The following is a 250,210-nucleotide window of genomic DNA, read 5'->3' as shown; positions in this document are numbered from 1 at the left end:
AAGTCTCTAAATTACCTTTCAAGGGCTTCTAATAAGAAGGATATATCTTCTAGACCCTACATAAATAACTGCCTCACCATAGATGAAATGCCATTGACACTTGTGCAGTCGAAGAAGCAAAACTAGGCTTGCCTAGTGTTGTTCTAAACTAACAATATTCATATCACACTTGCTTCACATTTGGTAATTTTGTTACAGTAGACTGATATTAGCTGAATGATATCTTGATTAGGTTGTATCTGGTATAATGTACCTCTGATGCCTTCACTCCTGTAATTACATAGCCAAGTAGATGTGGCATTATGTACTGTAGTAATATTTAGCCTAGACTACTTCATCCCCGTCTTGCACCTCCTGTTTGTAAAGTGAAACAAGAAAAACATAGATACCTTAAATGGTAAACACCATAATACTATATGTACTTGCATGTTCTCCCCATGTCCGCCTAGGTTTCTTCTGAGTTGTCTGCTTTTCTCTCACTTCCCAAATACATACTGACAGGTGTATCAGCTAAGCCCCCTAGGTGTGAATGTGTGTATGGTGGCCTTCAGCAGATTGGCATCCCATCCAATTTGTATTCCCACCTGATGCCCAGTATTCCTTGGGTCTTGATTATTTCATTTCAAATCCATTGTGGTGGTGTACAGATGCAAAATGACGAAGATTGTGTCATTGTCCAAATATTTATGACCTGACCGTGTGTGTGTGTGTGTGTGTGTGTGTGTGTATGTGTGTGTGTATAATATATATATATATATATATATATATATATATATATATATATATATATATATATATATATATATATATATCCCATGGAAATTGTTGACTTTTTTGACATACATTATATAATATAATATAATATAATATAATATAATATATTATTATAGCTCAACAGCAACAGCATCCAAGATGCCATGTTATAGTGTATGCTTAGAAATAGCTGCATATAGACTCATTTTCCATCAACGTTTAAATTTTGGTCAAAACAACTAGACTTCACCATGCTGTTTTCAATGTCATCACACTGGTGTCATCTACAGGATGCTCAATCAATGTGTGAATGTCAGTTTGTACTAGTGGCCTGACTCGACTCAGCTACTGCAAACGCAGATGAATGAAGTCAGAGTAGTAATTTTATTCTTCACAAACAAATATGAAAATCACCATAGTTCACATGTGGTATTTTGTTCCTCACTGTAATAGGAAAGGCTGTACAAAATGAAAACAACCTGATACAAACACCGGCCTGTTCGCCATTGTGTTCCTCCATCATGTGTGATAAATGGTTGAAGAAGTGGTCTGCTGCTAATGCTCACTACATTCAGCCTACAGAGCAATGTGGCAGCGGATAAGTTACCATGGAAACACCAAGTTCCTCCGCACTTGCAAATAAATCCTGCGCAGTTCAGTCCAGGCTGCATGTGTCTGGCCTGCTCGTACAGGCTGTAGAATGGGATTCAATTTCTGCAGATGATGGTCCTGCTCATATTAAAATGGCTTTCTCGTGGGTTACGGAAGGAAAAAGGTTTTGTGCAAATGATTTATAGCTTAAAATGTTACAGGCAACACCCAAGGCTCTTTCAGTTTGCTATTAGACCAGAGAGCTAGTACACAATAAAATAAAATATACATCAAAAGATAACTGCAATGGAAATGCTACATATAAAGATATATTTTACTTGCCTTTATTTTAGATAGTTGTTCATTTTATTAATTTCATCTTACTAGTAATTAATTCTTTTAGTAGAGAAACTTGGGATTGTATAGGAAGTCATCCTCATCATCATCATCATATACAAATGCCTGTAGTGTAGCATGTTTGTGTTTCATCTAGCAATTCATCAGAAAGCTTAAGTTCATTTTGAATTTATTGTGAAAGTAAGGCAATAGTGCCATCCACCCAAAAACCAGTAAATATTATATACTGAGAGACTGCTCTGACTACTGTGAGAGAATGAGCGTTCTCTCATGTTCTCTCTAGATGTTGTCAAACCAGTAACACATAATAGATTTAACGTTTTAACCACGCTGAAAATGACTCACAAAGCTCACAGAACACCTTTATCCCTTGTCTCAAGTGAAAGGTCAGAGTGTTTGAACTTCACCACTAGGGGCCTCCCTCTTACCTCCTCACCTCCCAAACATCAAAGCACAAAAATCTGAGCAGTATGGTGGAGGTGGGTGGATAATAAGTGAAGGTCTGCAAACATTGTGCTTGTGCTTACCCCTTCTTCCTGTGCTAACCTGCATTTTCATTCTCATCCTATCCATAGCTAATAAAGTTGAAAGCATAACTAATAAATAAAGTTGAAAGCATTAGTGTACTCTTGTGTGATTTGATTTAAGCTGCACCTCCTAAGGATATCACAATTTGATTGGTCTTTTCTGCGTATGCCTATTTTGGTCAATATAAGGATAGCAACTCTAAACCACAGGTTGACTGCGAAGACCTTGTAAATTAAAGACATCATTTGGCCTCGATAGCTGTATTGTAGAAATTTTTTTAAAAATAAATAAATAAATAAATAAGAATAATTTAATCATTTTAGGATGGTGTACCTATAACAAAGCACAAGATAAAAATGTTAACAGGGTGTAAAACATGACTATAGTATTAGTTTCTGCTGGAATGAACATTTCAAACATTTAAAATGTCCAGTTGTGTCATTGAATATTAAAGATATGATATGGTTAAATATTTGATTCACTGAATTGTTAAACAGAAAGGAAAATAAATATAAGGGTATGATGTATAAAATTGATCTGACTTATTCACCTTGTTATCATTACTGATTATCCACAAGCATTGACCATTTAGCAAATTACCAGTAAATTTAAATACTATTTGTGTGCTATTTACAGTATGCACACATAAGTATATGCAACTAATAAAACTACAGTCCAATCCTTCTTTATCCAACACACATAAAGTAGCACCACTGCAAAACAACAGCATTGCCAGAATAGCATGGGAAAATTAGGAAAGACATCAACTTCAATAATGATTGTAGTTTACTTCGCCAAAGTGCTTTATTCTCAAATTTGATTGGTCAAACGTGTAGATAAATTTTCTAGAATAGCATAATGTATAATTCAAATTATACATTACAAAGCTATTGTTATAATTCACAGATCATTCACAGGGACTTGTACGGCAGATGCTCCACATAATCTAAGCTAACAATGAGCTGATTCAAATTGTGCTGCTGTTTAACAAAGATTAATGTACACTCGTTGATATGCTGCAGCTTTCTGTTAGGAATTTTCTGTCAGCACTTTGTAACAGTAAATTTTCCACCACGGGGTTTTCAACCATCGCTCATTCCAGCTTCTCTGTAATATATATATATATATATATATATATATATATATATATATATATATATATATATATATATATATATATATATATATATATATATACACACACATACATATATATATGTGTGTATATAGATAGATAGATAGATAGATAGATATATTGTCTGATTAGCTTTAAGAGAGAGAGAGAGAAAGAGAGAGAGACTGGTAAGGGAATGATGTTTATAGCTGCTATAATGTTAGTGATAACATGAACTAACTTATCGTGCAGACATTCCACAACATTAATTGTAACTATAAACAGTTGAAAAGCATGACTTATCTTTGGTTAATAAATTCAAAATTGCGATCTTTAAAAATAAATTCAATTTGCTGTGGTATAAGTGAAATAAAACACTTCAGGACATTGTGTCATAGGAAAATAATCCACTCTGCTTCACGTCTGGCCAGATTACAACACTCCATCATGGATTAACTTCCTATAACAGCATGGCCTGTCATGTTCTATTCATTACTTGTCATCATTGCTTTCTTTGACCTTATAGTCCTATAGGGGTTCTCAAACTGTTTGGGGAAAAGACCCAAAATGGACACAACCACCTCACATTTTCTTTTAAATTGTAGATTTATAATATTGAACTACTGTAATATTAGAATATTTTATCATGTCGCTAACATATGTTTGTGTAATGTAAGTGACTGAAAATACAACGGGATATTCCTTGCACTAGCTTACCAGTCTAGAAGGAAGTGTTGTGTTATAGGAAAATAATCCACGCTGAGGTGATGTGTGATACTTCCCAGCATGAATCAGAGGGGTCTGCTTTCATTGATATGAATACCTAAATAAGCACAGGCTTGGCTGGGATGCATTTAGAGAGTTTAGCATCTGCACCATATTGGAGCTGTATACAGTCAACCTTACAGACCTGGCAACAAGGCATTACATTTCACAAGTAAGTGTTTTGTTATAATGATTTACTTGCTGTTGATCAGGATCGTTGGTGATATGTGTCCATGCATAGTCTAGCCTCTATACTTGGTGACTTCATGCAGTTTCACACAAATCTTCAAAAGACTAAAAAATGAATAAACATCATGTATCATGTTGCATTTTTATGTGTGGTGCAGGGACTATAATATACTGTGAATCTTAGTAAAAACTAAAGGTTTCAGTGTGTAGTCTGTTCCAGAGACCTTTTGAATTATATTGTATGAATTATGTGTATTTTGTATTTATTATATTTCCATATAATCAATTAGAAAAATAAGAACTTTCTATTTTTGTTCCAGAAATAACTCATACTGTATCAAGCAATCAATTACTCATTAATTGAGCTTTGAGTAGCTTCAGGGATCACTGGCTTCAATTACATAATAAAATGAGCCCTTATCATTAATATACAAGTCGAACGAATATCCATCCATCCATCCATTTTCTGTACTAGTTATCCTACACAGGGTCGCGGAGGAGCCTGTAGCCTATCCGAGGGAACTTCTGGCACAGAGCAGGGGATACACTGGACAGGGTTCCAACCCATCGCAGGGCACAATTTGGAAATCAGCCTACAATGCATGTCTTTGCACTGGGGGAGGAAACCCCCAAAGCATGGGGGCACATGCAAGCTCCCTGTCCATAAGGCAAAGGCAGGATTCGAACCCCAAACACCAGAGGTGTGAGTCAAACATGCTAACCACTAGGTCAACATAAGTCAAACAAATATGCTCTATAATACTGTATGTACATACACTGTATATATGTGTGTGTGTGTGTGTACATACAGTGCTGTGAAAAAGTATTTGCCCCACCCTGATTTCTTCTGGTTTTGTGTACAACCACAATTCCGAAAAAGTTGGGACAGTATGGAAAATTCTAATAAAGGAAAAGAGGAAAGTTTTGTAAATGTACTTAAAAATGTATAAAGACAAGGTATTTGATGTTTTACTGAATCAACTACATAGTTTTTTGAAGATAAATGTTTATTTTTAAATTGATGCATGCAACACGTTCCAAAAAAGTTGGGAAAGGGGCGATTTAGGATTAATTTAGGACTAATAATGTGACAAGTTGAAATAAGAAGGTGATGTGAAACAGGTGAGGCAATTGTCTAATCATAGTATATAAGGAGCCTCCAAAAAAGGCCTAGTCCTTCAAGAGCAATGATGGGTCAAGGCTCGCCAATCTGCCAACAGATGCGTCAACGAATAATCCAACACTTTGAGAACAACAATCCCCACAGACAAATCGGTAGAATTTGGGGCATTTCACCTTCTACAGTGCACAATAAGTAAAAGATTCAAGGAATCCGGTCAAATCTCGGTGCATAAAGGGCAAGACCGAAAACCACTTCTGAATGCACATGATCTCCGATCCCTCAGACGTCACTGTCTTAAAAACCGTCATGAGTCTGTAATGGACATCCTGACATGGGCTCGGGAATACTTTGGTAAACCTTTGTCAGTTGACACCATTCACCGCTGCATCCACAGATGCAAGTTAAGGCTTTACTATGCAAAGCAGAACCCATACATCAACACTGTCCAGAAGCGCTGCTGACTTCTCTGGTCTCGATCTCATCTGAGATGGACAGTAGCACAGTGGAATCATGTTTTGTGGTACGACAAGTGAACATGTCAAATAGTTTTTGGACAAAACAGCCGTCGTGTTCTCCGGGCCAAAGAGGAAAAGCACCATCCAAGCTGTTATCAGCATCAGGTCCAAAAGCCAGTGTCTGTCGTGGTATGGGGGTGTGTCAGTGCCCATGGCATGGGTAACTTGCACATCTGTGAGGGTAGCATTAATGCAGAAAGATATGTACACATTTTGAGCAACATATGCTGCCATCCAGAGCGGGACAACGTCAAACCATATTCTGCCCGGATTACAAGTGCATGGTTGCGTAAACAGAGAGTGCGGGTGCTAGCATGGCCTGTCTGCAGTCCTGACCTGTCTCTGACTGAGAATGTGTGGCGCATTATAAAGCGCTAAATAAGGCAACAATGGCCCTGTACAGTTGCGCAGCTGAAGAAATGTATAATGAATGAATGGGGGAAATTTCCGCTTGCTAAACTTAACCAGCTAGTGTCTTCAGTGCACAGTAAAATCCCTAATGTTGAATTAACACCTAGAGTGTTCATTTGAGTCCAGTGGCCTTATATAAACACTGTAGGGTGTGAATTCAACACTGGTGATTTTGCTGTGTGCCCAAACGCTTAATAAGTGTTATTAAAAGAAAAGGTGATGTTACACAGTGTTAAACAGTCGAGTGTCCCAACGTTTTTGGACTGTGTTGCAGTCATCAGATTTGAAATGAGTGTATATTTTCAAAAATAAATTCAATTCACAAAGTAAAACATCAAATAATGTCTTAATAATAATAATAATAATAATACATTTTCAATATAGTACAGGGTGAATTTAATTATTTTTTTGTTTTGTTTTTTTTGTTTGCATTTTCCATACTGTCCCAACATTTTTGGAATTGGGGTTGTATATACTAAATTGTTTCGGAAATTAAAACAAAATCTAAGATTAAACAAAGGCAACCTGAGTAAATACAAAATACAGTTTTTAAATGATAATGTTATTTATTGAAGCAAAAATGTTGTCCAATACCAACTGGGTCTGTGTGAAAATGTATTTGCCCCGTAGACACTAATTCCCCAAATCTATGAAACTGCATTCATAATGGGGTTCAGCTGGACTAGACACAACCAGGCCTGATTACTGCAAACCCTGTTCAATCAAATCAACACTTAAATAGAACTTTTTCAACAGCCTGAAGTTGGTTAAAAGGTCTTACCCAGTAACACACTATGCCAAAGTTGAAAGAAATACCAGAAATGATTAGGAAGAAGGTGCTTGAAATACATCAGTCTGGAAAGGGTTACAAAACTATTTCAAAGGATCTGGGACTTCAAAGATCCACAGTGAGAGCCATTATCTCCAAATGGAATAACTCAGGACAGTAATGCACTTTCCCAGAAGTGGCCAGCCTTCCAGAATTCCTCCAAGAGCACAGCGACGATTCATCCAGCAAGTCACCAAAGAACCAAGGACAACATCAAAGGACCTACAGGCCTCTCTTGCATCAATAAATTTCACTGTTCATGACTCCACTATCAGAAAGTCACTGGGCAAAAATGGCATAAATGGAAGAGTGGCAAGGTGAAAACCACTGCTGACCCAGAAGAACATTAAGGCTGATCTGAATTTTGCCAAAACACACCTTGGTGATCCTCAAACCTTTTGGGAGAATGCTCTGTGTTTGAGTTGAAAGTGGAACTGTTTTGAAGACAGGGGTCCCATTACATCTGACACAAACCAAACACCAAATTCTACAAAAAGAACATACCTCCGGTCAAGTATGGTGGTGGAAGTGTGATGGTGTGGGGATGCTTTGCTGCTTCAGGGCCTTCAGGGCTTCAGAAACATGAATTCTGCTCTCTACCAGAAAATCTAAAGGAGAATGTCCGGTCTTCAGTCTGTAAGTTGAAACTCAAGTGCAACTGGATTATGCAGCAAGACAATGATTTAAGCATGGGAGTAAGTCCTAGTCTCAGAGGAAAGTGAAAGACTGATCTCTAGTTATCGGAAGTGTTTGGTTGCAGTTATTGCTGCTAAAGGTGGCACAACCAGATTTTAAGTTTAAGGGGCAATTCGTTTTTCACATTGGTAATTGGTGTTGTATAACATTTTTGTTTAAATAAAAATAAAAAATAAAACTGCATTGTGTGTTTATTCAGGTTGCCTTTGTTTTATGTTGTATTTTGTTTGAAGATTTAAAATTATTTAGTATGAGATATACACAAAAACAGAAGAAATCAGGATGGGGACAAATACTTTTTCACAGCACTGTGTGTATGTGTGTGTCATATATATATATATGTGTGTGTGTGTGTGCATATATATATATATATATATATATGATGATGAGTTATCCATTCAGTTGAAGCCGACTTTCGGTCACTTCGATCATCATTCTCCACGCTTTCCTATCTTGGGCCGCTTTATTCAGTTCTTTCATGTGCATATTCGTGTCAGCTTTGATTGTGTCCAGCCAGCGGGTTTTTTGATGCCCTCTTCTTCTCGACTCACTGACTATGCTAACTAACATTATCGTTGTTTCATACGTATATACATAGCAAACGGTATAGAAACATCCGGGCCCTCACGGCCTAACTGTGTAACAGTTCCTTCCCCCAAACCATCAGACTCCTCAATACTCAGAGACTGGAGTCACACACACACACACACACAGGTCCCTGCAAAATTAATATTTTTGCTATACACCGTAAACATTTAGGTTCGACATCAAAAGATAAATATCAGACAGTAGATCAGAATTTCAGCTTTCATTTCCTGATATTTAAGATGTCTTAAACAACTTAGATCATAGCACCTTTGGTGGCAGACCACCCAAATAAAACCCAAATAAATCGCAGCATAAAACTGCAGTACTAATCATGTGTTAACTGTGTAGAGAACAGTGCGAGAACTGTTTTTTCAGCACCGAATAACGGCCCAATATGGTATATCTCTCTCAGCCAATGTCTCGTAAACAATGCTCAAGTGCGAATGTACACATATGATTGTGCAGCATTATTATTCACACACTGTCTGTCTATCTTATATACATCTGGAAGATTTAAAAGTGACATTCACTAGCTGGCACGTCAGAGCTAAATGTTGAACTGCAAAATTCTACGCACAGTAATGTTAAACATACTGAAAAGCTCCGTCTCTCTTAAAACTTTCCGCTATCATGTTGATTGTTTTATTGAGCTGCATCTCAAAAACGACCTTACACTCAAAATTAGTACACTCAATGTACTAATATAGAAAATCTAGAAGACTAGTAAGCAAATCAGACCTTTCTGCTAGGTTTGAAAATTCATACATTAAGTATAATAGAAACCCTGTTAATGTTAGTACTCAACAGTCTAGAATAGTACATAAGTATGCAATTTGAGACACAACGCCAGTTTGTTTAGTGGAGGCAGATGGACAAATTTGTCCATTTTTATTGTTGAACTATGTTAGTGCTGCATGTCAGGATAGTGAAAAGCGTTTTTTTTTTTTTTTTTTTTTTTAAATTAAACCAAAAAGAAAAGAGTAAAATAATATGGACCCTATTAATTTAAATGTGGCTTGACTGAAAGTGATTCCCAGTAACATTTCAAAATATTTGAAAATATTTCACACAAAATCTGTCTTTGATATTTCAAATATTAATTTGTAAAGTAAATGAATGAAAAAAAGTTTCTCTTCTGACCGCATTTGTAAATCAAGCAACCCCATGTGTGGACACAAAACCTAGTTTGGGAACCCCTGCCTTCTTTTCTGTGTAAAGCACCATGAAATTTTGGACTCGAAATAGCAATAACTTCTCTTGAATTTTCTACTGTATTTGTTCAAGTAAATAATAGAAAGAAAGAAAGAAAGAAGAAAAAGACTCATAGGAATAAAATTGTATCATCAGACTGAGTGGTAAAGGAAGGCAAAAGAACTTATCAACTTGTGTAAGTATTGCCTTTATTGTGTTCTGTAGCCACAACATGTTGATGCTCCTAATTCAAACAGTTCTGTACTGCAGGGATCAGAGTTGGGTTTACCCTTAAATAACAGGACAGTGGCAGTGTCTATTCACAATCAGAAGAACCCCTACCTTTCTAGTAAACCCAAGCTACAATACTGCTCACCTTATAAGACCACTGGCATTTGACTCTTCAGCAGCAGGATTGTTTCAAAGCTGAAAGCTGCACACATCACAAGTTAAATACTCATGTGATCTGTTTTTCTTAATAGCACAGTACTCATTAAAGTGAGAAGCTAACCAGTCTGACACATTGTACCTGACTGCTATGTTTAAACAAAATGGCCTCCTTTGATCATTAAGACCTGTAACTTGTTTTTGTTGTAAAAAACTGACTAGGAAAGTGGGTTGAAAGGCAAAATTACTTGACTTTTTCAGACCTGTTTTTATAAAGTTAAATAAACTCTTGGAGCACATTTATAGTGACCCGTGTTCCCAGCTAACCCTATTTGACCCAGTTATCTGATGCTTCCACTATTCTGATAAATCAGGTGCTTCATAAAGCTCAAAGCCCGGAGGATACTGTGCTCGTCATGTCACAAGGTGCAGAAAGTGTGTGACTTCTAGGGCAATGCTTGTTTTTTTTTTTCCAATTACAAAATGTGTCTGTCTTTATATAGCCAGGACCTGAACTCCATATGTTTTCCTACATTAAAAATAAACATTATGGATCATGTTGCATGTATGCCATAGTTGCATAAACCTCAGTATCTGGGACTTTGTAGGACACCATAGTTTATACACATGTTCATACATGTAGAAACTGTAAACCTGCATTACAGTGTAACAGACAAGGACACATCAAGCCACCTTTGATAGTCATGTGGGTCAATTCATACTCCTAACGTCAAGTAGTGGGCCTAATTAAGCAATGGCTTGTTCCTGTAACAGGCAACCTCTCATATTCTCATAATTGGTGGACTGAAAAAATAAAGGATTAGTAACTAGTTACAGTGATGAGATCATTTCTTGTCAATCCCACGCAGAGCAACTGTTGTATATAAGCTGAGTTCTACCAGAATGCATTCCATCAATAAAAGTGAATCCTAAAAACCAAACATTAGCCTTATCTCCAAATACAAAGTATCAGGCAGGTTATCAAAAAGAATGCACAACAAATCATTCTAACAATAAAAGACATATATTCCATAAATATTCTGTAAATATTAACCCTGCAGCTCAGACATTGTTTTGAAACAGTTGCCTGTTATATTGAGATCATTCAGCTGCTGCTGATCAATGAATTCTGACGTCTCTTCCATGATCTGTCCAGGGATGTGGAAGTCGACTGAAGGCCTACGATGAGCAGAGAGAGTGTCCTCATCATCCTTCTGGGGGACGGAGATGCTTTGTGAGTTCCTGGGCCCCAGGCTACAACCGGTGCCCTGTAGGAACTGGAGGAAGTTCTCTTCGATAGAAGCCTCTCTGCTGGGCAACTGCTCGTCCTCGTCACGTGGCCGCCCCCACTTAAAGACGCACGCCACGTTTCTCGCCAGCTCCTCACGGATCTGCCGGTTCAGACAGCCATAGAAAATGGGATTGGAGGTGAAGCAGAAGTAACCTATCCAAGTGACCACATCTTCTATTTGAGCCAGTGAGGCAGGAGAGGAGGCGACAATGGCCGAGTAGAGGTGAAAAGAGAAATAGGGGAGCCAGCAGCCTAGGAACTGACCCCCAACAGCCACCAATACAACTGCTGCCTTCCCACCACCAAATGTCCTCTGCGGTGTGTTGCGAGTTGTTGCAAGGCTTGCTGCTGTGCTGGACCGACTGCTTAAAGAGTCTGAACGAGGCCGTGGAGTCTCCACCCATGTAGGCACAGGACCTGGTTGCATAGCCGCTACTCTGGCTACCTTGAACATGTTACAGTAAACCACAAGAATGATAAATACCGGGCAGAGGAAGTATATGAGTGCAAAGAGGAGCATAAAAACCAAGCGGTGGGGCCCCCTGTTCATTGAATGCAAAGAGCAGCATCTAGGTTCCAACACCAAATTTGTCTGCACTTCCTCCTCCCTCTGCAGCGTCCATCCCAGCAAGGGAAGAGCAGCCATGAGTGTTGCTTTGATCCATATGCCGACCAGAACAGAAACTACCAGACCAATGGTCATTTTAACCTCATAGCGCATCGGGTGCACAATGTAGTAGTACCGCTCCACATTGATGGCTGAGATGGTGAGGATGGTGGCACTGATAAGGCCAACACTCAAGCACAGGTATGCCTGACACACAGTTTCATTAAAGAATGCCTGCTCTGTCAACATCCCCAGAGGCATTAATACTAGAGCAGCCAAGAGGTCCACCAGACACAGGTGGAAGACGAAGATGAACTTGTGCAGGCGCGGTGCCCTGGCAATGACTGCCATTATAGTCAGGTTGCCTACCACAGCCAGGATGTCCATCAAGACCATGGTGCAGAGGGCCAGCATGTGGAAGAGAGTTCCATCATTGGTTAGAGACACTCCTGAGCCATTGACCGAGCCACTATTGAGCTGACCGTGGCTTGTGAGGTTCCTCGGCGTGTGGAGGGAGGCAGAAGGATCCATGTGAGGATGGGATGAGGAGTTTGGTCAAAAATTACATTCATGGGCCTATCACCCATCCTCCTTTACCTGAGACAAGCCCAAGTAGAGGGCTTAACAAAGTCTGTATTATTAGTATAATGGCATGATGATGGAGTTTAAGCTTGATATTTAGCTTAGCGTTTGAACAATGCCATAGATTTGTCTTGGTACACCTGGTTACCTCATTTCCAAGCATCGTTTTGGGTCTGCCTCCATGTTGGCAGAGTCTCCATCCTACTCAATGTCCAGTATCTTCTGACTGACAGTTCTTTGCCTAAAGAATGAGAGAAAAGATGCTGATGTTCATGTTAAATCAAATGTGCATTTTTCCTATATACACAACTCTTTTCCTCATTAGCAGTCTCATCTTGAAAATACTTCCTTCCTAGATTCTTTGTCTTGCTTTAATCAAAAGGAGGACTGACGACTACAGGAAAGCATGCAATTTGCAAATACTGCTAAATATACCATATTTGTCTGGTATATTGACACATGTAGTGTCCATTTCAGGGCCACAGACAGTCTGACATTTTGTACTCTTTTCTGCCTACAAGCTTCTGTATGTTAAAGGTTGTAATCAGATTGACTCGCTATACGTCTGTGTATATGCATTTTCATGCACCGGTTTCCAGTGGGAAAACAAACTTTTGGACACCATGACACAATGAGCTTCTTCAAAGCACGATATAGTCACTGACCTGAAAAAGTTTTAAAAGTCATTAAAAGTTATTAAAGAGCTTTATTTGCAGTAATTGGTAAGTAACAGGCTATGTTAAAAGATCTGTGGTTGGTCATATCTCAACTATGACTATGAATGTAGGCAGATCTTGTACATGTAAATGTTGCCACTTTAGAACTGCATATTGTACTGTGGGTTGAAAACTTTTTATTATTAACTTTTCCACAATCAATATGCAAGTGCAATAAGAGAATTAAAAACACTTCACCCACCAAATCTGCTCATTGTGATCAATGATGTTACCAGAGCTCGAAGGCTAATCTGGATAGACTCTATTTTTTTGTAGGTTTGGCAATTGATTTGCAGATCAAATTGATCAACACATTCATGAATTAATGTTGTTAATGCAGCTTTCCTCTTCATCTTTATTATTAGATGTTTCCAGGAAAGTGGGACAGCATTTGCAGCAAAATGAAGCAGCATCTGCAGTTAAGTTGACCACTATTCGAGAAAAATCAAACATAGGCTAATGGCAACAGCGCTACACAGTAAGACTGTCATCTTGACCCACTTTGGGTTTAAAAAGATTGGCAATAACCTATTACATTCTGATTTACTGCACAGTGACTTTCAAAGAAAACCTTACAATACCCACAAAACACTGATTTCTAAAAGTTGATTAAGGTGAACCAGCCACCTTCAACTGTGTGCTCTTATGTGACAAAAAAATAAATACATAACTGAAAGCAACCTGCAGAGCTGACCTCAACCTCGTTCAATCCCTTTTAATACAGACCTGTGGTTTAGTAGCATCATGAAGTAGTAAACCAAACAAGGAAACAAGAAAAGGAAAACAAGAGTTGCCATAAGAACTGACAGATAATCTGTAATATTATTGGCAGACATTTCTGGAAGCCTCAAGTTAGATGTCTTCAACTAGGCTAAAATATAAATGTTTGTTCTCAATGTCTTTACAGACAACATTAACACAGCCTATAAAATGAAGTTTGGAGATTTCATACAAGTGCTATTAATATAGTCTATAAAACTGACTTCGGAAAAATCCCACGCTTCTTATACATTACACATTCTGGAGTAAATCTCTGATAAGGTATTTGAAATAAGTCATCAAATAATTAGTAATCAGTATATCAATCAAAACAACATTTCTCTAATCTTCCTATCATTGAGCTTGTCTAAGCAGTTTGGATTTGTTGCATAACGGGAAAACGATCACAAAGACCACTGACATATGAGGAGAATTAAAACAAAGTTGGCTTTAAATAATACAAATATGCAATATTGTAAATGCACATGCAAAAAAAAAATAAAATAAAATAATGATAATACTTCTTCAAAATAAAAGCTTGTGTTTTTCTGAACTTGGAAGCTACAACCAACAACATCCCATCCTGCCAGCTGAGAAATATATTAAACACACATGACTAAAACCAACCCTGGTTTTTGACTTCTTTAGCCCTTTCTTTTTCCTTAGCCCCCCCACCCCCAAATGTTCTGTGCTTATTGGTTTACAGTACTGTTTTTGTACAGCCCTACTGTTTTGCTCCTCATTGAACATGATGATATGAGGCCTGTGTTCATTGCACCAAACACATTAACCATCCAAGTAAAGTCCCAAATTCATGACATTTCATAATGGAATATTAATAATACAAATACTGCATTTGCTCATCCAGAATTTGCCACCAGTTACACCAATAATCTATTTCAGACATATTTGTAGCTTTTCTGTGGAAACGAGACTACAAGTCAGTGTGTTTACATAGTTATTACAGTTCATTAAAGCTTGTTGCATGGGGAAGTGTTGCAGAAGAATGCTGGAGAGGTTCAGACTACCTTGCCTTCACAGGAGGAGCGTTGGAGACCAGGTGAGTTCAGATGAGTGCAGATTCGGCCCATGTGGCTGGAAACAGAGGCAGGAGATAAGCTGAGAGCTGACAGGACTGGGAACGTACCCCAGCCTCCAGGAGGTTGCTATGGAGTGAAGGTCCGAGAGAGAGGTTCTCCTTCCACGCTCCTGATGCTGGTGTTGCACAAGCAGAGGTACAGAGAGAATGAGAGTGTGAAAAGGGATAGAAAGAGGAGAAAGACAGAGGGAGAGAGACAGAGAGAGAGAGAGAGAGAGAGAGAGAGAGGCACCCGACACCTCTCCTCACCTGGTCCTTTCATCTCACCTCTACCCCCTCTTCACCCACCCACACCCACACACACACACACACACCATTTCATTCTGCCGACCGCCGATGCTTCCTCCGCTAAACTGTGCTCCAGGCAGGCAAGCGGTCCAGGTGGTCAGGTTTCTGCTTGAGCCGATGAATGGAAAGAGGAGCCGACGAAATCCTCTCTGCTTAGAAATCTGCCTTTAACACACACACACACACACACTCGCATGCACACGCTCACACATCCCCTCTGTCACACACTCACTCACACACACACACATACACACACATCCACGCATAAACATGTGCTCCCGTGCTCTCTCTCTCTCTCTCACACACACACACACACACACACACACACACACAGGGTAATTGCAGATCAGTATGTAGTGGAGAGGGATACAGGCAGGCAGGCAGGAGCGAAGCACTCTTCACAGGGTCCTAGTGCTCCCTCTTGTTCCGAGTCACAATTGTACACAGACAAACACAATGGGGTCAACATTCCTTACAGACAGGTGAAAAACCCGCAAAAGGATGGAAATAAGTAAGGTTTTTTTCCATAGCACTTGATTATGACAATAAATACAGGGACAGTGGACAGTGGAAGTAATGGTTCTGTAGAGAGTTCAAATCCAAAGAACCACTGTAAAGCCAGGTGCACAAGGTGTGATGTTTAATTGTCGTTTAATGTGTGATGTTTAATGTACGAACATGATCCCTGCTGTAGTTGTCATTAATGTCAGACTGTACGACGGTCAAGATGCACGCAAGAAGACTCGTACGGAGTAGGAGAAGCCACACTACAGGACTGTGCCTCAAATCTTCTGACAGAATTTAATCAGAGGAAACATTTGATCGCAACGGCTATTAATCGGCTGTCGGGGAACATGTAAAACTAGCAATCAAAGACTACAGAGTTTGAACAAGGATTATAGGAATCTTTTAAGATTAGCAGAATTAGTTTCAGACGACCAAATTGTGGCCAAACTCGTACAGTGTGAACCCAGCTTTAGGCCCTTGAGCAAGCCCTTAACCCTCAATGCCTCATATAAAATAGAATGACAAATGAACAAATGTATAGGAATATCTTGTCACCAGGACCAGCTTATTTATGTTTGCTGGAAAACCAAACACCCTTCCATAGAATGAGACAACTTTCATTCATTCATCATCACACTCTAAAAAACACTGGGTTAAAAAACCCCAAATTGGGTTATTTTTAGCCCAACGGCTGGGCAAATGTAGGACAGAACACGTTTTGGGCTAAACTAACCCATCAAGTTAGGTTGTTTGTAACCCAGCAAATGGGTCGTTTCAACCCAAAGGACGGTTTCGTTTTTACAAAAACGCTGGGTTCATTTTATTTCATAAATGGGATAATGTTTTCAGGGTTATTTTTACCCTTTGAAAATGTCAAATATACCACATTATAAACAAATATGTCAACATGGTATCAACCTTTATTTATACAAAGGTGCTCAGAAATGTATCGCTAGAGCTGTTAAAGTGATGTTTATTTATAGACTTTGAAGTAAATGACTCAAAGAAGTCACATATTTAAGATGAAAACGTTAGATTTTGATCAAAGGAGAAACATCCAAAAAAAAGCTGAGTAACCAACTTACGATCCGAGTGGGCATTACAAACAAGTAAGCTAAAGCTGATGAATATAGCGGTGCATTTATGTCATGTAAACTGGACTGTTATCACACATTTTTGCTTTTTCTAGTGTATAGTAATGGTTTTATTGATACATATATTGATGCCAAACCTTGTTTCTCTAAATAAATCTAACAGTCTGTCATTATGAAAACCGCTACCTCCACCTGAGACGAATTCAAACAGTCAGCGCTGAGTTGATTTGACCCATGGAGTTGGGCTGATGAGTAGGGGTGGGGGAGGAGTGCATTGATTCAGGAGTGTATTGAGTCAGTAAAAATGACACAGCCACTAACCCAATGGTTGGTTTACACATAACTACCCAAAAACTACCCAAGACTGAGAAAAATATTACCCAAAAGGCTCAACCCAGCGTTTGGGTAGAAAAAAATAACCCAGCATTTGTTAGAGTGCATTAACTGCACAGAGAACAGGCAGTAACCCAAGAATAGAACCAGGGACCGTGGAGCTTTGAGGCAGTAATATTACTTACTGCACAGTATACCACCACAACTATCATATACAGTATATGTGTGTAAGTGTTTTACAGTCCATACAAGATTTCACTGAGGTTCTTTGTAATTGTTGCAGACCAACATGCTTGATTTTGCTGCAGCTTTTTTCAATATGTGCGATGCAACTTGCAGAGTTTTTTTGTACTTTATTGCAATTGGTGAAATTGTCTTTCACAGTGATGTTTGTTGGTGAATGAGAACTTTTAGCTGTACTCATGTTCGACGCACGTGAATCGAAGAGGACTTTGACTGAACGAGCAGTGTGATAATGTCACATGTCACGTCTAAGCCCAAATCTGTGGTAATTTTGAAAAATGGCAAGCTCCTCCAAATATCGCTTTGAAAGTTTGCTTGATTTTGCATTCATTTCTGCTATCACAAAATCCTGGTGGGACTGGTTGCACATTTTAATTCAAATATATTTACTCTTTCTATTTATATTAATCTTTCAGTTAGTCTTGCCACATAGTCCTCGCAATCTTCATCATTTAATATTTGTCCCTGCACTCTCCTTCATTTTCTAAGTCTTAATTTTAACAAAAATATTGTCTTAAAACATTTCTCAGGGCATATTTACAAGATTCTCTCAGATTAAACACAAATCAGGTGTTAGCATCTGTCAATAGGAAACTGATCCACTACAAAAACAATATGAGCCAAAATCTACATATGAACGATGTTTAAAAAATAGGCAACACACCGATCTATTATTCTGCCAGTAAACAAAGAGCTGTTCTAAATCCAGGTTTTATTTTTGTCCCAGGAATTAACAAAGATATTTCTGTAATGTTGATCTTTGCAGGTCTTATTATAGGCTACAATCATAGTATCCAGAATCATTTTAAAGGTAGTGTTAGTGTATAAAGCAATTTTTGATATGTAAATCAGTGCTTTAATTGTGGAACGGTCTGCCTGGGGAAAAAAAAACCTGCAGTCACAATAAGAGAGTGCAATTCTACTTTATTACCATTACAAAAACAAACCAAGTCAAAACGTTGGATAACATGAAAAAGAAAAGAAGCTAGGGATGAATGGATGCAATTGTTAATTAGAGAAACAAGGAGCTCTTTGTCTTATTTAAAGCTTGACAGAATGTTGAGCAGCTCTGCTGTGTTCATTTGTAAGTCGGAGTGTGTGACATTGCTCATGAGGCACTGGTTTAGAGTAATGCTGCAGAGTGATGTTGCACTTATCACCCAGAGGGTGTGAAAAGTGGATCATCTGCCAGAGCTACATCTTCACCACTTCCTTCCTCACCACTGCGCTGCTTTTTCAGGGTGGAACTTCATTAGAGCTGATCCTCCTCAGCAATGGGCAGCAAGGATATCATGATAAAGCTTATTTACATGCAAACACAACACAGGTTTATCTGCAGATTCATGCACAGGCCCATAGTAGAGTGTGGAGTGTGTGACATTAAAAGCATTCTTGAGAATGCATGAAGAATGAAGAGGACAAAATGGCACAAGGATTTCAGCATGAACACATGTCATTCCACTTGTGTGTATGTGCATGTGAGATTTTATTTTTTTTTAAAATAAAGAGAGAAATTGAAAGAATTAGGTTTGTGTGTGTGTGTGTGTGTGTGTGTGTGTGTGTGTGTGTGTGTGTGTGCGTGCGTGCGCGCGCGCGTTGAAGGTGTTGAATAAAGACAGAAATAGCACACACTTGCTCACCCCAGCAGCGCCAATCATGGCAGAGACAAAATACAATGGTCTCCATGACAACCTGGGAGCCCATAGACTCGGAGCTGCCTCCGAGAAATAACCGTTCATCCGTCTCCCTGCACAACAGCCACTTATACGCAACTATAAATGTAGCAAGACCATCCCAAAATAAGCACGCGCGCGCGCGCGCGCGCACACACACACACACACACACACACACACCGTCAGACGAACATGACTCATACTGCACGATCTCTGTACATCAGAAGCACACAGTGATGGGACCTATATATTTCTATCCATTTCAACCCAATAGAACCTATATATTTCTATCCATTTCAACCCAATCCGTTTTGCTGCGAGTTGGTCTAATTAATTTCTATGTAATTACATGCAAATACTACACAGTCACTGCGCTGAAAATGCACTGACACTGACACTGACTCATAACAGTAACATTTACTACCGCATTACGTTATGCCTTGTACTCCAGGTACAGAGCTGTCTGAGTCTGCTCTGCCCTTTACTTTAGGCCAAATTGCCACTTTTCTTCTTCCATCTTTCAGTTTTACTTGATATCATAAACCACCAGATGGGGGCACTGTCACACCAGGGTGCTAAAGCAGAGAACAACTCCCCTGAGATCACAAGCACCCAGGTCATGTGACTGTCCTTCATCGGGATGTGGTTATTAGGAACAAGTGGGCGTTGTATCAGATCACGGAAGATGACTTCTTAAAAGGATTTTTTAAACAATCCAGCCCTTACCATCACAGTTTATACAGAGAACGACAAGCTTACATATCATATGGCGTAGTTAAAGTGTTTGTTTGCTTTTCCCCCCTGAAAAACCTCCCTGCTGCGGTACTTTAAAATAGCCTCTACGTCGCAGCAGTGTCTGCTTTGGAATTTAATAATGAATTATTAATAAGCAAGTCAGATGTGAACCGTCACTCATACTTAGAGCCATCATACAAATGAATGATGCAAGAAAAAAGAAAAAAAAAACAGTACTCAAATGAGGTGATGACGTATTATTTACTCATAAGGAATACTTATTTTTGACAATGTGCATACAGTATGTGAAGAAAATGTTTACAGTATGTTTTAAAAATAATTAAAAGATCAATATAATTCTGAGGACATTGCAGGCTTAGTGTGTATTTGTGCGTTTAGCTAGTTTTGTGTAATTAGGCTTTAATAATAACAACTGATCTTTAATAATAGCTGAAATGTAATCTTTGATAAATGAAATTGCACTAGATCTGTATGTCGAACTCTAAGCTACAACAAACATCCATCCATCCGTTTTCTGTACTGCTTTTCCTACACATGATCGCGGGGGAGTATGAGCCTATCCCAGGGAACTCGGGGCACAAGGCGGAGGTGCCAATCCATCACAGAGCACAATCGCGCACACACTCACATGGCCATTCATACACCATAGACAATTATATTGATGCCACACAGCCTACAATGCATGTATTTGGACTGGAGGAGGAAACTGGAGTACCTGGAGGAAACCCCAAGGCGCGGGGAGAATATGCAAGCTCCGCACACACAGGGAGGAGGCTGGAATCGAAAGGCAAACGTGTAAACCAGTAAGCCACTGTGCCCCCAATCCCCCCCCCCCCCCACACACACACACATAACAAACATCGTATTTCCTTAAATAGGAATACAGTACGTTCATTTTTTAATGGGTAATCTGGGACATTTCTATGGATGTGATGATATGCAGAAAACTTGTTCCCATATACAGATAGCAAAGCCAAGCAAGTAGGACGCATTCAAATCGTGATGACAAGAAGAGCGTCTCTTGCAGCACACAAGTCCATTACGACTATGCCGCAATCTGACATGTTAAGTGGAAAGGCTGCAGGGTTATGCTGCTGATGCTGAACACGTTCCTAAGAAGAGCAGTGGATCAAGTCTCTGACCCACTTACAACTTCTGCAGCAGAGTCAGCGAAAAAACAATTTAACACACACACACACACACACACACACACACAAACACTCAACCTAGGGCAGGCAGAAAGCTTGTTAGTTGATTGCTTTTAACTAAGCACCAAGTTTTCTCTCATCTAGGCCTAATGCTTCCTCTCAAGCCTGCACACTCCTTAAAACAGATATAATCCAATCCGCTAATAGGACACAGCATTAACAATAAATCCTTCCCTGACTATCCTCTATAACAATGTTTGGTAGGCTTTTAATTAATGATTATCCCTAGCCCTGTTGAATGCTTGATTCTGATTGGTCAGAAGGTGTTTTTTAATTTTATATTAATAAGCCCAGAAAATAATTGTGTACACAAGGCAAATCACAGGTTCATATTAATGTGCTCATACTAATAGGTTATATAATTTCTACAGTAACAACTTACACAGTGATTTGTATGGTGAACACTCCACATAAATAAACTATTGATATAAGTTTTCTGTGAAGAGATGTTTGTTTGTTTGTTTGATTTACAGCATTTTTGGAAGGAATCTCCGCTGTCAGCGCTTTAGATTTAGACCTCTAACTTTTAAAAGTTAGATATAAAGTTCTTTTAAGTTTTTCAACATAGGAAAGGGTGGGGGGTAACATGCCAAGCTGATCGTTTGAGCTTCAGCAGTGAAAAAAAGACATCGGGCTGTATTGTAAGTGAGAACAGGAGCTAACTTATTTTGCAGACATTTTATAACATTAAACATAACTATAAACATATTTAGAAAATTATGTATTGTTCTTTAATTAATAAACAAAATAATCATTGGCAAATTGCTGTGGAACAAGAGGAATAAACCACGTTGGGACATCAGCTTCATGGTGGTAACATAAGATGAGAACAGAAATAAACAGTAGATACGCACTAACAATTTGGACCTTTATTTTGAGGGTTAGCAATTATTCTTTAAGCCTGATCTGATCTATCTAAAAACCTTAAAACGTATAGCCTAAATACAGGAAAAGATTCACGTTACTATGTGCAGTGGAAAGACATAGGCCTGAGGGTATATTTCCAGAAAACAGAATATGACAAAAAAAAACAAAACCAAAAAACGGTTCCTATTCTGTATTATTAATATAGAAAAAAAAGGAAGAATGAGCAACTTTGTGCCCAATATTCCTGGGATAGGCTCCAGATTTACTGGAACATTGATCAGTATAAAGTGGTTACTGAAAATTATTGAATAATTAATGTTGTATGTGATATTAGACATAGGAACAGTGAGTGGCAATGACACGCCTACTGTAGTTTATTTGCTGATGATGCTTGACTCAGGCATGTGGCTAGAAACCCCCACTGGGTCCTCCATCCCACTCACACAAACACTCTGCTTTATACTAACTGTAGGCTATTGAAAATGTAAACAAGAATGACAAAGCTGTAAAGAAAAAAAAAAAAATGCAAACTGGACCCTTGCTGGATCCTCTGCTGTTTTTAGTTTATGTGTAGTTTACTTTAACTGCAACCCAACCTGATGATAAGGGTGAAGACACCAATATGCAGGAGCACCAAAAGTGTGCATGTGCTAGGGTGGAGGCCCTGATTAATTCAGAGGGCAAAAGAGGTAGGCCTTGAAGGATGTGTCTTAAGGCAGAGATTTTTGTGAGATAGTTTGTCAAATTTAATGTCTTTCTCAGGAAGCCCAGGACTCATGGTCTCAATACTCACAGTCTCAATGACCACAAAATATGTTACACAAATGTATGCTGCACATACATTCACAGGGAGCTTACATGCAGAGGGAAGCACAGGTGAAGTGCCCCTACCAACATTTGGGCTTTTAATGGAGGGTAAAACAGATGTTTTGCCCCAGTCCCTTAGGTGTGATCACATGCTTCATATAAAAAGTTTTGTAATTCCTTCAGTGTTCACACGATTTTGTAAAAATATAAAAAGTTTTGTAATTCCTTCAATGTTCACACGATTTGGAAAAAATCGTAAATACCATCAAATTAAAGCTGAAATTCTGCACTTTGAGCTCATCCTCATTATTTAATTTCAGCTCTAATATACCATGGTAGACAAATTTATGACTGTATAATGCAAGCTCTCGAGTATTTTGATGTGGTCTCATATGGTCCCCCATTAAAAAAAGTTTGGACTCCACTAATATACATGAATTTACAGACTGGCTAGTGTCACTGTAATTGACAGGGGAGAGTCTAATGTCCTCCTTTCCACCCTTATCTTATTTATCTTTTCTTATTTTGATTGATTGATTGATTGCTTTTATATATTTGATTGTATCTGACAAACTGTCCCCTGAGTTACACTAGCTGCACTGAATCAACTGAAGTTCCAATCAAACTGAAATATAAGTATATCATAATCAGAAATCTAATATAATTTGACTTTGTTTTCGCACAATTAAAAAATAAATAAATAAATAAATAAATAAAAAACAACAACAAAAAAAAACTTGATTTTAAAATCAGTGACCTCAAAGTTCATGAAACATTATAGGGACGTATTTCTCCTAGAGGGCGCCAGTGCTTACAACACTATTCATGGACCCCCTACTTGCTATGTGTTAATGTAACAAATGCTGGTCGTTCCAGCTTGAACATGCTACCACACATGCTGAGATAAACCAGGCTCACTCTCTAACATAGGGAGAAAGAGTTACAGCCAGAGCTCTTTTCACATGCTCAGGGTAAAAAATGAAGGTTGCTTCTGTTTAGGTGCCCTTAAATATAGTAAATCTACAGCATGTAAATACATGAAATGTAATAGTCTTTTAAAATATTAAGCAAATAATCACAATAACACAGGAAATGAAAAAAGATGTCTTTCCATTCTATCCATTCTATCAGGTCACAGCATATTGCAATTCAGATCAAAGTAATGCACAGACTACTTTACTCATGGTTCAAATTGCATAGGATTTATCCAGGGATATGCTCTGTCCATGTATGTTAAATCCAAAATATCAGAATATGCCTTGTTCCACTCTCTGTGCCTACTTGTGCTTCAGGGAACAGAGTAATTTGTTATATTAGGAGGAGCTCGCCACACAAATATGAACAAATTCAAATAAGTTTGGAGAAAATATGACAACCAGGGGAAGATTATGTAATTTTGCTATTTATGCTTCACATACAGTACTTTAACTGTGAGGGGCCTGTGCTCAGTGTATTATCGTTGTATTGTATATTAGAAAGTCAAGTTGTTAAATGGTTAAGGCTTTGGGCTACTGATCAGAAGGCTGCAAGTTTGAATCCTGGTACTGCCAATCTGCCCTGATGACCCTGGCACCAAGACATTAGCAGCAGATCCTTTAAGTCCTGCAAGTTGTGTGGCGGGGCCTCCATGGATCTGACTTGTTTGTCCAGCACACCCCACAGATGCTTGATCGGATTGAGATCTGAGGAATTTGGAGGCCAAGTCAACACTCTTTGTCATGTTCCTCAAACCATTCCTGAACAATTTTTGCAGTGCAATATCCTGCTGAAAGAGGCCACTGTTATTAGGGAATACCGTTTCCATGAAAGGGTGTACTTGGTCTGCAACAATGTTTAGGTAGGTTGTACATGTCAAAGTAACATCCACATGAATGCCAGGACCCAACGTTTCCCAGCAGAACATTGCCCAGAGCATCACACTTCCTCCACCAGCTTGCCTACTTCCCATAGTGCATCTTGGTACCAGGTAAGCAACAAAAACACACACCCAGGCCATCCATATGATGTAAAAAAAAAAATGTGATTCATCAGTCCAGGCCACCTTCTTCCATTGCTCCCTGGTCCATTTCTGATGCTCATGTGCCCATTGTAGGCACTTTCAGCGGTGGACAGGGGTCAGCATGGGCACTCTGACTGCTCTGCACAGCCCCATACACAGTAAGCTGTGATGCAATGTTAGTTCTGACACCTTTTTTATCATAGCCAGCATTAACTTTTTCAGCATTTTGTACTGCAGTAGCTCTTCTGTGGGATCAGACCAGATGGGCTAGCTGTAACTCCCTACGTGCTTCAATGAGCCTTGGGTGCCCATGACCCTGTCCTTCCTTGGATCACTTTTGGTAGGTACTAACCACTCAACCAGGAACACCTCACAAGACCTGCCATTTTGGAGATGCTCTTACCCAGTCGTCTAACCATCACAATTTGGCCTTTGTCAAAGTCACTCAGATCCTTACACTTGCCCATTTTTCCTGCTTCCAACACATCAATTTTGAGAACAGACAGACAGACAGATAGATAGATAGATAGATAGATAGATAGATAGATAGATAGATAGATAGATAGATCTCCACCAGAAATGAGTTCATCTTCATCATAAGCAGAGATAAAGCCATGCGCAACATAAACATGAATCTTTATGTGCACATTATATAGAGCATGTTGATTCAGGTATTGTATCTTTTCCTTCTGTGCACTTGCATAACAAAGATAAAGCCACTTGAGATCCAACTTTGAACAGCAGTAAGCGAGAGACAGTGGTGTTCATGGCCTTCCACACTCCAGTATCAATGTAACTGTAATGACCAGGAGAGAAAAGAATCCAGCATGCCCTCCAGCCAGCAGTGAATCAAAAACCACAGTCCCCATAAAGCAAAAACATAGCACTCATTTTAACTAAGCACCAAGTTTTCTCTCATCTAGGCCTAATGCTTCCTCTCAAGCCTGCACACTGCTTAAAACAGATATAATCCAATCCTCTAATAGGACACAGCATTAACAATAAAGAAATCATTCAGAAATCATGAAGCTTCTCAGTAATAATAAACAGTAATGTAGTGAGGGGTTTTGAGGAAGCTTTAAATCCATCCATCCATCTTCTACCACCTACTCCTTCTTCAGGGTCGCGGGGGAACCTGGAGCCAATCCCAGGGAGCATCAGGCACAAGGCGGGGTACACCCTGGACAGGGTGCCAATCCATCGCAGAGCTTTAAATCCAATATATTAAAAAAAAAACATACAACACAATATGTCTATATAAAAGACTGTCAATAGCATGGATAGGTATAAGAGATTTATTTTAATGCAGGACAAAAGTACATTATTGTATCCTGAGCTGAAGCATACATCTGGAAGAGCATAGAGGGGGGAGGTTGCCTGCACATATGCATCATAAAGATTCAAGGCCCCTGACACCATTTGAAAGGCCTGGAATATTTCACAGGTTCAGCACCAAAGCTGTTCTGTTGTAGCCACAGGAGCAAGGACCAATGAAGCTTCCTGAAAGCAGCTTTTAAAATTTTTATACCACTATTAAATTTGGATGTTTGAACTGCAAACACATTCATACAAGCGCTAAGTATAAAAACATATTCCTTTCGTCCATTGGACACTGCATCGAAAAAGAAAATGCTACTCTTTAGCCTTATTCTGATGTCTGCAAGAACGTACTTGTGTTGATAAAACCTTTCCATCTGCATGGCAATTAATTAATACAGGATGACTGAATTTCCACTAAGTTTCTTTTCCTATGAACAGATGTTTTGTCTGGCAAGATCATATGGCTGCATCTTTGGATCATTTATAGTTTATTTATAGACCATTAAATTTCATGATATGTGAATGAGTTATTACAATAGCGCATTTAATCAGACTGCAGGACCAGGCTGATTAAATGGGCTAATGTATTTTTTTTTCCTTCCAATAAGCTCCCAGTAATCACAGAATGGAGACACATTGATATGATTCATACCAGCAACACTGCAAAGAGACTCTCCCAAAGCACATGATATAATTTCTTGATGTACTTTCAAAGACCACTAAGTGAAGCATGTAGCAGTGGTCAGATTTTTTTTCCCCCAACACTAGAGGCAACATATGTTTTCTAAAATCACAGTGATGAGTTTGTTGAAAAACTGGGGTAGATGGGTTTTAGGCTAGATATTTATCAGGGGAGAAGGAAGAAACAGAGACAGAAATAAAATCCCTGACTAGCACCTTTAAAGTATGGAGTTATTCTAGCTCTCCATGCTCCCCAAATACATCTAGAACACTGTATACATCTTTGTTTGTACCTTGGGGAAATACTAAGAAAAGAAGGAAAAAACATGGAAACTAAGAAGTCTTAAATATCCAAAAAGCCTTCAGTAAGCCCCATTGTTGTGTATAGCCACTCTCTGCATGCTCTTGTCTTTTGTATAGCATTAAAGCATTTTATATCAGTGTTATATGTATATATTTGTGTTATTTTATAATCATAATGTTTCCTTAGAACTTAGAACTGGTTGCATAGTTTTTTTTTTTGCATAGGTGGCTTGTTAATATTTTTATTGTACTTTTAATCAAATGGTCTTTTCCCATTTAGTTTATTTAATTAGATCAAATTATCATACTTGGGTTATAAGTCTTATTTAGGTTGGTGAAGTTTGGGCATGTGTGTAACACAGACTCTTGGCTTAGGTGTGGATCCATGTGGTGAAATTTATTTGCAAAATCTAGGTTTACAAAATGCATTAATATTACCAAACTTTGATTGCTTGGCAATCCAGATCCAGGATCAATCTCAATAAATAGTTAAAACATAGCAGGAAAAAATGTGCATAGGTGCACATTAATCTCAGATAGTATAACAAATGGATAACACTTTAAAGAACACATATTGGGAGTTAATTAAGGCCTCATTATTTGTTTAATAAGGCTCAAATCAGTCTTCCTCTAAAATGTGTAATTACTCTATACTGCCTTGGTAATTATTTTAAAGAAAAATGTTCACCTTTTGACAGTGGATACATTTAAAAGTTAGATGTTCCCCATTTTCTGCGAGGCTGCATCAGCCACTGAAACCTAAAAATACATATTATTGCACACTGGTTTAATGTCAGCCCACTTACTGCATCTATCTAGTATATTTCTCCGAGTGATTTTAGTCTCTTTTTTTTTAATATTACTGAAGCACTTTGCAAATTGTGTTTTATGGTTTACTGACACCCACTGGAATTAGCTCTTCTTACGTGCTAGCGCTGAGTTTTTTTCTCCCTCAGTCACTTGTGCTAGTGTTTTAAATTAAGTAATGGTTTTTATTGAGTCCCATTATCAAATGGTGTGATGTGCATTTCCCTGAGTAGACGTGGGAGTGTAAAGTTTGATCATTTGAGTGTAAGTGTTACGGGTGTCCATCACTACTATATGAACACTTTGCTACATTTTTTTCTTAGACTTATTTCTTAATACTGAGTCTAATTAAAAGTGTATTAAAAGTTTTTTAAAAGTCTAATTAAAAGTTTTCCTGCTTGAGGACAAAGAAAACATGGTAGATGTTCATGTGGATCCTAGTTCAGTTAAAAAATGTAAAATTTATCAAAGAATCAGCAACAAGATGACATTGTGGCTATATAGATAATGACTCTGACAATGTAGCCTATGATAAACATAAGATATTACTTTGGGTTTGATAAACGTGGTGTCTAACAGTAAGTTTGTTTCCTTTATTACCAAAAGGTACTGTAAATGTCTATCTAGCATATTAGACCACTTATATTATAATAGTGAAAATGCAGATGAACCAGGAAATATATTGGGTTATTAAAAACTGTACCAAAAATCACATGTAATAAAATGATTGCATATTATTTCAACATGGAGTTGTCAGTGTATGACTCTTATTTTGAAACCCATGGGTATGGAGAGTGAGCCACCATGAGTGAGCCACATTGAAGCAGGCTCCCGTTCTCAACCCGTACACTCTTGGGACTTACTGCCCAACATCAGTGTCCTCTCATAGCAGAATTGAAGACAACTCCTACAGCCATTTTTTTCAAAATCTACTGGAAAGCCATCCCAGAAGTGTAGAGGCACAAAATCAATATTATTGCACATACATGTAGATATGATGCTCCAGTGTCCACATACTTTATTTAGACTTACTTACCTAACATTATCAGTGTAAGACCAAAAGTATGTGGACAATGTCTTACACCACAAAGAAGGGTGATGGGGAGAGGAAGCAACAGAGTGAAGCAGCTATGTGATAAGTGTAACTATTTGTCCTAAATGGCATGGAAGGTGAGACTTGTGGTTGCAAAGGGAGACTTACTGGTTCTTACCAGCCCTCTAGCATCCCATTCTTCATTAAATTGTCCCTATTATGCTATATTAAAAGTGCGTAATTTTGTTTTAGAGGTCTCATACAATAGGTTTACATGCATCCAAGGTCAAAAACATTTTAATTTTCTCATAATTTACACTGCAGCATTACCTCTTTTTCTCAGTGTCACAAACAATTCATTCACGCTAAACTCCTCCTTTCAGAGAACCTATTCTGCTCTAATTGGTCAGATCTCCCAGTCTGTTGTGATTGGTCTACTGCTTACAGCGCGTGTCGGAAAGGAAACACCAATTACCATATCTGAATTTCAGCTCAGTAATAATGTCTCCGGTTTTACTTTCAATTTCAGCCAGAGTCCCGTAGTGATATAAAGGAAGATCAACCCGGACCATCATTGCAAACATGACACGAACAGGACGTTTCTCAGTGATAAGTACATGTTGTTTGCAAGCAGCCAATGAAGACCAGAGGTGGGGCTTTTTGTTACAAACCTACGTTGGTTTGTGCAGGAAGAAAGTCTGGAATTACTGACGATTCCTTTCAGCTGTTCAGACTTTTTACATTCACAAACAGCTATATAACACACTACATGAAAGGTAATATCTGAAATAGCATAATAGGGGCACTTTAAAGTCAACTGAATGTGTATTGGTCTATTGTAAATTACATCCCTGATGAGTCATAACAAGAAGGTATAATTCAGTTTGAGTCTGAGGGAACCAAGATTGTCTGAAGATAGCAGTAGCATAAACTCACAAAAAAAACCCCATAAATCTGTGGTTGAACAGTGGGTAGTGTTGCCACCTTACAGCTCCAAGGTCCCAGGTTCAATCCTGTGCTCAGGTTACAGTTTGAGTGTAGTTTCACATGTTCTTCCCATGTTTGTGTAGGTTTCCTCCAGGTTCTCCGGTTCCCTCCCCATTGTCAACAAACATGCCAGGAGGTTATGCACTTACTTGAAGCTAAATTAATGAATATCCAGTAAAAATGCTCAACTCTGCAGCTGTGCGACCCTGTTACCCACTGAACATCCAGGCTAAAGCCAACATCCTTTAGCTATAGCTAAAGGCTATACCAATATTCAGTGAAGGATGTTAAATTTAGAAATGTCTCTGTCAGTGACAAGTGCTGGTCTGGACAAACATAATTTTACAATAAGTATACAATACAATAACATTATTATAATACAATAACTATTTTCAAATGATTGCTTGTAGCTAAAATCTTAGAAACAGAGCTGTTCAGATGGATGAAGTCAATCAATGTTGGAAAAAATTCTATGTTGGCAAACTGAAAAGAGGACCTACTTGTTTGTTGGATAATGCAACTTCCTGTTTATCATATGATATTTATTTCCCTCTTCCTTTAGCAGGGAAAATAGGTTTCAGTAACAGGGTTGGACATGTATGGGGAACATGGCTTACCTGTGTAAGTATTATTACTTAAAATAAGTTAATTAATATTTTCAACCCTTAAGGGACACCCTTTTTTAATTTCATGTTATAAATGTTTTCATGTTCTGTTCATGCATTAATTGAAAATTTATGGTTGGACAAATAAAGATACTCTGTTGGTGTTTACATGGTTACTATTTAAATGTTAGCAAAAATGTGGAAAAACTGAGAGGATTCATTGTTCTAGTATTGATAACAGGTTTTCATTAAATGCGACTCATTTAATAATTTCAGAAAATTTCGCATTGTTGATGTATTTCAGAAAAGTACAAATGAAGTTGAGCTCATATAGAGGTACATATGTTGCATAATTTGCAAATACATAACACAGGATTCATGAAAATGAAGTAATTCACAAAATTAAAATGTGAAACAAGATACTCATAAATACAAAATTGGACACATTTTTATTTATATTATTTGTGCGATTTATATTATTTGTGCATCTTATTTTATTTATTTGTGGATTTTATTTCTGTGGAAATAATTTATATGCAAATTATGCAATAATTATGCATTTTCAGTTGAATTTGGGGAAACCACTTGAAGTATTCGTTGTGTTGAACTATTTCAATTGCTTTTGTTTGATTTGTTCATTGCAAACAGCTGAAAGCTGAAAGTAAATTTTGACAATAAACCTGATTTGCAATGGGGGTTGAATTATTTTGATTGTAACTGTAGGTATATAGCATATAATGTATATTGATAGGGATAAATGGATATCAACAGACAGAGAGGAAGAAATGCAGTGGAAAGATTCATATAATTTTTAATGGATTTATATTTAACATCCAGCTGTTTCACATTCATTATTTGCTATACCATATGCATAACTTATTTTTGTATGTATGATTCTCTAGCATTACCTTCCATCCAGCAAATGTGAAACATGAGCCATGTGGAAAAATGAATGTCCCCTGTGTTTATTACAATAATCTTCCACTTGTTCAGCATGTCCAAGCACTCCAGTGTGGTATCTCAGATTAATGGACGAAGCTTATAGTGCAGAGGATGCCTGTAAATCCCGTAAAGCTCATTGTAAGATCTGGCGGTTGGGTGCACGATTACTGCAGATGATGCTCGTCTTTCCATAATACCAAGAAAGAAATCTGTTTAATTTTCCAGAACAGGGGAAAGTGCACTTTTGCTCCTGTAGGAAAGGACTGATAAACAGCTGATAGATCTATAATAATAAAATGCTCTTTTCTGTTCAAGTATACATGCTATTTCCAAAATGTGAAACTAGTAAAAGAGCAGCCTAATAACTGTGTGATATATTCCAGCTGAAGCCATTCTCTCCATGTCGTCTGTGTCCTCATTACGTAAGCTCTTTTAGTGGGTCAGGAACAGACTGTGCCCTTGTCTTGAGCTCTAAGATGATTCTTTTGCAAATTGATTTTTAAGGACACTGAGGAATACTGTTTAAACTTATACTATGTGGTGCCTATAATACCCTTGAATTTTAATTTAATTCATTACTAAAATAAAATGCTGATCTGACTACATTGCCCAATTTTCTAAATATTTGCATTACAAATATTAGAGGTGCTAAATGATACTGGGTAGAAAATGCAATGAGGCCATACCAAGCTTTTATTTTCTCAAAAAGCAAAATGGTTTTGTAATGGAAAAAACCCTCCCACAAACCATGTTGGGTGTGTGTGTGTGTATATATATATATATATATATATATATATATATATATATACTCTAAAAAAAAACACTGGGTTAAAAACAACCCAAATTTAGTTATTTTTAGCCCAACGTTTGGGTAAATATAGGACAGAACACATTTTGCTAAACTAATCCATCAAGCAAATGGGTTGTTTTTCAACCCAAAGGATGGTTTCATTTTTAGAAAAAACGCTGGTTAATTTTATTTCATAAATGGGTTAATATTTTCAGGGTTATTTGTAGCCTTTGAAAATGTCAAATATGCCACATTATAAACAAATATGTCAACATGGTATCTCCATTATTTATGCACAAGATGGTGCTCAGAAATGTATCGCTAGAGCTGTTAAAGTGGTGTTTATATATGGACTTTGAAATAAATGACTCAGATAAGTCATATATTTAAGATGCAAATGTTAGATTTTAATCAAAGATGGATCAAAGGAAGGAGATGTTTAAAACATCCAACAAACTGAATAACTATCTTACGATCCCAGTGGGCATTAAAAACAAGTAAGCCAAAGCTAACGAAGATAGCAGTGCATTTAGTGTCATGTAAACTGGACTGTTATCGCACATTTTAGCTTTTTCTAGTGTACAGTAATGGTTTTATGGATAAATATATTGATACGAACCTTCACTCAATCACATGTTCATTTTTAACACATCTGCATGTCTACTTAAGGACAACACATTTTGTGCTACTTTCAGCACAATCAGTGTGTTAGTACATTTAACACAATCAGTGTGTTAGTACATTTAACACAATCACTGTGTTAGTACATTTAACACAATCACTGTGTTAGTACATTTAACACAATCAGTGTGTTAGTACATTTAACACAATCACTGTGTTAGTACATTTAACACAATCAGTGTGTTAGTACATTTAACACAATCAGTGTGTTAGTAAATTTAACACAATCAGTGTGTTAGCAAATTTAACACAATCAGTGTGTTAGTACATTTAACACAATCAGTGTGTTAGTAAATTTAACACATGCTGTGTGTTAGTACATTTAACACAATCAGTGTGTTAGTACATTTAACACAATCAGTGTCTTAGTACATTTAACACAATCAGTGTGTTAGTACATTTAACACATGCTGTGTGTTAAACATTTCCACACAAAGCTATTACAAAATAACACAAAAATAACACAGATGTATTGTTTATACATTTTCCCCTACAATTATCCTAAAATGCAATTTGTTTGTATGCTAAAATGTTCGCAAAATAAACAAACAGTTGCATGAAATTCAGGTGACATTTATTAAAATAATTGAAAAATTTGACAGATGTAAGAATTGGAGATGATGCATCTTCTTACAAATCTCCCTCCATCTGGGAAGACAAGAGTCTCAGTCCCTTCCATTTAAAAATCTGTAAAAGAGCAAACACGAGTGTTGGTTAGTTGTTAGCTATAAAATATGGACAAATTTGTCCAGAAGCCTTTGGGCTTCAACTGAGAAATTGCATTACAGAATCCCAAATTGTGTAATTTTGGAAATGTGACCTACACTCTCCCAATGAACAAAATGGCGCTGTAGACTCACCAAGAAAATCTAGCTGACTTGCGAATATTATTTTCCAGCCTTTAGCATCTCACTGGCAAGTTTTTGCACTACCTAATTAAGTCAACCAACATTACAGAGATAGTGGAAAGCAATACAGCCTACTGTAACACCCATCCTCTCTTTTTGTCACATTAACCTTGTGAAGAATTTTTGGCCTCGACATTCCCGAGCTAGCTAAGTTCTGTTAGCCACTGACTGTCTGCACCTGTTAACTAGCATTAACATTCACCAAATAGATGAAGAAACATGGCCCTAACCCAGTGGTTTTCAAAGTCGGGGCTGCGGCCCCCTTGTGGCCCACCACAAGGGGGGTTCCCAAACCCCTGCCCTAACCCATCCCCCTAAGGCATATTACTACAGCATGCCTTGTCCAAAACACTTGCTAAATGTACAGGTGCATCTAAAAAAAACTTTAATATCATGGAAAAGTAATTTTTTTCCGTAATTTAACTGAAAAAGTGGAACTTTCATATATTCCAGATTCATTACAAATAAACTGAAATATTTCAAGGCTTTTTTGTTTTAATCTTGATGATTTCAGCTTACAGCTCATGGAAATAAAAAATCCAGTATCTCACAATATGAGAATAAAGAATTTATAATACAGAAATGTCAACCTGAGAACAGCTCTAATCAGATAATTAACTCAAACACCTGCAAAGGTTTCCTGAGCCTTTAATCTCTCAGTCTGGTTCAGTACACAACCACAATCATGAGGAAGATGAAAGTAACTTTTGCATTTCATTGCATTTCATTGCTCATCCTGTGGAGAGGCAAAGAATCCAAGTTGCTTGAAGTCCAGTGTGAAGTTTCCACAGTCAGTGATGATTTGGGGGGCCATGTCATCTGCTGGTGTTGGTCCACTGTGTTTTCTCAAGTCGAGAGTCAATGCAGCATCTACCAGGAGATTTTAGAGCACTTCATGTTTCCATCTGCTGACAAGCTTTATAGAGATGCTGATTTCCTTTTCCAGCAGGACTTGGCACCTGCCCACAGTGCCAAAACTACTAGTAACTGGTTTGACATAAACCCCATAGAGAATCTATGAGAGACACCAGACCCAACAATACAGACGAGCTGAAGGCCGCTTTCAAAGCAACCTGGGCTCCCACCTAGGTACAATATGACTCTCTTCCCGTCCCGATTGTAAAAAAAAACGTGATTGGTTGAAGCAAGGACGTGCTACGATTCGTCAGTGCAATATTGTGGCTCAAGTATACGGTGGGGGCGGAATCCAACTATTGTGGATTTGTGAGCACTCTTGACGCTAGAAATGTTTCAAAATCCACAAATTCGTGCAGCAATCCACAAACGCACAGGACACGATCCACAAATGAATGCAAGGCAGAGTTGTGTTTGTAACATACAAACATATTTGTAAAATAAAATTTTATTTGCAAGTCTAATTTTATTTATTCGTCAATTTAATTTATTTTTTATGAAACTAATAACATATAATTGTGGATCTCATTCAATGCATTTGTGAATTTGGTTATTTTTGTAAATCTCACTACATTTATTTGTGCATTGTAATCTATTTATTTGGCAAATGGCAAATGGTGCACTTATATAGCGCTTTTATCCAAACGCTGTGTCTCATTCACCCATACACACACACACACACACACACACACACACACACACACACACACACACACCAGTGGTATCAGAGCTGCCATGCAAGGCACTAACTTGCCATCGGGAGCAACTTGGGGTTCAGTGTCTTGCCCAAGGACACTTCGGTATGTGGAGTCATGTGGGCCGGGAATTGAAACGCCATGCCTACGATTAGTGGACAACCCGCTCTACCACCTGAGCCACAGCTGAGCCACAGCTGTTTCATAATTTGGAATTATGAAACAATTCTTACCCCATATTGGCAGTCCATAGGATGTAGAAGGGGCAGATTTTGTGTTTTGGTATTTAGTTCTGTCACACATACCTGGTAATAGAGCCCACAAGCAATAGCAACATTTGCAGTCTACATATTTGCAGCCTCAGGTAACAAACATGGACATAAATCTGCAACAATTAATTGTTGCAGTAATTGTTGTTAATAGTAATTGTAACAAAGACAACGTTTAACCACAGTGTATGGCCTCTGCACTTTAAAGTACTGTATTACCGTGTACGTTATCTTTTAGCACAGATCACCTGTGGGAATATTAATCACATTATCATTTGTGATTATTAATAATGCATTGTCTGAGAGTCTCAGCTAAGTATCATTTCCACAGTGATGCATGCTGTAGGTCACCATTATAGACCCAGAAGAAAGTCCAAGAGCCATGGTCTCTCTTAATATTGTATGAGTTTCTTATGTACATCACCATTTGGATCTACAACAAGGCCATCATTTCTACTATTCAATTTTTCTTTCACTCATTCTCTCATTCACATAATCTATCATTGTCAGGAGTGGGTCTGAAGGAGCAAGCCATATTACATTAACCTATTTTGCATACTTCAGAAATCATCTGAAATTTCTGAGCATATGGAGGACTCCAGGCTAGAGACAATCTGCCTTGGCCTGCATTTAATAATTAAGCAGATGAGTTAAGGGTGATTGATTTAGCCCAAATCATCACTGTGCCACTCAATCCAGACAATGCCACAGCCATCCATGGCCTATAAATCAAGGAAACATAATTGACTATGCTCTCTGAAAGGGTTAGGGCGGACACTCTCTCTCTCTGTCAGCCAATCACCGACTTATACAGCTCATCTACATCTCAGAAGCCACACAAAACTAGGCCAAGTGTGAAACTAAGCCAAAAAAAATTTGGACATTGGTAAAGCAAGACGTGTTTTGTCTTGTCCTCAGACTTTCCATAGGATAAGAACTATTTCACATGTATTTTTGATGTGTGAAATTCAAAACTCAATAATCCCACATATCCTCTCCCAGTCTTTTGGATGATTCAGATGCTTCTGGTTCTGTACATCATAGACACACTGTCTATTGTGGAAATATATTAGATTAATCACAATTATTTGCTATAAAGCAAGATCTTGGAGGCCACAGAGTATTTTAAACGATCCCAATCTGGCAACCCTGTCATTAGCTGTCTGTCCGCTCCTCCTCCTCCACTCAAAATGTTCATAGAGCAAACATAAGGCAGGAAAAAATCTTGCCCCTATGGATGTCTATTAGTGCTTTGCAGTTGCAGCACAGCTAGTACAGTACACAGTGAAATGAAACTACGTTCCTCCAGGACCATGGTGCTACTTAAAAGACACAGGACAGTACAATAACTACTAAAACAGGACAATAGGCACAGTAAGAGGCAGGGTAGAACACCAAGGAATTTGGTGCTCTTGATGATCTCCACAGAGGAGCCGTCGATGTTCAGTGGAGAATGGGTGCTCCATGCTCTCCTGAAGTCAACAACCGTCTCTTTTGTTTTGTCCACATTCAGAGACAGGTTGTTGGCTCTGCACCAATTGGTTAGTCACTGCAACTCCTCTCTTTATGCTGACTCGTCATTCTTGATGATGAGACCCACCACGGTCGTGTCATCGGCGAACTGGATGATGTGATTCGAGCTATGTGTTGCTGGACAGTCGTGAGTCAGCAGAGTGAACAGCAGAGGACTGCGCACATAGCCCTGGGGGCCCCCTTGCTCAATGTGGTGGTGCTGGAGATGCTGTTCCTGATCCGGACTGACTGAGGTCTCCCAGTCAGGAAGCCCAGAATCCAGTTGCAGAAGGAGGTGTTCAGGAGGTTCAGCTTTCCAATCAGGTGCTGAGGAATGATTGTGTTGAATGCTGCACTGAAGTCTATGAATAGGATTCGAACGTAGGTGTCCTTTTTGTCTAGGTGGGTGAGAACCAGATGTATGGTGGTGGAGATGGCATCATCTATTGAGCAGTTGGGATGATGTGCAAATTGCAGGGGATCCAGAGAAGGGGGCAGAAGGGTCTAAATGTGCCTCAAGACAAGCCTCTCGAAGCACTTCATGATGATTGAGGTTATAATTTCAGAGGTTAAGTGAATCAGGACTTTACGGAGATTAACATTTAGCTGATATAAACAGTGGGGCTCTGCCCCACTTGCCCCTATGGACGAGCCACCACAGCAACTACGTTTTAAAAAGTTGCATTATAATCTTATAAACATAGCATGTATGCCATAGCATAGTGCCACATGCTATACCAGTGGTCGTCAACTGGGGCAAGTTTCACGTGAGGACCCAGCAAAATATTTCAGTGGACTCTACAGAATATTTAAAAATTGCTGTAGCAAATCAGATGTCTGAAATAAATAAACTGGCCATAATTCAGCAAATGTTTTCTTAACATGAACCAGCTCAGCTCCTGTAGCAGATCCTAGACTGTGGCTTGTTGCAGCCAATCACATGAATTTATATAAATGATTTAGCTAAAGGCAGCTCAACTGACAAGAGACTAGCTAAAGGGATAAAGACATTAGGTCAGAAAGGCCATGTCATGAAATAGCTTGTTTAAAAAAAAAAAAGGTGTGTGCGCATGCGTGTGTGTGTGTGTGTGTGTGTGTGTGTGTGTGTGTGTGTGTGTGTGTGCCTTCTGACAGGGATGCTGTGGTCACTGGGAATCAATTTGACAATGGACTGTTATGGTACACACATCATGCTAATAAATCTCAGTCACCAGCAGCTGCTTCCTTATCATTAAGTCTCTTTAGTTCAATATAGGGAAATATTGCACTTCATTTTCTAACTGAAAATGCCAAGCTAGCATAAGATATCTCATATTATTTTACCTTCATGCACACAGCTACTGAATTGTAAGGTTACACAATAATGATGCTTTAAATGTTTCGTATCATAAATGATTTTGCTGTACACGACTCACCAATCACTTTAATAGGAACATCTTTACACCTGCTCCATCATGCAACTTTAACAATCAGCCAATCATATTACAGAAGCACAATACATACAGTGCTTTAAAAAGGATTTCTACTGTTTCTGTGTATAGCTCATTCTAAATAGTTTTAGATTTTAAAACGAGATACAACACAAAACAAAGGCAACCTGATTAAACACACAATACAGTTTTTATTTATTTATTTATTTATTTTATTGAAGAAAAAAAAAATTTTATCCAACACCTATCACCTATGTGAAAAACTAATTGCCCCTTAAACTTAAAATCTGGTTGTACCACCTTTAGCAGCAACAACTGCAAATAAACACTTCCGATAACTAGAGATCAGTCTTTCAAAGCACTGTAGTGGAATTCTGGCCCACTCTTCTTTGCAGAAGTGCTTTAGATCAGGGTTTTCAAGCATGAACTACCCATTTAAGGTCCTGCCACAGCATCTCAATAGGTTTAAGTCACTACCTTAACTAGGCCACTCCAAAACATTAATTTAGCTTTTTTTTGTGCCAGAGGTGGACTTACTCCAATGCTTTGGATCATTCTCTTGCTGCATACTCAGTTTTAACTTACAGACTGAAGACTGGACATTCTCCTTTAGAAGTTTCTGGTAGAGAGCACAATTCATGTTTCCCTCAATTATTACAAGTTGCCCAGGCCCTGAAGCAGCAAAGCATCCCCACACCATAACACTACCACCACCATGCTTGACCGTAGGTATGATGTTCTTTTTGTGGAATTTGGTGTTGGTTTACACCAGATGTAATGGGACCCCAGTCTTCCAAACAGTTCCACTTTTGACTCATCAATCCACAGAAAATTCTCTCAAAATGTTTGAGGATCATCAAGGTGTGTTTTGGCAAAATTCAGATGATCATTAATGTTCTTCTGGGTTAGCAGTAGTTTTCACCTCGCCACACTTCCATGGATGTCATTTTTGCCCAGTGTCATTCTGATAGTGGAGTCATGAACAGTGACCTTTATTGATACAAGAGAGGCCTGTAGTCCTTTGATGTTTTCTTGGCTCTTTTGTGACTTCCTGGATGAGTAGTTGCTGTGCTCTTGGAGGGATTTTGGAAGGTTGGCTACTTCTGGGAAGGTTCACTACTGTGCCGAGTTTTTTTCCATTTGGAGATAATGGCTCTCACTGTGTTTCTTTGGAGTCCCAGAGCCTTTGAAATAGCTTTGTAACCCTTCCCAGACTGATGTATTTCAATCACCTTCTTTCTCATCATTTCTGGAATTTCTTTCAATTTCGGCATAGTGTGTTACTGCATAAGACCTTTTAACCAACTTCATGTTGTTGAAAAAGTTCTATTTAAGTGTTGATTTGATTGAACAGGGTTTGCAGTAATCAGGCCTGGCTGCGTCTAGTCCAGCAACAACCGTACCGAGCAGAAAAGCACCTTAGACCACACATCACTAACACATTCCTGTAAATTAATTTCCAGATTACTATCCTGTACAGAATACTTAAAAATGTATGAGTCCAAATTGTTAAGGAGCTCCTTTAACAGATGCTAGCCGTGTAGAGAGCAATCAAGAGACCCCTGAGAGTCTCATCAGATCTCATGACATCAGTATGCTGCAAGGCTTATTGTAATGATCAAAATGGAGCAGTGTCTCTAATCATGCACAACAGTTACTTACCATAAGCACTTCAAACTCATTGCTCAATGTCAAGATCATCCTTTCCAAACGGATAGAAAAGAAGGTAATTAGATAACTATCAAGGGAAATATCTCATTTCATATATACTTTCAGCTGTAATAGACCTTGTCTATGCTCTAACCAGAGAAAAAAATGTCTCTTCTCCCCAAAATACGGTAGAAAATATCCACTACTAGAGTACATTTAAAGTGACGTTTTACCTGCAACCACAGGCAGAGAATCAGAGCATGGGCCATGCTTTATTCTCTTTGACACACTTCCAGCTATTAGTGCAGGATGTGGGTGACTAGCCAGCACAGTCTGAAAAGTTGCTGGTTTCCTATCTGCATTCGCTAATGGACTGAGATGGATCTATCCGACCGGAAAGAACATTGCTGGGGGGGGGGGGGGGGATTTAATAAGGAATTAGCAGATGCAGGACAGAAGCACTGCTTCAGGCGTTACAATTATAATAGCACAGCGTTTTGTGACAGAATGTATCTAATACCTAGCTGACAGGATGGATTCAGAGACTTGTGGTGATGATGAAAGTCAATGAGAGACTGACATTTCATGCCTTTACAGGGCTTAATACAAAGAAGTGCAATGTCTGGCATGGACAGCCAACTTCTGTTGCTAAGCACTTGAGTGTTAAAGGACACAAACAAAGGGCTGAATATGTTCTAAGCCCAATTATATTAGCTATTAGTATACAGTATGTTGTTTTGCACTCTATAAACTAGCAGCCATTGACCAGCAGCTTTGACTGTCCAAGCCTCCAGAATGCATCCCTGTCTCATGGTGGCACAGATTTTGTTTGCTGTGCCTTTGTTTATTTAGTAATTAGAGAGAATTCCTGTTGAGCTGCTTGGCTGTTCTTTTGGTGGATCAGCAGGTGGTTTCTATCCAGTTAGTGAAGCTTGTGCTGCATCCACATCACTTCTGTAGCTGCAGCTGGTGAATTTATGTAGACCACTTTAACTGCACTTAAAATGTGATTAGCCAACCTTGTGGGCATTAAAAAAAAGGCTTACTTTGACGATTTTTTTTTTTAAATACAGCTATCCTATTACTGAGAAAAAATTCAATGAATTCATGCTTGATGCTTGATAAGGCATAGCTCATGCCTATATGGTAGAAATTGGCCATTTTGCACTTCCTTATATAAGCGCAAGTAAAGCATTTTAAAAAATAATATTAATATTATTTACACATGGTTACACATTTGAAAATCTCACAGATATACAAGTAAAAAAAAGGACAACGTCAATTTGATCTTGCCAAGATTCAACAGCAAAGCTCACAAATCCAGATACTGTAGTTAAAACATTATCACAGAGAAGCAATAACAGGAAGAAAAGCTTAAAGTCAACAGAAGAGCAACAGAATATATCATTTAAAACAAGGCAGGCTTAAAAACTGCTTACTGACATGTTCCAATATCAATTTTAACAAATCCATAAATAACTGTTATAGAATACAAGATTTTATGCCTGAGCAGTCTGTCTGTTTTGGCAACTAAGCTCATAATCATTCATGCTTTTTCATACAGAACAATGGAAAATTGGATTTTTTTGTCATTGCCAAAGCAAACACTATAGAGAACTTTCTTCAGATTCTCTTGTTGGATGGGTTTTTTGGGGGGGGTTATTTGTATGAGTTGGTTTCAAGTAACTTTCACCCAAATATTTGCATGGAGAAATTATCCCAATATTGGATCAAGAATGTATTGATAGAAAACTTTTCTACAATCTGTAGTTGTTGTTATAGTAGGTTGTAACAGCCTATGGGATCATGCTCTTTTAGTTGACTTTATTTTCCTCTAACAGGCTTCCAATGACAACAATATTTATTTTAGATGAAGTGATGTGACCAATAACAACAACATTTTGAGAGCTTGAAAGCGTATTTTATTATGTGATTAGAAGAAAGATGCTATTTAGACATTATCTGGATAAATAAACAATGCTGACATACTATTGCATCTGGAAGTGCCTAGTTGCTACAGTAGGCAGGTTCAGAACCTGGTGCAAAACATGACAAAAATAAACATGCATATCAATATCTGAAAATATCTTTCTAATCCAAAATTTGGATTGCAGCCACATCAGCGGGTTTGATCTCCTTCAGTCTGTTAAGTTCAAATTACATGTAGCATACATGGAAAATACTTGAGTAACTGTATTTTGTTACTATATTTACATATATATGTAGCCACCTGACTGCACTTAAATTTCACTATGAGTGCCCCTGGTTCTACCTCAGTAAAATGTTTCTGTATGCCGGAGTAAGCAAAGACTTGTATAAAATGAGGTGTCTCCTTTGCTTCCGTAGAAGCGATTAACTCCCTCTAATTTTTTTTTTTTTAAAAAGCAGTTTTTGCTAATTTGCTCATTTTAACTGGCTATATTTAACTAATTGTACATTCAAGTCCTCCTGGGAAATTACAATATCAAATGTGTTAAAGTCACGTTCATCACAGCAAGATTGCCATGTACCTTCTCTTAATTAACTACAAAAAATACAGCAAGGTTTTTAAACTTTACTTCTTGAAAATGAAGAACAGAGAATGTGCATCAGGTGTGTTTTGTTTTTTATGCTTTGAATCAGTTTATGGAGCCACTGCAAACTTTATAGTTACATATTATAACGTAATTGTACAATGTTATCGTATTTTGTGCAGGCAATTAGCTTGTTTTATTGTAAATTAAAAAGCCTGACAATAACTTGCTGCATTTTCTAAACACATAATAACTAGACGAGTAAACATTCCATTTCAACAAATTTATCATCAATTACAAAGGTTGCATCCATTGATTTCACTATATTTTCTTATTGACATGCCACCAACTGGGAAACTCGGAGCTCAAAAAAAATCCCAGGTTTCGCATTCAAAATTACGACTTTGTGGTGGCTTTCATGTGCATTCAACTCGTAATTACATTCTTTCCAACATGACTTGAAGGCACCATAAATTAGCCTTGTTTCTTTGCTAATGCCAGGTTAGACTAGCATCGATTCCAGTAGCTAACAAAATGGCTAGAGAGCAAGTCTCCCTCAGAGACATATTTTTAAAAAGGGGGTTCTCTTAAACATTTTTCCTTGTTTAAAAAAAGGCCAGATTTGAAAAGGTTGTCTATTAGCCCTGTTCTTATGCTGGTGCCTGTGTCTGTGCAGATTCATAGAGAACTGAAAGAAATCAATGTACTGAGTTCATGAGATCCACTTAACATGACCCCATATAAACAATTCTCTACATTAGCTCTGCCACATTTTAAGAGAAAGTGAACAACCTGTATATTGTGTAAGAAAAAGTGCAGAGAAATTCTGCTCAAGTGGAAATATCAATTATGTGTGAAATTCTACTCAATTAAAAGAGGATGTATCCAGCTAAAATGTACTTAAGTGAAAGTTTTTTTTAAGTTACTTTTTTAATGACTACAGATGATGATTTTTGAACAATGATCAATGTGACTGAATGCTTTAAACAAAAATGTAAATAAAAGGGTTCTGAGACCATTCTATTGATTGGTGGAGTACAGAATATAGTAATTGGCTGGATGAGAGGAGAAGAGACCTTTGAGATTTGTAACTAATATTTAAGGTCTAAATGAAAGTGTATCGACCAAAAAGTAGTTGATGGGGGGGTTTTTTTTGGGAAATGTAATTAAACAAGAGAGCAAGTATTGAATTCAATAGCACCCAATTAAAGTATAAACATCCCCAAAATAATACTCAAGTATTAAGGAAGTACATGTACAATTTCTACTTTCTTACATTACAGTTGCTATTACTCAAGTATTCAATAACACAAAGCTATTGTGCTATTGCAAATAAAATATCAGATTCGAACTAATTTCAAATAATTTGAAATATCAAGTACCACTGAGCCGAGGTTACGTGCATAAAGCTGGATATGAAACACTAGACTTCTGCACCTCCCAGCTTGTGTTACAGATAATCCCAGATCATATTCCCTCTCATGACCCTAGTCCCCCCCCCGCACACATCTCTGTTACAGCTGTTGGAAAGGCTTCCACCAAACGAAGAACACCTGCAGTGTTATGGTTCCATGAATCACTTAAATTCTTTTAAAAATAAAACTATTTGTTTTGTGCTTTTAAGAGCCATTTGGGTCTATTATTCACATTGTCTTCATGACAGGTGCAGTGAGGTAGGCTCATATAACAGCAATACAACCAGCTCAGCACACACAGTGTATAAAAACAAGCACACATACACACAGATGCACTATGATATATATGACCACTTTAGGATGAATGTCAACTGGACATAAAACCCTAGATCATGTCCTCATGTCCTTGGTCAAATTACAGATTGCTGTAATCTTGTCTTTGTTACAGCTGTCTCCAAGAGCTCCAATCATATGCATCCTCTCCAAAGATGCAATCCAATCTGGGTGTTAAATATGTCCATTTCAGCTCAATGTCTCAAGGAAGCATATGGGTATTTATAGTAGATTTGTTATAATGAAAGATCAGATTAAAAGAGGAAGGCATTATAAAGGAGGATGTAGAGGCTCTTGGTTTTTTTTGGTTTTTTTTTGCTGGTGTCAATGCAGGCAATAAGAACAGAACTTCAGTATTCAAGGCCTTGTGCCAAAGTAGAGAGGGTCATCCTTTTACATCCTTCTTCCCCACCATCTCAAGCCATGCAAACATCAAATTGTCCATCAATACCACTGCACATGGAAGATCAGTTACCAGGCAACAATATCCCATTCACAACAGGAGCTGGAGTCCGACAGATCAATAATCATTTAAATTCCAAAGTACTGCATTTACATGGTCAAGTTAACTAAACATGAGAAGTGTAGTAACAAACCACGGTGAGTCTCAGTCCCTCCAGGATTTAGCAATTTTGTAATCACAGAAATGAACACAAAATCAAGCAAACTCGTCAATATTCGGAGAAGCTTGCAACTTTTTTAAATTACAGCTGATTTCCCGCAGATTTGGGCCAAAATGTTTCATGTTATGTCAATCACAACACGCATTCAGCCAAAGCCGTCTTCGATTAACGTGCATCGAACATAAGTACAGCTAAAATGCCTCATTTACCAACAAATATCACAATTTCGCGCAATTACAATTTTGCCAATTCAAGTAGTTTTCCACAAAAACGCACAAAAAAACTCTACAAATTGCATCGCAAATTTTGATAAAGGCGCAGCAAAATCAAACGTTTTTGTCTGCAACAATCACAGATATGAACAGATATGTTCATTAAGAGCTTTAAGACAGAGTTGCTTTTGACACGTCGCATTCTTCCCTTGTGTTTTTCCCTACCTTCCAAATAACCATGTAACACAAAAAGTGGTTTATGACCATGGCCACCATTGGTTATACTGTGCCTGATCTTAAAGTTTATAAGTAATTTTGTGTGTGCAAAAAAAAAAACACACACACACAACTCTTAGCAACAGCCTGAGAGATCTGTATTCACACTTATAACTTTACACTCAATTAACTCCTGGTCGATTAGACACACATTGGCCTGTCACATCAACAGTATCTCTCTTATAATTAACACTAATTAATACATACATGAAGAGGTATCTTATGGGATCTGCTCCTTAATACTCATTAGTAAAGAACTAAGAACCTAGTGTTGTGAATGGCCCTTGAAATTGGTCTTGAAAATGATTAGCCTGTAGCTGTATGAGAAAAGCCAGAGTATTGCATTTATTTTGCAAATCTTATCAGAACTTCAATACCCACAGACTTCCAGATTATTACTCATTACTCATTACTCATTAATCTGAAGTATATTATGTATTAACTAATAATGAGTTAGTGCAATGAAATAGGAACTCTGAGTAAGCATGGGATTTCTAAGGCTTTCTGACAGTTTAAGACAGTTTTTTTTTTCTTAATTATTGGATTTTCCTTTAAGGATTAGACTTAAAACATAACTGTAGTGGCATTTCACTACCAGCTGTTCCCACGAGAGATTTTGGGTTTATATATGAGCTCAGTTTTAAAACCTTTACAATTTCACAGAAGTAAATAATATTGTTAAGCTACTGACATTTTCTACGCTTTGTGCCACTGCGATGGATGATAAACATTTAGAAATGAGGGCAGAATGCATTGGACAAAGCCCACGGCCGAATTTAGCCTAATATAATGCTGTCTCCCAGGGTGTAATTACAACCCCCCATGAGAATGAGTGTGAGCAAGCTGTGGGAGCTACTCTCTGTTCCCCAGCTGGGCCTGTCTAATGTGAAGAGAAGAGAACTCCCTCTCTCCAATCCAGTCCAGAAGCTGGGGCTACTTAACTGCTTTCATGGTTTACTTCAATTTCAAGAGCTTCCTCACACTTTTGTGTGTCACTTGTTTGAAAAAATATGCTGTATATCGATGATAGACCATTCATAAATGAAGAACGGCAAGTCCTGTACCAAAGCTAAGCTAATGTGGGCAGCAAGCCATAGTTATAACATTACTCTGTCACTGTATTTGGGCAAAGGGGTGTATGTTAATGTTTCTAAATTATGTTTGGCATTTTTCCTTCTACTCTATACAGTTTTTGTCAAGCTCGAGCATCCTGATTCTTTATAGTATATTACCATGGACATGGAGAGCCAGTCAGGAAGCATACTAAATGGTACATATAGCATACATTGTGGCTGAATAGGTATTGATCTGGAACAGGAGTGTCACGCGTACAGTCCTGCAAATGAATTTTTAGAATCCATGTTCTATCTTCTTGTGGACCCGCAAATGAATAAAAAAAAAATCTGATTCTCTGTTATTTTGAGTCCTGCTATGGCCTGGCATCCCATCCAGGGTGTATTGTCTTCTCACTTCTCACAGTGTTCCTGGGATCGGCTCTTGATTCACCACAACCCTGAACAGGATAAAACACTACTGAAAATGAGGGAGTGAGTGTTATATCTTGAGTCCTGGTATTCCACTAGAGAGTAAAATAGAGCAATAACCTCAGGGCCATAAACTCTGGTATTGAAAAAAAAAGTGCAAAAATGTCATTCTTCATTAGCAAAGTAAAAATTTATACTGTAACTATGTTTCTTTCCAAAAGAATGGGGGGGGTTTCACAGAAAAGAGGGTGAACACGTATGCAATTACAAACTATGTTGTTGTTGTTGTTGGGTTTTTTTGTTTTGTTTTTTTAGCAACACCAGCTTCATGACTAATCCCAATTAAGTCCATTTAATTTCAATGTTGTAACACTCCAGAAATGGTGCTTAAGGGAGGGGGCGAATACTTATACATGCACACCATAATTCTGAGTAATCATTTGGAGTCTGTTTATGAGTTTTGTAAATGATATATGTTTAATATTTTTACCTTTCATTTTTGAGCAGTTGTTGATGTGTTTTTATGTAACATCCATGCTGAAAAAAAAAACCCGAATAGAAACCATTACAGAAACTCTAATGGTTATAATGGGAATTGTATTGGTTTTAATGGAAGCTATAATGGTTATGGTGGGTCTCTACTGGTAAGTGTTGGGGTTCTATTGGTGGTATGTTGATGTCTAGTGGAAACCAAAACAAACCATTAAATCCTAATACAATGTGACTCAAAACACACTAGGCGTACATTTGTTAATGGTTTAAATTGTATTTGTAGTGGAAACCATTACAATTTCTGTAATGGTTTCTAATGGGTTTTTTTTTTTTTCATCAGGGATATTGGACTAAGTATTCGGTGGTCCATTACCTAAAATGAGTTTAACACCCATGTTCTAAGATTTCCGAATGAATGTTTTTTGAACAGAAAATCCCCAAATCTACATGGAACAGTTCAGGGTTTTGTTTATACAGCATGTAGCAAACCCCCTACTAGAATAACAATAACCACGTGACGGATGTGTTCCTGTCAGGATCAAATGGCGTATCGGTAGGATTTGGAAACGATTGCACAGTTTCAGAAGAAGATCAACGTTTGAGCAGGCTATGTGAATGAAATCCCGGGTGCAACATGAGTGTTTTGTTTTGCTTCTGTTTTTTTTTTTAATGCGTGTGAGAAAGGCTGAGCGAAAGCGCGCGACTGCTCATGCGCCCCGGTAAGTGAGTGCGCGTGAAGAGATGCTGCTCATCAGATAGTCAGTGTGGCGTCTGATCGGGCGTCGAACAGAGCTCATTTCTCATCCCTACACACTGCATCAACAAGCCGCATGGATCTTCGGACGCTTTGGCTAAACTGACATCTGAAATGGATTTACTGACATCTGCCATAATACGTCTCGATTATAAGAAGACCGGCGACGCGCGCGTCCTGTCTTTACGTAATGTCGTAACTATTTGCGCATTTAGCCTTGGCCGTGTTCTGCGATAAAAAAAATAATACTAATAAAAAAAACAAATTCGGCTATATATATATGTTTGGTCTCCCGGAAGAGAATCGGTGTGTCTCCATCTGGCTTTTGTTTCTGAATGGGAAAAGCGTGGCACGTTACTGTGATGGGCAATGGATAAACAAACACCGACTCTGGACTTTATTTACCTACAACCCTTGATGTATCATACCCCGAGGCGAGACATTCTGGAGGTAATCTCGGATTACATGCACAATTCGTTGTGTTGTTGTTGTTGCTTTGTTTTTGTTTTTGTTTTAGAACATTGCATTACATGGGCACGCTGAACGATGGGACAGTGCATATGGGAAATGGTGCAATGCAACGCTGCTGTTTAGGAGCACTACAGGCCATATCACCTCACCTTTCCTATCCGAAGTGTTTTTATTGATTGTTGTGTGCAGGACGTTGCTCTGAGAATATGAATTTGCTTTCAGAGGTAGTACGCTTCAATTGATCTCCTTTATGTGCCAACTGCTTAAATGCCTCTGGTTTGTCTGTATGCATGCAAGAGTAAGAGCATACACTTTTCTACAAAAGTGCCATAAATGTCTAAATGCACCCTTCAGTTTCAGCAATACGTGATCTGTTTTGTTTGGTTTTCTGTTTTCAGCTTCAACTCTGCAACTCCTTCAGCTCAATCAGCTAATCTCTTGACTGCATGTAAGGAAGTCTAGTACAATTTATATCATCATCGAACTAGATTTGACTCTGAGAGAGTGGAAGATATGCCATCCTTCATGGAACTGTTCATTAAGTGGGCTGTCTGTACTTCCCTGGTTCTTATCCGTATACCTGGGACTTATGGCTCAATAGTGAATTTCCACAAAACATGCATATGTGCCAGTAACATTGTGAGCTGCTCCAAAATGAACTTAACTACTGTGCCATCTGACCTGCCTAAGTACACAGCAGTGCTTGATCTGAGCTATAATGACATCACCAGGCTACGTGCAGAGTGGACCACATACAAGCTCCCCAAACTCCACAACCTTTTACTGAGCCACAATGGCTTGCATTTTATCTCTACTGAAGCTTTTGTTTATGTTAAGCACTTGCGCTACTTGGACCTGTCGTCTAACAGCATCCGCCAACTGGACGAGTACATCTTTGAACAGCTAGAGTATCTAGAGGTGCTTCTGCTCTACAACAACCACATCTCCCAGATTGACCGCACTGCCTTCACAGGCCTCAGCAAACTACAGAAGCTCTACCTGAGCCAGAACCAGGTGTCCCGCTTCCCTCTGGAGCTGGTTAAGGACAAGACACGACTGGAAAAGTTGAGCTTATTGGACATGTCTTCCAATCGGATCAAAGTCCTCCCCATTCAAGATCTGCAGGATCTGCCAGCCTGGCTCAGGAATGGACTATACTTCCATAATAATTCGCTCAACTGTGACTGTGAGCTGTACAGCTTGATGGCACACTGGTATATGCGACGACTAAACTCAGCTGTGGATTTCAAAGATGAAATCACCTGCATACTGCCAGGACCTGATAAGAAAATCGTACATGTTTTTGAGCTAAACATGCATATGAATTGCAGCACATATAATGAATCAGTGGAGGAAGCATTTTTGGAGCAGTCTCTGGTCCTCAAGTGTGATACGCGGCATCGGGACATGTCCAAAACTTGGATGTTACCTGGCAATGTAATAGTATCACCTGGAAACAACCAGACTGCTGTGGTTCTACCAGATGGCAGCTTGGAGATCAGTTCAGTAAAACTCGAGGACTCTGGTCAGTACACCTGCTTCGCTGTAAGCGAATACCTTAATGAAACCCTGTATGTGTGGGTGAAGGTACATAACTTCACTTTTATTGGAAACAGCGAGACCCTCAATACAGCATACACAACTCTGGTGGGATGCTTGGCCAGTGTGGTACTGGTGCTCATCTACCTGTACTTGACCCCTTGCCGGTGCCGCTGCTGTCCAGGACAAGGGAAGTCCAAGAACCAACATGAGGATAGTATTCATTCATCCATGCTCAGCGCCACTCCAACACATGAGGATCTGGCAACCAAAGCAGAGCCCAACAGGCATGTTGCCTTCATAGATCCCAAGGACCTGCAGGGCCAGAATGGGAAAGTGAATCGCAATCGGGAAGAAGAGCTGGAGGACGAGGCTAAGCATGGGAAAGGAAAGAGAAAGAAATCAGTGGCGGACTCTATTAGCTCAGTCTTCTCTGACACACCCATTGTGGTCTGAGTGGATCCTGTCCAGAGTTGAAACTGGGCAGCCTTCTTTGATGGATGCAAATTGTGTGAGGCTTGTCCAGAGGCAATGAGTTGTTGAGACGTCTTTGGAAAAAGAGCAACAGAAATGCAGTTTGCACCCTTCAGCATGTGGCTAATTAAAGACAGTGTTATATAGCTTTCCTATGTGAATTTGACAAGGACAAGTTAGAGAAGCCTTTCCAGCATTTTAATCTGTAGCACTTAAGTATATACTGTGAAAAGGTCTTGCCATATACAGTAAGTGGACTTTTAGTAACGTGTCACTGAGAAGTGGGGAACGTGATAGGGAACGTGGCAAAATTCATTTATCCGTGAACAGGCACTGGCAAGCCTTATTATTTAGTAAAATATAAAACAAATAAACAATATATTTAAACCATATATTATGATTCTTAGACTGCTGAGAGTAGAAAGATTATAGCATTGTGTCCTGCAGTCTTTAGTACTTACAATATTTATTCCTCCCTTCCCCAAATGTTAACTTGCCAGCATCACCACTTTATATATAGACTTCAGTCATGAGTCATTGCTAGAGGAGTGGCATGCCATTAAGCACCATTACGGTGAACGCTGAACACTGTCAAGTGCATTTGAAAGGACGTAGCAAAGATTTGAATGTGCTTGTAGAAATTCAGCACCTCTAAGCTTATCAATACGTCAAAACGTAGAGGAAACCTGGGTCAGTTTTAATAGCAAAGTAATACTGGAGAAGAGAAAATCCAATCGTTGCATTACAGTTAGATTTATATTGGTTGTTGTTGTTGTTATTAATAAGGGATCAAATGTAAAGTGAATAGGTGAGCTATTTGACATTAAGCCAAAGTTAAACTTCACTGCATTGCAATTCCATAGACACTTGCAATAACGTCACAAGACTAGAGCTGTTGCTGAATTTTAGAACAAAACATGCTGGATTTGAGGACAAAAAGCTAAAACATCTTTTCAATAGATGTCGTCTTCTAGCATTCTGTCGCGTTTGATTATTGAACGTTTGGGTAGTTGTAGCACCAAAAATGATGATGACATGCCAGCTGCCGTGATCCCCAAGGATCACTGAAAATTGATGCCAGATGCACAATAGCATTTCTTGTAATCCCCAGCTTAAGAGTAAATTAAATCAGCATGTTGTGTGCACAGCAAATGTATACCTTAAACAGTGACTCCTAATCACATTATTACTGCCATTCTCTGTCAGAAAATATGGCCTATTATTTGCACAATGCCATTTGCATGAGGCTGTCTGTCATGACAACCAGAGAGAGAGAGAGACATTTCCTGAATGCTAATAACCTCTTAAAATAGAATAAGGCATCTCTCTGCTTTTCTGTAGTACACCAGGACAGTCCACAATGCAAAAACCAAAACTGTTTTTCAGACATCTCTGCTTCTCAAACATTCTCAAGTTCTGGGTTATTTGCATATTTTGCTAGCTTTAGTCATTGCTGAGTCATCCATTGTCAAAATGTTTTCTAAATGATTCTAAATGATCTTTAATTACACAATAAGCCCCCAAAGATGATTGTAACCTTGAACAGAAAAAAGGAGAGAGCCATGTTTTTTGGGGGGTTTTTTTGCAAAAAAGTTTAATCTGATGTTTTTATTATGCATGTCACTACCCAATGTCACACAGGTTTTAATGAACGTGATAAACACAGTGGATGAGTTCCTCAGATATAGCACACAAAATGTCCATTTCAGAATGTTGGATCAGCGTGTATTCCCACATAACATGCATTCTATGTAGCATTCAGCTGTCATACCCTGTAACTCTATCCCGACACCATAATCGTTTCAATACTCTGGCTTCACATTTGTCTAGAGTGAAATCAGACGGTGGTTTGACAGCCATATCATTCTTGTTTTCACCCAGCTTGGGTGAAGTCAAAGGCAGGCTAATTCAAAACACATTGATTCTCAATGGTAATAATATACGGAGGACATTAACAATGGAAGTATTTTAGAGCATTCCAGTTATAATCTCTGTAATAAGGGACTAAAACCTTGAAGATTCTGTTTTCTGAAAGAGGGGCAAACCCATCTGGTTTGCACAGCATCATCTCAGGAAAAAAGTATTGGAAAATGAGAGCAGCTATGATGGACAGCGGCAGGCAGTGGGCAGTTCAGGCCTATTAAACGCCTCCTCAGCTGAAGCCAAAATCCTGTGACGTCCTCACCATCGTGATCTCTATGGGAAGAGGCCAGTGTCTCTGTTGCTTTCAAACATGCTTCACCTTGGCAAGAGACCCAACACCCAAACAAGATCTAATGGCTTTTCAGCCATTGTCATTTGTTTTCCTTAAGTATCAGTCCTTGGATGTTGTTAGATGGCGGCAGTATTCTATTAATCTGTTTATCATTCAGCAGTTTATGGGCAGTACATCTGTGCTTTTGTCTTTTGCTTCAGTGTTTGTTTACAATGTTTACCTTGAAGACAGTGTTTTCTTAACCAGCAAGTCATTTTGTCTGATTTCCTTGTTCTTCTATCAGAAGTGCCCAAGTCACTCCTGTAGTTTAATACTGCTGGCTCTAATACTGACATGTATAAGGTGTATCAATTTAATACAGCTGACTCTGTTATGCAGATGGTCCCGAAGAGCCTGTTTAAGTCGATCATGTGGGTTAAAGCTGAAAATATCCTGTGGGAAAGTAGATCACAGGGAGCATATTGGGCCACATTCTTCTTTATATAGTGTTCTTTATGCTGTTGTCTGGATTCCACTTGTGACACAAAAAAATGGAGCTTTTTATAACGTTATCTGTTGTAATTTATGTTTCTGTCATATGAAATCTTGAAGATATGTTTACAATGTGTCTCAGTAGGTCTGTATATTAAAATAAGAAGTTAGTAAATAGAACAGAAACTTCAGTAAGCCATCACAGACTGTACCTATGGAGGCAACAAAGCACTGTATCACTAAGCAGTAGGTTATATGCTCTTTTTCAGGAATACACTGTTATATGTAGAGACGTTTGTGACAAAAAAAACCCAGAGAACTGCCTTGACTTTACATTATGCGCCTCTAATACCTTTTTGTTAGGATAATGTATAATGTAAGCACACAAAATTGTGTATCAGTGTACCTATTTCTTACCTAGCCACTTTAATCCTGTTTTTGAATATGTCCTATTCATTTTGTCCTTTTTTTAAGTGCCATATACTATATGTAACATGTATGTATTATTTCACAACTCTGTATGTCAAGTATTTTATCCTGTTTAGTTTTGAATCTCTGTCTACTAGAGACTATTAATATAAAGTGGCTGTGTCTGTCTGTTGTCTACAGTGGGATATACAAAGAATTTCACAATCATTTCAGCAAAAGTGCTTGTCTTTAGTTTTTTTTGTGAAAGGAAAACAGCAAAGAGTCAAATATATCCAGCTACCGGAAAATATCCATTAGTGCAAAGTGAATGTCTTGAAGGTAGTAAAAGCCTCACAGTGGAAAGATGGCCTATGTCGCAGTAAGCATATTATGAGTGCAATATCCATTAGATGCTGCGTAGTGCTGGTCCTGTATTAGAGTTAGAGAGGTTCTGCAGTATCGAGTCTCTGTGGTAGACTGCAGACTGTGACTGAAAGTAGGGTAAAGCTTAAGCCAGAGCTGTAGAGGTTTTATTACAGACACTTACTATGATGGTAAAAATTATTTGCAAAACTAATAAAAAGGTTACAGCTTCATTTTGGAGTCAGCTTCGCTTTTATGGTTCAAACCAGCACATTTACTCATTATTCCAATTATATTATTTCATATAGAAACTTCAGTCATCTTCATTAAAGTCACTTCCTAATTAAGACACCCATTTATTTTCCAATTTATCTGCAGAACAACCACGCTAACACTTGTGGTCTATCAATCAAATAATATATATATTTCTTTATATGGAATTTCATTTGTCATTTATGACACTGGTAATTAACATAGATATGTATTTTGAACATCTAACTATAAATATATGGTTATGGTACTCAAATATTGTCTGGAAACACATCCAATTATTGCCATACTGTTGTCAGAAGTATGTGGAAAGTTGGCCTACTTGAACAGACCTTGGTAGTGAATGACATACATGGTGGTAATGCCATCTCCTGGTCTCAGAGCATCACTACATGTATAACACTGACGGTGAATAATATAGTGAAGTGTATGGGATTTAGTTATGTGTGAACGCTCTTTAGCAGAATAAGGTAGAACCTGAAACATTTCTATGTTTATATTCAGGCAGTCATCCACCACATGCATGTATATATACACAATGTAGTGCATTCTCTCAGTTGCATACTCTATATGCACACACACACACACACACACACACTTATCCTTCTGGGCTGCATTGTGAAGATTTGTTCATCCTGTGATGGTCGTGTGTTTTAAAGCAGATTACCAGCAGATTACCAGCTTTGACTGTTGAAAAATGAGAAAATGACCTACAACCCATCAAAATTTCAAGACTTTCTAACTCCATCACACCTGACCAAATTGTTAAGGGCTTAACAATCAGCTAGGAATTAGGCAAACTTAAAATGATGCTGGTCGGTGGGCTCCAGCAGAGGTGAACAAATGCACGGCCTGGTGTGCTCTTGGCCAACTCCTACGAAATAAGCAAAACTCCTAAGCAAAATTTTCTTTAAAAACCTAAACAGTAGTCATCTCTCTGGGGCCTCATATGCTCTTGGTGGCCTTCCTGAAAGCGGGTCTCTGAGGGGTCAGATCCACAAGTGACCTAGTTGATGGCAAATCTCTTTGTCCATTTGGGACTGAAGAGCTGCTCAGCTAGGAAGCTTCCAGGGTGTTCCAATAACAAAAGCATTAGTTGAAGATGTGGTCTTGCCAACCAATCAGTGAGCAGGATCTTGTGACATAGCTGCTGAATTCTGTGCAATCAGCTATAATGGAGAAAAGGCTTATGGTGAGGCCATTCATGGGGTAGCACATACTGTGCAAGGGGGCTGTCCAGTTCTGCCAGAGAGAACCACAGTTGGAACAGTTGGCTACTTGGCAGTGGTGAAGACATTCAGCTAAAGCTCCTTTACAGAATTGTACAGCCCTGTAGAATGGGCCTACTTGAGGAGATGTTGATCATCACAAGGTTTGAGCAAGCCAAAATGTGGTGAGAACAATGATTCCAGCTAGAGAACATTATCTGGTTCTACTGTATACTTGTATATGGCTATAATGACAATAAATGTCTGTTCTGACCTTACACCTCTGTAGCACCACACTACCTGTAAGGGAAATGTCCATGGTGATTATCTCGCTCTGATTTTGTTAGGAATGGCCTGTCTCTAGCAAGCTTGTCTGTGCTGTTTGGGGTCCAATTATAGGCTGAGAAAGACTAGGTGCTTCATCAAGTATAGAGGAACCATTGCTGTGGTTGACATTATCAGTCCTGGCATTTTCAACAGAAGCTCCTACCCCACATGGTAGCCTGGCTGAATGTATTTAAACATAATAATACTATTTGCCTCATATTGGAGAGAACAGGTGGCTAGTATTCTGAATCTAGTTTCATGCTGATTTATTGTGTGGCTTGCTTCAGTGTTAGGTAGCTTTATTTTAATTCACTGTGAGACAAAGCACTGTAATGCACAGCTTGAATTATATGTCACCCATAGTATAAGGTGCGGTCTTAAAGAGCCAGTTCAACACTCTTAAATCTAGAATTGGGTCAAAATTGCCATCCTACTTCTGAATAAGGAACTTGATTGGACAGGGTGTGCAGTTTCAATTGCACCTCTGTCCAGGAGAGATTGGACTCTTTGTTACATTTGTTGCTGTTCCAAAATCATTGCAGTGTGCGTCTGTTCAGGTATGTCATGTCAAGATCTTCACAATTAGTCAGAAGCATAATAGTGCTGTGGACCTCATGGACACTTGGGTCTTATGTATCAAAATAGTTCAACTTTGCCCTACAAATTCAAGTCATTATGGTGGAATGCTCTTGTGTGATAAAGTGCCTTAGCAGGACACATGACAAGTTGCAAGAAATGAAATCCGCAACTGACTGTAAAAATTAGAGAAGCATCATTTCAAAGACAATGGACCAGGGAAGGAGAATGGTATTCTCAGCAGCGCCAATTGGCACAGAACTACACTACCCATCAGCCCCAGTATGTCACATGTCTCATTAATCTCTATTACATTGTCTCATTATGGCTTGTTAGCAGGCTTATGGAGTAACAGAATACATTTTACAGCATTACGTAATCAGGAAACAAGAAACTGATAAATGTAGTCTGTTACAGTTATGTCAAAAACAAAGTAATCAGATTACAGGTACATTTTGTGAAAAATGGGAATACTATCAGGATTAAAAAAAAATTTCATTTAAAACACAATGAAATGAATCTTTTGACATAACGCAATATAGATAGCAGCTTAATTATAGTTCTGGTTCTCTCTTGCCAGACGTGACTCACATGAGTAACCTCCTGGTGCAAAGTTAATTTGGTAGAAATGAACACAAATTACTCTCTGAGATGCTTTTGTTAGGGTGACCATACGTCCTCTTTTTCCCAGACATGTCCTCTTTCTCTGACCTTAAAAAAGCGTCCGGCCGGGATTTCTAAATTTGAGAAAATGTCCAGGATTCGGCTTTAGTTTCATTATGATATGCTTATGGTCTAATACTGCATCATGTGTGCGCATGTTTGCATTGCTTTAACCTCTCTCTGTAATTCCCACCTTCTCGCACACCAACTGATCGATTATAAAAGGCTTGAAGCAACTACAGTATTGGCCAAATTCCTGCCTCTCAACAATTAGCCTACTCTCAGTGAGTTTGTGAAGGTGCAGCGCTGCTGTGTATGCCATCAAACATTTGCTTGACAATAGCAGCAAATGAAGCTGTCCTGAGTTGATACAATACCCATGGCCATATAAGGGTTTTTTTTTTTATTTCATTTTATCACATTGGTTTGTATTACATGGCCATTCAAATGTGTAAATGATGGCAGAATTGGCAGAAGGTACACTCGAGGCATCTAATATTTTATTTTATTCCATGGACATTCCAAAGAAAGTAGGAATATATATATATATATATATATATATATATATATATATATATATATATATATATATATCTCCTTGCTCTGCTGAAGAAATTGCTCTACCTCCTTGCTGTGCTGAGGACTCCACTGTGTCTCCTTGCTACACTGACGATGTTGCTCTGTCTCCTTGCTCCACTAAGGACATCCTTCTACCCCTCTGCCCCACAGAGTACACCATTACGACTCACAGCCTCACTATAGGCGTCACTTGGTATCCCTGCTACATCTTGGATGTCACTACACCACACAGCTCCACTTCAGATGTCAATGCGCCTTTCTTCTTTGCTGAGGATGTCACTCTGCCTTCTTGCTCCGCTGAGGACGTGGCTCCTCTCCCCTGCTTCACTGTATACCTCGCCCCCCCGCCCCCCCTCTTCACAGAGAACGTCGCTGCCCCCTCTGGCTTCATGCAGGATGTCACTTCCCCCTCTGGCCTCATAGAGGATGTTGCTCCCCATATTGGTTTTGTGATGGCCGTCACTCCGTTCTTGTGCACTGCCTTAGATGTTGCACCACCCCTTAGCTATGCGGAGGAGATTGCTCCACCTCACTGCATTGTGGAGGACATCATGTCTCCTGCCAGCTATGCTAATGGTATCGCTCCCAATGAACCCTGTCAGCCTAAGGGCCCTTATAAGCTAAGAGACATCTTGCCTGGCTGTGGTAGCATCATATTGTGGGGATGTTTTTTATCAGCATGGACTGGTCAGAGTTGAGAGATTGAGCTAAATACAGGGTAATCCTAGAAGAAAACCTGTTCTAGTCTGCAAGAGACTAGGATGGGGGTTCACTTTCCAACAGGACAGTGACCCAAAGCTACATAGAGTAAGAGTGGTTCAAAACCAAGAATATAAGTGTGTTAGAATGACCCAGTCAAAGCCCAGACTTCAATCTAATCAAGTATATGTGGCAAGCTTATGCTGTTAAGGATCACATGTGCAAAACTGATAGATGCTTGCAGCTGTAAATGGTTTTACCAAGTATTGACCCACTGGGGTGAACGCTTATGCAACAAATGTCTGGGTTGTTTTTTTGGGGTTTTTTTTTTTTTGCTTGATTGTTTAATTAACCTTTGTATCACAATAAAATGATTTTGCACTTTTGAGCATTAGGCATATTGTGTAAATCCAAAGGTAAAAATCTAATTAAGCTCATTTTCATTCAGGTTGTAACACTAGAAGGTAGAAAGGTTCAAGGGGAGTGAATAATTATTCCAAGGCACTGTACTTTGATCTAGTCTAAAGCCTGACTGAAATGTTTCACCGATTTTATTTAGGAGAAAATCACTTGGCTGTTTATGTACAACTTTCTCTATAATTTTGCAAAGAAGGGCAGACTGGAATTTTGACTGTAATTACATGTGATGGAAGAGTACAAGTTGTGTAGTTCTTGAGTAGTGGTCTTGTAGTAGCCATTTTAAGTGGGTCTGGAAAGCAATCTGATTCTAATGAGCTGTTTACGATATTTACAACCGTGCTACAGAGACTAATATCTGTTTAAAGGAGAAAGTTGGATCCAGGGCACATATTGTTGACATTATTTGAGAAATAACAGAACATTTCATTAATTTTTCTAAAAGAATTTAGCATTCCATGGATGGGTCATTCTTGTATGTAATACACCACTAACCACTAATTTTTGCTGCCAGTTTTTTTGCTGCCAGATTTTGCTGTCAGTAATAATCTTGGAGAAGTACTTACCACAGCACACAAGCACTAAATTGTCACAGGAATATAAAAAAATACAGCATCAACCAACAAATTACCACCAGAATCACTAAGCACATCACAAATATGTCAATATAGACATATTTAATGTGCTTCATTGTGGAATTTTCCTTCAATCCTCAATAAACTTAACAGTCAATTTCACAGAAAAACAGTATGAATCATTTTTGCTTTCGTTTTAACAAGATTCCTAACCACATAATGAAATACATTTGCTCTTACAACGCAATACAAAACAAAAATTTTATTTGTTAAGACACATTTGGATATCACACATGCATAACAATTGAACAAAACACTGTTTAATTTTCCTGGGTAATGGATGGACACCTAATTGTACAAAGGCATTAATGGGGGACAAATATTCATCAAAATACATAGCAAAGCAATAACTTTGCTTGAGATGATGGATAAAGAAATGTAATTGGTACTGCATTACAAAGTAATGTAATGAGTTATTACAAAGTATTTTTGGAAACTTTATAAAAAAATAAAAAATAAAAATAAAGCACTTTGAATCTTGTGACCTCATTTAAAAAAAAACAAAAACAATAAATGTTAAGTAACATAAATGGTTCGTTTCATGAAAGACATGTAGGAAAAACTAAAATAAAAAAATAAATGTAGGCAGCACAAATTCATACTGTAATTCATACTGTGTGTTTCTGTGACAGATGTCCCCAAACAATCTATCAGCAACTAAAGCTCATTTCATGCTTCCCCTGTCATCTCCTGTCTTTAAAGAACTTGTGATCTAAATCCCCAAATACAATGATTTATTGAATTTTTTTGTGAAATGCATAAAGTTTTGTGAAAAGAAAAAGATCAAAATACAGAACAGCACAGAACTGATCAGCATTGACAGAAAGCACTAGGCTGAAGTTGCTGTCAATAAAGAAGGTTACACCAGTTACCAAATATCAGGCTTCACATTCATTCTTTTTCATCCATGAACCATGTGTTCAATATGGCGTGTGTGTAAAGTGTGTCTTTCTTTCTGATGCACATTTGAGTCATATGCATGATTATACATATACATTTACTCACACTTGATTCCTTGAGCTTGACTGAGTAATTTAGAGTAGTTATATGGCAGTGAAATAGTTTGAAGTGAGTGTACTGCACAAAGACATTGTAGACCAAAACCATGCTTCCTGTGAGTTGTAATGTCACACAGGAAGCTCAGTCACTGAACCACAACTGTCTGAACTACAACGCATAATATAGGCACAGCCTTTTCTCCTACTCTTTTGTCAAGGCTGCCTTGTTGCTTCTTGCTGAGTGGCTGAAGGACCGGCCTGTGTATGGAAGTGTGTCTCCTTAAAGATGAACCAGCAGTTTCCCGCCCATAAGATGAGATTAAGAAACCCAGAAATCTAGAAAAGGAGCAAAAAAGTTCTTAAGGGACAGATGTTTTTACAGTTGAATCACATCCATCCATCCATCTTCTACCGCTTACTCCTTTTCAGGGTCACGGGGAACCTGGAGCCTATCCCAGGGAGCATCAGGCTCAAGGCGGGGTACACCCTGGACAGGGTGCCAGTCCATCGCAGGGCACAATCACATACACACTCACACACCCATTCATACACTACGGACACTTTGGACATGCCAATCAACCTACCATGCATGTCTTTGGACTGGGGGAGGAAACCGGATTACCCGGAGGAAACCCCCACAGCACGGGGAGAACATGCAAACTCCGCACACACAGAGCCGCGGGAATCGAATCCACAACCCTGGCGGTGTGAGGCAAACGTGCTAACCACTTAACGCCATGCCAGCTACTATGACTATTTTCATGGCAGGAAACAGGTTAAATTGTAGCAAAATATAAAGAATTTACAAAGGTTTTATAAAGTTCAACTTCAATGTTTTTGTTTGGTATTAGCTAGTAATTTTGGTGCTAATTTTGAAGTGACTTGGGTTCCTTTTGGCAGATTTGGCAACCCAGCTACTGACAAAATGAGACCACACCTGGTCATTGGAAGCACATTTGAGATGCATGCTGTCCACTTGTGATCTGATCACCTGAGATGGATGTTAATACCAAGTCTGAAAGGGGCTGATGTTAAAACCAATTATATAAGTAATTACTGTAAATATACAGTAGGTACAGCATTTTACATAGCAATTATCTCCAAACCTTACATCAGTATCAATTTACACTAAACAGAACAAGCTGGCTAAGTCAGTACTAGCCATGTTTCTTAGTTAACAAAGCATTAAATTTCAGTTATACCCACAATATTTACAATCCTAGTAGCTTCATAAAACCAATCCATGCGCTTTATGGTTAAAGTTAAATATCTTCCTGTCTAAAAACATATATAGGTGGCAAGTATGACTACTGGCTAAAAATCACTGTTGTTGCTTGCATACTCAATCACAACTACAACTAGATTTTGAGAAACAGTTATACACAAAATGCCTTATAAAACACAGACAAAAATCACTTTTTTTTTACTTCATATCTACTTAGCAGGTGCCACAAATACAGAGTAAAAAAAATCAGAAGTTTATGGCATCACACTACCTAAAGTAGTCAAAGCAGTCTTACCACTGAAGAATTGAGGGGGCCTAAAGTAGGAAGGGCGCCCGCTGTGCACTTGTTTGTGGGGGTCTTACAGGCATTGATTAAAGAAAGAAGTTTTGTTGGACTTGTAGTCCATTTCACATCAGTCAGGCCTTTTCCCCAGGCAGAAGAAGCCAACAGCCACAAGAATGTGAAGATTCCAGTTAATAGCAGATCCTGTGGAATGAAGGTAGGGTTTAAGTGGTCATTCATCTAAGATAACACTAATGATTGCTGTAAGCATATGATCTGCATGGTTTCACATAAACATCTACCTGTAACTTACACTGTATGGTCAAAAGTATAAGGACACCCCTCCTAATTATTGAGTTCAGATGTTTCAGTCACAGGTATATAGAATCAAGCACATAGCCATGCAATCTCCATAGACAAACACTGGCAGTAAAATGGGTCATACTGAAAAGCTCAGTGACTTTAAGCATGGCACCGTTATAGGAGGCCACCTTTGCCACAAGTCAGTTTGTGAAATTTCTGCCCCTGCTAGATCTTCCCCAGTCAACGGTAAATGCTATAATTGCCACAAAGTAATAGACCATGCAAACACAGAGTGGGGCCGCCGAGTGCTGAAGCCTGTAGTGCTTAAAAATCACCTATTCTATGTGCATCACTCACTACATACAGTGGCAAGAAAAAGTATGTGAACCTTTTGGAATTTCATGGTTTTCTGCATAAATGTGTCATAAAATGTGATCTGATCTTCATCTAAGTCAAGGGTATTGACAAATATAATGTGCCTAAAATAATAACATAAAATAAATTCTGATCCCTCATGTCTTTATTGAACATACTCATTCAACATTCAACATGGCAGTGGAAAAAGTAAGTGAACCCTTAGAATTAATAACTGGTTGACCCCCCTTGACAGCAATAACCTCAACCAAGCGCTTCCTGTATCTGTGGATCAGACCTGCACATCGTTCAGGAGGAATTTTATCCCATTCTTCCTGGCAGAACTGCTTTAGCTCTGTCATATTCTTTGGACGTCTCATGTGTATGGCGTTCTTCAAGTCATTCCATAGCATCTCTAGTGGGATGAGGTCTGGGCTCTGACTTGGCCACTCCAAAAGGTGGATTTTGTTTTTCTGAAGCCATTCTGTTGTGGACTTGCTCCGTTGTTTTGGGTCGTTGTCCTGTTGCATCACCCAACTTCTACACAGTTTCAGCTGACATGCAGACATTCTTACATTATCCTGAAGAATGATATACTTGGGAATTCATTTCCCCTCAATGATTGCAAGCTGGCCAGGCCCTGATACAGCAAAGCAGGCCCAAATCATGATGTTTCCTCCACCATACTGTACGGTTGGGATGATGTTTTCATGATGATATGCCGTGCCCTTTCTACGCCAGATGTAGTGCTGTGTGGTTTTTCCAAATAGTTCAATCTTAGTTTCATCAGTCCACAAAACATTTTACCAATACCGCTGTGGAGTGTCAATGTGCTCTTTTGCAAACTTCAGGCGTGCAGCAATGTTCTTTTTAGTAAGCAGTGGCTTCCTTCGTGGTGTCCTGCTGTAGATACCCTGCTTGTTCAATGGTTTACATATTGTAGACTCATGAACAGAGATGTTAGCCAGTTCCAATGATGCCTTCAAATCTTTGGCTGTCATTCGGGGTTGTTTTTTTACCTCAATGATGAGTCTTCGATGTGCTCTAGGTGTCATTTTGACTAGGCACCCAATTCTTTATAGAGTAGCAACAGTCCCAAAGTGTCTCCATTTGTAAAATGTTTGCCTAACTGTAGACTGGTGAATTTCTAAAGTCTTTGAAATCACTTTGTGACCCTTGCCAGCTTTATGTAAATCAACAATTCTTGATCGTAGATCCTCTGAAAGCTCTTTTTGGCGAGGCATGGCTCACATAAGCATGTGCTTCTTGTGCAGAGCAAACTCCAAAAGTTTGAGGGGTTTTTATCAGTCAAAGTAGCTGTAGTCCACACCTCCAAACTCATTTTCTTAACGGGACTCCAGGTGTGCAAAAAAAAAAAAAAAAAACCACAAGGGTTCACAAACTTTTTCCACAAGCACTATGAGGTTTTTTTGGTTGTTCTCAATAAAGACATGAAAGATCAGAATTTTTTGTGTTATTATTTTAGACACATTATATTTGTCAATACCCTTGATTAGATGAAGATCAGATCACATTTTCTGGCAAATTTATGCAGAAAACCATGAAATTCCAAAAGGTTCACATACTTTTTCTTGCCACTGTAGTTCCAAACTGCTTCTAGAAGCAACATCACCACAAGAGCTGTGCAATAGGAGCTTCATGCAATAGGTTTCCATGGCCGAGCAGCTGCACACAAGTCTAAGATCACTATGTGTAATACCAAGCTGGAGTGGTATAAAGCACACCATCAGTGGACTCTAGAGCAGTGGAAACGTCTTCTCTGGAGTGATGAATCACGCTTCACTATCTAGCAGTCTGACGGCTGAATCTGTGTTTGGTGGACACCAGGAGAACGCTGCCTACCAGAATGCATAATGGAAATAGTAAAGTTTGCTGAAGGAGTTATAATGGTGTGGGGCTGTTTTCAGGGTTTGGATCGGCCCCTTAGTTCCACTGAATGGTCATGTTAATGCTATAGCATACAAAGAAACTTTAGACAACTGTATGCTTTTTTGTGGCAACAGTTTGGGGAAGGCTCTTTCCTGTTCTAGAGTGACTGTGCCCCTGTGCACAAAGCGAGGTTTGAAGACAAGGTTTGACGAGTTTGGTGTGGAGGAACTCCACTGGTCTATACAGAGCCCTGACCTCAACCCCACTGAACACTTTTGGGATGAACTGGAATGTCGATGTGAACAGGAGGTCCAACAAGCTCATACAGGTGTGATGGTCAGGTGCCCACATACTTTTGGCCATATAATGTAGTTTAGTGTTTAAGTTAGAGTTTTTGGTTTCTCAGATGAAAGGGTGGTGACATACAGCCTGAGACCTACATGCATATTCATTCACACACACACCCCCCACCCCCCCCCCACCAGTATCTCTGAACCTGTGTCCACTGTACACTCAGATTCCACTTCTTGGATGATTGGAACCTGTTTTAGTCCATCCACCTCAAAGTTCAACATGTTGTGTATTCTGAGAGGATTTTTTGCTTGTTAGTTAGTTTGCCACACACTTATGGCACATCACACCATTTTCTGTACACTGCAGAGTGGTTATTTGAGTTACAGTAACCATCCCATCAGCTTGAACCAATCTGACCATTCTCATTAACAAAGATATCCCTTACAGAATTGCTGCTCACTGGATTTTTCACACAATTCTATATAAAGAGACTGTTGTGCATGAAAATGCCTGGAGATCAGCAGTTTCTGAAATGATCAAACCAGCCTGTCTTGCTTCAACAACCATGCCATGATTAAAGTCACCAAGGTCACATTTCCACCTTTCTGATTTATGATGTGAACATTAACTGAAGCTTTTGACCTGTATCTGCAGAATTGTATGCACTCTGCTTGGCTGACTGGATAATTGTACGAACGTGCAGGTGTACAGGTGTTCCTAATAAAGTGGACGGTGATTGTATAGCTAGTTCTCAAATGCCTCTATCTGTTCCGTCATCTCTTGCACCTGCTGTCTACAAAACACACCCTTCTACTTCTTCATTTACACATAAGTGAGAACTTCTACTGCAACATTAGTTGCCCAGAGGTTTGAACAACATGCAACTCCATCAGGTCACTTGACCTGAAACTAATGTGTGCTTCTTTTATAATGCCACATATTTTTCACTTTTAGATAGGCACATTGCTATTGCTCGCTGATAAATTATAAACAGGAAGTGTGCCACTGGTGATAAATAGACCTACTCATTTAACACAAGTTTTACTTTCAACTGCAATGTACACTAGAAACCAAACCAAAAAACCCCACATATTGTACAAAACAAAGAATGGAAACCATTACTCTTACCCAAAAGCAACATTCTGTCACCATCAAATTAGTTTGATATAAATTTAAAATGACTAAAGTCAAGCCTAGTGCACATTTCAGTTCATAAAGTGCTTAATACGCTAAAGCAGACTCACAATCAGAGGGCCACGGTTTGACTCGCGGTATACATGCTGGTAGCCAACATACACCACAAGTATGCCGGTACAGTACAGGAAGGCCAGGACTCCAACTGCAACAAAGAACTCAGCTGAAGATGAATGATCTCCAACCAGATAGTGCTTCTTCATTTCTGTTGTTCTGTTGACTACGCAGGTTGGCACATCAAACCCAATTTGATTAAGTCTGTGTGAAACAAGACAAAGTGGGGTTTGTATTTTCCAAAATAAAGATAAGGCCAACTGAATATATTCAAAATACCTGGTAGTGTGCAGTACAAAAATGTAATAATGTTTAATAACATTTACCTAAAAGGGTATCCGAAGGAGATGTTGGTCTCATGGATAGAAGCATTCCCTTGACATTGGATATTAAAGCTTGTGGTGCCGGAATAATGACCAGTCGACGCAAATGCAAAGATGGAAAATGCCTGAGGACACGGTGCACAAAAACAAACACAGTAAGAGCAGCACATGTCACAACATAAAAAAAGAAGCCACTGCAATTGGACAAATGCCTTTGGTCAAAAGTAGTCAAATGACTGATATGTAATGATTATATGTCATAGTTCCACACTGGAGTCAACACGTAAGTAGAAATGAAGGTGGAAATTGCATGGGGATTCTGTTAAATCTTTAGTCATTAAGAAGAATACTTTAGGGACAATGTGAAGGCCTCATTCACTCTCAGATGAAGGCTTAATTATTTCCTCCCTTCAATGGCATCCTTCCACACAGGAAGCTTGGGGGTTTTAAAGTCATCAGTATGTCCTTCAAAACCTCATAAATGTGGAATTAACATCTATTGTGCCTGGGTCTAAGAATGTAACGTACACTGAGCAAGGCTGGTGTATTCACCAGGGAAGCAGTGGTTTCGAAGGTACCAGTGCTATGGTGGTTAAGTCTCTGAGCTATCGATTGAAAGGTTAAGGGTTGAAAAAACATTTAGCATGGCTCTTAACCTACTCCCTAGGCACCATATTCACTCAAACCTCTGATTCTTCCAAGCTAGGATATGCAAAGAAGAGAATTTCCTCGTAGTATACATGTGTATACGTATAATGATGTTAAGATTTTCTGCCTGTGTGGCAGTTAGCTCAGAGTGTAATGCGTCTGAAGGAAATACCCCATCTACTTTCATGTAAAGATAGAACATTTCCACCAAATAAAAGCGAACACCTTTCCCATGGAGTGAACAAATCAACTAACTAGACTAGAAACACGATCAAATGTAACACAAAAAAAAAAGAAAAGAAAAAAAGGGAAGTATCACAATAAGATCTGACATTTGTAACTCGTTTGTGTTCGTTGTGTGTGTCAAGAGCATTTCCAAAAACAGGGCGTGTTCAATAAACACCACAGACAGACAGAGAAAGTAATGCACATCATTTCCTGAAGGTGTAAAGAAACAGTAACTCAGGTCTAAAGAAAGAGACGAATACACAGCACAATCCCAGTGCTGAATTACAATCCATACACTAGGTCTAGTAGGATGCGTATAATCACTGTAAAAGTGTAGAGTTTATAATAACGTTGGGGATTGTGGGGAAGAGTTGTGCAATACAGGTTTTACTGTACGCAGACGTAGTCTTGGGTGTAATGCAAAGAATTCATAACACTCTTTACTGTGACTGAGCTTTATTTATTTGAAAATCATTGTACTTTTAAAGTGCACTTTGACAGTGCAATACAGTTACCTTTGTTTGAGTATGTCTAAAAACACACTGTGTGCTTCACTGCCTGCATTAGGCACTATTTTTCATCCATTAATTCGACTTCAATCTCATATGGCTTGAACTACACATTATACCTCGCCAAGCAAATCAAATCAACTTTTCTTTAAGTAAGTCAAAGAATTACTGTAGCTTTTTTTATTTTATTTTAATTATTATTATTTTTTATTAACATAACGTTATTTCCTAACAAATCCTGAGCTCCACAACAGTAAAGTACAACATCAGAGTTTATACTTGATTTGACGATAAGACAACAATATCATATCGCCCTCTGAGCCATCTTTATTCCAGCAACGAAATCTTGTGAAAATTTGCAACTTACCCATTCCAGGACTCGTATAAATCCCAGCGGCTCTTTCAAAGGTCTGATATCTAACAAGAAAGCTGACATTATATTCTGAAAGAGAAATGGACAATCAACTGAATTAGCCACTTCACTCAACTTTATCTAGGAAAAGATGAACTGTTCTGCCTCGAGGGTGTGAATACTTTTTCCCCAACACTGTTTTTAGTAGCTACATGCCTGCCTAACATTCTCCATATTACACACTGTTAGTTTATTAGACGGGATTAATTAAGAAAACCCAATACCTCCACACCGCTGACGGGACAGATGCTTGAAAAGTTGTCCCCTTTTTTTTTTTTTTTTTTTTTTTCACTTTTGGCACAGCGGTGGTCACGTGAGTCATGGCGTCGCGATCTAGGGCTGGACGAACGAGGAAAAAAAGTAAAGGCTCAAGAGGCGGCGCGAGACGTGGCGCATCTCGAATGCGATTGGCCGTTGTGGAAATTATTCAAGTCCTTCGACAAGGCTGCTATGTTACTTCCTGTTTCAAAAGGATATACCGCAACATACGGAATCAAAACACGGTTCACAAGCTATTTAATGGGCACTTTAAAAAAATAAATAAATAAAAAACATACAGGTGTATCTCAAAAAGTGAGAATATCGTGGATTAGTTTATTTTTTCCCCCGTAATTTAATTCAAAAGGTGGAACTTTCATATTTTCTAGATTCATTACACATAAAGTGAATTTTTTTTTTGTTTTAATCTTGATGATTACGACTTACAGCTCATGAAAATCAAAAATCCAGTATCTCAAAGTATTAGACTAAAGAATTTATAATACAGAAATGTTGACCTTCTGAAAAGTATGTTCATTTATGCACTCAATACTTGGTTGGGGCTCCTTTTGCAGAAATTACTGCCTCAATGTGACGTGGTATGGAGGCAATCAGACTGTGGCACTGCTGAGGTGTTATGGAAGCCCAGGTTGCTTTGATAGCGGCCTTCAGCTCGTCTGTATTGTTGGGTCTGGTGTCTCTCATAGATTTTCTATGGGGTTCAGGTCAGGCGAGTTGGCTGGCCAATCAAGCACAGTAATACCATGGTCAGCAAACCAGTTACTAGTAGTTTTGGCACTGTGGGCAGGTACCAAGTCCTGCTGGAAAAGGAAATCAGCATCTCCATAAAGCTTGTCAGCAGATGGAAGTATGAAGTGCTCCAAAATCTCCTGGTAGATGCTGCATTGACTCTCGACCAACACCAGCAGATGACATGGCCCCCCAAATCATCACTGACTGTGGAAACTTCACACTGGACATCAAGCAACTTGAATTCTGTGCCTCTCCACTCTTCCTCCAGACTCTGGGACCTTGATTTCCAAATAAAATACAAAATTTATTTTCATCTTCCCAGTGATTGTGCTTGTGTATTGAACCAGACTGAGAGATTAAAGGCTCAGGAAACCTTTGCAGGTGTTTGAGTTAATTATCTGATTAGAGCTCTTCTCAGGTCGACATTTCTGTATTATAAATTCTTTATTCTAATATTTTGAGATACTGGATTTTTGATTTCCATGAGCTGTAAGCTGAAATCATCAAGATTAAAACTAAAAAAGGCTTGAAATATTTCACTTTTTGTGTAACGAATCTATAATATATGAAAGTTCCACTTTTTAAATTAAATTACGGAAAAAAAATACTTTTCCACGATATTCAAATTTTCTGAGATGTACCTGTACAGTGATATGTGTTTCTCATGTTCTAATAAATTAACAAGCTGCAATGCATACCATGGCTTAGTGGTTAGCATGTTTGCCTCACACCTCCAGGGTTGGGGGTTTGATTCCCACTGTATACTACCTATTATAGATTATTATATTATATCTCCCCGTGCTGCGGGGGTTTCCTCCGGGTACTCCGGTTTCCTCCCCCAGTCCAAAGACATGCATGGTAGGCTGATTGGCATGTCCAAAGTGTCCGTATTGTATGTGATTGTGCCCTGCGATGGATTGGCCCCCTGTCCAGGGTGTACCCCGCCTTGTGCCCCATGCACCCTGGGATAGGCTCCATGTTTTTCCCGTGACCCTGAAGGAAGGATAAGCGGTAGAAGATGGATGGAATGCATACCATGGGATTTATTTCCTGTTTACGGTACATTAAATATATGCAGCTTGCACTCATGATGGTTAATGGATGTCATGGGTGTGGAGACCGTCAGAATAGTTTTTGTCTTCTATATTGAAATGACAGTATAGACAATACACTACGAGAAAAACAAAGTGCACTGGACAAATGAAAAGAAAAGTCAAATCCTGCATATCGTCTTCTCTTTGTTTGTGTAAATCTATTTGGATGAAGAGAGGTGAAGAGCCAGACTGAGATAGAGGTATGGGGCAAACCATCTTCATACATGTCCTAAAAACCTAGTGATACACGTGTATCTCAAAAGATCCTCTTTCGAGGAATTTGTTTAGTATTCTTCATATGACATATTATAATATAAGTCTGATCTTTACAAACACCATAGTGTATCACTATCAAGACACAACCAGAGCTCTAAGCTTCAGATGAGGATTTCACAAATAAAAGCAAATTATCTACACAGCAAGAACATCCAATGTTGATGGCCCTTTTTTTCAGCACAGGATGTTCTTGCTGTGCAGATAATCTGCTTTTATTTGTGAAATCCTCGTCTGAAGCTTAGATCTCTGGTTTGTCCCATCTACACCCTGCAACACTGGCCATCAGATCTGTCAGGTCTAGTTTGATTGTCATAGTTACAATTCAGGTTCTGGGTTACATATAGACTCCTGTTTCTGCAACATTAACTTGTCTTGCCTATTTACTTAGTAGGCTGAGCTGTGTTTCACAGCTATTTGTGGCTGCCTTTTGTGTTTTGCCTTTGAACGCGATCAATCATATTTTGTCTTTGGATCATCTTTTAATCACTGTATGCCTCTGATAGCATTTACCAACTATGAAATGTTTACTGGACACTTGGATCCTCACAGTTCCAGTTTCACAGCCTAGATAAGTCTAGATAAGTTCTCTGAAGCTTTGGAACACATGCTTTGTAGTGGCAAGCACACAATGATTCCTATTATGCAGTTATCACATGATTGCAGTCATGAGATATCCAATGCTACGGAGCCTGCCCGCAAATCACATGAGTACACACAATCTAATTACCAATGGCATCTGACACACAAGATGCACAGTTAAAACACAAATAAAAGATCTGTGAAGGTTTAGTTTGATGGTATTGGTTGCAATACGTTTAATTTATATAGTGTTTTTCTCAAACTCATGGCCGTTAAACAGAGTCAAATAGAAAGTAAGTAACAAATAAATAAGCATCACATACAAACTTCTTATACAAGAAGACATTACAGAGATAAGAGCAGTTTGATAGTGGTACATTGAGCTGAACAAAATGTTTATTTTCTTTTTTACATTTTTTGATTAGATTAGCAGTTTTTCTGTTTGGCACATTTACTTCTTTTTACTTCCAGTACTCACTGTACCTCATACAATTATTTGCATGAAATAAACAGAACATGTGAGAGTGTAGCCTACTATGTCAAAGTATATTATTCACACGTCTGTTCTTCATTATATGGAGTATTTTGAGGAATGCTGTGTTTGAAAACTTTTCACAAGACACAATCCTAAATGAAAAGAAGATTATAGGGAGATGTGGGCAACCAGTTGTGAACTCTGGCTAGACTCTGGGGGTTGCATAACTCAGGGCCAAGAAGAAACAAACAAATACACACATACATTTTGAAGGGGGCAACATGATCCATGCATCCATTTTCTATACTGCTTATCTTTCTGGGTCATGGGAAACCTTGAGCCTATCCCAGGGAGCATCAGGCACAGGGCGGGGTACACCCTAGACAGGGTGCCAATCCATCACAGGGCACAATCACATACACATTCACACACTTTGGACATGCCAATCAGCCTGCCATGCATTTCTTTAGACTGGGAGAGGAAGCCTCCCACCGGGAGGACATAGGACAGTAGTGGGAATCAACCTCAACCCTGGGTTAGTGAGGCGAACATGCTAATCACTAAGCCATCGTGCACCTTGGGCAATATGATAATTAGAATAAATGCACATGTGTAATAATAGCTTGAGGATAGACATCGTTTTTTGGTGCTGCTATTTTGATAATGGACACAGAAAATATACACACATTCCCCACTCTGATAACTATTGGTTACTGTAGTGAATGAATAATAGTAGGTCTATTTGCTGAATTGTAAGCTTTAAGTGTAATAAATTGGGACGATTTATACAAATTATTGATTATTTGCACCTAATATTTATACACCTGTCAAGTCATGGATGACTGCTTAAGTCAGTCCAAATACTGATGTGAACATAAAAATAGGAAAGTGGGTACATGCTTTAGTTACATTTTGTTGAATTTTAGGGGATATTCAATAACTGTGGCACATGAGGTTCACAAGATTATACAAACAGCAAATAAAAAAACTTCTTCATAGTGTGTTGCTTTTTGTTTTTCACTGAAGACAGGACCGAACCAACGTGTCATCTCTTTACCTAATAATTTACTTGTATAGATATCAAATTAGACAGTCTTCTTCTTATTATTATTATTATAAGATCACACATGCAAGTGTATACTACATGTCTACGTTAGTAGACCAATGGTTCCATGATCAATTCAAATGTTCAACAGTAATGATTAAAACAGGTTTTGAGGCGGCTGTGGCTCAGGTGGTAGAGCGGGTTGTCCCCTAGTTGTAGGGTTAACGGTTCGATTTCCGACCCATATTTCCACACGCCGAAGTGCATGTGTGGAAAAAAAGCGCCATATAAGTACAGACCATTGACCATTTTGTCAGGTTTTACAAACGGTACAGTGCCAGTTCAAATGAACAGTCTTTGGGCATCTACTACAAAAAGTACAAGTTATAGCAACACTTTATTTTTTTATTTAAATATATTTTAGGTCGGTAGATAGATCCATCCTGGTTAATTGTTACGTTGTTGTTGCTGTTGTCAGATGCCCGGATGTTGTCGGAGCACCAGGATTCTTGTCTGTGCGGTTATTCAAATGAATGCGGCGCTCAGGACCGACATCTCAACCAAACCCGACAGAGCTCATACAAACCTTGAGCACAAACGTACGCTCCAATCATAACCGAGTCGTTCGCCACATCAGCCAATCAGCGCGAGGTCTTTGCAAGGTGCATAGATACTTTCATCGCCGTACCTTTTCGTTACCTAGTGGGGGGTCCGAGTGCAGTAGGTTTTTTTTTACGAGTATATTTTTGACATCATAATTCTTTTACAGATTTGGAATAGTTTTAGTTGTAGTTTAGAAAGCGACTTTTGTTTGCGCAAAAAAACCCAACAAAACCCTCCAACTCATTTTATGCTGGAAGCGCGCTGAGACTGCGATGAGGAGAGATAGCTCTGTGTCACAGCCACTGTGTTTTTATTGATGTCGGCGGCGGCGCTGGGTTACAGTCGCGTTTTGGCAATTTAGCAAATAACCAAGACTCGTGCGGGGAAAAAAGCACTAGATATAAAAAATGGCACGGCAGTGGCACTTTATTTTAGCATTATTTTTCTTTCCCGCGGTGTTTAGTTTGGATTTCGGCGGAACGAGGGTGTCGCGTACCGCGCACTCGCTTCACATGAACGCAGCGGGTAAGATCAGGTCCGCGGTGTCTTCACATCAGCATATCATAAAAAAGAGAAGCGCAGATGACGGAGGAGACACCTGTAAGGGTCTACAGGGATACAACGACAAATTATCCAACAACACTCACATTGTAAGTTTAAACCGGCTCTTCCAGTTACTCTCCGACTCGCCTGTCATTTAACCTTTGCTTTTTGCCGAACTCTCTAGTCAGGCGCTTTGACTTTCAATTACTGTGCAGTAATAATACATTGATGTACTAATACAATTCCTCTGTTTTTTTTTGTTTTGTTTTGACTTTTATCACATTTGCATTTTTTTGTTACGTGACACTGAAATGTTCTACGTTATATGGTACTTTATAATCTCTTAAAAACGAGATATTTCCTTATGATTCCTTATATATATATATATGTGCACGCGCCCTATTCGAAACATTCTAGAAGTTTTTAAAAAGCACCACTGTAACGGCTAAATCTTCCACTGACCCTTCTGCTCTTTCCTCCTCCTCCTCCGAGCATATTCATTTGCTCTTTACAATAATAACAGAATAACTTTCACATTGTTGTGTGCTTTAAATGTGATATTTTTTTAGATGTACTATTATTTCTGTCAAACGGCGACAGCTAATAAAGTATGGTTGCTGTATTAACATGTTGCTTATTTACTTAACATGAGTAATAGCTTGTTACGCATTTTCTTTTAGCTTCACCCTCCTATGGTAAATAAACCTATAACCTTGGACTACACTTCGGGTGAATTGGATTTTGGAGGAGATTTAGCTGCCTGTCAGTTAATATTAACTAACTTCAAGAGGATAGAACAATTTACATCTCCTAAAAGCTTTAAGACGGTGAAATGTGAGATCACCATTCAAACGATTTGAGGCTTTCAGTTGAGACCACAATATCAATGGCCACCATCTTTAAGATTTCTGTCTGTGGTTGTTTTTAACTACCATTTCACTTAAGGATGACAAAAAAGAAGCTTTAAGAAAGAACAGAAAGCACTAGGCATGTCAGTACAATGAGTTTATTTAGTTCGTATCTAAATAGGGAAGTACAAGTTACACCTGAAGCAGACGTTCTGCGTTCCACCCATCAGAGTCTGGGCCAACCGGCACGGCAGCTCTTCAAACCTGCTCCTCTGTCTCAGAGGCCATCCGTCACACATAAAGATTTCGGCCATGTTAATGAAAATATTCTCAACACCCTGTTTGCTTACAAGTTCACAAATTGTTTCTCTTTCAGTTCAGAGGTGGCTTCAGAGCAGCTCAGATATCTGAAAGCGTCTGACTTCCAGTGGCACTTTGGGTCATTTTCTCTGGCCAGATTGAGACAGCTGGGTAGATGAGATTAGAGGATTTAACTGCTGTGTTCAGGGACATAAATGCCCTCTGGATTGAGGAAAAAAGAGAGTATTTTAGTCTTAGCTACATGGTTGTAGACTCAACATCCATCTAGACATCTGTTGTAGACTTAACATAACGTAATGCTTTAACTCATAAGGAGTGTAAATATTAAGACCCTTTTAAGTTGTTAAGAAAGGCTTAAGCATGAAGGTAATGTGATAATCCATTATCATATCTAACAACTAAATAATGTAATTTAAAATCCCCTGATTTGGGTGGTACCACCAAGGATGCATCTTCTGTACTTTTAGTATGATTCTCTTTCCTGGAATGGTGTGTGTGGTGTACTTTCAATGAGCCAAGAAACACTAAACTACATTTTCTGAGATTTTAACAGAGGTGTTCGAGTCGCACATCATAAAAGACAATGTTAGCATCCAATCATTTTAATTGTAAGAGAAAACTGCTTAAGTTTTGAGCTTTTTCTGCTATTTTAGTCTTCCGGGTTTAAAATCTCATCATGTCACACGTCACAGGCAGGGACATGGTACTGTACTATAGTACATCGATGACGTGTCGGTGACTCATAATTATTGATGAGACTACGTGTTTTTAGCCTCTGAGAAGACGCTGTCTCTTAATTATTCATGACAGCACGTGGTGCTTTTCTACAACAGATGTAGATGAGACAGGTGTTCAAATGGGTCGCAAGTGTTTATTTCAGTGATGTAAGAATTCGAGTGTGTTGCATGGCTTTCCCTAGACTCTGGCTGCAGGCGGTTGGTTGGCCATCAACTACCAACGCATCGAAACTGTTTGTGTGTAGCAAGCATTTTTCTCGAGAGAGCTACGAGAATCGGAGAAAGGTGGACTTCGGAATTGCTCATGAATTTAGAATTTAGATTTAGACTAAATCTTTAATGTTACATAAGTAAGCTGGGTATGAATATATACAGGGTGTACATAAGGGACTATGTATTCCAGCACCACGTCGGTCGTTACTTCCTCAGTTTGTGTTTGTGGAAGTCCACTTCTCGGTTAGTCGTCAACACTTCCAGTATTTTTAAATTTGTTAATAATTTTGGCAACAGTGTCGTGTGTGATGTGCTTGCCCTGTTTTCTGCTAACGTCCATCACAACCTAGCGACAGCTTTCTGATCCAGCCATGAGAATGATTTCAATACATCGTTCTTCTGGCAAGGAAAGATTATATATATATATATATATATATATATATATATATATATATATATATATATATATATATATATAAGATATATACTAAGAAAATACTAAGTATGAAAAAAATTTGGAAGACATTTTGATAAAAAGTTTAATTTCCCCTATGTATGGAGATATATAATATATACACTAAAGGTAAAAAAGTTGTACCCTTGAGGGGGGCACCCAAGCGACAAGGAAAAGTACAGTTTGATATCGTTATTTCTGGGAGTGCAGGGTTTAAGCTTGATAGTATTCATAGACCCTGACCTATTTGCACTAGCATGAGGATGTTTAAGATGGAGACTATGAAGCACTTTGTAAGTCATTCAGATTAAAGAGTGCCTGCTAAAATCTTTAAATGTAAAATAGTTGTGAATGCTAATATCATTAACAACATTATATGTAAACTTGACCAATCACGGCCCAGTTTCTGTAAAAGCGTAGTGAAACTATGATAGTGTTAACTGGTAGCAAGTGTACAATGTGATGCTTGCTCCACCAGCAATTGTCTTTGTGCTACAAAGATGAATTTTTTTTTTCTGTTTTGCTGTTGGTTCAATCATTGTTTAGTATTGTTAATAATTTATTTCTCACTTGCAGAGCACATTTAATGATCTCAGTGGATCAGTGGCTTTGGCCTGGATAGGAGATGGAACAGGGGTGAGTAAATAATCTTCAAGTTATTCCTAATTAATACATGTTTAATATATACTGGGGTTTAAGTTAATTTTAAGGAGATGAGAGATGTTCTGTGAAGTTATTCTTACAACAATAATCAGCTGATAATTGTCCTAGTGCTCATTAGTTTGATGATGCATAACTGAACCAGAATAGACACACTTATAACTCAAGAAGTACATTGTGGTGTTTCTTGTAAATTGCCCGAATCATTATTTTAGAAAACAGAACTGTCAGCATGTTTAGGAAGAAGTCCAAGAACTGTCTTCTTGTAAAATGAAAGCTTTCACAGGCTGGTCATCGGTTTAGCGGTGTGGTTAAGCTGCACACAAACTGCTTCCTGTTTGAGAAGCTCTTGCAGCACAAAATATTCATATAGCAGTGAATTAACTGTTTGTCCTCCTTTATAGATTGCCGAATGAACAAGGTTGTGTTACTTTGTTGTGCTTTTTTTTCCCATGAGGGAGGATGAAAATGGAGTTTTCTAAAGAACTGTCCATTACTGCATGCCCTCATTACATTGAAATATATAGAAAGCTGTTAACTTTTATGTAGTTTTAGTGTCCTGGAATTATGTAATTTCCATGTGTAGCTACAGTCATCAAATTCTATCTTCATTACACTCCATTGACTTTTTTTTATTATTGTGTCTGTGGTATGGAGATTTGAGGACGCTTGCTCCTTGGCAGTGCAATATAAGTTCTCTCTTTTTCTCCTTGCCAGGTTGTGCTGGCCTTGACTACATTTCAGATGCCCATTTTCTTGCTACGATTTGGCCAGTCCAGACTTTACAGGAGGTGAACTACATCTTAATATGGCCAGATTTTCATGCTTCTTATTGAACTGCATCTCTGCATGTGATTTTGTTTCACATGCTTTCTATTATTGTTAAATGAGTTTTTTTTTTAAACATCTGCATGTCGGTATCTCTTTTTCTTTGTCTGGATCAGTGAGGACTATGGAAAGACGTTTGAGGACGTCACATACCTTATTAACAACACGTTTATCAGCACTGAGTTTGGGATTGCCATTGGCCCTGAGAATTCTGGGAAGGTGAGGGGGGGTGTTCTAGTAATGTCCAGGATTTGGTAACTGATCTTAAACAATTAAAAATTCATTAGTACCAACCATTCATCAAACATTCATTTCTTTTGAAATTAAGCACTATATACGCAGGCAGGCTTAACCGGTTTGCTTGTTAAATACGAATACTACTATGCTTAAACTTTAGCACAAAGACACCAGGGAGGATTTTGAAGTTACTGCTTCAATTAAGGACAGTTTTTTTTTTTTGTCATTTAAATTCTGCCTTTATTTCTAGGTGATCCTTACAGGAGATGTGTCTGGAAGCAGTGGATCCAGGATCTTCCTGTCCAGTGACTTTGGGAAAAGCTTTAGTTCGTTGGACCTGCCTTTCAACCCTCGCATGCAGATTATGTATAACCCCGAAAATTCCAATATCCTTGTGGCCATCAGTCTCAAGGTGAGAGAGAGAGAGAAAAAGAATCATGATGCACACATTTTGCAGCCTGCTAAATCGTCCGTGTTCACTCATATTGGTTTTATTCACACTTCATCTATGACAGCCTCTTGGTTTTATCATCACATATAAGTTCTTCTCTTTCTTATCAAGCACAGATGGTTCTGAAGGACTTTTGGGATTGTTGCTGTACTTTTTGTTCTTCTTGTTCTACTTGTTCCCCTCCCTCCCTCTCCAGAGCAGCCCAAACAATTCTTTGAATGCTGTTATAACATATTTGATACAGAGATAGGGCATGCTCTGTACCAGTTTTGGGGTGTGTCCTTAGGGGTGTTTCCAATTCCATTGTTTTTTTCCAATTCCTTTGGGCAAATCAAATCCAGCAGTCATGACGAAACCTGCATATTGAGTTGTAATATTTAAACATTTCAGATATATTGTTTACCTCCCCACTCCTCAAAAAAAAATTTTAAGAATTTTTTTCATGTATTCATCCCTCTTGATGCGCACACTATATAGACTGAGCAGCATAACAGTAGCTTTTTTATTTATATATATTTTTAGGTTTTTAGTCATTATTCACTAATTAGTCCTGTTTGCAAAAGTGTGCTTAGACCCCAGTCATCACTACCTGTTATTACCAGTCATTACTACATATATTATGTTTAGTGTTATACCACAACGCTCTCGAGTTTTTGAACCTGATTGGTCAGAAGGGTTGATTCATTTTTTTTCTGACAGTAGTTGCTGGCTGTAATTCAAACGACCTTAATCTGCTCGTTCTAATACATCGTTCTAATACATCGTTCTGGTTTCTATGGTAACAACTCACAGGGACTTGTATGATAGATGCACCACATAATCTAAATCTAATAATAAACAGATAAAAAAAAAGATGATTTGTTATTTAACAAGATCTAAGCTTTCTGTTAGGAGACGTTTATATAACTTTGGCGTCTCGGATTTCAGCATGTTGTAACAGCCAGTAAGTTTTCTGCCATGATAAAGTCTTGGGGACTGAGGAGTTTGTGCTTCCTGGTTCTCTCTAACATGGCAAGCCGCATTATATTTTTTTGTCTTTTTAATCTCAAGAAATAGAGAGAGAACGAATTAACATCTCGTGGTTGTTCCACAACATTACATGCAACTGTAAACTGTTAAAAAGCATTAAGTGTTGTTCATTAACAAATTAAAAACAGCAATCTTTGGAAAACTGCTGTGGTATAGGAGGAAAAAAAACATTTGCTGTTACTGGAAAATAATCCAGATTGGGCTGGCAACAATAAGTCCGCTTCGTGTTGGGCAGCATCACATCATTGTGCTGTGGATTGTTCTCCTATAATAGCTTGGCTCGCCATGTTTTATTCCTTACTTATTAAGCTTCCAGTGAACTAATACAGTTAATACAAGATTGTACTCTTTGGGAATGTTTCTTGTTCATGTATTAGCTTGCAATCTTACAAAAGTGTTTTCAACTGGGGTTTTTTTTTTTGTTGCTGTTTTAGAATGAGCTCTGGATTTCAGGGAATTTTGCTGCGACATGGAAGAAAATCTACGAGGCTGTGTGCGTGGTGAAATGGTAAGAGCCTTTGAGCCATTGCAAACTTGAGCCTGGATGGTCCTGACTTCAGTTACAAAAATAAACACTCCAATATAGCTCTTGTTGCGCAGGGGTGATAAACTCTCTGCTAAGTCATCTTGTTTCCTACTTGACACAACCTTGTTAAGTCAGTTGAAACTTTATCTTTAAAGAAATAGCTTCATAAACATTCAGAGGAATTGTACAGGCTTTTCCTCTCTTAAAAGGAATATTCTCATGTGTTGTGACCTTACACTAACAGGAACATGATCTAAGGCAGGATGAACATCAATACTCTAAAAGAATGTATTGTAAAATAAATGTTTGACTAAAACGAGTAAGTCAGGGACAAGCTCTCTTTGTTTAACTTTATATATCAAACAAAGGGCCAGTAGTAGGGCTGTTTACATTTGATTTTCTCTGTGTGTTTACCTCTATGGTGAAAATATTCTGCTGCCCTGTCGCCAATGCAAACTCCACTCCGCTGATAGACGTGTCCTTGCCTAGAACAGCTTGTAAAATAGGTCAGGATCAGGTTGGCAGCTCTGCCAATACAAGAATCAAAGCTTCAGCGCTAAGGCAACTTTTGAAAAGAGTATTTGACACCCAGGTGTGCGAGAAGGCTCATGTAACCTTCCTGCATTTCAGCAGTGAGACGTCAGAATGAGTCGTCAGGTTCCTTTTAGATCTGCAGAGCTGTGTGTGAGGGTCTCCATTAGAGACAACTGGCCTCATTTAATTGTAAATCCTTTGCAAGAGCATCGACAACCCCAATTCCAAAACAGTTGGGACGCGGTGCAAAATGTAAGTAAATGTAAATAAAAACAGAATGCAATGATTTGCAAATCTCATAAACCCATATGTTATTCACAATAGAACATAGGAAACAAATGTTTAAACTGAGTAAATGTACCATTTTAAGAAAAAAATAAGGTAATTTTTAATTTCGTCTCAAAATAGTTGGGACAGGGGCAACTAAATGCTGGAAAAGTAAGTGTTACTAAAAAGAAACAACTGGAGGAACATTTTGCAACTAATTAAGTTAATTGGCAACAGGTCAGTAACATGATTGGGTATAAAAAGAGTAACTTAGAGAGGCAGAGTCTTTCAGAAGTAAAGATGGGATGGAACGTGGATGGAAGCATATGTTGCTCTAAAACCTGTATATACCCTTCAGCATTGATGATGCCTTAACAGATGTGCAAGCTGCCCATTCCATAGGCACTAATGCACCCCCATACCATCAGAGATGGAGGCTTTTGAACTGAGCGCTGATAAAAAAGCTGGATGGTCCCTCTCTTATTTAGTCTTCTTTAGTTTAGAGGACCGTGGTTTAGTTTAGTTTAGAGTCCATGGTTTCCAAGAAGAGTTTCACATTTTGATTCGTCTGACCACAGAACAGTTTTCCATTTTGCCTCAGTCCATTTTAAATGAGCTTTGGCCCAGAGAAGACGGCGGCGTTTCTGGATCAAGTTCACTTGTGGCTTCTTCTTTGCATGTTAGAGCTTTAACCAGCATTTGTGGATGGCACTGTGTTCACAGACAATGAGTTCTGGAGGTGTTTCTGAGCTCATGCAGTGATTTCCATTACAGAATCATGCCTGTTTTTAATGCAGTGCCGCCTGAGGGCCCTAAGATCACAGGCATGCAGTATTAATTTTCACCCTTTCCCTTCCACACAGAGATTTCTCCAGGTTCTCTGAATCTTTTGATAATATTATGTATGTAGATGATGAGATATTCATAGTCTTCACAATTTTACATTGAGGAACATTATTCACAAATTGTTCCACAAATTGTAGACGCAGTTTTTCGCCGATTGGTGAACCTCTGCCCATCTTTACTTCTGAAAGTCTCTGCCTCTCTAAGATACTCTTTTTATACCCAATCATGTTACTGACCTGTTGCCAATTAACCTTCAGCTATTTCTTTTTAGTAACAATTACTTTTCCAGCCTTTTGTTGCCCTGTCCCAACTTTTTTGAAACCTGTTGTGTCCATCAAATTCAAAATTACCTTATTTTCAAAATGGTACTCAATTTACTCAGTTTAAACATTTGATATGTTTTCTATGTTCTATTGTAAATAACTTATTGGTTTATAAGATTTTCAAATCGTTGCATTCTGTTTTTGTTTTCATTTATTTACATTTTACACTGTGTCCCAACTTTTTTGGAATTGGGGTTGTACAATACAACAAAGAAATGTTGTATAGGTTAAAGAAAATCCAGTTCGTTCGGAAAAACGTTTATGTCCTATGAGAGCTCTCAAGTTTGTGCACATTTGCATACACAGAAACTCGCTAATGTAAACCTCAAATTGTGTAATCGGCATGAGTTACTACAAATTTTTATACGGGTCGTATTAACAAGTTTAAGTAGCTTGTTTATTTCAATTGCATGCACAAATCTCTTTAAAAGTTGTTTTTAAGTAGATTTGTTTGAAAAGTTCATTTTAATCACTTGAAAGAAATCAATCCAAAAGAACTGGCTAAGCTACATTACTGGAAAATGTAGCACATTCCACGTTTAGGAGTCACTCTAGCTGTGCTGTGATTGCACTTGGTAATTACGGGCGATTTTCCATTTATACATACACACATGAGTATGAAGAAGTTCAGCATTGCAGAAACGTCTGTGAACATGGCTGGAAATCTTCGTTTGGTTTGCTGTACGAAAACATTTGCACACAACTTTATGTAAAGATTGATAAATGAAGCCTAGGTATGTCCAGAGGTTTGTGTTACTTAAGCGGCCTGCAACCGTGCGGTGGTGCTTAAGCTGCAGTTAGTAGTTAGCTATGCTAAATCAACCTACTTACAATTAATTATTTAGTAACTTAGAATAACTACTAACCAACATCCAAGTCCATTATTTAAGCTTGTGGCCCGTGATTTCTCCTTCCAAGAGACGAGCAGAGAATTTACTTACTACTTCTTTCAAAGCACAGTCTTTATTCCAGCAACCAAATTCAGGACATTTGTTTATATTAAAATGAAGCTGTACCCCTCCTGTGGGAAGGTGAAGCAGACTGCACATCTTTAACATTAGGGATTTTGTGTGTGTGTGTGTGTGTGTGTGTGTGTGTGTGTGTGTCTTTGCAGGGGAGAAGACAACACACTCTTCTTTTCCACCAACCTGAATGGATCCTGCTGTGAGTAACATTTATTGTAGCAGCGTTGAACCATGGTGTGGCGAGATGGGAATGCGTGAAATTGTTTCCTTACTGGAAAGCTCTTCGATAAATTAATGCTCTATAAAGGAGTTTCTGAAAGCTTCATTTGATTACCCAGGTGTTAGCACCAAACATTATAATGTGATCACATGAATATATTTACAGAGCCATAAAACTGTGCAGTATGCACATATATAGTGAGATTTTATCTATAACTATTACTATTCTAATAGCCATTTTAATCACAATTTTTTCATGTCTGATGTTTTTAGTGATTGCTGGACGTATCTTAAAATAAGCGTAAATTCTAAATATGGTGTTCAAGAAATGTAAGAGATGGCATCTTGTAAAATCACAGAGATTTCTGTCTAGATAGGATTAAAATTATCATATCACCACTGGGATTTGAGCGTATCGCCCCCATACTGCTGATCCAGATGGAAATAAAATCACAGTAGTATCTCTTAAAGATAGAATTACCCCAACTTTAATACCCCAAATGAATAGGGCTAAATGGTGTATTCCTGTTATTTGGCCCCATTGCAATTAACCTTAATACACTTTGCTAAGGAATTAGAAAGCACATTAGGATCTCTTCTCCATTTTTTTTCTCTCCATTTAAAAAAAAAAAAAAAAAAAAAAAAAAGTAAACTGTGCTTAACTTGTTCAGTGTAATCCACTTTGGATTTGTATGGTTCTTTCTTTTATCTCTCTTACTTTTTCTATTATGGAAATTATGAAAAAAATGTGTATAGCAAAGCATGTAATTACGTATTTACTTACTACTAGCTACTGATCTGTCTCGAAACTCCACACTCCCTATGATGAAATGTGTCTTTAGTTCCTTAGTATAATGAAGTCACTGTAATTCATCCCCAGAGACCTACACACTGCAGCATTAGGACCGTACCAGAAGAAACAGTTTAGACTCACCGTGTTTCTGTTTTACAGATGACAGGGGGCAGCTCGTCCTGATGAAATCAGTAGACCATGGCGAGACATTTAAGACAATCGCTGAAAAGATCTACTCCTTTGGGATTGGTGGCCGTTTCCTCTTCGCCTCAGTCATGACTGGAACAGTAAGCATTACACCGTCATAGTATGAAGTATCTCAGTAATGTTCGCAGTAACCTGCATATGCACAATTTATTTCCATGAGAGTTTTATGTGGTGTCTTGACTAAAAAACATGTCTCACTTAGGGAATGATGCGGATGATCCATGTGTCCACAGACCAGGGTGAGGAGTGGAACATAGCTCAGCTTCCTCCTGTAGGCCATGAGCAGTTCTACTCTATACTGGCAGCCAATGATGAAATGGTCTTTATGCATGTAGATGAACCCGGGGGTGAGATTTTTTTTCCTTGACAAATTACCTATGAACAGGGACATGTCCATCTCCATAATACATAATACATGCAAATGCTCAGTCTGTTGTTGCAAAGTAGCATAATAAATAAGTACTCTGATAGTATATCAGTAAGATATTTTTCCCCATGATGAGCATGTAAATAATTAATGAGGGTAAGTGGCTTTGTCCAATCACAGAGCACTACTTCGTCCAATTACAGAGCAAGTAAATTGTGCCAGTGAAAGTCTCAGTGTCAGCGTTTAAAATACCTCAGGCACACTTAATTAGTAGCGATGCACCGAAAGGAAAATTCTGGGCCGAAACTGAAAATTCAGGACGCACTTGGCCGAAAACCAAAACAGAAAACCCCATTTTAAAATAGTTTTTTTGTATTATTGCGTTAATATTACACTTTTTAATTAATTTCATTATTTTAATGAATCTGAATTGAAAAGCTACAAACCAATAAAATGATCACATTTTTATTATTTTATTATTATTAACACAGCAAAACAAAACAATATTAAATATATTAGTCTTCATTCAGTTCTGTAACAATCAAATTTAACAGATTTTTATTTTATCCAATTATCCAAATAATGTAACGTTAACTGTTATGATATGCAAAACAGCAGTCAAGTAATGAACTCGGCAACTTGGATAACTGTCGGCTAGATCGAAAATGAAATCTGAGCACTGAGGGGCGGGGCAGAGCATGGCGGCTTATATTTTTGGCCTTATTTGTCTTTCGGCCAAAAACTGAAAATGCTGTTTTCAGCCGAAAATGTTTGGCGGCCAAAATTTTGGTGCATCCCTATTAATTAGCATTAATTAGTTAGTGAGAAATAGTATCGATGTTATAGTAGCACACATTACGTTAGAGAGCTATCTACAGAGCTATACACTGATATATATACAGTTACTTTTGTGTTGTGACGATGCATTGAAGTGATAAGCAGTGGCCTATTGATAGGAATTGAGAGATTGTACAGTATGGTACAGTAGGTGTGTATATATGCTGTTTTAATTAAAGCTGTAAAGACTTTAATATAGGAAACAATATCATGGAATAATTCTATTAAGTATATGATGTAGCATTATTAAAGCTCACATATTGTCCTGCTGTCCTCAGACAGTGGCTTTGGTACCATCTATGTGTCAGACGACAGGGGCATGGTGTACTCCAAATCTCTAGAGCGCCACCTCTACACGGCTACAGGAGGCGACAACGACTTCACAAATGTCACATCACTTCGAGGAGTGTACATGACCAGTGTACTAGCTGAAGGTATGATTATAGTTGTGTCCCAAATGATGTACTATACATTATGCACTATGTACTCTACCATCTAGTGTATACATTTTACTAACGTTATTTTACTAACTGGAAGTATAAGCCATTTTCTAGTCAATGGCAAATAATGTCAAACGCACGTAATGCGACGCTACTAGCTTTAGCAGTATACTAAAACGAGTCAACGTAAACGAATTTCTTCATTTTACTGTTTGTCAGTATTACCTTTTATGCCCAACATGACCTTTTTTTATTCCGAGTAAATTTGAGCCAGCATCAGCACTAGCCCCTAACCTCTTCTGCTACATAAGCAAAGTTACGACCGTCGAGTGCATGAAGCGTCCAACATTCCACACTTTGGTTTTTTTTTTTTTTGGTTAAATAAGTGCATCGTCTGGGTACTTGAAACGCTCTTCTTTTTGTTGGAATTTTCAGTGTGAACGCACTACTCACGCTGTGTATACTACAAAATGGCACAGAATAGTGCATAAGTGTGTGATTTGGGATGCACGTTGAGTGTTATACGTATATTAAATGGTAGGCTAATATATGTTCGAATATATGTGTTTTATAGCATGATTAGTCAAACTAGTACAGTTTTAGAAACCACCTGACTAGATTACTGATTGATTTTTCCCCCTCCTGCTCCTGTAGACGACTCTGTGCAGACCGTGGTGACGTTCGATCAGGGAGGCGAGTGGGTGCCCTTGAAGAAACCAGAGAACAGCCAGTGTGATTCCACAGCTAAAGATACAAATAAGGTGTGGGCCTATGAAAGATAGAATCCCGATTAATCGGCGAACAGCACTTTACTGTATCATAGAAACATGCAGGAAATTATTTAAAGCTACAGGATGTACAATTTTGGAATTCTGCCCTCTCTGGTAGAAAAATGCCATTCCAGGCTAACTATGGAAGACCCCTTCATAACATGGGTTGTGCTGCACTCTTCCTTCACTGTGTGTATTAATCTCACAGCTGCGAGTCTACATATTCGGATAAACTTCATGGCTGTGTTCCAAACTGTGCACTACAATGCACACTAAGTAGTATACTGAAATAGTAATGACACCGGTGATGTAGTAATATCATATTTAGTACAGTAGTATGGAGTTTGGGATGCAGCCCAAGTATTTGTGACTCACCATTTGTTACCACGACTGATAACTTTTGAAATACAAAAATACAGAAATCCACCAACACATTAGTCACTAGCTAGCGAAACCACTTGACAACAATATAAATTCCACAATAGGGATAAATTACATGACTATCATCTATCATTCACTAGTTTCCCAACAAATTAAGGGATAAAGAAATGCCTTATCTAATCAACAAGCTAAAATATTTCTTACTCGCTCACTTCCATTTGCTTTGTTTACTCTCTCTCTCTCTCTCTCTCTCTCTCCTGATTGGCTGTGGCTCCCGCCAGTCACTTTTGTGCTTGATGACGTTCTTATGTGGCACAATGACATTAGACAAATCTGAGCTGGCATATGACAAATGCATACAAAATTTTATCCAGTTACAGCCCGACACCCCTGGCACAGTCTCACTTAAAGCTACAGTATGCACTGTAGCTTTAAATAATTTGTCTGCTTCTATGTTGCTTGAGTTGTTTGCAATAGAAAGTGGATTTTCTGAAACATTATAATGTTTAGTATATTTGTGTGCATTAATCTGCTTTTCATTTCTCCCCTTACAGTGTAGTCTTCATATTCATGCTTCTTACAGCATCTCCATGAAGCTGAATGTTCCAATGCTGCCTCTGACTGAGCCTAATGCGGTGGGACTGATAATTGCTCATGGTACTGTTCTCACATACACGCAGGCATACACTCACACAGCTTTGGAAGAGCTCCCATATAAAGCGTAAATTCACATTTTGTTTACTGCACACATGGTCAGTAGGTCCAGCCGGACTCTTCTAGCTCCCTTTCCACTAACAAGGTGCTGGTGCTGAACCCTAAACCATGCTGCACATTTTCATTGCAAAAGACTAGGCTCTTGGTTTGTAAAATTGGTTCGGTTCCAGGAACAAAGTTCTTTTTTGTTACTGGCGTTTGCAGTGAATTAAATAGGACATGCATTGCTAATGCTAAATCTAGCAACAAACAAAACTTTCTTTAAGCTTTACACATATATAATAAACCGTCTAAATATTTGTCTGTGGTGATGTCATGGGCTGTATGTAGAGATCTCTCAATCAAATCTCTCAATGCAAGATAAACTTTTTCACGATTATTAAACTATGCATTAGTAAGCTCGTGGTTAGCACGTTCGCCTCACAAATCCAGGGTCGGGGGTTTGATTCCCACCGCTACCCTGTGTGTGCGGAGTTTGCATATTCTCCCCGTGCTGCAGGGGTTTCCTCTGGGCACTCCCCCAGTCCAAAGACATGCCTGGTAGGCTGATTGGCATGTTCAAAGTGTCTGTAGTGTGTGAATGTGTGTGATGCCCTGCGATGTATTGGCACCCTGTCCAGGGTGTACCCTGCTTTGTGCTCGATGCTCCCTGGTTTGGCTTGAAACAAGTGGAAACTTGAGCTGGTTTGCAAAAAGATTTGCTGGATTCCTGAACCTGCACTGGCTCCAGCACAGACACATTGTCAGTGGAAAAAGGGATGATCCTGTGCTGACAGTTGTTTGCCCTCAAGCTAATCGAATAAGAGCAACACATACTAACCCTTTGGACAGTGTTTGACCTCAATCTATGAAATAGATGTACTTATGTCAGATACAATTAGGCCCTCTAACTTCTGAGTGGAATTGAAGAAATGGAATGAGCAAACTAAGGCTTTAGCTTGGAAGTCTGTCACTCATAATCAATCGTTATTGCATTTTGTATGTTCACATAATACACATACACATCTACACACTTAATTCTGGGACACACAGTTATAAAGTCACGTAATATAGCCTGAGATAAGTATCGAAATTACTAATACAGGTACCAGCAGAACTCTATAGTGCCTGTAGTGGGATAACCGTATTTGCCTGTCTTTAATTCGCCCTGGATTTGACACTGTCAGTACTGCTCTCACTTTCAGGCAGCGTCGGCGATGCCATCTCAGTGCTGACTCCCGATGTATACGTGTCTGACGATGGTGGCTACACATGGCTGCGCGCTCTCAAGGGCCCCCATCACTATGCGATCCTGGACTCAGGAGGTTTGCTGGTGGCCGTGGAGCACAATCCCAACGTGCCGATTTCTGAGATCAAGTGAGTACCATGGCTAAATGTTGAGTTTGGGAAAATAAAAAAAGTATGTTCATGAGATGAGATTCATGTGCACATGACATTCATGTGCTCCCTTATCACCCTTAATCTTTGGGCTTTGCTACCATTAATGCAGTGGTTTTGAGGTTTTGATGCCCATCAACATTACCATCAATTATTGTCATGCTTCAAGAGAATGATTAAAACTTTACGCACAAACAATTATTTGTTCCTCTAACAAAACTTTAATTTTCATTTAAGTTTCACTGAAACGTTTTGATGATTTTATTCTTTTTTTTCTTTAAAATCATATATGGCAAATGTATGATTAGAAACAACTAGAAACAACACAAACAAAGCATCACCGTGGAAAAAAATCTAATGAAAGAATCACCCCGCCCGCCCCCTCCCAACCATATCCTGTTTCCTGGCATATTAACATGAATTTGCACATCTATAAAACCCCATTGTCGCCCACCAGCATGGAAAAAAACGAAGAGCTTTAAACATAGAAAAGATAAACCGTTGCAAAATGTGGTCACAGCAACACAAAATCGGTGTTCTGCTACATTCATCTCAGTATCTGATTTGAACTATATTTAAAACATGTGGTGTCTATTAAAGAGAGAACTTTGATGAGCTTAAAATGTTCTACATGAACAGTAGAACATGTTGACTTTTGTGTTCAAACAATTCTGTAATTGACTTTATATACTGGAAAAAATATTAGCCCTTTTTTCTTTTTTTAAATAATATCGATCTTTATAAGATTTTCTGTTTTATTTGTTGTAACACATTTATTTAGCATTTTTATTGTTCGAGTCAGTTCTGAGGAAATTTTGCACTCGGTTGTGTGGGCCATGAGTCATAAAAAGCTGCAAACCTATGTACTTAACATTTTCTCTTTCATCAGATTTTCCACAGATGAGGGCCAGTGCTGGCATGTGTACAACTTCACCGAGGAGAAAATATACTTCACTGGGCTCGCCTCGGAGCCGGGGGCTCACTCCATGAATGTTAGCATTTGGGGCTACAGAGATTCCCTGCTAAGCCAGTACTGGGTCTCCATCACCATCGACTTCAAAGAACTGCTCACTCGTGACTGTAAGTCATTTCAGATTTGTTCTTAGAGATTTTTCTTGCACTGTAGACTTTAGTTATCAAACATGCCTGATTGGGCTGACCAAAGCCTTCAGTAGCAGCCTGGTCTGTTCAAAGTAAAGTCTGCAGGATGGTGCTTCTTCAGCATTGAGGGTGATCAGTCATATAAAGTATCTAAATATAATACAATCTGAAATCAGGGCCAGTACTAAGAGTGAACAGTCTACTGTAACATCCTATGAAAGTGGCTTTCCTTCATCACGCTAAAACGGAACTGATGCAAGTGTTAAAGGTCACATTTCTCTGACTCTCACAGTTGCCTGAATGAACCTCAGTACATATTATTCTTGATTTCTTATTGTCAGGTGATGATAACGACTATGTGCAGTGGCTGGCACATTCAGATGACATCAGCGATCCTACTGATGGCTGCATGCTGGGTTATAAGGAGCGTTTTCTGAGGCTCAAGAAGGATTCTGTGTGTTGGAACGGACGTGATTATGTCATCACCAAGCAGCCCACGCCCTGTACCTGCACACTAGATGACTTCCTTTGGTCGGTGTCCACACTAAATTTGCATATTTGCTTAAAGATTCGTCTTTAAATGTCTATATTTACAGAAATATCATATGAACAGCAGTTAACATAGTTTTCAGTCTATTTGTACATTTTATCTGGATGTATAAGGCTTGTGGCTTATTATTATTTTTATTATTATTTTTTATTATTATTATGGTGTAATGTAGCGGTGAATGGGACGTCATCACTTCATGACCATGATATTTTCTAGTACATTGAGTTGGTTCTATTTCCCAAAATATGAACCAATGACTAATTGAAACCCCATTGAGCCTAAGATTGAAGATGAATGAAATTCTTTGTCCCACAAACTTCATATCTGACCACCCTTTCCCACGTGTTTGAAAGTAAAAACTGATGGTACTCGCCTCTAAGAAAGTAAAACCACCCACTGCTGCTACATGAAAGTAAAAAACACCCACTTCTGTGATTTTATACTTTTTTTTTTTATTTTGGGTCCAGCGATGCACACCTCTAGTGTAATATGTTTGACTGAACAGTGCGAATACTTCCATAGGAGCCAGAACCTCATTCTAATTTACTCTAGTGGATTTGTGTCCAAAACAAAAACGGAAGAAATGTGAGATCTTATCGCTTTAGCGTTCAAAGCTTATTAATGCTTTTCTCTCTATCTCTCAGTGACTTTGGATATTACCGTAAAGAGAACAGCTCAGAGTGTTTGGAGCAGCTTGAGCTCAAAGGCCATGATCTAGAGTTCTGCATCCATGGCAAGAAGGAACACCTACAGACCAACGGGTAATACGCCTTCCTTCTCTCATTTACTGCACTATTCTGCCGTCCTCTGTGCTCTCACATGTGTTAGCTGCAAAACATTCGGTACATCTTTTTTTTTTTTTTTGTATTGACGACAGATAGAATTGAGGAAACATGAACACATGACGTACTGTATTGCTATAATAACTCTTCCTGTCACCAGGTATCGGAAGATTCCAGGAGATAAGTGTGAGGGTGGCCAAAACATTGAACGAAAAGTGACCGATATGAGGAAAAAATGTGTCAGCGATCTACTGGATCCACAACTGCAGGTGAGAATACAGAAAGATCAGGAATATAACTAAGTGACGTGAATCAGATAGTAAACGAGTGTGTTTTGTCAAATCGTCCTCTAACTGCATTTGCTGTGTTTTAATCCGACGTTTCTATTAGACTCAGGAAGCAGAGAAACCCAAGCACTCTGCCGTTATTATCGTGGCAGTCATCGCCGTCCTGCTGATCGGTTGTGTAGCTGGGGCTCTTTTTGTGAAGAAGTACGTCTGTGGTGGAAGGTCTGTTTGCTTTCTTCCTTGAATCGTTCTCTTAAATAAACTGTCGTGCTCTCTACGTGCGAGTTATTTTAATATCTCTTTGCTGTGCTTTGCAGATTCCTGGTGCACAGGTACTCAGTCCTGCAGCACAACGCAGAGGCTAATGGCATAGACGGATTAGACGAGCCTTTGGATACGAACGTGGTAACCCCACACCCAAAGGTCAGCTTCCACGAGGACTCGGATGAGGTACGGTAACAGTCACCCACAATGCAGCAATGTTAACGGGTTAACACAGGTGCCAATATCTACAGTTATAGTTATAGCATCTATGATGTCAGTCAAGTATGTGGGATGTGAAAGATGTACATTTGCTTCTAGTAGCAGTTATTTTCTAGGTGACCTGTGAATTAACAAGCCTCCATCTTGTGAACCAATAGAAACCAAGTGGGTGGGACCATGATCTCTTTGGCCTGTAAAAAAAAATGGAGGCGATGCTTATTATTAAGTAGCTGTAATTTTCCACAATGTTTTCTGCTACTGTTGTGTGGCAGCATATGAAAAAATATTATCCGGCTTCTCCACTTATATGCTCTAGGGGTTTTTTGGTAAAATATATATATTTTTCTCTATGCCTGGTAGGATTTTCTTGTTAACGATGTCGGCACCTCTGGGTTAATAGTATCAATGTGACCTAGGCAAAGCAATGTTTCCAGGAAGCGTAGAAGGATTTTTGCATTTTCCACTTGCATTCAAAGCATTCTCGGATGAATCCACCACTCTGAAATCAAGTCAATGTTTTTTGTTTTTTCTTTCTGCAGGACCTTCTGGAATAACAACAGTGAGTCAGCACCAGCAGAAACTGGGAGCTCTCTGTCTCCTTTAATGCCTCAGGCATCTTTGCTGCTGTTTCTATTCCTGCTCTAAAGCACAACCCAGCCTCGAGTGTCTTCAAGCCTCGAATAACTTCGCTCTAGTTCCTGCTTCTTTAGTAGGAGTGAATTGCAGTTTTGTTACAAAAGCATCTCATGAATTTAGCTGTGCAGCCAGTGGTTAAATGACTTGAGCTTAGATAATCTCTTGCCTAGGGAGCAGGCTCCATAAGAGGACACTATCTCAGAATTAACAGCGGGGTATTTGTCGTGGCACTTAACTCTTATACAGAATGCTTCACCTTCTTTAGTAATATATGCAGTTCAGAATCAGTGTGGCCAAGTGTAGTGTATGAAGTTAGCCCAGGGATAACAGTGAATCATATCGCCTCAAGATCGGACAGAAGCATGAAATATGACTGTGATGTTAGATATATTTTTGATATTAGATGTTTTTCCCCACCTCTGTTATTTGAATATATGATCCTATCAAATATAGAAGGTTTATCAAGTTGAATCACGTTGATCAGAAAGCAATACGATGCATAGATACAGCGCATCTGCATGTATCAGCATACTCATAGGCCATACTTTTCTCCATTTCTCAAAAATGGGGAAAGGACTAATTTAGTTTACTTCGAATAATGCTACTGTGTAGACGGTCATTATAATACTCCTTGTGGCTGTATAGATTATAGACCCGTCATTTAGAAGGTTAACTTATTTTACCCAGTGGAAGGGAAGAATTTAAACATGGACTTGTGTAAAGAAACGTTGTGGTTGTATGTGTAAGTATACTGTATATGTCCTGAGATAGTTTTATAGAAGACAATAATTTTGTGACGCTCAGCAGTTTTTGCACTGTGAAATAGAAAACACAAGGTAACACAAGGCCGATGGCTGCTTTTGTAAAAACGTCCAGTTGCAAGCACAAACCTGACTTTCCAAAGCCCTGCTTCTAGACGGGAGTCATAAAAAGTGTAAATGTTCTATCAGGGTAAACGTGAAGGAAACTCGTCGTTACACTAGAAGGTAGCACAAATATAATGTCTGACTTTTCCACATTTTGAGTTTGTATACTCAGGTGAAATTACCAGTAATTCCAAAAAAATTTAGCAATACCTTGTATTATGATTAGCTGACTGTGAGACGTGAGATCAACGAATGCAGACCTGCCCCATTGTGTTTAACTCACGACGATGAAAGATTTCTCCCTCTCTGTAACAACCCAGGCTAAAGCTTTCGTGATTTTTTTCTTTCTAAGTCTGACTATTCAAATCAGTAGAACGTGACGCCATTACAGAACTTACAGACCTAGTTCATTCAGTGATTGTTTGGTAGATTTTAGCTGCAGTGTAACAAAACCGTTCTGTCACCTGCCTATTTTTGGTGACTCCTGGTGATTCCTTAAATTAATGCTTTGTAGTTAGCTGTTTTCTTTAGTATTTACAAAGCTGAAAGATAACTACGATATCTTCTTATATATATATATATATATATATATATATATATATATATATATATATATATATATATACATACATACACACACACACACACACATATACGAGTTCATTCTCAGTTACACAGATTTTATTAAGAGAAGTAATAATGGTGTGTATGTTCATTCAAGTGCCTAACGTGAAGGTATGTTTGCCTTCAGACAAATAACTGTTAAGCCCATCTTGTTAAATAATTAACTGTAAGGAGGCAGATTGTTGTCTCTTTAATCATTTACTCAGTAGTCAGAGGTGTTGGAACGGATTAATATGTCGCTTGATTTCTTTCCGTAAGGATCATGCGTGAAAACTGTAGGATTCTCATGAGGTTGAGTTTGATCTGTTACAGACAACTGGGGCTTAACAGTTTGTGATTTTTGGAAATCTATATATTTTCCTTTTCTCTGTTGTGTTTTAGATTTCATTTTAAACGTGTACTTCTATGCATGCTATCTTAGCAAATAGGTCACATCGCACTCGGGTGGCGTTCGGGGTTAAAACTTGAGAGGACGGCAGCAGCACAAAGATTACATGGGTTTCCTACTTGAAGTAAAAATGTTTTGCTTTCTGGGTTGTAATACTTTTCTTGCCTTTGATAATCAATGTAAATACCATGAAGCTGGCTTTGTAAATATAAAACTGCAATACCTTTGTATTGGCCATTTTTGCTCTGTATATTCTGAAATAAATAGACTCCACCCCCTTTCTTTTTCTATTCCTGACATGACATTCATTTTATAATGTAGAACTATTTCTTACATTTGCATTTTATATACAAGTTCATGTACCGTTTCTGAGGTTAATATTTAATTATTATTTCAAACGTTCCCTGACAGTGCATTTAATATTCAATTCAAGAAACAGTTTATTTAGATCCTGTACAAGAAGTTGCCATCGCTGTCGTAAAACTCCCTGCCCTTTTGTTCTACTGCACTGGGTTTTTCCTGCAGTGTGTGGATAAGTTCCTCCAGTCCTTCGTCTGTGAAAACCACTCCATCCCACTCCTCTTCCTCCTCCACTTCTACACCTCTCTCTTTAACACCTGTCAGCTCTTGCCTCACAGCAGGCTGCTCCTGTAATGTCCCCTGAGCCACTGCTGATATCTGAGCTGTCCTTATTGAAGGGGATGGAACGTTAGCAGCAGTTGGAACCAGTCCTGTCACACACTCTGTAGGTGTCAGAGCTCCACTGGTCAGGGCAACGAGTGTGCTCGTGTTCCCAGAGGAAATCAAGGCTGGTACAGTGCTGGTGGGTAAAGGCAGTTGTGATTGGCCTTTTTGTGACTGATTCGTTTTATCGTCCTCGAGGAAAGTCTGTCTGACTGTGGTTAACACTTTGGCATCCTGTTTAAGCCTCCTCTCTGGGGGTGGGGTGAACTTGCTGTGAAGGACTCTGTAGATGACATCAGTACTAACAGAGAAACCCTCCGCTAATCTCTGCACCGTCCATTCCTGTGGTGACTCCTGCTTTAGGTACCTGAAAACAGATCAAGTCAGTTACTTCTAAGGAAATGGTTACTAAAACCTTCCCCAATATCTTTATAAACCAGATGCTGAAACAGCTTTAATATTCCCATCACTGTATAAAAGCACTGCATGTAGATAATTCCAGTGGCACAATTTGGTGTTTTCCCTGCTCTAAGGCCCTGTTTACACTAATGTGTTTTCGTTTTGAAATGAAAACGATCCTCATCCACACGAGGATCATGTTTCAGAAACGATCTACGTCCACACTACATGACCAAAAACACAGGTCACATGACCATTCATGCACACTGGGCATGCGCATACATGTGTAAACAGCAAGTTGGTTGCTAGTCCAAACCGGAGTTCCATGTAGGGCTTACGCCGCTTGAAATGAGATTTGTTTCTGATTGCTCTAATCATAGCTTGCCTCTTGCGCATGTAGGCAGCTGCAGTATTATAAAATACAGAATTTAACTGCACATTGGCTGCTAAGAATGACAACAAAGCCATCAAAGTTTGCAGTGCAGTCTCCGTGTTGTGGTGTATATGATCAAGGTAGCGTAATGGTCATATGGTAGGGGCTTGGCGAATCAGGGAAGGATACGCAATGATCCAGAATAGCTAATCAGGGGGCGAAATGTGGGCGAAGCTAGGCCTTTCTTTTCAAAAGTCTTCGTCTTGGTCTGTTTACACTGAAACACAAGCCCAGAGTTTTCAAACTAAAACGGGGTCTTTGGCGTTTCCAAAAGTCTCCATTTTTGAGGGTCGAAAACGCCGGAGTAGTGTAGATGACAGGCATAACCGTAGCAAAAGTTATGCGTTTTTAGAACGAAAATGTTAGAATCGGGAATGTTGGCGCCTGGCTAGTTCAATCAGTAAAGCATGACACTTGATCTCAGGGTCGTGGGATTGAGCCTGATGTTCGGCTCCAATCCCAGCCACTGGGGTAGCACAGCACTCTCAGTGCTGGTCCCAAGCCAATTAAAATAGGGAGTTGCATCAGGAAGGTCGTCAGGCATAAAATCTCTACCAAATCAAATATGCGGATCGTAAACCGGATTTCTATAATGAGATGTGAAATTAATGAATGCAGACCTGCCCCAGGGTGTTTAACTCATAATGATGAAAGATTTTTCCCCTCTTTGTAACAAACCAGGCTGAAGCTTTCGCAATTTCATTCAACTTCCTAAGTTTGACTATTCAAATCAGTACGTGACGCCTTTTCAGACCTTCAGTGTTTTGAGATCTAGTTCACTCAGTCAGTACGTTTACATGGACAACAATAATCTGATATTAACCTGATTAAGACAATACTCTGATTAAGAAACTACCATGTAAACAGCAATTTTTTTAACTGAGACCTTTTAATTGGACTCGTTCCATGCACATGAATTGAATTGGGCTTTGGCTGAATGCGCGTCATCATGGTCACCTGATCCGTCTTGGTCCAAATCTGTGGAAAATCTGCGTTCATTTTTGAAACAAAAAAAACGCAAACTCTTCAGAATATTACGGAGTTTGCTTGATTTTGCGTTAATTTCTATGATTGCAAAATTGCAAACTCCTGGAGGGTCTGATTAATATAGAGGACTCCTACAGTACCTGATCTGTTGAATGGCATCCCAACTTAATCTTCTTTCCGGGGCTCCGGCGCTGCTCAGCTTCCGCCGGATCTTGTGAAATTTGGCAGACTTCTCTCTTTTCCTCTCCTCTCTGCACAGTAAGCAGATAACAGAAACAAATAATCAGTGATGACTGGAGAGTCGCTAGTTGAGCAATGCATTATATCACAAGTGTTTAGAGTCTGTAATACCCGACTGCCTTCATGCCATGTTCCCTCTGAATGCCAAACATCACAAACAGAAAACTTGCACCACTGTCATTCAAACCAAAAATACTAAATGTTTGGCCTTTTTATGTAATTTATTGACAACATACGTATAGTCAGTCTGCTTTTTGTTTCCCCTCCCAATGCATTTGGGGGAGGGGAGGGGGTGCTTTTTGCGTTCATCTTACGTAATCACAAATTCACATGGAGAACACAACACCACTCACCATATTAAAAAAGAAATTATTTTGGTGCTATTATGTGCAGCAGTGGAGCTCTTCTGTGTCCCACAGAATCCCCTGCCACTCATGGTACACGTGTGTTGTGGAAAATAATGATGTCGTCATCAGATAAAACACATGCACGGGCTACTTTACTTGCTGACGGAGTGCAGACCAGAGTACTAGTTGCGTTTTCATTCCTGGGAATTGTGGCACAGTTTCAGTACTGCGGTGCGCTTCCCGGTCTGCATGACTGCTTTCACATGACCAATTTTTCATGCAAACCGTCCTCTGTTTCAAACTAAACTGCCAGTGTGAAAGCCCCCTTAAGGTTGTGCACCACGATTGGGATCCTGTGGGATGCAAAAAAATAGTCACGATTCGGGCAGATTATTCTTTCTTGCAGGTGAGATTTGGTGATCAGATATGAAGCTTAAGGGACAAAGAAAGGCCATGTTCATTAACATGAGAGTGTATATGGCTCTTGCACCATTCATACATCATCAGTAACTCTGGTCATGGTCACAGTAATTTGTTAGAGTGTTGTACAAACAAAAGTAACTGCAGGAACAGGAGGGATTAGTCAAGAGTGTCTGTGAAAGTGGTCAGCATTACTTCGAGAGCAAGTGGGAATGGGATTCAAAAGACAATCCTGCGCACTCCTCTACTCTGTGTGATCACCTCACATGGCTGTCACTGATAGTCTGTATGAATCTACAGCCTTGGATAAACAGAAATCAGCCCCAGCTTTGCCTCTTCATACTATTGTGTATTTTTCTTACAACCATTGTAGGCACTGTTCATATCACCTTAACGTCCCAGTGAAGCACCTCGAAACGCACAAAATCATTTGGTGTTGCCGAAATTTCAACTAAACCAGGAAGTCGCAGTGTGATGTATCGGGTAGCTCCTCCCCCTTTTGAAATAGCCATTAACGTTTAGCTTTGTTTACCCCACCTAAGCTGTACTTGACAGTTAATACCACGGTGTGACACTTCAGATTCTAGAGAGCATTTGATTGGACGGAAAATCAGACGAGAAGCCAAAGTGCAGAATGATGTCATCAAAACTGTTGCTCTGTATTGGTGGTAGAGAGAGAGCGCTTATAGATCATTGGTTTTCAAAGTGGGAGCCACGGCCACCTTGGGGACCGCCAGGGTGTTCCAGGGGGGCCTCAACAATTTTGGTATGCCCATCCCTCCCACTATTCCTAATGTAATGTAATGTAAAGATGCAAGATGTTATTATTAATAAAAAAGGGGGATGTATTCAGAAGTCTGTATTTTTAATGAGTTTTAAAGACATCTTGCAAAAGGGGGGCTGACGCTGATGACAAAAATGAAACCTTATATTGATCTATGAAAGTTATACCAGCCGCCCTGTACATAATCGTGCTCACATCCCAAATTACAGCCACAGTACTCACTTCACAAGAGCCTCCAGTTTGGATTCTACTTCATCCATGTCAAGGTCATCCTCTGAAAAGTCCTGCTGCTCTGTCCTTCTGTTTCCTGAGAGGGAATGACTGTGAGTAGCAGAAGCCGTCCAGCTCCTGGCACTGCGACTGGCATGGCGACAGATCAATACTGGAAGAGAAGCCAGCCTCACTGCCACCGGGCCGGCCATGCTGAACATTGTGAACATGCTGATTCACCAACAGAGTCTGGCACACAGGATGGTGAGCTGTGTTAACAAGACAGATAGATAGATAAATAAATAAATAAATCTTAACGGCAACGACATGAACGTCTTAGTTATATAGTATTTAGATCATAGTATAAAGACCAACTCCACTTTTATTAGGATTTTATTAAATACTCGAGAAACATATTCATGCTATACTATACAATGTAAACTGTGTATTAATTTAAGAAAGCGACAGAAAAACAGCCAGCTTACCAAAATGCCTTATAATGGCAAAACCCCGTAACAAGTCAAAGAATTGCTCTTTTTTTTAACTCAGTAAATAAAAACACACGTGAATAAACACTTCCATCAGCGCTTCTCCATGTTCGAGGTTATGTAAGTTGCACCGGAACTACGTCCCGTGCGCACAGAACGCCCGCCATATTAGAAGGGGCAAGTTGCAAACCAACAAGGCTAGGAAGCTGAAAGATACGTCCCAATTCGCGCATTTGCTATTCTATACCGTTTTGTAGTAGTGTGTGCACAGTGAAAATTCCAAGTAGAAAAAATGCACTTTAAATACCCGGGTGATGCACTTGATAAACCGATTTTTTTTTTTTGACACTTCATGCACTCAACTGTCGCAGCTTTAATTACGTGACATAGGGGGCGGGGCTATCTGACTCCGATGTTGATCTTATAAAATTCATACATTACAGTGTTGAGTACATATTGCATAAGTGCATAGTGCGTCATTTGGGACACAATTATAATAATATTTGCTATAATTTATTTTTGTTCGGTCGATTTTTGTAAACAAATTAATGAGTATAACAATACATTTTTAACAATAAATATGTTATAAATTTTGGAATTCACTGTCTATACTGCCAGCAGCAGTGGGACGAGTTGTAGGCTAAATGTACATTTACAAAAATGATGCATTTATGTGCCAGGCTTGAGCAAGCGTTTTACTTCTATCGACAAATAATAATAATAATAATAATAATAATAATAATAATAATAATAATCACCATCGTCATTATCATAAATCATTTTAGAGGTTACATGGTAGTATTTTTATTTACATAACAGATATCAGCAATAGCAAGATTGTAAATAAGAATTACATTTAAAAAATCAGCTTCATAAAAGATTATGTGAAAAAACAACGACATATTCACCATAAATTGGTCAAGAAGACAACCGCAGCTACTATAAATTACAGTTATAAACTAATCCTTGTACTAAATCACAAATCCATCAAGTCAACGACATTATACTGAAAAGTTGTCCCTTCTAAAATGGCGGCGCAGTTGACGTGTTTGGCTCAGTCCCAGTGACGCGTGCCCGTTTGTTGCGTTTCCGCTCCATTTCACAAGCAGTCTCATCTTCTTTCTGAGTATTTTCCCCACCCGTCTTTATCAGAGCTCCGATTGGCTAACAGTATCAGACCTTCTGCGCTAGGATTGGCTCGCAGCATCTATCCAATAGGAGGACAGCCAATCTCGGCTCAGAAGGCGGGATTTGTTTGAATGCGGGTGGAAAACATTAACGTTTCTTCTTGGCGTTGTTCATTTGCGCCATTTTGTCAGCAAAGCTGTGGTGATTGGATTTTTGAGCTCTGTACTGGAGCCAATCAGAAGGGAACCGGACAGCTGAGAAACGGTAAAGAGTGCGCGGCTCGAGAGGAATGGTGCCTCACTACACCGATTGGTTTGTCATTGACCAACCAAATGACTAACTCGGCAGAAATACAGAAATCAGCTCGGTTCCGTGAGGAATAAGAAGCGACACGGTGGGGATGTAAACGGGGATAAAATGGAGGACGCTGTGTTTGAGCTCGCGCTGGCGTTAGAGCTCGCGACACAACAAAAGAGCCCATTTAGCTGGTTAGCTCCTTTATCTAGTATAGTTTCTGTACCTAGTTAGCAAACAGAGACGCTAACCAGTTAGTAATTTAACAGTCCCTGTAAAAATAAATAAATAAAAAACAGTAACTTCCCTCGGGATTAATAAAGTATCTATTCAAAATTAATCCTTGAATTTAAGAATCAAGCAGTTAGGTTTGTTGTGTCGTTTATACCTAGCATACTAGCTATTGTGTTATATATATATATATGTGTGTGTGTGTGTATGTATGTATGTATGTATATATATATATATATATATATATATATATATATATATATATATATATATATATGTGTGTGTGTGTGTGTATATATAAAACAGCAGCAAAATAAAGTTCTTACTATGTATTCTTACTACTTAATCCCTTGGATTTAAATGTTATAAACTATAATTCACATAGTCAGAGATGCAGATGTAGCTACAATGAGATCAGATCCCTTGGACAGTTTGAGCCGCATTGTGGGCTGAATAACTTGTCATACTAAAAAGTCTGGCCTGTTTCCATACCTGTGTAATGCATAAATAAAATGCTCCTTCTGTTCCAGATCTGTGAAACTGCTGGAGAAAATGGAGCAGTACACCTCCACGAGCAGTGGGGAGCAGATAGTCGTACAGACAGCGAATGGACAGATCCAGCAGCAGGTAAGCAAAAGAGGGGAAAAGTCCACCTTTGGTCTTAATGTAACTGTATAAAGCGAGTAGAATGACAAACGTGTACAACCGTCACGTACAAACACAAATGGCGGGGATGCATCACTTGCGTTTCCGCTCAATTTTCAATGCAAAATCAATATCAGAGTTCAAAGTCTCTGAGAAACGTCACAGACTCTGATTTTGTTAATGTCCTGTATTCGCTCGGCTGTTTTGTCTTAAGCCGGGTTTACGCTGTATGATTTCAGCCATGATTTGGTCGTCTGAGACAAATTTTGAGAATCCTGAAAGATTATAATCCTAGGCCAAACTGTAGTCTTTGTTCGCTAGTTCGACACATTCCCCGACAGCCGATTAACATCCGTTGTGATAAAAATTTTTTTCCTCCGATTAAATTCTGGCAGTGTCAGAAGATTTGAGGCACATTCCTGTGGCTTCTCCTACTCCGTACAAGTCTTCTTGTGTGTGTCTTGACCATCGTACAGTCCGACATTAATGACAACCGAGATAATACAGTGTGACATGGTTTAAGCCGGGTGCACACGGTGCGATTTTTAATAGTCCTTTGCGACTGTTTCTTGTCAGACTGTATGAACATGATCCCCGCTGTAAGCCATGTCATACAATAGGATCTCATTTGTCATTAATGTCAGACTGTACGACGGTCAAGAAGACTCGTACGGAGTAGGAGAAGCCACAACAACTTAATCGGCTGTTGGGGAACATGTCAAACTGGCGATCAAAGACTACAGAGTTTGGCCTAGGATTATAGGAATCTTCTAGGATTCTCAAAATTTCTCAGACGACCAAATCGTGGCCAAAATCGTACAGTGTGAACCCAGCTTTATAAAGAAATCGGTGTTACAAGCTTTTACAGCAACAAAGAAGGAAAAAATTACAATGGACTGGATCAGGACGTAAATGGGTTAAATCCATTTCAATACAGACTCAGCAATTCGGGTTCGTACAGACCTGCCAACCTTCCTAGTACGAGTTATTACTCAAAAATAAGCAAAATAAGAAATTCTGCTTGATTTTTGCACTTAAAAGGTGTGCCGACGTAGTGGCCTCGCGTACTGTCAAGGTAAACTGAATATTTTGAGTTCATTAATGAGAAATAAAATCTAGCAATGTGTGTTTGACTTAGCGAACGTTAGACATAAGTAACATCAGTTTCAACTCTTAACACTTTACAAATAATAGTAATGCTAACTAGAAAGTGATTCTGAGGGACATTATACAAGCAATTTATAAGAGGACTATACTGTTTTTTTGTGTCATTTTCACCTTCCTCATCAGGGAAGCTATGCATTATTCCTCTTTTGGGTTGGCAGGTTTGTTGGTATCAGCCCCGGTGCATCCCTAGATTGTGGTCTTGGGTGTGTTTTTTTTTTTTCCCAATATGTGCAACATACACTCGCTGAGCACTTTATTAGGAACACCTGTACACCTAATCATCTGTGCAATTATCTAATCAGCCACTCATGTGGCAGCAGTGTACTGCATAAAATCATGCAGATATGGGGAGCAGCTTCGGGTAATGTTCACAGCAACCATCAGAATGGGGGGGATTCTCAGTCCCTGTGTCCGAAATCGCATACCGTGACAGTACGTACTGAATTTGATGCAGTATGTACTGCACGGCCATTGAAACAGTACGTACTAATCAGTATGTGTGTGTAGTATGACTACAGTCCCAGACATACTACATCCGCCATCTTAGCATTGTCCTGTGACTTTCGACTTCTTCATAAACACAAACATTTTTAACAAGTTAATAATTTATTCGGGTATTGTTAAAAAAGTCCTGTTTAACCAAGGTTTAATATTTAAAAAGAGCCAACGCTGTCTTCTGCAAGTTATTAATTTTTTTTTTCTGAGCTCTTCCGCACCAGTCCATAGTGTCCATCAGTTACATACGACAAAATCTTGCCGGAAACAGCACGCCATCCGGGTATTTCTCACTTATTGAGAATTCGGACACACTACCTCTCTGGCGTACTGCTTTTCACCTACTGTGTAGTAGGTAAGTATGCGGTTTCGGACGCTGGTAGTGATTTTGACGGTGGCATGATTGTTGGTGACATTTCTACAACTGCTAATCTCCTGGGATTTTCATGCACAACAGTCTTTAGAGTTTACTCATCTTTTGATGAGAGAGGACAACAAAGAATGGCCAGGCTGGTTCAAATTGATAGAAAGGCTGCAGTAACTCGGATAACCACTCCGTACAAGTGTGGTGAGCAGAAAATACGTAACCTGGAGGCGGATGAGCTACAACAACAGAAGACCACGTCGGGATCCACTTCTGTCAGACAAGAACAGAAAGCTGCGGCTGCAGTGGGCACAGGCTCACCAAAACTGCACAGTTGAAGACTGGAAAAATGTAGCCTGGTCTGGTGAATCTCCATTTCTGCTGAAGCACACAGATGATAGGGTCAGAATTTGGCTCTAACAGCATGAATCTATGGACCTAACCTGCCTGATGTTAACCGTCCAGGCTGGTGGAGGTGGTGTAATGTGTGAGGAATGTTTTCTTGGCACACTGGGCCGATGATTGTACCAAACAATCATTGTATTAATGCCACAGCCTATTTGAGTACTGTTGTTGACTTCCATTCGTGGCCACAGTTTATCCGTCATCTTCTTTTTCCAGCACGATAATGCTTCATGTCACAAAGCGAAAGTCGTCTCAAACTGGTTTCATGAACATGACGATGAGCTCAGTGTTCTTCAGTGGCCTTCCCAGTCACCGGATCTGTCCAATAGAACACCTTTGGGATGTGGCAGAACAGGAGATTCACAGCATGAAATTGAAACACTGGCGGGAATTGTGTGATGCAGTTATGTCAACGTGGACCAGAATCTCAAAGGAACGTTTCCGACATCTTGTTGAATCCATGCCACAGAGACTTGAGGCTTTTAAAAAAAAAAAAAAAAAAAAAATTAAGAGCAAAAGGAGGTCCTACCCAGTGTATCAGTATCGTGTTCCTAATAAAGTGCTTGATGAGTGTACATAACTAATTTGTAGGCTTTATGCATCCAAGACAATAATCCAGTAGCGTACCCCGTCACCAGGCCAACACTAGTTTGTATACCCCAAGAACCAGGTGTAAAGGTGAATCAGGAGTGATCTGGTTACATGGGCTTATTCACAGGGCACAGTCACAGCTGTACAGCTGCAGACCGAAGCGCCTGTCGTTACAGCAGCTGGTCAGCAAGTGCAGACGCTCCAGGTAGTTGTGAAAACTCCTAAGCTCGTAACTGTCACCTGTTGCATGCAGCTTGTGTCCATGTCGCTGTGAGCTGACCGGCATGCCTCAGTACTGTGCATAATGGACCAAGCTCCAGTTTCCAACGCCATGTGTTTCTAATGCTGATACTGCAAAACCTTTTTACTTTTTTTGTTACTCTGCAGCACTGTTGGTTGATCGAATTATCTTTAATAGCAGCTGAGCATAGATTAAGTGCATTAACATAAATCTAATGTGTTATTGTTTTTATAAGAACAGCTCATAGACAGGGACTTGTAATGGTTGGTGCTCAACATCCTAAACAGATTTAAAAACATGTTATTGAGCAAAGTAAAATGTATAGTTGTTGTTATGGTAACTTTTTCTGTACGCAGATGTTTAACATTTCTGGAAGGAGTCTCCAGTGTCAGTGCTTTGTAACAGCCACTACTCGAGAGTCTTGAGGGCTTTGAGGTGTAACATGATGGTTTGTTTTGAATCTTATTAAGTCAAGAGAGGGGAAGAAAGAAAGTTATGTTATGGAAAGAATGACAGTTCATAGTTGATCACATGGTTTCCACAAGAGTAAAGTTGTTTTCTTTTGCAGATGTTCCACAACATTAAACTTTACTATAGACTGATGAAAAGAATGTTGAGCTGCAGGGTGGTAATGCATCACACCACTTATCGTTGATTATGTTCCTGTAATTGCATACCTTGTCGTGTTATGTTACTTAATTAAAGAACAGTGCTTTCTGGAAACTCAGCCTTGATCTGTTATGAGGCAAGACGTATTTTTTTTTGCCTTTTGTAAACATTTTTCCTTTTGCACATCATGTGGCTTACCTGAGGTGTATTTTAAACTCGGGTGTATATCCAACGAACGGACAAAAGGGACGAGCATAGAAAGCTTTCTCTCATCACTGTTGAGCATTTTTTATGTTTGCAGGACGTTGCATGATTCTTCATCTGCTAAATCAGCTATTATAACGATTCCATGTTTGGTCTGAATGCTGTGTATGAGTAGAATGTTGTACCTATAACTTTATAGTAAAGCTGTGTTGAATGCACCCCCTAATGCATCATCTTCAGCATGTTCGAATATTGACCATGTTTGTCCCAAACATGTGAACAGTGCAGTTCTTCATTCAGTGTTCATTACCTACTCATGCCTCTTTTTGCTTTTGCCTTCAACTGGTGCATCACCGTCACATTTACTTCTGTGGTATGATAGATTAATGCTTCCCAGCATGGGTCCTGGAGTCCTTTACATTTTAGTTTGTTTCCTGGTTAAATACACCATCCGAATTTGCTTCTTAGCTGATTAATTGGATCAGGACAAAACAGTAAAATTTGGAGGACACTCCAGGCCCGGGGTTGTGAACCTCTGTGATGCATCATCGCCAACAAAAATGCACAGCCTAGGTATTTCTTTGTCTGATGCATGCGAAGGTCTGTTCTCATTTACTAATGACTTTATTTGCAGGATAGCGCCAAACTAACTGTGTGTCTTGTGCCTGTGTGTAGGTCCAAGGCCAACCGCTTATGGTGCAGGTGAGTGGAGGTCAGCTGATCACCTCCTCAGGGCAGCCCATCATGGTACAGGCCATGTCTGGAGGCCAGGGCCAGACCATTATGCAGGTGCCTGTCTCTGGAGCTCAGGGCTTGCAGCAGGTAAGAACACACAAGAACTATCGGAACTAGAATAATCTACCAAGGATATCTCTTGTACTACAGTGTACAAAGAGCTACAATTTTCACAACATGATCATTACTGTATCTCCTGCTTCGCTGTCCTTGGTGCTCAGATCCAGTTGGTGCAGCCGGGGCAAATCCAGCTGCAAGGAGGGCAGACGCTGCAGCTACAGGGGCAGCAGGGGCAGGCTCAGCAGATCATCATCCAGCAGCCCCAGACCGCTATTACTGCAGGACAGAACCAGGTCAGACATTCAGTCTTCCTTCTTACAACTTCATGACCTAATGCTTTGTTAGAAAGTAAATGGTAATAGCCAAATGTATTAAAATGTTTTAATGTGTGTGACAGGGCCAGCAGATTACAGTCCAGGGCCAGCAGGTTGCTCAGACTGCTGAAGGCCAGACCATCGTGTACCAGCCTGTGAATGCAGATGGCACTGTGCTACAACAGGGTATGTTTTCTTTCTCTCGCTCTCTTTCTCTCTGTCGCGCTCTCTCTCTCCTCTTTCTCTCTCTCTGTCTCGTTGTCCTCTCTCGCCCTCCTCTCTCGCTCTCTCTCTCCTCTCTCTCGCACACTCTCTCTCCTCTCTCTTGCTCCCCTAATTGTTGGAGCTACTTGAATTTCATTTAATGACTGTTAAACAATCTTTGTAAATCCGTTACAAATTAAGTGAGCACTTGAATGTTAATGAGCCCTTGGCAGTTTGCTCTTCAAATTGTTTTACTTAGTCTGCTTCTAAAAAGTCCCATCTGGCCTGGTATATGAAATTAGACAATCTGTCGGGTCAAGCAACAAATTGAACGAAGTTGATATATATATTTTTTTTTTTTCCTGATCTGCTTCTTGTAGTCTCCATTCCTTTATTATATTAGCACGGTGTAAGTTCTCAGCTGCTTTCGGAGAATTAAAGGATTGTTGCACTCTAGCAAGAGTTCTTGGGTGGTAAAGCTTTGCTGCTCAGTTTAGATTGGATTTGTTTTGAAGAATGATCATAGTTTACTAATCTAGGTGGGAGGTAAAATATAAAAAAGCGTACTAAGAAACATCATCTTTTGTGACTAGTACAATACTGTATGTACCTGAGAGTTAAGAAACTTATTAAAATACTAAAGGCTGTTATTCCTTTATTGAGTTTGGTTGCATGCTATTCTGTCTATCTATAACAAAGTAATACAATTTTAATAAGAGATTAATACTTGGACTTCTAACATTTTGATGTTTGCATGTAATTCTTCAGGCATGATCACAATCCCTGCAGGCACACTGTCTGGCACACAGATCGTTCAGGCAGCAGGGGGCGCCAACACTTCTACCACCAACAGTGGGCAAGGCACAGTCACAGTCACACTGCCAGTGTCCGGCAATATGGTTAGTGCTGGAGGGATGGTCATGGTAAGTGCTGAAATTCATTACAATACTATACAATACATCTTTATTACTCCCTGCACTGTGTTCATTTTATTCTATAATATATAATGTCAAAATTCACAGTTTCTCTTAAAGCTGCTGTCTGTGTATGTAAAGTTAGTGCTAAGTTCAATCATTTAAAAGGCTTTGACCTCTAAACTTTTGGGAAATTTGTGGTAGGTCAGAATAATTCGGTTGTGGATAATTTGGATATCACAGGATCCTCACTCTGTTTTAATCTTATGTCTAATATCTAAATTAGAAATGATCGGGAAAGTGAGCTGAGCCTCTCCTAACAAATTAGTCATACAGCTGATCCGTGGTTGTCGTTGCCACCACAAGGTGGTGCTTCTTCACCTGTCCTTGCCAAAATTCCAGGAAAATCGTATTTCCTGGTATCGGATTGATTACGTTAACATGTTTTTGGCCCATTTGGGCTTGTGTGTCAGATGGTGCCTGGTGGAGGAGGCACGGTACCCACCATCCAACGAATCCCTCTGCCTGGTGCTGAGATGCTGGAGGAGGAGCCACTCTATGTCAATGCCAAACAGTACCACCGCATCCTGAAAAGAAGACAAGCCCGTGCTAAACTGGAAGCTGAGGGCAAGATTCCTAAAGAGAGGAGGGTAAGTGACAGATGTCAGGCAATGACATGGCATAACATGGCTAATTTTTGTAGTATATAGAGTGCAAAAGGTTTGCTAATATAGTTTCTGTACTAGCTGTGATAAATGTAAAAAGTTCTCTAATGCTCAAATTCTCAGCTGTAAATGAAAAACTCAAGTCTATTTGACCTAATTCTTCCTCTTATTACTGCAGAAATACCTACACGAGTCACGGCACAGGCACGCAATGCAGAGAAAGCGGGGAGATGGTGGCCGCTTCTTTTCACCGAAGGAGAAAGAAGAAATGGCTCTAGCCATGCAGGTGAGACCACAGGAACAGGCCAGAGTCAAACAGGAAGACTTCCACAGAGCCACCGAAATCACAAGCTCACACTGGCAAACCGTGCCTCTTGCTTAGCTGCTGTTCTCTGCTCTCATTGACTGCTGAGCACTCCTCTTCCCTTGCTTATGCATGCATTGGCAACACTGTGTCCGCATCCATCCTTCTTGCTTAGCTGAAGCATTGCTTTCTCAAACTGTTTTTCACAGGTGCTTTTGTGGTGTTTTTTTATTTTTATTTAATTTTTTTCTGAAATGCTGCTTCATCAGCATTTTAACACCGGACAATTTCACTGAAAGCCAAAGTTGCTGAGCTAAAGTCGGCAGAGCTTTCACCATACCAGTGAAATAGGATACTAGTCAGCTCTGTAGCACCCAAAAGCACATAGTCCACTGTTAGAATACATCATTCTTTATATCTTTGCTTTTAAATATAGTGTACAGTTACAGAGTTATGATATTGTTCAAATGTTCATGGGGGGGGCTCTGCAAGTACAAACAATTTGCATTGGTGTTAAACAAAAATTAAATAACCATTATGTTATTTGAATGTAAAAATTAATTTTGCTTAAAGAATGCTTACTGAGGTGTTTTGTATTAAAGCATCTGGGCTCATGTTACCCTTTTATATAAAAGAAACCATTCCGTTTAGGAGCACAATGAGAGACTGTGTTAGCACAGAGAATGTCACGATGCAGTGTCTGTAAAAGAAGTTACTTTCCTCCTGTCTGTCTGATTTATCATTTATCCATCACATACTGCATTCCTGTTTAATTTTTGTGTTCATTCTCTGCCTGTATTATTATTTTTTGTTCTTGTAATCCTTGCACCCTGCTTCTTTGTTGCCATGTGTTGTGATTTTATCCGTTTTTTGAATAAATTACTCAGAACAGTAAAATGTTCACCAGCTTGCTCCCAAAACTTTATTGGCTTCACATAAAATGTTCATTTTGCTTTTGTGTTGTTGCGTGCCATTCTCTCGTCTAATCATTCATTCATTTTATCAACCACTGGCTATACAAATGTTCAGTCTTAGGTTAAAATCTTTATATAAAGATAAAAATGTATCTTCTTTCTGTGAAGATTTCTACAAATTGGCCAGTGAGGAAATATAGCATAAAACATTTGGTTAATTATTAGCCTGTGTAATTAGCCTATGGTGTGCTTACCTCAACTCATTTCATACACAGCTGTGTGTTCGCATATATTGGTTCATGTTAACTAGTAAAGAAACCGATGCTGAGTCGAGTGTTTTTGTATGAATTATGTGCGTGTAATATTTTAACCAACTGCTTACACAACCCTCCTTCCTTGTTTGTAGGAGCAGCAGGAGCAGAATCAGGCAACAGAAGAGACCGTGGCCCAGATAATACGGGTATCATAGCAACAAATGGCATCTTTAAAAAAAAAAAAAAAAAAAAAAAAAAAAGTGTTCATCACTTCTAAATGCAACTGTAGATTAACAGGGCGATACAGTGTGTATCTCTCCTCTCTCATTTTGCCATTAACACTAGTGACGAGCATAAAAAGCGTTGTTTTTTTTTAAAGGTTAGTGAATATACTTTGCTGTTCTTAGGACACAAGCTTACATAATGTGACTTCTTCCTGATATTAAACCTTTGAACAAAATGTACAGTGACCCTTTATACATATAAGTGTTATTTTACAGTAGTTTAGTTTTATAATTTCATCTGGTGTTTATGCATCATTTTAAATGTAAGGATGGTGAATCTGTAATGTATGTAGTGCGATTTGTAATGTTTTTTATTTTATATATTTAAGCTTTAGTGCAAGACCATATTTATCTTGTATTAGCTGAAATTTGCTGTGAGTATAGGTGGGCCAAACAAATCTTTTTGCAAATTAGTCTATTAATCAGGGGATTTCTGATTCTGAGGCTCTCAGCCTTGTACATTATTGCTTGTAATGTGAAGACTTTGTAACTTTCATATTTTGATATCACCAGGATTTGTAATCTGAGAGAGGTCTTTTGTAGTGGCTTTGTTAGCCAGTATGCCTGCTTGATATGTCTTCCCTTTTCACTTAAAAAAAAAAAAAAAAAAAAAAAGAAAGAAAAAAAGACCTTGTTGTCATGGCAGGCAAATGTATATATTCTTTTGATGAACAATGCTAAACACTAATCTCTTTTCAGATGATGAAATTTTGATTAAATTATGCAGTGGCACTTGTGCACATGTTGTGTAATAGATTTTTCTTTCTACTCTCAGCACTGTTGGAGGCTGTAACTGATCTTAATTAAATCAATTTGAGTTCTGTCCTTTAATCTGCTTAGCTCCATGGACCGAAAGCAGAGATTTTAGCTCACTAATGTATGCACCGTGTTCTTCACGTTGCTGGTCAACCACTAGCTTTTTACTAACTTGAGGTTAAGAATGTGTTGTTTTTAATGTCTTAAGTTTGAGCTTCTCCTCTGTGTTAAACTTTGTTAAACATGAGAAAGACCTGTTTATTATTGGAGTGCTTTTGTATGTCAATATTTCATCTTAGACATTCAAACTGTTGCAATGTTCAGTTACTGCCAAATAAAAAATAGTGTAGTCTAGGTAGACTTTTCCAGTAAATAGCATTATGTGAGAGATTTAAAATCCATGCTGAATGTGCGTGTGCGTGTGTGAGAGAGAGAGCATGAATTCTGCATTTACATTTCAATTGCAAGACTAAGCTCTGACTGGCTAATTCACACAAAAAAAAGGTTTTGAGTGATTACATTTTTATACTTAATGTAACCAGGCAGTACATAAACAGGACAGAAATTCCTGAATGCTTGTTCTAGGTGTATTTGAAAGTGTGCTCTGTTTGTGTGTCTTTCTAACAACTGAGTAATGTTAACTAGAGATGGCATTGGTATGATATGCATGATCTGTATCGGGCCAATACTAGCAACAAAAGATGTCCGTGAAAAAAAAAAGAACAATTTCAATCTGATCTTGTCACAAATGTTTGTGTTTTTTTTTTAATTGTTTGGGGTACTTACAAGGTCTTAATTAGGGTGAAAACCCTCAAATCCCCCTGTAATGATGTGTATCCTGTCTGTCATCATGAAAGCTAAAATTTTGGCCGCATGTTTTAGCAAGCATCAATATTGAATGTTTTTTGAGTTATACAGGTGTGAAATAGCCATGTGCCATTCTATTATTTGTTACTAAACCACTGTCAATTTACAGTTTTATTTTAAATCAGGTTTATTCTAATGCACTTATTCTAATATGTTATAGTTTCTATAGAAGTCACTTATATGGGGATGTGTATGGTGGACATGTGCCGTAAATGAATACAAAAAAAAAGTGTGTAGTCATGGATATTAGTTTTATAAAAGTTAGTTCCAGTCCACTAATTTGATTGGATGCGCGTGCTTATATTTATTATAATAACCACACTGATACATTTCAGTTCTAGCTGAAAATAAATTCCAAATCTAGCTGCTGAAACCCTTACTACAGTATAGGACATGGCAAACGATACATTTTTCATGACTATAACTTCTGACTTAGAATATGAAATCTCATCAGATGAAGATGAAAAGGAGGAAGGGAAGAAGCCAATTTCACTAGATGTACTTTTAATGGAAATATACAAATCATTGTGAGCTAGCTAGACAAAGGTCTACCAGTGAGGTGGCTTCTTTGAGGTCAATTTCCATCCGTGGAGCAAAAATAAACAAATTATTCGTGTACGGTGTGTCTGAAATGTCAATTACTTTATATTAAGTTCTTATTTCTAACACTTGTATAATAGCAGCATCACAATCACAATAGTGTGGTTATACTGCATATCATCACAGAAGTGATTACCTGTGGGACTCGACCTGCGTTCTTGTGCGTATGGCAGAATCGCGGCCATGCTGATAATCGGTATAACCACACTTTTGCTTGTGCGCCCTGATTAAAGAAACAAAACAAAACAATAGAAACGGTTACAGAAATTCTAATGGTTTCCACTACAAATGCCATTACAAACCAACTGTTAACCATTAAAACCATTACCATTATTGGTCCTTAATGGTATCCACTAGACATAACATGCCACCAGGTTGCAGGTTACAAATTCTATGAGGGTTTCTAGTCTTTCTCTCAGCAGGGCAGTGTTGATTAAATATATGTTTTCTGTGAGGAAACGTTCAGAATTTTGTTACAAAATAAAATTCTTTCTTTTCCCACCAAAAAAAGTCTTCAAGGAGTGCTTTACAGTTTTTTGTGTCTTATTAACGTCAGGAGAGGAAAAAAAGAGAGGCTGGTGGGGTTGGGCGACTGTTTATAGCTGCTATAACACAAGTGATAACAGGAAATAACTTGTTTTGTGGACGCTTCACAACATTAAACCTAACTGTAGCCGAACATATGCTTTGAGGTGTTGTCCTTTAATTGATTAAAAAAATAATAATAATTGCAATTGTAGAAAAATTGCTGCGGGAGAAGAGTAATTAAACACTTCGGGATATAGGCTACTGTTATTGGAAAAGAATTAACTTCGAGATGATTATTTTCCTACCGCAGCAAATCCCTACGCGCGTTAGACGTCCGTTAGATTGGTTGAAGCGCCTCACAGGCTGAACAGACTCATGCGCAGTGTCCTAAATGCTTGTTTTTTTTTTTAAAAAAAAAAACCTGTATATCCCCTTGAGGAACTGAAGGTTCACAAGGGCTTCGCGCTTTCTTGACGTCACCAGAGTGCACACTTTTTTTTAGAGGACGCAGGGCTTTAGACACTATTTGGTACACTGCCTCAACTGTTCCTAGCAGCAGCGTTTTCGCTTATGGTGTGAGCTAATGGAAAGCCACGCCCATCCCACGCGCTTCCTCTGCGTGCAGGTGCTTGGGTGCTTTGCCTTGAAGCCCCGCCCACAGCTGATGCTGCCTCTCGCGAGCCGGACACTCAAACGCAATAATCAGTGATCAACCATTTGAGACGCAAAATCAATTTGTGGATAAATAGATCCAGCGGGGTGTATAGATATTTCAAGGACACTTATTTTTGTCTTTCTACCTCGCTTTTTGTGTGTGTGTGTGTACGCGCTCTCGCTTATGTCCCTCGAAGTGGTACAGCATTAGGCTTTAGAGGACATCACGGAAGGTTACAGTATCCGACTCGAACAAGCTGTGAGATAGGCGCGAGCGATTAAACCTTAGAAAGCGCTAACAGGTTTTTTTTTTTTTTTTAAGCGTCATTTATTAGACTATCATGACGGATTCCGTCGTGGACGCGAAGTCGGAGGTTAAGCAGGCCAGTAAAGAATTTAAGGAGAGTGAGAATGTGGCGGAGAAGTACTCTGCGTTGACTGTGTGTAAGAAGAGCGAGGCGAGCGCAGGCGAGCTGCCCGCCGCATTCACTGCGGTCAGCACACACAAGAGCCTCAAGAAGGTAAGAGATGCTTCACCTCAAGCTGTTATTCCATAAACACTGCGTGTATTCACTCACAACACGGGGAGATGGCCGCAAGGATCAGGGAAGATTCTCTGAAAAAGCAGCTAAACCCGGAACATTCACGTTAATCCTAGACAAGTTACCTACAGTCACTGCAACTCAGCTACTCTAGTGCTTATTTATTTATTTAAGTCACATTGATTGAATGCTACCATCAAGGTTTAGTCCTAATAATCACAGCAGAAGTGTAAACCAGCAAACATTTCATCTTACAATATCAGGTTTGTTGAATGGGATAGATTTGAGTTTAAATGACAGCACTTTTTTTTGTTTACATTACTGCCAAGTGAGTATCATTTAGCAATATGAGTTTTTTTTTTTTAAATTTATGTGTATATTTACATACGTGTATATGTCATACAATTCATGGAATTGTTTCATGTTATTCCAGTTTGATTCCTTATTAAAGATGCCTTACCCAAAATACCTTCCCAAGAAGTGATTGCGGAAATAATGCTCCTTTACTCCATAGACTGTGGGATTGTGATGCAAATCATCTGGCTGGGTTTACCAGCGAGGGCACTGGTGTCTGTGCACTTCTAGCCTATTAGGACGTTTCCTTTTTCTTTTCTTTTTTTAAACACCTGTACACTTACAGGTATAGTCTGAAAAACAAGTTGGGGGAAAAAATCACAAAAAAATGACTTCCTTAAAGTGAAAAGTCTGGTTAAGAAATTGAACTGTAATATATAAGTTAGTAGACTAAAGTGGTTAACATGTAAAGCGTTAGTAATGGCTTATGAAATTTCTGTTTACTGCGTTCACTGGTCTGATAATAAACTCCCTGTGTAACCTGTAGGAGACTTTGTAGATATAGAATGTAAATATTAGATGTTTCCACTGTATGATTGATTGAGGAGTATCACAGCTGTATGTGTGTGTGTGTGTGTGTGTGTGTGTGTGTGTGTTTGTAAAATCTCAAAAAATTAGAATATTGTGGAAAAGTTCCATAATTTAATTCAAAAAGTGGAACTTTCATATATTATAGATTCATTACACATAAAGTGAAATATTTCAAGCCTTTTTGTTTTAATCTTGATGATTACGGCTTACAGCTCATCAATCAGCTCAGAAACCAATAATCCAATATTATTAGAATATTTCAAAATATTAGAATAAAGAATTTATAGTACAGAAATGTCGACCTGAGAAGAGCTCTAATCAGATAATTAACTCAAAACACCTGCAGTGTTTCCTGAGCCTTTAATCCCTCAGTCTGGTTCAGTACACAACCACAATCATGAGGAAGATGAAAGTAAATTTTGCATTTCATTTGGAAATCAAGGTCCCAGAGTCTGGAGGAAGAGTGGAGAGGCAAAGAATTCAAGTTGCTTGAAGTCCAGTGTGAAGTTTCCACAGTCAGTGACGATTTGGGCTGCCATGTCATCTGCTGGTGTTGGTCCACTGTGTTTTCTCAAGTCGAGAGTCAATGCAGCATCTACTAGGAGATTTTAGAGCACATCATACTTCCATCTGCTGACAAGCTTTATGGAGATGCTGATTTCCTTTTCCAGCAGGACTTGCACCTGCCCACAGTGCCAAAACTACTAGTAACTGGTTTGCTGACCATGGTATTACTGAGCTTGATTGGCCAGCCAACTCCCCTAACCCGGTATTGTCAAGAGGAAATTGAGAGACACCAGACCCAACAATACAGACGAGCTGAAGGCCACTGTCAAAGCAACCTGGGCTTCCATAACACCTCAGCAGTGCCACAGTCTGATTGCCTCCATGCCACGCCACACTGATGCAGTAATTTCTGCAAAAGGAGCCCTGACCAAGTATTGAGTGCATAAATTAACATACTTTTCAGAAGGTCAAAATTTCTGTATTATAAAGTCTTTATTCTGATATTTTGAGATACTGTATTTTTGATTTCCATGAGCTGTAAGCCGTAATCATCAAGATTAAAACAAAAAAGGCTTGAAATATTTCACTTTATTTGTAATGAATTTAGAATATATGAAAGTTCCACATTTTGAATTAAATTACGGGAAAAAAATTAACTTTTCCACGATATTCAAATTTTTTGAGGTGTGTGTGTATAACATTAAAAAAAAAAATTGTGGCTGAATGAGCACAAATCCACAGCCACGGTCAAATCTAGTGGAAACCCTTCCCAGAAGAATAGAGGTTATTATAACTGCAAACAGTGGACCAAATCTGGAATATGATGTTCAAAAAGCACATATGGGTATGATGTCCACAAACCTTTGGCCATACAGTGTATTTTTCTTTATAAAAGTGTATATTGATAGATAGATACATGCATGCATATGTGTATATATATATATATGTACATACATACATTCATACAGTCCTCTCTGAACTATTGGAACAGCAAGGCCAATTCAGTTGTTTTTGCTGTAGACTGAAGACATTTGGGTTTGAGATCAAAAGATGAATATGAGAAGAGAGTTTATAATTTCAGCTTTTATATCCTGGTATTTATATGTAGACGTGTGAAACGACATAGAACATTGCACATTTTGTATCAGACCACCCAATTTTAGGCAAGCAAAAATATTGGAGCATGTGTTTCTTGTTACCCAGGTGTGTCCTGTTAGATTGCTTGTTTAAGCGATAAATAGTTCTGAACATCTACTCTTGGTTTTAGCCTACAGTTTCACTTGTGAAGACTGCATTTGTTGTTAAAAAGGATAAGCCAACATGTAGATCAGAGAGCTGTCTACGGGAGAAAAGCAAGCCATTTTGAAGCTGAGAAACTAGGGGAAAATCAATCATAGGAATTGCACAAACATTGGGCATAGCAATACAACAATTTGTAATGTCCTCAAAAAGAAAGAAAACACTGATGTACTGAGCAACAGATACCAAATGGGTCGGCCAAGGAAAACAACAGATGATGACAGGAACATTGTGAGAGGTGTGAAGAAACACCCAAAAACAACAGTCCATGACATCACCAACAACATCCACAGGGTGGGACTGAAGGTATCACAAAGCCCAGTTCAGAGAAGACTTTGAGAGCAGATGTATAGAAGCCATACACAAGATGCAAGAGGCTCACTAATCTTTATTGATGATGTAACTCATGATGGTAGCAGTAGAATGAATTCAGAAGTTTACAGGAACATTGTGTCTGCCAATTTACAGAGAAATGCATCCAAATGAATTGAGAGGAACTTCAGCATGCATCAAGACAATGATCCAAAACACACTGGCAACACAACAAAGGATTAATCAGGGGGGACAAGTGGAAGATTTTAGACTGGCCAAGTCAATCACCAGACCTAAACCCAGTTGAGCATGCATGGGAGAAACCCACTGAAACAAACATCAACTGAAAGAGGCTGCAGTAAAAGCCTGGAAAAGAAATCCTAAACTCTCGTCCTATATCATCTTTTGATCTCAACCTTTAGTCTTTAGTGTATAGCACAAAAAATGAAATGGCCTTGCTGTTCCAATAGTTTCAAAAGGGACCGTTCATACACACAGTAGAAAAATTATTACCCTGCAGACATCTAATGATTCTTATTACAGTGTGCAAATTTATGCAACAAGTCCCCAGAAGGTTGTGTGTGTACTGTATGTGTGTTCACAAGCATCCGTGTGTCTGCGTGGGCAAATCAGCTCCACGTTTCAGCCCACTTGCTTCTCAGCTGATTATACAACAGATCCAACAGCAGATTCCTGCTGCTCTTCAACATTACGTTCAGTGCCACATGCTTGTAGACTGAGTGGATTTATGTAAATTGAATTAAAGATGTTACCAACATGTACTTGTGACCGTTTATTACAAATAATGGCTCTGCAATAATGAAGGAATAAATCATTACTTTTGCAAAGCACTTCTACTAGACACCCAAATCCCCTTTAGTCCTGCCTAAACCACTACCTTCTGAATTACCTTTGAATTGTAATGGTGAATTTGGGGCTTGACTTTTGCCTTTGTAATGTTTTTGCATATTCATTGTGTGTTCGTATTTAAAATAGAACTAAATAACTACCATGTCATATACTGTAGAAGAGCCAAGTTTTTTCATTTCCATCCCTCTGAATAACCAGCACTAATTTACAACAGGTCTATCAAATAACATTGAATCCAAGACTCCCTAAACCTTCAGGCAAAAATCTTCTCCAGTCACTATTCTGAAAATTACAGGGGCCTAAACAAAACATGCACTGTTTCCTTTGCAAGCATTAGGGCTATTCTCTTTCATTACAGGAATTGTGGGAGATCATTTCTGTCTCAGTATAAGCAGTATTGTTGTGATTTGGATGAGTTGAACTTCAACAAGGGTGCAGTTTTGGTAACACACACACACACACACACACACACACACACACACACACACATTGAGAGTGCAGAATTGGACTGAGAAATATGACACACGGATTCTCAGGCTGGAGTTGGAATGAAGCCACAGTCCAGCTCTACCTACTGAGATCTCATCGCTGACCTTGTTTTCTCCTTCTCCTCACTGTTTTATTTTTTTTTCTCAGTTCAGATATTCAGATATTTTTACTGACACCAAAAACTGTGTCTTGTACAACTAGACCTACTCATCTTCGAGATATTAGATTTGATTTAACTTGTCCATTTCTTCCAAAGCTAATATGTAATGTTTTCTAGTATTATTGAGTGTATTATTTGATAACAATAAAACACATTTCCTCCAAAATATTTTAACAGTAAATAAACGTCTTTTTTTAGTCTGTGGACTAGATATGGGAAGCAATGAATCTGTATTGAATAGACCCATTATGTTTGGGGCATTAGTTTTCCAACTTGCAAGCTTTCTTTGAAATCTGAGGTTTCCTGAGCCATTACTGTTCTTTTACATGATATGTAGTCATTTGAGATGGTTTAGAGTCAGTCTCTTGCATTAATTCATGGAATGCCAGAACTGCTGAACACAGATGAGAAGTCAAATATTGTGCAGGTGTAATAGGAAGGATGTAGATGGCATATTTAACAGGGACAGTCCAGTTATTATGGTTGTTCTAGACATAGTTGGAAACACTAGTTGGCAAGCAGAGTGAAAGACAATCCATATTCATAAATCTGAAAACAAAAATAGTGATCAGCAGAAAGGCTCAGGGACAGCTTCAGATACTGAGGTAAGCTAATACGTCGGCATAGAACTTGGGGCTGAAAAAGTCCCACGGAGGTTAGAACAAGTCTGGCAGACGTTCAGATACTGAAATAAATATGTGTAATTCTCTGTGGGCATGGTAGTTGGAGCACCAAGAGTCGCAGGTTAAATTGGGGCCAAAAAACAAGGTCAGTGAAGCAAGCCAGTGGCTCAGGGAATTCACATGCCAGCAAATCAACGAAGCAGGCCTGTGGGTTAACGCATCTCGCACTCTTGTTAGTTGGGATCTACCAACACTGCTGAAGGGGATAAAATCAGTTTTATGCCATGGAAATCATGGCATGAGGAGCAGAAGCTGGCAGAAGAGGGACCACCTCGAGTTCGGCCTACAACCAGCCAAACTATCTATATCTGAGCTGTAAAGATGGAATCAGTCACCAAAGAGAGTGTTACCCAACTCCAAAGAGCCATTTGTGGGTTCCTCACTCTCTCAACATACCTTTCCTATTAGTGACTGTAGCTATTGAGTAATTCATAGTAGTTACTGAATAATATGTTTTAAGATGAATAACTGAATAATAAGTTTGCAAGGACAGGAAACAATGACCAAATAGGAAAAGTGCAAACCCAAAAGGGACCGATGGGATACAAAGTGTAGGAAGCCAACACTGTTAGTATTAAGGTGGATGGAAGGTTTCTATTTTTTCTTTTTTCTTTTTTCGTTTTTTTTTCCTTCCCCACAAAAATACCACTGAAATGTATAACTTTTGAATTACAATCGTAATATAATGTCTTAGAACAAGTGTAATTTACAATTAGTGCTAGAATAAATATTTTTATTGTTATAAATATTTTATTCTACAGTGTACATAAGCTCTTAAGCCCTGCGGTTGACTGGGGTGACATCTGGGGTGAATTCTCCTGCTTTGTGTCCAGTGTCTCCAGGATTGTCTCCAGCTCTAACCAGGATAAAATATTTACTGAAGATGAATGAATGATAAACCTCCACTCACACATTAACCGCTTTATTCTGGTCAGGGTCGCAATGGTTCTGAAAATGATCCTGGTAATACTGGGTGTAAGGCGAGAGATTTCACCTTGTATGCGACGCCATTGACACCTAGAGGCAATTTCGCATTTGCCAAACTGCCTACCTGCATGTTTTTATACAGTGGGAGGAAACTGGAGAACCCACAGGAAACCCACTAAAATGCTACACACTGTACGTACACCACCCATGCAATATATGCATATACTTGTATGCACTGAGATTAAATACAGGGGATACAGGGCAATACAGGGACTCCCTAGCACCAGGGTGAACTAAGCAGCAGAATTGTGCAAAGCATTGCTAATTACTTAAGATTCTAAACCATTTTAAGTCAAGTCAAGTGGCTTTTATTGTCATTTCAACCATATACAGCTGGTACACAGTGAAGCGAAACAACGTTCCTCCAGTATCGTGGTGCTACATAAACCAACACACTAACCACATGAGACGACACAGAACTAAATAAGACCTGCACATTAGTGCATGTGCAAACAACACAAGCCCGTACAGTAGCTGCTAAACAGGACAATGGGCACAGTAAGTGACAGTGAAGCGCTGACCAGTACGCAGATCTAGTGAGAACGTGTCAGATATAGCACATAGTGCAAAAAGATTTTTTGTGCTCTCAATTTTCTGATTTGCTTATGACCTTTCTTAGCTGTTTGCATTGTCTGTTTCGTTTAGTTTGTTTGACTTTTGTTTACTGTATGTCCACCTTGACTATTTTAGCTCATGTCTGTTCACTGATTGCTTGATCTATTGCCTGCCTATGGTTTTGAGAATTGCCTAGCGCATTTGGTTTGTTTGCCTTGCTTGTTTTTAATGAGCCGAGCCTGTCTGAATCTGTCTGATTGCCATTCATGTCAGTTTAATTCCGTTGCCTTTTGCTTAGATGGATTTTAAGAAGCAGCAGAGCCTGAAAGCCTGAGGGAAGATGTGCGTATAGTCTCTGAGGTTTTAATGCCCCTGATGCTGTATCACCTTTTGCAGTCGGTGGCATAAAAAATTAAATGCCATGTAGGCCATGATGTGAATGGTCTATGCAAATAACTAGATTAGTCTGATTTATTAGAAGTTGTTTTTTCTACCTTCACTTGTACAGAACCTACACAACATGTTTTTGGTTGCCACATGAAGATTTGTGTATTTCGTAATTATGTCACTTGTTTTTGTATATTTTGTAAACTGTTATGGTGTCCTACACTGAATGTCCAAGGCATAGGATTATGCGAAATAGCTGAAGGCCAGGACAGTATCAGGTATTAACAGGGTCACTGTAACTAGTGACATTGGCTCTCTGCTAGCTGTCTGTCTTTACACCATGCAGCCTGGAAATTGAAATGAGACCACAGTGAGTCTGGCCTGATTTTTTAAGAAATCGTGGTGTGTGTGTGTGTGTGTGTGTGTGTGTGTGTGTGTGTGTGTGTGTCGATGTGTGCATGTGTGACCCAAATAAAATGCTTTGTAAGCAGCAAGGTTTATTTGCTCCCGATTCCTTTTTTATTAGCTGCTTGGCAGGAGAGCCTCGAGGTTTAATATATCTAAGGCAGTCAATTGCCACAAACTGACATACCCAGAATTTGCATAGTGGAAGTGGACCAGAGTAAAACCACAGTGGGTGATTGTGAGATTGTGTTTTTGTTTGTGTGGGGGGTGCTGGGGTGGCAGGTGATTCACGAGTGGTATATACTTACCCCTCACTTCCCACAGATACTTTTTTGCAACGAGGATCATTGCCCATCCTAAGGAACCTCCCCTTGTGGGATTGTTGTATTTATATACAATGGTAACACTATACAAGTGTCAGTACAGGGATTAAACCTAGTGGCAGGGAACATGGATGACTCTGACCATACACAGGTATGTGGTGTTATTTCTACAAAAAGCAAAGATATTTCTAGTCATTTAGGAATGAGGCATTTAGAGGGTCGTAATTAAGTATTAGGCACTCTGATCCCATTACTTGATTAGACTTTGAATAAGGCAGGGCTCATCGAATCAGCTGAGCCTAATTAGATTTTCAGTTTCCTTAAAATGAGATTTTCCTCTTCAGCTGAGTTTTACAGTTCCTCAATCAGGATGATTTGAGGCAGATTTTAATTAACGCTCAGTAATAGTGCATTTGTCACAGGCCTCAAACTTGTCAAACGGCAATATTGTCATAAGCTGCTGTTTTATGCTAAACTTTAATAATGAAGCTTAACAGAATTCCCTAAATCAACAACATTTTAATTTGATTTCGTTGATGTGTGGTTTTTAAAATAATAAATGAAATAAAAAAAGAGCACTGGAACATCAGACCTCTACCTGAAGGGATCGATTTTATTATTTTTTTTAATTAGGAAATATTAAGCTGCATGTTGTGTCAATTTTGCATGTCAAGTTCTGCAGTTTTGACTCACATCACCTTTTAGTTTTCTCTTGTTTTTAGACTAAAGCCTTAATCATACATGGAATTCAGATATTTCCACGTTACTGGAAGTTTACAGTTACAGGGATTTTAGTCTATTTTCATTTCTTCCTCCTCCCTACTCTGTAAAAATCTAAGAAAGGGAAGCCAAACGTTTACCTCTATTTAGTCATGTCTCCTAGATTTACATCTCTCAGAATGATTCAGAAGGCTTTAATTTCAACCCCTTGTCCGCACATTTCTTTGAATCGGACCGGTCACCACAGTCTTATGTGGGACTCTCTACAATTTGTTTTTAGTAGAGATACCACATTAGATTAGATAAGGACTGCTCATTTAGGAAAACCACACATATCCATATCTAGTTTCAGCAAGTCATGTTGAGGTCAGAGAACTCTAACATGAAGTGTTATATGAAATACTGAAAGGGTTGTGTTAATGCTGGTTACTGTAAATGTGGCAAGGTGATATGTGGTTAATGTCATAACTTCCCTTTGATTTCTTTTTTTTTCTTTCATGATCAACATTATGGACACATGCCCGTGATCTCAAGACATAATGTCTCACTCTCAAGTGGTAGCTGCTTGTACATTTATCCTTGTTGTAATCTAGGCCATCAGCTAAAGCCTTTCTTTCTCTTATCTCATCTATTTTTTATCTGTATTTTATTAAGCAAGCATTCATTTATGACTCCATAACAGCTTGGACATTCAGTCATTCATCCGATCATGTATTACTTCTTTGTCAGTAACCACTTTATCCTGGTCAGGGTTACAGTAGCATTGTAGTAGTAGAACTCAGCAAAACTCAGCAGATGTGTAAATCAGCAGAGAGAGTAACCCGAGCTCAGGATCGAACCTAGGACCCTGATCAACTTCCTATTAGACATGTGTCTAACATTGTTCTAGTTCACTTTTTAACCTGGTAAGAAATAGATTCCCTCGTTCCCTGATAGATTTTGGTGTATAAAATCTATTTCTATAAAATGAACTGAGTGACAAAAAGCATTACGTTTACAGAGTACATATAGCGAAATGGCTAACAAAGCAAAGAAAATAAGTGTGGAAAATGTGTCGGATGTCACAGCATCTCTGGATATATTTCTGCAAGATCCAGTTCCTTTTGATTGTGTGAGACTAGGTAATGACCACTAATGACTTAATATATAAATAAACGTAAACGAATAAAACTTTTATGATTATAACTAAACAAGGTGGTTTTTCTTCTACTTTATGCACTGAGATTTTTCACAGTAGTATTGTCACTTTCTTGTGCAGCTTGGATACCAGTGAATGTTCAAAACTCAACAGTGGACTTTATGATCCCCATCCACATGTAGAGAAGGAATTCAGGAGCTACTAGTCTTTTATTCTTAATCATTATGAAACCTGAGTTAATTCCAAAATCATGGACCATGCCAAATGTATACCATGTGTTGGTATACACTTGTATGTTTGCAGTAGGCTTGCATGGTTAGATCAGAAGGCTTTTAGTTCTGCTTTTTGGTCTGGTTCCTAAGGCCGTAGGTCCTTTAGCTAAGACATTTGTATCAGATGTGACCTCCCATTCAGCCTGTTGAACACCATCCTCAAGAGTGGAAGAACCATTAACCACTGAACAAGGTTAAATCAGGATTCTAAACTGGAGTCTATTTGTATTCTGTTTCCAGGATTGTCATACTCCATACACTCATGGTCATCAGGTGTCATTATCAAGGAATTGGAAACAGTTGCTTTTTAAGTGCTGGTGCTAGGTTCCCCATCTGCTTGCAGTTACTTGTGAAACTCCGTTCATCTGCATGAGGACATTTCACAACTAGCTTTTCACAGATCTTTACTCAGCCCACTGTTCTTGAGTCAATTACATTTGAGACCAATTCGCATGTTTGAGTTGGGGTGGGTAGTTCATAGACAGGTATACTTATGCATGCACCCTTCTTTGCTGAAGAGGTATGGACTCAAGGGCTTTCTGCACCTTTATCAGGCTCCTGCTTTTTCTCAAGGGTGATGGCAAAACTTTTCATGTTTGGTGGCAATTGCGAATAAACATATTACTTAAACTTTAATTGCCTTTTATCCGCTTAGTATCCCCGTTGCTTTAAGCTGCCACTTGCTTTAGATGCAGTCATTCTGAATCATCAGCTTCCTGGAGCTTTTGGATTGGGTAGAGTGATGCGTAGTGTGTTTGCATAGCTCTGCCTTCTGAGTGTCCCGGAGAGATGAATCAATTTTGTTTCAGTTGTGGACATGACTTAGTCAGGAGCATCGCATCTCTTATCTTAGCATCTCAAACATCTGCTTTAGCTGTTGTGTTAATTCTGTTGTTTCTATCTATATAGACATCTGTTCACTTCTCTTTCATATTGCAAGAGTTCCTCAATTTGAGCTTGCTTTTTCTTATTTTGAAGTTTCATGTCCTCTTCTAACATTGCTAATAATGTCTGACTTTTGCTTGCTAGAGCTGTAGATGAAGCATTTTTGTTCACTATGTCCAGTTGCTCTCTGACTTTGGCTATAGAATTCAAAGCAAAATCTCACAAGAATTCTCATAGCAGTAAGAAACCTGCAAAAAAGCAGAGCTTAACTCTTGGATTGATTGATTGTGATTGCAATTTCACATGGAGTGAGTAACACGCAAAAATTTGTTAAAACACAAACCAAAGCAACAGCAGATACCAGCAACTAGCAGTGACACCAGTTATATTCAGATAGATGTACCAAAATGCTATCTTAAATTATAGCAGCAATTGCGTTGGTTGGGTTTTGGATCTCATTTCTTTGGACCTGAGATCTTGAATCATCTTTGGTTGCTTGAAAATGTTCTTCAGTTTAGTCTTGTCCTTGGTTGGCTTGCCAATTGTTAGATTTTGGTGTATAAAGTCTACTTCTATATAAATAAACTGACTGACAAAGGGGCACATGGGTACCAGTAGCCCAGTGAAGTATAAACATCTATAGCAAAACATCTAGCAAAGCAAAGCAGCAAGAAATAACCCAGGCACATATTTATACTAGATGGATCTATATGCATCAGTTCTAACACATAGCATACACTTTCAAACAATTATAGGAACTGAAGCGACTGGCTCAAGCAACCCTATAATACCCATATTTAGCACTTTTGCCTCATAACAGTACGCATTAAATTATGAGTCATTACAGTACATGGAATAGGTGGCAGGATTTAAGGGTGATGTCTTCCCCACTGTATACTAAACTATACCTAGTAGTTCATTTAGCTGCTGGCAATGAATAACTCTAGCTGTGGTACTTTCTGAATAATGACCCTTTTGTCACTTGTTAATAGGATCATTTGACCACTGATTAACTCTACATTGCTTTTTGACCCTGCAGCAGATTCAGTTTGCCAATCAAGAGGATAAACAGGAGTTCAGCAAGTTCCCCACTAAGACGGGCCGCCGCTCACTGTCCCGCTCCATCTCCCAGTCCTCCACTGACAGCTACAGCTCTGGTCTAAACACAGTCTCATCCCTTACTACAAAATGACTGCCACTGAATTAAATAGAACAGTGTTTCCCAATCCAGAGTCCATACACTGTGTATAATTTGCTCTATCCAAGCACAGTTATACCCGATTAAGAGCAGTGGTAGTTCTGTTTATGTGTAGTGATGAAAGATGACATCAAAACCCAGAACTAGAGAGAACCACAGTTGGGGCCTTATTGCTCCAAGGGCACCTTTAATGCTTACCCTGTGCTCTGATTTGAGTTTCCATCCAGTTTCTATCCAGTTGGCACCTGCTTATCTGTAGTGTTATTTGTTTCTTTCCAAGTTGAGATCTTTAGAAAGACCTGATCAAAATAAAGGTATGTTTGATTAAATGAATTACTTTGTTCAGGTGGGGTTTTTTTTTTTTTTTTTTTTTTACCTCCAAAGCCTGGATAGAGCAAAATCATGGACAGTTAAGGTCTCCATGACAACTGGATTGAGAACAGTGACATAGCTATGTAAAATATAAACGTACAGTACTGTGCAAAAGTCTTAGGCACCCTATTTTTAATTTTTTTTGTACAAACTTTTTTTCAGATTTTTATTTTATTACTTCTACATTATCGAGTCAATACAAAAAAACAACAACCCATTTTAGATTTCAAAACCTTAGATTTCCAGCACAAAATGAAATGTTATATAAAATGTTTGTATGTCAGTAAAGAAAGCAGCATATTATGTAAGAAACCACTTTTGAGACCAAAAAAACTATAAGGAAGGCTGCTGTGTTTTGCTGCAAAAATTAGAAGCAAGCCAAAGTCTCCAGAAGAACTGTTGCTGATTCTGCAAGATGCTCCGTAAAACGTACCAGTTAATTTCCTTATAAAACTGTACAAACTACCCGAGTCTACTCCATTTTTTTTTTAAATCAATGGGTCATCACACCAAATATTGAGTTTGTTTAATTCATTACTGTTAAATGTGTCTGTATTAATAAAAAATACTATTATTAATATAGAGCAGTAAATTTCATTATTTCTGAAGGCACCTTTGCTCTACAGCATTTCTTTGCATGTGCCTAAGACTTTTTTCACAGTAACTTAAATCTTTATGCTTGGATTATATATGTAAGATATTTTTCAAGCATCAGTGAAGTTGTTTTGAATGTTAATGAATGTTAAAGCATTCACTGGTAGACTATGGCTTAATTAGAAAATAAGTAATTTCAGAGACTAACAACAATACATTTGCTAAAAGGGTTTAATAGAATTTCATATATATACTGTATGAATTGGGTATTAAAAATCCTTACAAAGCTGATGCTTGAACTTATCTCTGATAGTCTTTACATGTTAACATCTATCTATCGAAAAAAATATGCTGCTAGGACTACTCACTAGGACATTCTGTTCCTGTGTGCTGATCCCATAGCTGCCTCGTACACAGACAGCTCAGACGATGAGACATCTCCTCGAGAGAAGCCTCAGGTCAACTCCAAAGGTAGCAGTGACTTCTGTGTCAAGAACATTAAACAGGCCGAGTTTGGCCGAAGGGAGATCGAGATTGCAGAACAAGGTGAGACTGTCTCTTGTATCCCACTTAGTCCTAAAGGTCCTTTAAAAAGTTCACTGCATACGCAACACACATACTGTAGTGTTTAGAGCACGATGTTGTAACTGTATTCATATTTTCATTGTTAATAGCTTCTGAATAGGTACTAATCAGTGTTTAATTTCTTAAATTGTAAGTATAAATTGTTGTCATTGTCTGATTATAATACTTAAAGGTGGATATTAATGTCATTTTTCACTTCTGTTTCTGCACTATACATAGCATCAGTGCTAATACCACAGTAATTGTGAGGAAAAATACAGTTTGGTTTTGAAAAAGCTGAGAAATTTGTATTGTTCTTCTAATTATAGTGCAGAAAGTGCTCTCCAGTGACCTACCAGGACTGGTTAACAGCTGCTCATGGCAGCAGTATTCAGCTGTGGTTATTGTTTAGCTCGCTGTCTCCATACATATGTTTAGAACATGCATTTCTCTTATGAAAGCTTCAATAAGAAACACTTTTAAGTACATTGTACACTTCAAAGCTTTATTTAATGCAAAAATCCCATTTTAGCCATTAACCTTCATTGTCCAGGACATTATTTAGTGCGTGACTTGCAGTCTGATCCTCTGGTTCATCATTAAACCCACTGGTCTGTCTCATTTTCCTCAGATATGTCTGCTCTCATCTCATTGAGAAAGAGGGCTCAAGGAGAAAAGCCTCTTGCTGGGGCCAAAGTGGTCGGCTGCACTCACATCACCGCACAGACTGCAGTATGTTCCAGTTTGCTACTAGTACCCACTTTCCATTTAATACTCTTCTTCATTCAAAAATTGAAAAGAGCTAGTTTATTTGCAGTGTTGAGGAAGCTACTTTGCAACTTTTCACAGTGCAAACTACTAATGCTTTAAACTGGCTTTACACTGTGATTTTCAACATGATTTTCCTGTCAAAAAGAGACAAAAATCACATCTTGTAAAATAATTATTTGGTTCTATGTGCATCAGCAACTGATTTAGTGCCATTGTGACCAAAGTGTGACTGAGTGCTGCTACAACGCTTTCCGACAAAATGTGCTAATGGACGGAAAAATGTCCTTATTCCCTCAAGCTATGTTTTCAGCGCAAGCCTGGCTCAAGCTGATTGATGACATAAGCAGATGTAGTCATTTTCTTTAATCACAGGTCTACCATGATTGCATAATCTGACATGGAGAACACGTTATCGTATGGTTTGTTATAGAATTCAACCAAGTTTTATTGGGCTCACCTCATACTGCGTGTCAGGTAATAATCCTAAAATTGTGAAAATTCCACAGTCTTAAGCCAGATTTAAAGTACCTAAGCTGCTACTAAACTACCATTTTGATGAAGTAGCTATACAACATGCTGCTGTGATATTTTCCTTTAATTCTGCAGCTAATTTATTGCGCAAAATAAAATGTACATGCTTTGCACAAGGTACCCCATAACAAAGAGAGTTTGTTTTCTATTTTTAAACCACTTTTAGTAAGTAGCAGCTAACATCAATTAACAGTCATCAAAAACAGTTTTGAGATACATCTAGCTGGCTAGTTTTGCTGATATACAATGAAAAAAGTAGCTTGTTATTAGAAAAGTGGCATACTTTTGAAGCTAGTAGCATCACTACTCCCAGCTACACTGTTTATTTCATTAGACCCCAGTTTACAGGCATGGATATATGGATGGACATGTGTTTCCTAATCCTAATGAGCTTTTTTGTTAGTATCCTTTGTAAAATCTTTCCTGTGATTTGTTCAGGTCCTGATTGAGACGTTGGTGGCTCTGGGTGCTCAGTGTCGTTGGGCTGCATGTAACATCTACTCAACTCAGAATGAGGTGGCTGCTGCCTTGGCAGAAATAGGTAAGGCTAACTTTATACTGCAGAACCAACAGTACAGAATTTTGTGCTTTCCTTGATTTCAGCTAACCATCAAGCCCTGCAGAGTTGACTTGCATGCACTAGAGCAAAGTAAACATTCAACTCTACAGTGCTTTGGCCCGACTTCAGCAGAGTTTGAGCACCACTGCACTAAAGCCTTTAAGTCTACTATGCCCATACATACATTTAAGCATCTATGGAATGCATGTGATATCCTGAGCTATGTGGATTGGTACTTAGAGTTGTTTTTTTTTGTTGTTTTTTTTAAACATACAGTATGTGTGCTTTATAATAATCAAGTTGTTGTGTAGCTAGATTTATATGTATGAGTAAGCCTGTTTAAATAGTGTGCCTTCTTTTAATAGGAGTGGCTGTTTTTGCCTGGAAAGGAGAGTCTGAGGATGATTTCTGGTGGTGCATTGATCGCTGTGTCAACACAGAAGGCTGGCAGGCAAACATGGTACACAGTTCTCTTGCATTGACCTGTCAGAAAATTTCATCTTAATGTGCTGAATGCTTTATATTGAGCTTCAAAGACGTCAAGGACGTAGGAGTTGATAACTTTCTTGATATTATTCAGAGTCCGTTGATGGCACCCAGTGATAGGGATAGTTTTTTTTGATCTTCCAACATGGAATGCTGTCGTTTGACTGATTGCATGATTGGTGTTGTTCTGACAGATCTTGGATGATGGTGGTGACCTCACACACTGGGTATATAAAAAGTACCCCAGTGTGTTTAAGAAGATACAAGGAATTGTGGAGGAGAGCGTCACTGGAGTTCATAGGTGAACAGTTGCTCAATGGCAAAATGTGTGGCAGCCTGGGAAAACTCTTCACATTGTAAAGTTTGACATTTACAGAACTATACATTATATCGTTTTCTGAACTGAAGTATGATCCTCTTTTCCATGTCTCTCAATCATAAGTTGCGGTAATATATTAATTATTATTTGATTTGGTCCATTTATGTTTTCAGACTCTACCAACTTTCTAAAGCCGGAAAACTGTGTGTCCCTGCCATGAACGTCAATGACTCTGTCACCAAGCAGAAGTTTGACAACCTTTACTGCTGCAGGGAGTCCATCTTGGATGGGTGAGGCTTTTGGATGCTAATATGCTGGTTTTACCTAATGCTAAATTTACCAGTATCTGGTACCAGTACCAGTATTTGTAGTGTTGACTAAATTCCCACAAATTAAGGCAAATTAAATTCCTTAGATAGTGATCTCAAAGTATTAGTAGTCAGAGACCACTTTATCTGTAAATAAAATTCTATGAACCCCCTCATTACAGATTTATTTGATGAAATATTCAAATATTAGGCTCATTATTCAAATGTATACAGTAATATTCTAGCTATTTATTGGAGCCACAGAGCTGTTTGTTTCTGAACTTTACTCTGACAGAACATATGATATCCAAGTGACCTCTTAAATAAGCTTGTGATTTCTACCACTATAACACAATTAAAAAAAAAAAAAAAATCATGCATCCCTTGACTATGCTTCATGGCCCCAGGGGAGTCCCCAGACCCCAATTTGTGAACCACGGCACTATATTATTACCCACAGTACCCCCCAAATCCAATGTGAAACCAATGCATACTATTTCTACACTAAGTGCCTCAAAGCGTAATGGTTTATTTCAGCTCAAAATGTACATTGTTGGGTTTTGTTTAACATCCACTGAAGCCAAATGTCGCTTTTAATACAGGTTGTTAGATAATTTGTAACGTTCAAATTGTTTATCTAACTGGGGTCATGCAGATTATGTGTTTCCAAAGTACTCACTGGTCAGTGTTGTCAGAAATCAGTCTGATGCCTCCTTTACTGCTGCCTCCTATACGGTGATCTATATACAGTATAAACGTCTTATATAGTAACTACTAAATTGTTACTTTATAAATTGACTTTGTGCACAGCATCAGTGTGTCATTACTTCTTTAACTGTCACACTGCTGTGTCTCTGCACTGACCGTTATCTGTCTTTTCTCCATTTTCAGTCTTAAGAGAACCACAGATGTGATGTTTGGAGGGAAGCAGGTAGTGGTTTGTGGCTATGGAGAGGTGAGTCAACACCAGCTCATGTTAAGAGGGGTCGCAAAAGCACTTCCTGTCTTGAACCTTGTATACAGTATCTGAATGTCACATTTGCAGTGTATGAGTATACAATATTTTTTGTATGTAGGTGGGCAAAGGTTGCTGCTCTGCTCTGAAAGCTTTGGGAGCCATTGTGTGTGTAACAGAGATCGACCCGATCTGCGCTCTCCAGGCCTGGTGAGATACACACAATGTTTTTTTTTTGTCTTCTTTTTTTTTTCCTTTGACAATTAGGATGATTATCAATTCTATGTTGGCTTAATCAACTCCTGCATAAAGTACATGCAAATGAACAGTTTATCATATATAGTAAAAAAAAACAATGTTTACCTGTCAATTGTGGTATAAAAATGGGAACCAGGAACAAAAGGCTTTGCTTTCATCGCTCTCTTAGCAGCTGCAGTAGTGTTTAATTTGCATAAGGGAAGACTCTTAACAATGCAATAGGTACAATCATCTAGATTATAGGAGTGCATCATGGATATAAATATGAACTCATAACTTACAGGGAAGCCAAAGTGCTCTGATATACCAGAAGGTAAAGGTTTGGGGTAATCTTCTAGTTCCTGCATTTCTGCCGAACACAGCTGTTGCTGTTTTTCTTGAGCTACTATGGTAGTACACTAGCGTGCTAGTGTATTGGCTTGTTTCTTTAAAGCCTCGTCTACCAAATTGATACAAAATGCCATATTGTTACCTTCCTTTCCTGTTAAATGGCAGGTTTTTGTGATGTAAAAAATTAAACCAAACTAAATCGTGTAAGGTTTTTTTCACCTTTAATGATGTATAGCAACCAACAACATTCAAGTGAATAGCAAATAGAAAGGTTTTAGGAAAAAAAAAGAAAGTACATGGCACATTAGATGTATCATGGAACACCGGGAAAACCATCATCAACAAGTGCAAAAAATGGAGCACCACAGTGACATTACTAAGGACAGGATGTCCCCCCGAAACTGACGAAAGGACAAGTCAAAAACTTCTCAGGGAAGTGGCCATGAGACCTACGGCAACATTTAAAGAGCTGCAGGAATATCTGGCAAGTATTGGTCACTCGCTGCAGGTGACAACAATCTCTCATATTCTCCAAATGTTTGGTTTATAGGGTAGGGTGGCTAGAAGGAAGACCACTCACGCACTCTTTCACTCACTCACTTACTGACACAGAAATGGCATCTAAATTTTTCTAAAGCATCTAATCAAACCATGTGCAAAAATGTGTTACGTTCTGATGGGACCAAGGTAGATCCTCTGGGCATAATCCTTAAAGATATGTTTGGTGCATAAGCATATTGGGTTCATAACCAAAAGAACACCATACCCATAGTGAAGCATGGTGGTGGCAGATTGATGCTATGGGGCTGCCTTTCTTCTAAAACCTGCAGCCGTCTGTTTGACAGCTGAAGATAAATTTTCACTTTCCAGCTTGATAATGACCCAAAGCTCAAATTCAAGTCAACAAAGGAATCGGTTCAGAAGAAGAAGATGGAAGTTTTGGAATGGCCCCTCAGAGCCTAGATCAAAATCCTATTGAAGAGGGCTGTGCACAGGTGATCCCCTCACAATTTGAGAGACCTGGAGCATTTTGCAAGGAGTCAAATTAATTGACAGATCTAGATGAGTTATTAGCAAGTAAGTTGGTAGTTGTTTTTATTTTTCTTCTAAGACATTTCTATTTGTTTTTCACTGAATTTTGGTTGCTATATCACATTAAAGGTGGAAAAAGATCAGACATGATTTATCTTGGTTTCATTTTTTACATCAAAAAAACCTGCTATTTTAAGAGGAGTGTGTAGACTGTTTTATCCACTGAAGTTTATCACAAATAATAAAAAATGCAGATTATACCTGTCAAATGAAAAAATCTGAATTTTAATTACTAGCTTGTACATGATCTTGCCTGTTGCTAAATGTATTATTTTAACATATGTGCTATCTTGTATCTGTTAGATAAGACATAAAGGCAAATATCTATCTAACATGATGTTACTCTGCAGCATGGACGGCTTTAAGGTTGTCAAGCTGAATGAAGTTGTGCGTCAAATGGACATGGTGATCACATGCACAGGTAGTTAACAGCTTGTGTGTTTTTCCATGTTGTTCCGCTGCAACATCCAGTGCTGTCCTCTCTTGTGATTTGCACCTTTAATCAGAGCTCAATCATAGCACCCGATGTTGTTGTTTCCAGCCTTTTAAGAGTGCTTGCTGACTGCAGTGTTTGTTTGAACTGTCTAGGGAAAACTAGTGTTTGCACTCAGTGTCATGAGCTGTGAAAGGTGAAGACTGCCATTTGGACCGGGAGAGTATTTGCATCAAATGTATAGGCTGCATGAGAAAGGAAGCACTTTATATTCATAGCTCATATTCATTCAAGTGGAAGTGCTTCCATGTATCAGCTGTTCAGCAAATCTTAATCTTCATAATGTCCTCATTCACAACTCCATACATTTATATACTAATGACCTCTTTTAAGGGACCAATGTGATTTAAATAAAAATGTTGCTATTTGACAGATTTCCACTGATTTAGTCACCTTTCTGTTGACAGCTCCATGAAGTGCCATTTCTGCACCTAGTGGTCAAAAATGGGAACTGCAACAATGAAAAGTGCTAATAGATGCCCACTGGGGCATTAATTATGCTGCCCCATGCGCTGGGGGAGGAGCAGCAGACAGACAGCTAATGATAGGGTTGCCAGGGTTGCAGTTTTTAAGCCAGATTGGGCAAGTTTAAGAATACTCCTGACCACTGGGGTCTTGGCGATGAGAACAGCACCTTTTGTACTGAAAAACAAACTGCAAAACTGTGTGCTGGATGACTATATGCTGTTTACTACATATTATGGGGTTACTTTAAAAATACAGTAGATACTAGCCTATTACCTAAGTCAACTGTGATAGCCTCTCAACTTAATTTTGTTTGAGGCTAGCTTGTTCTTAATGCCGTCCTGCCGTCCTCAAAGTTATGGTCACAAGCCTCTGCTGCTAATATCTGCACATAAGGGATGTACAATATTGTTTCCTCAGTCAAGTTCATGAAGGGTGATTACATTCGTTTTTGCAGGGAATAAAAATGTGGTAACCCGAGAGCAGCTGGATCGTATGAAGAACGGCTGCATTGTGTGTAATATGGGTCACTCTAACACAGAGATTGATGTGGTGAGTTAAATAGAAGCCATTATATTGCATTACGCACCTATACTCTTCCGTATGTCTTTTTGTACATTTTTATACCGGATATAAAAGCAGACCCACCACATGCCATATTGTTGTTTGCCTGACTAATTCAGCAAGGCTATTCCTAAGTTAAGCCTGTTGTTCATAGTGTGTCGGTGAAATATGCATCAAGAGCTAAGCAAGTATGAGTATGTGGGACTAAAGGACTTTTAATTCAACAGTCTGAAAGCCTCTTATCTGGCTGCTTCTCTGGTCAATGTTATAATAAGATGTGTATGTGTGCTTGTGTGTAAATACTTCTACATCCACATTTTTGTTTTGGGCTTTAATGTGTTCTACATAAAGTATATAAAATGCAACCCCAATTCCGAAAAAGTTGGGACAGAATGGAAAATGCTAAAAAAAAAAACACACACAAAAAGAGTCATTAGAAAATCCAATTCACCCTGTACTATAATGAAAACACATTATTAACACATTATTTGGTGTTTTACTTTTTTTGAAAATATACACTCATTTCAAATCTGATGACTGCAACACACTCCAAAAAAGTTGGGACAGTCGACTGTGTAACAACACCTTTTCTTTTAATAACACTTATTAAGCATTTAGGCGCTGAAGACACCAGTTGGTTAAGTTTAGCAAGCGGAATTTCCCACATTCATCCATTGTGCATTTCTTCATGCTGCACAACTGTACAGGGCTTTCACTGCCTTATTTTGCGCTTCATAATGTGCCACACATTCTCAATTGGAGACAGGTCAGGACTGCAGGCAGGCCATGCTAGCACCCGCACTCTCTGCTTATGCAACCATACGTTTGTAATCTGGGCAGAATGTGGTTTGGCGTTGTCCTGCTCTGGATGGCAGCAAAATGTGTACATATCTTTCTGCATTAATGGTGCCCTCACAGATGTGCGAGTTACCCATGCCATGGGCACTGACACACCCCCATACCATGACAGACGCTGGCTTTTGGACCTGACACTGATAACAGCTTGGATTGTCCATTTCCTCTTTGGCCCAGATAACACGACGGCTGTTTTGTCCAAAAACTATTTGAAATGTTGATGTATGGGTTCTGCTTTGCACAGTAAAGATTTAACTTGCATCTGTGGATGCAGCAGCGAATTGTGTTGACTGACAAAGGTTTACCAAAGTATTCCCGAGCCCATGTCAAGATATCAATTACAGACTCATGACGGTTTTTAAAACAGTGCCAGAGGTTTGACCAGATTCCTTGAATCTTTTAATTATATTGTGCACTGTAGAAGGTGAAATGCCCAAAATCCTACCGCTTTGTCTTTGGGGATTGGGGATTTTGGTAGATTGCCGAGCTTCAACACATCCTTGCCTTTTTTTGAGGCTCCTTATATACTATGATTAGATGATTGCCTCACCTGTTTCACATCACCTTCTTATTTCAACTTGTCACATCGCTATTAGTCCTAAATTGTCCCTGTCCCGACTTTTTTGGAACATGTCGCATGCATCAATTTCAAAACAAATGTTTACCTTAAAAAAAAAAACAACTATGCAGTTGATTAGGTAAAACATCAAATACCTAGTCTTTATAAATTTTTTGTTTAAATACAAGTCAAAGTACATTTACAAATCACTCCTCTTTGTTTTTATTAGCATTTTCTATTCTGTCCCAACTTTTTCAGAATTGGGGTTGTACAATAGTTGCTAATGTGTGATTATTTGTGTGTTGGATGTGTTCTGCTGTGTTGTATGCTATTACATCTTAGTGGGAACCAAACTTCTGGGTACATTTGGCAGGTCTACATCAGGAGAACTGCTTTTGCTTTAAAAAAAAACAAAAACTAATTAAGAACTAAAAAAATTATTTCCTTTTTGTTACAGAGGTTAATGTTAGGGTTACATTTAGGTGTAGACATAGCATTAATTAGTTATGTGAATGGAAGGTCCTCACAAGGGTAGTAAGACAAATGTGTGTGTGTGTGTGTGTGTGTGTGTGTGTGTGTGTGTGTGTGTGTGCACACGCATGTTCTCTTTAGGCAAGTCTCAGGACCCCGGAGTTGACGTGGGAGAGAGTGCGCTCTCAGGTGGACCATGTGATCTGGCCTGATGGGAAAAGGGTCATCCTGCTGGCAGAAGTGCTTCATCATTTCTCTTTTATCTTTCAGTAATGTACCAGAAATGTCATGAAATGAAGGAAACGGCTCATTATATTCTGTTTTCAGGGGCGCCTTCTGAACTTGAGCTGCTCCACCGTGCCCTCATTTGTGCTTTCCATCACAGCCACGACACAGGTTTCATACAGACATTTTTTTTATTGAATTGTAGTAACAACATAAAAGCAATTAAAAGACCGACACAGCATTTTTATATATATGTGTGTTTTAGGCCCTCGCACTAATAGAGCTGTACAATGCACCAGAGGGCCGCTACAGACAGGATGTTTACCTGCTGCCCAAAAAGATGGGTAAAGCCAGCACTTCTGGGCAAGTTATATTAAAAAACATAAAAACTGTGAACAAATATGAAATTATGAAGTATGTGCCTGTGTGTGTTTCAGATGAATATGTGGCTAGTTTGCATTTGCCCAACTTTGACGCTCACCTTACGGAACTGTCAGATGAACAGGCCAAGTATATGGGCCTTAATAAGAATGGACCTTTTAAACCAAACTACTACAGGTAACAGCATTCATCTCAGCAATACTGTTAAGTACCACATACTTAGTGCTGTTTAGTTTTTTAGTATAATTACTAGTTTAAACATTTCATGGAAAGCAGTAAGAGAAAAACATGTATTTGTCTCCCTCTACTGTTTTTAAAAAGATGTTTAACATGCTTAACCATTAAGGATTCTTTTATGGCTAAGTAAGAAATGGTTTTTGTTATATTTTGTTTCATAGTAGTGTTTCACATTACCACTTTTGACTAGTGCCCTGGACTCAGTTTTGAATTTTTTGCAGGGAGAATTAATGTATACTTCTTTCTCAACTTTTATTGTCAAGTTCTATAATCAGACCAGAGATGTTACACATAATGAACATTATGTAAATACCATCTGTGAAAACTCTCTGGCTCTTGGCTGCAGTTTCTGGTCTGATGAGCAACCTTCAGATAAATAATTTGCATAGATGCATGTGCTTGGATGCAGCCAGCCACAATAGAGGATCTGCTATGGTTCATGTTTAGAAAAGTAAAGTAGCCGAATTACAGGCCCCCCCCCCCCCCATATGATTATCGTATAACGTACGTACTATATGTAGTACTCTGTTTAGTCCAGAACTGAAATACTGGGAGAGCATCCAGACTACAGCCTGTCAGTTGGCTACACCTGACCTATAACGTTTACAATTAGTCTTTAATCATATAAGAGGAAAAAGGTCAAATTTGGATAAATCATATACAGCACCAAAGTACAACAAGAGGAATAATAATAATAATAATGTGTTTACATTTTCAGATATTAGTTTCTATGAGCCACAAAGACCTTCATCAGGGATGAAGACACCTGCATTATTCAACGAGCCAAGAGATTTATTTTCTATTTACTGTCCATTTCTAGAAGAAGAACTTGATTTTAAGTGAATGTTCTTATAGTGTCCTTAAACACCAAATAATCGATTGTCATACATATAATCTATACCTATAATTATACTCTTCTAGCACTTAATTAGAAAACTTATTCTGTATGGATTTGTTATGTTTAAATCATATTATAAGAGGACCATATAATTTAAATTGTGGGTGGTGGTGAAGATTTTTGGGGAGCATGTTTTGGGAAATAATCCTATTTTTAACTTTATTGTCATTTCAGTGCTTTATGTGTTGTATGACTTCTCTTTATGCTAATGGAAAACCAAAAACAGTCCATACACTGAATTATGAACCCATTATTATCCCATAATTATGAACCATTTACCTGGAAAAAAATCTGGATCAAGTCATCTTTAGGTGTAGGATTTTTTATGTTTTTTTTTTTTTTTTAATATACTTGCTTTTAAAGCACTTCATCTAATGTATTTTAATATGCAAACAATTGACAGTCCCCCCCACCAGAATAATATTTTATAAAAACATTACATGAGAGTTCTGCAGAATGATTTCAGGCCTACTTTGTCTTTGCTATATATGCTGTGGTATGTATGTTACTCCCAAGGACTAGAGTGCTCAGATACTGTATATTAGTTATACACACTGGGAGTATCACTACAATATGTAGCCTGTATGACATTAATAAAGCTTCCTCCAACTTTTTAAATAATATTTGGTGGCCTTTGACAAACTTTTATTCCTTTTTTTCCTAATTATATTAGCTCAGTATGAGTTGTGTGTGTATATATACAGTTCCATGATATTCAAAATTTTTTGAGATGCATAAGTTCATTTTTTCCATAATTTAATTCAAAAAGTGGAACTTTCATATATTCTAGATTCAGTACATATAAAAGGAAATATTTCAAGCCTTTATTTTTGTTTTAATCTTGATGATTATGGCATACAGCTCATGCAAATCAAAAATCCAGTATCTCAAGATATTAGATTAAAGAATTTATAATACAGAAATGTCAACCTGTGAAGAGCTCTAATCAGATAATTAACTCAAAAACCTGCAAAGGTATTTAAAGAGCCTTTAATCTCTCAGTCCGGTTCAGTACACAACCACAATCATGGAGAAGATGAAAATAAATTTTGCATTTCATTTGGAAATCAGGGTCCCAGAGTCTGGAGGAAGAGTGGAGAGGCATAGAATCCAAGTTGCTTGAAGTCCAGTGTGAAGTTTCCACAGTCAGTGACGATTTGGGCTGCCATGTCATCTGCTGGTGTTGGTCCACTGTGTTTTCTCAAGTCGAGAGTCAATGCAGCATCTACCAGGAGATATTAGAGCACATCATACTTCCATCTGTTGACGAGCTTTATGGAGATGCTGATTTCCTTTTCCAGCAGGACTTGCACCTGCCCACAGTGCCAAAACTACTAGTAACTGGTTTGCTGACCATGGTATTACTGAGCTTGATTGGCCAGCCAACTCCCCTAACCCGGTATTGTCAAGAGGAAATTGAGAGACACCAGACCCAACAATACAGACGAGCTGAAGGCCACTGTCAAAGCAACCTGGGCTTCCATAACACCTCAGCAGTGCCACAGGCTGATTGCCTCCATGCCACGCTGCTGCATAAATTAACATTCTTTTCAGAAGGTCGACATTTCTGTATTATAAATTCTTTATTCTGATATTTTGAGAGACTGGATTTTATTTATTTCCATGAGCTGTAAGCTGTAATCATCAAGATTAAAACAAAAAAGGCTTGAAATATTTCACTTTATGTGTAATGAATCTAGAATATATGAAAGTTCAATTTTTGAATTAAATTACGGGAAAAAAATTTACTTTTCCATGATCTTCTAATTTTTTGAGATGCACCTGTAATAGTAATAATCAATTACTATTCGTCATAAGAGTCATAATCATTTAGGCTATATTCAGAAATCAGCCAAGCAAATAATTATTTTAATGTTGATTTTTAATTAAATAAAGTTTATGAAATTTTGCTAGCAGACATTTTGCAGTGTGCACACACATGCACTAATTAATATATAAAATTAACAAAACAATCTTAAACAATTATCACTGTGATTGAGTAGGCCTGCTATTTATCTACCAGTTCTTACATGTTAACATGTTTCTCATGTATTAAATAACATTCCCTGCCTTGTTTATCATTAAATGTTTGTTCTGTTCCAAATCTGAATCTGTCATTTCTGGTCTTGATTTATTTTTTCTATTTACTCTCCATTTGTAAAAGGGAAAACTTGATTTTAAGTGAACATTGTTCCTCTTCATACAAATTACACTACGTTATACAATGAAAGAGTTGTATTATTTTTCACCACTTGGCATCAAAATCTGAAACGAGAGCCTATCACTAGGTTACAGAAATGTCATAACAAAAAACAGTGGTGGAGTGATTGCTGTTTTGAATGTGCTGAGAATCATTAATGAGCCTACAGCAGCTGCCGTTGCTTATGGGCTCATTAAAGGCTGAAGAGGGGAGAAAAACATCCTGATCCTTATCAGGGTGGAGAAGACTTTGACCACCACATGGTCAACCATTTTGTGGAGGAAGAGAACGCAAGATCAGCCTGCAAGAGAACTTCTCACACTCAGGCCAGCATTGAGATTGACTCGATTTTTTTTTTTTTTTTTAAATCTCCATCACTGTGGCTTTCTTGGAAGAACTAAATTCTTCTAGAGGCATCCTCTTACCAGGTAGAGGCCTTGAGAGGCGCCAAAAAACAAACAAACCCCAGGTTCGTTATATTGTTTTGTAGGTAGCTCTAAAAGAAACCCCAAGATACAGAAACATCTGCAGGATGTCTTCAATGGCAGGAACAAGAACATCAGTCCAGATGAAGTCGTGGCCTATGGCACATCAGCAACACTTGTGAAAATGTGCAGGATTTACTGCTGGTGGATTAGCTCTGCTAATGTTGAGAATTGAGATTGCTAGGAGAGTCATGACACCCCTCAGCAAGCACAACACAACCATTCCCACCAACTTTCAGCAAGTTTGTACAAGGTTAAATTGCGTTGTGTATTTGATTGATGTCACTTTTGATACTAATGCTAGTGGACAAGTACACTGGCAAAGAGAAAAATATCACAATCACCAACGATAAGGGTTATTTGACCAGAGAAGCAACGGAGAGAATAGTGCAGATTCATAAAGATGCATGGGAAGTTTATTAATCAGTTGGAGAACAATCAGCTGAGCACCACTGGAAGGAATTTGAAAGTGTAGTTAATCCCATAATCTCGAAGGTGCCCCAGAACAGAGTGCCTGCTATGGGAAGTTGTGGAGCTCAGGTACAGTGTGAAACATAGGGTCCTACAATTGAAAAATTGGTTGAGATGATGGAAACTGTCTGTGTGGAGTTTCTGTGCATACTCTCCCTGCCTTTGCATGGGTGTCCTCCAGGTTCTCTGGTTTTCTCACACTGTCTAAAAAACATGCAGATATGTTTATTGGTGCTATGCTAAATTGCCTCAAGGTGTGAATGAGTGTGTGAATGTGTGTGTATGGTGCCCTTTTGCTCTACTCTGACCGGACCTAAAGTGCAAAGAACCTAAAGTGGTTACTGAATAGCCATCCATCCATTTTCTGTACCATTTATTCTACACAGGGTCGCAGGGAGCCTGGAGCCTATCCCAGGGGACTCAGGGCACAAGGCAGGGGACACCCTGAACAGGGTGCTAACCCACTGCAGGGCACATTCACACACTACAGACAATTTGGAAATGCCAATCTGCCTACAGCTCATGTTTTTGGACTGGGGAGGAAACCGGGGTACCTGGAGGAAACACCTGAAGCATGGGGAGAACATGCAAACTCCACTCACACAGTACAGCAGCATGAATTGAAACCCCAACCCTGAAAGTGCGAGGCAAACGTGCTAACCACTAAGCCACCATGCCCCGGTTACTGAGTGAAAGGAAATAATTTGCAGAATTTAGAGAATAAAAAGGTTGAATTACATTCAAAGGTACTATAAAATGTAACAATGATTCCCTCAACCATCCATCCATCCATTTTCTATACCACTTATCCTACAGGGTTGCAGGGAACCTGCAGCCTATCCCAGGGAGCATGGGGCACAAGTCAGGGTACACCCTGGACAGGGTGCCAATCCATCGCAGGGCATCACACATTCACACACCCATTCATACACTACGGGAAATGCCAATCAGCCGGAGTACCCGGAGGAAACCCCTGCAGCACCCGTGCATCATGAAGCATCACGAAGCCACCATGCCCCGGTTACTGAATATGAATGAATGGAAATGATTTGCACAATTTAGTGAACAACAAGGTTGAATTATATTCAAAGATACTATAAAATGTAACATAGGTGCAAAATGATTCATTCAACCAAACCACCTGAAATCAAAACTAATCTTAAATCTTTACTGTATGCACTAGATGGCACTGTAGGACAACTCACACATAGCAGCAGGGAAGCGCTTGGAAATCAAGCATATAGGCTGTAGAAGCAGGCTACTTGTTGCATTTTTATTATTATTATTATCATCAATATTTAGAGAGGCACCAAATAACGCAAAAAGAAAAAAATTCTCCATACATGCATTATGTACTCTCTCCCCCTCTCCAAACAAACAAACAAACCAACAGTTATCCAGACAGCCAAAACTGTCAGATATTCCTATCCTTGTGAGAATATATGCCCCCCTCCCCCCACAACACACACACACACACACACACACACACACACACACCCTTTTTTACTTCAGTAAAAGTCTCTGTCCAGGATTGCAAAAACGGTACAAAACTCTTATTAGTGTTAAACTAAATTGTGTAGATTGAATGTTTTTATCCATCACAAACTTCCACACAACAATTCTCACCACGCTCAAACCTCTCGTGCTTATCAAACATAAGCTACCGTTTCCCCAAACTCTTCAGCTCTCTTTCCTCCCTAGGTATTTCCTCTGTTTTCATTTTCTTTCATGTTTTTTTCATTTGCATGGCATTTCTTTCTTGGTTGAATTAAATTGGATTTCATTTGCAGGATCATTTTCATGGCGCCATGGCCCAAGACAGGGACAGCTCAATGCGCACATGAACAAGAACAATCTAATTAAGTACCGGAGATGGAAAAGAAAAAAAAGGGGGTGGGGGGTGGTTGGTTGATTTACAACACCACATCTGTCTAAAAACCAGTGAATCATTACTCCAGTCACACATCTGTTGACTAACTTTAAAAAAAACAAAAAACAAAAAAACAAATAGGTTGGGCTAGATGTTAATCATGGAGCCATAAAGAGAGGTGTCACCGATGATCCATAGACTTACTAACCTACAGTAGCCTACATTTCAGTGGTTCATATGAATTCTCCCTTTTCACACAGGAGGGAAAGAGTTAAGCCGCTGTTGCCGATGCTCAATCCGTCCCTCTGGGCTGGGGCTGTGCTGAGGGAGGATACTTGAGGGGATGCAACAGATCTCAAACCCAACAAACTGCCATCGACTCATCCTTCTCCTCCAACACTGAACCATGGAGGAGTTTTATCACGCAGGTTGAAGACGATCTTGGTGACCTCGATCAGTACATTTCTTAAAACTTGGACACGTCCTTTACGTGTTTTAGAGACAATGCACATGCAGGTGAGCGTCCTTTATGATATTTATTTATTTGTTTATTATTAATAAACAAATATAACAAACAAGTATATAACCAAGTTGCACAGACACATAGCACATAGCACTAGTACACTATTAAGTTTTACGCGCACCGACGTGTGTGTGGAGTCAAAAATTGTCGGTATTTAGCTCGTGAAATTCCCGTATATGGTTGTTTGAATGAGATTTATCTTTTTATTGGGATTGTGTGATTAGATGATTAGATGATTAAGACATTGTCGGGAAACAACCCGAAGTTGCCATCCTGATGTCGCGCCTCTGGTTGTGTTGCAGGCGGTGCTCTTGAATAACAGGTGGTTTGTCATGTCTTCGAGGCCTTAGCGACTGTGATGCCGCACTCATGACACCGGTGCCGATGACGGCATGTCCTTCTCCTAGTTCCACTTGTCTTGTGATGCTGTAATAATCAGATAAGGGAGTGACCGGCGGCTCGCCTCTCCATCCAAATCTATGATCAGCTCAGTGTGTGTTTCGTCTTACCGCGGGCGCAAGTCGGGCAACAAACCTCCGTCCAAATCATGTCTGAAGGAAGAGATGGCCAGAGCCGAAGACTCGGACAAGATCATCCTGAACGTGGGCGGCACGCGCCACGAGACATACAAGAGCACGCTTAGGAGTATCCCGGGCACGCGCCTGGCCTGGCTAGCCGAACCGGAAGCGCAGCTGAACACCAACTCGGAAACGGGACAAACGCTCGCCACAAACGAGTACTTCTTCGACAGGCACCCGGGCATTTTCGCCTACGTGCTGAACTACTACCGAACTGGGAAGCTTCACTGCCCGGCGGACGTGTGCGGCCCGCTGTTCGAGGAGGAACTCGCCTTCTGGGGCATCGATGAGACAGATGTTGAGCCATGTTGCTGGATGACTTACCGGCAACACCGCGACGCTGAGGAGGCGCTGGATATCTTTGAACCGCCCGATCCTGAGGACGTCGACGACGACCGGGACATACCGCGGCGCTTCGGGATCGAGGACTGTCCCGAGCGCTCCAGGGGATGCTTTGAAGTTTGGCAACCCAAAATCTGGGCTCTCTTCGAGGACCCGTACTCATCCCGCGCCGCCAGGGTAAGCGCACCATCCTTCAGAAAGCCAGTCGTTTGTCCAGACTAGAGCGGTGTTGTGTCCTCCAGGCCATGAGTGTCTAATGGAAGACATCATTTGCCGTCTAAAAAATAGGCATCAATGATGAATTAAACCACTGAGTGACAAAACATTTTAAAATTGCATTAGACTGGTATGTGCTTTGACCTTTTAGAGATAATAATAATAATAATAATAATAATAATAATAATAATAATAATAATAAATCACGATAAGACGTGGGATGTTCAAATAAAAGTACCTCACGCGTCACGCGCGTAAAGAGCCGGTAGCAACAGGTGCGGTGCTGTAGTCGTAAACAGCGTCCAATTTACTCTTGGACTGAACTCTCTACATCTATTTTCTATTCATAAGATTTGACTGTATATCATGTTATTTTGTATATTAGTTAAATTGTGCGTGTGATGGCAAGTTGGGAAGCAGGGTTGCCAGGTCTGAGTTAGAAACGCAGTCCATAAACTAAACACAATGCCAAAACAAATCAAGTCCCTCACAAATTCTCCACACTGCCGTGCATTGCCAGAGGTGTTATACTTTTTTACACAGTTATACCTCTAACAAATCCAATCAAAAACTCACACTATCTGTTTGTTCTTTCATCCAAGTCCTAAAATGGTCTAATTTGTTTTTTGTTTTTTTTACACTGTGATATGGGTTATAATATAGAAATAAATGATTTTACTTTATATGCAATTTACTGTGGTTACAGTAGCTTCTTTCTAAAGATTTTACCTGTTACATCAGTTCACTACATTATAATCAATACCTCCTGCTCCACTGTGAGACTGACTGGAAGAACATGGTCGCTGAAGATAATCAAATAAATAATCACAACAGCAACACATAACATGCAATGGCATCCGCACTTACTGTTTGCACTTACAATAGCGTACCTATATTCACTGAAGTAGATTAATGTAATGAATGTAGTATGTGGCGAACACCCCCACCAACAGAAAAATGGGAAGGGGGAGGGGGGGTTTAACTATGGGATTTGTAATATCCCATAATTGAATACCATATTTGAACTGGTACAGTAGACCAGTTCCTCAGCAAGCTCATAGACCTGGAGATGCAGGTCAGATTTCAGTTTTAAGTGTCACATTTACTTTGGAAAACATATTCAAGTAATATAAAATACATTAATTGCACCCGTATGTGTTAGTGTTGGTGGTGAAATAATATTATAAACAACAGTTAAGTTTTGGGTTGCCTGTATATATTCATATTATGTTTATAGTATTTGTCCACATTCATAATATACATTGAGTTGTGTGTTTTAGGTAAAGTCAAAAAGCAAATTATGGCACTATAATTACCAGAGGAAAGTTACAGAAATAGCTTTATATCAACATGCATGTCTGTGCCAGTGTCTAAATAATGATATAAGTGACAGGTTAGTATTAGAGGGCTTGACTGTCTATATTTATATTTAGGTTTGACTTAGGTGTGTGGATACAAAGACTCCGAGGTCTTTTTGGCATTACAGTTGCCCTAATTATTTCCATTATTTGCTATTAGGTGTGTGTCAGGGTAGACAAAAAGCAGAAGGCAGAAACATATAAACTGTTAGGTGGTGTGCATGTGCTGTAAAAAAAATCCTTCTAAACATTTGTATTGTAAGCAACCTCAGACCCATTAAACTGCCACACTATGATTCATACTGGATAAAAGTAATGGTCTAATATGGTTCTGATGGGTTGCTGTAACTGTTCCTCATGTAGATGCTAAAATATATAATACCACAGAGTGGTTGAACGCTCAAATCAGAAGTTTCATTTTGTTGATGAATTTTATAAATACATTTTGTTGGTTAAAAGTTGATTATTCTTCTATAACAGCATGGTAATTAACTTTTTTTTCTTATAATAGTAATAATAGTAATACACTAGTTCAGTAACAACACATTCACATGTACTTATATGGCGAATGCTCCCAATAATCAAAGGCTAATAAGAAAACAGATTTTAAAAATGTATTGCGCAACAAAGAAAACTGTTTAAATGTTGAAATGGTGACGTTTTCTTTTCTTTAAGTAAAGAAGTATGTGTCCAAGCTTCTCAACAGTCAGTAAGTTTTCTACCACGAGCACGTCCGTAGGACTTTGTGCTTTCCAAAGTAACAGGACAACAGGAACTAATCTGTCTTGCAGATGTTCCCTAACTTTAGAAGGCAACATGATTGTGCAGAGCACACATTACTACACTGACCTTAGGAACATGGAGTTCTCCCATGGTAAATTAAGAAGTAAGGAGAGAGGGCATAAGAAGACGGTCAGTGGGGGCATGCAGTATCTTAAAGGACACTCATGAAGCAGGGCTGGGAAATATAACGATATAATATGATATTGTTAGAAATTATGCCACAGTACACATTGCTGAGATGTGCTGATATATATATATATACCTTTTAATATTTTTTAATAAATACAGACTGAATGGAACTTGAATGCAGCTGATTTGATGTTTAAGCAATAACGCAGTCACAATCGTGCGTTTATACTGAATATCAGCACATCTGTGATTTTGTGCAGATATTCAGTATAACTGCATGATTGCAAGTGCTATATTGCTTTTATATAACAGTTCTATCAACAAGAAATTAATATCGAACAAGTGACATTTCAGACACAATATGGCCAAATGTTCTGTTTATTTTTGCTCCACTAACGGAAATAGATCCCAAAGAAGCCACGCTCACTTTATAGCTCATTGGCTAGTTTGCTAGCTAGCTCATATTGATCTGTCCATTCCCATTAAAGATGCTTCAGGTAAAATTGTCATCCCTTCTTCCGTTATATCTTCACCTGATGAACTTTCATATTTTAAGTCAGTAGTTATACACCTGAAAAGTATCGTTTGCTGTGTTCGCTGATGATTTCACTAACTCTACTGTGGTATGGCCCCTACACAGTACTGTCAGGAAATCATTAACATTATCTCTCATTATATCTGTGCCTATGCAGTCCATCTATACAGCATATCCATATTTCTCCCAGTGGGCCATGGTGGGTACTACAGTGGTCCATCACTTAAACGATATTAAACTGTAAGTGCGAAGTGCAAAAATAATTAAAATATTCTTATTGCATTATGTTGAGGAATTTTCATGTTTAAATGGGAAATCTCTAATATGCACTTCTTAGACTTGAACTTGAAAATTAAAGTTGAGGTTAAGAAAAAAAAGATTAGGGTTAAGGTTAGGGATGGATTAGAATTCCTACCTTTTCTTACAATGTTAGCCATTATTATGATTTACAAGAAAAAAAAAAACAACAAACACCTCATCCTTGCTGCTTCAAATTCATATGAATTTCTCACAAGATCAGGTTTGATGGCTGCCTGAATGCAAATATTATGCAGCATAAAACAAATTCCACCATCTGTTTTACAATAGTACACATTAATAGTATACACCTCATTGAATTGCCCAGTCTGAGCACTACATCAGTGAAATATATATGATTTAAGGTATTATCTATAGGTTGTGTTTTCTGAGGTGATTTGGCAGCTGCTTCCTTAATATAAAATTAATATAATACCCGCTTAAAATCTATGGATGACAGGGCTTTTTCACTCTATGCTCCTTCCCTTTGGAACTCTCTTCCTATCGAACTTAGGGAAGCTCATACCTTTGGCATTTATAAAGCTCAACTCAAGACATACTTTTTTAAACTTGCATTTGACTGTTGATGTATACTTTTAATATTAGTATTATTATTCTTCTTGTTATTCTTATTAACTTATATATTTTTTTTTCTGTGTACTGCTTATTTTGTGTACAGCGCTTTGAGAAGCTGCTTTTAAAGGCGCTTTATAAAATAAAGTTTATTATTGTTATTATAAGTCTTCCTGAAGCCCTATAATAGCTTGTGCTTATCAATTTTCCACAAGTCCATTTGGATCAGTTCTGTCATGTTGTACAGTATGTGGTGGAAGCTTTGGTGGCCAGTTGTGTGAGCTGGCTGAGCTACTTTAGTATACTTTATATACCCTGTTACTGTCCGAGTGCATGATACGCATAATACCTACTGCAGATTATAGCACTTAAATTAATGTTCATCATGAAAGATTCAGCATGGATCAAATGCCATGTTTTGGTGCCTGGTATGAATCTGTTTTCATGCATCTGTGTAATTGTAAATGCGCATTCATTTGCACGAGTCTTACCAATAGCAGTTTAAAAATTTGGACAATGTTTTTTGACTAGGAAATAAATATTTTCTTTATTTGAGAAAAGATAATTCACATAATTGATTCTTCATCTATCTAGTTCAAATAATCGCTTTCAATTTAGATATGGCATTCATTTGCATTACAGGATGATCCATCATGCCGTCCCATTTTCCCTGTCTCTTTCTGTTTCTCTGTTTCTCATTTCACCAATTTTAAACCAATCACACAGTCTGTATTTATGCCCGGTATGACAGTATTTATGTTTAGAAAGTTCTCCATATTCAGAGTTGGCTTATGCAGGTGCATAATGGAACTAATTCAAAACACCAGGGTTTGCCAGATGTTTCATATTTAAAAATACCAGGACATGAGTTTTTCAGTTGTATGAATCACTGTCCTGTAAAATTCTGTGTATATAAGATTGCATTTTCCCCTTTTGCTGTTAACTGCAATATGATGTAGCATAAAAGCAGGAGACATTAAAAATACAGGTTACCACAAGTTGGTAATATATGAATGGGAAGCAAAGATTCAAATAAACATCTAATAATAGATGTCAAATATAGTGACTAATTGTCTTGATCAGGATATGGAAAGGATCCTATTCATGATAATCATGTTAATCACATGATCACTGCAATTTTCTCAATTTAACAATATTGGTACCACTCACATTTATTGGCTGCCAGCCTAGAAAATAGCACATCCTATTTTTTGCCTGATACCCTAATATTTTGTACTGATAGCAGTAGAAAGTTAGGCTGGAATTAAAAAAAAAAGCTAAAGTGAATAAACTGGTCATGAAAACAATCATTCTTTTTTTTTTTGCCCATGGTATAGTGTAATAGATAAGCTGACCCAGAAGCCATCTGCTATGGTTGCGGCTAATGTTAGACCTAGGCGGAGTTCCTAATTGAATTCTAATTATCAATGTGTCATATAAAATTCGGACCTTAGACATGTATCGTCTCGGATTAAGATGCCGTCTCCTCTGATCTCCTGTGTGCACACCAAATTGAAAAAAAACCTGTGGCCTCTACAGAGATGCGCCATACAATTAATAAATTAATTCATATTGTCATATCTATATACAGTGCCCTCCACTAATGCTAGCACCCTTGGTAAATATGAGTAACGAAAGCTGTGAAAAATTGCCTTTATTGTTGAACCTTTTGATCTTTTGTTAAAAAACATTCACAAAAATACTCTGCTCTCATGGATATCAAACAATTGCAAACACAACACAGGTTTATCAAAAAATAAATCACAGTTTTGTGCACAGTTTTGGTTTTAAGTCCACATTATGCATGCCTGAGTCAGCTCTGAATATGCTCAGTTGTTTTGTGAATATTTCTATTTCTCTCTAAGTTCCTCAATTAATTTAAATGGACACTCTGTGAGCAGGCATAACTGTCTATGACAGGGCTGATTCATCTTGAAAACAAGCAATCAGGAAGGGAGGGGAAGAGCAGACATACACTGCTTTGGATAAAAAGCTCTTATGATATACAAAACATTCTATAATGCATTCAATGTCTCTAATGTCATGGAGCCAATGGATCTCTGACACTAACATCTTGGCTAGTTTGCCTCCTGTGGTCTGTGGCCATCTCCCATCGTTGCTCGGAGCATAATCATCTGGAGGGCTTATGTTTCCTGAATAGCTGCTTCTCAAGGTGGCTAATGCAGTTAGGAGCAGAATTGAGGAGGATAATCAGTAAGAAGTGTAGCACATCTGAGGAGAGAGGGGAAAGGGAACTATAGAGTATGGTTTTTCACGTACAGTTCAATCCAAGTCCAGGAATGAACTGATTTGCAATGATGGATTTCAGTTAAGGCTTAACTTAAAGTTTGATCAGTAACTGACATTCTGAAGTTTCACTCGACTCAGTGTGGAACCAGACAGCAGAACACCCACACATCACCTGTGTGGTTAATGCTGTACGATCTACATCCGTTATAGAAATGAGTGCATTTGTCCTCCTTGACATGCACTTTGTTATGATGCAGAGCTATGGTAAATGTCATTGCTCAAACATTAGCATTATGTTTTTTTTTAACCATTCTATGACTCATTTAAGTGATCTGGATCCACACTGCTAACTTGTGCTGCAGTTTGAGAGAATTACTTGTGTGCGTGTGTGTGTGTGTGTTGTAGCTCTACCTCATCATTAGTGTGTTCCTGCTGCGGCTCAGCCGTAATTAATCACTAGCTGGGTAATTGACTAAGGCATGAGGTGCATTCTCTCTTTGGCTGCTCTCTGCTTGCAGGTGTCTGTTCCTATCAGTTACGCGCTTGATTCATTCATTCAATGAAGGAATGAATAGGCTGCTGCATTTCATCTGCAGGCATCAATAAAACCTCTTTTGTCTGATCTAAATACAAATACAAATTAACATTACAGGCGCTTTTATGAAGGGTACCTGAATTTCCCTAGCTTTGCTGTCCTATGATAGCCTGCATGGACGATGTTTTTAAAGGACTATAGTATTCGCCAGATGTTTTTGCTGTATCTTTGAGTAGTTTACTGTAAATGTATACTTCTTAAGAACTACAACATCAGAAGTAGTGCACTGGATGGTAGAAAATGATCTATATGACCACAATGTAAACATCCTTGGGCAATTTACTCTCCCAATCCATGTTAGAGAGCTTTTGCTACCCAGAAGAATGTGAGGTTAATGCTCTCACAAATGTAAGAAGTACCATAAGAGGAACAGATAACAATGCATTCTATACCATAAGGCAATTTGGGCCATTAACAGACACTTAAGTCTTTAAAGTAAACGTTAGTGCATACTTCATCTTAACTTTGAACTTTGCACTTGCTTTGGTTTTGATGACTGCACTGAGAAAGGAATGTTGTTATGCTTGGGTGTCAATGCAAGTTTTCTCAGTAACAGGACAACTACATAAGTGCTTCATGGCAACTGACATAAACCTACATAAATGTTTAGAATGGCTCATTTCACCAGGAGTTATTTGCCAACATCTGCTTTTGGCAATTTTGACGCCAGTTAATGATTTCTCTGTAAAATTTTAAGTATGGTTCATAGGGCTACCTGACATGAAGCTATGCAAATATTTAAAAAGGCGTATTTCAACACTTGTCAATTGTTATAACTATTGAGTTTTGTCAGTTGTAAAATGTAATAAACATTTTATTAGACATCACATCACAATCCTATCAGCGTGAACAGGGCTAAACTGATTTTTAGAAAGCATTTATTCTTTTCTTTTGCAAGCTAACGTGTAAAAAATGGGAACTGCAACAAGTGCTAATTAGAGGCCCACTGGAGCAGGAATCATGATGTCCCATACTCCCTCTATGAACATTTTCATTAGAAGAGGAACAGCGGACAGGACTGTTAATGGGGTTGCCAGATTGAGCTAGTTTTAACAAAATACTCCTGAAATAAACTGGAGTTAAATCTAAGACATTTCTGCAAACAAAGGCAAATTGTAAGCACAGACAGTGTCTCTATGATGCACAGAACCATTTATATTATAAGATATATCACAAGGATTAGAAGAGGGAATGGGTGATTTTGGAGTGGATAATGTCTATACATCAGAAATCAGTGTACACCATGGTGACCTTGTTTGCCAAGCAAAGGCTGATTAAAAGAAGAAAAAAATCTGTCTCCCTATTCCAGTGCCTGATTTTTTTAGGCTAGTTTCAGGTCATAAATTTTGCTGCAACCTTATATAAACCTGGCCTTTTGAACACTGTATGCTGGACTGTATGCTAGACTATATGCTGGATGACTGTATGTTGTGAACTCTCAACTGCATATTACTGGGTTACTCATACAATTTAATAGGTATTAGCCTATGGTAAACTGTGAGTCAAGTGTGATAGCCTCTTTCATTTTGATTAATTCTGACTAAGCCTATGTTGTACAGTATGGTCACGAGCTTCTACAATTTAGTATTGATATTAGAGTCATGTTGAGCATGTGATTGCAAGAAGACCTCATAGAACAAAATAAATCTTAGTATCTTCCTCTTCTAAAAACGAGGGGAATAATGTAACTTGTAATGTATACTAGTTGTATGTAGTAGTATGTAGTTTAATCATTATGGGTAGACATTTGAATTGTTTGAATTCAGTATTCTGTCAAATGTGTAGCTGACAGAATGAGCAGGGACTGTCTTCAGTAGGTGTAACTGTTTTTAAAGGGACAACCTTGTTAATTACAAGAACGTTCATGTGGTTCATGTGAAATAGCATGAGGCCATGGACAGACGCACTGATGGCAATTACTTAACTACACATGCAGTAGTCCCCTGTCATTTAACACATCCCAAACCCACCCACCCACATGCCTGAGCATTCCCTTGTGTGTATGTTATGATTAGTTCTCAGAGGGGCCTTTTATGAGCACAGTGATTGTGTCTTCTTGGTATGCCAGGAGCTTGTCAACATCAATCCCAGAGTGCTTTGGAAAAGCCTGTGGGAGGCCCAAGCCTAACTGTTTAGCACTGGAATAAACCATTTGGCATTTAGGTAAACCAAAAGCTGAGGGTGGTATCCTGCCTTCCTTATGGTAATCGCCCACATGTTACTAATACTTGTTTCTGTTTTTTTTTTCTAATGAAGAGCCTGATATTTTATTTGGTAGGCAATTTTTTTTTTTCAGGCAACCAAAATATTTGGGTGTGTTTAGATAATTAAATTATTTTGTAAATGGCACGATATATTGGCAACTTGCTACATGTGCATAAATGACATAGTATAATAATAGTCATGACCAGAAATTTGAGACTGAGACCTGCAAAACATAAAAAAAATAGAACAAAATGTGATTTCAAGCAAAAGGCATGAGTACTGATATAGATCTGGACTAATAGCTCTCACTTAGCTCTCTGTAATAAATACATTTTTCACAATTTAGCACAATTTGGCAGTCTAAAGGGCAAATTGATTCACAAAAGCAAGTAAAGAACATTAAATCATCCACTGCAGAAAAAAAATATATCACTTCACTGATTCCAAATACAATTTCTCACAGTATTATCTGCCATTTGGACATCGCAGAAGTGACAGAAGATTTTTTTTTTCATTTGCTATATTAGGTTTGTCTGCTGTATTAACATCAAATGACAACAAATGGCACCACTCTATTTATTTTGGGCAAGGCTTAATGTCAGCATTCAAGTGAAGAGCAGTATTAATTCCTGCACTTCTGTCTGATAGATTGATGTAACCACAACATGTAACACTGAAATGTACGTTTTGTATTTTGTAAACAGAATGTGCTTTAAAAACATTGGAATGCAACTTGTGTGTGAAATTGAATGAATATTATAGGAACATTTTAGTTCTGGTAATGACTCTTACAATTTCATGGTTTGCTGGCCACATTGTGAAATCTTTTTCTGCATGATGTACGGTGTGTTTCAAATGAACAACAAAAAAAATCTTGCTTCACTTTTACATTCCTGTGTATTCCAGTTTATGGCCAAAAGTATGTGGAAGCCTCACCATAACCCCTATATGTGGGCCTTCTCCTAAATATTTGCCACAAAGTTGGAGGCACATGATTGCCTAGAATGTTTTTCTATGCTGTAGCATTATGATTTCACTGGAACGAAGGGGCTTAGCCCAAATATCTTCCCGTGTAACAATGCTTTCCAAGGTTGGGTTGAAAGCATTCAAGCGGCCCTGAACTGAACACCACTGAATACCTCTGGGATGAATTGAAAAGCGGACTGCTCCCAAGGCCTTCTCAACAAACATCAGTGCCTGACCTCACTAATACTCTTGTGGCTGAATGAGCCCAAATCCCCACAGCCACGACCAGTATCTAGTGGAAAGCCTTCCCAGAAGAGAGGAGGTGGGCATAATTTTCATGATTTTGGAATAGGATGTTCAACAAGTACATATGGGTGTCATGCATGAGTGTAGATTTGGTTTGGACATTGGAGAGTTCGAAATGTGAATGGGTGTGCTTCCCGATATTTTTTTATTAAATAAAAAAAAATCAGCTTTGTTATATCTGCAGTGTCATTACATAATTATCCTCTGCTTACCTATCTATCTATCTATCTATCTATCTATCTATCTATCTATCTATCTGTCTGTCTATCTGTCTGTCTGTCTATCTATCTATTGTCCACAGACATTTATGATCAAATTTGTGATCGAAAAATAAATTACACAGGGCATACGCAGTTTCCCCGGAAACTATGCTCCTGTTGTCATGGTCAGGTGTCCACATACTTTGGGCCATATAGTGTGTGTGCAGATATACTGTATAAATAAACGTATTTGATCAAGGTAAAATAGTTCAAAACCTGAATACTGATGAAAGGCTTATGGACCAGATTTCTATTGACATTATAGAGCTGCAGATTGCAGATTTCTTCTTTAATCTTGTCATCTATTACCTCTTTATAAACATGTAACTCTTTTTGTTCTAGACATAATATTTAACTGTAAGTGGACTATTATCAGTCACTTGACATTCTAAGGCAGAGGTATTCAAACTGTGTGTGTGGGGATGGGGGTGAGGGATAAGATTGGAAACATCAGAAAATGAATATTTATATGATTGTATCAGACTTGCCAAGCTTGACATATTTTGCATATGAGCTCTGGAGTATGCTAGAAATAGTAATCACTCAATAATATGGCAAAAGTGCAGCCTTCTTTTTTCATCATAAATAAATGGCAGATGAGCCAATCAGCATATGAATCTCTCATCATCTCCAGTGATCCCACTAAAGAAGATGCTTTGGTGCAGTGCCCTCACTGTTTGTCATGGTAAACGGAGAATGATTTGAGTCTATTAATGTGAAATAAAATCTATCAGTGTATGTTCAACAAAAGACAAGTATTTAGCTGACATCAGTTGACTACAAACAGAAAAAAAAACAACTCCTCCCCACCCCCAATTTAAAAAGACTTACAGCAAAGTGTCAAATCTAATACTTTATGATTAATTGTAAAGGTGAAGATAATTAGAATGTGATTCAAACAGCTGTTTGTTTCCTGGTCTCCTGCACTAATCAGTGCTCAGACACTTTAAACAGTCTGAGCAGATTAACTGTTATGATAAAATGTCAATTTTTTGGAGGCATTTCACGGTTTGTTCAAGGGACATTAGTCAAGTGATTTGTAAAAAGATTTGATTGAAAATACACTGTTACGGTTTTTGCTGTTTGCTGCTGTATTATTGGAGGTATTTTCATACAAGAAAGAAAGGTCCTGAGATTACTTTCTTTTCTTTTTTTCTTTTTTTTAAAAGTATACACTTGTCACAATTTCCCCTAGAGAAACCCGAAGCACGAGCTCGATGCGCGAGCTCAAAGCGAATGTCAATGGGTTTTCAGTGACACTGACTTTGTTTACTTTCGACACATGCATTTGTTATGATTTCTGTCCTGTCTCCGCCCCTGTATTTTCATTCGTTGGTTCCCATATGTGTGTCGTCATTGTTCTCAGCTGTCTTGGGTTTCACCCCGATTATGTTTGTTATTTAAACCCCTCGTCTTGTACATCGCGAAGCATTGAGTGTTATCATGGTACCAAGCGTTTGTACCCTGTTCCTCATTTTATTTCTTAGTCTTTGATCTTGTTTCTTGTTTCTCGTTACATGCTTTTGCCTAGCCTAGTTTATGCCTGTTTGCCAATCGCCTGACCCATTGCCTGTTTTTGACCACTCTATTGTCTCATGATTTGGATTTGTCTGCCTGCCTCTCTTTAATTAAAGCTCTTGTCTGCATTTGCATCCGTCCTAACCTCCATTACGTTTAATTACGTGACAACACTGCATTAGTTTGAGTATTGACAAGTTTGTTTTTTTTTTTTTTTATATTTGAGGGCACAGGTTACAAAACAATATAAATGATATGCCTATTAGGGCGTAAATTCTGGCCTTCTTAAAAAATCTTTAAAAAAAAAAAAGTGTCTTTTTTTTCACCATTTTACATTTCACCTACAACTATGGTGGATAAAAACTCATTCAAAAACAAAATGATTTTATAAATAATGCACAAGACAACCTATCCATTTGTTGTAATAATTTGAAGGAAATTTACTAGCTTCGTGTTTTAAAAATTGTCTACTGGTTAGTGAAAGAACTGACAAGCAGCAATGCTGTAAATGTGTGGAATTTTATCCTGCTTGCCAGATGGTCGGGTTGAGAGGGCTAATGCATTTCAGTGATATTGAATATTGTTATTCCCAGAAGTCTAACTCAGATTGGGCAAATCATTAATAGAGCAGGAATCCCAGAATGAGCAACAGGTGCTAAACCTGCTGGGTAATATTCCAAAGGCAGGGTGATGCATAATGAACAGCTGCCATAGGGGACAATGTGTACCTTTAACAGACTATCACACACACACACTCACACGCACGCACACACACACACACTCAAACGGTAACGTATCTGTCAGGCCTGGAGCCTCTGCTGTGGATGTTAGAATGATAGTGGCATTGATGACAATCCTAGATTAGAAACATCAGGACATGTCGTCCTTGACCCGATTGAGGTAGTGAGGACCAAATATCTGTAGAAATATCTGACAGTTATAGAGATATTAGGCAGATCCTCATGAGGAAAACTGTTTTTATCCCCCCCAAAACGTTTTTATTTAAAACAGTGATTTGTAAATGTACTTTGACTCGTATTTAAACAAAAAACGTATAAAGACAAGGTATTTGATGTTTTACCTAATCAGTTGCATAGTTTATTGAAGATAAACACTTATTTTGAAATTGATGCATGCAACACGCTCCCAAAAAGTTGGGACAGGGGTAATTTAGGACTAATAGCGATGTGACAAGTTGTGTTTCGTGAAGGTGATGTGAGACAATTATCTAATCATAGTATAAGGAGCCTCCAAAAAAGGCCTAGAACTTCAAGAGCAGTGTTGGGTCGAGGTTCACCAATCTGCCAACAGATGCGACAGCAAACTGGTATTATTTTGGGCATTTCACCTTCTACAGTGCACAATATAATTAAAAGTTTCAAGGAATCCAGTCAAATCTCAGTGCGTAAAGGGCAAGGCCGAAAACCACTTCTGAATGCACATGATCTCTGATCCCTCAGACGTCACTGTCTTAAAAACAGTCATGTAATGGATATCCTGACATGGGCTCAGGAATACTTTGGTAAACCTTTGTCAGTCAACACCATTCACCGCTGCATCCACAGATGCAAGTTAAGGCTTTACTGTGGCAAGCAGAAGCCATACATCAACACTGTCCAAAATCACCGCCGACTTCTCTGGTCTCGGTCTCATCTGAGATGGACAGTAGCACAGTGGAATCATATTGTGTGGTCCAACGAGTCAACATTTCAAATAGTTTTTGGACAAAACAGCCATCATGTTCTCCGGGCCAAAGAGGGAAAAGGACCATCCAAGCTGTTATCAGCGTCAGGTCCAAAAGCCAGCGTCTGTCATGGTATGAGGGTTTGTCAGTGCCCATGGCATGGGTAACTTGCACATCTGTGAGGGCATCATTAATGCAGAAAGATATGTATACATTTTGGAGCAGCATATGCTGCCATCCAGAGCAGGACAACGTCAAACCACATTCTGCCCGGATTACAAGTGCATGGTTGTGTAAGCAGAGAGTGTGGGTGCTAGCATGGTCTGCCTGCAGTCCTGACCTGTCTCCGATTGAGAATGTGTGGCACATTATGAAGTGCAAAATAAGGCAACAAAGGCCCGGTACAGTTGCACAGCTGAAGAAATGAATAATGGAAGAATGGTGGAAATTTCTGCTTGCTAAACTTAACCAACTGGTGTCTTCAGCGCCTACATGCTTAATAAGTGTTATTAAAAGAAAACGTGATGTTACACAGTCAACTGTCCCAACTTTTTTGTAGTGTTGCAGTCATCAGATTGGAAATGATTATATATTTTCACAAATAAATTAAATTCGCAAAGTAAAACTTAAAATAATGTGTTAATAAGTGTAAGTGAATTTTATATTTAGTGTCTGCCAAGGTAGTGTTTATCATTTTCATATATTCATAAACTAATCTAACAACTACATATAGTGGATTGATTTCAACTCAGCTGGTAAGGTATAAGATGTCAGATACATGTACTACATGCTCTCCAAAAAATGTGAGAAGTATGCAATTCCATTTTATGTGCCCATTAGAAGTTAATCTAGTCTTAAAAATGAGGAGAACGCCTGTTACTAAGGAATATGGAGAGCATGTTCTTATTTACAAAGCCTGTTATAGTATGAAATGTATTATATTTTCAGTCATTGCATTTTGTAGACTTATTATTTCAAAAAGCTATTCTGTCCCAGTAGATTTTCATCCCGCTATTTATGAATAATAATAAAAAGTGTAATAAAATAATTTAGAGTGTACACATTGTTGTTCTGTTTTAATTCCGTTTAATTTTGTTTGTATTTTTAAGGAGATTTGGTGTCTTAGGTGAAGTGCTACACTGTTATATAGTAACCATTTAACTGGAGCCTTAACTTGTCTCTAAGGCTACTGTTTAACATACAGAATGAGAAACTGCAAGTTCATTGCCTAGCTAAATAAGATTTCTCAGAGTGAATATCTCTGCATGTGGATGAGACACGTATATTTAAACAGCTGCTGAAAGACTGTTCTGTCACCATGATTTTCACTGAGGGGTTTGGAGTTCATCCACTGTGAGGACACATGTAAACACAAACAAACTCAATCACATTGAGCCCACATTCTCAGCTTGTTGGCTTCTCATCCTCATTATACAGACATGCCACCTACTGTGCAATTTTGTTCATTCTCTTTTTCTTTTCTTTGTACATTCATCGCATTTGTCCCGTTCTTCCTTTAGTATTCACGTAGTTGGGCTCATCCACCGGCTAACAGCTTTCTCTTGTTTATGTTAACCTATTTAGTAATATTTCTTTGTCAGTAAAGGTTGCTTTGTTCCTTGGATAGGTGCCAGTTATCCATTTTACATTACAAAACCATTACCTTTTTATTGCTATTACAATATTTTTTTACAGCTTATATTTAAACCTGTGCCTGTCTTGTTGTCAGCATATTAACCATAAAGGAACCTTGGTAAACACTGCATTTTGGTCTTCCTTTGGAGCCAAGATTTTTAGCTCGCAGTGCCTATGATGTGTTTACAAACAATATTTTGCCATTCCCTAGCTATCCCGCATAGGATTCTTGAACATTCTTAACTCTTGTATTGAAGAGTAGCTAGTTATGAAACTAATGCCATCTAGAAAGTTACATCAGTATGCTGCCATACAGGTTAGGCAACATCAGCCATCTAATTTAGTGTCCAGTTAATTTCAGCAACACAAATAAAGGTTAATTAATTTACATTTGTAAATATATTACTTAGTTGAATGATTTTAGTCAGTGCAAGCAATACCTTCAAATACAGTCAAAATATTACATCATAAAATGTCTTTATGCTGTCTTTCGAATGGGATAATATTTATCATGGGAGTCTGTAAATTCTGCTTTAAAAGCTGTGTATTGGTGCTTTCACATACAGCATTTACTGTATAAAGACTTTATTTGTGATAAATAATTTTATTTGTGTTGAGCCCTGGTGCTTCATTTGGGTAGAGGAAAACAAACATGTCATGTTATTTGCAGAGGAGACAGCTGTTAAATCAAACTGTGAGGTGCAAAGTGAGCCAAAGGACAGGTGCAATGCTACAGAATTGTGATGTCCTAGATCTACAAGTAAAACATGGAACTAACCTCTAGATATGACACGCAAAATGTTTTAAACTAGTTATTTATGTAATTGTCTAAATGCTGTCTAAAGGTCGGTGTTCTTCATGATTTTTTGGGATGTCTATGTATACTTGGCAAAAGTTTGTTTACATTTATGTTAGCATATTTACTTTTTGCTTTTTGCTTTGTTTAATTATGTGCAGTGGGAAAGCCAACAAACCAAATAGCAACCAAGCCGCAGTATTGATTTCGCTTTGATTTGGACTCTGCAAGTGGACTAATAGGAGTGAAAGTGGCCCAGTATATAATATTATGTATAAAGTAAAGCCCAATAAAGAGTAACATTTTATTATTTGAAAAATGAATAGTTACTGGATGTTTTATTACCGGTACTGTTTTCTATTAAGTACTGTATTGCACAATCTAAAGGCCAAAATAATGTTTTATTGGTCCCTCAAGCTTCCCTAAATTGTTCATGTGATTATTAGCTTGTCTTTATTTCTGTCACTTTGTGATAATTAACACTGTTGTTGTACTGAAATGAAGGCCAGCCTGCTGTGCCTAATTAAGCTGAGGAAACCACAATTGTTCCAGCTAATGGAGAGATGTTTTCACACAGCATGTCTTATTGTTTCTTATCATTTTTAGTAGTTTATCTGGCTGTTTTCATATTCATGCAATATAAATATCTTTTATAGATACATCTTAGATATATCTTATCTTAAGAACGATGGTCGACATGGCTCAAGGTCAAATTTAATTGCGAATCACAAGCTGTTAGGGCGGAGCTGAGTGGGCTGAATGTTAACCATTGGTCAAACCTTGCAAGACAAAAACAGCAGACTCTGTAACCTCCACTTTGCCAAGCGGCCCCTAGAGGCGAAATAAAAACCATTGCTGACTAATTTTGTGTTATTTGAAGTGTTTTTTATTCATGTTTTTTGGATGTCTATTTTTTTTTTATTTCTTATTTGGAGTGTTACTCTAAATGGCTCAACCATTCCCCTCAATTTTGTTTGAATTTGAACTTACTATAACCTGACAAGAGACATTTTCATTGTTTGATTTAAACACTATGAATATGCTACATAATTTAATTTTATTTTAAAATCTTGGCAACCCCATATATTGTATATTGTATATGTTGTATATATTACCCTACATCATGTTGTACAAGAACATGGAATCGTTCGGTGAGTTAAAAAGCTAGCATTCGTAACATACATTTTACACAGCTTACATTTAGTATGAGCTATTACCTTTGCATCAATATGTTCATAGCTGGCCCCAAAAATGAGCAAACAAAAATGACAATTTTATCTAATATCCAACTTCCATCTAATTTACTAAATAAAATGTTTAAAATATTTATTAAACGATATGCTGAACTTATTCTGCATGTACATGTACTCCTTCCCATCAAGTTGCTCCAATTTCTTCTCTTCTTTTTCTTCTTCTCTCTAAATATGTCATGTGCTACAAATGCCTTACAGTGATGAAGTTTTTGCCCTTTGCGATTAAATTACAACTAGATTAATGTAGGTTGTCACTTTTAATGTATCTCAGTTCAGCAAAGTGTTCCTGTAATAAATATGTTTACTATTTAGAGAAAGAGAAACTTCATGGTAATATGGTGGTTTTGTATCTTGCAGATCATTGCCTTCGTCTCTCTCTTTTTCATCTTGGTGTCTATCACCAACTTCTGCCTTGAGACCCATGAGGCCTTCAATGAACTCCAGAACCGTACCAAAGTGATTTTGGATGGCAACACTACCAAAGTGGTGTACACTCTGGAGGTGGTGACGAATCCTGCGCTCACGCTGGTGGAGGGCATCTGTGTGGTGTGGTTTACATTTGAGTTCCTGGTGCGCATCATCTGCTGTCCCGACAAGCTGCTCTTCATAAAGAATTTGCTGAATATCATTGACTTTGTGGCCATTCTGCCCTTCTACTTGGAGATTAGTTTGAGCGGGCTCTCCTCCAAAGCCGCCACAGATGTGCTTGGATTCTTGCGAGTGGTGCGTTTTGTGCGGATCCTGCGGATCTTCAAGCTGACCCGTCACTTTGTAGGGCTGAGAGTGCTTGGCCACACACTGCGTGCCAGTGTTAATGAATTCTGCCTCCTCATCATCTTTCTTGCTCTTGGTGTCCTCATCTTTGCTACAATGATCTACTACGCAGAGCGCATTGGTGGAGACTCTGAGGATCCGTACACGAACAGTCACACCCATTTCAAGAACATTCCGATCAGCTTCTGGTGGGCTGTAGTCACCATGACCACGTTGGGTTATGGGGACATGTATCCTCAGACTTGGCTAGGCATGATGGTTGGTGCTCTGTGTGCATTAGCAGGAGTTCTAACCATTGCCATGCCAGTCCCTGTTATTGTGAACAATTTTGGGATGTACTACTCCCTGGCCATGGCGAAGCAAAAACTGCCTAAGAAGAGGAAGCGCCACCACCGAAACCCAGACACAGTGCTGGACTCAGCCTCATTTGGAAAATCTGAGAGCAACTCGCACAGAAATAGCACCCAAAGTGACACATGCCCTCTTGCACCTGAGGAAAACATTTCAAGGAACCGTTCAGGTAAAACACTTGCATAATGGATATGACAACCAATGAAACCATTCAACATTCATATGAACTGACGTAGACAATTGTGTGCTGTGTTTGCTTTTGGTTTTCTGTTAGACTCAAAGCAGAATGGCGATGCTAATGTAGCTCTATCAGAGGACGAGCCGCTCTCTCCCAGTGAGAGGTGGTCCCTCTGTCGCTCACACAAACGAGACAAGTGCAAGAAAGAGGGTACCTCCTTCCTCCTGACTTCTGGAGACTTTTCCTGCAGCACTGATCCCACTATGTGTACAGGTACAGAAATCAGCAGAACCACCAATCAGGCTTAAATAGCAGCCTTAAATAAAACAGTAATATGAAATAAAATGAAATGAAAAGTAGCTTAGAAATAGTGCTATTTTTAGGGGGTTTAAATATAGGCAGCCATTCCAAAATGCATTTTTTAAGACAGGCAGGCATTCCAAAAATAGCAATGCATTGCTAGAGTTTCAGGACATTTTATGGGTTCAGGAATCTTCAGCCACATTTTGTTAGTCTGTTCAAACCATCAAACTGCAGTCGGAGAAAGGTATTTGTTAATTGTAAAGATCTGAACAATTAACTTTATATACATATGTCTAATCATGTAATTAACAATATTTTCTCATAAACCTTGAGGATTACCTCAAATTATTTGTATTGGACAGTAGATATATTGTAATTCTACTATAATAAATGCATTGAATATCATTGTGCCAGTTTCTATATGAACTTAAAATGATTGTCTTTTGAAAATTTACAAGACCTATGGTGAAAGCTAACTACATTGACCAGTAATTTAATAAAACCAATATAGGAGTGAGTGAGCAGCAAAAGCAGGATGAAGAAGCGTGTGCATAAAGCATCTTATTCACTTGACATTCTTTATTACCTAGTGGTGTCATGTCAACCTCTTTTGTCTGTCTGATTCTTGTGTAATCCATTACAGTCCTCTGAGCTTGATAGGTTTTGCTCTGGTAGATTGTAGAAAGGCTGTCTCTGGAATTAATGCTTCTAACACTGCAAAAAAAAAAAAAAAAAAAAAAAAGAAAGAAGATATCTTAGTAAGTAAATATGATCATTAAAAAATAATGATCATTAAGCTGTGTAAATCCATACAGTGTGTAAAAATATATAGAAATAGTCTTAATAATCTTAGGTTTGTTTACTAACATTCTAATAAAAAAGAATATGAGTTGAATTTGCCTATATTCAAAATGATTGTACTTGCTAAGATATTTTTTGCAATGAACAAATAGTGCTTGAGTGAACATTGCATCTTAGAAGTTTGTAGACTGATAAAATAAAAAGAAAGAAAAGGAAGGTCTGTAAAGACAAACATACTGGAGACCAGTGTTTCCCAATCCTGTGCTTGAAGCCAGCATTTTCTTATTCTCCTCATCACAGCTGAGCTAAGTAATCAGTGTGTGCTGATCGCCTTTCCCTTTTGTATTGGGTTGGTAACAGGTTTTTGTTTTATACACAAAGCCAGTAATTGAGAATCTGTAACAGAAACCCAGACTACACTGACCTAATTTTAAACCATAGGAAACCACTCGATGACTTTTAAAACATAGTTGTGGTGACTTTATTTAACCAGGTAAAGTCTCATTGAGATTAAACATCTCCTTTTCGAGAAAGACCTGGCAAAGAGGGCAGCAAACAAAGTTTCAACAAATAAACAGACAGAGCAATGATACAGTACAGTTAGCTTAACATCCTAAACAGAGCAGAGAAAGTACAATTATATTCATTTACAGATGGAGCCAGCTTCCGTATTCTTTAATACTGGTTTGAATTCTCCCAGTGAAACGAATTCAGCTAGATTAAGGTCCTTTTGTACAGTGTCCCTTGCTGAAGGGGCAGCATATACATTTAATTACTTGCTGAAGAACCTTCCGTAACATGTGTACTGCTGCTCTGTTCTCCATATTGTATTTTCTCTGCATTCACTGTAAACTCATGCAGAGAGCAAGTAACCTGCACAGACATGTTGTGATGGTTGATTTCTCTACTAGAAAAGCCGTGTAATTTCCCCTGCCAGTGCTGAGAAAGATGCATTCTGAGTAAAAATAGCACCACTGGCAGCTGTGGCCGTGGCAGAAAATGAATAGCAATTAAAGGCACTTGCTCTATGACCAATCCTCTGTATGCTGTTTTATCATTAGACATGCCATTACAAGGGTTGCCACAGCTATTCAAGACTAGCCCATAAACTAGTCCAGTGGTCAACTAAATCCAGTACAATTCCAAGCTTTCTCAAACCCAGTGTTTAACTCCAAGATCATGGCTACCATTGCCAAATATATTGTAATATTAACAAGTAACAGGGTACAGTTTTTATTGAAGCAGTATTTAAACCCTACATTTTTCTAAAGGTACTATTATAGTTTTGTATTATTACATATATGGGCATGAGTGGTATGAGACTGAGTACAGCAATTCACTGGCACAAAATATAAAAGTTATCAACCCTGTTCATTACCAAATGTACTGTTCTATGTGTCATAAACACATGAGGGATACTCAGGTTGTCTGCAAGCAACTGTTTTTACTGAATCACATCCGTATACATACATTATGCATAGAATGACACAATCATGAGATAACCAATTGGTGTTCATCACACGTCTTCCCTTTTTAAAGGTTGGTTCTTCGCCAGTATAAATAAACAAAGCTACAACATTTTGAAAAAGGGATTTGCACCTCTTCGTTCTGTTTCCTTGCTTGAGCCATTTGCCGCAACATTTGGAGTGAAGCAGGAGTGTGTTTCTTTATTTAGGTAGCATAGGCTTCAATCTCTACCTCCAAGTATGACTTTTCTGTAATGGACAAGAGGTGTTTTGACAGAGTATTGGTGATGAGTAGGGACTTGCCTGGGGTGTACACTGCCACTGGATTGAAGCGCAGAAGTGAATGGGGACCTCATCTAAATTTTTCTGATTTATCAAAGGAGCACTTTGAAGGATTTTACTCCAAAGAGATACCTTCACAGCTTTTCACAGGACAAGACAGATGCCTTTTTCAATTGGAGCATATTTCCGTTCTGCTGATGTGAGAGCACAAGAGCAGAAGACCACGGGGACCATCTTTCCATAATGCTCCTGGAGCAGTGAGCTGCCTATTCTATAATTACTAGCATCAGCATTGATAATGGGCGGCTTCTTTGCGTCATAGTATGCAAGGACTGGAGTTACGGCTAGCATGTCTTTCACTTTTGCAAATGCCTCTTCCTGACTCTTGTCCCATGTCCAGGCTCTGTTAGATTTCAGCAGATCATTAAGTGGCTGGAGCTGTGAGGTAAGTAGCAGCATAGATACTTAATCAAGCCAAATATGTGTTTGTGCTCAGTCTGATTTTGTGGTCTACTGATGTCATGAATGGTACAGATTTTCTCTGGCTCTGGGCTCACCTCCTTCTGGCTGAGGACACATTTCTCCTTTCTGAGCTATAGCCCTTAGACTTGACTAGTCTGGAACACTTCACAAGCACTCTAGTCTGGAACACTCCTCAGTATGACACTTGGATTGCACTGTGATTCTTTATTTTTCAGACTTTTGTAACTTTCCTGGGGACATGGTGGCTTAGTGGTTAGCACGATTGCCTCACACCTCCAGGGTTGGGGATTTGAATCCCACCTCTGCCCTTTGTGGGCAGAGTTTGCATGTTCTCCCTGTGCTTTGGGGGTTTCCGCCAGGTACTCTGGTTTCCTCCCCTAGTCCAAAGATATGCGTTGTAGGCAAATTGTCTGTAGAGTGTGAATGTGGGTGCAGATGTGTCCTGCGCACAACAGCTGGCACCCCATCCATGTCGAGTTCCTTGGGATAGGCTCCAGGCTCCCCCGCAACCTTGTGTAGGATAAGTAGTATGGAGGATGGATGGATGGATGTAACTTTCCTTAGATATCACTGTAGCATCTTCTCCAGAGTTAATTTTCAAATCACCCTGCCTTCCATGAAAATTTTGACTCTTCATGGCATAAACAGGTGCACTTTGACTCTGAACAGAGCCTAGGTACATTATGGACCTGGTATCCTCAATATGTTCCTGAGATGCTACTTCTTGTACTGTTTTTATGTGGAACGCTGTTGCAAAATGGCCAGCTTTTTTGCACTTCTGGCATTCTGCATTTTTGTTGGAGCAATATCCTTCTTGATTATGTGTTTAATTTCATCTTGTGCATTTTTTTTCTGTTCTACTGTTTTTTTTTTTTAGCTGTTCCTTTTTGGTATTTGTCAGTACTTGTCTTATAGCCTCTGACAAAGTTTATTTGAGAAATGAATCTAGCCTTTTCTCCTTTTGTTTCACCATTTTCAACATTTTGGCTTTCAATGAGTTTATGGCTGCATGACTTTGATATGCCTCTCAGTCTGATGACAGTTCTATGGCAGATGTAGTCATCTTTTGTCCCCCATAAGTCGCAATGTACTGTGAGCTCATAAATCCATCTAAAAAATGCTTAAACCAACTTCCTCTGACAATGTTGTTGAAAATGGGCATGTTCATAAATTACATTTCTTTCTGGGAATAACATGCTCAGAAAAATTGTCTATGACTACGTCAAAGTTATCTTTGTGTTCCTGCTGTTGAATGATTTTAATGATTTGAATATGTTTTCTGCATCTTTTCCTGTTGAGTAGATAAGTGCACTGACCTGCACGTCACCATCCTCCGATGATAATTTTGTTGCTATACAATAGTGTGGGAATCACTGTTTCTACTTAGCCCACTAACCTGGCTTCTCTACCGGCACCGTCCTTGTCTGTGCGCATTGCACTTATAGAGGCTAAGTAGATGCTATTCATGTAATAGTTCTCTCAGCTTCTGACACCATGTTTTAACCACCCATGGGACACTTATGTTGTCTGCAAGCAACAGTTTTTATTGAATCACTTTCATGTACATACACTGCATGGCCAAAAGTGTGTGGGCATTGGACCATCATACCCATATGTGGACCTTCCGCAAACTGTTTCCACAAAGTTAAAAGCATAGAGTTGTCTTTGTTTACTGTAACATTAAGATTTCACTGGAACTAAGAGGCCTAGCCCAAACCTGTTGCAGCATGACCATGTCCCTATGCACAAAAAAAGCAAGGTTCATGGGTTGACAAGGTTGATGTGGAAGAATTTGAGTGGCCTGCACAGAGCCCTGACCCCAAGCCACCTGAACACCTTTGGGGCTGAACTGGAAAGCCGATTGTGTCTCAGGCCTTCTCACCTGACATCAGTGCCCAACCTCACTAATGCTCTTGTGTCTGAATGGGCAAATCCCCACAGCCATGCTCCAAAATCTAAAGGAGAGCTTTCCCAGAAGAGTGAATTCTATTATAACAGCAAAGGGGGACTAAATCTGTAATGGGATCTTCAACAAGCACATATGGATGTAATGGTCAGGTGTCCACATACTTTTGGCAATATAGTGTACATCCAGCATGTCTATCCACCATGAGTTTAGCATGTAAAATGCATTGCAATTATATCTTCCCCATCCAGAAATGATGAAACCAGTATGTCACAGTGACAGTCAGCTTCTGAATTATTGGCAAAGATGGTTAAAGCCATAAAAGAAGTTATGAATAATATCTGTGTGGTTAATTAGCTTAATCTCACACTGAAACTATGAGAAAAAAGTAGCATTCATTTATTCTAAGAAAAGAAAAAAATAACTTATTAAAAATATTTTTTTTCCACATATGATACAAATCATTGGCATCCCTGCATTTAATACTATAATGCTTGATGAGATGAGAAGAGAATGCAGGGCAAAGAGTATGAGAACATTCCTCAATACAGAATATCTCCAGATTATCCAAGATTCTAGGTCCTCTACTTGTGGACTCTGCTCTTTAACTCATTCCACAGGTTCTCTAAGACTTATCAGTCAGTTGATTCTGTGGTTATTTAACCAGTTTGTGTTACTTTGGACATATGTTTTAGGTAATTATCCTGTCTGTGACAGCCATAAACGTCATGCATCCTAATAAGGTCCTCAGGGCCCAAAAATCACAGCTCTTCCACCATACTTAGAGTGGGGATTATGTTCTTTTCTGTGTAACCATCTTTTTTTTTTTTTTTTTTACACCAAGCCCACCTTGAGCACCAGTTCCTGTCAAAGTTTCAGTGGTTTGTAGTGAACTCTAGGAACTTATGTTTGTGTTTAGATGCAAGAAAAAGCTTTCTTCTGACATGGCTTCCAAATATTTTGTTGGCACAGAGGAGGCATCTGATTGTAGATTTGGTGATACCCAAATGCTACTATCTTCTGCAAATATCCAACTCTGATCCTTTTTTCCTCTCTAACCATCCTCCTCACTGTGCATGAGGGCAAAATACAGTTGTGTTCTCTTTCAGGCAGGTACCTTACAGCTCTGGTTGTTTTAAATTATTGATTTTTGCCCAGACAGTGGATATGGGCATGTAGCTGTTTTTTTTTTTTTTTTAGAGCCATTTCCTGATTTATGAAGGTCAGCATATTTTGTCTCATTTCATTTGCTCATTTTCAAACATTTCCTTATATAGATGAGTGAATAAAGGAATTTTGCCTCTGTGTTACTTCTATTTATACATATTTATACACCAGGGAAACAGGAAGTCATAGATGACTGCTGACTACCTGAGTAATGAATCACTCAGGTAAACTTAAAAAAGTAAAATATCAATGGAAACATGCTTCAGTTACATTTTGCACAAAGGAATTTGTAGGTGTGGCAATAATTGTGAAACATGTAGTATTGATTTTAATGTTAAAAAAAATAGAATACATTTCCTTTAATTAAAGGATAGATTCAGATTGAGATTAAGCTAATTAACCACAGACACGGTTTTCCATAACCGTCTTTATCCATCTTTACCAAGGGTGCCAATAATTCAAGAGCTGACTGTATAACTTACATCTGGTTTTCACCTATAAATAACCTGCCTGAATCGTGTCTGGCTGAGAGCGGCACTGTCAGTTTCAGGCTGCCTGCTTTCTGATGGAAGTATAATGATGTGGCATAGCAGACAGTTCTGAAGTTCAGCAGCAGCAGCAGCACCAAGCAGATGCGAATTATGGATGTTCTCCTGGTCCCGAGTGACATCCCTCTAATACGCTAATTGCTGCTAATAGGTTTTCATAACCAGCGTTGGTAAGCCTGAAGGCTTCCTTAATCACTACTGTGTGGTGGGATTCGCCTGGGTGCATGTGAGATCCAAGGGGGTCTGGTTTAAATCACAGAACAGCGGAGTATCTCTGTGTACATTCTTAGATCAATACATGTGGACGGTTGGCCCTAGAACACTGCTCAGCTTTTCAAACAAATTCTTGCTGTGATATCCTATTAAAAAACACTCATGTGCATGTATGTATGTTATTTCTATGGTTGATAGGTGAAAATGGACCATTAAAGTGTGTGTTGAATCAGTAAACTAGCTAAACCTTGTGCTGTCTGTTCCAGTTAGTGATGTGTCATAAACAAGTCGACTCTTTTAAGTGAACATTTGGAGCCTACTTGAAAATCTGAATAGATTATTTTACTGAAAGTTGATCAGTATTCTGAATTTATGATTCTGTCATTAATATTCTGTCAATCTGCTACAGTGCAACTGTGACAGAAATACGTTAAGTGAATCTAACATCTGAGTTGTTTGGCACAGCATAACAGTTATAGCCACTTCTAACGAGAGTGTTAAGATGTGTGAGGATATGACTGCACTCATGCACTAGAAAAGTTAAGTGAAATGAGTATGAGAAGAAATGGACAGGAATCTTCTTTGAATTCTCCTTTAATGAAACAACAGCACAACAGCCATTTTTACATTTATTTAAATAGATTTTTATAATAAGCACAATGCCAAGTATAATTTTATTTTGTTCCTCAGAAAGTTGAGTACATTTTTATTTAATAATTTAAGTGTTACAAAAAAAAAACAAAAAAAAAACAAACAAACAAAAAAAAACAACTTTGGCTAGTTTTGGAAACAAAAGAACCGGCAAGGACCTGTTTTGGATTCGACAGTGCTGGCTCTTATTGGTAAAATGAACGAAGCTGGAATTCCCACCATTTGTTTATATGGTTATATAATGGAAACAAATCAAAGTTGACAGTAAAATATAGAATCACATGGCTAAGATAAGCTTAGATTTTTAACTTGTTCACTGTTCGCTACTTTTTTCCCATTGCAGAGAGCTGCAAAGACGCCCTTACAGCCACTGCTAGCTATGGCCAGCCAGAAGTGACTACGATGACATGAAGTGACATGATTAGATGAACAGGAGAGATCCTATCCATCAGACATCCTATCCATTTGTGTGCGTTGGACTTGCAGAGTCTTTCATCCAGCAGTCCCACCCGTATACACAACACAAGTCCCCTTTCTCTAAAGTACAACACATTTGTCTGCATCTCAGCATGTCTTTGCATGACCTCACTCTGTACGGCGTACCTTGACAAGTGTACTTAATATTTTGGGCACATCCTAATTGTGTGTACTGTATGATGTTTTAAAGTCACTTTATCAATAACTTTTGTCAACATGAGAAATCTTTATTCTCATGCAAGCAATATTTTCTTTGATCTGCAGACATTTTAAAAAGGTCACATATTTGTGCGCAGCAACATGTTGAGGTGTGGGATGTATAACATCAGTGTCATATTTTCAAAAATAGCATAGTATAATCAATAGTCTCATAATGCAGGGGTTCAGGAGCCTGTGTTGGGCAAATATTTCATGAAGTCTTTGTATTGAACAGGTGTAGCTCTATAAATTGTCAACCTCCTTGTGATACAAATTGGGAGGTTGGATTTGTTTTGACTAAAGAATAACATTTGGAACAGGTCTGTATCTGATTAGCATCATGCTAGAGCTTTGTTGTAGTGACAGCAAAGGACCCTGTAACTAAAGAAGGTGCTTATCAGAGGCCTTTTGTCTCTGGGAAAATTTATAGTAAGTTGCTTTGAGTGGCCATTTTCAAGTTATTTTGATTCGACATTTCTTCTCCTTTTAACATTTGATTGGGATTATTATATGGGTTAAATAAAATGCACCTTTATTTAATAAATATATAATTTTTATGGATATCAATTAAACGTCCAACATCCAAACATTTGATCACTTCATTATCTATGTCCATTTGTAATGTCACTGGTTGAAAGTGGACCAAGCAGCATTACAGTGTGTATGTACACCCTTAGTGGACAACCTAAACCTCCTTTACTATATATGTGCTATATTCTGTTCCCACTGTGCCTATTGTCATGTAATGGAGGGGGAAAAAATCATATTTTGACACATGGAAAGAAGTATATAAAGTATAGTCTTTAAAATAGATGAAAGAAATCTTTTAGTCATTTTTTCTTATTAGTCTGCCATAGTTGCCTTATGTTTATGAACCAAACAAATGTTCGTTTTATTTTAACATAAAACCCCACATTTAAATTACAAAAATACTGTTTGTAAATAAAAGCACACTTGTATGTAGCACAGTATGTTAGACCATTGCGTATATTATAGCATTAGCATAACCATGCCACAAATGCATTATATCATATTAGGGTAACTATGTATAAAACATAAACAGAGATTATTTTTTCTATTGTATTTATGTTTTGGCTGCCTCCCCCAGTCACCTGTGTGTGTTTCGGGGAAATGGCTTCTCGTATAGAATTGTATGGTACCGTGCAGTAACTCTTAATAAAACTGTATAATGTGTCTTGGTGATGCTGTTAACATTTGGTATCATGTAGGCATGTTTCTATGCACCTCTGCTGGAATACAATTAAATAAAATATTCCCTAATCCACAAAGTTGGAATGGTTCTCATGAACTATAATCCCCATATGAAGCTTCTCCTCGTGCAGTTTAGAGAGCAGAGCTGCACTCTGGTGTGTATTTTGGTACATTGTCGTATTTTGTGTGTGTAAAACAAGAGCCGACTCAAAGCCTTCTTCTATCTGGCCGCATGCAGACACCAAAAGCAGCAGTATACACACACGTCACCATGGCAATCAGGACAAATAAGCCCTTCTAATTATTGTTAAGCTCACTTGTTCTCTTGTGCTTTGTCTCATTGAATCTCTTTTATCTGTCTCTCTTTCTTATGTAGTGAAGGATGATGGGAACTGGGTTCGCAAGCTATTTATGAACACTGTTACACAGCAATCCAAAGGAAAACCAATGAAACTGAGAATTAAATGGTGACATCATTTATAGTCTTTTTTTTTAAAAAGTAATATCAATGTAATGCATTTAATATATCAGTTTAAATGCATACAGTTTAATTAAAAAGTCTACATTTATCATATTTTATGGTAACACTTTACTTAAGCTTCAATTAACTAGTAGTTAGTTACTCATTTTAGTTAATATGATCAAACCATAAACTTCATTCAGCGTTAATATACAATGTTTTGCAGAGTTTTTATTTATTTATTTTATGGGGGTTGTGCTTTGGCACTGCTCCTCTGTGTGTATGAATCTGATGGGTTGAGGTATTCATATGGGTTGTATATTGGCTCTAATACTTGACAACAGAGGTGGAGGAGGATGCGGTTTTCTTGGAGTAGAGGTGAATTGCTCTCTCTCACAGCTAGCAGAAAATAAGTGCAATTTACCACATTGACCATAGCAAAACAAACAACAACAACAACAACAAAAAACAACAGCATAGGAAACTTGATACCTAGATGAATCAAGCGAACAAGCGAACTGTAATGTCTTATCTGTTCAGCAGAAAAAAGGCAATCTCTGTGTCAGTCTTCAGTCCCTTCAGATCTCGGAGTTATTGCCATGTCTCAAAAGACATGCCAATATTTATTCTCGTTTTAGCATGGGCTCTGTCGCTTTCTCTTTTTGACTGCAGACTCTCCACAGTTCGAGGCTTCCCGGTTTTGACAACAGCTGATTCCCCAGATGTCAACGATGATTGTGTTTAGAATTATCCAGATTAAAATCTAGGTGACAAGTTTAAATTCTAAGCAACTCTTGTAAGGACAAGCTACAAACACTCCACCATCCTCAGCCCACACATATGGGATATAGTACAGTAGCCAGTCTCTTTCTGTTTACAGATGTGACGTAACCACACAAAGATGAATGATGTCAAACTGATGTTTCCCACGGAATCTGACCCAACAACTCAAATTGTAAAACACTATTATAAGTTTGCATTTGTGAATCAGGGTAAGGTAAAACAGTTTTGAACACTGATTTTTTACGTACTTGCTCAATAATTAATTGAAAGTTCCACCCATATTTAAACAAATATTGCTTTCTGTACACACAATGCCCTCTACTAATATTGGCACCCTTGGTATATATGAGCAAAGATGGCTGTGAAAAAGTATCTTTATTGTTTAATAATTTTTTAATTATTGTTGCTCCAGTCAACTGGAAATGTTATGAATCAACCTGGAATTGGATGTGTGTCTATATTGTCTCAACGCACTGTGAAGAGGATGGTTTGAGTGGCCCAAAAATCTCCAAGGTTCACAGCTGGAGAACTGCAGAAGTTAGTTGCGTCTTGGGGTCAGAAAGCCTCCAAAACTACAATCCAAAGTCACCGACGTCACCACAAGTCATTTGGAAGGGTTTCAAGAAAAAAGCCTCTACTCTCATCCAAAAACAAACTCAAGCTCTCAAGTTCTATTGTCAGATGAAACCAAAATAGAGCTTTTTGGCAATAAACACCAGAGGTGGTTTTGGCGCACACAGAGAGGTAGCCATATGGAAAAGTATCTCATGCCCACAGTTAAATATGGTGGTGGCTCTTTAATGTTTACTGACCACAAAATCAAGGTCCTGTCATGCCCATCCCAGTCCCCTGACTTGAAACCCATAGAAAACCTGTGGGGTCAACTGAAGAGTAGAGTCCACCAGCGTGGACCTCGAAATTTGAAGGATCTGGAGAGATTCTGTATGGAGGAATGATCTCAGATCCCTTACCATGTATTCTCCAACCTCATCAGGCATTATAGGAGAAGACTCAGAGCTGTTATCTTGGCAAAGGGAAGTAGCACAAAATATTGACTAAAAGGCTGTCAATAATTGTTGCACACCTATATTTAACAAAGATATTTATTGATAAACCTGTGTTTTGTTTGTAATAGTTTGATATCCATAAGAGCAGAGTATTTTGTGATTTTTTTAAAAACAAAAGATCAAAAGGTTAAACAATAAAGATACATTTTCACAGCCTCTTTTGCTCATATTTACCAAGGGTGCCAATATTAGTGGAGTGCACTGTGTGTTTCATTAATATTACTGAGGTGTGGCACAGTGGTGCAATGGGTAACATTGCCACCTCACAGCTCCAGGGTCCCTGGTTCAATCCTAAGCTTGGGTTTCTGTATGTGTGGAGCTTTCCATGTTCTCCCAGTGTTCCTGTGGGTTTCTTCTGAGTTCTCTGATGTCCTCCTACTGTCCAGAAACATGCAGGTATGTGAATTTCCTACACTAAATTGCCCCTACCTGTGAATATGTGTGTATGTGAGTGAATGGTGTCCTGTGATTACCTGGCATCCCATCCAGGATAATGTAAAAATCTTTCTCAATTATTATTAAACATTAGTAAATACATTAATTAAGCAATTTTGAAAAGAAATATTTTAATGATTCAGAGGGTTTCTCACTTCCAGTCCACTGCTTCCAGGATCTCAGTTCAGTGTCGAGATGTTGAGGAGTCTTGGCACGAGAGGAAGCTGAAACTAAGCAACTCATTTGGACCGTAGAACTGGTGTTGAAAAATGTTATAACCTGATATGTATACATTTATTTTAAATAGTTTATTAAAGTAATTAATGATGATTTTTTAAACCAAGTTTATTAATATTATAATTCATATTCCATTTCACTTCATATTCCATATAAATTCTCCTAAGAATATACTTCTGTTATTTGTCCCTGAATTATAGAACTGATTATTTAGGCATTGGATTAATACTTACTTTGTTGTGAACACAGTAGTTACATATGTGGCTAATAAATAGGAGTGTCTCTAAGGATTTTCTATGGTATAATATAAACACAAAACACACCTGCAGCATGGCTAGTAGGATGCTAACCCTGCCATGCACAAAAAAAAAAGCTTACAGAAAGAACATGATGGTTAAATCTATCAGATACATCAGTCTCTTCCACTCACCCCACCTTTGTTGTGTTTTTTTATTTATTTATTTTTTTACCCCACCAACCCAGTTGTCATGGCAATATAGCACATGGTTGCCATGGGAAGATGCTCATATGCCTCTTCAACCCGGTTGCAAATATGGCCAGCTGTAAACTAAAAAAAAAAAAAGAAATGAAAACATTTCTATTTAGTTGTATTGGCAGCTGAGCAGAGAGTGTGATAAGTTACAGCTTTGCTGAAGCCAAGGACATTGTGTTTCAGGCCTTACTTAACATTTGAGCTCCTTGGCAACTTCTGTTTGTTATTCAGAAGTGTGTTTTTGACTAAAGATAGTGTGAGACGTTCCAGTGTTTTATTTCGAAAAGGAGTGTTCGCTCCAAAAGGAGTGCATAATGTTTAACTGGAATGAAAATTGTCTCAGTTAAATAAATAAAAAAACAACAACTAAAAAAACCCCCACGAAACCCTTCCAGCTGTATAGCCTTTAGATGATCCCACTTTAGAGCTTTTATTGGGTTATTGGACAGTTTTGAGCTTTCTGAAATGACACTGATAAATACTGACATGACAGATTACTGATCTGTAAATGAGGCATGCCGGTGATAGAAGATTTGGACTCTTAGTCTTGCTATATTGCAGTGAAATACATATTCACACTGCTCTGTGCCCTAATTGAATACTAATGAATAAAAAATGTGGCACAAAAGAGTTGTCATGGTAATGCCAATCTGTGGCACCCATCAAAGCACCCCCCCCAACCCCCACCCCTCTTTTCTCTTTTCCTCCTTCCCTTGTCATTTGAGAATATTGGGAATAACGAAAGACAAGTCTCCTACCACAATCCCCCAGAGTCTGGCTGAGTCAACAGAGTCAGCTCGTGCCTTTTTCTTTAATTAGCTTTTCTATCTGAGAAGAGCATCTGTTATTGGGATTCAGTATTTCGTCATGCTTAGGTTATCCACACCAGGCTTTTAATATTGTTTATAGACAACCTTTCCGTCATCAGGAGGATTCAGTTGTTATTGTCCACTTGATAATTCCACACACTAAATTTTAATTATATATCACTGTATCTGTATTCTGTTAAATTAATTATGAATTAAGTAAGGAATAAAACATTAATGGTATGCTGTGAAGTAATTCCTCTTATACCACAGAAATTGGCAAACAATTCAATTCAAACATCATCTTAAACCATATATTGTTTAGAATGCCTACGAGACAAATTAGTTCCTATTATTACTTACATTATAGCAGCTATAGTCATGGGAAAAAGAAAGTACTCCTTAAATTTTTTATTGAAGGAGTACTACTGTAAATAACAATGGTCTTGTCCTCGCCAGCCTCAGGTGACAGACAACAACAACAACAACAACAAAAAAACACAACAGATTTCAATATGTAGTCATTTTTTCCCAACAAATAAACCAACATTCAGAACGAGGTGGAAACAAATAAGTACATCCTGTAATCTAGTAACATGTAGACCACCTTTAGTCAATAACTTGAAGTTAATGTTTTCTGTAGGATTTTATCAGTGTCCCACATTGTTTTGGAGAAATTTTGCCCCATTCTTCTTTGGCACACTGTTTTTGACTTCAACTATACACTACAAAAGACCTGGATGATTGAAAATCTTAAAAATGGATGTGTGCTTCTTAAAGGAAATCTATATAGCTTCAGTCATTAAAGGCACATAAAGAGCTTGAGCAAAATGCACATTAGTGGTGATGTACAATAAAGGCCCAGTGGGAATGATCCATTTTCAGTACAGACTAATGGACACAATCCTCCACTTTGTGCTCCACCCCATGTGTTACCTTTTGGCTCAATTCTCTCTTGTATGTCCCTTGTGTAGCACCAAACTACCATCTGTGTATGGATGGGGTGTGATTTGATTTCGTCTGATGCATTCCATTGTATCTGACTGTAAACTTCCCAGTATCACAGGGAGTACACAATAACAAAAACTTTATTTATTAGCCTATTATTATTTACAAAGAAGTGGAAAACAGTCCACTATTAAACATTGCCGCTGAAGCCAGAGTACTCACAGAAAAAAATATAAAAAAATACACATGCAATATAATATAAATGCAACAAAAAAATTAGATAAACATAAATATATACTGTAAACAATAAGATAATAATAATAATTATTATTACTATTATGCAAAAGATTGAAAACAGTGATTACAATTATAACATTAACATCGTAAACCACATTACATTATGATTACCAATATGACATTTAAAATATTACAAGAAATTTTAAAACTAAATAAGAATAGTATCAGTTAGCATTGATATTGTGCAGTATACTATGAATATGAATGCTTAATCAGACTGTTTGTGTTGACATGAGATTGACTGCAATTACAGTTAGTAGTATGACTTTTTTTGGGCATTATGAAACGCCATCTACAAATCCAACTCTGCTTTATTCTTGCTGGGTGCCATATTTGGCCAAGAAGACATGTCTGCTGCTGGTATGACAGTGGCTGAGCTAATTACATTGGCTGAAGGCCCAGGTGCAATGGCTGCATAAAGCAAAAGTGTCTACAATATGGAAATATCTGTGTAGAGGGCTTTATATACATACACATATTGAGCAAAAGCCAAAATAATGGATCTATTCAGATGGAAATGGTTACAGAATCTGGATGACTAAGAGAAAGAGACATGATTCATCTGACTTACAGACTTTACTCTGATGCATCTTGTTTTTCATGTGCTGGATTTTGTTAAACTGCATCATGAGTATAAATTGTAGGATGCCAAATAACACAGTTTTGAGTTAATTCAATTTAAATGGAGTCTTCTGATTTGAATTAAGTTATTAATACTGAGTGCCAAATGTTAACAACTGTTGATGAAATTCTTTTTCTAAGCCAATTAAATGACTCCACTCCTGAGACATTTACATTACATTTACATTTATGGCATTTGGCCGACGCCCTTATCCAGATTGACTTACATTTATCTCATTTATACATCTGAGCAGTTGAGGGTCAAAGGCCAACAGTGGCAGCTAGGTGGTGTTGGGGTTTGAACTCACAACCTTCCGATCAGTGTATGTATGTATGTATGTATATATATATATATATATATATATATATATATATATATATATATATATATATATATATATATATATATATATATGTATATATATATATATATATATATATATATATATATATATTCACATTCACACACACACATATACACACACATATACACATACACAAGTACAATCATTGTAGTCATCTTTATCTCTTAGCACAAGGAGCAAGCTAACAAGTTTTTTTGTGTGCTCCAGTCACCCTAAGGTTCAGAAAGCATGCACAGCTGTTGCTTCTTTTGTTCCAGACATTTGTGCTGCACCATTACCCTGCCCGGTTCTGTTTGGAACAGTTTGGTCAAATTCCTGAGTTTTTTTTTTTTTAAAAAGCAAGAAAACAAAAATTCTCCTTGTCCAAGTGGTGTTTCTCACATTTGGCTGGGAGTGAAACTATTTAGAAATGAACTGAGAGCCATTAGTAGATTTGACTTTTTGTCAGTGTAGACAAGTGCTTGACATACATTATCATTGAAATACACTGTCAGCTTCAGTCAGAGACAAGCCAAGAAAAGTAAATTGTGCCTCTAGGGCCATGGTGTCACATACAATGCCCTCCAGTAATATTGGCACCCTTGGTAAATATGAGCAAAGAAGGCTATGAAAAATTGTCTTTATTGTTTAACCTTTTGTTAAACCGTGATTTTGTGGTCAGCAGACAATTTTAAGCTTTATGGCAGAGGCAGTCAGGTTTTCATGTAATATCTGTTGAAATTTGATTGTCTATGATGCCATGTATCCTAACAAAATGTCCAGGTCCTCTGGCAGAAAAACAGCCCCAAAACATTAAAGAACCACCACCATATTTAACCGTGGGCATGAGGTACTTTTCCATATAACTACCTCTCTGAAGTTCACTGCCAAAAAGCTCTATTTTGGTTTCATCTGACCATAGAACCCGATCCGATTTAAAGTTCCAGTAGTGTCTGGCAAACTGAAGAAGCTTGAGGTTTTTTTTTGGATAAGAGTAGAGAGCTTTTTTCTTGAAACCCTTCCAAACAACTTGTGGTGATGTATGTGGCTTCGGATTGTAGTTTTGGAGACTTTCTGACCCCAAGATGCAGCTAACTTCTGCAGTTCTCCAGCTGTGATCCTTGGAGATTTTTTGGTCACTCGAACCATCCTCTTCACAGTGTGTTGAGACAATATAGACACGTCTATATAGACACAATTCCAGGTTGATTCATAAAATTTCCAGTTGACTGGAACTTCTTAATTATTGCCCTGATGGTGGAAATTCTCATTTTGTGAAGCTCAACAACCTTCTGCCACACATCACAGCTATTTTCCTTGGTTTTACCCATTCTTATGAATGACTAAGGCTAAGACTAAGGTGTTATCTCATTTTTATACCCCTGTGAAACAGGAAGTCATGGTTGAACAATTTCCTGTTCCTAGTCACCCAGGTGTACTAAAAAAAAAGTAAAATATCAATGGGAATATACTTCAAAAATTTTTCTCAAATGAATTCATAGGAGTGCCAATAATTGTAGCACACATATATTTAACAATTTTTTTAAAATAAACCTCTGTTTTGTTTGCAATTGTCTGATATCCATGACAGCAGAATATTTTTGTGAATTTTTTAAACAAAATATCAAAAGCTTAAACAAATAACACACTTTTTCACAGCCATCTTTGCTCATATTTACCAAGGGTGCCAATATTAGTGGAGGGCACCGTACAACACAATACAAGGACATCATCTACAGGTTTACAAAAACTAGCTTTTTGTAGCTTGAAAATTAAAGTATTCGAAATGTGCAGTGCATTATGTCGTGGGTCTTGGTGATGCTATAAGTTGCAGGTGCATTCATAATTTCTAATGTTCTTTTTTAATCTTTCAAGTCTATAAAACTCCCCTTGGTTCATGACATTTTTCCTCTGAATACCAAACATGTTAAACAGAAATGCTGTAATCCTTCTGTACAAACCAAAAGTCACTAAACCCACAGTTCTGTCTTCTGGTATTTTTGTGTACTTTGTACAACAACTGGACAATGTGTGCTTAGACTGTCTACTTTTAGTTTCTCCTCTAAAGGTATTATGAGCTAAAAAGGATGCTGGAGTAAATAATCCACCTCGGTTGAATTCATTACACACCCAATTGATGTTACAGATTCATCAGCGACAAAGGCTGAAAATGATCAGCACGAATGATGATCAAAATTTCATTTCACCCCGCATAATGACAGTCACTTATAGGCTGCATAAATCTACAGTCTGAGCTACAAAAAATCAGCCCCAGCCTCACTTATTCATACTGTTCTGTACTTTTCTTCTCTACTGATAGTGCTGCTGCACTTGGTTTCACAAAAGAACAACAACATTTGCTTTAAGACATGTGTTAACAGCAAATAATCTGATATGGATTGCAACAATGAAACCGTATAACGATGTTTTTATCTTTGAATGACAGGAGGGGTTTAGCCCTGCTAGCCCATTTACACTAGATGCGTCTACAGCACAGAACAGTTCATTTCTCTATTAATCCTGCTATGAATCAGCTTTACAGTCTACTTTTTGATCCCATCCAACTGAAGACTTTACTGCAGTGATAGTATTTGTTGGTTGGCTCAAGAAAACAACTGTCCAATCAGTGTGCCATGTGTGGAAAGCAGCTATGTACATTTTCAGTAATGACATCTGCTACAGGATGGAGGAAATTCCCTGTAGCATTAAAATCAATGAGGGAGAGAATGGAACAACACTGCCTCTGTTTTAATCATTTAATCAGTAGCCACTCCAATCTAGCCTCTGTCAGCCAAGAGAACTTCCATGGCAACTCATACTTAAGTGGAAGAACACACACACACACACACACACACACACACACAATACTTGCTGTGTGTAAGTTTCTAAGTCATGTGTGTGTTGTTTACAAATCCCAGAACATCATAGTAAAATATTTGATAGAATACAATGACGCAAAATTATGTGTAGTATTAATTTATTCTACATATATATGTATATACACACCGATACACACACATAATAATTTTGTATATATAATTTTTTTTTTAAATAAGAAAATTAGTCTTTGGCTGTGTTATTAAAGAAGGACCAGGCTTAATGAACATGATGCCACAAGATTAACATTAATCAGCTTCACACAGTAACATAATTTGTATGAATGGAAATTAAAGATCAAGATCTTGGAATTATGGGTTAATATTATAGCTACTGTATTATAGCTACAGTTAACCTTGTTTTTAAAATATAAACTTAAAAAAGTTTAGTTGTATCTGCTTTGACCTTGTATCTTTATGAGTTGATATCTTAAAATCACTGAATTTCAGACAGAACTTTGTGTTTCAGCATTAATTCTAACCAATTTAAATTTAGATATTAAGTACGTACCTGATGCATAACTAAGTAATGAAGTATTTAATGACCTAGGGTTTGCCATAACCCTTCTGGTGCAAGGTCTTGATCAGTTTCAAGCCACTCCTGCACCACCCCTGCTTTTCACACCCAAACCTATACACCTCTATGTACGCAACTGTTTATAAACAGTTGTTTATGTTCATTTGTACAACAGTGCTGTTGAAATCTTGAACTGATTGGCCAAAAGATACTGATAAATTTTCTACAAGACAAACACAATTTTACAATAGTGTCGGCTGCAAAGGTTTATATGCTAAGGTCTATTTTTTAAAATTTTTATAATAACAAGTCCTTCAATGTCCGAAGCAGAGCCGGGTGGCATAGTGACGGTCGAGGCAGAATGGGGATATGGAGTGAGGCCCATGGCAAGGCTATGAGCCGTTATGGCATCCTCTGTGGGGCAGAGGGATAGAGGGACAGCCTTAGCCAAGTAATGAAGCTTTCAGAAATCTGAAAATTTCCTGAGGGGGTGCATGGCTTTGAATCATTCCAGTGTGGCACTGACCCAGTATCCCTTCCCCTGTTGCTCCCACATCAGGCAGTTCTTCTCCAGGAGATCCTGATGGAATTAAAAAATTCTGCTGCATCCATCGTTTGGTCAAGCTTTCTGTCAGGAATTGCAGAGGAGACAGATGTAAGTGCACATAATTTTGTGAAGTGCAAACAAAACAAACAAAACTGTGGAAATAAGAGCCATAAACATGAACTGTGGACACGAGGCAAAAAAAACCCCCAAACATACAGACTATAAGCAATACTGTGGCACACATGACAACAACTTACATTTACAGAAGCTTGATGGGGAGACAATGAAAACTAGAACTTAAAAAGTAGTGCTAACAAAGCATAATGAGACACAGATGCAAATGATTAGTGAGACATGTCATGTGCTCGGGCTGATGGGTAGTGTAGTTCTGTGCCCTTTGCTGCTACCATGACATTAAGTTAAAACATATAGATGTTGCATGGTGAGGCTTTCTGTATGGAGACATTTAAAATTTATGGACATTTTTACTTCACGCTAGAAACCTCATTGGTAACATCTACAGGACAGAGGACTTTGAGCTTTGCTGTTTCTCAGTTATGTACCAAACTGTTAAAAAGAAACTGCTAATGAGAATTAACTGGTAACCCAACACACAATGGGTTAAGACCTGTAGATGCAGGAGTTAATGAGTTGTGGTTGTATTCTGCCCATGGGAGGTAGTGGCTCTAGTTATTCTGGTTGGTGGAGCAGTATGACCTCAGGAACCTCCCAATCTCCTGATTCAATCGTTCAACTTGGTCATTGGATTGTGGATGGTAACCTAAGGATAGACAGACATTGATATTAAGGCATGAATAAAATGCTTAGCAGACTCTTGAAGAAAACTGGACTCCCCAGTCTGAAACAATGTCTTCTGGGAGAACGTAGTGCATGAATACTTCCTTGAAGACAACTTCAGCAATTTCCATGGCAGTGGATATTTTGGGGCATAGTATTAGTTGCCTTAGAGAAGCAATTAATAAGAGTCAAGTTTGTGATGTTACCTTGAGAGTTAGGGAGGTCAGTGATGAAGTTTACAGCAATTTGGGACCACAGTCTATGTAGAATGTGGACAGGCAATGACTGAGCACAGACAGCACAGGGTTTAACAATCTTCTCAACATCAGTAAACATTGATTGCCACCAGAACTTATTTTTCGATAACCTCTTGGTCGGTTGGATGCTTGGGTGACCAGAACTGAATGAAATGTGTACCCATTGGCTCACCAGCTCACCCATACTCTGTGGAACAAATTCAGTTTAGGAGAACTCTCTGGCTCATCTGGGGTAGCTGTGGTTCAGGTGGTAGAGTGGGTAGAGTGGTTTGTCCTCTAATCGTAGGGTTGGCGGTTCAATTCCCGGCCCACATGACTCCACATACCGAAGTGTCCTTGGGCAAGACACTGAACCCCAACTTGCTCCCGATGGCAAGTTGGCGCCTTGCATGGTAGTTCTCCTACCATTGGTGTGTGTGTGTGTGAATGGGTGAATGAGACACAGTGTAAAGCGCATTGGATAAAAGCACTATATAAGTGCAGACCATTTACCTTTACCATTTTACCATCATCTTGTTGGGCTCACTGGATGCCTTCCATGATGTTCCAATTAATGAGAGCTGCAAAAATGAATTAGGGAGGATCGTTTCAGGGAGAGTTTCTACAGGAGTGAGTTTATGTAGACGAGATCAGCTTTAGCATTCTTTGACCTACTTTTGAATGCTAACCTAAACTTGAAGTGTGTGAAAAAGAGGGCCCACATGCCTTTTGTGAAGTCTATCATTTAACTGTTTTGGTGTATTCTAGGCTTCATTGATCAATGAGGATAAGGAATTAATGTTCAGATTCCTCAAGTCAGTGTCACCAAGCAGCCTTGATTGTGAGAACTTCCTGGTTCCCAACATCATAATTCCACTCGTTGGAGTTGAGTTTTCTCAAGAAGGATGATCATGGGTGGACTTTGGATGGATGATAATGATGTCGAGACAATACGGCTCCTATGCTGCTTTCAGATGCATCCACCTAAACCATAAATGGGAGAGAGTGTAGTTGTGGTAGGGGCATCTGGATGTTAGTTAAGCAGCCACAGAGCTGAAGTACCAGTAAATGTTTGAGAGCCACAGAAACAACTCCTCATTCATCCATTGGATCCATGGATAACCAAGGAACCAAAGAATGATAGAACTCACATTTTTGAGCTTTACAAACATGTGGTTTTTCAGAGGTTTCTGCAGCAATTGCAGGACATGGAGATTTTTTCTAAAATTTGAGAATTAGAAAATTAGGATGTTCATGATGACAAATTGATTCAATAATTTTCTCAGTATAATGTTGATGAATGCCTGGGACACAGAAGAAACATTTATAGGCCATAACAAGGTATTCATAATGGCCGTATGTGGTAATAAATACCAATTTCCATTCTTAGCCTTCCCTGATATCTGTGAGATTATAGGTGCTTCAAAAGTCCACCTTAGTGAATATTTTTGCTCCTTTGACATGAGGCTGAGGCTGCAGAGGAAGAGGACAGACTTGTGGAATTCAGCCCTTGGTAATCTAAGCATGCCTGGAGACCGCCATCCTTTTTCTCCACAAAGAGGGCAAAATGGAGGGATGGATGAATCCTTGTTCTAATGTGTCCCTGATATATTCTTCCATTGCATTGGTTTCAGTACTCAAAAGAGGATATGCTCTGTATCTAGTAGGGGAGGTGCCAGGTAGAAAGTCAATGGCATAGTCCCATGGCAGTGTGGAGATAGCTTAACGTCTTTGCTTTAGTGAAGACTTCTGTTGGGTCATGGCCTAGGTCAGAAATATTCACTTCCTTTTCTACTCATGGACACTCAATTTGTGCAGGATCAGCAGGAGACAAGTCTAAAAATAGCTAAGGGTCCATGACATGAGCTCACCTTCTTTCCAGAGATTGTCAGCTTATGTGTGGTTAACAGTGAGTCCAGAACAATGGGCTTATGAGGAGATGTGGAGACCATGAACAAAAATTTTACAGGTGTAATCTGGAATACAATTGTGCATCAGGTAACTTTCTCCAGTGGGACTGTTTTCCTTGTTTAAAGGTTAAAAGTCACCTGCATCCTTTCCCATGACATGGTTATCAAAAATCTCTCAGAACTCCTGTTTGAACTACATGAATGTTTGGTGTACTGTCGTTTGATCAAACATTGTTATGGCCCAGGTGAATGGTTTTCTGGTAAGTAGAGAGAGGATTTGGTGAATTTTAAACACATATTTGAGCTTTAACAACTGTCTAATGTTATTGTGCCATGCTAGTATACCAAATGTTAAAAAATGACATAACCCATACTTTTTTTTTAAACTTTCATACTTATTTTCTGGTTTTGTGCTGGCATAAGCAATCAGTATGAATACAGTTTATACTCTTGAATTCACTGCAAGACAAAATAAATTGTGGACTTCATTAGGAAACTTATTTCATCATGGTACTCTGGCCACCTACTGTGCTATAATCAAACTGACATTAAACTATATGCTACACAGATTGAAAACTGCAGAGCAAAGATTGCAGTGCACCAATTATCTTGCTTGCACCCACCTCCTACCTCTCACAATGCACCACGCTTTTAAACAGGCCAATTAACACTGCTCCTTTGTACCAACCAACAAACTGTCAACTACAGTTTATACTAGCGTTGGGTCCATGTCCACCTTTGTCGAGTTTGAGTTGAGACCAAGTCCTTGACCAATCAAGTCCAAGTTCGAGTCCAAAAGGGGCCGAGTTGGACTCAAGTCCGAGTCCATAATGGCTGAGTCCAGAAAATAATTAAATTGAAAAACATATTTGAAATTGCAATTAAATTCAGCAATTAAATTAAACTCAGCACTAAGCTGTTAAATTGATATTTCAACAAGCCAATGGCAACATAAATGTAAGAAAAAATACCACAATTATATCCTGCCATTGCAATTTAAGGGATATAGAGGTATATGTAGAACTTTTTTTATAATACAAGTGTATGAAAATAAAAAAAATAACCTGTTTTGTTATTGTATCACACTATATTGTGTCCACCAGTTTGAGTTGATATTTCAATTATTTCATGCCTCTCCCCGACAGTTATACAGGCTGAGAGAGAGAGAGAGAGAGAGAGAGAGAGAGAGAGAGACAGCACAGAGTAGAGTTACATTTAGCAGCATGTCATAACAATAAGCTTCATGCATTATTACTGCTTTTAATCTGTCTATAAATGACATCAAAATAATTTCTGAACACAGCTCTGTTCTCGTAACTTTTTTCATTTGAATTCCTAAAATAAAAAAAATTTAAAAAATCCCTGTCAGCAGGGTTTATGATATTTACTACATTATAACTACATGTCCATTGCTTCCTGATCCAGCCACGAGAATGGTTTCAATACGTTCTTCTTTTGTCAAAGGCATTCTTAAAGGCTATCTGAAAATATATATATAACATAAACTAAATATGAAAATTTTTGGAAGACATCCCGCTAAAAAGTATTAATTTTAAAAAGTCCCCTATGTATGGAGACTTTTGGGACACCCTGTAGATGTATGTTGGGATAGTGCCTCAGCTGGGGTTACTGTACATGTTAGCAAGATAAGTCATGGTATGGGTCAGGAATATTCACTTCGTTTTCTACTTAGAGACTCTATGCAGCATGACAGGAGAGTGAAACAAGTTTGAAAACAACTAGGACTCCTTGAAGTGAGCTCACCTTTTTCCAGGAAACTGTCAGCTTACATGTGGTTAGCCAGAGAGACCCCAGAATGAAATGTTTTCCAGATGTAATGTGCCTGTGCATATCTGGAGGGGGATTGTTCACCAGGTAACTTTTCCTTTCCCCAGTATGAAGGTTTTGGGAGAAACAAGTGGAATATTCAATATTTCAGCTATATTTTTCATCCATGAACTTTCCTGCTGCCCTGGAATCAATGAGCTCTGGAAAACAGTTGAATCATGAAAACCACAGTAACTTTACTGCTACAATTTCTACAGTACAATTGGTATAATATGTTTGATCACCTGGTCATGTCCCTTTTGGCCTCACGTCACAATCAGCTCGAAAATGACATCTGCTATCACAGAATAGAAACATTCTGCCTCATCACAAGATGCAAGTTTAGTTTGAAGTGCTTCATTAATGTCCTGGCAAAAGTTTTTAGTGCTGAGGATGTGAAAGGTCCATGCATACTCTGCAGATGACTGTTTGCATGGTTTAAAGGTTAAAAGTTTTTCACCTGCATTCTTTCTCTTGTGACAGTATGATCACAAACCTAGGTCTTGATTAGCAATGTTTCTCAAACTAGTTTATATTTTTATAGTTACTCCTTTAGTCATGGATCTACTGTACTTTGGACTAAAATAGCTCTGCATAATGTATACAAATAATATTGTGATTTCCACTGGGTGGGACCATTCTGTATGCAAAACATCATAGCAGGCCTTCTGGAAGTCCTGGATATGTCACTGACTGAGACGATGAGTGGTAGCCTGAAAATCAAGCTGGCTGTTACTTGCACAGTAAAACTATCAATTTGTTGAGAGCATGTCATGAAAAATGACAACCATCTAATTTAAACAGAATGTTTAGTGGACTGGAGTGCCCATTAAAAGGAAAAAATAAATATATCAAAATGCTGTAATGCCAGACAGATTTGATTGTGGATTTTCTGCTAAAAAATGGAGATAATTATGAATGGTCCATGTTGCCACTATTAGCATTGAGAAATCAGTGAGTTAAATTGCTTTTTCATACTCATACAGTGTTACAGCATTTCTTAGTGGTTGGCTGCTTATTGCTAATCGTGAATTGCATGATTATCCAGTGGCAAAATGTACATTAAATTACACTTAGTTTGTTATTTTGATTGATATAAAGTACGCAATATGATCAATATAAACAAAGATACGCACTGTACTCAAAAGAAAATGAATTGTGGATTTCATCATGGTTCTCTTGGCTGTATGCCATAGTCAAACTGACCTCAAACTGCATGTTAAATGGGAGAAAAGCTGCATGGTATACAGATAGATTTGAATATTACTGTATATAAAATAGAGATGGGTGACAAAAAACAGTAGCTCTTTGGAGACATTTTGCTGGCATGGTTTGTGTTCACTTGTCTCCTCAGAGTGAAGCGTCACTTTAAAGTAATACAAAATTCTTCTGACTGATCACCTTTATCCTGTGAGGAAACATTTCTATTCTGATGACTATGGTCTGTTCCAGAATAACTACGTCCTCATCCACCGGACATGAGGGCTCACAGAATGATTTGATGAGGATGGCCACGATGTAAATCATTATCATTCATTAGATCTCAACCCAACTGAGCACTTATGAAAGATTCTGGGGTGACTTTCAGACGAATGATGTATCTCTCCAGTATATTTTCAAATACATGTAGAATCTATGCCAAGGCACCATCAAACAGTTCTGGCACCTCATGGTGTCCTAACACCTTACTGAGATACTTCATGTTATTTTCATATAATTCATAGACATATCTACTTAGCATTGCTTATTTAGTGTGAGAGTGTATTAGTATCGAAGGAACAGGATACTATAATCATTTTGTGACGTGAAGGCTGGCAGCATGAGAATCAGAAGGATGTTTGTTGCTAAATCAGGTGTTCCAATGGTGGGAAAAGGGGAAGTGGCCTCTTTTGCCACTGGCCTCTGAGCCAAGTAAACATGTACAAAGGAACCTGCAATCCAGCGCATCCCCTACTTTAATTAGCCTGCCAGGATGTCAATTGCAGCTGTGTATGTGAGTGTGTTAGTGAAAGGATGTGAGGTTGGAGAGGATGTGCGTGGTTTGATAGTGCAGTGTGTGTGTGTGTGTGTGTGTGTGTGTGTGTGTGTGTGTGTGTGTGTGTGTGAGAGAGAGAGAGAGAGAGAGAAGAGGGAGAGACAGAGAGAGGATATGCATGTGTGTTTGTGTGAGTGTTATTGATTGTGTGCATGTGTGGAGAGAGGTGTTTTTTACAGGATATAATGAGAAGGATGTTCTACAAAGAGAGCACAGGGGAAAATGTGAAAGTTCAAACCTGATGCAGCTACAGTGCAAAACAAAACATCTGACCCAGAGCTGCCTTTTTGTTCCGCCATTTTTCCAAAAGGTTCTGAGTTTGGGTACAAAAATTAAGTCACTGTTTACCAGCTGATTACAGATATGCGGCCACTGAAACAAAGAAGATCTTGGTTGAAGTCTACATGTCACATTATATGATTAAGATACTTTGAAGATAGACTTTTATAGATTATAGAAAATCAATGCATACTGCTTATGTCATCAATCATTAGTGGTTATTAGTGACTTTTACATGAGCATCATAGCAGTGGCCACACTCTCAGATTTTAATAAAAAGTTTATGACACTGCCAGAACTTTGTTGTCGGTTGTCTTTGGTTGTAATGGCAATAAAAAGGCTGCAGGTCTCATTATCAATTCTAAGACTGCAATTCTTAACTCCTAACCAAAGAATTCTTTTACGATGTGCGATTTAAGTCTGCAACAGCAAGACACAGTGTAAACCTGGTTCAAAGTATCACAACAGCTCAGAAACCATGAAAAATATCTTCAAGGATATATTTATTTATTCTATTTCACATTTCCATGTGAAGCTTCACCTGAGAAGCTGTTAGGATTTTGTCTTGTCTTTAGTAAATCACCATGCTTTTAGCATCGAGGACAGTCAGCGCTCAATAGCTCAAATGGTTGCCGATGTTCGGTTGTCAGTGACCGCTGTTTACCCTGCCTTTAGCAGTGTGAGTGCCACTTGCCTCCTCCAGACTCGCGTGGGATAATTTGTGTCAGAGCTGAGATATAGAGCCATGCTAATGCCTGCTTACTTGTTCGCTGTTCATAGCTCAATTGCCCATGTGACAATAATGGCCAGCAGACATACATCTCAAAAGCAATGCACCCATTTAGGAAGGCAATCTGCTTGATCAAGGCATCCCTGCAGCAATTTTATCCAATTATTGAAATGGTCCTAAAAGGCTTGTGGAAAGGGTTTAGAAAGGGCCTGAAAGTAGCTGGGGTTGAATGGACAAAGCAACATATACTTCCCGTGTATCTGTTCAAATCTATATATTCAAATATATAGTGTACAGGCAGAGTTAATCTATATAGTAGAGACTTCAAGCACTTCTTGCACATTTCTCATCTGCAGCATCCCTTAGAGGCCACGTGATCCATCTGGAGGCATTCATTGTTAATATCAGCTGAGAGGACTAGCTCTTGTCTATTCTACTTTGCCTTCTGCTTCATTTCCTGTCAGTGTATGGTCTTCAGTCTTACATGCATAGCTGGACAGAGACACACTTTAGACACAGGATGTACCGCAAGCATCCCATGGCTCAGGATTAAGGCAGGGAGTGCAGAGTCTGATATAAACTCTTTCACTTCTTATTCAGACAGAAGAATTGTGAAAATTTAGACCTAATGCTGCATTGTGCGGTTTTATTAAACACTTCTAAAAGTCTATCAGTGGGGAACAGTCCACACTTTGTGTTTTGCCCATGCTCTGTATAATCAAGAACCAAAAAGACAAAGGTGTTAACTAATAGCACATGGGGATTCTCTTGCATGCTTGTCAATAATTCTGCAGGTATATAATAAGAGAGAAGACAGCAGTGGGCTAATACAAATGCTAGGTAGCACATAAAAAATGGTAAGACATAAATCATAATATCCAATCTCAATTAATCAATTAAATATTAAGATGAACCAGAAATTATTAAAGACAGTTCAGACAATTCAAGACTAGAATAAAAATCAGGAGAGCCTTTCACTTCTAAAGAGAACAGTAATCTATGAAAGACATCTAGCTTCTACTAGACAGGTTGCTATTTTGCTTGGGACTTAGCATTACCATTCTAAACAGTATAGAGAGGCAGCTAGAGACAATTTGTAAGTCAGGTAGATAATTGGATAGCTATACACACCTATCTTAAATGTTATCTAATGCTATGTAGATATGTACAAGTCTGATCATCTCTGCATTTTCAGAGTAGAGTTAGCTGAATAGAGTTGGCTAGCTAACCTTAATGATTTGCTAATCAAGTAGCTCATGGACAGGCTACATTATATTTTAAATACTGGGGGTTACATTATGTATTTCCTTTAAATCTGTACAGTGGGGGAGATATATTTCCAATGAGGCTATTCACATGAAATTTTCACCAGACATCAGTATTAACTGAAGAAATCCAGAAATATAAAGAATTCACAACATTAAACTCCATAAATTAAGTTATGTGTAATAAAGTGGAATGAAAATAGTATTGAACACGCTAAGAAAAAGCAGTTCTCCAAGGCAAGGTAAGGCAAGGAACCAGCTGAAATCCGTAAGTAATTATACCCCCTATCTGTGCAAAGTAATGTCAGCTGAGTTAGTAAATTGATGGTCTATAAAAAGGCTTTTCGTTACTAAGGTATCACACAAGAAGCATCTCATGATGGGTAAAAGCAAAGAGCTCTCCCAAGACCTTTTCAACCTCATTGTTGCAAAACATATTGATGGAATCAGATACAGACGTATTTCAAAACTTCTGAATCCTCCAGTAAGCACCATTGAGGCCATTATCCACAAGCGGAAGCAACATCACTCCATCATCTATCGGCAACGCACAGGAACTCCTCAGAAGATTTCTGACCAGGGAGTCAGAAGAATAGTCAGAAGAGTAGCCCAAGAGCCAAGGACCACTCCAATACTTATTTCCCCCACTTTACCATTATACAGTATGCGCCATTGTGTCTGAAACTGTGTACCTCACACTCACACACACACACACACACACACACACACACACACACACACACACACACGCACACACACGCACACACACGCTTAAATACACAAGTGAGTGTTTTATAATATTTGGTATATGTAACTTAAAAATTGGTTAATATCTTTACATGAGAAAAACGTATAAATAATAAACAGTGTTAGGTACAGTTAGGAAGATATATTGCTTCTACAGGAGATTCAAGTTAAGTCACAGTTTCATGCATATTTTCAATAAAACAAATCCAGTAACACATAAAGCTTATCTAAAACCTGAAACGTAGTGCAGTGTTTCAGACAAAATCTTTCATCTATTCACAATGATTTTCACATTAAAACAAAAACTTATAAAGGCCACATTAACAAGGGAGCATATTGGAAGCAGTGCTGCTCAGGCTCTTGTGCTACATAATATACCATGTATACCACGTTAAGTTGATAGGAATAAATAACACTAACATTCAGTTGAGGTATTGACGTATTCCAGGACAGTAAGCATGCAGGCCGTAGTTTGTCCATATGTGAACTATCCAGGTAGTAGGGCCATTTTACAACAAGATTATAATATATTTTAATTGAATCAGGTGTGTGACTACTTTACTTTACATTTCCACAAGTGCATTTATTTGCGGAAAGGTGTTTTGTACTGAGGTCTGAATGAGGAGGGTAGAAGCTTTAAGCTTAAGGTTTACTTTTAACATTTACATTCACTTTTTGCTAACTAACTAGCATTACAGAGTGCAGCTTTAAGCAGAGAAATTTTACAAAATAAAAAAAATGTTAAAAATAAGTTTTAGAAAACACAAAATAAAAAAAAACCCAAAAAACATTATTTTCAAACTCCAAGCCTTAAAGTGAAATTTTGAAGTGAGATGATTTACTGAATTAAAGACATACATATTTAGACCTTTTTTGTATGTAATTACTCCTCCCTAATGAAGGCTATTTTACTTTAATACAAATATTTTAATACAAATTAAATGTGTGCTCAGATATTATATAAATGTCTCCTAATTAGCCGTAAGATATCTTTAAATTCTATTGCAACCACTGAGTAATGGATAAATGCTGAACACAGATTTCTATAGCAGGTTATGGCAAGCAGATGAAATGTGATATTTATTGGTACACTTTCAGTATTTAATACCATTTGGTCTACACATGAAAAGGTAAAAAGATTTATAAGAAAATGAAAACTATCTTAATATAGTATGCAACAATTCAATAGAAAAGAACTAAACGAAGTCAGCTGTTTTACACTGAAGTGTTTGTTGGTATGTGTTAATAAAAATGTCATCTCTCTCTTTTTGTTGCTTTTGCTTTCATTGCAATGTGCTATTCACTCCCCCAATGTGCTATTCATGTGTGTAGGCTGTAAGGACTTAGAGAAGCTTCCACTCAACACAGTGACTCACACTCTAGTCTGCAGGTTGTGACTGAGTGCTTAACTTTCCATATGTATATGTATGCAGTGTGTATGCACTGCCTGTATGCTTGCATAATGGAGAGTGAATGCATAATTTCTAACACCAGATACTTTAAGATCCAGAAGGGCATTTTGTAACCAAAAGGTTTGGAATGCAATAATGGTATCTGGCTGGCTTTAATCCAATCACTTGTCTCTCAATATAAAGTCCCAAAAAACATTACAAAAAGAAAGATAAGACAATGTTGCAAGTACGTGTCTTGTGCTTTACATGAATTGATCTGGGCTTAGTTATATATATATATATATATATATATATATATATATATATATATATATATATATATATATATATATAAACATTCAACAACTGAGACATAAACTGAACGTTTCACAGACATTTCGATCACATCTGGGGGGACACATGGATACATGTAATTTTCCACTTCAGGGACGATCAGCTGTCCTTCCTGTCTCCCTGTAGCACTGTCTTAGGCATGTTACATTGCAGACATTACAGTTTATTGCTCTGGACACATCTGCAGTCCTCATGTCTCCCTGCAGCAGGTCTATGGCATGTTCAGGCAAGTGAGCAGGAACCCTAGGCATCTTTCTTCTAGGTTATTGTAACCGTGACTTTAATTGCCTACCGCCTGTAAACTGTTTGTGTCTTAAGGACTGTTCCACAGGTGCATGTACAGCAAGCATGAAAAACATTGTTTAAATCCTTTCCAATAAAGATCTGTAAAGCTTATTTGGATTTTATACAGTTATCTTTAAAATACAGTCTCCTGAAAAAGGAGCTTCTTTTTTTTCCTGAGTTTATATGAAGAAGGGAAGGCGACCAATAACTGAACCTACACAACCCAATGACATATTGTAGGTCACACTATATGAATTTCTGTTTAAAACTCTGATTAATTGCCTCCACAGAGAAGCCTGTGTATCAGGATATGCTTAAGAATCTTAATTTAATTGCTGTTGCTAGACACTTCGTAAAATAGGCTGTCCTTTTCCTCCCCTGCATGTATTAATCTCAGTTAGGAGCGCACATTTGGATACTGTAAACATTCAAGGCCCAAACTGCACAATGCACACTAAGTAATACACCTAAATAGTATTCAGTCCCTCTAGGATTTTGCGATTACAGAAATGAATGCAAAATCAAGCAAACTCCACAATATTCAGAGGAGCTTGCAATTTTTCAAAATTACCACAGAGTTTCACCAGATTTGAGCCAACAATTGTCATGTGACGTCATCACAACACACATTCAATCAAATTCTCTTCGATTCATGTGCGCTGAACATGAGTACAGCTAAAAGGTCTCATTTACCAACAAACATCACCGTGAAAGACAAAACAATTCTGTGCAATTGCAATTCCACCAATTCAAGTAATTTTCCACAAAAAAACCACAAAAAACTCCACAAATTGCATTGCAAATTTGGAAAAAAAAAAAGCAGCAACAATGGATGTTATTTTGGACGTAAATAAAAGCTCAGTGAACTCCTGTATGGACCGAGTAATGGCACAAATGCTGTAGTGATATTCTCTTTAGTAAGGCAGTGTGCCATTTGGGATGCAGCCCAAGTATTCCTGACTCATGATTGTTCATGATTGATTGATTGCCATTGGAGTTATGAGAAAAAAATAACAATTTGTGCACATCAGTGTGACTGTCACAATTACTAAGGACCAGATGAAAGAGAAAAACCTTTCAACAAGAGCTAAAAAAAAACTAGCTTGAATCACTCACTCTTGCCTGATATAATCATATTTGATGACAAAACTCACCAACACCTTCTGTTAGTCACTAAGGGCAGTGGTGGCTTGGCGGTTAAGGCTCTGGGTTGCTGATTGGAAGATTGGGGTTTCAAGCCCCGGCGATGCCAAGCTGCCGCTGTTGGGCCGTTGAGCAAGGCCCTTAACCCTCTCTGCTCCAGGTGCGCTGTATCATGGCTGACCCTGTGCTCTGACCCCAACTTCCTGGCATGCTGGGGTATGCGACAAAAATAATTTCACTGTGCTGTAATGTATAAGAACAAATAAAGACTCATTATTAACAGCTTTCATGAGTTCTCTAGCTAAAGTACTTTTCAATTAAGTTACAAATACAACTCCACAACAAGGATAAATCATCTGACTTGTTTTATGAGAAACTGGCAGGGGCAGTGGCATAGGTTTGCTTTTGTTCCAGAGATGTCCAGTCCTGCTTTTACTCTTTTGCACGTTTTTTTTTACCTGACCTTTAACAAGTGCCCTCTGATATTGTCCTCACTGTCCTCAAAGATCACTACTTTGTGTCTTTCACTCTTGCCCTCCCTGCCTCTCACCAACGACTCATATCTCTTTCCCTACCTACCACAGTCTTCAGTTTATCTCTCCTTCTTCTCTAGCTTCCAGTATCCAATACTTTTCTCTCTTCACTTTTTTCATCCACTGACCTCCTCTGCTTTTGATCTCCTATTCCTAAGAAGTCTTGTCACCCTGCTCCTTGGCTGCCAGATGCTCTATGCAGAAATCTGAGAGAATTAGAGGCAGGTGAGAAAAAGTGGAGGAAATCACAACTTCATGCTGATCTCCTCTCATACTGCTCTCTTCTGTCATAGTTCTCCTCTGATGTTACTGCTGCTAAGATATCCTTCTACAAGGGAAAGCTGGAGGTGCCTGCATCTGATCTAAACAAACCATAATCCCCCCCCCCCACACTTCTTAACCCTCCACCTCCCTCGTCACCCTCCTCCCTGATTGCTGATGTCATTTTGACATTTTCCTTTAAGAAAGATTATCTTTCACTCCTACACCTATTACTACACTGCACAATGACTCTTCCCTTTAAAATTGTCTTGCCCAACCATCCTACCACCTGGATCACATTCCCTCCACAATGCTCCAGACCATCTCGCAAAACCTCCTCACCTTCATCACTTTCACACATATCTCCATAACATTTGGTTATGTACCGACTGCCTGCAAGACAAAAAGGGATCTACCCATTCTGAAAATACCCACACTAGATACCACATACATCAGCAACTACTGACCAATATCACTTCCCTACTTTCTTTAGTCTTTACATCTTTAAAGTGATGTATACACCCATCTCTTTTTCTGTCTTAGCCAGAAAACCTACAAGATCCAAACCAATCTGGCTTCAAAACAGCACACTCCACAAGAACTGCTTATGCTTATCAACTGGATCTCATTACTAAATCCCAGCCAGATTAAGCTGTATATCCCTGGCAATTCCTGTATTATCTCCATGCCAAGATGTTTTGATGTCTCTGGGCAACTTTCAGATCTCACCGTTTGATACCATACAAACCTTTTGTGGTAGTTCTGGACAACATACGATCCTTCACATTGCTAACTTGACTTGGTCATGGTCATACAGATTTCTCCTTTATAACATCATGAAGATTTCATTTCTATTTCTATTCATGGAGGCTGCTCAGGTGCTTGTTCATCCCCTTATCATCTCGAGTCTGGACTGCTGCAACTTGATCCTGGCTTGTCTGCCTCTGTGCGCCATCTGACCTTTTCAACTGATCCAGAATACAGCCACCAAAGACTTGCATCTCCCCAAGTTCTCCCACACCACCCTGTGAGAGTTGACTTTATTCATTTAATCAGCTGAATATTACGTACTACATGTGAATTATTATACGATCATGATTAGTAGTATGCTTAAGAGCTGTGCTTAGCAGTGGGATCTTTTAGGTATGTGCGTGTGGAAATGTTTACTGTTTCATGCAACCGTGGCCCACTGATAGCCTTGAGACGCTACTGCGCCTTCTGCAACTGTGTGGGTACAAGCTGTCTGAAGGAAACAGCATTAGGTCACAATGTTCTGCTGATTAGGCCATATGAGCTTCATAAGTATGAGGTGGGCTGTACTAACAATAAAAAATTGAGTAATCCCTTTGCCACTGCCTATATAATAAGTGTTCTTTGTCGCATGTGGTTAATAAGTAATTAGTTTGTAAACTGTCTGGTTAATATGTTAATATGTACTTGCTCGAAGATTTGCTTATAGATTTGCTTCCCCAGCCATGAATAAAAAATAAACTTCACTCAGAGATTTTATCTTAGTCTGTCTGTTTAATTTTTTATTCAAGCTTGCCACAACATTCTTGGAGGTTCTAAATGAGATTGCAAACTCCTCTGGGTTGTGTCTATTAGCATCCAGTGCTCCTGAGTGCCCCAACAACCCTACTGCTTCTTTCCCTCCACTAGCCTCCAGTTGCTACATGCATCAGATTAAAAAGCAAACAAACAAACAAACAAACAAACAAAAAACAGACCAGCCCTCACCTTCCTGAAGGCACTCACCACAGCCTGCTCTGCACCCAAGAGTCTGTCAGCGTCATCTTGACTTGGCAATATTTTCCCACTCTTCATTGCAAAAACATTCTAGATCCATCAGATTGTGAGGGTATTCCCTGTAAACAGTCCACTTCAGGTCATCCCACAGATTTTTTTTGTTGAATTTAGGGCTGGGCTCTGGCTAGGTTATTCAAAAACATTGACCTTCTTTTGGTTAAACCATTCCTTTGTTGAATTGGATGTATTCCTTGGGTCATTGTTGAAATTCCTTTTCATCTTCAGCTTACTAGCAGACACTTGAATGTTTTGCACTAAAATTGACTGGTATTTGTAGCTATTCATGATTCCCTCAACTTTGATAAAAGCTCCAATTCTGGTTAAAGAAAAGCAGCCCTAAAGCACAGTACTAAGTACCTAAGCGAACTTTTGGTCTTCTATGATCTGCCAGGCCCTTAGATAAAAAAGGTGCAGGCTATTTGTCGGTACCTTGAATAGTGAAGGCTACAGCAGGGGGAAGAGCTTTCACTTACAACGCCCCGCAGTTATAGAACATCCTTCCAATTAGTGTTCGGGACTCAGACACAGTCTCAGTGTTTAAGTCTAGGCTGAAAACGTATTTGTTACTCAAGCTTACCATGAATAAACTTTCTTTTACACAAAGTATACAGTCTTACAGGATAGTCACAGGATAGTAAGCGAACCTAACAATCTCTCCCTCTCTTTACCTCCCTCTTCCTCTCTCGAGCCACACATAATTTTATGGAGATGCCAGTGAGCCTGACCTTTTCTGCACTCTGGACCTGCCTGATCCATCCGGATGCCCTACCTCTGGATGGAGCTATCATCAACTGGAGGCTACAGCCTGCAGATTGCTGAGGACAATACCGCTTGAAGTACCTTGAAATGGTTTTGGACCTCAATTCCACATGGACACTCTTGCTGTGGTTGCTGGGAACACAGTTGCTACTATGGCCTTGGGACTGCAATTACCACATACAATTTCACACTCAGGTCTCCTTTAGTGAACAGTGGACTAGTTCAACAAAGACTTCATGTAAAAACCATAATGAACTTTTTTTTACTTTCACACTATCCTTTGTTACCCAGATGAGGACGGGTTCCCTTCGGAGTCTGGTTCCTCTCAAGATTTCTTCCTCATATCATCTTAGGGAGTTTTTCCTCGCCACCGTCACCACCGGCTTGCTCAATAGGGATTAATCCACACACTTAAAATCTGTATCCTGTGTTTATATGTTTCTGTAAAGCTGCTTTGAGACTATGTCCATTGTAAAAAGTGCTATACAAATAAAATTGAATTGAATTTAATTTAATTGCTGCCACCACCACGCTTCACCGTGGGTATGGTGTTCTTTTGGTGATGTGCTTTTTTGCACTAAACATACCTTTTGGAATTGTGGAATTATTATGGTTTTTGAAATTGGTCTCATCAGACCATAACACATTTTGCCACATGGTTTGGGGTGAGTTAGCTGGGCTTGGATGTTTTTTGCCACCCTACCCCATAGCCCAGACATGTGAAGAATTAGAGTTTGTGGTCACATGCAGAGAGTAATCAGTACTTGTCAGATATTCCTTCAGCTCCTTTACTGTTGCTGTAGGTCTCTTGGCAGCCTCCCTGGTAAGTTTTTGTTTTGTCCTTTTGTAAATTTTGGAGTGACATCCTGTTCTTGGAAATGTCACTGTGGTGCTGAATTTTCTCCACTCCAACATATAATGTTTTGGATTTTTTTGTACCCCTCTCCTTATTGATACCTTTCATCAGTGAGACCTTGTACAGGCTTTGAAAAGGGTGTGCACACTTATGCAACAAGGTTAACGTAACATTTTTAGGTTTCCAATTTCTCCCTAAAATGTTTCTAATTGTTCAAAATTTTAAAATGTTATATGGTGTAATTTCACATTGAGGATCAGAAAAGTTCTGACATGATTTTATCTTGATTTACATTTCTTTTCATCACAAAAACTTGCTATTTTAACAGGGGTGTGTAGACTTTTCATACCTAGTGAACTAGTATGAGGCTGTATTTTTGTTAGAGACTACAAAGCACTTCTATAAGTTCTGGATAAGGATATCTGTTAAATGCTGTAACTGTAATTTCATATCTTCTCACCAAATTAGAGAATAAGTAAATGTCATCTGTTTAGCAAGAAAAAAAGCTAAAATTCCCATCAGTCCTGAATCATTTTCCTTACAGTGTAGTATTGGATTCTTTCACTCTTATTTAATTTGCTTACACTTTCACACTTTCTCCCCATTGGCTGTGGCTTCTGCCATACATGGTGTAACCTGACTTCTTTCATAAAAAAATTAAAATAATAATAATAATAATAAAATTCTATGCACTGTAGCATTTAAAAAGAAAAATGAGTACAGAACTGAGAATAAACTCTTTATTGATGATTTTTGTGGTAGACCATATACAGTAGTCATATAGCTCATTTTCTTTCCAAGTATATCAGAAATACTGTACAATATCAATGACACTGACATCAGAAGAGTCCTTGGTACAGCTAAGAGTGTGGCTAGCATATTAATGTTCTTTTCACCCTAATAAACAGGGCGTGGGTGGTGTGGGGTCATATCAAGTGAAAACGCCTAAAGTACTGCATTATGGCAATTTTTCATTTTGTGAAAACAGCTATGCTATCAACAACACAGGCAGTGCTGGTCCCAACATGCTCCATGACTGTGATATTACCTCATAAATCTGTCCCACCGTCTATCTATGGTCCACATTTGCTGAAAGGCCTGCAGAAATATTGCTTTTTGCACCTAAAACTAGTACAGCACAAACATAGAAACTTTACGAGATTTTAAGATTAAAACAAAAACAACTACTGAAAAGGCATGATTGTGTTTTACTGTGTAAATCATTTTAAAAATAATATTGCAGTACTTAACATGATCAAAATACATTTACATTCACAATAAATATCCCTAATGATAAAAACACACTTCCAGAGTGTGTTCATGTATATATATATATATATATATATATATATATATATATATATATATATATATATATATATATATATATATATATATACACTATTGTTCTCCTTTGCCTCTTTTATATTTCGACACATAAACTGTGCTGGTTTACATTGTTGCCTATAATTATTTTTCAATAAAAATGAACACAGGATGCTGTCAGAGTAAACTAAGAAGTGCAAGAGGTTCTGACTTTTTCACAAAATGCCAGCAGCAAATGATAATATTGAAGAGAGCACACTCAATAGAGTGCGGAATGTCCAAATGGCATTAAAACATATGTTAACATCAACATCACTAACTAAACAAACATTTACCAATGAAATCTTTTGAAGTGAACAAACGTTCTATGTAACGCAGAGAAGTCCAGAGAACATTTAATAGCATGGTCCTGAGCCTGTTTCACAGGGAAGAACCAATGAAAGCAACGCTACTCACATCATCAACGTTAAAATAAATAAATAAATAAATAACTTAATAACAAACACGACCCTGCCTTTTTCAACACACATGTTGAGACATCAGACACAATCATTACACACAATACATACACATGTACAGACATGTACAAAATAGATATTCTAAGTTTACAATGTACATCATAGATACTCAGTAATACATGAATACACTTGTTTGTATAGTCATACAGTATATACTCCTCACAGTAATTTAACAAAATGTACACTGATATTTACAGTTATTATATTGAGAATCACAATTTACATACATGTACATAATAACAGCTTGCTCACAAATACCATGGCCTCCAGCACCACTTAAATATTACACCACTTAAATAAAAAATGCCTTCTATGAAAATAAGTTAGCTACAATAGGACTCGCCTGTCCTACTGGTGAGATTTAATGATGCTGGCCAGAGGCCCAAGAGTTGTAATCACTTTGATAGGTTTAGGAAAATTCCAACTCAATAAATATACAGCTGTGTTTGTGACAAATTCTAGATTGTCCTAAAAATTGTAACCCTGAATGAAAAGCTGTTTTGTAGATTATATAATGTGCTACTGGAAAACGCGCCATTTATATAAATCATACAAGTAATGTGCTTCGTACATTTGAGGATGTGGCTCTTCTTTCCAGCTTTGTGTGTGTGTGTTTGTGTGTGTGTCAGTGCGATTTACAGTTTTTGCCCTAGCTGTTTGTGTAGCTCTCATTTGTCAGAGAATTGCAAATATTTGATGACAAATTTGATGGAAATATAAATAGGGAGCCTTCACCTTCATATAACCCTTGGTTCATGCTTATTAATCAGCTACTGTGTGTTTTTAAAGCCCTCCCCTTGTCAGGTTGTTTGGGGTATTGGAGAAATTAATTGCACTGGTCTCAAAGAAGCAAGCAAAGTGTGCAACAAACAAACTAACGATCAGGACAGTGTTACAGGAATAATCATAGGAACTGTCTTGCAGCTGTATTTAGCAGGGGCAGGAGATACGGGGATGACATCTCTGAGATGCTGTGGAGGTGAATAAGGAGAGAGGCACAGAGACACGCCTTCAAATAGCCTTTTATCAGTAAACGAGGCCACGTTGTGGTAACAATGTGGTATTACACATGGAACGTGAACAACTATGATGCTGGACCTGACTGAACAAATTGCTTCTTCCTTGGAGTATTATCAGCCCAGGAAAAGTTTATCCAGTCAACTGATTACACACCCAGCATTATGAACTCAGCTAAACAGTAGTGGCATACTTGAATCATATTGAAACTTTGATCATTTCAGGATTGGGTTAATTAAAGGAACCCAGTGAATTACATTACATTTCATTAATTCTTTCTCTCACTCAGGAACTTGGGAAGCATGGAAGCCCTCTGCTTGTTTGTTCCCTGTTGATGTAAGGGTTTGTTGCCAGGGGTTCCACGAGACTTGTGTAGGAACAGCATGTTCATGCTGGGAATTGTGGGCCTTCCATCCTCCACCTCACCCGATGAGAATTCGTTAGCATGCTGTCTGGGACATGGGCTCCCATGGGGAAACACCGTGGTGAAGCATGCTGCTCAGGCCTATTTTTACACCACGAGTCATCATGACAGTTGCAGGAGGAGCAAACACAGAGCTGCCAAGTGATCAAAAGCTCTGCTGCATTATTTGCCAAGATACAAAACTAGTGTATAGTGTGAAGTGCAGATATACTTGGGGGATAGAGTAAACACCAGGGCAATAATAGTCTATGACCTTTGCAAAGATGCTGATGTCTACCATATACATCCTATTTCTGTCATATTTTCTGTATAGGGATACATTAAATAAAATGAAAAAGCAATTTTAAAAATCTAGCACGTTTGGTTCTCCAAAATCCAATTCAACACCCTTTGTCTTTTTGTGAGGTATTCATCAGTAGACCTGTGCAGGCTGCTTAGGCAGTATCTGTTCAAATACACTGCAAGTTGTGGAAAATTATTGTTATACTATAACATAATTTTGGCATACATAACATCTACAGACTTTAATATAAACCATTTTCAGTTGCAGGTTTTGCAGAAGCAGAAGCTGTTCTCATGGATCTTGAATAATTACATCCGTTCCTTTCAGAAATTGCTAAGCAAGAAAACTACATTGTGAAAATAAAGCTATTAACTGTTTTTGCTATAAAGTCAATCTGTAAAAACTGACAGTGTGAATACCTAAGCTAATTAGACTCGACTGGTGTACAGTTTCCCAAAGTTAAGTTAAAATCATATTAATTGGTAGAAGGAGAGAGAGAAATAATTGAAGTGATAACTCACGCTATCATTTTACAATGATCCTTGTGCTGCAGTGCTTTTGCGAACCTGGGCCTGTACATTCACAGAACAGGCACATAATCCTATCAATGATCACTGAGGACCATTATTACGAATATTATTAATATGTTTGTATTATGTGCAATGTGTATTTTTTCTGTCATCTGCTATATTTATACTAATATATACTATAGATCTTGTATGTACTTAAAACTGCTGTGCTAGATAAAGACTGCCTTAAAAATTGTTTTAGTATTATTGCAACCCAACACTTTAAATGTGCTTCTTTTTTTGTGCTGTGCACATCTGGCAGTCATTTGATTGCTAAAACTAGATGTACGTATATCTGAAATGCTAAGTGTGACAAAATATTCTACAATAAGCCACAAAGGCATGCTGTTATTGATACTGTGTGTTTGTGTGTGTGTGTGTGTGTGTGTGTGTGTGTGTGAGAGAGAGAGAGATACTGCATTAAAACTAGATGCATTGTAGGGGTTTTGGTGCATATACTCCCCCCGAGTGGAAACATCTGGTCAGTACTGTATGAGATTATGGTAGATTGTGCTGGGCCTAGTGATCTATGGGCATAAACACTTACACAGGACAAGAGTTATGGTAAATACATCAACATTATCTACACCAGGGGTGTCCAATCTTATCCAGAAAGGGCTGGTGTGGGTGCAGGTTTTCATTCCAACCAAGTGGAAGCCACACCTACTGAAAGCCAAGATCATCTGATTAATCAGGTGGAATCAGGTGTGGCTCTTGCTTGGTTGGAATGAAAACCTGCACCCACACCAGCCCTTTGCAGATAAGATTGGACACCCCTGATCTATACAGTACATTTCTCTCTGTTGTACTACTTGGCCAGGTTTTATTTGCTTTCCTCAGTCAAATGTAATTTCTAAACAAAACTGTTCCTCATAAAACACTGCACTAATGTACTCACTGATTCTTTGTATTGGAGTAATATTGACTTGAAAAGCAGTATCTGAAAATAATAAAAGGATCTGATCAAATCTGATCTGAGCCACTGAAATACAGTATATATTTGGATTTTTACCCCATTTCCTCCTAATCTGATTGTTTGCCAATTCCCACCTACTGGCCAGTTCTCCCCTGTCACATGACATCTACCAAGCAGGGAGGGTCAAGGCTAGCATGTGCTTCCTCCGAAAGTTGCCGTGCTTGACAGGGGAGAGAGAGTAATGAATTTATTATTATTATTATTATTATTATTATTATTTTTACATATATGCTGGGAATGTGCTTGAAGTTGGCATACAATTTTCTTCAATATATTGAAAATAGCTTAGCAATATTATTTCCACTCTTTTCAATTTGTGATTCTCAGAGCAAGCCTTTTGCAATTATTTGTGTAATTAGGTTTTACATCGGTTCATGTATTATCGATTATTCAGAACTGTGATATGTGCATTGTGTTGACAAAGGAAGTAAAAAAAAAATGGGATCAGTGGATCCCTACTTAGCAGTTTTCACACCTCAACCCAGGCATGAAGAATAGTTACAACAGAAAGAAACATACTAAAACACCTTTGTGCTTCATTCCCCTGTAAGCATTACTAGATCCAAAGATTCTGGCTATGGAGGGTCAGTGGCTAATTAGTCAGTGGCTTAAATGTTTTTAAAAAATGAATCTACATTCATTCTTATACATATCTACAGTATGTGTAAAATTCAGTAGGGCATTTTTTAGTGAATGACTTACCGGAAGATTATGTAAATCTCTCAGTGTTATGTGGATGATTCAGTGCTTTCTGTCCACCAGCTATCCTGTAGAAATGCCTTTGGTCCAAATGTGTAGGTGTAGGTAGGAAAGAGAAGGAACTAATTGCAACTCACCGTCTGCTAATTAGGGCTAAATATGGAGAATGTCCTTCTGTGACTGTTTTCTTTCTTTCCTTTTTTTCAGTCCTCTATTATTCATTGATTACCCCCTCACACACACACACATTATCCCTCTCACCCTTTATGGCTTCAATTAAATAATGATAAATGCTGTGGCTTCTCCCTTTTCCTTTTGGTTTATCAGTCTTTCGTGGGTGATGCCTTCAGATCAGGGAGGAACTCAGGACTCAGATTTAGGTGGAACAGGGTTGGTCTGGTAGCTGCTGCCATAGCCGCTGATGGACGTGGAGTTGGTGATGAGCTCGACAGGTGATGTGTTGCCTGGGCCAAGGTACGCCCGGTGGCTGGGCATGGGAGAGGGAGTCTCGCTGGTGTGTTTACCCAGGATGAAACGTGTCTCGTCCTCCAGGTTGGAGGTGTCCTTCGTCAGACTCTTGCGGTAGGAGACGGACAGTTTGTTGGAGCCATCAGGAAGCCAGTTAAAGTGGCGTGCGAGGAATACCAGTGGCAGAGGAAGCATGGCTACAACGATGAGAGCGAAACACATGATCAGAGCCCATGTAGGGTAGCTCTGGAAGCGCTCGATCGCCTAGAGTGAGAAGAGAAAAAAGAGGAGTCTGAGGTAATGTTGATACACAGGTGATGCCATATCAGTAATCGATAATGATGTCCCACAAATAATTTCAATTTCATGAATATAGATAACAATTAAACAATAGACAAAACAACAACAACAACAACAAAAAAAAACACTATTGTGGTATAAGTTTTATTATACCACAGCAATTTGCCATTACTTTTTTTTAAATTAAAGAACACATTTTTTTCTGTTTATAGTTACATTTAATTTTGTAGCATGTCCGTGATATATTGTAGAATGTCCAAAAAATAATTCAGTCATTCTCTCTCTCTCTCTCACACACGCACAAACAAAATGCAGCTTGTTATGTTACCAAGCAATTTAAAAGTGCAATTTAAAAGTCCTCTGTCCTGAAGACTCCTTCCATAAATGTTAAACAAACGTCTCAGAGAAAGCTTCACCATATCAACAATTATACATTCGTTTTTGTTAAATAACATTTGTAATTCATTTACTATTAATCTCAGAGTATGTGGAGCCATACAAGACCATGTGACTGAGCTGTTACAACATACAGTAAACAATAATGTATTACAACGAGGGCAGTAATATAGGCTTTAACACAGGTTTAGTAATACTTGCAGCACTGCTGCAGTCTTATATGTAATTCAATGTCATCAAATTGAAATTTTAATTCAATTACAACTACCAAAACTATGATATTGTATTGCATGGTTATCATAATGTGAATTCTTCATATGGTTCCACCTCTAGTCATACAATGAAATAAACAGGCATTTTAAAGCTGGGTTTCACTCACCAGGTCCTGAACCCATGCATTGTATCCAGGTGGACTGATGGCCATATCAATAACACTAGCAGTAATAAGAACAAGGAGGCAGATTGGAGACACATACTTCCACAGATAAAAGTAGAATCTGTATGGTTTGAAACCCAGCATATCTTCTAGATCCTGCATGAACCTGATAATAAACCATACAAATATTTTTGCATGAACATTTGAAACTGATTAAAGTAAAAGAGATATGATAATATAGCACAGATTTTGTGTTAAACTTTTCTGTGTTGTTTCTGGGCAAATTCATGGGATTTGCATCCTGTTTTAAAATAACTTCAAAAAGGTCAGCATTACTTATGCAAAGAAACTTGTGCACAAACTAACCAGACAGAAAGCGCTGCTAAATATGCACAGTGTACCTTTTGGTGCCATAAATCCAGGCCACAGATATATTTTCCAAGATGACTACGATTGTGAGTGGAAGGCCAGCAGAGTAGTCATCAAACATGGTGACGAAATAATTTCCTGATCGTTGGACGAATAACAGGCCGCAAAAAAATGCAATGATACAGCAAACCACTGAGGAGAAATAAGGGTCAGAGGTTATCCAGTGTCTCCTAAAGAAAATGAGACCCTCTCTCACAGTCCACTCCCATACAACAAATGCACACTGCACCGGATTAGAGCCAAATCTAGCAGTGTATCTTCTCCAGATCCACATAGCAGAGCTGGCCCAAGGTCATTTTGCACAATGGCATAATAATGGCCAAAAGAAATTTAGAGTTGGCCCAGGTTAACAAAAAATATTATTACATCCTGGCCCTAAGCTGATGCAGGGCTGAATGTTATCGTCAAAATAGCAAACAAAATTATGAATATTTTCACCACAGCATTTTTTTGCAGAAATAATTTTAAACAGGCAAACATAAAAGTACAGACTTAAAATAAACGTTTATAATGTGGAATTATGCTTTCAGTGCAGTAATATTGTAATATTATATATAATAATAATAATAATTCCTTACATTTATATAGTGCTTTTTTTCTAGAAACTCAAAGCACTTTACATAGTATGTGGTGTGTGGTGCGCCAGAACGCCCACCACACACCAGCTATTAGTGGAGAGGAGAGTGATGTAGCCAATTCAGAGATGGGGATTATTAGGGGGCCATGAAAGAGAAAGGCCAATGGGGGGACACCAGGGTAATTTCGCCAGGACACCGGGGTATACTCCTACTCTTTTACAATAAGTGTCCTGGGATTTATAATGACCACAAGTGTATACCACTCCCACTGTTCACTGCTGTGGTTCTTAGCTGAACCCTCATGAGATGGACGGTAATACTTGGTAAGAGTAAAGCTCTTTATGACCAAACAATCTGTTCATGTTTTTTGGCGTCTTCACTGGTAGCTTCATAGGCAAGTGTGTTCATGCGCACAACCACCACAGTCCTACTCATAATGTTTGAACACATACAGGAAGCGGTACTTTTGGGTGGATAAAACGCATCCTGCCAATGACAGAACTTGCCTGAAGTATAGTCATAGTCAAGTATAGTCAATTGCATTAGTCATAGTGCCACAACTTCAGACCCCAAATTTTAAACCTGCACTCTCATATCCTTCACAAGTACACCTCTAGTGGCATATTTCTGAAATGCAGCTACACCTTAGGCTCCATTAGGAGTACACTGGATATGTCATATCTGGACACGAGAGTACAGGTCTGAAAGGGAGGCACTGTGTTCTGCATATAGAAGTATCAGCAAATATGAACATAACATATAGGGCCAAAATTTTGGACATGATGGTAAATAAAATATTTTATTTACTAATATAAATATTGTAATCAGCCTTCTCAAATTTGATAGATGTGTCTCATTGTATTCTGAGTCTGCTGCCTGACAGACTGTTCAGCGCCATTAACGGCTGCTTGGTCTAAACTTGGCATCTGCTCAAGTCTGCATCGTAGATGTGACTGCCAGAACTATTTTATAACTCCTATGGTTATTTGACCCAAAACTATCAGGGCTATTACCTCCAGTAGTTAGATAAGTCATCCAAATACAAGCAGCTTATTAATATCACAGATACTCATAAAGTCATTCCTAAAATAATGTATAAAATGTGTTCGTGAGTACTTGTGTATGTGTGTGTGTGTGTCAGTTCTCACCAGTCAGGATCTCCTTGCGTATTTTGAACGTGTCAAGGATGGGAGTAGTGATGCCAGTCATGGTGCCAATCATGCTTCCCAGACCCAGGTTGATCAGCATGAAAAAGAACATCACTGACCAAAATGGAGACGCTGGGAAGTGTGTCATGGCCTCTGTAAAAGCAATGAAGGCCAAACCAGTACCTTGAACGGCCTGAGGGTGAAATGAGACAAGAGATAAATTAGACAGCGACAGAAAAATTTGTGAAAAAGGCTTTCAAATGTCCAAAATAAGTAAGATATAAAACTCAACGGGGCATGCTATTATAGGAGTATATGGTGGTGTGATGTCATTCCCAACAAAAAATGCATCGTTTTCTAATGATACCACATCCCAAAGTGTTTATTCCTCTTATACCACAACAATCTGCCAATGCTAACAATTTACTGATTATATTATAATATATCATATTAAACATCATACTGTAACTTTTATCCATTTATAGTTATATTTTATGTTATGGAACATATGTGAAACCAGTTAGGTTCTGTTATCACTCCTGTTATAACAATATATTATAACAATAATAGTTATGAACAGTCATTCCTGCACCAGCTGTCTGTCCTGAATACTTTCCAGTGTTGGAAAACCTGAAGGAACAGCTTTACCTCTGACTGTTAGAAACTGTTGACACTGAAGATTCCGTCCAAAAATGCTACATAACCCTCATAGAAAACTTCACAATATCAAATTACACAGGTTTTTAAATCAGTTTATGTGGTGCATCTACCATAAAAGTCCCTGTGTAAGTTATTATTATGCATTAATATACTGTAAACCTTGCAATCTGAACTGTCAGCACCATGCTGTTGCAGAAAATGAATGAATACTTTCTGACCAATCAGAGTTGAACATTCAGCAGTACTGTGTTATAAAGAATATTTACTCACTGGATTACAACCTGAATTGATCCAACGGTAAAATAAAATTGCAACGCTAATGAGACAGTATAAACATAACCAAACAGCATTAATTCAGTGGATTTTAGACTGACTTTATTGAGTTCATCCTCCAGTAGACACTGGTCCAGGCCCAGCTGAGCAAAGCTGTCCTCCTTCACAATTTTAATAACTTCATACATCTCAGCATAGTCTGATGAGGAGAGGTGGGAGAAATTAACATGAGGAGGGATCAGATCATGACTCAACACATTGGAGTTCAGGTAGCCCAAAATCTTCTCAGCATTCCTAGAAAGAGAACACAGCCATTAGATTAATGTCTGATATCAATTTTGCATACTAATCTCTAATCACATCACCAATCAACCTTTTGCATATTTTATGAACTACTCACTCACTGAATAATGCCTCATAAATTTGCTGATTACATTCAGATTTTATACAATTAATAGCAAATTCAGTAAAAGAGTGCACTCACTCCACCACACATTTTTCGTTCATAATGTTGGCCTTGAAACCAAGAACTGCAAACACCACCAGCGTGGCCAGGATGGAGGTGAAGAAATTGATGAAAGACACTAGGACAGCATCAAAATGGCAGTTGTTGTCCCTTTTGTTGTAGCTGGAGAAAGCAATGACTCCACCGAAACCCAGACCCAAAGCGAAGAAAACCTGCGTTGCAGCCTCACGCCATACCTGTGGCTCCAGCATGATCTCCAGCTGCAGGAATATGTATTCGGGGGAATGTTCATCCATCTCATGTATGATCAAGAGTACTTGACAATTTCCCTTTCTTTCTTTCATCTCATGCAATGATTTATTATTTGAAAAATTAGTTTCCTGTACCTATTTATATGCACCTACTTAATAACTCACATAGTCCCATGTTCCCTTTCGGTCATGCATGAGTAATGGGTAATAAATTTATAGCTCTATAAATATGCATAACGTCATCCTGAGTTCACCACCAGGGGGAGACAGCGGTCAGAGTGACATGATATAATAAGTACAGAAGACTAAACCTTGAAATTGGCTTCTGTTTAGAGGTGCTGACTCTCAAGTCAATTTAAGAGCATGTGTTTGTGGGTCCCTTCTTACCTTTGGTGTGAACATGTGAGCAATGCCGTCTACCGCTCCCTTGAGAAACAATCCCCGTACCAGGAAGCAAAAGAGCACCAGATACGGGAACAGAGAGCTGAAGTACATCACCTAAGGAGTTCCCCACAGTGCACATGGAGTAGAAGAAAGAGTTTTCTTAACAAGATCAAGTACATCATCTGGTAAATTGGTAAAAACTCTGCCAGTTTACAGGAAGAGAGGATTATTTTCATCTTCTACCTATAGATGATACATCTTCAACATATAGATGAGTGATCAATCACCAAATATATACGTGCTTAAAATATACTGTATATGTGCTTAAAATCTTCAGTGGTCAAAAAAACGATTGTATTGAGCTTGTATTCACCTTTCCAGAGGACTGGATGCCCTTGATGACAGCCAGGCAGACAATGATCCACGCAGCCAGCAGAGACAGAGTCATCCTCCAGTTTAGCCCTCCACTGTCCGCAATACTGCTGGTTATGTTTAGTGTCTCACGATACCAAAAATATGTGGTGGCGGAGCTTTTCTCACACTCTGGCTCTACAACTGTTCAGGAGTAAAAGCAGGAAGGCAAGACACAAACGGTAATGCCTCACTGTCCACAATGTTAGTGAGTAGTCATGTACATTCAATACAGCTAAATACTAGCTGGTTATTCTGGTTGAGATACATGATTTTGGTTTTCAGTTGAGGAAAACCTGTAATTTTCAAAACCTGATATAGCTCAATATATCAAAATTTCACCACGTAAAAGGTTTTCTACATATGACACGCATGCGGTCAGATTTGAATCAGGGATATATATATTTGTATTAAAACACCATAGAAGAAAATAAAATAATCAAAATAAAAACGTATGTACTATGCTCAGTGACTACGTTTACATGGACAGCAGTAATCTAATTATTGACCTTATTCTGAATAAGACAATATTGTGATTATGGTGTTTACACAAGTTGTGTTTAGAATATTCCTCTATGTTATAGAACATAGATGGATTAATGGCACACGTCATTACATCCCCACGCCATGCCGTCTGACGTTCCCTCCAGAATTTCACGTATCAACATACAGTTCGCCTTCGTTATGGTACTGTATACAGTTTTGGGTGTATATACAATTTTTAATTTCCCGAAAGCTTCAAGTGCTGTTAATTATTTGTTATGCTATACCTGCAAATAGACGACTGCTTGAAGCCGTGGGCTGCGTCCAAAACCGCATACTTACCAATATATAGTAGCCGAAATACATGTATTTAACCTACTACATAGTAGGTAAATGCGAGGTTTCGGAAGGAGCCTCGCTCTCTTGCTTACCGTCAAACGGTTGAGCACTGCCGTGTGTGTACGTGTCCTGTCGCAAAATGCGGTGAAAACTCCAACACGACGTTAATAGTGTGATTAAGGTGTGTGCATGTCTGTAATGCACTTCGATAATGCGACTAAAACAGGAATACTCCACATATCTTAATTCAATTTGTGTTTACTTCGAGTATGACTTTAATCGGAATAAGGTAATCAATAATCATTGTTTACATGCAAGTTTCTTAATCATAGTATGGTCTTAATTGGGTTAATATTGGATTATTATTGTCCATGTAAACATACTGACTGTCACAGATAAACATGAAAACGTGTACTTGTGTTACACATCAATCATTTTGCTTGAGCTTAATAAGGTGAAACGTTATTAATAAAGGTGAGACCTTGACTGGTCTACAAATGACCGGTCTTTGTAAATGTGAAACAAAAATATAATTTATATCCCTGTCATGCTACTGCTATGAGGATCCAAAATGAGGATCCAAGGCATGTAAAACATTTTTGTCAATTTCCTTAAACATTGTGTGCATTCCTATTTACATGAATTCAAGACATCCTGGGGATTTCAAATTAACATTTTCAAGGTTATTACTGTGAAATCAAAAGAGATGACTACAATCAATGGAATTAAGTACCAGATATCACATATGATGATGGTTAATCTACATTTGATGCTTTCTATACAGTCAAACATTTGCTTCTTCTCTCCAAGGAGTCTATATACTTATGGAGCTTGCGATCTGACAAAAGCATTTGAATGCCAATTTCTTACATATTTGAACTATATTCTTATATATTATATTATTTTTCTGTATTGTGTAAATTGACATTTTGCCAAATGGTTTTTTTTTTTTTTGAGCTTGCTAGGTGTAAGATTAGCCTTTTAAAACATAAAATTTGAAGTTATAGGTTATAGTTTTGAGACAGAAAAATCAGAACCCTAAATACAAAATAAAAGTCAAATATCAAAATACAGATTTTGTGCAAATTAGGACAAAGGTGAATCATCTGGGATGCTCCCAGGGAAAAGGTAGCTAGTTTCCTCAGGAGAATAGTGATGTCAAACACTCAGTGCTAACATTCTAGCTATTTAGGCTATGCTAATGTGAGCTTGCTGGTAAAGTTAGCTGCTTAATTGAATGCAGCTATTTTTAGTAGAACATAAAACCTTTAAATGCACTTAAATCATTATGATTCATATCTTCCATTTTGCCTCCACTTAACTCCACATCTCTTCACTTGATTTCACAGACATGGACGTAAGATGTGACTGTGATTAGCTAAATGCTGAGTTTGATCACTCTGAAAGTGTGATCTACTTTTCCCTGGGAATGCCAGATGATTCATCTGTGTCCTAATTTACATGAAATTCTGTATGTATTTATTTATGTATGTATTTCTCTGTATGTATTTATTGTATTTAAGGTTCAAAGGAAAGGCTTCAGAAGAAGATCAATGTTATGAAATGGCCCAGTCAGAGCCCAGACCTAAATCCTATCATAAAATCTGTGGAATGACTTCAGGAGAGCTGTACACAGGAGATCCCCTCACAATTTGATAGATCTTGAGCATTTTTTTTACAAAGAAGGGTGGAATAAAATTGTCAAATCAAGATGTGCTAAGCTTGTAGACTCTTACCCAGTAAGACTGCATTATAAGCAAAAGCATTTAACAAAGTATTAGTTAAGGGGTGTGCACATTTATGCAACCTTGTTATTGTATGTTTTTTCTTTTTCTTGGTTCTTTTGATTGGTTTTTCACTTGAATTCTGTTGGTTGCTATATCACAAAAACCTTATTTTTGTAATCAGCAATATTAACAGGGGTGTGCAGATGTTTTATAGCTACTGTATATACAAGTTTTCAAATGAAAACTTTAATTTCTTTATTTTGCATTGTTTATTGCAAATAGGTGTCACAAAACTATCATTTTTGTACATAATCTTCAGTCTGTTCAGTAGGCCTACAAGTGTCTAGGGCTTAACAAAAGTCAGGATTCTAATTTATGTTGCACATTTAAGGTTTTCATTTGACTCAGCCTTAAGTCAAATATACAAAATCAATATTAAATTACTTTCGTCAGCTTCTAAGCTCCATACATACATATGTTCCTTAAGTAATCAGATATATGTATAGATTGCTATGAAAATAATAGAAGATCACAGAGCAGAACCATATACAAATGTGCAGTGCTATATCTGCTTCATGTATGGAAACGGTAAGCCATTAAAGAGCCTTTCTTTCAATATTGCAGCACACTCACTGGCTTGGCTTCCATTTCTCCGGATGGGACAGTCAGCCCAGGGCAGAGGGAACTGGAATGACTGGAAGAAGTAGAATATGCTCCAGCCAATGATCACATTGTAGTACAGACCCACAAAGCCACAAACCTTCAGACAGAGAATAGAAGACAAAGAGAACATGACCATTTTGTTTTCTGCAGTTTTTAAAATACAACCCCAATTCCAAAAAAGTTGGGGCATTGTGTAAAATGTAAATAAAAACAGAATGCAATGATTTACAAATCTCATAAGCCCATATGTCATTCACAATAGAACATAGAAAACAAATCAAATGCCAATGAACCTCCAGCTGTTTCTTTTAAGTAACAATTTTCCAGCCATTTGTTGCTTCCGTCCCAAATTTCTGGAGATGCGTTGTGGCCATCAAATTCAAAATTACCTTATTTTTTCCTTAAAATGGTACATTTCCTCAGTTTAAACATTTGATATGTTTTCTATGTTCTATTGTGAATAACATATTGGTTTAAGAGATTTGCAAATCATTGCATTCTGTTTTTATTTACAATTTACACAGCATCCCAACTTTTTTTGAATTGGGGTTGTATACATTTGTACATTTTATTCTTGATGTCTTTAGGCCTGGTGTGCAAAATGGCTTCTGGCAACATCACAGGTCCACAGCCAGAAGAGTTAGTGAATTATTAAAGTACATCTCCTCTCTGGCATGGGCCACTTTCTCTCTTTGTGGCTATTAATAGCTGTTCTTCTCACAGCAGATTCACTTCTAGGCATTTCAGTACTGCTTTACTAGTCTTAAATATGATATGTCCCTCAAACTGGCACCTCATTATAAACAAGATGGCCATGATGCAAGATCAGTTCATGAACAGAACACAACAGATGCAGCTGCTTCAACTGCTTTTAGCAACAGTGAAGACTTCTCTCAGTGGAGCACTAAGACTAGTTTTTGTCACTATATACAGTATGTGATGATCCATGGAAGATTTTGTTCAGATGATTCTGGTTGGTCTACAATTTGAGTTAGCGAATCACCCAACAACCAGGCAGGTCAGGGCTGAGTGACTCATCAAAAATGTATGGTTTCTTCACTTCATTTAGCTAACCATGTCAAGTCCCAGTTTGGAATAAAGCAGACATCAGTCACGGCATTGAAGGTATTCTGGTGTCCAGCTACAACCCCAATTCCGAAAAAGTTGGGACAGTATGGAAAATGCAAAAAAAAACTAACAAAAAGAGTCATTAGGAAATTCAATTCACCCTGTACTATATTGAAAACACATTAATAACACATTATTTGATGTTTTACTTTGTGAATTGAATTTATTTGTGAAAATATACACTCATTTCAAATCTGATAACTGCAACACACTCCAAAAAAGTTGGGACAGTCGACTGTTTACCACTGTGTAACATCACCTTTTCGTTTAATAATATTTATTAACCGTTTGGGCGATGAAGACACCATTTTGTTCAGTTTAGCAAGCAGAATTTTCCCCATTCATCCATTAACCATTTCTTCAGCTGCGCTACTGTATGCGGCAGGTCAGGACTGCAGGCAGGCCATGCTAGCACCCGCACTCTCTGCTTATGCAACCATACGTTTGTAATCCGGGCAGAATGTGGTTTGGCGTTGTCCTGCTCTGGATGGCAGCATATGTTGCTCAAAATGTGTACATATCTTTCTGCATTAATGGTGCCCTCACAGATGTGCAAGTTACCCATGCCATGGGCACTGACACACCCCCATACCATGACAGATGCTGGCTTTTGGACCTGACGCTGATAACAGCTTGGATTGTCCTTTCCCTATTTGGCTCGGAAAGCACGACAGCTGTTTTGTCCAAAAACTATTTGAAATGTTGATTCGTCTGACCACAAAACACGATTCCACTGTGCTACTGTCCATCTCAGATGAGACCAAGCCCAGAGAAGTCCGCGGTGCTTCTGGACAGTGTTGATGTATGGGTTCTGCTTTGCACAGTAAAGACTTAACTTGCATCTGTGGATGCAGCGGCGAATGGTGTTGACTGACAAAGGTTTACCAAAGTATTCCCAAACCCACGTCAGGATATCCATTACAGATTCATGACTGTTTTTAAGACAATGACCTCTGAGGGATCGGAGATTCAGAAGTGGTTTTCATCCTTGCCCTTTACACATGGAGATTTGACCGTATTCCTTGAATCTTTTAATTATATTGTGCACTGTAGAAGGTGAAATGCCAAAAATCATACTGCTTTGTCTTTGGAGAGTGTTGTTCTCAAAGTGTTGGTTTATTCGCTGACACATCTGTTAGCAGATTGGCAAGCCTCAACACATCCATGTACTATGATTAGACGATTGCCTCACCTGTTTCACATCACCTTCTTATTTCAACTTGTCACATTGCTATTATTCCTAAATTGCCCCTGTCCCGACTTTTTTGGAACATGTTGCATGTATCAATTTCAAAATAAACATTTATCTCCAAAATCTATGCAGTTGATTAGGTAAAACATCAAATACCTTGTCTTTATATGTTTTTGTTTAATTTTGTTTAAGTACAAGTCAAAGTACATTTACAAATCACTCCTCTTTGTTTTTATTAGCATTTTCCATACTGTCCCAACTTTTTCAGAATTAGGGTTGTAGAACAGCTACTATACATTAGTCATGCTGTATGAACTGATGGATTATGTGGTCTTTGATAATGTAATTAATAAACTAGAGTTGAGAGTGTGCCTAGCCATAGCTATTCTTGTGGTCCTGAACGACCTTACAGAAAACTCTACTGCCATCTCTCTAGACTACCTACAAAGAAAGCTGAGAAACTTTAGTTAACTAATAAGTCACCAGCCTGCATTTATCTCCATTTGCTCACCATTAGGCTGGACACGCCAATGCCACCCAGTCGAGGGCAAACGTAGTTCCAGACCCCAATGCTTCCTCTGCGGATCCTCTGACCCACTGCCAATTCCAGGAAGAAAAGTGGGATGCCAATGAGGATGAGGAGGATGAAGTAGGGGACAAGGTAGGCACCTGAAAACAAGATAACACCATTTAGAGATAACCTTACAAGAAATGCATTTAATGAATGAGTAGAGATATTATATTTTACACAACATGGGTCAGTATCACCAACTATTTATTCACACTGCGTGTCATTTATCAAGCTGGATACAAACAAATTTACTTGATTTAATTGTTTGCAGCAGCATTTACAGAAATATTGTTTTCATGAAAATCTTCTGAGTTCAGAATAAGGTTTGTAGCCCACAAGAGCTCGTGAGGTTGTGTAAATTCATGTATAAGTTGGCTGACAAATGTCAACTTCGATCGATAGGATTTAAATGATTTAACTAGCGATGAGTTACTGAATATTTCTGTGGACTATGCTGTCATGTTTAAACCCTATAAAAGGAGGAAGAGTTAATGCATGCTTATGCTGCAGTGGTTGAGCTGCATTACTGGAAGATTTAGCACACATTGTGCTTAGGAGGCATTCTTTCAGTCATCATTTTGTCATTTCAGCTGTCTGTGAGCTTTGCCTTTTATGGAGTTTTTTGAGCATCACTAAATGTTAATGAGCTGTGCTATGAATGCAATTTATGGCTGAGTGGCATTTCTCACAAAGGAAATAAGCATTACAGAAACGTTTGTAAATCTGGCAGGAATGTAGTTTGATTTGGCCCAGGAAAACATTTATACAAAACTTTAAGATTTATAAATGAGGCTCATTATAGGCAAGTAGTCATCTGTTTTAATCTTCACTTTTACAAATAACTAGCATTAAGCCTACTACTCTTATCCTCAGATACATACAGCTCTTTTAAGCTAAAATATTACATCTTAAGGCCCCCACTTATTATTCAATTATTTGCCTTAAAGCTTATTGTTCAGTAACTATGAGTGTACAGGGTTTAAGATAGGTTCACTGTAGCACTACTCACTTCTGAATGACCATGCCGTTTTAATATTTCCCCATTTCCTTCTATCATGGATCTCATATATAAATAAAAAAAAAACCAAGAATACATCTACAGAGTACTTTTTCTCTGGAATGTGCCTTGCTCAATTAATTAAAATCACATAAGGAAAGCTGAAAGCCCAGTAAGCATGAATGAGCAGATAGAGCCTGATGCGACACAATGAAACAGCAAATCATTCAGAGGCTTGACGTCAAGCAGCTCCATGGTGACGGAGATTTCAGCCGGAGATGACCGACAGCACCTTGATCCTGCTTTTCGCAAGTCTCTGTTTGAAGTCAGAGAGAGCACTCTCGAAATAACTGCATAGTAGACAGGGACTAATACAAGGTTATGACTTTGATCAGACAGTTTGATGAGTACATTTAAAAAAAAAATCTGCTTGCTATCAGTTTGATTGTGGAGCTTGTTTGCTGTTGGGCGACACACCTCTGCTCTGTTTAGCCTTTTTGTCCATGGGTTATTCATCTTGCCTGATAATGAAAGGAAAATTGCAGGCCTTGCATATAACTATAGGAGACAGACAGAAGGGAGTACAGTGGGTAAGAGAGTAAGAGAGAGGTAGGATAAAGGAAACAAGGCCCACTGGGAAAAAAAAAAGAGAGGCAACTCCATGGCTACTAGACAAGCCAGGACATGTCACATTGCCATGTTTTACCTATAGGTTTTACCTATCTATATCTTACAATATCTCTTTGTTATACAAATGCAGGAATTTGAGATGCAAGTACAAGATCTAAAAAAATCCTTTTGTCTAAAATTAATGCTAATGGCAGGGAACTGACAGGCATTGATGATGATTTTGACACTATCAGCAACAAATCCAGTGTCAACACAGAAAATGTAAATGTCTCAACATTCGACTCTGACCTGTACACCTGAATGTGCTATGAGGTAGAAAGAAATCCGTGTTCCTTTAAAAGAGACATTTTCTGTTTCTATAATAATGATGACTTCTGTGTACAAAGACAAACCGGGAATGTTTCTGTTTTCTGTAACATATCTCTTAGGTCACTCTATTTTCATCTACTACACAACAATGCTACAATAAGACAACAAATACTATTCAGTGCAATAAATACTAAGCTGTATGGTTTTTTTTTTTAACATAGGACTCACAATACACAGCCTTAGCAGAGAGAGTAATAGCTGCTAGAAACATAATTGGTACGGTAAGATTATATATATCGAGCCCTCTGTGGCCTTGACTAGCTCGTTTATAAAGTGTCTCTGCCTTTGGTTGCCATAAATAACTATGCTACGTTGCCAGTTCAATAAATGTGGAACACAATGACTGCACACTTCAAGCCTAATATAACTGAAGAACATTTCTATAAAACGTTACATAAAGATTAGTCTAGCATCAGGGTTGGGCTGTAATGGAATACAATTAACAGTGTTACATATTCACAATACAAAACTGAAGTGTCTTCTGTATTCAGAACACACACACTTTTTTATTGTTAGGATAATCTTATAAGAATAAACACCACCGATGCCTATTTATTAAGTATTTTTCCACATTTTCTCATTTATGTTCTGCTCTAGAGAGCAGTGGTACATGGCAAAAGTTCAAACACGTACCCATGCCAGACTTCCTTTAGTAAAAATACAAACATTATTTATACAACTCTCAAACTATCAATTATAATTATCATTCATTTCATTGCAGAGTATTTTACATGAACAGTAATTCATAAATTTACCATCCAAAAGAATAACATAAATAATACTGCCAACCAATAACAGCAATGAACATTGTCTATAGTGAAACTGAAGAATGACCACACAGCACTGTTGTTTCTCATGTGTCTTTTCATGATGTATTCTGAATAAGTTGCTTTTTATGCACTGTGATATGGAATACGTTTAGGAAGATGTATTCAGTATACAACCATCAATATTTGTTAATCTGCTCAACTTTGTCTTGCACTTAAAGAATCAAATAGCTCCTCAAAATTTCTACTCATTAATATCGCCTGGCACGGACATGACATTAGCTAAAAAACATGAAGAATTTTCCGGTGCTTATTCCAGGATTAAAGATATGCTCACAATAAGGTTTGACTATATAGTTGTAGAAGAGTAATAAAGTATAAACTCTCAATCCAGTGTCACACAGAAGAGGAAGGATTCCCTTCTGGGTCTGGTTCCTCTCAGGGTTTCTTAGTCATGTCATCTCAGTGTTTCCATGCCAATGTTGCCTCTGGTATCTGTAAAGCTCATTTGTGACAATGTCTATTGTTGAAAGTGCTATATAAATAAAACTGAATTAATTTAAAAAGCCACAGAAAGACATCCACACTGGAGTCAAGCAACCACCAACTCCTTACCTCCTCCGTTCTTCTGGCATAAGTACGGGAAGCGCCAGACGTTGCCCAGCCCCACTGAGAAGCCCACCTGGGCGAGGATGTATTGCAACTTGCTGTTCCAGGCTGGCCGGCCATCCTCCAGGTCTGGAGAGATGTCAGGCTTTGGTGCTGCGCCTCCTCCAGGCATGCTCATGCTCATCTGGCTACTCTTATAGTCCATAGGGGCCTCCAGGGCCAGCAGGTCAGCCACAGACTCTGTGACATGTTCATTGCTGTGCTCACGCTGTGTCACTTTACTGCTCTTAGGCATGGCTGAACTGGATTAAATCAGAAATACGAGTGCGACAAGATGGCTGGTATGCTAGTCAGCACTCTGATGAGATAGGAGTTCTGTGCTGTGGGGGATCAGAGGAAAGAATTAGATATGACTGGGACAATTTTAAGCCAGTACTTAACTGTGATTACATTCTGGAAAAAAAAAATGGAACAAAACTTAAAAATTATGTGAAAATAATATCTGAACCATAAAACATGTGATTTGCCCAATTTCTCTAATAAAAATGAATTTTTTTGTCCCTGTTGAACTACAAAATTTAATTTGCACACACCACAGATGTTTCTCGCTACTTCCTAGAAAATTCTGCCCTGAAAGAGGAGAAGCTTTGTCTGAATTGTTTAGAAATAAGGTCATGGTGGCAATAATCAGCTTGTGTTAAACTTTGAGGAAGCTTTTCAACAAATCCTTTAATTCCAATGGGTTAAAATCAATAGTTCTAGATGAAGTCTGTGCAGGCCATTTTTTTGCAAACGCAGTCATTTTCCACATTGAAATACAAACCTATGTTTATTAAAGATAACTGATACACTGGATGGGGGAAAAAAAATCATATGTGATATATAATACAAAGCAATTTTCTCTCAAGAAACATAAAAATAACTATGAGATAAAAAATACGATTACCATGAGACTGGATTTCCCTACATCAAATTACAATGATAAGTAGAATATGGCTAGTCTCACATAATCGGGCTCATTATCTAATAGAAAAACGGCCATGTTTAATCAATCGGGGGCAAACATTGCGAGGAATGTCTGTGTTGCTAGGCAATGCCCACTGAGTGTGCTTCGCATCCTCATCATGCAAATAGCATTCCAGCAGGACTCGATTCTGTCTCAAGCACCGTATCTGAAGTACCAATGTACAGCCCACATTATGTAGATGTAAGTGCAGATATGCACACCTGTGCCATATCAGCATATTACACAACATTAGGTATGTTAACGATCAGTTCTACAGACCTCAGGGATCAGTCGGCTTTGGCAGCCCTTTTGCTTCATTTAGACTGTTTCTTTCTAAACCGAAGGAAATGTGTCACAATGGGATTAAATCAACTTACTGCAGATCACTCACTGGATTTTGATATTCTCATCAGCATGTGACTATGCTGCCTAGTCACATGTACCTAGCTAAGATCTCCAGCAAAATACAATAAACAATAGCTTTCTGAATTGCATGCAATCATTCAAAACTCATTTTCATTGAAGTTGTTTAGTGGACGATAGGATTTTTACGTTTATTAAATAGAATGTGCACTCTAAACACACAGTCATCTTTATTTCATAACAGGCATGCATTAGAAATGCAGGTGCCGAGAAACAGAGCAAATTAAGCAGACCTGTCTGACCTGCCAAGACTACTAAAACATTACATTGATTATGTCCACTAAGCTGCCAAGACTAAAACTTACTTCCACTTAGGATATACTTCCAGGATATACGTAGCACTCTGCATCACTGCAGACATCAACCCTGCTGCTGGGATTCAGATTCACGGTCTCAGTAGTGACCATGTAGGTGGGCCTTGTTATCATTGAGCTAAATGTAAACTAATAAACTAAATGTCTTTCACAAATCAGCCATTTTTTGTTCTCATCTGAATACACTGTGGTAAGGTATGGCCATTAGTTTAAAAAGATATGGTAGGTTTAGTGTATGCCAAAAGACATGTGTGTATCCCACATAGATTTATATCAGAGATCTGAAAAACTGTATTATAAAATTATATATATATATATATATATATATATATATATATATATATATATATATATATATAAAAATTAAAAGAATTACGCAATTCTGTCCAACATGTAGGATAGTTTGACATGTGGTTTGTGTACTGATATTTCTAGTGACACTTAAGCTGTAATGCTAGCATAACTCTGGCTCAGCTTTTGTAGCTGGGTTTGTCAAGAGCCAAAGATCCAAATGCTCTTACACATTACATCCCAGTTGCCAGCTGTAATGGGAAATGCTCCAGTATGTCTCAATGCGTTGCTAGGCAGTAGCAAAATTCTCACTTCCCTCCTTGCTTCATATGATCCTCTGCTTTCTTTCTCAATCATCCATCTGTCTGCATTCTGACTGTCCACAAATCAGATAACAATATCCTGGATCAAGAGAATTTAACTTTCTTGAAGGCTTATTCTGATGTCTGGCACTGTCCAGGTCCACATCAGTTCCCTGGTATGACTTAAATCTTCTAACTGAGCCATAAGAACACATCGGACCTGCACATTAACAGGTGCAATGCTAAGGCAAATGTTATGAAGAACGTTACAGTGTGAGATTAGACTCTTTAATGGATGGCAACAACCCTACTGGTACACTTATCTGACAATGAGATTTTAATTAAATGCTCGTTCACTCATCTCATTATAAGGGTTGAATTGCCTTAGAGGACACGTATCTATTTTAATTTGTTTTCATTTATAGTGAGCAGTATATTCTCGCAGCGTGACACAATATTGCAGCGGGTTGCGTGGCCTCCTCACAGGTCCAGGGTCCCTAGGTCAATCAGAGGTTTGACTTACTATCTGTGCGGAATTAAAAGGTTCTTCCCTTGTAATGTGGGTTTCCTCTGGGTTCTCAGGTTTCCTCCAATCTCCCAAAACATATGCTGTTAAGCTACACAAAATTTCCTAGGTGCAAATGTACCCTGCGATGGACTAGCATCCCACCCAAGGTGTATCCGCACCTTGCATCCAGTGTTCTCTAGAAAGAGTCTGGATCTACTACAACCTTAAAGCGATTACTGAAAATGAATAAAAGTCTGAATATATTCTAGCATGCTTTAGACTAAATAGCACATGGTCAATACTCTGGACTTTGCACGTGATCATGTATTGGGAACTGGGACATCGAGCTCACCTGCCGTGATGGACAAAGGTGTCACACATTCACTGCGCAACATGCTCGTGTCTTATGACCCATTAAGACGTAAGCAAATAGACGAGCACACCGGGGTGATAACATGAGCACGTGCTGCGCATAAACAGTCACGTCGGTAGAAGACAGCGGGCGCAGAGCATCCTCAAGGTCAAACAAGTGTGTCACGTTTCCTCTCAGAAATCGACGCATCACATACGCAGGTCCGGTCAGGATAATCTATCCGCTAATCATTTTTACTGACATGCCAGAACATGCACACTACACAGGATGAATACAAACCCATACACAGAATCAGTGATGAGCTGAAATCTGCTCGAGCCTTTATCATAAACCAAAAACAAAGCATCATATCAGAATACGTCGCCAGGTAGAAGTCATCATTTTACTCTTTCTTGCAGGTAATGTCTAGGGAGCATTTGGCAAAAATAGTGGAGATTGCTTACCTTTTTTGGACGTGAAAAACCCGCAATAAAGAATCGCCAGCGTATAAATCAGAGAGTGCATGTATAGTTCGACGTTTCAGCAATAACCAGTGCGCAGCGCGAGCCTTGCGCAAAGCTCCAGTGAAGCTGATACAGCGTCGCTATCAACCCAAAATAGTAACTTCAGCATCACACCAGGTCCAGCCACGGCGTTCACAGGAGGCGGGCATGTAGTCCAACCAACTCGCTGATTTGTGTTCGAAAAATTCGCAGCGCCGCCAGCTTTTTATCGCGAGAGCAAATTAGCCTACTATAAGTGCGCGTGAGTCACCAGCGCGCTTGTGCGTCAGCACCGCGTAACCCAGGTAGCGCGGGACCTGGCTGATGAAATACTAATGGCAGATGATGCCGAGCTTATATTTTCTTTCATTATATCTATAAGAACATTCGATTGAAATCTGATTAACAGTGGAACATACCTTTTTCCTCATAACCAAACGAAAAGGGCGTGGTTTCGGCTAGTTGTTTACAAAACGTCACACATAAGGTTTGAACAGACTTTTGGTGGGAAAGAAACCAATACTTTGGAACATTTTATTGTACAGGTTTTGTTTGGGGCAGGTATTGGAATTATAAGATTTTTTTCCCCTTATGTGATTATGTGAATGTGGCAAAAAAAAAAAGTGTATTTCACAATTTTATTGCCTGAAGTTGCACATGTGAACAATATGTGAGCAAGAAAAAGAACTATTCACGTGAATCTCATGTCCTTACGTGTAAAATGTTAACATATGAAAATACACCGATCAGCCATAACATTAAAATTCACCTGCCTAAAATTGTGTAGGTCTCCCTTGTGTCACCAAAACAGCTCTGACAGGTCGAGGCATGGACTCTACAAGACCTCTGAAGGTGTGCTGTGGTATCTGGCACCAAGACGTTAATAGCAGATTATCCTGTAAATTGCGAGGTGAGGCTTCCATGGATGGGATTTGTTTGTCCAGAACATCCTAGACATGCTTGATCGGATTGAGAACTGGGGAATTTGGAAGCCAAGTCAACACCTTGAACTCTTTGTCATGTTCCTCAAACCATTCCTGATCAATTTTTGCAGTGTGACAAGGTGCATTATCCTGCTGAAAGAGGCCACTGCCATTAGGGAGTACAGTTGCCATGATGGGTGTACTTGGTCTGCAACAATGTTTAGGTAGGTTCTACGTGTCAGAGTAACATCCACATAAATGCCAGGACCCAAGGTTTCCCGGCAGAACATTGCCCAGAGCATCACACTGCCTCCACCGGCTTGCCTTCTGCCTATAGTGCACTATGGTGCCAACTGTTCCCAAGGTAAGCGATGCACACACACCTGGCCACTCATAATGTTTAAGAAAATGTGATTCATCAGACCAGGCCACCTTCTTCCATTTCTCCTTGGTCTAGTTCTGATGCTCAAGTGCTCATTGTAGGCATTTTCAGGGGTGGACAGGGGTCAGCATGAGCACTCTGACCGGTCTGTGGCTACGCAGCCCCATACACAGCAATCTGCAATCATCAGTGAGCCTTGCGTGCCCATGACCCTGTCACCGGTTCACTGGTTGGACTTCCTTGGGCCACTTTTGGTAGGTACTAACCACTGCATTCCAGGGACACCCCACAAAACCTGTCATTTTGGAGATGCTCTGACCCATTTGTCTGGCCATCACAATTTGGCCCTTGTCAAAGTCGCTCAGATCCTTATGCTCGCCCATTTTTTCTGCTCCTAACACATCAATTTCAAGAACTGACTGTTCACTTGCTGCCTAATATATCCCACCCCTTGGCAGGTGCCATTGTAACGAGATAATCAATGTTATTCACTTCAACTGTCAGTGTTATGGCTGATTTTAATGTTATGGCTGGGACAGCAGTCCATCATAGGGCACCATGTACACACACATTGACACACTCATTAACACCCAGTGGCAATTTAGAGAAGTCACTCCTCCTACTGGCATGTTTTTGGAGGTGGGAGAAAACCAGAGAACTAGGTGGAAACCCACACAGACACATGGAACATGCACAGAATTTCCAAACATACTGTAATCCAAGCTCAGGATCAGACCAAGGACCCTAGAGCTGTGAGGCTGCAACACTGCCTGCTGCACCAACATGCAACCCTGTGAGAAAATCACAACTGAAAATGACCTACATGTCAAAATGTATTTAGTTATTAATAATATTTATCATAAAAAAACACCTGAAAATAAAAGCAATTACATGTCAGAAAAACTAGGAATGTGTAGATTATTCACACATGGAGATTTTCTCAGAGGGAGGTCTACAATCACTTTCAGGAGGTGTCAGACTGTGTTTGACTCATACTTTTTCCTCACACCAGAAAATGTAGTCTGTCCTTGACTCTAGCTATGTGTGTTCAGTGTGGGCGAGATACTGATGATTTGTCTGTTTTGCCACATTAGGTTACTCCTCTACCAGATAGTTTAGTGTATTCATATAAGTGAAGGCTATTATTTCCTATTTTACATGGGTTGCCATGAAAAGTGATGCCAGAAAATACCTTTTGCACTTTCATCTGAGTTAATTAAAAAGAGTGTGTGCTCATTACTTTCAGCTGTATACAGTCATACTGTATAAGGATTGGACTGAGGGACTTCACATATTCACTGATCAAATACATCAGTCAAGAGAATAAACAGAAAATGAAGGCAGGCAGGCAGTCTGCGTGGAAGGCAGTCTGTGTGTGTGTTGGATGTTTACAGAAAGACTGGTGTAAGCTATGGATATCAAATATCCTGATGTGGGAGATCAGTGCATGGACACAGCTGTTCAGCTCTGTATAGACTCTGGAACATTAAACAGGTAGCTGTAGTCACACCAGGTGTGTGCAAGAGAAAATGATAATTGTATATATTTGCAAAAGATTCAAATAATTGCTTTAAATCATTTTGCATTGGGCCTACAAATGGCAGAATTTTTGATGAAGCACCATGTAAGGACATGCATGATAACAGTGAAAACAAATGAAACAAGTCTAAAGCGCTCAGTAATCCCTTGTGCAAAAACATGCAGCCGTGTTTACACTGGAGCTTCCCAAGCCTGAAGCAAGTGTGCGTGTGTGTGTGTGTGTGTGTGTGTGTGTGTGTGTGTGTGTGCATGCATGTATGCGTGTATGCGTGCGTGCGTGTGGCTCTCTCTTATGAGGTACACAGAAAGCTCCTCTCATGTGACTCACCTCACCAGAGCCCACTGCTGGGATCAGTTTCTATGGCAACAGCGGATCATATGATTCTTGCTCATTGCACTCCTGCTTTTGTAAGGGTAGCATGAATGGGCCATGGAGAAACGAAAAGCGGATATTAAAACAATGACAGTGACGCAGACCTGCTCTAAGCATCTTTTATCAGATAACTTTTTGTTCTGTCATGTCTCATAATTAACAATTTCATTTCTCTTCAAAAAATAAAATGTTGTTTCTGGTCTGGCATGATTATATCTCACAACTGTGTTTCTGCAGTACTGTAGCATGTGACATGACACATACATTGCTGTTGTATCAGAATTTCCCTGCACACTGAAATGCAGCAAAGTGGCTTTGCTATTAATTATTGAGAAATCTCCATGATCACATTGATGACCTTGAGCATGATGTATCTCAGTAGCTGGTCAACACACACTCTGATCACCCCACAAACTGCAGTTTGTTTGGCATGTCAGTAGTGCAGCACTACACTGGCTTGTTGGGATGCAGGTTTTCAAATATACAGTAACTGCTAATAATACCCATATCTCATGTGTGTGTATTGGTTCAATTTATCCCTAGAAAGTGCTCATCATTCCTCTTTACTGATAGAGACATCATACGCTGTGTGTAAAGGTTCATAGGACCTGGATGCAGGAACATGACAGGTTGGATGGTTATTACTGAACTAATGGAGCATGGGGAAGGGACTGAATTTATAGCATGTTTGGCCCTGGTGTTTATAGCTGCTGTTTATATTTAGAGATAACACTTAAATAGAGACCTGCTATCACTCACTGCTTCCATACTGATAGTGGCATTTTGCCAAATGGGATGGGATTAATTAAGACACTTTATGGAGTTCTTAAGCAAGCAATCGGTTTGCAGTACAAGCTTTCAGCAGTGTTGAGGGTTTAATTTACGGTGTCCATACTGACAGGCACATCATAATGGCCAAGCAAAGCATTTGGTGTCACTGAATTGGTGAGGAATGCAAGACCTCATTCTTTGAGTCAACCATGATGATTCAATTCCTAACGAAAAAGCAGAACAGCAGGCCTGTTTTAATGAGTCACATTTAATTAAAATATAAACACAATTGAAATCCAATCTGCAAGTAACTGTTTTAAGCAAATTAATTGTTCTGATGTTGTGGTGAATCATACTGTTATGTACCATGTACAGTAAGAGGAGTATTATTTTGAAATGGAAAAAAGACCTGCAACTATTATCTTCAGCTGCAATACTGGCATCTATTTACGATGAACATTTACAATAGTCATGCATGTAGGCTTTAGTCTTGGCAGCAAACCGAGGCCAAATGGCCACCAGAAAAGCCAATGTGTAGTTCACAGTAAGACTGCATTACGATGCCAAATAGGCTTTGTGGATTCTGGCTCTCCTTCCATGTCTTCTGGTGTTGCTAACACCCATCAGGTGCTGAGAATAAGAGGTAAATGTGGGGTGGGGTAGCAGAGAGAAACATGAGGGGAGGGAGGAGGATGTGCTTGAGGGAGGAGAGGTGGATGCTTCAGCCATTAAAATATCAGACCTGGAGAGGTAGAGGGAAAATAACAAAGAGATTCCTGTGTTTCTTTACCAATCACAGTTGGTTCAGTTTGTAACAGAGATGAATTTGAATTCAGGGTTGATGATAAAATATTATGATGATGATGATGATGACGATGGTTATTATTATTAGTATTATTACTGTATTACTAAAACTCAGGTACATTTATATCACTTCTTAATGATTAGACAATTTTACCAGATAATAGCAGATAATGGTATATTAAAAAGAGAGTCTATGCAATCTAAACCTTGTGTCTGTGTCGCTGAAATGTCCTTGGCACATAGTGCTATTCTCTGCCGTATGCGTCAGAGAAGCCATGAGAGGCTGCTTCTACATAGCTATCACATTTTCAGTGCCACGGAGAGAGAAAGATGTCTCCCTTTTTGGTATTCAGTGTGCATCTTTTTCTTACAGTAAAAATGTCAGACCCAGGCAGCATCATTACACACCCAAACCCCGTTTGCTCAGTAAAAACTGGTGATTCTGGTGCTTAATTATCCTGGAACAATTACTATTCCTGACTGAAATAACACATAACACAACTATAGGGAATACACAGTTGTTTATTCATAGCTGTACAGTCAAAGTCTTCATAATATAATGAGTTTTCATAATGAGATCTACACAAATCATTACATTTGACCATGACAGACAAGACCAATATTCTAATAGTAGAGTCCAGAACAAGCTTGCAATGTCAACCATACTGCTGCAATATTTTCTGCTGAAAATGACTAAAAAGCAATTTAATGGCATCTAATCCAGAAACTGTGTTAATAATTACAGTCGTATCAAATATATTAAAATGACTGTTCAGTGAAAATAGTCTGCATGTTCTCTGCATGTTTGCATGTGTTTTCTCTCACTGTCAAAAAACATGCTGATATGTGGATTAGCCATGCTAAATCACCCCAGGAGTGAATGAGTGTGTGAATGTGTATATGTGATGACCTACGATGAACTGGCTTCCTATCTGGGGTGAATTCCCCCTCTTTGTGCACAGTAATACCGGGATAGGATTTGGATCCATCATGACATTGACAAGGATAAAGCAGTTACTAATGATAAATGAATGAATGATGTGCAATGAAAACAATTGCATTTACACAAACTGTTGCAATCTGCTAAAATACAAAGAATAAATGTAATGTTAATGGAGTGGACGTAATGTAGTGTAAGGAGCATTTAAATTCTGATAATGAGCCAAAAGTGAGCTATCATTTACTCACTGTAGGCAATACCTGGTTAGCTAGTTAACTAAACGTAGCTGAAATTCTGCATTTACATGATGTTTTATTTTTTTGGCCACTGCACTTATTGTGTTACTGGGCAAAAATAATGGTGTTTGTAACACATTGCTCCATTTTATGTAGCTGTGCTACTGAATGGCCAAACTGATTGAAAGATTGCATGTTATCAGGTTAGTGAAAGCCAGCATTATGTTTGTGAACTTCCTGTTTAAGTTGCTGTATATGGGAGAACAATAAGTCACCCAGAATGGAACCTTGGCACACCCTACTGCATACTTCGTAATGGTCTGTCAAAGTAGGATCTAAAACAGGCAAGGACTTGAGTGTCTAGTCCAGTCCATTAAAATATTATAGTCAATAACGTTAAATGCTGCACTCAAGTCCAGCAGTACCAAAACAGAAACATATCCACAACCCAAGGAACATAGTAGGTCATTGACTACTTTAGTCAGTGCTGATTCTGCTCTTTTCTGGAAATCAGACTGAAATACACTATGATATTTAAGGTTTTTATTTGACTCACTCTCTTATTTAGTGTGTTAGATGACCTTCAACCTGATTTATTACATCAAGCAGAAATTCTACCATCTGGACCAAATGTACAAGGTTACACACCTTGTGCCTCACTCATCAAACTAGATACGAAATAGTTTATTCGTTTTGCATTTATTAAAATCCAGTTTGAAAAAAAAAAACCTTTGTATCCTACAAGAGCTCCTGAAATAAATGTGCATATAAGGAGACTCGCTAATGTGAACCTCAAGTGATAGAATGAGATTCTGCAACTTCATATACGGATTATGTTGGCAGGTTTAAATAGCTTATTCATTTCAATTGCACACAAATTTAATTTCAATTTTGTGAGACACGTTCACAAAATTTCATGCTAATGACTTGAAAGAAACAAATCCATAAATCTAAATAAATAAACTAGCTATTCAATTGGGACCGTAAAAGTAATAGCACCCTATAAATGGAGGAAGAGTTAATGTAGTATGTGCCTATAATTGCCAACAATTTAATAGAATACAGTGCATTCAGAAAGTATTCAGACCCCTTCATTTTTTAAAATTCAGTTCAGTAAAATTTTATTTGTATAGCACTTTTAACAATTTACATTGTTTTACAGAAATATATAAAGTCAGGATATACATTTTTAAAAATATATACCTAATGAGCAAGCCAGAGGTGACATTGGCAAGGAAGAACTCCCTGAGACGATATGAGAAAGAAACCTTGAGAGGAACCAGACTCAAAAGGGAACCCATTCCCATCTAGATGACAATGAATAGTGCAATTATAAATAATTCCCTTCTATTACTTTGTACTACATGGTCAAATAGTGCAATTGTGTAACCAGGAAATTCATTATAGTTTTCACATGAAGTCTGTTTTGTTGAAGTTAACCACTGTTCACTGGTGGAGACTTGAGTGCAAAACTGTCCAGTCCTAAAGCTATCATAGCAATTGTAGTCCTAAGCCATCACAGCAAACTATTCCTATCAATTGCAGTCCAAAGTCATCTTTTTGGTTTTTAAGTGGTAGTATCCTCTCACTTAATGCTACCAATTCCACCTCTCATTGATCTTTAGGCTGTCCATGTGGGGCCATCCTCAGCAACAGCTGAGGTTGATTTCCAAGTGATGAGAAGAACTCCAACCAGAAGTAGGGTATCAGGATGGATCAGGCATCCAGAAGGTTTTGTTATGTTGCAGCCTTATTCTAAAATGCTTTGCATATTTTTTTCACATCAATCTACACTACATACCACATAATGAAAAAGCAAAAGATTTGTGGTTAATAAACAATTTTATTAAAAAGGAAAAAAATGAAATATCACATTGACATAAGTATTCAGATCCTTTGCTATGACACATGAAATTTAGCTCAGGTCCATCCTATTTCTCTATCTCATCTCTGAGATGTTACTATACTTTGAATGGAGTCCACCTGTGACAAATTCAGTTGATTGGACATGATTTGGAAAGGCACACACCTGTCTATTCAATATACGGTCTAACAGCTGAAAATGGTTATCCGAGCAAAAACCAAGCCATGAAGACAAAGGCCTGCAGGGCTCAGAGACAGGATTGTGTCGAGGCACAGATCTGGGGAAGGCTATGAAAAGAATTCTGATGCATTGAAGATTCCTGGGCGCATGGTGGCTTAGTGGTTAGCACGTTCGCCTCACACTGCCAGGGTTGGGGTTCAATTCCTGCTTCTGCCCTGCGTGTATGGAGTTTGCATGTTCTCCCCATGCTGCGGGGTTTTCTCCATGTTTTCCGGTTTCGTCCCCAGTGCAAAGTCATGCATGGTAAGCTGATTGGCATGTCCAATGTGTCCATAGTGTATAAATGGGTGTGTGAATGTGTATGTGATTGTGCCCTGCGATGGATTGACACCCTGTCCACGGTGTACCCCTCCTTGTGCCCGATGCTCCCTGGGATAGGCTCCAGGTTCCCTGTGACCCTGAAGGATAAGCGTTATAGAAGATGGATGGATGAAGGTTCCCAAGAGCACAGTGGCCTTATTTAAAAGAAGAATGTACTGCAAGAAATGTACTGCAAGAATGTGTATTGCAAGAAACAAGATTCTCTAGTATGATTTAACGAAGATTGCCCTCAATTCTAAGCTTCATGCTGTGGGGGTATTTTTCAACAGCAGAGACTGGGGAACTAGTCAGGGTAGAAGGAAAGCTGGACCTTTGGTCTATGCCAAAGGTTCACGTTCCAATAGGACCCTAGTGACAACTCTGTGAATATCCGTGAGTGGTCCAGCCAGAGACTGGACTTGAACTTCTCTGGAGAGACCTGAAAATGGCTGTCTACTGATGGTCCTATTCCACCCTGAGTGAGCTTAACAGGATCTGCAGAGAAGAATGACAGAAAATCCCCAAATCCAGGTGTGCAAAGCTTGTCACATCACACCCAAAAAGGCTGTAATATCTGCCATACATACTAAGGACTGAGTTAGGGGTCTGAATACTTATGTCAGTGTTATATTTCAGTTTTGTATGCTTACTGAATGTATTGTAAGTTGCATTACTAGAAGATTTAGCACACATGGTGTCGTTTCACTGGTTAGTAATCATTTTGTAGTAAAAACTACTAATAACAGTACCAGTGGCCCATCCAAATAATTTACACAGGAAAATAGTAAAGCCTTGTTTAAAGAAGAAAGAACAAGAAATTTTAATGTAAATTATGCAAACAAACAGTTCACATTATTATATTCAGCAAGGATGAGTAAATTACATTTACATTTTTGGCATTTTGGCAGACGGCCTTATCCAGAGCAACTTACATTTCTCTCATTCATACAACTGAGCAAATGAGGGTTAAGGGCCTTGCCCAAGGGCCCAAAAGTGGTGGTTTGGCAGTGCTGGGGCTTGAAGTCCTGACCTTCTGATCAGTCACCCAGAGCCTTTAACCACTGAGCCACCACTGCGCCAAATTAGCCTCAACAGCTTCTGAAGCTGAGTGAATGTTGGCATCATTGCTGATAATAAATATGATTGGCACATTGTTATTTGAATTGATGCTCATATTTAAGTTATATCTGAAACTTTATTAGTTACCTGAAAGACTATGTTGGGGCCTTGGTGGATTATGGTTTCCTGTTCTTCCTTATTGAAAGTTCACTGCATTCTGAACAAAATGTCCCAAAACTTAGATATTTTATTTAAGGATGAATAGGATTTTGCTGATTAAAGAACAGCTTTCTTGGTTAGCTTATTTTGCATATATAAATATTACCTTTCTGTTTGTTGATGTGTTTTTTCTTATTAATATTACTGAAATGTCTGATAATGTAATCCTAATATAGTCTGTGTTTTCCTATGCTGCAGAGTCCTGCCACTGGACAGCTGAGCCTTCAGAAAGCAAATGCAAATATTTGTGTTAGTCATCTTCAGTGTGGTTGTCACTCTTATGTAACACGTTCCCGGATTGAGAGGATTAAATCAGGCCTAAATCCCACATTATAGTGCAAGGCATGATTTGCAGAGACAATGTGCTTCACAGAAACAGACAGACAGAGGTGTGTGTGTGTGTGTGTGTGTGTGTGTGGGTGTGTGTATGTGTGTGTGCGCATGTGTGCGCGCTTGAGTATTCACTCACTGGCCACTTTAAGAACACCTGCTCTTCTGCATTTTTGCAGTTTTGTGGGAGATGCTTTTCTGTACACCTTGTAAAGAGTGGTTATTTGAGTCACCGTAGCCTCCCTATCAGCTTAAACCAGTCTAGCCATTCTCTTCTGACCTCTCTAATAAACAAGGCATTTCTGTCTGCAGAACTACTGCTCACTGGATTTTTTTTCATCATTTGGTGTAAACTACATAGATCAGCAGGAGATCAGTTTGTCATGACCAAACAGGTCACAATCAAAGTCCCTGAAATACATTTTTTCCCATTCTGTTGTTTGATGAGAACATTAACTGAAGCTGTTAATCTGTAGCTACAGTAGTTTATGCATTGTGCTGCTGCTACATGATTGGCTGATTGGATAATTGCATGAATGAGCAGCTATACAGGTGTTCCCAGTAAAGTGGTTGGGGAGTGTAAAAGCTGGCACAGAATGACAAAAAGTTTAAGTATTATTAATAATTGGCTTCTAAAGCAAAAAGCAAGTCTTGACACACATATGAAAAACTGTTGTAACATTTTTTAGATATTTTTTTTGGTCACACTTCAAGAGTGTATACATACACACTATGTATGGTGCTTTGAATGAGGCACATGCAATATGCCCTAACTAAAGTGGTAAACCATTATACCACGGCTATAAGTGTTACTCTAAAGGATCTCTCCAGTGTACTGTTTATGCTGCAATTTACACTGTCAAACCAGAAATGAAGATATTAACAACATAGTTTATGCTGTAATGAGTTAAGGTGTCTGACAAGCTAAAAGAGAGGAAGGGTGGTAATACAGTTTATACGAAACATGCTATAAATAGAATATTAAAACCATATAAAGAATCACACTGCTACATTATTTAGGGAATTCCCACCTAGGCACTGTCTCTTGAGCATGTTAGTTTTATCGGTATCTGGCTTAGAGTAAATCAGTAAACTGTGTTGGTTGACACTTGTATTCATTTTCATACATATTAAATACATGTTAGATATCTAACTCTCTTTAAAAAGATCAAACAGTATCAGGGATTGCACATAGTAATGTACAGAAAACTGCGCTATATTAAAACTGCTTTTTTTAAATTTATTTTATTTGGGGCAATGCATTTGTACACTTCTAATCTGTAACAACATGTTAATTTACCTGCTTAATGCCTACATGGTTCACTCTCAGACGTCTATGATGAAATTAAAGGGAAAAAAGAAAGGCAGTATGTAGCTATGAAGTGTTTAGAGCACAGATACAGCATTATAACCAGAGTGAGATGGTTATAAATAATATGCAAATTTTCCATGCATTTATCCATGTTCCATACCGCTTATCCTACTCAGGGTCATGGGGGAGCCTGGAGCCTATCCCTGGGAACTCAGGGAACTCAGGGACAAACTGGACGGGGTGCCAACCCATCACAGGGCACAATTGCACACACAGTCACATACTACCAACAATTTGGAGATGCCAATCAGCCTATGGTTCATGTCTTTAGACTAGTAGAGGAAACCAGAGCCCCCGAAAGAAACCCCCAATGCACAGGAAGAACATGCAAACTCCGCACACACAGGGCGGAGGCGGGATTCAAACCCCCAACCCCATTGATGTGAGGCAAACATGCTTGTATCTTTACTTTCAATCTTTTAGACTGACAGTTACTCTAACTCCTTATAGTAAAACCAGTCCTATTCCCATTTTATTGCTTGTTCAACAAGGACTCAGGAGATAAATGCTGGCAGTAGACAGACTAGTAATTGGCTTTCTGCCCCACGATTCTTATCTCCCTTTAGGCCGAAGCTAGAACTAATTATAGCGATATTCAAAATGTGCAACAGAAATGAACAAGTCCTCATTGTCTGACTGTTATGAGCATTGTTTCAGAAAAAGCCAGAGATCAATGATCTATTTTTGGGCCTGTTCATATTATCAGTTGAATCTCACATAAAAGCTGTCTAAGATTACTAGTTTCAATACAGATCCTGTGCATTCACTGAGACAGGCCTGGTCTGTAATGAGATGTCTGGGTGTCAGGACAAAGATTCTCTCATCCTGTCTGCCTCTTTTTCAATTAAGCCGACATGGGAATATGCATTGGCTGAGAGAGGATGAGTAGAGTACTAGTCATATATGCTATAGCTATTACAAGGACAGTGTAAATCTAAGGCCGTTTTTGCAGGACCTACAGTATTGTCACAATACAATGAAAGTACAAACCCAGGGTCTCGGGTTCAATCTTGAGATTTGGTTACAGTCTGTGCAGATAATTGTATGTTCCCGTGAGTTTGGCTGGGTTTTCTCTGGGTTCTCCATTTTCCTCACACCGTCCATAAACATAGAGGCTGACAGACCGGCTAAGGTAAATTGTCTGTAGGTGTGAATGAATGTATGAATGTTTATGCATTGTTACCTGCAATTGTCTGGCATCCCATCCATTGTGATGTCTCCTAACTTGCACCCAGTGTTACCAGGATTGACTCTGGATCCACAGAGCCATAATTAATGCTATACTTATACCAGAATCTAACTCTAACATTAACATCAGAAATCAAAAAGAAACACTTTGGTTCTTTTAAATAAAACTTTGTCCACACAAGGTCAAAACTTCCAGATATTCCTATACTTGTGTGGACATTTGGTCCCTACGCTGCTATTGCACTAATACATAATACAAAAAGTAAAGAGACTTTTGTATTTATTTAATTAGTTGTTATTATTTTGAAATAAGGGCGCATTAGGAGACATTGCCTCTTAATATTTTATGTTGGTTGGATTAGACAAGGAGGTAAAATGTCACAATTACAATACACACAAACTCAGTAGTACATGCTTTAGTGCCCTCTTGTGACAGTTTTTGAACAGTTTTTATATCCCAGTGGTTCTCAAAAGCAGTTTTCAGGGACCTCCAGATGGACAAAGAACTGAGTTGGAGAATCACTACATAATTTGAACCCCACGTTACATGAACATCTGTATCTATATTCAATTAAAGCTTATATGTGTATTTAATTTAGGGTTTTGGGTGTTCACTCTCTTAAACAGCCTCTTAATAACCAAACTTAACATATTTACAGCAGTTTCATGCTCTATCAGGTTCTCCTTCAGATTTGCATGTCTGTGAATTATTCTTCCAAATCCTGTGCTGCTGCTGTTTGATTGTCTCAGCCTTAAAGGTCACTTCAGTGATTGAGAACATCCACACCAGGGAACAGGCATTTACATCACTCATTCTAGTCTGTGCCTAGAGTTTCCACTGCAGCAAATACATTGCTAAAGCAGGGCTGCACCTTACAAGACTGGACATGGTCTTGTAAGAATTCATTTAGGATTGTGATTAACAGGCATTTACAATGACTATTTAGTTTAACCTCTTAAACTCCTGACTAACATTCCTCACTCTTGTAACAACATACCATTCCTATTAGTGTTACTGTAGTTACTGAATAATTAATAATATTGGAACTCTGTTTTAGGATGAATGACAAGTCGAAAGAGGTTAAATTGTACGTTCTCCAGATTTCAACATTACGCTGGTGTTGAAGATAATAGACTTTACTTCAATGCCTGTTTTGCGATGTCAAGTAAATGTCAGGCTGGATTTCATCAGAGAATTCCGTTGCTTATGTGCGTTTTGTTGAGCTTCCTGAAAAACTGAATTTATTTTTTTTTTCCTGAAAAAAAATTTCAGGATTAGTTCCTGAAAAATGACAGAGCCACACACACACACACACACACACACACACATCCATATGTTTTTTTATTCCTTAGTATCCACATCTCTCTCTCCCCTCTCATCCATGACAAATGATAGTGTCACAACATGGGTGACTTGCCATCCCTCCTCCGCCCTCTTTCTCTTCATGCCTTATTGTGCTATTGATTTCACATCTATTCCTGCAAATGAAGACATCCCCTAGTGTCTTCTTTAGGCTCTGCATCTCAGAATTACCCCCTGGCCCAGGTTCAAAGACTTTTATCAAATACACTGACATTTAAACTCATACATCCATTGAAACCACCGTATTGTTTTATGATTCATACTGAGCACATGGATGAAGATCTCCTGGCTCAACTTCTGTGAGCTGATGTTTGTATTCAGGATATGATATACTATGGACAAAAAAAAAAGGTAAACTTGGAACATTTATAGAGATGGCTTTCAAAGTGGGGAACGAGGGGGAGAAATAGAGAAAGAAAAAAGTGAAAACAGCATCTTTTTTACATTAGACCTTGTCTGCTGATGTATTCATGAAAACAGGCAATATTGCACCATTATGGTTATAAGCGACCTTTGTCTATGTGTTGCGCATAGTGAAAAGCACCATAAAGAACTCAATGGTCTTTTAACTGATATACAGTTTTATGCTTCGTAAACACCCAGCTTCTTTACCTCAAGCAGGCTGGTCATTATAGAGAATGATTATAGACATATATCTCATGCCTGGCTCGTCTCGCTTTTTGAAGTAGTGACTCCTGGGTTTTGGCCTTTTCAGTTTAGAAGATTCATTATTACTCAAAGGCAGTGACAAAGAATAGGCTTTCCATCATAAACTGCATGGTTCCAGTGCATGTAGGGAGTTTTTTAGGCCTGAAATTGAAGTTAAAAGTTAAAATCTGCAAACTAACCTTTTCACCAAGCCACAGCATAGAATGTTTCCTTAAAAGGTGCTAATAACAATTATCAGCAACATGTCAAGCTGCATGTTTTATAATGTTTGATTTCTGTATGTAGGAAGTATAAGGTGTGGTGTATCGAAATTTAGAGAAATGGCTCTTGGTATATGTATAAGTCTTACTGAGTGAAGATTTATGGTTGTGATACAGTCTGTTAAATGAATGACAGCAACCCTGACCTTAGGTACAAAATATACCAACATTATATGTTGAAAGTGTATTATAGTATTATAGGTACAGTATATACATTACAGTCTGGTACATACATTTTTGGACATTGAACAAGTTGTTATTTTAGCTGTCTACCATTATTATTGGAGCTGAAATTAAATCATTTAAACAGCAGACATTCAGCTTTAATTTGAGGGTATTTATGTCTAAATCAAGTGTACAGTATAGGAATTACACCACTTTTTATATGTGCCCATGCCTCCCTTTTTAAAGGACCTAAAGTCATTGGACCAACTAAGAGAATCATAAATTAAATTGTCATTTTTAGTACTTGGTTGCAAATCCTTTCCAAGTCTGGAACCCATAGACATCACCAGATGCCTTTACTGCTGTTTGCAGTTTTATCTATCTATCTAATATATATATATATATATATATATATATATATATATATATATATATATATATATATATATATATATAAGTGTGTGTGTGTGTGTGTGTGTGTGCTTGCCTTCAACCCATAGTGCATCCTGGTGCCATCTTTTCCCCGGGTAAGTAATGCACATGCACCCAGCCAGCCACATGATGTAAAAGAAAATGTGATTCATCAGACCAGGCCACCTTCTTCCCTTGCTCCATGGTCCATTTCTGATGCTCACATACCCATTATAGCCACTTTCAGAGGTGGACAGGGGTCAGCATGGGCACTCTGCACGGTCTGCGGCTATGCAGCCCCATATTCAGCAAGCTGCAATGCGTTGTGTGTTCTGACATCTTTCTATCATAGCCAGCATTAGCTTCTTCAGCAATTTGTACTACAGTAGCTCTTTTATGGGATCGAACCAGACAGGCTGGCCTTTGCTCCCCACGGACATCAATGAGCCTTGGGTACCCATGAACGCTAGCTCACTGCTTGTCCTTCCTTGGACCACTTTTGGTAGATACTAACCACTGCATACCGGGAACACCCCGCAAAATCTGCCGTTTTGGAGATACTCTGACCTAGTCATTTAGGCATCACAATCTGGCCTATGCTTGCCCATTTTTCCTGCTTCCAACACATCAACTTTAAGAACTGATAGTAAAATCCCATATTGAGCCAATTCTTATACTTTTGACTTTCTAAAAACATTGGGGGTTTTTTTCATCGAAAAGTAGTAAAGAACCTGCAGAGTTATATTCAGCATGCAGTGTGAAGTGTTATGAAGTAGGGATGGGTGATATGGACTTAAAATTATATCACGATATTTTCTGGTATTTATTGCGATAACGATATCAGTGACGATATAAATATAGTACTATGCACAACTGTGTTTTGGCTACAAGTGATAGCTGTGATCTTGACAGCCTCAGAAACACAAACATTGAACTAAAAATAAAACTGATTTTCTGTAACCAAACCAGTTCCAGGTTGTAGAGGTAGCTCCTCGTTTAGTGATAAACTCCTCCTCAGCTTCACGTCCGCCTTCCGCCATACTTGTTTTCACTCTGCACGTGAGCTGCGAATGGGTCGCAGACCTTCGCTCACAGAAATATGTCATCACGGAAAGACTAATTCTTATCCTGGGGAGAATTTCCACCGGTATATTGCAAACGATAAGATATCACCCATCCCTATTATGAAGTGTTACTTTGATAACGTTCTGGCTTAACTTTTCACACATATGCAGTTGTACTTTATATCTAATATAATAACTCTCACCACATGCACTATAGTGTCCTTGGTTCCACCTGCCAAATACTGTCTCTCCTTGGTATGAAATGTTACACAATACTAGTGGAGAATATGTATAATGAATATATTTTGATCAGTCTAAATCGCAGTTAACGGGTGGGCTTGTGAAAAAGACTACATTTGCAACCAAGAGTCATACACTTTGGTTACTTTTGGTTAATTTTGACAGAACATCAGAAATGAAAGGACCAGCAATAGATTGTGTGGGTGTATAGTAAATTATGGAATAGTTGTTGGTGCAATCACTGTCAGCTGAAATGCCAACATTTAACTATTTTTTTTCAGTGGAGGTCAGCTCAAGGCCTAAATACAGCTAGGATATTCACAGTAAACAAATGGAATCCTCTCCCTCAAACACTGTAAAGTATAAAGTGTAAAATACCTGGAGGAGTCGATTTCTAGAAGAGCAATTGTGTATACTTTTTTTATACACACTTAAAATTAATTCTCTGAGCATCTCCAGTTTCAGATTGAATGTGACTCTCTTGAATGTTTATGGAGGGATTGTCCTAAGAGCAAAATACATTTGACATAATCTGACAACATGTCATAAAGCAGATCCATTGAATGGAAGCTTATGAAAGGAAGATTGAAGCCGCAATGCAGCTGTGCCCAGAGTTGTGACAATGTGCAAGTTTACAGATCTTTAATAGCCTGAAACCAGCATAGAGATGCAGACTGAAAATAGAAAAAATCTATAATTGTACACTTGTGTAGTGCCAGTTGAAGATCATCCAATTGTATCAGTTGTATCATCTTTAAATGAATGGTCTATACACTTAATACATAAGGCTGTGATTTAAAGTACTGCTTTGTGAAGGTCAGTGAGAGTCTTGGCTCCACAAGCTCAACATGCCCTTACTAATAAAACAATAAACATGAGCTAAAACCAAGGATTTACCCCCACCCAAGCTACCATTCCAGAAAACCAGGGGTCATCCCTCAGAGACCCCTGCCTTTCATCCTTATATCAGTTCACTGCCACACACCAACACTCATAGACACATTCATGTATGCATATATGCACTAAGTATAACTTGAATAAAGGCATATATTTGTGCTACCAACACATGTTACCAGTCATACACTGGTCATGTTACTACAGTCATACAAACATACAGTGTATACAAATGTCCTACTTCTACCTGCATGTTTTCAAAGGTCTGCAGTAAACCTTTATTTACGCTTTGCCCTCCATATGTGATATCCTAAAGTGTTTGAAATTGAAGCCCATTCATGGAGGGGGGCCTATACACGGTCCCAAACACCAATATTCTGCGCTCCAGGGCCAGCTTGAAGAAAAAGAGTACAATTGGATTAGATACCAAAATACGACCCGTGTTTGTTTTAATCAATCTGGTGACACAGGGAGCTTTTGAAAGCACTGGGGAGAGAGAGTTTCGAGGGAGGGAGAGTTGAGGGAAGTGTAGGGGGTGTCCACCCTGCAGGTCTGATACAGCATTTGGAGGCTGGAAACTGAGGCCAGCCGTCTGGGGGGTTGCTGGCCATTGAGAGGTCATAGACAGTGGTGCTCCATGTAGGACAACTTCTGAGTGTGTGCCTACATGACTACATTTAGTGCCAGCTAATGATATTTAACAAAAAACTATAATCACTATCAAGGCAAGTAATGTGATATATAAAACTATTTTCATTAATGTTGTATTTATCAGATTTTGTATCAGCGCCAAGACATTCCAATCAGTTGAAACATGAGGTTGAAGATCTCTGTTGGGTGACTTTTTCCTGTGGATCTGATTGCTTGCACTGTTTTCTTTTCTGTCATTCTGACAAGTTCAATGGATTGGCAGTTTCAGGTGGTCATTACTCACTATTCCTTATCAGGGGTGAAAATATTTGAGTAACTGTACTTTGATACTATACTTAAATATTATTTTGGCATATTTTACTTTATCGATGTTGAATACTTTGAGTACACTTACTTAATGACATTCCAAGAAAAAACAACAACTACTTTTACTTAACATTTTGTTTAGACCTTCAAAGTACTTGTTATAAATCTCAAAGGCCTGCGCTTCTCTCATTGCCATAACAATTCATCATCTGCTCTGAATTTCTCATGCTAAACATTGTACTTAGCATTATAGCTATCCATATAAGCATAATCAAAGACTTTTATAAAATGACGTGGCTTCTTTGCCTCCTAAGAAAGCATGAATTCCATAAAATTTGACAAAGAATGCATTTTGTGGTTTGTTTTGCTACTTTGTTAGCATTAACTTGCTATATTTAATTAAAGTTACCTGTTTTGTTAGCTAATGACAGGTTAGACTAGCATTGATTAGTCTAATATAACTGGATAGGTAGCAAGCCAAATTCTAGCTGACGGAAAATGTATTCAGGCAAAATGGCATAGTTGCTTAAAAGCAAAAATCATCTTCTAACATCATTAAATTAATTATAACCAAATTTAGCAAGTAGAAAAAAGTAATAAAAGCTTCTTTTTACATAATCTTAATTTCATCAGTTAAAAATATTTTTGTCTGGATAGTTGTACTTTTAATTAAGATTTTGACACTTATCTATGCTTTCATCCATCCATCCATCCATACAATTTCTGTACCGCTTATCTGTACTGGGTCGCGGGGAACCTGGAGCCTATCCCGGGGGCATGGGGTACAAGGTGGGGGAGACTCTGGAAGGGGTGCCAATCCATTGCAGGGCATCTATACTTTCACTTTAGTATAATTTCTCAGTACTTTGTCCACCCCTGTTCCTGATGCAGAAAATAAAACACAACAAACACACTTTAGAGTATTGTTGTTTTTTGAGCATTCAGTGAAGAATTCCTGAGCCTCAAACATTCACATCAATGTGAAAAGCCTCTCAGAAGACTTTTCAGGTATGTTCTGCTTGCATGCTTGCTCAGAACTCCAAAACACTGAAGCCACAGTCCAGGTTCCGCTTGGTGTAACAGTATCCTTTCTGCGGAAGTGCAAATCCTGCTGCTGCAGAGCTTCCATAAATTAGATTTTCTGCTGTGCTCCAGGCCTGCAGATCTCCCGAATGCTCTTAGCAGTCTGAGGCCTTATCATTATCGCTATGCCTGAGAACCCCCTCAGACTGGGTTGATGATACTTTGCTTGCTGTATTGCATGAATATCCTGGATTGGACTGAGAGTATTTACAGATTAGTTGACGCCAAGAGAATTGAGGAAATTTTATACAGTGATGGCTGTGTATTTATTTTCAACTCTGTGTAGAAAATGTTCCACCATCAAAGCTGCCTTTCGAACGGCATCTGCTTCCAATATCTCTAAGTGCTGAGTATTTCCAAACAGTTTACCTTTTGGTACGAGCAGTATGAAACTTAAGGTCAGCCACTGCCTTTTAGAGAAAAAAGTAGATGGGCAGATTCAGACAGTATGGTAGTAATGTTCCGCAGCCGAGTTCTTTGATCTGGCTCTCTCTGTTACTCCAGTTTATACTCTATCTGGACAATGGTTGGGGTTTATGTGCAAAGCATCTTCCTTTGTAATATGCTTAAATAGTGTGTATACTGTATACTCAATACTCATCCATATCTGGCTTGTTCGTTACACATGTTCACACAGAGAAATGCATTTTGGTTTCAGTTTTTGTCCCTTCAGTCATTGGTAACTTGCTGGAGTCTATCTCATGCTGTCTATCTCATGTCTTTTGTAAAAGAATAAATAAGCCGTTTTTCACAGACCTATGAATCTGGTACTTGGGCACTGGATACATATGAAAGGTTGTATTATGGTGAGTGTCTTGGTGGCGCTGTGAGGGGTCATACTGAGCAGTTCTGCCCTGAGGCTTTCAGGATGAGGATAGGCTGCAGGGCCACTGAGGATGACCCACACTGTTCTTAGGCAGCTTGGCTTACACAGCTGCCATGCATCTTGCTGAACTCCTATTTTATTCTCTCTCTTACACATTAAGGTATCAACACATTACATTATTTATCAGTTCTGTTTTTTTTTGTAGTTGAGGGTGTTAGTGTATTGTAGAGTTTTATCACACTGCAATGCAGTGGATTAGGGGTTGCTAGTTACTACTAGTGGGGAGCTGTCAACTAGCTGGGTAGTGGGAAAAAAACAGTAAGGCAGATGGTAAGGAAACTGATAGAAAGGAAAGAAAGCAGGCAAAATGTACTTTTTTTAGCCTGTATGACTGTGTGCTTTTGGAGCCACAAGTTGCACATTACTATCAAATCCCACTCAGCTAGTTTCGAGTCAGATCAGCAGCAGCTCAAAGATGCCACTGAGTGGGAAAACAACTCAGACACTGCTCTAGACATCAAATCATCTATCCATAATTAAGGTGTAAAGAGCTTCAGTGCTGACCACACTGAGTTTCTGAATAAATGATTTCTGCTCAGCCACCAGCTTATCCATCTGAATGAATTTTAAGAATTGGTATGTCCTTATATAATGTGATATGATATACAGATTTATTCTTTTGCACATTTATTGCACAAGTTTATTTACTTTCATGGTTGACAGTGTAGTCTAAAAAACATTGAAGCTGGAAATGCAATTTGTGGCCTGTGTGTGGCTGTTAATTGGAGGGAGGTTTGACGCATTCTTTGCTGCACAAATTAAACAGCCTGAAATAGATGTCCTGGGAAAAGCTTTTGCTTTAACTTTGGAAAAATGACTAGTAAAATACTTTTATGACTTAATAGGTCGACTAAGAAATATTAGTAGTTGTGCAATCCCTAGATTGGATATCCCATTATAAATGTAACATTTTTGTTGTTTAGCTCATACAAAGGCTTAATCATGTCATTAGAACAGGAACAGTTTTCTTGTTATAATAGTAATAGTAGTATGAGTATATTAATAATAGTACAGACAAATCTCCTAGCAAATTTATCAAGCATTAAATTTAATGATAAATTTGTTAATCAGGCGGCCAAAGTCAGATCCTGAGCCCTGATGACTGTGTTTCACATGCTTTCCCTATATCCACCTGAATTTCCTTGTGGTTCTTCAGTTTTTCTCCAACCACTCAAAAAATCCCGGTATGTGGAATGAATGCTCTAAAATTGCCCCTAAAATGCCAATGAGTGTGTAAATGCGTGTGTGCATGGTGCCCTATGATACACTGGAATCCCACCCAGCGTGTATTCCCACCTCCTGCCCGGTGTTCCCAGCATACTGTAGGACAGTGGCACTGACTGGGATAGAAGACAATTGACTCACCAAATTGTCATTTCCTGAACTTCGTTTTGTAGTTTTCAATTGTAAATTATTAAAACAAGTAAATCAAGTAAAAGTAAAGTGCTATAATTCCAAATTATATCTGGGGATCATGTCTGACTGCACATAATTCTGTTGATCATGTCCTGGAAAGTGCATTTACCAATGCCAACCCAACCTACTAGAAAATCAAACAGACACCCTCAACCTCCTGCACATCTGGAAGATTATCAAACACAATATACAGATTTCACTTACAATGCACAACCACAAAGCAACAATTGTAATTTAGCCCCATATGTTCATCATTAGCACCCCAACCTACTGTGTTTTCCACCTCATTGGGCATTACCCAGACCACTTACATTATCTGCCATGTCCCCCAGAAATGGCCCATAGTGCTGTAGGGCCCTAGATCATGAGCATGTTAACTTAATTTTTACTCTATTAGCAAAATATGTCCAGATACAAATATATCCATATAACTAGGGTAAATTTAAGAAGTAGTCTGAATTTTTTGTAATAAAATTGTCATTAAAGAGGATAAAACATGCACACTCCATGAAAACAGATTTTGTACAAAAACAGAAACACAATAATGGCACATTTCATTTTGAAACGATTGACAATGCTTGATTTTCATCTTATTAAAGGACTAAACAATGTTCCGTCATGGTAGTGAGATATTGCACTAACCATCAGCCCCTGCATGTCAGATGAGCTTGTCAAGTGCCTCACTAATCACCCTCACCTGTGTCTTGTTAAGCGTTGTTAAGCACCCTATTTAAGTTCTGTTGGCTGTGTGTTTCTTTGTCTAGCTATTGTTATGTCTCACCCATATTATGGTTTATTTCTTATCTGTTGTCTAGAGTCCATGTTCATGCTAGTCTAGTTCATGCTATAGTCTTGTTTTGGTTATTTGTTTGTGTATCATTAGTTATTTTATTTATTTTATTTTTTTTAAAGAGGAAGCCTGCACATCCACCTCAACTACCCATTCCTGACACATTCAGTAAAAAGGCATTTGATGATTATTTAATTTTATGAAATTAAGATACTCTGGAATTTATACTTTTCTGGTAGCCCACTATACAGGAAACAACCCACCCCTTGACTGTCAATTTGGAAATTTGTAAGTGGACCAGCAACTGCTTATCGGTTATTCAGAAT

General features: G+C 38.5%; 9 protein-coding genes across 20 annotated transcripts; 5 read left to right on the top strand and 4 right to left on the bottom strand.

Annotated features, from left to right (window-relative positions):
• Positions 1 to 10,571: 10,571 nt before the first annotated feature.
• Positions 10,572 to 15,775, bottom strand: gpr61 (G protein-coupled receptor 61). 3 transcript variants are annotated; one of them, XM_053625190.1, is made up of 3 exons: positions 15,341 to 15,775; positions 15,021 to 15,207; positions 10,572 to 12,758 (listed from the first exon to the last, which is right to left on the bottom strand). In XM_053625190.1, the coding sequence occupies exon 3, from the start codon at positions 12,464 to 12,466 to the stop codon at positions 11,087 to 11,089; it is 1,380 nt and encodes a 459-aa protein (XP_053481165.1). In that variant the 5' UTR covers positions 12,467 to 12,758; positions 15,021 to 15,207; positions 15,341 to 15,775; the 3' UTR covers positions 10,572 to 11,086. The 3 variants fall into 3 exon arrangements, with proteins under 3 accessions (XP_053481165.1, XP_053481162.1, XP_053481164.1); XM_053625187.1 differs by having other exon boundaries at positions 15,406 to 15,775; XM_053625189.1 differs by having other exon boundaries at positions 15,021 to 15,775.
• Positions 15,776 to 48,740: 32,965 nt separating this feature from the next.
• On the top strand, positions 48,741 to 52,031 carry amigo1 (adhesion molecule with Ig-like domain 1). The gene is made up of 2 exons (XM_053625186.1): positions 48,741 to 48,946; positions 49,366 to 52,031. The coding sequence occupies exon 2, from the start codon at positions 49,481 to 49,483 to the stop codon at positions 50,960 to 50,962; it is 1,482 nt and encodes a 493-aa protein (XP_053481161.1). The 5' UTR covers positions 48,741 to 48,946; positions 49,366 to 49,480; the 3' UTR covers positions 50,963 to 52,031.
• Positions 52,032 to 59,685: 7,654 nt separating this feature from the next.
• On the bottom strand, positions 59,686 to 68,809 carry sypl2b (synaptophysin-like 2b). Its single transcript, XM_053625185.1, has 6 exons — positions 68,751 to 68,809; positions 68,482 to 68,556; positions 66,733 to 66,854; positions 66,403 to 66,610; positions 62,330 to 62,521; positions 59,686 to 61,145 (listed from the first exon to the last, which is right to left on the bottom strand). Exons 2-6 carry the CDS (start codon positions 68,548 to 68,550, stop codon positions 61,023 to 61,025), a joined length of 714 nt encoding a protein of 237 aa, XP_053481160.1. The 5' UTR covers positions 68,551 to 68,556; positions 68,751 to 68,809; the 3' UTR covers positions 59,686 to 61,022.
• A 4,719-nt stretch (positions 68,810 to 73,528) lies between these two features.
• Positions 73,529 to 95,491, top strand: sort1b (sortilin 1b). Its single transcript, XM_053625170.1, has 20 exons — positions 73,529 to 74,259; positions 77,302 to 77,361; positions 78,103 to 78,176; positions 78,330 to 78,432; positions 78,701 to 78,862; positions 80,365 to 80,438; positions 83,541 to 83,590; positions 84,563 to 84,690; positions 84,813 to 84,957; positions 86,093 to 86,248; positions 86,909 to 87,015; positions 87,960 to 88,062; positions 89,304 to 89,475; positions 90,386 to 90,576; positions 90,939 to 91,128; positions 91,792 to 91,908; positions 92,090 to 92,198; positions 92,320 to 92,438; positions 92,534 to 92,666; positions 93,239 to 95,491. The coding sequence occupies exons 1-20, from the start codon at positions 74,017 to 74,019 to the stop codon at positions 93,251 to 93,253; spliced, it is 2,451 nt and encodes an 816-aa protein (XP_053481145.1). The 5' UTR covers positions 73,529 to 74,016; the 3' UTR covers positions 93,254 to 95,491.
• Positions 95,492 to 95,635: 144 nt separating this feature from the next.
• ngrn (neugrin, neurite outgrowth associated) lies at positions 95,636 to 101,423 on the bottom strand. 3 transcript variants are annotated; one of them, XM_053625183.1, is made up of 4 exons: positions 101,114 to 101,423; positions 99,730 to 99,986; positions 97,857 to 97,967; positions 95,636 to 96,264 (listed from the first exon to the last, which is right to left on the bottom strand). In XM_053625183.1, the coding sequence occupies exons 2-4, from the start codon at positions 99,945 to 99,947 to the stop codon at positions 95,658 to 95,660; spliced, it is 936 nt and encodes a 311-aa protein (XP_053481158.1). In that variant the 5' UTR covers positions 99,948 to 99,986; positions 101,114 to 101,423; the 3' UTR covers positions 95,636 to 95,657. The 3 variants fall into 3 exon arrangements, with proteins under 3 accessions (XP_053481158.1, XP_053481157.1, XP_053481159.1); XM_053625182.1 differs by lacking the exon at positions 101,114 to 101,423 and adding an exon at positions 100,203 to 100,537; XM_053625184.1 differs by lacking the exon at positions 101,114 to 101,423 and adding an exon at positions 100,203 to 100,537 and having other exon boundaries at positions 99,730 to 99,966.
• Positions 101,424 to 101,459: 36 nt separating this feature from the next.
• On the top strand, positions 101,460 to 113,466 carry nfyal (nuclear transcription factor Y, alpha, like). Of its 6 annotated transcripts, none has more exons than XM_053625178.1 (10): positions 101,460 to 101,597; positions 102,389 to 102,485; positions 105,653 to 105,730; positions 107,255 to 107,401; positions 107,536 to 107,667; positions 107,772 to 107,874; positions 108,661 to 108,815; positions 109,280 to 109,456; positions 109,650 to 109,757; positions 111,096 to 113,466. In XM_053625178.1, exons 2-10 carry the CDS (start codon positions 102,411 to 102,413, stop codon positions 111,156 to 111,158), a joined length of 1,038 nt encoding a protein of 345 aa, XP_053481153.1. In that variant the 5' UTR covers positions 101,460 to 101,597; positions 102,389 to 102,410; the 3' UTR covers positions 111,159 to 113,466. The 6 variants fall into 6 exon arrangements, with proteins under 6 accessions (XP_053481153.1, XP_053481150.1, XP_053481155.1 ...); XM_053625175.1 differs by having other exon boundaries at positions 105,653 to 105,733; XM_053625176.1 differs by lacking the exon at positions 101,460 to 101,597 and adding an exon at positions 101,624 to 101,727 and having other exon boundaries at positions 105,653 to 105,733.
• Positions 113,467 to 114,601: 1,135 nt separating this feature from the next.
• ahcyl1 (adenosylhomocysteinase-like 1) lies at positions 114,602 to 141,665 on the top strand. 3 transcript variants are annotated; one of them, XM_053625172.1, is made up of 17 exons: positions 114,604 to 115,153; positions 127,091 to 127,208; positions 128,618 to 128,761; positions 129,411 to 129,511; positions 130,520 to 130,622; positions 131,006 to 131,100; positions 131,321 to 131,427; positions 131,619 to 131,735; positions 132,645 to 132,708; positions 132,830 to 132,918; positions 134,739 to 134,809; positions 135,804 to 135,898; positions 137,937 to 138,035; positions 138,123 to 138,191; positions 138,286 to 138,364; positions 138,458 to 138,578; positions 139,357 to 141,665. In XM_053625172.1, the coding sequence occupies exons 1-17, from the start codon at positions 114,974 to 114,976 to the stop codon at positions 139,361 to 139,363; spliced, it is 1,659 nt and encodes a 552-aa protein (XP_053481147.1). In that variant the 5' UTR covers positions 114,604 to 114,973; the 3' UTR covers positions 139,364 to 141,665. The 3 variants fall into 3 exon arrangements, with proteins under 3 accessions (XP_053481148.1, XP_053481147.1, XP_053481149.1); XM_053625174.1 differs by lacking the exon at positions 114,604 to 115,153 and adding an exon at positions 122,652 to 123,187; XM_053625173.1 differs by lacking the exon at positions 139,357 to 141,665 and having other exon boundaries at positions 114,602 to 115,153; positions 138,458 to 138,582.
• A 2,943-nt stretch (positions 141,666 to 144,608) lies between these two features.
• kcnc4 (potassium voltage-gated channel, Shaw-related subfamily, member 4) lies at positions 144,609 to 174,881 on the top strand. The gene is made up of 5 exons (XM_053625171.1): positions 144,609 to 145,078; positions 145,388 to 146,182; positions 163,722 to 164,658; positions 164,764 to 164,940; positions 172,831 to 174,881. The coding sequence occupies exons 2-5, from the start codon at positions 145,565 to 145,567 to the stop codon at positions 172,896 to 172,898; spliced, it is 1,800 nt and encodes a 599-aa protein (XP_053481146.1). The 5' UTR covers positions 144,609 to 145,078; positions 145,388 to 145,564; the 3' UTR covers positions 172,899 to 174,881.
• A 32,555-nt stretch (positions 174,882 to 207,436) lies between these two features.
• On the bottom strand, positions 207,437 to 224,075 carry slc6a17 (solute carrier family 6 member 17). The gene is made up of 11 exons (XM_053625168.1): positions 223,454 to 224,075; positions 220,016 to 220,173; positions 217,155 to 217,281; positions 213,935 to 214,116; positions 213,565 to 213,675; positions 212,945 to 213,186; positions 212,562 to 212,754; positions 211,528 to 211,720; positions 209,774 to 209,933; positions 209,376 to 209,538; positions 207,437 to 208,564 (listed from the first exon to the last, which is right to left on the bottom strand). Exons 1-11 carry the CDS (start codon positions 223,740 to 223,742, stop codon positions 208,196 to 208,198), a joined length of 2,187 nt encoding a protein of 728 aa, XP_053481143.1. The 5' UTR covers positions 223,743 to 224,075; the 3' UTR covers positions 207,437 to 208,195.
• Positions 224,076 to 250,210: the final 26,135 nt, after the last annotated feature.

Source organism: Ictalurus furcatus, chromosome 5 (genome assembly GCF_023375685.1).
Source record: "Ictalurus furcatus strain D&B chromosome 5, Billie_1.0, whole genome shotgun sequence".
NCBI lineage: Eukaryota > Metazoa > Chordata > Actinopteri > Siluriformes > Ictaluridae > Ictalurus > Ictalurus furcatus.
This window is presented reverse-complemented; position numbering and strand designations above follow the sequence as displayed.

Excerpts from the sequence above, each read along its gene's own strand:
- nfyal (XM_053625175.1), top strand. The coding sequence starts at position 102,411 with ATGGAGCAGTACACCTCCACGAGCAGTGGGGAGCAGATAGTCGTACAG. Across the intron at positions 107,875-108,660 it reads TGGCACTGTGCTACAACAGG|GCATGATCACAATCCCTGCA; the intron begins GTATGTTTTCTT and ends GTAATTCTTCAG. Across the intron at positions 109,457-109,649 it reads AGATTCCTAAAGAGAGGAGG|AAATACCTACACGAGTCACG; the intron begins GTAAGTGACAGA and ends TTATTACTGCAG.
- ahcyl1 (XM_053625172.1), top strand. The coding sequence starts at position 114,974 with ATGACGGATTCCGTCGTGGACGCGAAGTCGGAGGTTAAGCAGGCCAGT. Across the intron at positions 134,810-135,803 it reads CATGGTGATCACATGCACAG|GGAATAAAAATGTGGTAACC; the intron begins GTAGTTAACAGC and ends TCGTTTTTGCAG. Across the intron at positions 135,899-137,936 it reads CTAACACAGAGATTGATGTG|GCAAGTCTCAGGACCCCGGA; the intron begins GTGAGTTAAATA and ends TGTTCTCTTTAG.
- ngrn (XM_053625183.1), bottom strand. The coding sequence starts at position 99,947 with ATGTTCACAATGTTCAGCATGGCCGGCCCGGTGGCAGTGAGGCTGGCT. Across the intron at positions 97,968-99,729 it reads AAACTGGAGGCTCTTGTGAA|AGAGGAGAGGAAAAGAGAGA; the intron begins GTGAGTACTGTG and ends CTTACTGTGCAG. Across the intron at positions 96,265-97,856 it reads GATGCCATTCAACAGATCAG|GTACCTAAAGCAGGAGTCAC; the intron begins GTACTGTAGGAG and ends ATCTGTTTTCAG.
- amigo1 (XM_053625186.1), top strand. The coding sequence starts at position 49,481 with ATGCCATCCTTCATGGAACTGTTCATTAAGTGGGCTGTCTGTACTTCC.
- kcnc4 (XM_053625171.1), top strand. The coding sequence starts at position 145,565 with ATGATCAGCTCAGTGTGTGTTTCGTCTTACCGCGGGCGCAAGTCGGGC. Across the intron at positions 146,183-163,721 it reads ACTCATCCCGCGCCGCCAGG|ATCATTGCCTTCGTCTCTCT; the intron begins GTAAGCGCACCA and ends TGTATCTTGCAG. Across the intron at positions 164,659-164,763 it reads CATTTCAAGGAACCGTTCAG|ACTCAAAGCAGAATGGCGAT; the intron begins GTAAAACACTTG and ends GTTTTCTGTTAG.
- sort1b (XM_053625170.1), top strand. The coding sequence starts at position 74,017 with ATGGCACGGCAGTGGCACTTTATTTTAGCATTATTTTTCTTTCCCGCG. Across the intron at positions 78,433-78,700 it reads GCCCTGAGAATTCTGGGAAG|GTGATCCTTACAGGAGATGT; the intron begins GTGAGGGGGGGT and ends CTTTATTTCTAG. Across the intron at positions 90,577-90,938 it reads AGAACTGCTCACTCGTGACT|GTGATGATAACGACTATGTG; the intron begins GTAAGTCATTTC and ends TCTTATTGTCAG.
- sypl2b (XM_053625185.1), bottom strand. The coding sequence starts at position 68,550 with ATGTCAGCTTTCTTGTTAGATATCAGACCTTTGAAAGAGCCGCTGGGA. Across the intron at positions 66,855-68,481 it reads TTATACGAGTCCTGGAATGG|GCATTTTCCATCTTTGCATT; the intron begins GTAAGTTGCAAA and ends CCGTGTCCTCAG. Across the intron at positions 66,611-66,732 it reads TCCTTCGGATACCCTTTTAG|ACTTAATCAAATTGGGTTTG; the intron begins GTAAATGTTATT and ends TGTTTCACACAG.
- gpr61 (XM_053625189.1), bottom strand. The coding sequence starts at position 12,466 with ATGGATCCTTCTGCCTCCCTCCACACGCCGAGGAACCTCACAAGCCAC.
- slc6a17 (XM_053625168.1), bottom strand. The coding sequence starts at position 223,742 with ATGCCTAAGAGCAGTAAAGTGACACAGCGTGAGCACAGCAATGAACAT. Across the intron at positions 209,539-209,773 it reads TGGATTTATGGCACCAAAAG|GTTCATGCAGGATCTAGAAG; the intron begins GTACACTGTGCA and ends GTTTATTATCAG. Across the intron at positions 208,565-209,375 it reads ATGCATGGGTTCAGGACCTG|GCGATCGAGCGCTTCCAGAG; the intron begins GTGAGTGAAACC and ends TTCTCACTCTAG.